Source organism: Hordeum vulgare, chromosome 1H (assembly GCF_904849725.1).
Source record: "Hordeum vulgare subsp. vulgare chromosome 1H, MorexV3_pseudomolecules_assembly, whole genome shotgun sequence".
Classification (NCBI taxonomy): domain Eukaryota; kingdom Viridiplantae; phylum Streptophyta; class Magnoliopsida; order Poales; family Poaceae; genus Hordeum; species Hordeum vulgare.
The window spans coordinates 267,525,572-267,813,929 of NC_058518.1; the positions used below are offsets into that span (position 1 = coordinate 267,525,572).

General features: G+C 45.5%; 2 protein-coding genes and 1 pseudogene across 3 annotated transcripts; 1 reads left to right on the top strand and 2 right to left on the bottom strand.

Moving 5' to 3' along the window:
* Nucleotides 1-32,786: 32,786 nt before the first annotated feature.
* Nucleotides 32,787-150,689, bottom strand: LOC123398461 (annotated as a pseudogene).
* Nucleotides 150,690-266,006: 115,317 nt separating this feature from the next.
* Nucleotides 266,007-268,482, top strand: LOC123430673 (cyanate hydratase). Its single transcript, XM_045114525.1, has 4 exons — nt 266,007-266,524; nt 266,823-266,894; nt 267,335-267,443; nt 268,167-268,482. Exons 1-4 carry the CDS (start codon nt 266,247-266,249, stop codon nt 268,209-268,211), a joined length of 504 nt encoding a protein of 167 aa, XP_044970460.1. The 5' UTR covers nt 266,007-266,246; the 3' UTR covers nt 268,212-268,482.
* A 3,733-nt stretch (nt 268,483-272,215) lies between these two features.
* LOC123430684 (DExH-box ATP-dependent RNA helicase DExH1) lies at nt 272,216-283,455 on the bottom strand. Of its 2 annotated transcripts, XM_045114535.1 has the most exons (16): nt 283,122-283,455; nt 282,422-282,567; nt 282,044-282,143; nt 281,761-281,964; nt 281,565-281,660; nt 279,128-279,403; nt 277,303-277,506; nt 277,073-277,225; nt 276,738-276,830; nt 275,621-275,835; nt 274,850-275,009; nt 274,488-274,761; nt 274,199-274,391; nt 273,491-273,677; nt 272,971-273,339; nt 272,216-272,521 (listed from the first exon to the last, which is right to left on the bottom strand). In XM_045114535.1, the coding sequence occupies exons 1-16, from the start codon at nt 283,416-283,418 to the stop codon at nt 272,390-272,392; spliced, it is 3,099 nt and encodes a 1,032-aa protein (XP_044970470.1). In that variant the 5' UTR covers nt 283,419-283,455; the 3' UTR covers nt 272,216-272,389. The 2 variants fall into 2 exon arrangements, with proteins under 2 accessions (XP_044970470.1, XP_044970478.1); XM_045114543.1 differs by lacking the exon at nt 283,122-283,455 and having other exon boundaries at nt 282,044-282,147; nt 282,422-282,558.
* Nucleotides 283,456-288,358: the final 4,903 nt, after the last annotated feature.

The following is a 288,358-nucleotide window of genomic DNA, read 5'->3' on the forward strand; positions in this document are numbered from 1 at the left end:
AAGGATGTTCTTGAAAAAAAATTGAGAGATTCTTCCCCAAGGGCTTTCCAGTTTCTAGGGTCACATCCTACAGTCAACATGTGCTCTGATACCATTTCTGTTATGACCCTACTCAAGACAAGTCAAGCCTCTGTGTTTCTGTGCCATCCCTGGATCAGTATGCTCGCTCACACAGTACATCAATGTATATATCAAAGTGCAATCACATGTAAATAGCGTAAAACTGATATATACCTTAAATATCTCAGCGGAAGCAGTCAAGGGAGTGGAGTCCCAATAAACACCAACGGCAAGTTGAGTGTAGACCGTAACCCTCAATCGTACTCTTACTCATCGAAGAAAAATATCTGCAACATAAGACGTTGCAGCCGTGTAGGTCAGCATATTGAATATGCCGGCAAGTCACATAAGAGAGGGGTAAAATGTCATCTATACTATATGCATATATGGCTGGTGGGGTTGTAAGTTTTAGCGTAAAGCAAATTTTTCTCCTACAACAAGAGAGGGCTAAAAGCAAAATGTTACTACATTGTTGGTTGTTAACGAGATGGTTCCGCCAACCAGTTCTCGTGCCCGAGTTGTCAATAATTAGCCTCATCAAATATATTTAATGGTGTTGAGAAATCCAGATAACTTCAGTTCCTTTGGCTCAAGTTGTCCATGACCATGGACACGGCTAATCGATTAGGTTTGAGTACTCTGCAGAGTTTTGCACACGTTCCTCACAAGATTTGATCGCCTCCGTGTATGTCCTCGCACTTCAGGGTGTTTGAAGACCGGATGATCAAAACATGGTCTTTCAATGGGTCCCTCTGAATCCCTGTTGGTGCCCATCCATTCCTACCGTTCTTCTACATCTGCTAGCACCGCCTGTCCAGAGTCACCGCGTTGTCCAACCAAGCCAGAGCCCATAATGACTTGTGGCTGTGCAGGTAAGCCTTGGGTCTTGAAAATATTCGTCCGTCTCTTTGAGCCTGGTGAAGCTTTCCGCCGGATGCCATGGCCTCTCCAGCATCCTGGGCATCCACTGGGTTTTCCAGGGAGCCGATCAATCGTCCTTCACCCAGTGTTGCATTGCGTCCGTGGTCTTGAAAATCTTGTCTTAACCGGTCTTGATTATTTAATCAACCTCGCATCACTCGTGTTATGCACTCAACCGAATTCCCGTCTACTCAAGCATAGAAATATGGACTTTGTCACCCCGGGGCCAAGTATCGGGGTTGTTGTGTGCCTACCACATGATACTACAATCTATACTAAAATTTCCAAGTACTTAAGCAGCATGCAATTGGGCATAGGATGGTAGAACTACGATGCATAAAAACATAGGTGATAGTATGATCAAAGTGACTTGCCTGTGATGTTGACGAAGAAGAATTTCTCGAGAAAATAACTTGATAGACTACTCGTCACTCTCCGATGAAATCTATATAGCAAACATAGCATTCACATAAGCACTCATACTAGCAATCATTCTAGCAAATCAAAACAAAAGAGAGAGAGCGAATAAAAATCCGAAAGAAACTTCAAATAAGACCAGGGAGTCTTCTACTACATCAACCACTAAATAGTTTTGTCTAACAGAAAATAATAACAAGGAACTAAGTTATAAGTTTAACTAAGATAAAATAAAGTATTTTTCACAAAACTTTTTGAAAGTATTCCTAAACGGGATTTGAAAGAGTGATGAAAACAATGGCACGTTACTACGGGACTAGAATTGATTTCATGAAAACAAATAAAAATAAAATAAAAACTTGTTGCAAAACTACTGTTAACTAACATAAACAAAACAATAATAATCTTTCTGAAATAATAAAGAAAATATTTTAAAACAAAAGTAGAAAATGAATTAGCCGAAATCCTAAAAGCGGTGAAACAGAAGTTGTTTCACATGAAATGATGAGTTCAAACACTCGAACAAAACTAAAACTTTTACCACTGATACATAAGATCACTAGTGATCAGTACCAAAAGGAATCAAATTAAAATCTATTTTTAAACTCCTGGAATAGGCAAAACAAGTTTTAAACTAAATCTGCTCTAACTTATATTTGAAAATTTCAAACATAGACATATTATATGTTTTTAAAAACTTCAGGAAATTTGTGAGCTACAGGAAAAAGAATCAATGTCATTGGACTTAGGGATAAAAAGTTGTGGCTAAAACAAAACAGAAAGTTTCTGTTTTTGCAAACAGGCAGAAAATTATAAAACTACTAGTACTAAAAAGAGGGGTACACGTGGCCTGATGCTATTGGCTGCGGAGGCTGTTTGATGCATGGCTTTGAGCAAACGGCCTAAGGCTAGCAAAAACTGCTGGCTAAATATAAGTGAACTAAAAAAACCACTGGTTTTCTCATATAGACCGAAGAGGTATATATGATCTAATCTAGGCCACTAGTTAAAGATCTAAGGGCTACCATGGATTAGAAGAATGAACAGAGAGGGAGAGGGAGAGTGTACCGTGACTGGGCAGTAGCTACTCCGGCGGGGGACGTGGCTGCCGGCGAGGGAGGAGCTCCGGGGCGGTGGGGATGTCGGGGAGGCGGCGGCGGGGTGCTTCTCCTCCGCGGGGTGGGGCTCGGGGGCGAAGAGGGGCTCGGGGGGGCGTTCCCAGGGCTGCCGAAGGGTGGCAGAAGCTTGCTCCGGCGGGCGGCAGTGGTGCGGCGGCTTCGGTTGGCGGCGGCGGGGAGGTAGGGTTGGGAACGGGGTCGGCTAGGGGTGGGGAGTATTTATAGGCTAGGAGGAGGGCGAGCTAAGGAAGGGAGAGGGAGAGAATCGGCAGGGAAATCACGAGTTCCCTGGTGCACCTCGGTTTCGGTTTGGAAAAGGAAGGAGGAAGGTGATGGCCGCTCGGGGGAGAGGCTCGGGCACTGGGGTCCACGGGCCAGTGAGAGGGGGAGGAGAAAGGCAGCGGCGGTGGCCGGTTTCAAAGGGATTCGATCCCAGGAATAGTGGATCTCGGCCCAGGGCCAACAGTGCGCCCGGCGGCGGCTTTTAAAAAAACAAAATCCTTCCTAATTTCTAACATTTTTCCAAAACAGAAAACAAAAGCTAATAAAGGGAAATAAATCAAAATATTTATATATGGTATTATATATCAAAAAAATCAGAAAAAGAATCTCTACCCGAATAACATTTTTTTAAAGCCAAAATAAAAACTTTAAAAAAATGTTTTTTTTCAGAAAATTCCCAATTTGCTTTATTTCTTTTTGCAAATATTTTTGCAAAAGAACTTTGGGTTTTCTTGGCTCCAACATTTCAAAAATTGCCCGCACTTTTGGAGTGTCATTTTCCTCCGCTCTCTCTCCTGCGTGCAAGAGGGTATTTTCTTCGGGCTTTTCTCGCGCGATGGAAATGCAAAACAAAAGACGAAAGAATTTCCCGGCATTTCTTGCACGAAGAAAACGAATGGAAATGCAAGGAAATTCAAATGCAAACACCTCCGTTCAAATTCTTTATAGTTGAAGAAGTCATGTCATCTTCTCTCGTTGCTTTTTAAAAAAATTGAATTTGAATTCACCGGAGAAGGGGAAAGTCATTTTATTCCCTCTCATTCAAAAGTTTCGAAAAGTTTCAAATTTCACACAAGTTTCAGTCACTCAGCAAACAAACAAACAATCAATCTAATAGTTATATTAACATTCCAAAATTTATAATTTTGGGATGTTACAGTATCCCATACACTTGGCTTCATATGAAATTCTCGAGCCACCGTTCAATGTATCGATCACTCTTCGGTCCAGATATTATCCTGCATGCTGGAGATCAAGTCCGCATTATTCATGGAAATTTGAAGGCTGCTCAGTCTCGTCAGAAGAGTCAGTATGACCGTCAACATCAAGATATGGTCTATCAACCTGGCGAAAAGGCTTATCTTCGTGTCACACCAATGAGAGGTGCACATCGTTTTGAGATCAACGGCAAGTTAGCTCCTCGCTATATTGGTCCTTTCACTATTCTCAAAAGGCGTGGAAGAGTGGCTTATCAATTGGAACTGTCGGCGAACCTTTCTCAGGTTCACGATGTCTTCCATGTTTGTCAGCTCCGCCGTTGCTTCAAGGATCATATTCGGGCAGTGGATCATGATATGCTTGAGCCGCAACAAGACCTCTCTTATAAAGAGCATCCGGTCCGCATTCTCGGTCAAGCTGAACGTCAGACTCGTCGCAAAGTCACCAAGTTCCTTAAAGTGCAGTGGTCAAATCACTCTGAAGATGAAACCACTTAGGAACACGAGGATCATATTCGTGATGAATACCCCGACCTCTTTCCTTCTACCTCTTAATTCTCGGGATGAGAATTCTTGTTAGTAGGGGACAGTTGTGACACCCCGGTAGTTAAGCTACAGTAACCGCACCCTAATGATGCTACGTCCTCATATTTAACTGAGCTAGATTGTCACTTAATAAAATCAAAGCCAAATTTCAAATTTAATATCAATTCAAATAAATTATTTCTTCGGAACATAGAAGAAAATTCTTGGTTTGGTTGTAAATATTCCATAGGTAATTATGTTAAGGAAAACAACATCACCTCAACTACCAAAATGCCCCTAGGAAATTTAACGTGGGACAACATCAAATAAATTGATCGTTTCAATTTCTAAAAATATCTAAACCTTGCAAAATACTTTGAATCTTTTTGTGGCACCCCAAAATATTGTGCTTGATTTACGTGCCAAGTTTCAGTTATAAAAAATCGTTTGCTACGTAAACTAAATGCAAAAGTGTGGTCCAAATTAATAACTAAAAAAAGGGAAACAACCCCCCTCTCCCTTGGGCCTCGGCCCAGCCTGGCCGGCCCACCTCGCCACCTAACCCCTAACCCTAATGCCTCTCCCGAGCGCACTCCACTTCCCACCCCACGCCGCCACCTCCTCCCAGTCACGAGGGTACCGCTGGTTCCCTCCCGTCACCCCACCCCCTCACGACAGAAGCGCTGCTCCCCTCGTTTATTTTCCTCCCATCGCCTCCCCCTCTCCAGATCCGCTCGCCCCCCACCTCCGGCGAGCCCCCTCCTCCACTCGCCGGCCGGATCCCCCTCCCCGCTCCACTCGCCGGCCGGAGCCCCCTCCCCGCTCCACCCGCCAGCGCCTCGTCCCGCCTCCCGTCCCGCTCGCCCCCGCCTCCTCCTCCCTGGTGCCAGTGCTCGCACCTCCCTTCAGATCCCGTCAGCCACCACCCCCGCATCTCCATCCCCGTCGGGCCTCCCCTCACCGGCCCCTTTGTGCCTCCCCTCGGCCGACCCTCCCGCACCCGGCGAGACCTTCCCCCCCACCAGCCCGAGCTCACCACACCGCCAGCCGAGCTCCCTGCCTCCCGCACCGGCGGCCCCTCACCCGGGCGCTGCACCTCCGGGCCGGATCCGCCCCCCCCCCACACCCGTCACCCCGACCGGCCCCATCGCCGCCGGACCGCTGCACCACGCCGGAACCGCCCCATCCCGGAGCTTCCTCGACACCGATGCCGATCTCCATCGAGCCTCCCCTGAGCCCGTTTTTGCACATCTACAAGGCTCGATGAGAATACCCCTCTCATCCTCTCTCCGTCCCGGTTCTGTTCTGGCGTCGTTGTGCTCCGGTAGGAGATGGTGAAGTTGCCTCCTCCCTCTCTCTGTTGAGAGAGATGTCTGTGTTGAGACAGAGAGGTTGAAGATGAGATGTGAGAAAAAGAAAAAATAGAATTATGTATTTGTGTATGTATGTATATATTAGATGTTGTATGTATTTTTGTATGTATTGCGTCTATATGCATGTATAAGCGAAACGAAAATACGTTATGTTAAATATGTGTGTGTAAATTGTATGTGGCCTATGTCACTTACCGGTGGGGCCAACCCACCCCGCTGTCTATGACACGGAGGCCCCAAACCCTCTTTTAAGAAAAATGAAAATTAAAATATGTTTTTATTAAATAAATAAATAGATATATTATTTAATTATTTAGTTAATTAATTAAATGGGTAATTATAATAATTAGAGTATGACACGTGGTTCCCCCATTAAATTAATATGATTAATTACTATTTAAAACTGGTGTCTATGACGCATGGGACCCACTGGTCAGTTGACCAGTCAACTGCTGATGTCAGCATGGCATCATGTTGATGTCCTAATTGCTTTTAATAAATTTAATTAAATCTGTTTTTAATTTCTAAATAACTAATAAAAATTTAGAAATTAATATAAAATAATCCGTAAGTCAGATCAAAATACTTTCAACATAAAAGTTGATTAGCAGAACGAGACGAACCCGGATACACGGTCCATTCGTTTGTCACGCGTCCCTAGCATAGCAAACGTGGAACTTCTCCACCGTTTTCCGTCCGACCGGTAGTAGCCCGAGACTTGCAAAATATCGTCAGGTATTCTTCCGACTCGTCTATGACGGATGTTGGTGCGTTAGCTCATGTCTAGCCTGCATCTTGCCATGTCATGCATTGTGTTGCACCGTTGCTATTATTTATTGTTTCTTCCCCCTCTTCTTACCGGTAGACCCCGAGACTGACGCTGTTGTCGGGTACATCTACGCCTATGCTGATCAGTCCTTTGTCATAGAGCAGCAAGGCAAGCAAACCCCCTTGATCATCCCTATATCGCCTATGTCTTTCTCCCTCATGCTTGCATTAGTATTTTGCTACTTTTGTAGTTAGCTCCTATATCTGATGCATAGCCTATTTTTGATGAACTGCTACTTTCAGTATTGTACCTTTAATCTGCTTAGTATAGGTGGAGCAGTCGTCCCTTCTGACCCCGTAGTCCAGTTGCCCCGCTTTGCTTTCAAATCTCGATCCCTGATCGACGAGCCAGACCCGACACAGCACATACACCCCCCTTTAGTTCTACGATGCTACAGAAATACTATCGGGTATCGAGGGTGACACCTCGCTAAGTACTCCTGATGATATCTCTGTAGTATAGCCAGTCGGTCGTGGTTATCGAGGGTTATTCCTCTTTCACCATTCCCGACGATGCTTCTGTCGTGCAACCCCTCAAGTATGGGACCCCCGAGGGTGATTCCTCTAAGCTCACCTTGACGGATACATCGTTCGGGATCCAACGAGGGTGATACCTCGGGTTCCCCCCGATGTTACAACCACACAGTTACTCGACCGTGTTACTGGGATCATTGAGATTGTGTCGATGGCCTAATTAAAATAATAATGGATTTGGGTATTTGATCTCGGTTGGTTGGAGACCTTTTTGTACTAACCGGCTACGCGAGAATTATGGGTACTCGGTGTCGCGGTATCAGCCGAAGCTTTTTAGATGTTAGCAATGTAGCGGCGCACGCCCGAGTGGTCCCGATATGCATCGCGCTTGTGATTAAGGGATGCTAGGACTGACGTCGTCCACCCATGCATCATGCAGGAGCGCGAAGGGGAACTGGGCCCACGAACCCTTTGTGCTTAGGAGTTAGACCGGCGGGCTGGCCTCTTTGTTGAGTCTTAGGTGGGGCTGCGACGTGTCGATATTCCGAGGCCGGGCATGAACCAGAAAAGTGTGTCCGGCCAGAGTGTTATCGAGCGTGATGGGAAATGTGGTGCACCCCTGCAGGGATGAAAATTAACTATTCGAATAGTCGTGTCCATAGTTACAAGACGACTTGGAGTTGTGCCCTGATCTTATACAACTACAATTGTTACTTAACTGGAATTAGTTGCCTCGGGATTGCTTCCTCGCAGGGAGTCGAGGGAGGATCTGTGGGCGTGACCTCACTTTAATATTGATGTAACAATATGACTATTAATTGTGCTACCTTGTTCTGCTCTCGTCTATTGCTGCAAGACCCTAAAGATGCTAGTCTTCGATAGGACTAGGCCTTCTCTCTATTTCTCGCTTTGCTACAGTTAGTCCACATATAACCACCCCGCTTCTTTGATACTGATGCATACTTAGAATAGTTCTGATGTAAGACTTGCGAGTACTTTGGATGAGTACTCACTGTTGCTTTGCTCCCCCTTTGTCCCCTTGATCCGTTGCTGCGACCCGATGATGGAGTCCAGGAGATGGAGTTTCCTGCCGACGTCTTCCCCCCGATGGTGTCTTCTTCATGGAGGCCCCTGAAGAATAGGAGTAGTTAGGAGGTTCCCAGGTAGGAGGCCTCGCCTCGTTCGATCGTGTTTTCTTTTGTGCTAGCCTTCTCTAAGGCAACCCATGTTTTATGTGTGTACTCAGACATTTTTGCTTCCGCTGACTCGTGTGTTATCGAGCTTCTGTATTCTAGCCCTCAAGGCCCCTGGCTTGTAATATGAAGCTTGTATTATTTTATTTGTGCCTAGAGTTGTGTTGTGATATCTTCCCGTGATTCCTTGGGTTTGATCGTACGCATTTGCGTGTATGATTAGCGTATGATTAAATCGAGGGCATCACAGATTGGAGAAGGACTCCTCCCTTCCCCAAGTCGGCCGACCCAAGGAGGCCTTCTTGGCCTGCGCCCTAAGTGCTTGCCCCACCCCTTGGCTCCTCCTATATATATTGGTGGTTTAGGGATTTTTGACACACAACTTTGCCACGTGCAACTCAAACCTACACCTCGTAGTTCTTCCTCTAGATTAGATTTCCGCGGAGCTCGGGCAGAGCCCTGCAGGAATAGATCATCACTAACACCGGCGCGCCGTCACGCTGCCTGAGAACTCATTTATTTCTCTATTTCTCTTGCTGGATCAAGAAGGCCAATATCGTTATCGAGCTGTATGTGTGCTGAACGCGGAGGTGTCGTCCGTTCGGTGCTAGATCGGAATGGATCATGGGACGATGGTGATTTGAATCACGAAGCTGTACCACTACATCAACCGCGTTTCTTAACGCTTCCCGCTTAGCGATCTACAATGGTATGTGGATCTGATCTCCTCTCATAGATGAACAGCACCATGATAGGTCTTCGTGTGTGTAGGAAAATTTTTGTTTCCCATGCAACGTTCCCCAACAAGGACATAATGGGAATTGCTGTTATATGTACTAACCTTTCTAATAAAAGTTCTGTCAAATTTTGTGTGAATGAAATGTTCAAAGATCGAGGAGGTGTCGATATGACAAGAATAAGGAGAGACGAGAGTTCAAGCTTGGGGATGACCAGGTCACCCCAAGTAAATATTAAAGGAGACTCAAGTGTCCAAACTTAGGGATTCCCCGGAAGGCATCCCACCTTTCTTCTTCAACAATTATCGGTATGTTGCGGTTTTTATTTTGTTCACATGATATGCATAAATTCTTGGAGCTTCGTGTTCCTTTTGTTTTTCTTTTAGCAATGCACCATGCTGATATGGGAAAGTCCATGGTTGTTTTATAGAATGCTCTTTGTGCTTCACTTATATCTTTTGAGTATGGCTTTATAGAATGCTTCATGTGCTTCACTTATATCATTTGAAGTTGGATGCATGTTTCTCTACATATAGAAAACCGTTATTTGAACAATGCTCTTTTGCTTCACTTATATTTATTAGAGTATGGTATTTTGTAGAAATAATAAAATCTCATGCTTCACTTATACCTATTTAGGGAGTCAACATGAGTTGGTCATTTACATGGTTAGTCATAAAATCCTACATAAAACTTGTAGATCACTGAATATGATATGTTTAATTCCCTGCAACAATTTTGCGATATGAAGATGGTATTTGTCGGGGTACTACTGAATGATTGTGGTCTAGTAACAATATTGATGTTAAGGTTTGTGAGTGATACGTCCATTTTGCATCATGATTTCTTATTAATATTTGTGGTATTCTTGTCCATTATTCCCTATTATCATACAATTCTTATGCTCTTTCTCTATTAATATCTAATGTACATCATAAAGAGGGAAATATGTGGAAACTAGAAATCTGGACCGGGAAGCCAAGAAAAAGGCAGAAAAATCACCAGACTCCAAATGACCTGAAACTAAACAAAGATTTTTTATGGAATATTTAAGAATTATTGGGCAAAAAAATATACCACGGCGGGGCCACCTGCTAGCCACAAGCCAACATGACGCGCCCACCCCCTAGGCGCGCCCTGATGGCTTGTGGGGCCCTTCAGGTATCACGACCCCTCTTCACCTATGTGGTGTGTTTTACCCTAGAAAAAGCATAAGCAACCTTTTGGGACAAAGTGTCGCTGTCTCGAGGCGAAAACTTGGGCACGGATCCTTTTGCAAGCAAATGAGGTGTTTAGATAATTGTAAATTGCAAAATAAAATAAAAGACAAATAAAGGCACCAAAGTAAAGATAAGTTTTGTAAATATATAAGTGAATAGACCCGGGGGGCACAGTGTTCCCTAAATGGCATCTCTCATGAAAGCAATATACGGTGGGTAAACAAATTATTGTTGGGCAATTGACAGAAAAGTCGATAGTTATGCCATTTTCACGGCAATGATCATGTGTATATAGGCACCACGTCCATAAGCAAACTGGTCGACTCCTGCCTGCACCAAATACTATCACTTCACTTCAAGAGTGTTCTATGCTTGCCTCTCTACGAATTAAGTTCATGAAAAACAGAGTAATGCTTGGATAATGATGACATGATGTAGACAAAGTAAACTCAACCAATATGAATAAACCCCATCACTTTATCCATAGTAGCAACAACACAAAGACATATCTTGTCCCCTTTTGTCACTCGGATATAGAAACTCGTCCGGTTGAACCCACTACAACGCACCTCGCTCACTGAAGAACTATCAATCTACTTGGCCAAAGGAATTCAATAGATCGGAGATATTTATGAAGCTATGATGATCATGCAAGTAAGAATCATAATATTCAGAGGTGACTCAAATACTTTTCATGAATAATCTGAACATAAACTCACAATTCATTGAATCCTAACAAATGCACCATACAAAAGTATTACATCGGTTGGATCAAAGCGAAGATGCGATGATCATTCTATTGAACATCAAAAGAGAGAGAGAGATAGCCATCAAGGTACTAACTATGGACCCGTAGGTTTGTGGTGAACTACTCACACATCATCATGACGGCAGCTAGGTTGATGATGACGCCCTCCATGCTTGATCACCCGGGAGGGTGCCGCAACAAAGCTCCAAATGTGATCGCCGCGAAATAGAGATTTCCAGCGGTGGGAAAAGTGTTTCGCGATGCCCTTAGGGTTTTTGGAATATATGTGAATTTATAGGCCGGAGAACAGAGGTAGGAGGGCCACCAGGGAGGGACAAGCCATCACGGCGCACCGACCCCCCCTGTCTGTGCCTTGTTGGCTTGTGCCTCCCTTGTGTGGCCTCTGATCTTATCCCAAGGCTTCCATGTTTTCTTTTGGTCCAGAAAAAATTTGGGGCAATTGGACTTCGTTTGGTACCGTAAACCTGAAAAGTAAAAAACACGCAAAAAATAGCAAATGGCACTAGGCACTGGGTCAATAGGTTAGTGCTCAAAAATAATATAAACTGGTAAATTATTACTCAAAAAGTATCCTAGAATGATAATATAATAGCATGGAACAATCAAAAATTATAGATACGTTGAAGATGTATCAAGCATCCCCAAGCTTAATTCCTGCTCGTCCTCGAGTAGGTAAATGATAAAAACAGAATTTTTGATGTGACGTGCTACCCAATATGTAATATTTTGCATGTATGCTCATTCAGAAATGATGAATTAACAAACATCAACATAGTAATATCTATAAGCACAAAAAAAATCATCAATCTTTCAAAGTATATGATCCTGAACGAATGTCTACCCCTATTCATCTTATCATATTAGCAAGGCATGGCTCCGTATTCACCACATTAATACAAATGTCAAGCACCACGGTGTTCAAGTCAAGCAATTGGATCGAACTTTCTCATTGTGCATCAACTTTTTATTCTTCACGCAATACATGAGCGTGAACCATGGACATAGCATAAAGGTGGAATAGAATATGGTGGTAGATATAAAAGGGGTAAAAAGTGGAGAAGATAGTCTCACATCAACTAGGCGTACCCACAGGCTATGGAGATGGCCATCGGTAGATGTCAATGCAAGGAGTAGGATCGCCATGCAAACGATGCACTAGAGCTATAAGTGTATGAAAGCTCAACTGAAGCTAAGTGGGGTGTGCATCCAACTTTCTTGCTCATGAAGACCTTAGGCATTTGAGGAAGCCCGTCATCAGAATATACAAGCCAAGTTTATAATAATGAAAAAGTGACTACCTCTAGCATATGAAAATGACATAACATGAGATTCTCTATATGAAGAAGAAGGTGCCACTTTGAGGCACGAGTGTGGTAAAGGATAGTAGCAAAGTCCCTTCTCTTTTTTCTCTCATTTTTTTATTATTATGGTGGCCTCATTTGGCCTCCCAGTTTTTATTTCCTCACTTGGACATTGCTATAAGAATGATGATCATCACACTTTTATTTATTTACAATTCAATGAAAACTCAATATGAAGAACTATGAAGTAATATGACTCAATATGAATGCCTCTAGCAGTCTACGAGGATGTGCAATGATCTAGCATAACATGTATCAGCAATATGATGAACGATGGCTTTGCCACAAATACTATGTCAGCTCTATGTGATCAGGCAAATCAATATGATGGTGAACGAAGTAGTCATAAGATGAAACGGTGGAATTTGCATGGAAATATATCTAGGAATGGCTATGGAAATACCATAATTGGTAGGTATGGTGTATTTTTGAGGAAGAAATAGGAAGGCTTATGAGCGAAAGAGTGTATCATGCCACGTGGTTTGGACGGATCGGCAAAGTTTGCACCGATCCTCGAGATGAGAATGGGCAATGCACGATATCAAAGAGGCTAGCAAAATATGAGGAGGTGACATTGCATATATCCACGGTTTCACATTAGTAATGAAGAAATCATATAACTATTACAAAGTTTTATTAGTTTTATCATAAATCAAAGCACTACTTGCATGCCCAGGGGAGGGGGTGGGAGGAGCTAACCATCGTGCGCCTCCAATCCGAAACAATACTAGAATTTTAACGAGGAATAGAAATGCTCACACATCCCCACCATGCCTTTTTTATATTTAGACAAACAAGAAATTAACACTTGTTAATATTGATACTTCTACAAATCAACAATGATGCACTCACACCTTTTTCATAATACCGCATCAATATAATTAACCCACAATTTCTCTTTGTGTGCTACATGATGGTTTTGATTATCACTCATTGAATACTTATTATTTTAGGACTAGCCTTATGACCCATGCAATTTACCATTAATATTCATTAACTCTCAAACAAATATAAGTGAAGAACAAGGGTGCAAATATTCCTATAAAATCTATACGCCATCGTGCTCAAAAAGATATAAGTGAAGTACTTGAGCAACTGCTAAGCTCAAAAGATATAAGTGAAACACATACAATTTTCTAGCAAATCATGATGGAAGTGTATCTATCTGAAATAGATATGTCCATAAAATGATGATTGTGGCAAACTAAAAATAAAAGCAAACGACGGTCCAAGCAAAACTCGAATCATGTGAAGAATAAAAATGTAGCTCTAAGTAACATACCGGTGGATTGAGACGAAAGAGAGGATGCCTTATGGGGAATCCCCAAGCTTAGATGCTTGAGTCATCCTAGAATGTTACCTTGGGGTACCTTGGGTATCTCCAAGCTTAGGTTGTTTCCGCTCCTTAATTCTTTGTCCATCGTGATAACACTCAAACTTGAAAACTTCAATCACACAAAACTCAACCAAACTTCGTGAGATCTGTTAGTATAAGCAACATATCAAATACTTTCGGTACTGATATAAATTGATTTGTATTTCATTATTACATAATAGGTACTGTATTCTAACTTCTCCATGGCTTATACCCCCCTAATACAACCAATATCATCATCAAAACAGCAAAAAAACAGAATATGTCTAAAAGAAAACAATTTATAATGATATGTAAAGAACCTATACTTCTGTAACTCCAAACATTATGAAATATTAGAAAGATCTGAGTAATTTGTACACCAATACTGTATAAAAAATTCATCTTAAAAAGACATTCGAGTAAAATCACAGAAATTCTAGACTCAACGTCAAGGTTTCTCTTTTTGCACACTATCAATTCTACTTATCATACAAGTCATCCAAAAGGCTTTACTTGGCACAAACACTAATTTAAACATAAAAACACAATCATTAAAGAGGCAATAATCAGGTTATCACACCAAAACAAAAGGTAAACAACAAAAATTTAAGATAACTACTAGGTTCCCTCCCCTCAAGCGCTATTGTTTTATGCCCTTAGCTAGGCATAATGCATATAACCAAGTGTTATCAAGATCCTCAATAACAATAGGAGACTTGAAAATAGGATCCTTTATCAAGTTTAAAAATTTTGGATGCACACTAATCATTTTGAGATATTCGTTCCATTTGGTAGGAGGGGTACTAATGCTCTTAAGAATATATATGAATTTGGGACCTTTACTTCGAGAGGTACTAGCATTAATTTTGGAGGGTGTGAAAGTGGAACCTACTTTATCAATGACTTCCTCCATTTTATCAATCATATTCATGCTTTGTTGTACCCTTTCATCAACAAGAGTATCCTTCTCCTTCAAAGTTTTCAAAGTCACTCCTACCCATGACCCAAATTGAGTGACATGATTATGAAACTTTTTATCTAACTCCTCAATTTGTTCATTAGTAGTAATTTTATTTTCAATCATCAAGCATACGCATGACACCTTCCAATGTTAAAATGGTTCCATTAACAATAGTGGGACCTGGTCCCACAATATTTTCAATAGCGTTATAGGTATCCAAAGTGTGACACATTAATAAATTATCATCGATGATGGTGTCAAGGACGAACATATACCAAGTTGTCACACCCGCATAGAAATTGCGAAGCAAGGTAGTAGTGGATTGCTTATGAGTTGATTTATTTTGAGCATTGCAAATCCTATACCAAGCATCTTCAATTTTTCTCTTCCCTTTGTTTAAAATTAAACACTTCATTCTCTAAAGTAAGCAAAATAGACGAGGAACTAGCCATAGTAACAAGCAAAGATAAATATTTTTGTATTTTTTATTTTTATGAAGCAAACAAAATATACCAGCAAATAAAAAGAAGAACAAGTGGATGATAATTTGTGTAAAGTTACTTGATAGTTGGTGATGACATTCCCCGGCAACGACGGCAAAAATCCTTCCTCAAACTTGTGATTTGTGTTGGGTTTTCCGTGAAGAGGAACGGGTAATTGCAGCACAATACGGGTAATTATTTCCCTTAGTTAAGAAACCAAGGTTTATTGAACCAATAGGAATATCAATCGTCAACCGTCTTCAGCGGTTGCACACAAAAGAGCAAACAACTTGCACCCAACGCAGGCAAGAGGGTTATCAATTCCCTTTATCTAGTTATTTGCAAGAAAATGAGGTGTGTAGATAATTGTAAATTGTAAAATAAAATAAAAAACAAATAAAGGCAGCAAGGTAAAGATAGGTTTTGTGAATATATAAGTGAATATACCCGGGGGCATAGTATTCCCTAATGGCATCTCTCATGAAATCAACATACGACGCGTAAACAAATTAGTGTTGGGCAATTGACAGAAAAGTGGATAGTTATGCAATTTTCACGGCAATGATCATGTTCATATATGCATCACGTCCATAAGCAAATAGGCCGACTCCTGGCTGCACCTACTACTATTATCCACTTCAAGGGCGCTTCTATGCTTGCCTATTTATGTATTAAGTTCATGAAAAACAGAGTAATACTTGGAAAAAGATTGCATGATGCAGACAAAGTAAACTCAACCAATATGAGTAAACCCATCATTTTATCTTTAGAAGAAACAAGACAAAGATGTATCTTGTCCCCTTCTATCACATGGATATAGAAACATGTCTGGTTGAACCCACTACAATGCACCCCTCTCATTGAAGAACCATCAATTTACGTTGCCAAAGCAATTCAATAGATCAGAGAGATTTACGAAGCTATGATGATCATGGAATTAAGAATCATAATAATCAGAGGTGACTCATATAGTTTTCATGAATAATCTAAACATAAACCCACAATTCATCGCATCCAACAAATTCACCATACAAAAGTATTACATCGGATGGATCAAAGCAAAGATGTGATGATCATTCTATTGAAGATCAAAATAGAGAGAGAGAGAGAGATAGCCATCTAGGTACTAACTACAAACCCGTAGGTCTGTGGTGAACTACTCACATATAATCATGAGGGCAACAAGATTGCTGAAGAGGCCCTTTGTGACAGGGTGCCCGAACGGAGCTCCACATGAGATCACCACGGAACAGAGACTTGCGGCGGCGGAAAAAGTGTTTCGTGATGCCCTTTAGGGTTTTTGGAATATATTTGAATTTATAGGCCATAGGAGGGACGTAGGAGGGCCACCAGGAAGGGTCAGGCATTCAGCGCGCGCCACCCCCCTCGCCGCACCCTTTTGGCTTGTGCCTCCCTCATGTGGCCTCTGGTCTTCTCGTGAGACTTCCAGATTATCTATTCTTCCATAAAACATCATAAAAAAGTTTTGGAGCAATTGGAGTTCGTTTCGTACTATAAACCTAAAAAGTAAAAAACACGCAAAAAAAGAAGAACTGGCACTAGGCACTGGGTCAATAGGTTAGTGCTCAAAAATAATATAAATTGGTAAATTATTACTAACAAAGTATCCTATAATGATAATATAATATCATGGAATAATTAAAAATTATAGATACGTTTGAGAAGTATCATGGCACAATGCATGCCCGACGCGATGATCATGTGTGTTATATCCTTCTAGCGCATCGAGGAAGATGGCTCGTGAGGTGGAGTTGGTTGGGTCGTTAGTGGCATCGAGGTAAGCTTTTGCCCTTTATTTTTTCTTTTTTGTTTTATAATTTCTATAGTTCTATTATGATTTAATTTTACTACGAAATATTTTTTATAAATTCTAAAGAAAAAGTGGCCTCTTAAATATATGAGAGCCACTCAAAGGTTTTCAGAATAATTGGAGTTCCAAACATATTTATAAAATTTAGTAACTCCACTTGAAATATTTTGGATTAATTCAAAAACCAAAATGAATGGGAAAAATGTGCATCACTTCTGGTTGATATTTTTAATATTTTCCAAAATCATGGACATTTCTGAAAGCAATTTTGGGTTCATTGAAAATATCTTTAAGTTGAACCTATTTGAATTATTTTTTTGGTGCTAGGGTTTGATCATCCCAATTTCAAGTTCATTTCAATTTAAACATGATGACATAAATTCCGATGCAACTATTTACGGTCAATTATTCTAGGGTTGTGAAACTCATTTATTTATAGTTCTTTATCGAGAGTTATACTTCAAACGTGCGATTGTCTTCGGATGCATGTTCTATTTCTCCTTCGGCAGTTTCCTTTCGTATTATGTCAGTTATTCCCAATGTTCAATTAATTGGATTAGTTGATCGACCATTAATCGGTAGATTGAATAGGAACCTGTCAACATATATCTATTTTTATGTATAATTCTATACTCTCATGCTCACAACTATGTAATATACCAAAACATGTTGTCGTACACATATAAAAAGCATGAGGAGGTAAAATTATTAATCCTAGCTATTAAGGAGTGGGATGGTGCTGGAAGGGGTTACAGTGCAAAAATTAGGGCTTTGTTTCCTCACCCATGGACTAGGAGGGATTAATCAACATGATAAGTGATTAATCGGTCTAACGGGCCAAGTAATTGGCCCCACAAGTTAACGTGACGAATATGTGCTATTCGATCTAGCCATGCTATGAGTAGCGATTAATTGGCTAGTTAACTCATTAATTTGGTATGAATTCTTGAACAATGGTTATTTTCGCTGCTCTGTCTCGGAGATTTGGAGTTTCCCAAAGAAAATTTAAATCCCTCATTCATCCCTCCTATGATAGACATACTTCGTTCCTACATGTCCGACCCATCGTTGTCCTCCTTTTCCTCCTTGAGGGTTAGTCCGTCTATGGCACAGAACGCCAGATTCTGCTCTAGGGCGAGGGCGCGCATGTTCCTCCATTGTCGCTTCCTTCCACTGCGGGCGCGGATGGCTTCCTCTTGTGCGGCAGCACAGCACCGCATCAACCACCGCCACCTACGTCATCAACAACAAGGCGGGCCTCGGCCATCCTTATCCTTTTCTTCGCACAACGAGCACACCGGTCCTGGTAGCACTCATACTTCCGGCATACCGGTGATGGGTAAAGGGAGATTGGAAGGCTCTCGGGAGGACCGCGATGACCAACTTCAGAGCATTCAAACGCCCAATGCATTGACACAATGGACTCGCGCTGGACAGATCCCTCATCGGTTAGGAGCAGCGTTCTCAAAAGCATGGAGTGCAACGCGGACGGCCATTGCCTCCTCTAACCCACACAAAACGACACCCCACTCGACGGATCCGTACTGGTTGGAGTCGGATCCGATGCCTGTCAGGCCGGAGAAGGCCGATGATCGTCGTACGGAGCTTGGGTGGTGCAATGAAAATGATGCTAGGGGAGTTGAGTGAAGTGGCTAGGTTTACTCTAGGAAGCGAATGAGGTCAAATATATGTGGGATTTGATGGGCCAGCATGGTCCGAGTTCGACGACCCGTCCGAGCCTCCCCTTTTCCGTCTCATATTTGATCTGGATATTATGGGTGTTGATTAATTCAGATGTTTGAGGTCAGTTTACCAAAAAAGGCTTTTGCCCCACTTTATAAATAAAGCAAACCGCCAGATCATAACATTCGACACAGGTTCAACACACACACACGCACACACATAAGTATCACAAGACACCACCAAAGGGTTCCGCTGAGGGCACAACTCAACAAGCCCTAAGAAACGCACATACCCACACCCAAAACCAACAGCGGGAGGATGAAAAGCCACATCGGGCTAATCTAGCTCTAGAGGAGGCAGCAGAAACGGGGGCGCCATGCAGAAAGCCATCATACGAAGGTTGGCGGTGATGTTGTTGATGTCGTCTCGATTGGAGGAGCGCTAAGCGGCCACCAGAGCTGCAGGAAACCACACATTTTAAAAACTGCATCAGTGGCACGTCGAAGGGACACACGCTGAATCACAAGCTTGTTGCGTACAGTCCAGAGAGTCCACATGAGCACCCCGATGGTCAGCCACCTATTGTGGCGGGCTGACGAGGGGACAAACTAAATCTCTGTGAACATGTCAGGGACATTGGTTTGACACTAGTGACCACCGACGGTGTCGCGAAAGAAACTTCAGAACAATTGAGAAGTGACGCAAGTGAAGAAGATGTGGTTGGAGTCCTCCAACAGTCGCACAGAGGGAAGATCCCATATCCAGGGCCATTGCGTTTGAGCACCCCCCAGAGGGTACCCAACCCGGGATCCATTGCCATGGGAAGATTCTAGTTTTTAGAGGTAACCTAATGCCCCACACATCAGTGATGGCCTCCGGGGCAGTCGATGGGGCGATGGCCCGGTACAAAGACCGAGCGCAGAAGTGGCCCGAGGGTTCCAGCCGCCACGACATATGGTCCATTGCGGTGTCGACGTCGGGCGACTGGAGGGCGATTCACTCCAACATCTCATCCCAGACAGCAACCTCAGGCGGACCAAAAGGGTGGCGGAAAGTGAGGCGCCCTAAATCCACAAGGGCGACCTTTTCCGAGGTCCTAGGCTCCACCGTGAGGGAGAATAATACCGGGAATCGGACGGCGAACGGCGATTCACCGGCCCAACGATCAAACTAAAATAGCGTAGCGGACTCGGATCAAATATAGATGGAAGAGCCAATGCGAAGGAGAGGGAGCAACTGGATGACCGATTGCGAGAACTGAGAGCCTCCGTAGCATTGGCAGAATGCAAGCGGCTCGCCCTGGAGGTACTTGTTCCTAATGATGTCCACCCACAGGCCACCATCACCATTGTCAATCCTCCACAGCCACTTAGTCAGCAAGACGATGTTCATGTGCTTCGACGACATGATCCCCAGATCCCTGATCACGGGACATGTTTGAAACATCCGTTTAGGTCGGTTTTTGTCGGTGCGCTAAAGAGTAGGCCTTTAGCGCCCATGACTTGTGCACGTACAGTAGTTGCCACGCCCGCGACACGTCCGGCCGGGGACAACGGGAGGCAAGGGAGAAGCTCTCAGAAGTCATTCAGACTGACACGAAGACGCCGCCCCCGGCAAGCCCATTTCTTGTGGGGGCAGGCCAGCGAAGACCCGACAAGGATCGGAGCAGGGGCTAGTAGAGCCCCCCCCCCCCCCGGCAAGATAACTACGCCCGACAAGGACACTTTCCGAAGTGCTACAGCAGTACCATGAAGGCACCAGAAGCCTCAAGCTAGAAGACCGAACGCATCGACCCCAGCAGGCCCCTTTGCTAGGGGAAGGCAGCAAAACCCCGGCAAGATCCTTGCCTGGAGAGCTGCCAACGCTCTAGTACACCTCACCCCCGGCGGGGCCCCGACGCTCCTTGTGCGAGCACAACAGCCAGCTGCCCCTAGCCACTTGATATGTGTCATTCCGATCGACGCATGTCGAGTGGAACCTGGAAGAACAGTGCTGACGGGACGCACCCTTGTCCCATCTATGAGACATCTGACGAAGCATTAAATGTGTGTGCTAAGACGCAAGAAGCACTGTAATGCACTATGCGACTTGTGGGTGCACTGTTCCACTGTGCACCCCATGAGAACCCTGTGTTGCCACTGTTGGAGACCCCTTTGACCTATAAAAGGAGGCCCTGGGCATGCATATGGGGAGGTTGGCCAATCAGAGAACACACGCTTAGCATCTCATCACCTTTACATCATAAACATGAAACAGGGGTAGGGTTTTACGCCTCCGAGCGGCCCGAACCTAGGTAAAATGATCGTACCCCGACCACTCGGTTTGCTCTCGGCGCATCCGCCTCCCCCGCCGAACCACAATGGATCCCTAGGTCCCATGCGCGCTCGTGTCCCACGACATCTCTGGCGCGCCAGGTAGGGGGGTGAATGTGCGCTGATCTGACCTAAGGATCGGGGCATCAGCTCTGTCATCACCACCATCACGGCAACCTCCGAAGGGAGAGCGGCTTGTGGTGGCTCATCGATTCGCGGCTGCGTCCGCGACCAACCGAGGTAGCAACCGCTCGGGCCAAGACTAGGGGAGCAGGGCCCCTAGGCCTCCACGCACTCCGGCAGATACACCTCCTCTAGACTGCAGCGTTGCTGTCGAGCGCACGCACCGGGGTCTCCAGTAAAACTCACGGCACCTTCTCCAGCAAGCGCACCCCTCCAGGGCGATGCGCTGTTGTCGAGGATGTGCCTCGGGGCTCCAGCAAGACCCCAGGCGCTCGTTCTGGCATGCTCGCCTCTTAGGAGCGTTGTACTGCTGTCGAAGGCACGGTGGGGAGCACCCCCGGCAAGACGTTACATCCTTGCCGGGGTCTGTCACTCCCAAGGAGGCCCGGCGCTGCCCTAACCACCTCTAGGTCGGCAACGTTCTTGCCGGTTGCCCATGAAGCTCAGGTGTCGGGGGCTCCCAGCAACCCTCCTTTGCGCAAGTCTTGCCAGCAGGGCTCCCAGCAACCCTCCTTGCCGGAGGGAGGATTGACCTCCGGGAGCTTCTCCACCGCCATGGATGCTTCCCGGACGTGTCGTGAGTAATCCTCCTTGGACCATGAGTCCATGACCAGTAGCTATGTGATGTCTTCTCTCCAATCTTGTGCTTCAATGGTTAGTCCTTGTGAGCTGCCCTACATGATCAAGGCATCTATGTAATTCTCTTGCTATTGCTATGCTCGGTTTGGTGGGATCTGATGGATTATGAGATTATGTTCAGATTGTTATGAGTTATATATTTGATTATCCTTTTATATTATGTTCCTTAGTGATTCATGCATGTTCTCCGTTGCTTTTTATTGTTGTGGCCAAGTAGTAGAACGTAACTCCAAGAGGGAGTGTTATGCATGATTGTGGGTTTGGGCCCCTCGATGTCTAGCTTGAGTGACAAAACATGAGACTATGGGATGTGCTTGCTGCCACTAGGGAGAAAACAACGGTGCTTGTGACCATGGTTGCAAGGATTGTTTACCTTATGCATAGTTCGTTAATGCAGTTCTCTGTTGCTTTGAGTTTACACTTTGGGTGGGGCTCGCAACTTAATGCCGGAGAGATGTTCTGGATAGATATCTCAAGGTGGATGATTAGTAAGTAGATGCTGATGAATAAACGGTCTACTTGTCTTGGTGTACTGCCCATTACTATTGAACCTCTAACTATCAAGTAGCATAATTAGCATTGCGGTGCGATCATAATTCTGTCAATTGCCCAACTGTGATTTCTTTACCCAAGCATAGTTGTTTATCATCTTTTGGGAGAGAGAAATCACTAGTGAACATCATGTGACTCCGGTCCATATCACCATCATTGTTTACACCTCCACCATTTACCGTTTTCGTTTACTTTTCCGTTGCAATCACTATTACCTTCCCGCTTGTGTTTTGATCATTTGCAAACTACAAGGCCGGAGAGATTGACAACCTCTCTGTACTCGTTGGGAGCAAAGTTATTTGTTCTGTGTGTAGGTCCATGTCTTCTGCTAGCGCCAGGGTGGAAGACACCTACTTGTTGAGCCTAGGAGTCCTCTTGGTTCGATAAACCTTACAGTCTCTGTGTAAGGGAAATTTGCTGCTCACTACATCTCCACCTTCCACTTGGTGTATCCAACGAGGGGCAAGAAGTATATATATCATCTCGTCATAAAGCGAATTTCGGGAGCCGTTGCCGGGGACTCCAGTCTTCAAGATAGGGGAGTTGCACACTATCTTTTACCTTTACTTTTTAGTCTTGTTAGTTTGCTTTTTAGTTTTTGCTTTAGAGTCTTATACCAAAAACCACAAAAAAATTAGTTACTTTGCTTTGTTTAGTCAGTATGCCTAAATCCTTTGCGTCTAGTGTTGCGCCCGAAGGAGAGATTCTCACCTTCAAACAAAGGGTTGGAGAAAATTTGAAAGATGCTTGGTATAGAAATAAAAATTCTCAAGATAGAGCCACCAAGAAGCAATCCACCACTATTTTGCTTAGAAATTTTTATGTTGGTATTACTTCTTGGCATAGGTTTGTTCTAGACACAGCAACAGGAGGGAATTTCTTCGAAGCCCCCGATGGGGAGGCTCTGAACGTTATGGACAATCTTGTCGGAATCCCACCTATTGTTGACATAAAGGATGATATCACTTTATCTCATGTTATGAGTAAACTTGAGAAAATAGAGATAGAGATGCCAAGCATGAGTAAGATTAATGAAGTAGATCGTAGGATTCAAGGGAACTTAAATAGACTTCATAGCTCCATAAACAAAATTATAAAATTAAGGAGACCCTTAAATCCCATGATGTGGATGCTTCTAGGATTGATATGATCGAGGATATTTTTGAAACTTTAGGAACTACTCTATCCTCCATCAAGACTGAAAAGGTAGAAACCCCCACAAGGAAGGGACCTAGGTTCGTTAACGTACTCAAGGTTCCTCTACCCAAAACAAGTATACCTATTGCTAAGGGTGTTGAAACTATGAAGACCTTGGAAGAGATACCTCTCTTAAGTCTTAAATAGAATTAGAAATGAAATTCAAATTGGTCTTACTACATTTGCTTTTGCTCCTAGAAGTGTTGCCACTAAGCCTCTCTTTGAGAGCCCTCTTAAGACTAGTTGTATTATTGAAAAGCTCTTTGCTGATCTTGATGATGGTTCAATTGATACAACTTGATCTTCTTGTATTGTGCCTAGCTCAAAGGCATAAAAGAAAGTGCTTGTTGGGAGGCAACCCAATTTGTGTTTACTTTCTGTTTTAGTGATCTTTATGTGTGTTACTACTGTAGAAACATCATTGTATCTTTACTTTAAGCTTTGTGCCAAGTTATAGCTTCTGATTGCAAGAAAGTTCAAAAGTTGTGACATGCTGTCGAGAAATAGATTCTCTCTGCTTGACGGAAAAATTTGCCAAAAATCACCAGATCATCTTTTTGATATGATTTCTTTGAAAGCATGTTCTATATAATTGTCTTTCTCGCATTTGTTCTAAGTTTTTTGATTTGAGTTTCAGAAGTGCCCCGAATAAATTATTTACTACATGTTGTTCTGTTTTTCACAGACTCTGCCATGTTTTGTGTTTCCATTGTTTTGCGAATTCTAAGCTTGCTTTTTATTTGCAAAAACCTTTTGGAAATCATGAGAAGCAGTAGCTTTTCATTAAAATCTTTATTTCCAGCACGTATTGAATTATTTTATTAAGGGAACTAACCACTCTAATCAGCTTATGATGAGTTTTGTATGAAGGGAGTTTTCAAGTATGCGATGGGAGAGATGATGAAAGAAGATACAGGACTGTCAAACGCTCAAGCTTGGGGATGCCCCCATGCATCCCAAGAAATATTCAAGGAGACTCAAACGTCTAAGCTTGGGGATGCCCCCGTGGATCACCTTCTCTATCAACAATCATGAGTTCGTCCATCTCCATGCTATATTTTTATCACTTCATATGATATGTGCTATGCTTGGAGAGTCTTGTTCTTTGCTTTTTAGTTTGTTTTAGTTTTGTTTGTTGTTCATAACAAGTCGGAACCTATCCTACCTTGTTTGGGAGAGATACACACTCCATTCCACTCTAGAACACAACATAGCTTTTCATGCTTATCTTTTGTGTGTGTTCTTCATATTTTCGTAGCTACTGTCATGCTTAGCTCTTAGTTTTCATGCTTATCTTTTTAAGAGCTATTATTTAGGTTGATTTTGGAACTCTTTTGAGTTATCATGCTTATCTTGTTTAGAGAGTTGACTTGTTGCACTGAGTTGTGTGTCTTGCATGAGTAAGTAATTGAGATTGCTATTTAAGTATAGTAGTAACTTGCAATAGTTTTGAGGTATTGATTTGAGTAATGTTTGGACTATTGTTGCCAAGAGCTTGAGCCTATTAGTGATAGGTATCGTATTTTGGGAAATCCGTGTGTTTTTCAAAAACTAAAAATTAGTTGAGAACTCTAGCTACTAAATTGATCGCTAATCTCTCGAGGGGTTGGAATATAGAGTACCCTCACATTACCCTGAGTTGAGGATACGCAAGGCTAACCAAACCCCCAAACATTCCTCCTCAGGGTACTTGTCTCTTTGTGAATTTCCTAACTAGATAGAGAGTTACCGATAATAAGTGTATGAGTTCTTCGAACTAATGTGAGTATTCGATTGTTCGCACTTCCACCATCCATATTTTGCTAGCCTCTTTGGTACCGTGCATTGCCCTTTCTCACATTGATAGTTGGTGCAAACTCCGCCGGTGCATCCAAACTCATGACTTGATATGCTCTATCATACATAAGCCTCATTATATTTTTTCTCAAAACAGCCACAATACCTACCTATTAAGGCATTTCCATAGCCTTTCCGAGATACATTGCCATGCAACATCCACCATCTCATGACTTGATTTTCATGTCATACATGTTTTTGCTTGATCGTAGAGTCGCATGTTAGTTGGGCCTTGCCCTCATTACTGCTACATGACGCGCTAGTATCATTGCATATCCTGCTACACTGGCAGACGCATACATTTTCATACATCATGATAGTTTTCACTTGTCTTTATGTTGAGTACTTCTTATAAAGTCTAATGATTTTTCTTTCTATTCATGTAAAACATAGAGTGTTGCCCTTAAGTGAGGAAAAGATCCCAAAGTGGACAAAAGAAAAGATCCCAAAGAGGACAAATGAGAGATAAAAAGAAAGAGACAAATAGGCCACAAAAAAATAAAAAAGAGAGAGAAAAATAAAAATAAAAAGAAATAGAAAGAGAGAAGGGGGCAACACTACTATTTCTTTTGAAAGATCCACACTCGTACTCCATTGCTATATTTGTACTACATAGAGATGATCATTCATGCATAACTATGTGGGGACCCTTACACTATAGAACTTGGTTTGCATATTCCAATGATGAGCCTCCTCAAATGAGCTCTAGGTCTTCATGAGAAAACAAGTTGGATGCACCCCCACTAGTTCCATTAGAGAGCTTACCTCAGCTCATATGTGCATCCGTTACATGGCAATCCCTACTCCTCATATCATATCTATCATTTGGCTTTCTCTCGCCTATGGTTATCCTCATTGATGTGAGACTTTCACACCTTTTTGTCTTCCTTCCCCATCATTATTCTATTTGCCATCCTAAGTGCAAACAAATCTTGCTTACGCTCATTTATTGCATGAGTGCTCAAAATCAAAAGGGAGATGATCATTTTGACTTGTGCCTCACAAGTGATCTCGGGATGAGTCAAAATAAGATTCTGAAGGATACTAAGTGTGAGGTTTAGTAGATTGAGTTCTCAATTAAAAAAATATTTTATATCTCAACCCATCTCCCACTTCTTGCATGGAAACACCATTTGGAGACAGTCGAGTCACGGACAGCGAGAGCTCTTGCACCTTTATGTTCTTACTTTGCTAAATTCAATACTAGATATAGACTCTTACTTGCTATTGTCTTGACTTGAGTTACATATCTCACTTGCTTTCTTTGAAGTTCTTATATGTGTGTTTGCATGTCACCACATAAATTATTGTGTTATCATTTATCTACTCGAGGACGAGGAGAAATTAAGCTTGGGGATGTTGATACGTCCCAAACGTATCTATAATTTTTGCTTGTTCCATGATCTTTTGGGTGACATTGTTATATGTTTTGCTACACTTTTATATCATTTTACACATTTTTGGACTAACCTACTAACTCAGTGCACCCAGTGCTAGTTTATGTTTGCTGATGTCTATTTCGCACGAGCTTTTACCCAATTTTCCAAAGCCCAAAAAATCCGGAAAAAATATATAAAAAATCAGCAAAACAGAAGCTTCCGGATCACCGAAGGAGGGCCAGAGGGGGCCAGGGGCCTCCCAGGCGGCCTGCTGGTGCGGTCAGGCCCTAGGCCGCGCCAGGAAGTCGCCTGGGTGAGTCCCATCTCCTCTGGTGCCCTCCTTTGGCCTATATTTAGAGTTCCTTGAGGAAACCCTCGCAGACTTTCTAGAATCGCGAATTTCTCCATCATTCCGCCGTCGCAGCGCTTCCGAGATCGGAAGCGTGAGGAGACCTCTTCCCGGCACCCTGCTAGAGGGAGGATTGACCTTCAGGAGTTTCTCCACCGCCATGGACGCTTCCCGGACGTGCCGTGAGTAGTCCTCATTCGACCATGAGTCCATGACCAGTAGCTATGTGATGTCTTCTCTCCAATCTTGTGCTTCAATGGTTAGTCCTTGTGAGCTGCCCTACATGATCAAGCCATCTATGTAATTCTATTGCTATTGCTATACTCGGTTTGTTGGGATACGATGGATTATGAGATTATGTTCAAATTGTTATGAGTTATATATTTGATTATCCTTTTATACTATGTTCCTTGGTTATTCATGCATGTTCTCCGTTGCTTTTTATTGCTTTGGCCAAGTAGTAGATCGTAACTCCAAGGGGGAGCGTTATGCATGATTGTGGGTTCGGGCCCCTCGATGTCTAGCTTGAGTGATAGAAACATGAGACTAGGGGATGTGCTCGTTGCCACCAGGGACAAAACAACGGTGCTTGTGACCATAGTTGCAAGGATCATTTACCTTACGCATAGTTTGTTAATGCAGTTGTCCGTTGCTTTGATTTTACACATTGGGTGGGGCTCGCAACTTAATACCGGAGAGATGTTCTAGATAGATATCTCAAGATGGATGATTAGTAAGTAGATGTTGATGAATAAATGGTCTACTTGTCTTGGCGTACTGCCCATTACTATTGAACCTCTAACTATCAAGTAGCATAATTAGCATTGCGGTGCGATCATAATTCTGTCAATTGCTCAAGTGTGATTTGTTTACCCAAGCATAGTTGTTTATCGTCTTTTGGGAGAGAGACATCACTAGTGAACATCATGTGACTCCGGTCCATATCACCATCATTGTTTACACCTCCACCATTTACCGCTTTCATTTACTTTTCCGTTGCAATCACTATTACCTCCCCGCTTGTGTTTTGATCCTTTGCAAACTACAAGGTGGGAGAGATTGATAACCTCTCTGTACTTGTTGGGAGCAAAGTTATTTGTTGTGTGTGCAGGTCCACGTCTTCTGCTAGCGCCAGGGTGGAAGACACCTACTTGTTGAGCCTAGGAGTCCTCTTGGTTCGATAAACCTTACAATCTCCGTGTAAGGGAAATTTACTGCTGACTACATCTCCACCTTCCACTTGGGGTATCCAACAAGGGCAGAGAAGTATATACATCATCTCATCATCATGAGCTGACCGCGATGGGGCGGTCGTCGATCAGTTAGATCTCGGGGCATCGTACTCCGACTTGATGCCCCGAGATCCAGACCCGTCGCCACCGCCGTCACCATCACTATCCTCCTCGTCACTGTCGCTCGAGGAGGAACATTCGGCACCGCTCGAACTCTCTTTGCAGCAGCCGAGACACACACCTGAGCGCCCATAAAACTTGACGGAGAGCATGTTGGCCTCCACCATTTTGAAGCGGAGGACATGCCCATCCTCGAGACCGTGGGCGCGGGCGAAGGCCTTCCAACCGCGCCCTAGGAGCATAGCGTGGTGCTTCGCGTACTCCACATCTGCCCGCATGGCGCCGTGGGAGCAACCATGCGCCCGCAGCCACAATACGGGAGGCTTGTCAACCTCCATTGCCCTGGCAAAGGGGCAAGGGAGGTGCAGGTGGCCTCGGGGAGGGTCGTGCAGCTCTACGACGAACTCCAATGATGTCCCCTCTGCATGGCCCCCTCCTGAAGAAGAAGTTGGCACCGGGGAATAAGGTGGGACAGCACCTCGTCTCCCCGTCCACGGCCTCCGCGACGACCGTGGCCCCTCGTCCCTCTTCTGTCGCGGGCGCTCGGGCCATCCCCCGCATGGGCAACTGAAGTGGTGGCATGATCCGAGCGAAACCCCCTGGCTGTTGAGGCAAAGAGCGGAGGCCGCCCTCTTCCTCTCGCCATTACCGAGGGCCAGCACTACAAAGACAAATATGAAGGATGTGTATAGGATGGAGATGTTCTTGGAGGAAGGATGAGCGTCACCTCCCGCAATCCCCCAGTTTTATAGGGAGGAATGCGGAGGCTGGCTCTCCCCCGCTTCCAAGAGCCACCGCCCACTTTCATCAATCCGCTCGCCAACGATCACGAGCGAACACACCGGCCGCCCCGCTTCTCCAATTTGGGGTGTGACGTTCGTCAAGACTTTAAGTCCCGGGTGCCACGTGCCAGGCCACAGCTATGCATGCAGCACGCGTGGCGGAAATGGCCAATCGTGGTAGCCCCCCCCCCCACGCGCGCGGGTTAGTCGGCCACCCCGCGCACAACTCCCACGTCGCGCATTCAAGGGCGCGCAACGGGAACTTGGCAGCCGAAGCAAAAGCCCAACAACGCCTCGAATCTCGGTCGAGCGTGCCCGTGCACCATTTGGGCCTAGCCCAACAACGCCTCCACACGTGTATGGCCTAGGCATAGGGGCTCATGTCGGTGCGCTAAAGAGTGGGCCTTTAGCGCCCATGACTTGTGCACGGACAGTAGTAGCCATGCCCGTGGTAGGTCTGACCGGGGACGACGGGAGGCAAGGGCGAAGCTCTCAGAAGTCATGCATACTTTCCGAAGTGCTACACCATTACCACAAAGACACCAGAAGCCTCAAGCCAGAAGATCGAAGGCAGCGACCCCGGCAGGCCCCTTTGCCGGGGGAAGGCAGCAAAACCCCGGCAAGGTCCTTGCCGGGAGAGCTGCCAATGCTTCAGTACACCTCACCCCCGGCAGGGCCCCGACGCGCCCTTGTGCCAGCGCAACATCCAGTTGCCCCTAGCCACTTGATACGTGTCGTTCCGATCAACGCGTGTCGAGCAGAACCTGGGAGAACAGTGCCGGCGGGACGCACCCTTGTCCATCTCTGAGACATCTGACGGAGCATTAAATGCGTCTGCTAAGACTCCAGAAGCACTGTAATGCACTATGTGACTTGTGGGTGCACACCGTGAGAACCCTGTGCTGTCATTGTTGGAGACCCCTTTGACCCATAAAAGGAGGCCATGTGCATGCATATGGAGAGGTTAGCCAGTCAGAGAAAAGACGTTCAGCAGCTCATCACCTTTACATCATAAACACGAAGTAGGAGTAGGGTTTTACACCTCCGAACGGCCCAAACCTGGGTAAAATGATCGTACCCCGACCTCTCGGTCTCCTCTTGGTCCCCCCCCCCAATAAGGCCTTGTTTGGTGTGTAGAGTTTGAGGAAGTTTGTAGGGGATTATCCCCGAGGGGATCAGAATCCTCGCGATTCCCCGCATGTCCATTTGATGGACAGGGTTTGTGGTGAGCAAACCCCTTCAATCCTCTCTAATCCCCCCGCGATTTCTTCCTACCCACGCGGCTCAGAAACCTTGTCTCATGGCTCAGGGATTTGACAATTGAGGGGATTTGAGAGGATTGGGTGGAAGGAAGGGATTCACCCAATCCTCTAAAAAAACACCCTCCACAATCCTCCCCAACCCCTTCCTGCCAAACAAGGCTTAAGGCCTTGTTCGGTTCCTCCAAAATTGAAGGGGTTTGGAGGGGATTGGGAGGGATTAAATCCCCTACAAGTCAAATTCCACCTCAACCCCCTCCAATCCTCTTCAATCCCCTCCTCGGTGGGATTAACCGAACAAGCCCTAAGGCCTTGTTTGGCAGGAAGGGGTTGGGGAGGATTGTGGAGGGGGGGTTCACAGGATTGGATGAATCCCTTCGTTCCACCCAATCCTCTCAAAGCCCCTCAATTGTCAAATCTCTGAGTCATGAGACAAGGTTTTTGAGCTGCGTGGGTAGGAAGAAATCGAGGAGGATTAGAGAGGATTGAAGGGGTTTTCTCAGCACAAACCCTGTCCACCAAATGGACATGCGAGGAATCGCGGGTTTTCTGATCCCCTCGGGGATAATCCCCTACAAACCTCCTCAAACCCTGCGCACCAAGGCCTCGCTTGGTTAAGGGGGATTGGGGAGGTTTTGGGAGGGAGGGGTTTTAGGGGATTGGGTGAATCCCTTCCTTCCACCCAATCCTCTTAAATCCTCTCAAATCCTCTCAAATCCTCTCACATACTTTCTATTTGATACACATGGATTCATACAAAAGGATTCATACACACGAGTATAGTATAATTAAAAATATAATTTTTACAACTTCAACTTCGTACACATGAGTATACTATTATTCGAAAGAAGATGCTACACGAATCACCATATAGAATTGGATTCCAAAACCAAGCGATTCACAAAACGTGAGAAATAGTGAACTAAAATATAAAGGCATGAACACAAAACCAGGTCCACAATAATAATAAGATAATATATCTGACCAAAATTCATCACGGGTATAATATAAATCTCCAAAACAACCGATATTGTCTGGCATATAACCACTAGGTTCACAATAATAATAAGATAATTTAAAAATAGAAGTAGTCTCCAAGCAAAAAGGAAATGTTTGGCATTTCACTAGTTTCACATTTCACTAGGGTGAGTTGGAGTTTCTGCGCGGTTTAAAGGGGAATCACCAAGCTCAGTCATCACCGAAAGTTATCTTCTTCCCTACCAAAGAAACAACAAACAAATGTCAAAACCCGACGCATCATTATAGAAGATACAAATGCGTACAAACTCATTGGACGGGCAATACCGAAGTAGTAGGATTGGCAATACCGAAGTAAAGAACAGGCTAAATGGATACATTCAAGATGTAATGCCGGTTCCCGTGGGTCTAGTTTTCTGTTGAGTGACTAGAAGCAGCAAGAAAAAGGTCCAATACAGACTATCTGACTGACTCAAGTCTCTGGCAAACTATAATCATATAACATTCTGCGCGAAGAGCCAAAGTGGTAGGAGTGTAGGACTAAATTCAAATCTATGTTATTCTTGTAGCTGTGAAATGCTAGAAGGAACTATTGTGGGACAAAAAACATAAGTAAATCAGACACTTGAATTTAAACCCCCAATTCAATAGCAACACACACAACCATGAGCAAACAATGAAAAACAAAAATCAACTATTGTGTACAGCGACGGAGTTATGTGTCAGAATTATCAATCCTGAACCTAAACACAGAGGAGGTAACAGCTTGTGTTTCTTTCTTACCGGGCTAACCTTTTATTTGCGATGGAATGCCTAGAAATGTATTTTGTTTAGGAAGGTTCACAGCCCCTGGTGCGATGCGAATCTCCTATTGCTAACCTGGCCTTCTTGCTGGATATGATCAGATACATCTCCTAGTGCTAACATGGCTTTCTTGCTAGATATGATCAGATACATCTGTTCTGATGGCCCTTATACGGTCTACCCTCTATGTTCTACAACTCTGTAAGGATCATTTCTAGCTCCATTTCGCCATGTCCAACTTAAAAGATCAAGGCGTAAATTGCAGCCCCTGAGCAAGTCCTTTGTAACGTGGCAAAGCTACCGATTGGAGAAACCCCCCTGCTCCAAATCCCGGCATCGCACCTGGACAAACCACCCAGAATCTAAAGTTCATCCGGTCAGGTAGGACGGGACATATACAAAGCTATCAAGCACAGCAGCAGCAGCAGCTATCGTGCACAACAGCAGCTATCAAGCACAGCAACAACTATCAAGCACAGCAGGAGCTACCAAATTCTACTCGTACCACCAAAGCAGCAGTGGAGTATTTTTTTCAGACACATAATCTGGCTAAGACTAGCAGACACATAATCCAGCCAACCAAGTAATTGAAAGTAAACACACAAGAGTATGAAGAACATAGAGAAATCTTACCTTAGACACCCCGAGGTAAGTCTGCCATTTCGCTCCGAAGGAACACGGCGGCGCTCACTTCATCTTCGGCGGTGGCATTGAGGAAAATCTCACGATTCTCAGCATTTTTGAACACCTTGTATGCAGCGGCCCTTTCTCCATGTGAGATGCTTTCCATCTTGTGCAGAACAGCAATGCACTTGGTGATGGTGAACTGTTGGGCATTTTTTGACTCTGCAAACAAAGCAGACTCCTCTGCTTGCTTCCGTTTGATCTCCACATAGTTTGCCATCACTTCCACCATGGGATCATCCCGCTTCTTCTTCTTGGGCTCCTTCACTAGCTTTTTATTGGAACCACCGGGAGAACCTGCTCGAGTAACATCACTTTGAGTACCATCTATTGGATCATCACTTTGAATAGCTCCACTTGGACCATCACTTTGAGCCGCATCTCTTGGATCATCATACATGAGTAAATCATCTTCGCACTGATTCAGATCAAAAGAGAACCCAGTCTCATCTCTTTCAACTTCAGGATCATCGTCAATCACTTGTGTAGCCTAAATTGATGTAAAATTGTAATTACCTTCTGCTATATGTCCTGCACAAGCACCCAAGTTCTCATTAAAGGTCACATAGCAATAGAAATTCTTTATAAAGGTAAGAAAAAGGTAGCAAATGAAAATCCATTAAACTCACCATCATAAAGATCACCTAGCTTGTCATACAAAGGAAATGGATTTGTTTGAAACTTGCTTATGTCTGGCTAGGACTGTATATAAGAGAAATTATTTATCAAACCTAGATCACTCGAAAACAAGAGGAAACAAGTTGCATTGTATATTATCAAACTTACAATAATCAAGTTCTGCCAAAGATGTGGGTCAGCCTCTATCATGTGTGTATGATAGTTCCAGCTAACACCACTTTGCCTTCGAGTATCCTTGATTAGCCTGTATTGACTCTTCAACTCTTTTAGTTTCTCTTGGATTTGTTGTTTTGCGAAATTTGTATGGGGATATCTCTCATGGAATATTTTTGTCATTATGTTCCAAGATTCAGCAGACCAACCATTTTGACCTCTATGATATGGATTATTGTGCTCATCAAGTAAATCTACCAGAGCCTTTTCAAGAGTCGGGTTCCACTGAGCTCTGGGCTTCTTAACTACACATAGCACAAATGTATAGAGTAAAATACTTGATCACACTCAACATGACAAGAGTTGCTATAATTCAACAAGCGGAGATGAAGCATTAAAATAACTTTTGGAGTAGTCTTTCTAATTTTGGGTGTCAACTTCTTCGCACCGTGTGAAGCCTTTTTTCCAGTAGCTTTCATAAGATTGTACTTTGGAGACCCCTTTGGATACATATCTGCATTCAACAAGGATTACATTGTTAGATGATGAAGATGACATAAGTTGATTAATGCATATGTATATATGATTAAAAAACACACCACAATGTTGGTTATTCAGGATGATATGTGTGCCACATTTGCATTGCAATTTCATCCCTCAAAGAGTTCCCTAAGCCATTGCTCCCATATTTATTCTCATCACCATTTGGGAGATCAACAAAATCATTTGGCGCTATGTTATTGGGCTGGTTGTCAAGCCAAGTCTCATCTCCATTATGCATCTTGATGATATTGTGAAGAACTGCAGCAGCAGCAGGAAGTTTCACTTGGTTCTCGATTGTATGTAGTGTGCCAACATGAAGAATTGGGAAGCGCCTTTTAAGAATTCCTAGGGACCTTTCCACATGGTTGCGTAGAATAGCATGCCGATGGTTGAACAATTCCATGTGGTTCTGTGGCCAAGCGTGTCCATGACCAAATTCCTTCAAATGATATCGGACACTCCGATAAGGTGCCAGAAATGACTGAGTGTTTGCATAACCCCCATCAACTAGATAAAACTTGCCTTCGGGTACTCTAAATCATGTCATCATCGCAGACTGAAGAACTCTCGCATCTGTTGCTGAACCCTCCCAGCCACATGATATGAAAGTGATTCGTAGATCGAAGTCGCATGCAATCATGATGTTATGATGAGGGTGCCCTTGTTATTCCGAAATGGAGCAGCAATCCCAGGTGTTGCAGTTATAGGTACATGTGAACCATCAATGGCTCCTAAACAGTTCTGAAAATAAAATGGATTGAAGGTCAACGAAGAACTTCAAGTTAGACAAGTCAAGAAATTGTGGAAGTGTTACTGATGGAAACCTGGAAATAGGGATAAAATCTTGGGCCCGTTGAGATTCTTGGATGTGGCTCATCAATGCTCGGAGGCTTAAAAAATCGACTAGCTAAGAGAGGAAGAATGTTGAAAAACTCGTTGATGTACTCATGGAATGTTCGACCACTATGTTGAAATTCTAACTGGAGATCTTCATAAGACGCGTTGTGGGACACCATGTACAAAAAAGGCCAACTTCTCCTCCACCTTAATTCTTGTATCCAATATCAACTTTTCTCTTCTAAGGTAAGATGTGAAAGCCTTAAAGATATGTGGCTCCATCCTATAAGCTACGAGACAGTTTTTCATATGCCCTGTAAGAATATCATGGACACGCTTCTTTCCAAATAGGATGGAGCTATGTCGTTTCTTTCTCTCGATTGATCCTCTTTTACGCATTCGATGCAATACGGGCCAAATGAAGGACATCGGGTCTTCATCATCCTCTCTTCTTCCCTTCCGAATTCGGTCGATGATTTCGGAATTCATCTCGACACTAAAACTAGAATCGGCAAGCAACAAGCAGGATAATAAATGACGTGTAAGATAACACATAATCACTCATATAAATATATGTAATGTAGAAATCTAGTTGGGTCTCTCATTTTACACAATTGAGTCGACAATAACTATTCAACATTTGAATAAGAATAAGCATGCAAGAAATAAGAATAAGCATGCAAGAAATAAGAAAATAAGCATGTAATAAGTCAACAATATATATAACTCTAAGTCTTCAACAATTCCTGAACTTATTACGTTGTGAGTGAGATTATCTCGGAATTCATCTCGACACTAAAATTAGAATAAGCATGCAAGCAAGTTTTTCATAGAGACATGATAGAAAATCATAACAGGCCAAGGAGTACCGAAGTTAGGCGTCACAACTGGATCCGAAGATGGAGGCAACTCATCCACCCCAACAAGAACCCGAGCGGCAAGCTGTCAAAATAAAAACAAGGTCAAGAGGAAACTTAGAACACTACATAGCCATGGATTAGTGAATCAAATAGCATTTTCACCAAGATAACCAAAGATCAAACTGCTGTGTGCACCTAATACATTTTCACCAAGATCACATACCCCAAAATATTGACCTTAATCCCAAACACATAAGAGCATTCTTTGTAAAGGTCAATCCCACCTTCCCACTGCATGTGCACTACTTGTCTAAAAAAACAGTGATATCTCAAAACAAAACCACTGCATCTCACTTAGATCATTATCTAAAAAAAGCAGTGATATCTTTCAGTGTTCAGCCCCATACAAATTATAACCAACTGCATTGGGCTGGAAGAATATGCCATCGGTAAACTGAAAACAAACATCGCCGGCAAAGTATCAAGGCAAAAAACACAGGGAATGCACTGCACGCAGGAAGCAAACTGAAAACAAACATCACAACCAGAAATTAGTACTCCGTACTACGTAACAACAACCAACGAGTTCAGCAAGCAAGACCAGGCGAGGCTCTCTTGTAGCTGTAAGTAGACCTTCTTGGCTTTCTTCAAGCTTCCAAACGGCAGGATTGAAAACTAGACCAGTAGAGCACCGACCTTTTTTCTCCAGCTGCCAAACCAGAGAGTCAACATCAGGGCTAAAATTAACACTATTGGCTACCTCTACCAGTTCATAGCACTTCTACATCATGGCTGGTGAGAAAGATCTCCTAAATGTGAGTTTAAGTTGAGATCCATCCCAGGCAGTCTGGACACTTGTGTTTTTCCATAATTCCATTGCAGAATGCAGATAAGATACAAATCCCAAATATTGTACTGCTAGGATGGATGAACCAAACCAAGTATCTTCCCAAAATCTCACTTTGGCCTCATCATCAATAACTCATTTATAAAAGACAGGCATGCACAGTAGAGCTAGTAAAGATATTTTGGCGAGTTAGTACTGTATTTGCTGTCAATGCTCGGTTCGATCCCGATGGTCATGGTCTTTTAGAACCGTCCGGCCTCCCGCGTGAACGAACGGGCTCGTTCACGGCCGGGGAGGGATGGATCCCTGGTATAACCCCGGCAAAAGTATCCCCAGTCGGCATGGATACCAGCCTGCGGCTCGCTCCTAGCTAGTTCCTCCTGCACATGCGCCGCCCCGCCGGCAATGAAAAAGCTAGACACTCAATCCGTGGTGGTGCAGATCGAACGCAGATCGGGACAGGAGGGGGAGGAGGGGGAGAAGGGGAGGGGCGACAATGACTTACGACTGGGGAAAATCCAGTTGGGGTCGCCGGAGGAGTTCGCCGGCGTCGAGGGGTTGGGCGGCGGGGTGTCGAGGGGTCGGGAGGCGGGGCCTCGAGAGGACGGCGGTGGCGGTGGCTGCGGGTGTTTCCTCGAGGTCGAGCGACAAATCCACGAGGCCCCCCTGGAGGGCTCTAAACCGCATGGAAAGGAGGCTGTAGGAGGGGGTCGGAGCGGATTGGGTCGTTGAAACCCCTTGTACCAAACGGGCCCTCCAGGTTTTGCGGGGTTCTTGGGCCACGCGAGGAAATCCCCTTCAATCCCCCCTCGAACCTCTCCTACCAAACGAGGCCTAAGGGATCCCTAGGTCCCATAGGTGGGCCACGACAGTTTTTCTGAGAGGTTATTCACGAGCCGACTGTCCAAGACATGCGAGGGGGTTTAGGCGAGTGGCCGTAGACGCTCTTCCTATCTTCCTTTGAAAGAAAAAATGAACAGCCAAAAATGGCCAAAATTAAGCGCTACTGTTAGCGCAGCTGAACCGTGGGTTAACAAAAGATTGCTGGTGCAGGGATAAACAGAGGCTGATGAATAAATCAGGACGAGCCGAGGTGACCTATTAGTTATTCAGTCGAGCTGGGGGACCTGCCCATCTGGTACCGTGACGTCGTAAGGGCATGTACAATGATGTCCAGTCATACATCTATAATGCAGTCCATGTAGGAAATTAGATGATGTGGTAAAGAAAGAGAAAAATAACGGCTTAGCCTGTCTGTAGAAATAAAGACGGTCTGGTAGCGTGAAAGTCGCTGCTTACCGACAACCTTTCTGCCATTGTACGGAGAACTGGTCAGATGGGATCCCATCTTTGACGAAAGTTACGTTTCAATTTCTCGTAAAATTTGGTTGTTAGTGACATGAAAATGGACTTACTATTGTATGAACCGTCGCTTAAGCTATCTATACGTGACGTGGAGAAGTTTTACAGACACCCAGCATCGGAACAATTGTACATGCCCTAATGGACGATCGAGCACCTGCTTGTCGCAGCCAGCTAGCTTGTTTCCGCAAACGCGTACGTACGATCGACCACACATGCATGCAGATGCAGTTGGCGAGCCCGATCGATGCAGCGACCACACCCACAGCCCACGGGTGCTGCGTGGCTTGCCTGGATCGAGATTCCTCTACAAGGACCGGCTGCTTTCCGATGACGGCACTGTAGATACACGAGGAGCCACCGGGCTAACGACGGGGACAACTAAATGCATACGTAGTCGTTGCCGATAATTGCAGGGCTACCTGTGCCGGTGCTGGGACTTAATTCCTCGGCGCGCGCATTGAGTAGCCGGCCGGCAGGCGAGGACGACGTACGTCTCATCGTCTCGCATCTCGAGCGGTACTGTTCCCGTCGATCGGGGCTTCGAATTCGATCGCCGGTCGTGATGCGGATCACTCATTCTTGTAGGACACAATGACACGTACTTTCTCCATAAATAAATATAGAAGTGTTTATATTGTTAAAGTACGGAGGGAGTACTAACTGATGCCTGATGGTCTTGAGTAGCTACTAGTTCTTTAGTGTGGCTGCAACAGTTTTTATCCCGCAGAAAAGAAGAAGAAAAGAACTTGTGTGAAGTTCTGCATTTTTATTTTTTGAATATTCTTTATTAAGAAAGGCTTTCACCCGTTTTATAGATAAAGCAATCAACATCGATCATCTTATATAGACTCACGTCAACATAACACACACACACCCAAGGCAGGATACATAGACGCTGAACGCAGCAACACTATCTCTAGTACTACAAAAGCAATCGGAGTTCTCAATCGTGAACACACCACCCCAAATAGATGAAGCCGCATATGACGAACCGTGTGCTCCAAAACAGTGCCTTCAGGAAGGTTACGACATCAGAATGTCGCCACCGCCCGGCCCGAGGATCAAAGATTCCCTGTAGCAACACGACGGGCTATGAAAGCCGCGACGATGCCTTCAAGAAGGGAACGCGCTACGCCGCCGCTGGTTCGTCTAAAGATGGATCAGGTTTTCACCCCGACCAACACTCACCACCACCGGACGCCACACCTCGGCTACCACGCCGCCCACACGGCCATGGCTACCGGGCAGCACCAAGCCACGGCTCTGCCCAAGAGCACCGCACTACCACCACCAGAGTCGCCGCCCCGACATCCAAGACCTTGCCACCACGTCCAACGCAACCTAACACATCCCCACCAAAGAGACGGGCAAAAAGGTCCCACCTTTCGCACCCCTGGGAGACCCCCAACGCTGAGACCCGATAGGCTGGTCACCGCTGGCCTCCATCGACCCATCCTGCAGCCCCGAGCACGAGACGAGGTCGGTCCTGCTGCACCGTGCACAAGATGAGGTCGGTCCTGCTGCACTGTGCGCCAGACGAGCTCGGTCCTGCTGCACGTGCGGGAGATGAGCTCGGCCCTGCTGCATGGGGTGCGAGACGAGCGATGAACCGTGGCTGGGAGAGGGCCAACTTTTTGGTGAAAGTAGCGCCCGGGCGTCGCGGAAATGGGACGAAGGTCAAAACGGTTAACACGCAGACGAGCCGATGCCAGAGAAGCCTGCTGCCGCCGCAGACAGATCCGTCGAACCACCGTGAAGCCTCCACGACACCGGGAGGGACCACGTAGGACCTCCTCGTGCCGCCGCTCACGATCGGAGCAACGACCATGCCCCGTTGTTGCCCTTCTTGCGTCACCCGACGAGCTCCAAGCGCCGGAGCCGCGGGGCACGCCCCACCTGTGTTAGGCGTCGCCGAACGACCCCAACGCTCGATCCAGCCTGATCCAGCAGAGGCCGGCTGTAACGACAAAGATGCGGTCCTTTCCGATCTGGGGGTCGAGGCCCCCGAATAGGAAAGAAGCGCATCTAAGCGTTTCGCAAGCAAGTAAACATAGCACAAAATAATAATTACAAGTAGACAATTTGGGATTCAACTGTCTTCTTATTAATAATACAGAGTACAACGCAGATACAAACAAGGTAGTTCCGGTACGGACTACAAAACAAGGAAAATGCTATGCTACCCGCTGCAGGCCCACGATCACGACCACGGCTCAGTCCTCTGGATAGTTCACGTAAAGGCGATCTGTCTCCTCATCGTACTGCCACGCCAGCTGGGTGCCGTCGGGATCATCTGCCTGTGGGGTACCTGTACCTGCTGGGAGTTTCGGAGGAATCCGTGAGCCACGGGGACTTAGCAATCTAAGACCTTGGTGCCAGAACTAGTCATGTCATTGGGTAAGGAAGGGGTGAAGTGTTTCAGGCTGCTGCATCCTAAGATAGAATAAGTGGCTAACTTACGCAAAAGAGGATGGAAGGTGGTCTACACTAACGGTCGGGATTACTTGATCAGAAAGTGATCATGAACACCTACCTACGGCATTTATAACCCCACCGTGTTCCCGATCGAAGAGAGATCTTCGAAGGGACAGTCACGGTTACGCACACAGTTGGCATCGTTTACTAGCTTATGTTTAAGTTCTCTAATACCGGATGTTAACAAAATATTCCAAGTTGCCACATAACCGCGGGCACGGCTTTCCGAAAGATTAAACCCTGCAGGGGTGCTCCAACTAGTCCATCACAAACGAACACAGGCCGCAAAGGCATCCTCTATCACGAATCTCGTGATCTCGTTGGATTCCTTAGAGGAAAACCTCAACTCTGGGTCAAACCAAAGCTTCACTGGGATTCCTATACGCAAGATATACCGCTAAGGTAAGACAAGGCTAGCAGGACCTCCCGACGTGTCGACGACCCCGATAAGAGCCGCGTATCTCAGTCTCAGGACACGCCGGATGGAACTAGCTACAGGGACCAAACCTCAAGTTTCCTTGTGGTGGCCCCGCAGGCAGACCAGTTTGGACCAACACTCATGAGGAGCACTGGCCCAGGTTGTTGATTAAGAAACCTCGGGGTAGCTACTCCCTATGCAGATTATTATTAAGTGATTAGCAATTAACACCAAAGTTGGGTCCTGCCGGACAAGCCTTAACACTACGCGATTTATCAAGGGGGTCCCCATAACAACCCCGAACGTGTTAGGAGCGATCATTATGGAATCAAACACCGGTAACCGGTAACTAAGGCGGCAATAACGGAACAAGACACCCGGCAAAAGGCTAGGCCTCCCGTCATTTACCAAGTATATAGGTACATTAATTAAATAATAGAATTCAATATAATGGTATCAATCTCATGTCCTCACATGAGTTCAAAACACCTGCAACTAACAATGCTAACATTAGTAGCTGAGCAAGCCTACCTAGCCATACAAGTTTGCTAGGAAAGAGTACGGTGTTTAGGCTCGTGTCATATGAAGAGGCAATATATTTTTAGTGGTAGGCAGCGAGCAATATGACATGGAATCAAAAACTAACATAACAAGTCTAGAGATGGAATCAAGGTCATATCATCTTGCCTGTGATATCCTCAGCTTGGAATGGTTCTGGATCGTTCTGCACGTACTCTCCTGACTCCACGTATTCGTTCTCCGCTCCCGGTGCTACCCAACATAATAATAACAGCCAATGAACAGCAGAACCACAAAATGCAACAATCACATGATGCATGAGATGAAAGTTGAGCATGCACCACTATTTCTATCACTAGCACAAGCAAAATGAACTACAACAAGTTTCTGGACAGAACTGTGCACTAAGCTATTTTGACAGGTATGAGAATGACATGAACAGATGCAGCTCGTAAAAATGGTGCAAAACCATATAAGGAACATTGCAAACGGAGCTACGGATCAACGGGAATCAACGAAACAAGATATGAAGCTCTACGTGAAAGATTCAACACCACATACACATTTGGCTGGTATTCCCAGGTAGCCAAGACATGTAATAACCCAACATGAATGAAATGGAGCAAGGTAGAACACCACAACATCAATTAATCTCAAACTTTGAACAAAATGGCAAAACTACATAATCTGCCAGTTTCTGCATCTTAGCTGTTTGGGAGCAACATGCAACATAGCTACAGGTCTTCAAACATGACAAATAATATGTGTGGCTGTTTCCAACCAAGAACACTACAAGCCCCAGCTAGAATCGCAGCAAAAGGAATTAAACTCTAGAAGGTACAAGGCCACAAACTTTCCCCAAACCATCAGATCTCAGGGACTTAATGAAAATTCCTGCACCTGAGTTTCTGTTTCTGTTCTGAAGCTTTTTTGACAGCAATCAAAACACAAGCTACTGGACTCCAAATGACTTGAAAATTGACAGGAAGCTTCACAAACATACCAGGTTCATAATACTAGCACTGAACTAAGGCCAGTTCTCAACAGAATGACCAGCACATCCTCATCTACAGGGGAAGAAAATGTTTCCAGCATCCCAGACTTTGTGAAATCTTTAGAGTTCAAAAATCTGGAATTATCCAGCCACATGCCCACTTTGTCTAGGCATAGTTTGCACACACACAACTCCAAGAGGTAGTTGACACCACAATGGTGTTGAGCACAAACCCCTACTATTAACACACAAAAATCCATGCCCTTGGGCTCCACCTATTCCATGGAATTAAAGACCAAACTTGCAACAAAACTGAATATGCAACTCCATAAAACACCCTACTAAGACAACTACTACCAAGGTAGAGTTCATGTGCACAATGACAAAGTGACATGGGGGTTTGAACCCCATGTTTGTGTCATGCCCATCAATAACCCCAATGCTTATCACAAACCAACCCCACACACACAACATGCTCTCTCTCATATTAAACATGAGGAGGTGCACCACTTGCAAAGGTGGGAAGGTCCACACACACACATTTCATCACACTACCCCCATACACACAACCTATTGCAGTCAACAATTACTAGAACCTACTACAAAGAAGAATCTACACATGCTATATCTACTCTATCTAATATGCTCCTAGGATCATCTACTAAGAGCATCACTATACCACACACTCACATGTTACCAACCCCATGAGAATACACATACACCACTCCAATGAACACACACATGCACATATACTACCTCGCAAATCTCTACACCTCTCATCTAGACACACATCCCCTTGCTACTTACACACACTCAACATAAGTGCTCCCTAAATACATGCATGCTTTCCTATACTAGTTAAAGCATTAAGGACAAGAACACTAATGCTAAGCCAAAACACCTACCTCACTTGCTATAGAGCAAGCCCACCTAAAACAGGAGATAAAATATGAGCAAACCAAAGGAATGTAATAAAAAAAATGGGGAAGGGGGGTTCGATCCCAGGACCCCCTGGATAAACGCCAAGGCCGAATCCACCCTGCTGCTTGCCAATCTTTAGACAGAACAGAGGGGATTGCCTGGTATGGCTGCTAACTGCAGTTACTGAGATGCGGTGCAAACAAAGGAAAAAATTTAGAAAAAAAGGGGGCTTGCGCCGCTGGGACTCGAACCCTGGATCTCAGGAGGACAAACCCACGTACTTGCCACTGTGCTAAGCTACGACGTCTGACAGAGGGGAGAAACTGGAACAGGTAAGCTACGCTCCCAACAGACTTGCCATGCGCTGTGCGAAAACTGCTGCTCGCCGGCGACAGAGAAGACGCCGGGGCTCTCTGCTGCGTCACTGAGGCAACCCGAACACCTGCTCTACGCCACTGCCTGCTGCTGCTCAGCGCTAGCTCTCTCTACCTAGCTACTTCGCGAGCACGACAAGGCACAGCACACGTCGAACTCCACTGCACTGCACGGGACAGGGACGCCTGACAACTCAGCTCGTCGGCCGGACCTGCACCTGCCGTGGTTGCACGCTGCTACTGGCCTACAGCTACGCGGGGAGGCAGCCATGCTACCTGCGACACTGAAATCACCACAACCCTACACGACCTGCTGCTGATCTACCGCTACGAACACCACCTGCACCTGCTGCCGGCTGCCTGCCAGAGAAGCACGGTGCACCACCACGGCGGCTCCAAGATGGAACCGAGGAGGAAGAAGGAAGGGGGGAAGGCACCTCACCTTGGGGAAGGAAGCAGGGAACCCCACGGCGACGAGACGACGGAGAGGGAGGAGTGAACTGCTGCTGCTACTGAAGAAGAGGAAGAAGAACCCCTGGACCAAGGCGATGACGAGGTCCTGGTCGTCGTTGAGGTCGCTCCTCGACCTCAGCGATGGCGGGAATGGAGCGCGGGGAACCATCCCGAGCCCCTGGACATGGCCACCGGTGCCGGAGACGATGGGAACGACGGGTTTGACGGTGGCGGCGCTGCACTCTCTCTCTCTCTGCTAACTTCTATAGAGGCTTACCAGGGGAAGAAAGAGAGAAGGGGGAAGGTGGCGGCGCTGGGGAGAAGGAGAGGGAACCCTAGGGCAGAGGAGGAGGACCCTTTTCCCACGGAGGCATGGTAAATCCTCAATACATGGCATGCACGCACAAAATGTTAAACGAAAAATGTAAACCTCCAAAAAAAAAGCTAATTACCCCTTCTTTCTTTTCTTGACTGTGTGTATCGACAAACTGAATAAATCATGTCATGTTGAACGATTATGATTCATCGTTTGCCCAGTGGGCGGCAAACAATATGAATCATATATTTTATCTTATTTTAGGGGAAATGTGAATTGCTACATTTGCTTTAAAGCAGCGTTTCAAAAATCTTACATTTGCACTACTCATAAAAAAATCGTTATGATAGATTTTAAACAATTTATTATGCGGTTGAACGGGTGGATGGCTAGTACTGATAAGTAAAAAATAGCATTGAAAGAATAGAAAGACATACTTTCTCTGTTCCTAAATATAAGTCTTTTTAATAGTTTTACTATAAACTACATAAAAAGCAAAATAAACAAATTCATAATCTAAAATATGTTTATATACATATGTATGCAGTTTGTAGTGGAATCTCTAAAAAAAACGTATATTTAGAAACGGAGGAAGTATTTTTTTAAAGAAGAAAAGCAAGAGTTAAAAAATGTATAAGTTAAAATGAACATTTCACACATAAACCTACAACTAGCCAAACTGAACTCAACGAGTCCGCCCAAGAGCTCGGTTCAGGATATTCAACACGCAAAGGCTATATCTCGCTTGTACGAGTGTTTCTTCTGTCTCGCCTGAAGTGTCTATAGTCCGGTCCGTCCCATTCGCACATACTTAAGTTGGAATGAACATTCACAACCACAAGGCCAACCTCTATGCAGACCAAACTCAGTTGGTTGGAGCACGTGAAATCGACCTGTTTGGTTCATACTCCCTCCGTCCTAAAAAATTTATCTTAGATTTGTCTAAATATAAATGTATCTAGTCATGTTTTAGTATTTAGGTACATTCATTTTTAGACAAACTTAAGACAATAATTTTAGGACGGAGGAAGTATTAAACAAGTAGGTCGTTACCTTGTTAAAGAAAAAGAACCAGTTTTTCATGGGGGTTTTCTTGCTTTTCAACGGTTTTTGATCTTTTCTTACACTTTTTATTTTTCTGTTTTCTTTGGTTTTCTTTGTTTCTTTTTTGTTTTTCACTATCTTTTCAATTTTACTTATTTGTTTTCTTCATTATTATTCCGGGATTTCTTTTTCTCTTTACATTGTGTTTTTTTTTGTTTTCTCTTGGATTTTCATTTTTTTTACACATTCTTTGGTACATATCTAATACATTTCCCCGATACACGTTCAATACTTTTCAAATAAAAGATAAAAATTTATTGAATACATTGTCAACATTCTTTCTATATACATTTAAAAAAATTCGGATGCTTGACAATTTTATCCAATATTTCTCTTAACCATTTTTAGTACATAGTCAACATATTTTCTACATGTATTTAAAACAATAAAATCAAATTCTTTACTAACAATTTTTAAATACACAGTCAACATTTTTCCATACACATTTAATATTATTTTTTCTGTACACAATTTAACATTTTTGAAATGATTGATTAACATTTTCTAATTACAAGTTTAGCATTTTTTTCTATGGACATTTAAAAAAATAAATGCTTCATTAACATATTTCATATACAATTTTAACATTTTTTAATAAATCGCCAACATCTTTTATACACATTTAACACTTCTAAAATGTCTGATTACATTTTTCAAATATATATGTTTAACAGATTTTCCATATGCTTAGATATTTTTTAAATATATGATCAAGTTTTATCATACACACACACACAAATATATATATATATATATATATATATATATATATATATATATATATATATATATATATATATTTATTCTTCACCTCCTTTATATTAAAATCAATGCATCGTAATTTTACGTCCGTAAATTTTGTCTTATTTTATACTGAAAAGAGACCGTAAAAATATAATTAAAAAAAATTTATGTCACGTAAAATTACGACCATAGAAAAATAGTGCAGAAAATATAATAAATTTATTTTTTTCTGGTCTTGTGACCTATATCTTTGTTTTTTTGTCAAAATTTACACAATGATTTAATATAACTGTAACTATTTGTATTTTAAATGTAATTTATTTATAAATTAATCGTATGATTATCTCAGGTAAAGAATAAACTATTCTGCAACCTGAGTGATGAATAGAGTTTTTATATATCACTATTTTGATCCCGGCTCTATAGGGGGCGATGGGATACTCCTCAACAATGCCAAACCGGTACGACGGACAAAAGGAAAAAAATCAGGGGCGCACTCACCCACTCCTTCCCTAACCTCCAAATTCCCTCCCATCCATCGCGCCGCCGGCCTTCCTCCCCGTTCTTCCACCGCGCCGCCGGCCCTCCTCCCCGTTCTTCCACCGTGCCGCCGGCCCTCCTCCCCGTTCTTCCACCCCGTCGCCGACCTCTCTCCACGTGCTTCCGCCACGGTGCCACCTCCCTCCCCATGCTTCCACCACCGCGCCGACCTCCCTTACCATGCTTCCACCCCGCGCCAGCCTCCCTCCCCTGCCTCCACCTCGATGAAAGCCTACCTCCGCTTGATTCCACCCCGGCGATGGCCTCCCTCCCGTGCTTCCGGCGAGCCGCCCCTCCTCTGTTCACCATCCTCCACCACCGTCGCTTCCCAATTAGCCAGATCTCGCCGCCACACAGCTCCCTACCGGTGAGTTGTGGATGAGGCTCCCGTGCCGCTACGTAGCTCCCTCCCGGTGAGTTGTGGATGAGGCTCCCGTGCCGCCACGCAGCTCCCTCCCAGTGGGGCTCCATCGCCGTGGCACTCGGGTCGTTCACCGCCTCAACCTCCGACCGTTCAACAACGAGACTCCAAGAAGTTCACCGCCTCCGTGCCGCCGCCAAGCTGTCTGAACCACGAAACCAATGCCCCCGACTGTGCTCAACAGATTACTTGGCAAAATTGACAAAAATGACCCCTGAGACGAAAGAACTCACGGATTGATCCCTCGGGGGAAATAATTCACCGGCCTGACCCTTTTGTGTGGCGCCCGACACCTAGGCGCCACACTGTACTGTGTGACGCCTAGAGGTTCGGCGCCACACCCCCGACCACGTGGCAGGGAGGGGCCCACCCCCAGGCAGTGTGACGCCTAAGCCTCAGGCGTCACACATTGTAATGTGTGGCGCCTAACGCTTATGCGCCACACATTGACTTATACAGCCACGAGCCAGCCCCCCTCCCCACCCCCTCCCTCATTCCCCTCCCCCAGCCCCTCTCCCAGCCACTGCCCCTCCCTCAAATCCTTCTCTACATCAGCACATCTGAAGGTTTGGACCGGGCATTTGTTGTCCAATCACTCCCCTAAGGTAATCCCCACCTCTCCCCTCATTCTCATCCAAAGGAAAATCTTTTGTGTTCTTTTTTTGCAAATTTGAGGAAACCCTAGTTTTTCCTGAAATGTGGGATGTATATGATATTGTTTTATTTGTTTGTATGTTAGGATAAGGGGTATGATGGGGTTAGGATTAGGGTTGTTTGGATGTGTGCATTATGGTTGTTTTAGGGTTAGGCTAGGGTTAGGCTATGGTTAGGCTAGGGTTAGGGATGTTTGGTTGTGTTAGGGTTATGATGGGGTTAGGGTTATTTGGAAGTTAGGCTAGGGTTATTGTAATTGTATGATTGCTTATAAAAAAGGTTCTATGTTTTGTTGTTTAGGTATGGGAAGAACATGTGTTTATGTTCATCACGTGGACAAGGATGCCTTTTTAAAAGGCAATATTGATCCGGACCCGGATGAGCTTGACATGGTGTTCGATTTGTGTCCTAGCTATGGTGAATTGTTGGAACAAGTCCGAAAGGATTTGAATTGGATGGACCCTAGTGATGTAGTTGAGTTTGATGGTAGGCATAATGTGGGATTCGGAATGCACATTCGTTGGAAGACCATGCGTGTCAACTCCGAGCAACGTTGGCTTGCATACAAGGATACGGTGGCCGAATCACTAGACAAGGCTCTAGAGTTATTTGCCATCAAAACAAATGTTCCTAACTTGTTGGATTTGAACCGGGTTGCCTCTTCGATTGTTGAAGCTATTCCTGCAACCATCAACGAAGAGGCCAACATTGAACCTCTTTCTTGTGTCTATGAGGCTAACGAAGAGGTCAACATTGAAAATGAACCATTGGTAGAGGCTAATTATGAGCACGATGATGATGGTAATGTTCTTCATGACAACAATCTTGGTGATTTGGACAAATATAATTTGCAAGAGACAATGGACCATTCCATTCCGTACTCATGTGGCTATGCCTCTGAGTCTGACGATGAGGGTCCCGATGAAGAAGTTGATGAAGAAGGGTTCACGGCAAAGGAGGCTGAAGCTTTCACGAATGTATTAAAGCGTGATCATCGGACACCATTGTTCGAGGATCTTAACCTTGCGGATGAAGCCGTGGTTGACGGAGGCGAAGGAGTATTGTTTGGAGTTAGGCCACCTTCTCATCGGGACACACATGGGAAGAATATTATTTTGCCGGGGTCAAAGTTCGAAACATTCAAACATGAAGCTGCGTTACACGGTTGCATGTGAGGATAGAGGTTGTCCTTGGATTGTCCGTGCAAGACCATGGAAAGGAGGGCCAGGATGGAACATTGTTAGTTGTATGCCTCACATGTGTCGAGGCAAGAGGGTTGATGGTGCCCTATCGTGGCAAAGCCATAGACAACTAACCTCCGAGTTCATCGCTTATAGGCTTTCCAACTCCATCTCCTCTCTTCCTACAATGAGCATAAAAAGCGTACAAGACCTTGTGAAAGCCCTCTTTCACAACGAGGTGAAATATGGTAAGGCATGGAAAGCAAAGCAAGCCGCATTGAAGAAGTTGTATGGTGATTGGGAGGAAGCATACAACCGCATACCTAGCTTGTTGGGAGCTATTGCCCACACTAACCCGAGCATGGTTCATGTGGTCGAGCCGTATGGGGAGAAAACAAGGATTAAGAATGGAAATAGGGTTCGCGTATTTGGCCGTGCATTTTGGGCATTTGAGCAATGTGTGAGGGCTTTCCAGCACTGTCGTCCTGTCATCTCCATCGATGGCACGTTTTTGACCGGACAATTCAAGGGCACTTTGTTGGTTGCAATAGCAAGTGATGCCAATAACCGGTTGATGCCTTTGGCTTTTGCTTTGGTTGAGGCAGAGAACAATGTTAAGTGGGAATGGTTCTTGCATATTTTGAGAACCAAAGTATTACCGTTTGAGAGGGAAATATGTGTCATATCGGATCGTCATCAAGGCATACTTAACGCGGTTGACATTGTCATTCCCGGCCATGCTCCTTTGCATCATCGATGGTGCATGAGGCATTTCTGTGCAAACTTCTACCGGGCATGTGGTAGCAAGGAGTTGGCGGATGATCTTCAAGATTGTTGTCAAGCATTTTCTGACAAACGATTTGCAAGATTGTACAATGCTTTGCTTGTAAACAAAAAACTTGATGCAGGTGGGCTTGAGTTTCTTAACAGGCACATTGAACTTCGGGCCAAGTGGGCACGAGCTTATGACGAAGATGGCCGAAGTTATGGTCAAATGACCAGTAACATGGCAGAATGCTTCAACCGGGTGTTGAAGGGTGTCCGTGCGTTGACGGTGACGGCAATAGTTCAATACACATTCGACAAGTTGAGAGCATACTTTCTAAAGTACTCGCAAGAAACAGATGATCAGATTGCGGGAGAGAACAAGAAAAGTATAAGTACCAGTTTCCACCAAAGGTTGACAAATGGATGGTATTTTAATCACGGAAGGCTGACTCCCAAACGGCTACCCAGTACAACAACGAGGATTGGACATACGAAGTGAATGAGCCCGGAGGAACGACAAACGATGGCCAGCAATACGGAAACAGGGCGTTCAAGGTTTCTTTATCCTTGTGTGATTGCTCTTGTGGGAGGCCAAGGTTGCTTCATCTCGCATGCTCGCATTTGTACACGGCAGCTCGCAGTAGGAATGTGGACGTCAACCATCCACTAACCGTGAGGGAGTCTGAGTTCTCGATCATGACCACGAAGCATACATGGGCTCCTAGATTTGAACCATACTTTGACCAATCACAATGGACAGAGTATCATGGAGTACAACTATGGCCCGACCCAGAGTGGAAGGTTGTGAAACTGGGAAGACAAAAGACAAAGCGTTTTAGAGGAGACATGGATGGATGGGGCCATGGTGGTGGCAGAGAAATGGGGAACAACCAATTCCAAGAGCCTACTGAGAGATCATAATGTGGAGATTGCGGTGTAACAGGGCACAACAGAAGAAGGTATACGACGCGAAAGAAGAAGTCCAAAAACAATGATTCCAGGTCAAGCCAACCAAGTCCTAGCCAACCAAGTCCTAGCCAACCAAGTTCAAGCCAACAAGGGACGGGTCAAGGAAGCACGAGCCAACAAGGGACGGGTCAAGGAAGCACGAGCCAACAAGGGACGGGTGAAGCAAGCACGACCCAACAAGTTCCTACTCAACATGTTCCTAGCCGACTTGGGCTTACTAGAGGACGTGGTGCTAGAGGAAGTGGTGGTGGTAGAGGCAGGGGTGCTGCTAGAGGCAGGGGTGGGATAGGTCGTGGTGCTGCTAGAGGCAGTGGTGGGATAGGTGGTGGACTTACTAGGATTGGTATGCGTGGATACCTACGAGGACCATTTCCGTATGTCACATATTTCACTTATCTTTATCATGTTGTTTTTGATGCTCCTTTGTGTGTTATTTTACTAATTATGAGCTTTGATGCCTGTTTTGTAGGTATGGCCGCTTCTCAACCGAACAAGGCAAAAGTGGAGTGGGGGGAGGAGAAGGATGCAGCCAGCAAGGAGCAGCTGTTGATGGAGAGGGCTGCAAAGAAGTTGAGAGAGGAGGATGCAGCGGAAGCGCGAAAGAAGAAGAATGAGGAGCATAAGACAAAGATGGATGAGGACTGCAAATGTTCCTTGAGCATAAGCGATATGAGGCTAGGATAAAGGAGAATGACAGGAAGACGCTAGAGAAACGTAAAAAAGAATATGAAGCTAACTTTAAGAAGATTTGGGCAGAGGCCGCAGCAAAGAGAGAGCGGTAGCATCAACGCTTCACGGAGAGGGTTAAGGAAGAGGCTTCAAAAATGCGCAAAAGGGAAGAGGAAGAGGAAGAAGAGAGGAAGAAAAAGAAGGGTAAGGGGCCTTGCTCGACCAAATAGAGCCGGGTGCTTCTATTCTATGTGTTGTAGAACCTTGTTTGGTTCCGCGCTTTATTACTATGAAACTCCACTATGTATGCACTTTTGGACGTATGTTACTTCAAGAACCGTATGTATGTTTGAACTCCACCACCACTACTATGCGCTTTGTGTTGTATGTATTTGAACTCCTCCACCACTACTATGTGTTGTATATTTGTGATGTATATTTGAACTCCTCCACCACTACTATGCAGTTTTCAGCATGACAGAATGTGTGGCGCCTAAGCCTTAGGCGCCACACATGTGAGGTGTGGCGCCTTAGGCTTAGGCGCCACACATGTGAAATAGAGTAACAGAAAGTGTGCATTTTCGATGCCAGTAGGTTTTCCATTGTGTGGCGCCTAAGCCTTAGGCGCCACACAATTGAAAACCTACTGGCATCGAAAATGCACACTATCTGTTACTCTATTTCCTCTGTTTCACATGTGTGGCGCCTAAGCCTAAGGCGCCACACCTCACATGTGTGGCGCCTAAGTCTTAGGCGCCACACATGTGAAATAGAGTAACCTGGCTAGTCTTAGTTTCACTTTGTTCTAATTTTTCTCTTAGTTTCACTATGTTGGTATTAGTTTCACTAAGTTGGTCTTAGTTTCACTATGTTGGTCTTAGTTTCACTTTGTTCTCATTTTTCTCTTAGTTTCACTTCGTTCTCTGTTTCATCAAGACTCTGTTTCATTATCCTTGCTGAAATTAAGATACAACTTGCTGAAATTAAGATACAACTTGCTCATACAACTTCGTGAAATCTACTGAGTCCAACGTGGATGTTTTCCTTTTCCATCACTGGCTTCTTCTGCTGCCTTGGCCGCACGAGCTCTTTCTCTCTTTCTCTCCCTCTCAGCTTCACGGGCTTGTTCCCACTGTGTGTAAACCTCCTCCAGCCGTAGTTTCTCTTCTTGGTTTTTCCTTATAATCTCATCAAGAAAAGCCCTCTGCTCCACACAGTACTCTTGCCACTCTTTCTTCTGCGCTGCTTTCTCCTCTGCTTCAGCCTTCTCCCGGCGCTCTTCCATGTCCCAGCTAGCCCATGCACCGTCTCCACCGTCTCCACCGTCCTTTGTCGTCCTGCGACAAGCATCGTCCAACTACAAGTAACAACAAACATGCATCAGTTTAGCAGAAAAAGATAACAGAGAGTACTTAATACTAACAATTTATTACCTGCCGATACAAGTAAGCCAGTGCGGCCGAGCCCCAGCTGAACTTGTTGTCGAAAACAGTCAACGCCTTCAGCCACATCCATGGAGCATTCTTGCCTGTGCCGTTAGCAAAGATAGTCCTAGAGATGACGTACCACATGTAGACGCGAGCATACCTCTGGATCACCTCGTCATCTGCGTCCTCAGGACAATGAGCAAAGTTGGCGGCAATCCAAGTGAAAGTGGCACCGGCAGGGACTCTATCTTTATTCCCTCCATCTTCTACCTCCGGCTCCTGCGGCGACATACCAATAAAAGCCTCCATTTGTTGCCGCCATCCCTCAGAATCAGTGCTCATACATAGTGGCTTCCCCTCGATCGGAAGAGCGGTGATCATGGAAACATCTTGAAGAGTAACCGTCATCTCTCCGGTCCGGAGGTGAAAACTATGTGTCTCCGGCCTCCAACGATCAATGAGTGTTGTGACTGCCGCAACGTTCAGATTGGGAGTTGACCGACTCACAAGCTGCACGAATGGAAGGAGTCCCGTCATCTCGATGTACGGGGTGTACCACTCATCGTAGTGCATTACAGAGGATGCCCCATGAGACCGGATCTTGAAGGGCGTAAGCTCCTGCAAACATATAGGAGAAGAAGATATCAAGTGCTTATTACATTTTCAAAAAATTACTCATCTACTAATCATTTTCTACTTACCATCTTCTTCTCCGACATGAAATAGGCCCGGTGTTCAACGTCATAAACATTATTCAGAAGCCACACCATCCTACAAATCACAAAAAATTACTCATATACTAACTAATATTCAAATAAGACTCATATTCAAAAAATTACACCATCCTACAATCCTAAGAACTACTACTAATACTAACTATACTCATATGAACTACTACTAATACTAACTACTATGAACTACTACTAATACTCATATTCAAATAAGACTCATATACTCATATGAACTACTACTAATACTAACTACTACTACTAACTACTACTACTACTAACTACTACTACTAACTACTAACTACTCATATACTCAACCAAATCCTAACTCATATCCTAACTAGTCAAATCCTAAGAACCTACTCAAATCAATCTACTAAAATCAATCTACTCAACCAAAACCTAATACAATTGGATAGAAGGATGGGAAAGGGAAGGGATGGGGGAGGACATTACCTTGGGGGATCAATCCAAGGAAGAAATCCCCATATCTGAAGATGGGGGAGGGGATTAGGGAGGGGATGAGAGCCAGCCGCCGCCGTAGTGGCAGTTTCTGTTTGAATGAGGGAGGGAGTGGGAAGGGGGTGGGGAGGGGGGCTGACCCGTGGCTGTATAAGTCAATGTGTGGCGCCTAAGCATTAGGCGCCACACATTACAATGTGTGACGCCTGAGGCTTAGGCGTCACACTGCCTGGGTGTGGGCCTCTCCCTGCCACGTGGTCGGGGGTGTGGCGCCGAACCTCTAGGCGTCACACAGTACAGTGTGGCGCCTAGGTGTCGGGCGCCACACAAAAGGGTCAGGCCGGTGAATTATTTCCCTCAAGGGGTCAATCCGTGAGTTCTTTCGCCCTAGGGGTCATTTTTGTCAATTTTGCCTCGGATTGCTATGTACTGCTACTGAAAGTCCCCTGCTACTTATCTTTTCCATCCTGTGATGCTTTTCACATTCAGTTGGACAGAAACAGCAGATTGTATATGGATGGGAATTGCGGTTGCTAGAAATTGTCAAATTGCACAATGTGTTCGACACCTGCTCGCCAGCGCTACTATGCACCTTTTGCTGGGCTCACTGTCTCCCTGTGCACCTATCAGCCCCAACCGCGTCGTCTTTGACCTCTCAACGCTGCCCTGGTTGCCCCACCAGCACTGGTAGCTCATGTACTAGCCATCCTCGAGCGGCTGCTTGAGCGGAAAAAGAAACCCAACAGTCACAAAGGAGATTCAGTTCACTGAGATGTTGCAAGACAATATGTGCAATTTTCAGTTCACGGGGTTTAGAGAAAAACAATTCTTGGTTTTTTGGTGTTGTGGAGAGTGGTTCTACCTACTGTCGTCTGATGCAAAGGAATGAGCTATAGTAACATGGCTCACCCATAGTGTTACTCTATATATGAATATTTACTACGTTCTCAGTCCCAAAATAACTGCCTCAAGCTTAGTACAATTTTATACTAGAGGTTGTACAAAGTTGAGACACTTATTTTAAAATGAAGGGAGTACAAACTAAGATATTTCGATGTTAAAGAAACAAACCAAGAACTCCAAATTACAAAAATAGACACGTTCGCTATTTATAAAAAACTTCAATTTTCCTTGTTACTAAAGAATAAAAATGAAGAAGTTCAAATTAAAATAAAACAGTAGATCGATGTATATGAAAACTTCAATTATTTCCGTTTATAGAAAAAATAAAACTAACAAGTTCAATTTTTTTTAAATGGTTGATGCTTATTTAAAAACGTATTTCCTTCCTAAGAATAAGACTAAAAAATGGTTGAAGCTCGAATTACATGAAAAAACTCAGATTTTTTGTCTTTACTAAATAATAAAATGAAGAAGTTTAAATTAAAAAGGCTTAGAAGTTTTGGTGTGTTCAAAAGACGCTCTTAACCCATCATGATTTTGTAAAATAAAATGCTTTCCAGTAGTTTTTTATGGGTATCATTTGTTGAAATTTGATGAGTTCTTCAAGAGTTAGGGGCAAAAAAATTATAGATCAGTTCAAATTAAAAACAACCAAGTCCAGGTACTACATGGTGTGTGTTTTCATATGAGAAAATAAAATAAAAGACAAAGTATAAAAAGTTTTTTGCTAGAAGGTCAAGTGCTATGCCTGAGAAAGTTAAAAAATTCGTGCGAGAGACACTACTGGAATCCAGTTCTTTGTCGTCAGCCAGTTCTTTGCCGTCTGCTGGCTGATGGCAAAGAACCTCTTTGCCATCAGTTGAAAGAAGGCAGACGGCAAAGGACTAACACATGGCAAAAATATTATTTGCCATGTGTCGGCCCTTTGCCGTCTGCCAGCGGACGGCAAAGAGACCCAGGGCAGACGAGAAAGAGGACGGGTGGGTCCCATGCCTGCCATGTCCGAAATCCGGGGTCCTTTGCCGTCCGCGGGACTTTGTCGTCTGTCGTGGGGCCCTTTGCCGTCGGGGGGTGGACGACAAAGGGGCCGCCCTATAACGGCCGTTAACCCCCTCGTCCTCACTGTCTCTCTCTCCCCCCGGCCACTCGCTCACTGTCTCTCTCCACGGCGACCCCCTCCCCGCGGCGAGCCCCACCCTGCGGCGAGCCCCCCCCCCCCCCCCGTGGAGACCCAACCCCGCGGAGACCCACCCCGCGGCGAGCCCCTCCCCACGGCGAGCCCCGTGTCGCGCGCCCCCTGCCCCCGTGCCGTCGTCCACCGCCGCCGCCGCCGCCGCCCCCTGCCGTCGTCCACCGCGTGAGTTGGGTTCTTCTTCTTTTTCTTTTTAAAAAAGTTAATTACTTTAGTTAGTTTATTAGGTTAGTTTTTTTATTATACATAGGGTAATTTAGTTAGTTTATTTGGTTAGATTATTAGGCTAATTAGGTTAGTTAGTTAGGTTAGAAGAAAAAGAGAGGAAAAGCAGAAGGAAAAAATGAAAAAGAAAAAAAGGAAAAGAAGAAAATAATTAGAAGAAGAACGAAAAGAAGAAGGAGAAGAAGAAGAGGAGGAGGAGGAGGAGGAGAAAGAAGAAGAAGAAGAAGAAGAAGAAGAGGAGGAGGAGGAGGAGGAGGAGGAGGAGGAGGAAGAGGAGGAGAAAGAAGAAGAAAAAGAAGAAAAAGAAAAAGAATAGGAGGAGAAAAAGAGGAGGGGGAGTAGGAGGAGAAAAAGAAGAAGAAGAAGAAGAAGAAGAAGAAGAAGAAGAAGAAGAAGAAGAAAAGAAGAAGAAGAAAAGGAGGAGAGAGGAGAAGAAGAAAGAAGAGGAAAAGGGAACCCCGACACCCCGAAACTGACCCTCGAGCCCCGACCCCTGACGCCCGACGCCACTGACCATCGACCCCCGACGCCACTGACCACCGACCCCCGATGCCACTGACCCCCGACGCCACTAACCCTCGACCCCCGACGCCACTGACCCCCAACCCAGACCCTCGGCCCACGACTCCCGACCCCCAACGCTCGATGCCACCAACCCCCGACCCCCGACGCCACTGACACCCGACGTCACTGACCGTGGACCCCCGACGCCACTGACCCCCCACAACCGACACCACTAACCCCCCGACCCCCGATGCCACCGACACCCGACACCACCGACCCTCGACGGCACTGACTGCCGACGCCACTAAGCCCCGACCCCCGACACCTCTTCTGCCTTCTTTTGAACGAGAAGGTGCTTTTCGGCCTTCCAGAGGCCCACAAGGTCATGGTTTTGTAAATTATGAGTTAGGTCACATATTTTCTGATTATGTTAATTATAAAAACATCGTATTTGTGTTGATCGTGTGAATTTCAATGTGCAGTTGTTCGACGACCTCCACGTGCGTTGGACGAGCTCCGCCCTTGCGTTTGTTGGTGAGCACAAATGACTTCTCCTCCTACCCCCTTAATTTGCTCTGTCCCGGTCTTCGTGCCGATGAAACTTGCTAGCTATAGGTTTCTTCAATCATGAGTATGCGTGACCAGTATGCGTCTCCCGTTCGAAAGGGCGACATCTATAAATATGCATTTCTTTGCATATTTATAACCGCCATCCTTTCGAATTGTCCAACATTATCCATGGACAGCCCGAGTTGTGTAGATTGGGTTTGTTTTCCCGTATGCTGTGCTCCGGATCCGATGCGGAATTTCGTCAGTGCCTCCCCTGTTGTTCTCCGGGTGCACATCCTCTCTGCTTATTGCCCAGACGTGTATCAGGAGAACAGCGGGGAGGTGCTGCCGAAATTCTGCGTCGCATCTGGAGCAGAGCATGGGAAAACGAACCCAGTCTACACATACTCGGGTGGGATTAGGACCTATCTTTACCTATTAGCGTGTGTGGGGACCCCGACTGGCAAGTCGAGTTCGCCGTGCCCAGTGACCCCAAGGATCAATGTTCACTGAACACAGATACTGAATAATAGAGTTTTACATCCAAGTACCGAATTATTACATCAAATGACCAGAAGGTCGGGTTCAAGAGCAAGGCCTAAAGCCAAATTAAACGGATACATCGAGTAGCGGAAACTCGTAAGGGCTAAGCGGGGCCCATGCCATCAAGCCTACACCGACAGGCATTCTAACTTGGAAGCGTCCTAGATCGCGGGTCCGTCTCCGACGGCGTACTCATCGCCAAACTCCGGTCCTTCCATGTCTGGTCAATAACATAACCAGTGGCAAGCCAATGAGTACTTTGAATGTACTCGCAAATAGCCCATGATATATATAAGGTAATGAATAACAGTAACAGTTATCTTGAGTGGAATGCGATGTGGTGGTATGATCAAGTATGTGCAACAAGTTAAAGAATTACTTTCGAAGAACAGGTTACAGATATTAACATATCTGTCAAGGGTTGAACACACCGGGTTCACCCTATATACCAAGTCATCGGACTTGTCGTAACCTCAAGATTTTAAGGAGGGCTAAACCATCCGGGTTTACCCTATATGTCAAGTCACCGAACTTGATCATATTATTGTGATTATCATAACAACACCTTTTTAACACCACGCACACACACTCTTGGTTTATGCGGAAACACTGGACGTAGTTTAAGCAGCACCACCCAACTGTCCTTGACCGTGGACACGGCTATTCGAATAGTTTACACTCTGCAGAGGTAGTACGCTGGACCCACGAGAAACGGAATACTTACGTGTCATCCACGACTTGCGGTATATCACATATACCCGAGGTAAGTACCCGATCATCATCTTTCCCCTAACGATACTAGACAAAGAGATCCACTCGATTGGTACCCAGCCCACATGTTGTACGTCTGACGAGCACCGACTCTGGACTGTATCAACCATGCAGGGACCAACGGTGTGCCTGGAACTCATAATAATGGCATAGTCGTCCTACCTGGCACGACCCCATCACGAGAGTGACACCGATCACTCCCGCCACTAGTAATGTGGCTCTTTGCTAGCACCGACCAGAGTAATCAACAAAGCCCCGTCCCATAAAGGAGTATTGTGGTCGTACTGGTAAGGTTGGGACGGTCGACACATCATAAATCTAATCCTTTTCCGAAACCATACCCACACCAAAATCACCGGTGCATCACTTCACCAAAAGTGATCACCAACTCATCATCACCCTCGGGCATTAGTGGCACCCTACGGGGTTTTCGTAAACTCGTTATTTAACTCATCATCATGCTCATGATAAAATGCGCTATTATCACTACTTGTCAACATGGTAATGTCATGACCCTCACGGGGTAGGGTCAAGCTCAATGGTAGGGTCATCTCATCATGTTTGTGCTCCGAGGAGCCATATGAATATTATTATCAACATGCAAGTGCTTCGAAGAAGCCTTCGGTACCATCACATCAATGATGAACCGGCACTGTGATCACATGCAATCAGAAAAATACTTGCTATACTAGCATGCATCATTTTATTTACTTAAGTCATGGCAAAAGTACATGCTTGCCTTGGTCAGCTAGGTATCCGGGGTCTTCGAGGTCTTCCGCTCCGGATCCTCCCTCACTCGGTAACTCTACCGTCGAGAATGGAATAAATAAATACTAGCTCTCACTAAAACAGATCACAATGTGCTTTTAAAAATGTTGCAAGGCTTGAATAAATTCAAGTTATTATTTTGAAAAATGTTTCCTATTGTTTTATTAGCTAAGCATATTTATTTAAAGGCAAACAGAAGCAAACAAATGCTTTTTAATATCATTTTATTATACCAAAATAGTTTCTGTTTTTGAAAAATGTCAACTATTACAGAATCAAATACTACTCATTTTTCGAAAATTACTAGTGGAAGAATTATATTTTTCTACTGGCTAAATCTTTTTATAAAAATCATTTAGTTTGCTGGATTAAAACAAAAGAAAAAGGCCAGGGAAACGGATCCAGCCGGCCCAGCTAGCAGGCCTGGCCTCCAGGCGCGCGCGGGCCAGGTTCAAACCTGACCTGTGGGCCCCTAGGGTCAGCGTCAGCGGCTGCGCGCGCTGGCTGCCCCAGGACACCGACAGGTGGGCTCCACCTGTCGGGTCCTTCTCCTACCTCCAGCTAGAGAGGTGGAGATGGACGCCGGCGAGGCTGCCGTTGTCCTCAGGCCTAGCTAGGAACGGGAACGGGTTCCTCGTGCCTCCGCCTACCTGCTCGTGGTCGGGACGTCACCGGAGGTGGTCTGGGTCGCCGGCGACGAGGTGCTCGTGGCGGAAGGGTTTCGGGTTCGTGTTGAGCTAGGGGCTAGGGGTATGTATTCGCTCGGGCGAGTTAGGGGAAACGTTCCTGGTGTCAAGGGGAGTGTAATGAGAGGTCGAGCAGCGCAGGAGCCGACGTGTAGCCGAAGATCGACCGGAGCTCCGAGGCGGAGGGGCCTCGGTCGATCTCGAGCACCGGGGCTCTGCGAGCTCGATCGGGCGACTAGGGAGTATCTACTGGTTGTGCTGAAGCTGCTTGGAGGGTGCTGGAGTGCCGGGGGGACCTATTTATAGGCCAACGACGGTGACCCGACTCGGGCACACCGGTGACTCACCGTGGCACGCGTGCAAGCACAGTGAGGTGCTGGCCGCGAAACCACGGGTTCGGGACGTGGTTTAGGGCCTCCTGGTGCAACGGCCGCAGAGGGAAAGCGAGTGGGGACGAGCTGCAACGTCTGTGCATGCTCGACCGCGTCGGGCGCGCACGGGCACGCGTCGCCTGAGCTCTTGCGCGAGGGGGAGAGGGTCCCTGGGGTAGCTTTGCACTGAATGGTTGTCGGGGGAGCGCTTGGACATAACTGGGGAGGCTGGGACCGGCCGGAGCGTCGGCCCCTTGCGGGTGGCTCTCTGCAGCGTGCCCAGAGCGCAGTTTTGGCATGCCACGGCATGCTGGCTCGCTCTGGGCACTTGGGACGTGTCCTCCATGTCCTGAGTGTTGTTGGGAGTGTGCCTAGCCGTTGTGGTTTAGGGGAGCTCGAGCTGGTCAAGGGAGCAAGGAACACTAGTGTTGCCAGTACTGCCCTGCAGCTCAAATTGGAGTTCTTGTCTCTTGTGCTTGGAGTTGGGGAGGGGCTGATTGACTGGGTGCTCAGGGTGTTCTGGTGCTCTAACCCACCAAGTTTGGGGCCTTGACATTGGGTAAAACAGTGGCTAGGAGGGTTTTTACCTTCCTGCCAGTAGGTGTTCGACAATGACTTGGGGTGCTTCCACTCCACCACTGTAAATGAAACTTAACAGGTTTGGTCATGGGGTAAAAACATGGGGTTCCACCAAATCTGAGCTCCATTGGACAAGCTTGGCTTTGCAAACTTGAAAATGTCTCAAAATGACCAGTACTGTCCTTTACAAAGGAAGTGTGGTCAAACAGAGTCTCACAAATCCCATTTTTGGTGTGGAGTCCTCATTTGGGGTGTTAAACACCTCTGCAAAGTTTCAGCTCTATTGGAGAAACTTTGCAATGTAGAGTTGTTCCAACTCTACTCTGGACAGAGAGGGTTTTGGGCTCTTTAAGTGCACTTCCCCACCTTGGATCAATGTGAGATTTTAGGTGAGCACTTAATATGGTTTGGGAGGGCTCCTGTAATTTTATGGGAATTTACTGATATAATTTCCTTTGGAAACATCTCAAAAAGCTAAAACACAAAGAAATGGTTTTTAGGGTTTTACTCAATTAATACTAATATAAAATAGGGTTGAAAGTCTTATGTATGGAAAATATATGTCCTTCTGAGCTTCCATGAATTTACTCAGAATTTTCTAAGGCAGGAAAGTAATTTTCCTTGTGGGAATATCATTACTGGCCTTAGAAATAGACATAGATATAAAATAGGAAAATAATATTTTAAAGCACCAATTTATGTTTTTAATGAATGAATATAATATTAGGATCAGATCACCAACTTTGGTTGGAAGTGCCACTTGGCTTCATGAGCTAGTAGTGCATCCCAACATGATGAAGGTGATCTTGATATAAAGGAAAAAGGGTTTTTGAAGAGAGCAAAATAATAAGTTTTTCATGGGTTTGAGTCATCAAACAAGCAAGCATACACTCAAACAAGGGCTGACATTGCACTCACAACATTATTTGAAAAAGTTTTAACAAGTTCTGATTTTTGCAACACAGAAAACTTGGGGTGAAAAACAGGGTGTGACAGCGTGTAGGTTGCATGGACGTAATAAAACTGACAAACTTGATTAGCATATGAATATAGATTATGAATTATATATTTATTTCTTGTGCCCCCATAGGTAGCTAGGAAACATGAGTGATCGTGCTTGCATGTACACTGGTCACCCTAGTCAGAAAGACATGACCCATGAATGGTTAACAAAAACCAGGGGGTTTGTGAGATCCGCATTTGCAAATGGCCAGCAAAAAACATGGTGCCCCTGTCCCAACTGCGACAACTGGAAAAAGCAGATAGAGTTTGAAATGGGTAAACACCTGCAGAAGTGGGGTTTTACGCCTAATTATACGGTGTGGACTTTTCATGGTGAGTCTGACCAACGTGCCAGAGCTGAGGTGATTCGTCGTCGCACCGACGAGCATGGTACCGGGATTGAAGACATGGTGCAAGACTTTGATGATGCTCGGGATTCGGACATGAGATGGAGGAATCTTTAAAGGCCTTCTATGAAATGTTGGAGTCTTCAAAACGTCCTCTCTATGAGCAGACTGAGCTTTGTCAGCTGGATGCCATCGCGCAAGTAATGGCTCTGAAGGCTCAATTCAACCTAGGCAGAGAATGCTACGATGCGATGATGACGATATTTGGACGCTTTCTACCCAAAGGCCATGTACTGCCTGCAAACCTGTACTAGTCAGAGAAAATCCTCCGTGTACTTAAGATGCCCTATGAGAAGATACATGCCTGTGAGAATGGATGTGCCTTATTTAGGCTTGAGTATGCGGCCTTGAACTATTGCCACATTTGCAATTCTTCCAGGTATATTGTGGTAGACAACGACATGGGTGAGAAGAATCAGACCAAAATCCCCATTAGTGTTCTTCGGTATCTGCCAATCGTACCAAGACTTCAACGTCTTTTCATGATCGAAGAGACGGCCACACAGATGACACGGCACAAATTGGGCAAAAGAACCGAACTAGATGCGGATGGGAACAAGATGCTGGTACACACTTCAGATGGTTTTGCGTGGAGGCACTTCGATGCATTACATAAGGATAAATCGGAAGATCCAAGGCAACCTAGAGTTGCCATCAGCACGGATGGGTTCAATGTGTATGGTATGACGGCAGCACAATATAGTTGTTGGCCTGTATTTGTCATTCCACTAAATTTGCCACCCGGAGAAATTACGAAAATAAAGAACATTTTCCTGACGTTGATAATTCCAGGGCCCAACTATCCGGGGAAGAATATGAATGTGTACATGCAGCTACTTAAGGATGAGTTGCAAGAATCCTGGGATAATGGGATCAAGACCTACGACGCGGCTACCAAAACAAATTTCAAAATGCATGTGTGGTACATGTACTCAACGCATGATTATCCGGCGTTTGCGTTATTCGCTGGCTGGTGTGTGCATGGAAGGTTCCCGTGCACCACATGCAAGGCAGTTGTTCAGTTCCGTTGGCTGCAGGCTGGTCGCAAGTATTCTTGCTTCGACATGCATAGACAATTCCTGGATCCTGACCATAAGTTCAGAAAATACAAGAAGAATTTCATCAAAGGTAGAGTTGTCAAAAACACTGCACCAGCTGCGTTGACAGGCCAACAGACCCTTGATCAGTTAAACGCTCTCGAGCCTGATCCTTTGCGTCTAGGATACTTCAAAGGGTATAATACGGAACACACCTGGACTCACAAGTCATGCTTATGGGATATGCCTTACTTCAAAGACCTCCTTTTCCCACACAACATTAACGTGATGCACACTGAAAAGAATATTGCGGAGGCCATGTTTCGTACATTGTTCGGCATAGAGGGGAAGTCAAAAGATAATCCTAAGGCTAGAATCAACCTGGAGGCTCTATGTGATAGACCGTTGCAAAACTTGCGACAACGGAAAGGAAAGCAAAGCATAGTGAAGCCAAAGGCATGGTTCAATCTTGAAAGGCCAGCTATGAGGGAAATGCTATTGTGGGTGAAAATGCGGTTGATGTTCCCCGATGGGTATGCGGCGAATCTAAAGAGGGGAGCGAGTCTTGAGAAATTGAAAATATTTGGGCTCAAGAGTCATGATTGGCACATATGGATTGAGCCGGTAATGCCGGTGATGTTGCGTGGCTTTATCCTTGAGGATGAATGGCTTGTACTGGCACAGCGGAGCTATTTCTTCCGGTCTCTTTGTGCGAAAGAACTATCGCCTGGCGTGCTAGATGAAATGGAAGAGTTGGCGCCGGAGTTGATCTGCAAATTAGAAAAGATCTTTCCATCGGGCTTCTTTAATCCAATGCAACATTTGATTTTGCATCTCCTGACCGAGGGAAGAATGGGGGGCCCGTTCAAAATCGATGGTGCTACTCAACTGAGAGGATGGAGAAGACGCTTCGAGCTAAGTGTAAAAATAAACGTAGAATTGAAGCATCGATGGCCAAGGCATTCATTACTGAGGAGGCGGCAAACTTCGTGACAACACACTACGAAGCCAAAAATCATCATTTGCATAACCCGAAGCCTCGGTACAATGATGGCGATCGAAAAAAAGTTCGATCGAACCTCAGCCTATTCAAAGGTAAGCTCGCACCATCCGGTTCTTCGAAAGGGAAATCGTTGGATGTCGAAGAATGGCGGACCATTTCATTGTATATCTTCACCAACCTAACAGAAATGCGACCGTACGTCGAGTAAGTTCTCGGTAATTTATTGTTTCGCAACTTCTAATTTCTTTGAACTACTCTTATTCTCGGATATTTGATATACTCGATACGTTGCCGAATTCTTGGATGGAGCGGTCATCGAAAAGGATTCCGTCGAAGAGTATGAGCTTCTCGCAAAGCATGGAGGCGACTCTCCCGGTTTCATCTCTTGGTTCAAACAAAGGGTAATTAACTACCATTAAGGGGCCATTTTATTTCTTGGTCTAATTACCATTAAGGGTTTCACCTAGATGACATAATTAGCTTAGTTAGCTCCAAAATGGTCTATTTAACAAAAAATGACCTATACTTAGCTAATTATCCTCGAAATGACACAATTAGCTCCAAAAAGGCATTCTTAGCCAATTTAGCCCGAAGAAGGGGACAAGAGGAGAAGAAAGAGGAAAAATGAAAGGAAGGAAGAAGAAGAAGAGGAGAAGAAGAAGAAGGATAAGGAGGAGGATAAGAAGAAGGAGAAGAAGGAGGAGAAGAAGGAGAAGGAGCTCCTCCTTCTCCTTCTTCTTCCTCCTTCTCCTTCTCCTTCTTCTCTTCTTCTTCTTCTCCTCTTCCTCCTCCTCCTCCTCCTTCTTTTACTTCTTTTTCTCTTTCTCTTCTTCTATGTAGCTTAGACTCATCCAAGAAAGGCTAAATTGGCTAATTATCCTACGAAATTACATAATTAGCTTAGTTAGCTCCAAAATGACCTATTTAATAAAAAATGACCTACAGTTAGCTAAGTTATCTCCTAAATGACATAATAAGGCTTACGTAGCTGCAAGATGACCTATTCCCCCTAACTTAGGTATTAAATGGCCTATAATTAGCCTAGCTAGATGCAAATGGCTTAATAAGCATAGTTTGCTCCGGAATGACCTATTTTACCCAAGTTAGCTCCGAAACGACCTATAGTTAGCTAGGTTTCCACCTAGATGACATAATTAGCTTAGTTAGCTCCTAAATGGCCTATTTAATAAAACATGACCTATAGTTAGCTAATTATCCTAGAAATGACATAATTAGCTCCAAAAAGGCATTCTTAGCCAATTTAGCCCGAAGAAGGGGACAAGAGGAGAAGAAAGAGGAAAATGAAAGGAAGGAAGAAGAATAAGAAGAGAAGAAGAAGGAGAAGGAGGAGGATAAGATGAAGGAGAAGAAGGAGAAGAAGAAGGAGAAGGAGCTCCTCCTTCTCCTTCTTCCTCCTTCTCCTTCTCCTTCTTCTTTTCTTCTTCTTCTCCTCTTCCTTCTCCTTCTCCCCCTCCTCCTCCTCCTCCTTCTTTTACTTCTTCTTCTCTTTCTCTTCTTCTACGTAGCTTAGACTCATCCAAGAAAGGCTAAATTGGATAATTATCCTACGAAATGGCATAATTAGCTTAGTTAGATCCAAAATGACCTATAGTTAGCTAAGTTCTCTCCTAAATGACATAATAAGGCTTACGTAGCTGCAAGATGACCTATTCCCCCTAACTTAGGTATTAAATGGCCTATAATTAGCCTAGCTAGATCCAAAATGGCTTAATAAGCATAGTTTGCTCGAGAATGACCTATTTTACCCAAGTTAGCTCCGAACGACGTATAGTTAGCTAGGGTTCCACCTAGATGACATAATTAGCTTAGTTAGCTCTTAAATGGTCTATTTAATAAAACACGACCTATACTTAGCTAATTATCCTCAAAATGATATAATTAGCTCCAAAAAGGCATTCTAAGCCAATTTAGCCCGAAGAAGGGGACAAGAGGAGAAGAAAGAGGAAAAATGAAAGGAAGGAAGAAGAAGAACAGGAGAAGAAGAAGGAGAGGGAGGAGGATAAGAAGGAGAAGAAGGGGGAGAAGAAGGAGAAGGAGCTCCTCGTTCTCGTTCTTCTTCCTCCTTCTCCTTCTCCTTATTCTTTTCTTCTTCTTCTCCTCTTCCTTCTCCTTCTCCTCCTCCTCCTCCTCCTCCTTCTTTTACTTCTTCTTCCCTTTCTCTTCTTCTACGTAGCTTAGACTCATCCAAGAAAGGCTAAATTGGCTAATTATCCTACGAAATGACATAATTAGCTTAGTTAGCTGCAAAATGACCTACAATTAGCTAAGTTCTGTCCTAAATGACATAATAAGGCTTACGTAGCTGCAAGATGACCTATTCCCCCTAACTTAGGTATTAAATGGCCTATAATTACCCTAGCTAGATCCAAATGGCTTAATAAGCATAGTTTGCTCCGGAATGACCTATTTGACCCAAGTTAGCTCCGAAACAACCTATAGTTAGCTAGGGTTCCACCTAGATGACATAATTAGCTTAGTTAGCTCCTAAATGGCCTATTTAATAAAACATGACCTATACTTAGCTAATTATCCTTGAAATGACATAATTAGCTCCAAAAAGGCATTCTTAGCCAATTTAGCCCGAAGAAGGGGACAAGAGGAGAAGAAAGAGGAAAAATGAAAGGAAGGAAGAAGAAGAAGAAGAGAAGAAGAAGAAGGAGAAGGAGGAGGATAAGATGAAGGAGAAGAAGGAGGAGAAGAAGGAGAAGGAGCTCCTCTTTCTCCTTCTTGTTCCTCCTTCTTCCTCCTTCTCCTTCTCCTTCTTCTTTTCTTCTTTTCTTCTTCTTCTCCTCTTCCTTCTCCTTTTCCTCCTCCTCCTCCTCCTCCTCCTCCTCCTCCTCCTCCTTCTTTTACTTCTTCTTCTCTTTCTCTTCTTCTACGTAGCTTAGACTCATCCAAGAAAGGCTAAATTGGATAATTATCCTACGAAATGGCATAATTAGCTTAGTTAGCTCCAAAATGACCTATAGTTAGCTAAGTTCTCTCCTAAATGACATAATAAGGCTTACGTAGCTGCAAGATGACCTATTCCCCCTAACTTAGGTATTAAATGGCATATAATTAGCCTAGCTAGATCCAAAATGGCTTAATAAGCATAGTTTGCTCCGGAATGACCTATTTTACCCAAGTTAACTCCGAACGACGTATAGTTAGCTAGGGTTCCACCTAGATGACATAATTAGCTTAGTTAGCTCTTAAATGGTCTATTTAATAAAACACGACCTATACTTAGCTAATTATCCTCAAAATGATATAATTAGCTCCAAAAAGGCATTCTAAGCCAATTAAGCCCGAAGAAGGGGACAAGAGGAGAAGAAAGAGGAAAAATGAAAGGAAGGAAGAAGAAGAACAGGAGAAGAAGAAGAAGGAGAGGGAGGAGGATAAGAAGGAGAAGAAGGAGGAGAAGAAGGAGAAGGAGCTCCTCGTTCTCGTTCTTCTTCCTCCTTCTCCTTCTCCTTCTTCTTTTCTTCTTCTTCTCCTCTTCCTTCTCCTTCTCCTCCTCCTCCTCCTCCTCCTTCTTTTACTTCTTCTTCTCTTTCTCTTCTTCTACGTAGCTTAGACTCATCCAAGAAAGGCTAAATTGGCTAATTATCGTACGAAATGACATAATTAGCTTAGTTAGCTCCAAAATGACCTATTTAATAAAAAATGACCTACAGTTAGCTAAGTTCTCTCCTAAATGACATAATAAGGCTTACATAGCTGCAAGATGACCTATTCCCCCTAACTTAGGTATTAAATGGCCTATAATTAGCCTAGCTAGATCCAAATGGCTTAATCAGCATAGTTTGCTCCGGAATGACCTATTTTACCCAAGTTAGCTCCGAAACGACCTATAGTTAGCTAGGGTTCCACCTAGATGACATAATTAGCTTCGTTGGCTCCTAAATGCCCTATTTAATAAAACATGACCTATACTTAGCTAATTATCCTTGAAATGACATAATTAGCTCCAAAAAGGCATTCTTAGCCAATTTAGCCCGAAGAAGGGGACAAGAGGAGAAGAAGGAGAAAAAAAGAAAGGAAGGAAGAAGAAGAAGAAGAGAAGAAGAAGAAGGAGAAGGAGGAGGATAAGATGAAGGAGAAGAAGGAGGAGAAGAAGGAGACGGAGCTCCTCCTTCTCCTTCTTCTTCCTCCTTCTTCCTCCTTCTCCTTCTCCTTCTTCTTTTCTTCTTTTCTTCTTCTTCTCCTCTTCCTTCTCCTTCTTCTCCTCCTCCTCCTCCTCCTCCTCCTCCTTCTTTTACTTCTTCTTCTCTTTCTCTTCTTATACGTAGCTTAGACTCATCCAAGAAAGGCTAAATTGGCTAATTATCCTATGAAATGACATAATTAGCTTAGTTAGCTCCAAAATCACCTATAGTTAGCTAAGTTATCTCCTAAATGACATAATAAGGCTTACGTTGCTACAACATGACCTATTCCCCCTAACTTAGGTATTAAATGGCTTATAATTAGCCTAGCTAGATCCAAAATGGCTTAATAAGCATAGTTTGCTCCGGAATGACCTATTTTACCCAAGTTAGCTCCGAACGACGTATAGTTAGCTAGGGTTCCACCTAGATGACATAATTAGCTTAGTTAGCTCCTAAATGGTCTATTTAATAAAACACGACCTATACTTAGCTAATTATCCTCAAAATGATATAATTAGCTCCAAAAAGGCATTCTAAGCCAATTTAGCCCGAAGAAGGGGACAAGAGGAGAAGAAAGAGGAAAAATGAAAGGAAGGAAGAAGAAGAAGAGGAGAAGAAGAAGAAGGAGAGGGAGGAGGATAAGAAGGAGAAGAAGGAGGAGAAGAAGGAGAAGGAGCTCCTCCTTCTCCTTCTTCTTCCTCCTTCTTCCTCCTTCTCCTTCTCCTTCTTCTTTTCTTCTTCTTCTCCTCTTCCTTCTCCTTCTCCTCCTCATCCTCCTTCTTTTACTTCTTCTTCTCTTTCTCTTCTTCTACGTAGCTTAGACTCATCCAAGAAAGGCTAAATTGGCGAATTATCCTACGAAATGACATATTTAGCTTAGTTAGCTGCAAAATGACCTATTTAATAAAAAATGACCTACAGTTAGCTAAGTTCTCTCCTAAATGACATAATAAGGCTTACGTAGCTGCAAGATGACCTATTCCCCCTAACTTAGGTATTAAATGGCCTATAATTAGCCTAGCTAGATCCAAAATGGCTTAATAAGCATAATTTGCTCCGGAATGACCTATTTTACCCAAGTTAGCTCCGAAACGACCTATAGTTAGCTAGGGTTCCACCTAAATGACATAATTAGCTTAGTTAGCTCCTAAATGGTCTATACTTAGCTAATTTCTCTCCGAAATAACCTATATATACACTTCTTCATCTAGTATTATTCTTCTAACTTTCTTCTTTGTCATATTGCAGATTACCTTCACTTCGCGGGAAGCTTGGATTATATTGATGGAATGCTTGAAGATGATTTCTTGTACCATGGCTTGTATTGAAACAATTGTAGTATATGGATATATATATGAAACTTTGTATGCATGTGGATGAAACTGGTGTAATATATGGTTTGGTACGGATGCAACTTGCATAATATGTATGCAGTAAGGATGAGAGTTATTTTAATATGGTTATGAGTACGGAAAGAAATTTATTTATGTCAAATATATATATATCCTGATTATTGTTAAAAATGCTGGATATAATAAAAAATAAATTAGAAAGGGGCTGGTTCCCCCTTTGCCGTCTGCCCCCACATGGCAAAGGGGGATGGCAGACGGCAAAGGGGGGAATCTGCCCCCCTCTCTCCCCTCTTTGTCGTGTGCTCCCACATGGCAAAGGGGTGTAGGCAGACGACAAAGGGGGGAATCTGCCCCCTCTCTCTCCCCTCTTTGCCGTGTGCCCCCACATGGAAAAGGGGGGTGGGCACACGGCAAAGGGGTGAATCAGCCCCCTTTCTCTCCCCTCTTTGCCGTCTACCCTCACATGGCAAAGGGGGGATGGCAGACGGCAAAGAGAGGAGGCCTGCCGTTAACACTTAACGGGGCCGTTGCAGTATATGTCGTCCGAGTTAATTTGCCGGTTGCCCCCTCATGGCAAAGATTTTTTGCCCTCCGCTTTACAAAAGCAGACGACAAAGAACCTCTTCACCGGATTTTTTTTACCGTCTAGTTTGCCGTCTGCTGACCGACGGCAAAGCCTTTGCCGTCCGTGGTTACCCCCTTTGCCGTCCGCCGTGGCAGATGGAAAATTTCTGAATTTCAATAGTGAGAGGTTCACCTTATATTTCCGTGTTTAGAAAGCACAAAAACATGTTGTTTTGTTGTTTTAAAATAATTATCTCAATCCACAAAGATGTTCAGTTATTATTTGGGAGCAATTCGATTTCAAAAAAGGAAAATTTAAAACTCAAATTATAACAATGGAGAAAGTTCATGTACTACATGATGTGTGTTTAATGTGAGAAAGATGAATAAAAAGGCAAGGTCCAAACTTTTTGTTGTTATAAGTTCAAGTCCTCGATCGGAGAAAGTTAAAAAAATCGTGAGAGAGGTTTGTACAAAAAGAATATCATTTGAGTCACATTGACGAATGGGTGGGAAGTTACAAACGAAAATATGCGACACAAATTCAACCTGAAACCAGAGAAAAGTTCAACTATGTCACACCCTGTTTTTACTACCACATTCTTTGTAATGCAAAAATCTGAGCTTGTTAAAACTTTTTCGATACTAATGATGTGAGTGCCATGATTTTCATTGTATGCTTGTGTGTGTGATCATGTGGTGATAAAACCCCATTTCACAATATTGAATTATTTTCAAAACCTTCTTCTTGTTTCTGATCAGGGTAAAACCCTACTTTGAGTTGCACAACTTGCCCTTGATGGCAAGATTGGTTTCTACCCAAAGTTGGTGATGTGATTTTAACTTATTTTAGTATTTCAAAACCACAAAATAATTATTTTTAAAACTGTTTTCCTAATTTAATTGCATGTCTATTTATGGGACCAAAAATAGTATTCCATCATGGAAAAATACTTTTGTGCCTTAGAAAAATCTGATTAAAATTGGTGATGATCAGAAGGACATATATTTTCCATACACAAGATTTTTAACCCTATTTTATATTATAAGTATTTGAATAAAACCGTGGAAACCATTTATGTCTGTTTTGACCTTTTGAAATATTTCCAAATGAAATATTCTCAATAAAATCCTAGAAAATTCCAGTGGTATCCCTAAGCCATATTTGGTGTCCACATAAAGTTTCACCTTGATCCAAGGTGATTAAGGATACCAAATAACCCTAAAGCCCCTTCTGTACACATTGAAGTTAGAGCAACTCTACATACCAAAGTTTGTCCAATGATGCTGAAACTTTGCACGAGTGCCTAATACCTCAACTGAGGGTTCCACAACAAAAATGGGATTTGTGGGACTTAGTTTGCCCACACTCTCTGTGGAAGGGATATATGTGGTCATATAGAGGTGTTTTCAAGTTTACAAAGCTAAACTTGTCCAATGGAGCTCAAACTTGGTGAAACCCCATGTTTTAGCACCAAAACCAAACCTGTTAAGTTGCAGCACGAGTGGTGGGGTGCAACCCCCTCAAGCCACTGTCGAGCACCTTCTGACGGATGGGAAAAAGCCCTCTTAGCCACAGCTAAACTCAACCCCTTTGCTCCAAACTCATAGATTAGGTGGACAGTATCAATACCCAACCCCAGTCAACTGGCCCCTCACTCGTTCAAAGTGGAAAGGCCAAAAACCCCAATTTAAGCTTCAGCTCAAAGCTGACAGCACCAGTATTTCTTGTCTCCCTTGACCAGCCAAAGCTCCCACGAGACCCAAACGGCTACCCACACTCCCAGCCAGTACCAGGACATGCTAGACATGTCCAAAGTGCCTCAGAGCGCACCAGCATGCCGCGGAATGCCAAAACTGTGCTCTGGGCGCGCTACAGGATGCCACCGAGGTGGGGGCGACGCTCTCGTCCAGTTCCAGCCTCCCCCGAGGTGTCCAACCTCTTTCCCGACAACCCCTCTGCATCGAGCAACCATCAGGGCCCCTCCTCTCCCGCGCTAGAGCTCGTGAGATGCTTGCCCGCGTGCACCAGAACCGGCCAAGGTTGAGCGGCCACGGATGCTCGACTCCTCCCTCTCTCCCTCTGTAGCAGATGGTTTTCGTAGTCCAAAAACATGTCCTCAGGCCGGGGTTTCGATCCCAGCCCCTATATGCACCCCCATGCGCGCCACGGTGCGTCACCAGCCCACCCGAATCGGCTCACCGTCGCGGGCCTATTTATAGCCCTCCCCCTCGCTCTGGCACCCCTCAGACAGCTTCACCACGACCACTAGCACCTCCCTAGCCACCCCAGCAAGCTAGCAGAGCCCCGTTGCTCGAGATCGACCGAGGCCCCTCCGCCTCGGAGCTCTGGTCGATCTTCGGCTACACGTCGGCTCATGCGTTCCCCGACCCACCAAACTGATCCCCTCGACCTCAGGAAGCTTTCCCCCAACTTTCCCGAGCATTTCCGTGCCCCTAGCTACCTCCTCAACCACCTCCCGAAACTCCTCTGTCGCGGCCTTCTCGTCGCCGGCGAACCCCATGCCTCTCCATCGCTATTCCGACCACCAATAGGTAGGCGGCGTCATGCCGAACCCATTCCTATCCTTGTTGGGGCTTGAGAACGTCGGCAGCCTCGCCGGCGTGATCCTCCTCCTCTCTGGCCAGAGGTAGGAGACGACCCCGACACGTGTGCCCCACCTGTCGGTGGCCCAGCCTCCTCCCCGCGCTGCCCGCATCCCTGACGGCGCGCGCGCCTGGGCAGGCTGTCGGCTGGCCATGGGCCAACCCAGTTCCAGGCTGAGCCAGGCCAGGGACTTGGCTCATTTTTCTTTATTTAAAAAAAATCTGATTTCTAAGATCTTTATAAAAACAATTAACCAGTGTAAAAATATCATTTTTCCACTGTTATTCTTCTAAAAATATGTAGTATTTAATAAGACCTTGAGATGAATTTTTCAAACAACTATTCTGTTATGCGATAATAAAAAGGACTAAATTGGAATAGTTTTGCTTTTGTTTGGTTAATGTCGTGGGTATAAGTCTGACAGTAGAAGTGTAGGGTACGAAAGGATGGGCAGAGCCTTAGCTACGACGAGGATGTATGAGTTCAGGCCCCTCTACGGTGGAGATAAAAGCCCTACGTCTCAGTGCTCTTGGGAGCTTAGTGTCGAGTGGATTATAGGATTACAGCAAGTGCCAACCCTTGCACCAGTGGAGAAGGGCCGCTTATATGGAGTGCGCTACCCTTCATAATGGCCCGATGGACAAGGGTGGAATAGTGGCGAATAAATGCCTACGTTACAGGTAACGTAAGCCTTAAATGCTAATAATGGTGTATGAAAACGTATCACCGTTGCCCTCCTGGAAGGTTACGATGTACAGAGTGGATTCCAGCCGGTACGTTAAATATGCTCCGAGTGCTCGTCACCGACTGGATGATGGGGGCGTCCTTAGTTTAGTCGGAACTGTCTAAGGGCCTTGCCCTCTATGAAGGGTAGTCCTTGGGTAGGACCTATAGGGCAGGCCTATGACCCTACCCTGGGACTATAACCCCATCATTAGTCCCCGAATGGATCGGGGTTGGAACGATGAAGTGATGTCTGGAGTATGGAACCGACTGGTATGGAGGTGACTTTAGCGTTGTTTGACTCGATCCATTTTATCCTCTCACCCAGTGATCCGAGTGAATATACCAGTGAAACGAACTGTCAGGGACCGAGTGCTTCCGTGGAATCTTTCGACGTGACTGGTCAACTGACAGCGTCGGATTTTCCGGGATCCTCAAATTTCGGTTGTCGCGCGCTCAGCGGGGATGACGACATCGCCATCGAGTAGGTTTTGCCTCTTCGATTACCGCGCCTTTATCTTCTCCACTAATCTCGGAGCGGCCGGTTGGGGGATAAGATCTTGGGTCCACCTGTTAGTGACCCAGTCGGAAGCCTATTTAAGCCTCCCCGGTGGGATTTCCTGTTGCGCTGCTCATCCTCCTCTCATTAATCTCGCTCCTCCCGCAGCTCTCTGCACACCTCGAGCCTCCTCCTCCTCCCCCTCCTCTGCGGATCCGTCGCCTTCGCCATGACGAAGGGGCAGACCAGCAAGCTCGAGTCGCGAAAGAAGAAGAAGAAGGGTGCGGCCCCTACTCAGCGGCGGCAGAGGGCGCTGCCGACGGGTTGGATCCAGGGGGATTTCCTCCCCTCCTCGGTGACGGAGAACGACGTGCTGGAGCTGGTGGAGCATGGCATGATCGTCAACAAGTCCTGGAGGCTGCTAGAAGGCGAGACGAAGCCGGCGCCGAAGGAGGGGGTGCACGTTCTGCTGCTCAGCCATGTGTTCAGAGGCTTCTCCTTGCCTCCCCATCCTTTTTTCCGAGGTATCATGACTTACTTCGGGGCGGATCTCCATCATTTTGCTCCGAACGCAATAGCCCACCTTGCTGCATCGTCACCCTCTGCGAGTGCTTCATTAGATGTCCCCCTCACTAGGGGCTCTTTAAGTATGTCTTCTCCCCTAGATCCCAAACCGTCAAAAAGCTTAGCCAGTCGGATGATAAGACCCATATCCTCCACCTCTGCGGGGGTTTAGGCTTCGAGAAGAAAACAAAGACTAGCTATCCCTCCCTCTAGCTGTCCGAGTCAGTTAGGAACTGGCAATCGTCCTGGTTCTATTGCCAGGACATTGCTTGTCCGAATGCTTTGAGTGGGTTGCCGCCTTTTAGTTTAGACCGTCTGGGCCCTCCCAGGAAGCTTGCGCTCTCTAAGGGGGAAAGGATCCAGATCCAACCTTTGGTCGACGCGCTAATAGACGTCGTCGGTAAGGGAGCCACCGGCACGGACCTGCTGGAGACTTTTCTGGGTCGGCGCATCCAGCCGCTGCAGGCCCGACACCACGCCATGTGGCACTATGCGGGGCCTTCGGATTTCACTCGGTCTCATCCAGAGGATGTGAGCGGGGAGACTGTGAGTGCGTGGGTCCGTGGCATCACAGGCGTGTGTGATAACCCCGTGGGAGCCCGGCGGGTGAAGCCTTTCCGCGCCGAAAATCCTCCTCCGAATGAGGTGAGTTCATCTTCTCAAGTGCTTTTAATCTTCTTAGCTTTATTGCTTTTCTTGTCTCGCTGACTGACGTTGCCGACTGTGTTTTGTGCAGGAGTGGACTAACTGGCATTCTGCAGTCTCGAACGGGAATACACCCAAGGAAGAGGAGGGCAGCCAGGAGGGCAGCGCGGACAGCGCCTAGTATGTCTCCGACAGTGGGGAGACGGAGGAGGAGACGGAAGAGGAGGAGGAGGAGGATGGGGAGCAGAGTTCGCCACCCTCACCACGAGAGCACCGAACCAAGCGCTGTCATGAACCTGATGCTCCGCCGGCTCCTCCAGCGGCCCCAAGTGCTCCGCCAGCTCCTCCCGTGGCTCCGAGTGCTCGGAGTGTGAAGAGGACCAGGGACGCTGCTGCCGAGCCCGTGAACCAGTCGTCCAAGGTGGCCAAACCTAGTGGGCCTAAGCCTGAGAAAGCTTTGCCTCGGATGAGGATCGCTGTTTCGGTCGCCTCAGCGTAAGTGTCTTGTTCTTCCATCTTCCTTCAGTATCCGATTGAACTCCTATTTTTGGGAACTCATGCCTATCCATCGAGTGGATTTCACTCAACAGAGCTGCTACCTCCGCCACCTCTCTGCCGCGCCAGGACGATGATCCCATGGACACGGATAATGCCGCCACGTCCCAGCAAGGTATGTTGTCACGACTCCGAGAGCTGTATTATTGTTTCGCGAGTGCTGCCTTTGATCTTGACCTTTTTCTGTAATTCCATTTTGTTCAGTCGAGCTTCCTTCGGAGGTGATCCATCTGGAGGACGACGACCAAAGGGGGTCGGAGCCGGCTTTGGCGCCTGTCCGTGGGGTTATCCCATCTGCTGCCAATCCCACCATGAACGAGCCGCCTACTGAGACGGTGCCGCCGACTGAGACGGTGGCCCTCACGGCGGAACCGACTGGAGCGGAGCTCGGGATTCTCAGGGAGTCTTCTGCTGCGTTGGGTCCGTCGGCCGTTCAGTATGATGCCCGGCGCCTCCCGGAAGATCAGGTAGGAGCCGCCAAGGACGCCATGATGCAGGTGGAGCTGATGGTGGGTGACGCCAAGGGAGCGTATGACTCCATCGCGTCCCTGTACAAGAAGAGCTTGGAGCTTCGGGACGATATCCGAGTAAGTGCGCTAGTAAGTGTTTACTTTCCTCTTGTTACCCACTGGGGGTTTCAGCGATATACTCGGATACAGTAGGATGATTTTGCAGTGGGTTCACTTCGAGTGAACCCATTGGGTGTAGTCCCCGAGACTTCTGCCGAGTGCTTGCACCCGTAGTTGTCTTTATATGTATTTTCCGTAATCTGAACAGATCAGAGCTGATCTGCCCGAATGGTACCAGTGGGGGCACTCCGAGTGCACCCACTGGGTGTAGTCCCCGAGAGTAGTGTTACTCGGGTCGAGTAACAGTAATCTCATAGTGTTGTTTGTTTGCTATGGAGCTCGATAGGGCCGACCTGTTCGAGCTTCATACCAGTGGGGTCACTCTCAGTGAACCCACTGGGTGTAGTCCCCGAGACCGTTGTCGAATGCTTGCATCGGCAGGGGTCTGAAGAATTTTGATCTTTGATTGTTTTGTCGTATCTGTCGAGACTTTTTCCTTGTTGAATGTGGTTGATCCTCCCTTTGTGTCTCTTTGGCAGAAGACTTGCGAAATGGGATCTGCGTACAATTCTCTGAAGGCTGAGAAGACTCAACTTGCTGCGGACTTGGAGGTGGCTGTGAATGACCTGGCTCGCGTGAAGGAGGCTCTTGCTGACTGGGAGAAATCTTTGGAGGAGTCTTGGGAGACCAACAAGGCATTGCTAGCCGAAGTAGAAAAAATGAAGAGGGAGAGATCCGAATGGATGGGCCAGCTGAAGGTGATGAACACTCGGTGCATGGCGCAGGAGAACTACGTCAGTGACTGGGCGAGGAAGATGGTCGCACTGCTTGGTGGTAAGTTGTTGCCGAGTGCTTGTTGACTTTGGAGTTCACTCCGCGCTTACTTTATGTTTGTCTTTTCTTTGCAGACTTCTGTCGGGACTTTGAGGCTGAAGTAGACGAAATTGAGCGCTCGCTTGTTCCGAATGTTCCACTCGGCGATGAAGCTAACCGGGACATGCTCTGAGCGCATTCTCGCCTTAACAGGGTGGGCCCTTTCATTGGCCGCTTAAGAAAAGTTGTCGGCCGGATCGACAAGGAGTTGTGGCCTGAAGACGACTCCCGGAACGAAATAGATGGGTTGATGACACGGCTGGAGGACGTTCCAAGCAGAGTGCAGGCATGGAAGAAGTCTGCCGCTCGTTGTGATGCGGACGTGGCGCTATCTCTGGTCCGAGTGCACTGCAAGGAAGCCCGCGAAGAAAAGCTAAGACGTTGCAGGTCGCCAACACCAAGAAGCTTCGATTCGAAGATTTCATGGAGACCTTCCTCGACACAGCCACTCACATTGCAGACGGAATCGACCTCGACACCTCTGTGGAGCCTGCCAGTCACGGCAACGCTTGAAAAACTTTATGGTGAACGCACATTTACCTCGGTATGCCGAGTGGTATCTGTATTAAACTTTGGCCACTGCTGTTGGCCGTCAATTCCTGGTTCGGTGTGGATAAACTTGATTCACACCGAGCCGACTGATCGTAGGTCCAACTTTGAATTCGAATCGGATCTTTTGCTCTTCTTTCGCTGAGTTTTTTTTGACATGATTTTGGCTCGTGGTTTTTGTTTGGCGTCTCTTGGTGAAGCCAATGGCAAACATGCGGAGCATGTAGTTGTCAATTGTCTTCACATCGACCTGAGCCTCAATGAGGGTCTGCTAAGCCTCCGAGTGCGCACCTGGAGCGAGCTTTTACTTAGGCGACTCTGGGTCGCGGCTAAGTCTCCGAGTGTGATTGTTAGTTCGCACTCGGAGCGAGTTGTTACTCATGTAGTTGTCAGTTCTCTTCACATCCACATGGGCCTCAATGAGGGTCTGCTAAGCCTCCGAGTGTATCTCGAGTATATACTCGGAGGAAGCTTTTTACTTAGGCGACTCTGAGTCGCAGCTAAGTCCCCGAGTGTGACTTTTCGTGCACAATCGGAGTGAATAGTTACTCATGTAGTTGTCAGTTGTCTTCACATCCACATGAGTCTCAATGAGGGTCCACTAAGCCTCCGAGTGTATCTCGAGTATACACTCGGAGGAAGCTTTTTTACTTAGGCGACTCTGGGTCGTAGCTAAGTCTCCAAGTGTGACTTTTCATGCATACTCGGAGTGAGTTGTTACTCATGTAGTTGTCAGTTGTTTTCACATCCACATGAGTCTCAATGAGGGTCTGCTAAGCCTCCGAGTGTATCTCGAGTATACGCTCGGAGGAAGCTTTTTACTTAGGCGACTCTGGGTCGTAGCTAAGTCTCCGAGTGTGACTTTTAGTGCGCACTCGGAGCAGGTTTTTACTTAGGCGACTCTGGGTCGCAGCTAAGTCTCCGAGTGTGACTTTTAGTGCACACTCGGAGCGAGTTTGTACTTAGGTGACTCTGGGTCGCAGCTAAGTCTCCGAGTGTGACTTTTAGTGCACACTCGGAGCGAGTTTGTACTTAGGCGACTCTGGGTCGCAGCTAAGTCTCCGAGTGTGACTTTTAGTGCACACTCGGAGCGAGTTTGTACTTAGGCGACTCTGGGTCGCAACTAAGTCTCCGAGTGTGACTTTTAGTGCACACTCGGAGCGAGTTTGTACTTAGGCGACTCTGGGTCGCAGCTAAGTCTCCGAGTGTGACTTTTAGTGCACACTCGGAGCGAGTTTGTACTTAGGCGACTCTGGGTCGCACCTAAGTCTCCGAGTGTGACTTTTAGTGCACACTCGGAGCGAGTTTGTACTTAGGCGACTCTGGGTCGCAGCTAAGTCTCCGAGTGTGACTTTGAGTGCACACTCAGAGCGAGTTTGTACTTAGGTGACTCTGGGTCGCAGCGAAGTCTCCGAGTGTGAATTTTAGTGCACATTCGGAGTGAGTTTGTACTTAGGCGACTCTGGGTCGCAGCTAAGTCCCCGAGTGCGACGTTTAGTGCACACTCGGAGTTAGTTTTTTAGACCGGAGTCTGCAAACGCGGATGAATTTTGAATCGGCAAGAAATCAATCTGCTTTGTATTACTTCAATGATACTTGTTATTTACATTGTCTCCGTCGGTGGTCATGTGTAGAAGCGCTTCAGGAGATCTCCATTCCATGCTCGCGGCTCGTCCATTTCCCTGTCGAGGTTGTAGAGTCGATATGCTCCGGTGTTCAGCACCTTAGAGATGATGTAGGGTCCTGCCCAGGCGGGAGCCAACTTGTGTGGTCTCTGCTGATCCACTCGGAGCACCTGGTCGCCTGCTTGGAATGTGCGGCTCCTGACGTGCCGCGCGTGAAATCGCCGCAGATCTTGTTGATAAATTGTTGAACGAGTCAGTGCCATCTCGCTCTCTTCTTCTAGAAGATCCTCTCCGTCTTGCCTGGCTTGCTCTGCTTCGGCTTCGGAGAAGAGTTCCACTCGTGGAGAGTTGTGAAGCAAGTCACTCAGAAGGACTGCCTCTGCTCCATAAACGAGGAAGAACGGAGATCGCCCTGTAGATCTATTCGGAGTTGTGCGGAGGCCCCACAACACCGAAGGCAGCTCGGTGACCCATGCGCCGGCGGCATGTCCAACTTCTCGCAGGAGTCGAGGCTTCAACCCTTGAAGAATAAGTCCATTCGCCCGCTCTGCTTGCCCGTTTGTTTGGGGGTGCGCCACGAATGCAAAATCCACTCGGATACCTTGGCCTGTGCAAAAACCTTTGAACCTGTCCAAGTCAAAGTTTGTGTCATTGTCGGTGATTATGCTGTGCGGAACCCCGTATCTGGCCATGATGTGTGTGATAAATTTGATGGTCGTAAGGGCATCAAGCTTCTTGATGGGCTTGGCTTCAATCCACTTGGTAAACTTGTCGACTGCTACCAGCAGATGAGTGAATCCTCCTTGGCCTATTCTAAATGGTCCGACTGTATCTAATCCCCACACGGCGAATGGCCAAACAAGAGGAATTGTCTTCAGTGCAGACGTTGGCTTGTGGGACTTGTTTGAATAGAACTGACAGCCTTCGCAATGGTCGACCATATCTTTTGCCATTTCATTCGCGTGCAACCAGAAGAAATCAGCTCTGAATGCTTTGGCGACGATTTCCCTTGAGGAGGCATGATGACCACAGGTTCCCGAGTGAATTTCTTCCAAGATTAACTGTCCCTCCTCAGGGGAGATACACCGCTGAAGGACGCGTGAAACACTTTCCCTGTACAACTGGCCATCAATGACGGTGAAGGACTTCGACCTGCGGACGATCTGCCTAGCTTGGACTTCGTCTTCTGGTAACTCTTGCCTCATGATGTATGCAATGAACGACACAGTCCATTCGGGAATGACAGCTAGAATCTCCATGATCAAATCAACCACAGCGCGGACCTCGACTTCAGTCGGATCTGTTGAGCTCTTCAGTTGTACTGGGTCCTCTGTAAAAGGATCTTCTTTCACCGAGGGGAGGTGTAGGTGCTCGAGGCAGACATCACTCGGGACCGGTCTCCGAGTGGATCCAAGTTTTGCCAATTCATCTGCTGCTTGGTTTTTCAGTCGGGGAACATGGTGAAGTTCCAGACCTTCAAACTTCTTCTCGAGCTTCCTTACTGCGTTGCAGTATGCAGTCATGGTGGGGTTCCTTAAATCCCATTCCTTCATTACTTGATTAACCACCAGATCTGAGTCGCCATAGACCATCAGGCGACGGACGCCGAGTGTGATGGCCATGCGCAATCCGTAAAGGAGAGCTTCGTACTCTGCTTCGTTGTTGGAAGAATCAAAATGTATCTGCAACACATACTTGAGTTTATCACCTTTTGGGGATATGATCACTACGCTGGCGCCGGAGCCATTCAACATCTTGGACCCATTGAAGAACATGGTCCAATGAGCCAAGTAGATGTGAGTCGGTTGCTGTTGTTCTACCCATTCTGCTATGAAGTCAGCCAGAGCTTGAGACTTTATAGCTTTCTTGGCTTCGAACTTGATGTCGCAGTATAGCATCTCCATTGCCCACTTTGCCACTCGGTCTGATGCGTCCCGATTGTGGAGAATTTCCGACAACGGAGCATCAGATATGACAGACACCGAGTGGTCTTGGAAATAATGAGCCACCTTCTTTGCAGTCATGTAGATCCCATAAATAAGCTTTTGATAATGGGGATACCTCTGATGGAAGGAGTCAGGACGTCGGAGACATAATATACTGGCCGCTGAACCTTGTACGCTTTGCCTTCTTTTTCGCGTTCGACTGTCAGAACGGTGCTGACGACTTGATTTGTAGCCGCGATGTACAGAAGAAGGGGTTCTTTACTGAGCGGGGCAGTAAGAACCGGCTGGGTGGAAAGCAGGGCTTTGAGGTCGTCGCGAATCCAATTTGGGCTTCGTCTGTCCACTTGAAGGTATCTGATTTCTTCATGAGTCGGTACAGAGATAACGCCTTCTCGCCGAGTCGAGTGATAAACCTGCTCAAAGCTGCTAGGCAACCTGTGAGCCTTTGAACATCATGTATTCTTACAGGCCGCTCGATTCGGACAATGGTCCCGATCTTTTCGGGGTTGACATCGATCCCTCGTTCGGAAACAAAGAAACCGAGTAACTTTCCGCTGGGAACGCCGAATGAACACTTGGCTCGGTTGAGCTTGATATCGTACCTACGTAGGTTGGCAAATGTTTCTGCCAAGTCAGTCAGTAGGTCGGTACCTTTGCGTGACTTGACTACGATATCGTCCATATATGCCTCCACATTTCGACCGATCTGGTCAAGGAGGCATTTTTGGATCATGCGCATAAAAGTTGCTCCTGCATTCTTCAAACCGAATGGCATAGTGATGTAATAGAAACACCCGAATGGGGTGATGAAGGTTGTTTTTAATTCATCCGGACCATACAGACGGATCAGCTGATTGCCCGAATAGGCATCAAGGAAGGATAAATGCTCGCAACCTGTAGTCGAATCAACAATTTGATCAGCGGGGAGCGGGAAGTGATCTTTCGGACAGACCTTATTGAGATGCTTGAAATCGATGCACATACGGAGAGACTTGTCCTTCTTGGGTACCATGACAACATTAGCGAGCCACTCGGAGTGGTGCACCTCGCGAATGAAGTTGGCTACCAAAAGTTTAGCCACCTCCTCTCTGATTGCCTTCCTCTTGTGCGCGGCGGACCGACGCTGGCGTTTTCGGACGGGCCGAGCAGCAGGATCCACATGCAGTCAGTGCTCAGCCAACTCCCTGGGTACACCTGGCATGTCAGCGGGCTTCCATGCAAAAATGTCCCAGTTCTCACGGAGAAATTGGATGAGATCGGCTTCCTATTTTGGATCAAGGGTGGTGGAGATGTTTGTCGGGGCAGCGGCGTCGTCCGTCGGGTGGATGCTGACTTTCTTCGTGTCTCCCGCCGACTGGAATGCGAACTCGGAAGCTGGCTTCTTTGAACGCATCAGGTCAGCGAGGTCGGCGGTCTTCTTGTACTCATCCAGCTCGAGAATAGCCATCTGCTGATCGGCAATCCTCGACCCCTGCTGCAGACACTCCTCGGCCCGCTGCCGATTGCCTGTGATTGTAATCACACCTTTGGGGCCTGGCATCTTGAGCTTCAAATAGACGTAACATGGACGGGCCATGAAACGCGCATATGCCGGGCGGCCCAAAATCGCATGGTATGCACTCTGGAAGTCCACCACCTCGAATGTCAGCTTCTCCTTGCGGAAGTTCTTGTCAGAGCCAAAGACGACATCCAACGCGATCTGGCCGAGTGATTTGGCCTTTCTTCCTGGGACGACTCCGTGGAACTGCATACTACTCTCGCTAAGTTTGGACATCGGAATGCCCATTCCCTTGAGAGTGTCGGCGTACATGATGTTCAAGCCGCTGCCGCCGTCCATGAGGACTTTGCGCAGCCTGACTCCTTCCACCACTGGGTCGACGACTAGAGCTTGCCTCCCTAGGGTGGGTACGTGTGCTGGGTGGTCTGACTGATCAAAGGTGATCGCAGTCTGTGACCACCTGAGGAACGTGGGAGTGGATGGGGTTGCCAAGTTCACCTCCCTGTTGACCAGCTTCAGTCGACTTTTGCTTTCCACATCAGCAAAAATCATCAACGTTGCATGGACTTGGGGGAACGGATCCTCCTCTTCGCCATCCTGCTCGGTGTCCTTCTCACTCGGATATCCGTCGCCGAATCCTTGGATCAAGAGGCGACACTGCCGAGTGGTATGCTTCGGCAATATGACATTGCCTTCTTCATCCGTCTTCGTGTGGATTGGACAGTGTTGATCTAGGAAGAAGTTTCATGACTGCCTCTTCTTGGGGGTGTACTGAGCTTTCCCCTTGCCTTTGAACTTGGCATTTGTAACGGCTGCTGCTTCTGCCTGCGGAGTGGATTGAGCTTTCTGCTTCTGCTTCCGATTGTTGTTCCCATCTCCATCGGCAATGGACTTATGCTTGCCGCTGCGTATGCGGTCCTCCTCTTCGCCATTTGCATAGCATGCGGCTATCTCCATCATCTTGCTCATGGAGATGTCGCCTGTTCGACCGAACTTCAGGTATAGATCTCTGTACCGCACACCTGCCTTGAAGGCGCAGACTGCTTGATGCTGTGTGACGTTCTCCACCGTGTGGTAGAGGGTCGTCCAGCGCTGGATGAAATCGCGCAAGGGCTCGTTCTGCTTCCGGACACAGTGTTGGAGCTCTACGAGACCAGCAGGGCATTTGCACGTACCCTCGAAGGTCCTGATGAAGACTCGGGACAGATCTGCCCAGATGTAGATGCTTGACGGAGCTAACTGGTTTAGCCAAGCTCGCGCCGAGCCGTCGAGCATCAGGGGGAGATGTTTCATGGCGACATGGTCATCTCCGCCACCGATCTGGACCGCCACTCTGTAGTCGTCCAACCAAGTTTCTGGCTTGGACTCTCCTGTGAACTTGCTGATTCCCGTCGCCAATCGGAAATTGCAAGGGATGTCAGCTGAACGGATGGCCCGACTGAAGCACTCGGGGCCAGAGACAACATTCCTGCTTCCACTCGGACGGTTTCTATCGTGACCATCACAGTGGGCTCGACTTCTGTCGACCTTCTTCTGGGCGATGTAACCTCTTGCGTCAGGCCTTGGGTCATGCGCGTCACCGACTGAGCGACGATCATCATGATGCCAGGGCCCGTAAGGCCCACCCCGCGGAGGGGTGCACGAACGGCGACGATCTTCTGGATGAGACCGAATGGGAAGCGGATTCTGACTCGGGTCCCTGGAACGGCTGCCTCCTCTGCGTCGCTGATGAGAGTCGGGACTGAAAACCGACCAATGCGTGTTCACGTGAACAGAACTGTTGTGGAACCTGTTGTGCGACTGGGAGACCGCCGAATTTTGCTGTTGCGCCGTATGCAACAAGGCACGGATTTGCTCGATCCCTCTACCAGCCTCTGAATCAGTTGGCTGGAGAGAATCGGCTATCCTGGCGGCCGCAGCCAAGTTGAGAATGGTTGTGCCGAACACCTCGGCGTTGCTCTGGCGAGTGCGTCGACTGGAAGAACGTCGGTGTTGACGACAAGCGTTGGATGATTCTCCGACCTCATGCTCGTTCCGACCAGTCCGGAGGGGACTTTCATGGGAATCAGCCATGAGAACTTCGGCCGCAGGCCCGCGACCCGGGTACTCGGAAGGTAACCTAGTCGGAACTGAGTCCAAGCACTGGGATGGCGGCGGGACCACAACCGTTTCGAGCACCGCCACTTGAGAGGATGCGCTCTGTCGTGCATGGGCGTGTCGCACCCAACGCTGGAGCCACGGACGACGGGGTCGCTTGTTGCGGCACGCGACGGGGGCGAAGATCGACACCGGGGCCGATGGCTGGAGAAGAAGAACACCGCAACAACTCGCACGGAAGTGCTTCGCCCCGCGACTAGGAAGCGCCTCGACGTCGAGGGGCGCGTCCCGAAGCCATGCCAAATCGTCGGCGATGAAGGCGAGGGCACCAAAGAGGATATGATGACCCATGCACAGATCTCCACCGGACGACATGACAAAGGTATGAAATCGCAAACTCGCCGGAAGTCGCTTAGACGCCTGCCCCACGGTGGGCGCCAACTGTCGTGGGTATAAGTCTGACAGTAGAAGTGTAGGGTATGAAAGGATGGGCAGAGCCTTAACTACGGCGGGGATGTATGAGTTCAGGCCCCTCTACGGTGGAGGTAAAATACCTACGTCTCAGTGCTCTTGGGAGCTTAGTGTCGAGTGGATTATAGGATTACAGCAAGTGCCAACCCTTGCACCAGTGGAGAAGGGCGGCTTATATGGAGTGTGCTGCCCTTCATAATGGCCCGGTGGACAAGGGTGGAATAGTGGCGAATAAATGCCTACGTTACAGGTAACGTAAGCCTTAAATGCTAATAATAGTGTATGAAAACGTATCACCGTTGCCCTCCTGGGAGGTTACGATGTACAGAGTGGATTCCAGTCGGTACGTTAAATATGCTCCGAGTGCTCGTCACCGACTGGATGATGGGGGCGTCCTTAGTTCAATTGGAACTGTCTAAGGGCCTTGCCCTCTATGAAGGGTAGTCCTTGGGTAGGACCTATAGGGAAGGCCTATGACCCTACCCTGGGACTATAACCCCACCAGTTAATTTTAAAAATGTTCCTTCATGAGAATTTGAGGCAAATAATTTTCAAAATGACAACTTAGATTTATCAGTAATAAAGAACATTTTTAAAATAACTTTGTGGTCTGTTTTTTAGTGAGCTATTTCTTATTTATTCTTTTATCGACGATAGAAAATCCGTGTGACGAGGAAATCAGAGCGGAAGACGTTGAAGACCCCGGATACCTAGCTGACCAAGGCAAGCAACCCTTTGACCATGACTGAGCATATGTTATATTGTAAGTTAAGATAGTAAATATTTCCGCTGCATATGATCATAAGTGCCGGTAAATCATTTGATGTGATGTTACCGATGGCTCCTCCGAAGCACATGCATTGAGCTTGTTCCTACCCCTTTAAGGATCACGCTATTATCATATTGTCAAGTAATACTAGAATAATAGCATGAGCATGTTGTTGGTATAATTCAAGAGTTTATGAAAACCCCGTCGGGTGCCACTAATGCCCGAGGGTGATGATGAGTTAGGTGGCCACTTTTGGTGAAGTGGTGCACCAATTATTTGTGTGAGCATGGTTTCGGAAATGGGAATAGATTTATCATGTGTCAACCGCCCCAACCTTACCAGTACGACCATGTTACCCCTTATGGGACGCGGCTATGTTGATTACTCTGGTCTGTGCTAGCAAAGAGCCACATTACTAGTGGTGGGAGTGATGTGTGGTCACTCTCATGATGGGGTCGTGCCAGGTAGGACGACTATGCCATTTTTATGAGTTCCAGGCACACCGTTGGTCTCCGCATGGTTGTTCCTGTCCAGAGTCGATGCTCGTAAGACGTACAACATGTGGGCTGGGTACCAATCGAGTGGACCTCTTTGTGTATTATCGTCAGGGGAAAGACATTGATCGGGTACTTACCTCGGGTATGTTACATACCGCGAGTCGTGGATGACACGGAACTTTCCTGGATCTCGTGGGTCCAGCGTACTACCTTTGCAGAGTGTAAAACTATTCGAATAGCTATGTCCACGGTCAAGGACAGTTGGGTAATCCTCCTTAAACTACGTCCAGTTGTTTCTGCATAAACCAAGTGTGTGTGAGTTGATAAAAGGTGTTGTTATGGAAGTAATGATCTGACCAAGTTTGGTGACTTGGCATATAGATTGAGCCCGGATGGTTCAGCCCTCGACAGATATATTGATATTTGTAACCTATTCTTCAAAAGTAATTCTTTAACTTGATGCATATTCATGATCATTCCACCCACATGAACTCCACCAAAGATGCATGATATTGATATCCTTCACTTTCTTTGTTCATGTCATGGTTGTTTGCGAGTACATTCAAAGTACTCATTGGCTTGCCACTGGTTATGTTATTGACCAAACATGGAAGGACCAGAGTTTGGAGATGAGTACATCTTCGGAGATGGCCTTGCGGACTAGGACGCTTCCGAGTCAGAATGCATGTCGGTGTAGGCTTGATGGCATGGGCACCCGCTTAGCCCCTATGATTTCCGCTATTAGATGTATCAGTATGATTTGGCCTTAGGCCCTATTTGTGAACTTGAACATTCGGTCATGTGTTGTAATAATCGGTACTTAGATGTAAGACTCTTTTATTTAGTATCTTTGTTCGGTGAGCATTGATCTCTGGGATCACTTAGCACGGTGATCTCGACTCGTATGTCGGGGTCCCCATAGAGCTGGTATCAGAGCCATCCTGACTATAGGAAGCCTTAGGTAGCATGGACGATAGCCGAGACGATTAGTGCACATAGACCTTAACCTAAGATTCTGCACCCACTAAAAACTTTCTAACCCTCTCCTCTACATCTTGTAGATGGCCGCCTTACCTGAGATGCTTCTGGAGACGGGCTTCCTCTACTTTTGAGTGATAGCCTCGAGAAGTGTCAAGTACGCCGCACGCCCATCTTCCTCTACCACGAGCACTGGGTCAACGCCGACACCAAGGAATATCACGTGGACGTGATAGTGAAGTCTTACGACTCCCCGACTAGCTGGTTCTTTGAAGGACCACAGATGGAGGATCTGATGTTGGCAGTGGAGACCGCAGCACGAGAGGCGCTCGTGCGACTCTGCGACATCCTTCCTGAGATGGCTGACGAGCCAGCTACTCGTCACCTACCCTTTGTTAAGGATGGGGTAGACGGGAGTTGGACACTCAACCCATCTTCCGAGGACGGGACGCCACTGAGGTTTCAGACCTACTTCAGTCTCTCCTCCGACACTTTGACGCACCTTTTGATCAAAGAGTCAACAAGGATTCGCCAAGAGCTCCACCAAGTCAAGGATCTGCTTCGCACGGAGAAGATGAAGAACCGCAAGGTGAAGAAGGAAGGAGCACCCGTAGGACCACCTGGCTTTGCTTTCCGAGAAGGAATACCACCGCTTCAGGCTAGTCCTCTTCAGAGTCGTCGCCTGACCGTGGAAGAGTACACTGAACGTTTCGTTACCTCGCCAACCAAGAGATGCCGTGATGGTCTGCTTCCTTCCCCTACTCCTTCAAAGAAGGGAAGCACTGATGAAGATGAAGACGAACATCCCGCAGAACCCGCTTATGAGACCGCGCAGTCTGTCGCTTAGCATTAGTGGCGTAGGCAATTAGGAGTTAATCCCCGAGCGTAAGAGTTCAGGTATCGGTTCAGTGAACCACGAGTGTTGTATAAGCATGTTGGATGCAAGTCGCATTCTTCCTTAGGCAGCTTGTGAGTGACTACATCGCATGTTTTAATCTAATGCATTAGCTCTTTCAAAAACCATTGGCTTCAAAAATTTCACACTAGCACAACACCAGACCCCCTCTTTACTAGAGCATCATCCCTCATGATTTCGGCTTGTTCGGCAAATTTACCTATCTACTCCCCTGACAGGATGATGAATGCTACTCGCAACAGCTCCTTCGGCAACCCCGACTCTGCCTCTTCAGGTCAGCAGCAGGGAACCGGAGGGGCAACTCAAGCTGGAGAACACCACGAGGAGCCAGACGATGTTCCACCGCCACCGCCTCCTCCCGAAAGCTTGACTATAGCTCAGTTCCTTCAAGATCTCTGAGAGGAACGTCAAGCCAACAATGCCGCTATTCAGTAGCTGGCTCAAACCTTGGTGAACAACCCGCCGCAGAACGGGAATGGCAATGGTCGCTCTACTCTCTCTGAGTTCATGCGAACTACGCCACCCATATTCACGGAGACGACTGAACCATTGGATGACGATGACTGGATCCGTACTATCGAAGACCTCCTCGCGCTGGTCAAATGCACTGATTATCATGAGAAGGTCCTCTATGCTTCTCACTGTCTCGGTGGCACAACCAGAGCTTGGTGGGATGGATTTCAGATCATGCGAGCAGGGCAAGTCATCACTTGGGCTATGTTCAAAGATGGATTTCACGCTACTCACATTCATCCAGGAATGATGACCATTAAAAAGCGGGAATTTCGAGCCTTAAGGCAAGGCAGTGGATCCGTAAGGAGTATTTGCAGAAGTTCAACCTCCTGTCAAGATACGCACCTGAGGACGTCAACACTGAGGCCACCAAAGTGGAACACTTCATGGAAGTACTGCAGCAGTCACTCCAGTATCAGCTGGTTGTTTGTGAATGTTGGACCTTCAGCGATCTGGTTAATAAGGCCCTTATGTTGGAAGACAAGCGTCGTGCTATGGACGACACCCGTAAGCGCAAGCTAATGGGTAGTGGAGGACAAAGTAACCGGAAGCCACGCCCATGGCAGTCAGCTCTAGCAAGACCCAACTATCAGCAGCAGCAGTACAAGTATCCAACATTTCGCCAGAATTACCAGCCTCAACAGCAAGTCAACACCAAGCCAGCAATCAATCCGTCGAACAACAGTGGAGTCAAGACCAACCTTCCAGCGCAAGTTACCTGTTTTGGATGTGGACAAACATGGCACTATTCCAGACAGTGCCCCAATAAGAAGCCCGACGCATCGTGCCCCAATGCGCCAAATCAAGGCCAAGGAGCACCAAGCAGGAATCAAGCTCCCCGCAATCAGCAGTATCACAGCAGGGGGCGGATTAATCATATCTCCACGGAAGAGGCACAGGAAGACCCGGACTGCATTTTGGGTGCGTTCCTCGTCAACTCCACCCCAGCAACAATATTGTTTGATTGTGGTGCTTCACATTCTTTTGTTACACAAAGGTTTGCGAAAAAATGTGGTTTAAAACCTACCCTGCTTCACGGGGAAATGGCAATTCAAACCTCGGGAGCAGTATTGAGGACCAACCTAGGATGTAGGAAGGTTGCATTAGTTATCAATGGGACGAGCTTCTCAGCGGATCTCATTGTGCTTAAGTCGCAAGGCCTAGAAATAATTCTCGGCATGGATTGGTTGGCCAGGCATCAAAGCATCTTGTACTGTGCCAACAGGGCCATTACCATGATAAGCGACCAAGGGGTCAAAGTCAAGTATGTCTCTGAGCTAGTACCTGCTTGAGTACCACGGGTTAACAACCTGTCAGAGGTAGAACTCGAACGAGTGCCAATAGTCTATGAGTACCCGGACGTCTTTCCTGATGAGCTACCAGGAATGCCACCTGACCAAGACATCGAGTTCATCATTGAGGTCATGCCCGGATCAAGGCCTATCTATAAGAAGCCTTACAGGATGGGATCCGAAGAGCTGGCAGAATTGAAGAAGCAGCTGGATGAGTGATACGTCCATTTTGCTTGATACTTTCATGTTGATATTTATCGCTTTTTGGGTTGTTATTACACTTCACGGTACAATACTTATGCCTTTTCTCTCTTATTTTGCAAGGTTTACATGAAGAGGGAGAATGCCGGTAGTTGGAATTCTGGCCTGAAAAAGGAGCAAGTTTGAGATACCTATTCTGTGCAACTCCAAAAGCCGTGAAAATCAACGAGGATTTATTTTGGAATTTATAAAAGATACTAGGTCAAAGAAGTACCACAGGGGAGCCAACAGGAGGCCACAAGCCTGCTAGGCGCGACCTACCCCCCTGGCCGCGCCTAGGGGGCTTGTGGGCTCCTTGCTGGCCCTCTGGCCCTCCTCTTTTGCTATAAGGAGGGTTTCGTTCCAGAAAAAATCAGGAGGAGGCTCTCGGGAGGAATCGCTGCCGCCACGAGGTGGAACTTGAGCAGAACCAATCTAGAGCTCCGGCAGGGTCGTTCTGCCGGGGAAACTTCCCTCCCGGAGGGGGAAATCGTCGCCATCGTCATCACCAACACTCCTCTCATCGGAGGGGACTCATCACCATCAACATCTTCATCAGCACCATCTCATCTCCAAACCCTAGTTCATCACTTGTAATCAATCTTCGTCTCGCGACTCCGATTGGTACTTGTAAGGTTGCTAGTAATGTTAATTACTCTTTGTAGTTGATGCTACTTGGATTACTCGGTGGAAGATTATATGTTCAGATCCTTGATGTTATTCATTACCTCTCTGGTCATGAATATTATTATGCTTTGTGAGTAGTTCCTGAGGACATGGGATAAGTCTTGCTATAAGTAGTCATGTGAATTTGGTATTCGTTCGATATTTTGATGTGATGTATCTTGTTTTTCCTCTAGTGGTGTTATGTGAACGTCTACTACATAACACTTCACCATTATTTGGACCTAGAGGAAGGCATTGGGAAGTAGTAAGTAGAAGCTTAAACCCTAGTTTATGCGTTGCTCCGTAAGGGGCTGATTTGGATCCACTAGTTTAATGCTATGGTTAGACTTTGTCTTAATTCTTCTTTCGTAGTTGCGGATGCTTCCGAGAGGGGTTAATCATAAGTGGGAGGTTTGTCCAAGTAAGGGCAGCACCCAAGCACCGGTCCACCCACATATCAAACTATCAAAGTAGCGAATGTGAATCATATGAACATGATGAAAACTAGCTTGACAGAAATTCCCATGTGTCCTCGGGAGCGCTTTACCTCCTATAAGAGTTTGTCCAAGCTTGTCCCTTGCTACAAAAGGGATTGGAACACTTTGCTGCACCTTTGTTACTATTGTTACTTGGTACTTGCTACGAATCATCTGACCACACAACTTTCTGTTGCCGATAATTTCAATGCTTGCAGAGATTACCTTGGTGAAAACCACTTGTCAGATCCTTCTGCTCCTCGTTGGGTTCAACATTCTTACTTATCGACAGGACTATGATAGATCCCCTATACTTGTGGGTCATCAAGACTCTTTTCTGGCGCCGTTGCTGGGGAGTGAAGCGCCTTTGGTAAGTGGAATTTGGTAAGGAAACATTTATATAGTGTGCTGAAATTTATTGTCACTGGTTACTATGGAAACTAATCCTTTGAGGAGCTTATTTGGGGTATCTTCACCTCGAATGGAAGCACAAGTAGTAGCTCCTCTACTTGCTGCACCTACTGAAAATATTTGCTATGAATTTCCTTCGGGTATGCTTGAGAAACTGCTGGCTAATCCTTTTACAGGAGATGGAACATCACATCCCGACTTGCATCTAATCTATGTAGATGAAGTTTGTGGTTTATTGAAGCTTGCAGGTTTGCCCGAGGATGAGGTGAAGAAGAAGGTCTTTCCCTTATCTTTGAGGGATAAAGCATGGACATGGTATAGGCTATGTGATGATACTGGATCATGGAACTACAACCGGTTGAAATTGGAATTTCATCAAAAGTTTTATCCTATGCATCTAGTACACCGTGATCAGAATTATATTTATAATTTTTAGCCTCGTGATAGAGAAAGCATCGCTCAAGCTTGGGGAGTCTTAAATCAATGTTATATGCATGCCCCAATCATAAGCTCTCGACCGAAATTATCATTCAGAACTTCTATGCTCGGCTTTCTCATGATGATCGCACCATGCTTGATACTTTTTGTACCGGTTCTTTTATGAAGAGAGATATTGACTTCAAATGTAATTTACTGGAAAGAATTAAACGCAACTATGAAGATTGGGAGTTTTATGAAGGTAAGGAGTGAGGTATGAATTTCAAGTTTGATTGCGTTAAATCCTTTGTCGAAACAAATACTTTTTGTGATTTTAGCGCTAAGTATGGACTTGACTCTCAGATACTAGCTTCATTGTGTGAATCATTTGTTGCTCATATTGATCTCCCCAAAGAGAAGTGGTTTAAATATCATCCTCCCTTAGAAGTCAATGTAGTTAAACCCAACCCAGCTGAAGAGAAAGTCATTGCCTATAATGATCCTATTGTTCCTAGTGCTTACATTGAGAAACCACCTTTCCCTGTTAGGATAAAGGATCATTCTAAAGCTTCAACTGTGATACGTAGGGGCTACATTAGAACACCTACACCCCCTGAGCAAATTAGAGTTGAACCTAGAATTGCTATTATCAAAGACCTCCTGTCCGACAATGTTGATGGCCATTGTATTCACTTCTGTGAAGATGCTGCTAGAATTGCTAAACCTCATGCCTGTTGTTGGCACGCCTGTTGTTTCTGTTAAGATAGGAGATCATTGTTATCATGATTTATGTGATGTGGGTGCTAGTGTTAATGCAATACCTCGCTCCTTATACGATGAAATCAAACACGAGATTGCACCTGTCAAGATAGAACCCATTGATGTCACTATTCAGCTTGCCAATAGAGATACTATCTGCCCTTTGGGAATTGTTAGAGATGTTGAAGTCTTGTGTGGTAAAACGAAGTATCATGCTGATTTCCTTGTTCTTGCTACCACACAAGATAGCTTTTGTCCCATCATATTTGTCAGACCTTTTCTCAATACTGTCAATGCTCATATTGACTGTGAGAAGCAAACTGTCACTGTTGGCTTTGAAGGTGTGTCACGTGAGTTCAGTTTCTCCAAGTTTGGTAGACAACCTCATGAAAAAGAGTTGCCTAGTAAGGATGAAATTATTGCCCTAGCTTCTATTGCCGTGCCTCCTACTGATCCTTTAGAGCAATACTTGCTTGAGCATGAAAATGATATGCATATGGATGAAAGGGATGAGATAAATAGAGTTATCTTTGAACAATATCCTATCCTTAAGAATAATTTGCATGTTGAACTGCTTGGAGATCCACCCCCACCAAAGGGTGATCATGTGTTCGATCTCAAACAGTTGCCTGATACTCTTAAGTATGCTTATCTCGATGAAAAAGAGATATATCCTGTTATTATTAGTGCTAGCCTCTCAGAACATGAAGAAAAGAAGTTACTAAAAACTCTAAGGAATCACCGTGCTGCTATTGTATATACTCTTGATGATCTTAAGGGCATTAGTCCCACTCTATGCCGGCACAAGATTAACACCGATCCTGATTACAAACCAGTTGCTGATCATCAATGGGGATTAAATCCAAAGATGAAAGAGGTAGTAGGAAAAAGAAATACTAAAGCTCCTGGAAGCAGGTATTATCTATCATGTTGCTCATAGTGATTGGGTAAGTCCTGTGCATTGCGCCCCTAAGAAAGGAGGTATTACCGTTGTCCCTAATGATAAGGATGAATTGATCCCACAGAGGATTATTACTGGCTATAGGATGGTGATCGATTTTACGAAATTGAATAAAGCCACTAGGAAAGATCATTACCCTTTGCCTTTTATCGACCAAATGCTAGAAAGACTGTCTAAACACACACACTTCTGCTTTCTAGATGGTTATTCTGATTTCTCCCAAATACCTGTTGCACAATCTGATCAGGAGAAAACCAATTTCACCTGCCCTTTCGGTACCTTTTCTTACAGACGTATGCCTTTTGGCTTATGTAATGCACCTGCCACCTTTCAAAGATGTATGATGGCTATATTCTCTGACTTTTGTGAAAAGATTGTTGAGGTTTTCATGGACGACTTCTCCGTTTACGGGTCTTCTTTTGATGATTGCCTCGGGAACCTTGATCGAGTTTTGCAGAGATGTAAAGATACCAACCTTGTCTTGAATTGGGAGAAGTGCCACTTTATGGTTAATGAAGGCATCGTCTTAGGACATAAAATTTCTGAAAGAGGTATTGAAGTCGATAAGGCTAAGGTTGATGCGATCGAGAAAATGCCATGCCCCACAGATATCAAAGGTATAAGAAGTTTCCTTGGTCATGCTGGTTTCTATAGAAGATTCATTAAAAACTTCTCTAAGATTTCTACGCCTCTTACCAATCTCTTGCAAACGGATATTCCTTTTGTTTTTGACGCTGATTGTGAGGAAGCCTTCGAAATACTTAAGAAGGCCTTGATAACTGCACCTATTGTTCAACCACCTGATTGGAACTTACCTTTTGAAATCATGTGTGATGCTAGTGATTATGTTGTTGGTGCTATCCTAGGACAAAGAGTTGATAAGAAGTTGAGTGTTATTCATTATGCTAGTAAAACTCTAGACAGTGCCCAAAGAAACTATGCTACCACTGAAAAGGAATTTTTATCAGACGTGTTTGCATGCGAAAAGTTCAGATCTTACATAGTTGATTCCAAAGTCACTATTCACACTGATCACGCTGCTATTAAGTACCTCATGGAAAAGAAAGACGCTAAACCTAGACTTATCAGATGGCTACAAGAATTTGATCTGCAAGTTGTTGATTGGAAGGGTGCTGAGAACCTAGTAGGAGATAACTTGTCTAGGTTGGAGAATGTTCTTGATGACCCACAACCTATTGATGATAGCTTTCCTGATGAGAAATTGAATGTCATGAATACTTCACGTAGTACACCGTGGTATGCTGATTATGCAAATTATATCGTGGCCATATATATACCACCCAGTTTCACATACCAACAAAAGAAGAAATTCTTCTTTGATTTGAGACATTACTTTTGGGATGATCCTCACCTTTATAAGGAAGGAGTAGATGGTGTTATTAGACGTTGTGTACCTGAACATGAACAGGGACAGATCCTACAGAAGTGTCACTCCGAGGCTTACGGAGGACACCATGCGGGAGATAGAACTGCACACAAGGTATTGCAATCAGGTTTCTATTGGCCCATTCTCTTCAAGGATGCCCGTAAGTTTGTCTTGTCTTGTGATGAATGTCAAAGAATAGGTAATATCAGTAAACGTGAGGAAATGCCTATGAATTATTCACTTGTCATTGAACCATTTGATGTTTGGGGCTTTGATTATATGGGACCTTTTCCAAAATCCAACGGGTTTACTCATATCCTAGTTTTTGTTGATTACGTTACTAAGTGGGTAGAAGCTATCCCAACTAGTAGTGCTAATCACAACACCTCTATCAGGATGCTTAAAGAAGTTATTTTCCCTAGATTTGGAGTCCCTAGATATCTAATGACTGATGATGGTTCACATTTCATTCATGGTGCTTTCCGTAAAACGCTTGCTAAGTATGATGTCAACCATAGAGTTGCATCTCCCTACCATCCTCAGTCCAGTGGTCAAGTAGAGCTAAGCAATAGAGAGATTAAACTAATTCTGCAAAAGACTGTCAATAGGTCTAGAAAAAATTGGTCTAAGAAGCTTGACGATGCACTGTGGGCTTATAGAACTACCTATAAGAATCCCATGGGCATGTCTCCGTACAAAATGGTTTACGGTAAAGCATGTCATTTACCTCTTGAGCTAGAGCATAAGGCTTATTGGGAAATCAAAGAACTCAACTTTGATTTCAAACTTGCCAGTGAGAAGAGGTTATTTGATATTAGCTCACTTGATGAATGGAGAGCTCAGGCATATGAAAATGCCAAGTTGTTCAAAGAAAAGGTTAAGAGGTGGCATGATAAAAGGATACAAAAACGTGAGTACAATGTAGGTGATTATGTCTTGCTATATAATTCTCGTTTAAGATTTTTTATAGGCAAGCTTCTCTCTAAATGGGAAGGTCCCTACATTGTTGAGGAAGTATGTCATTCCGGTGCCATCAAGATCAACAACACGGAAGGTAATTTTTCGAGAGTGGTAAATGGGCAAAGAATCAAGCATGATATCTCACGTACTCCCATAAATGTTGAAAGCAATATTATCAATACCATAACTCTGAGGAGTACATAAGGGATATTTATCAGCCTGTTACAGACTCTGAAAACGAAGAGGTATGTGATTTGGTAGGTAAACATACTCCAAAACTTCTCCAGTAAGAATTTTTCTTCGTTTTGGAATTTTAGAAAAATAGAAAAATTTAAAGCAGCCCGGAAAGCGTAAGAGGAGGCGACAAGCTTGCCAGGCGCGGGCTGATAACCCACAAGTGTAGGGGATCGCAACAGTTTTCGAGGGTAGAGTATTCAACCCAAATTTATTGGTTCGACTCAGGGGAAGCGAAAGAATATTCTCAAGTATTAGCAGCTGAGTTGTCAATTCAACCACACCTGAAAGATTAGTTTCTGCAAGCAAAGTATCAGTAGCAAAGTAGTATGATAGCAACGGTGCCAGAAACAGGTGTGTTGACGGCAAACTATTCCTAACTTGTTGTATCAATGGCGCCAGTAAAGTGTTGCAGCAAGGAACAGCAAAGTAGCAAGTAACAACAGTAGTGACAGCAGTAGCAAGTAGCAGCAGTAACAATAGTAGCAAGTAAAAACAGTAGCAACAGAGTAACAACAGTACCAACAAAGTAACAGCAGTAGCAGTAACAGTAGTAGCAGCAAAGTAACGTAGCAAGGACCAGTAGTAAAAGACTCGTAGGCAGTGGATCGGTGATGGATGAGTATACCGGATGTGATTCATCATGTAACAGCTATAACACGGAGAGATATGTAACTAGCTCCCGTTCGTCGATCTAATGTAGGCATGTATTCCGTATGTAGTCACACGTGCTTAGGGAAAAGAACTTGCATGACATCTATTGTCCATCCCTCCCGTGGCAGCGGGGTCCTAATGGAAACTACGGGATATTAAGGTTCTCCTTTTAATAAAAACCGGACCAACGCATTAACACGTGGTCAATACATGAACTCCTCATACTATGGTCATCTCCGGGAGTGGTTCCGGCTATTGTCACTCCGGGGTTGCCGGGTCATAACACATAGTAGGTGACTACAACTTGCAAGATAGGATCTAAAACACACATATATTGGCGACAACATAATAGGTTCAGATCTGAAATCATGGCACTCGGGCCCTAGTGACAAGCATTAAGCATGGCAAAGTAGTAGCAACATCAATCTCACAACATAGTGGATACTAGGGATCAATCCCCGTCAAAAGTAACTTGATTACATGATAGATCTCATCCAACTCATCACCGTCCAGCAAGCCTACGATGAGATTACTCAGGAACGATGAAGAGCATCATGGAATTGTCGATGGAGGAAGGTTGATGATGACGATGGCGATGATTTCCCCTGTTCGGAGCCTAGAACGGACTCCAGATCTGCCCTCCAAATGAAGAACACGAGGTGGCGGCGCCTCCGTATCGTAAAACGCGATGAATCCTTCTCTCTGTTTTTTCCGGGTGAAACAGAATATATAGAGCTGAGTTTGGAGGCGGTGGAGCCTCGTGGGCCCCACAATCCCTCACGGCGCGGCCTGGGGGGTGGCCGCGGCCCATGGGCTTGTGGCCCACTGGCTCACTGATGTCTACTACGCAACCTTCTCCTTGTAGACGTTGTTGTGCCTCCAAGTGCAGAGGGTTGTAGGACAGTAGCAATTTTCCCTCAAGTGGGTGACCTAAGGTTTATCAATCAGCGGGAGGCGTAGGATGAAGATGGTCTCTCTCAAGCAACCCTGCAACCAAATAACAAAGAGTCTCTTGTGTCCCCAACACACCCAATACAATGGTAAATTGTATAGGTGCACTAGTTCGGCGAAGAGATGGTGATACAAGTGCAATATGGATGGTAGATATAGGTTTTTGTAATCTGAAATTACAAAAACAGCAAGGTAACAAATGGTAAAAGTGAGCACGAACAGTATTGCAATGCGTGGAAATAAGGCCTAGGGTTCATACTTTCACTAGCGAAGTTCTCTCAACAATGATAACATAATTGGATCATATAACTAGCCCTCAACATGCAACAAAGAGTCACTCCAAAGTCACGAATAGCGGAGAACAAACGAAGAGATTATTGTCGGGTACGAAACCACCACAAAGTTATTCTTTCTGATCGATCTATTCAAGAGTTCGTACTAGAATAACACCTTAAGATACATATCAACCAAGACCCTAATGTCACCTAGATACTCCATTGTCACCTCAAGTATCCGTGGGCATGATTATACGATATGCATCACACAATCTCAGAATCATCTATTCAACCAACACATAGAACTTCAAAGAGTGCCCCAAAGTTTCTACCAGAGAGTCAAAACGTGTGCCAACCCCTGTGCATAGGTTCCCAATGTCACGAACCCGCAAGTTGATCACTAAAACATCCATCAAGTACTCACATGAATCCATGTGTGCCAACCCATATGCGTAGGTTCCCAATTGTCACAAACCCGCAAGTTGATCACAACAGATAGACACGTGCAAGACATACATCAAGTGTTCTCAAAGACTCAATCCGATAAGATAACTCCAAAGGGGAAACTCAATTAATTACAAGAGGGAGAGGGGGAAGAACATCATAAGATCCAACTATAGTATGAAAGCCCATAGTACATCGAGATCAAGACATCTCAAGAACACGAGAGAGAGAGAGAGATCAAACACATAGCTACTGGTACATACCCTCAGCCCCGAGGGAGAACTACTCCCTCCTCGTCATGGAGATCGCCGGGATGATGAAGATGGCCACCAGAGATGGATTCCCCCTCCGGCAGGGTGCCAGAACGGGCTCCGGATTGGTTTTTGGTGGCTACAGAGGCTTGCGACGGCGGAACTCGCGATCTAGGTTTCTTTCTGGGGGTTTCTGAATTTATAGGAATTTATGGCGGTGGAATTGCGTCAGTTGGGCCCACGAGGAGGTCACAAGCCTGTGCGCCACCACCAGGGGGGTGGCGGGGTGAGGGCTTGTGACTCCCTCGTGGCCCATCTCGCCTTCTCCCAAAGCTTCGGGGGTCTCTTTTGGTCCAAAAAATCATTGTAAAGTTTCATTCCATTTGGACTCCGTCTGAAAATGGGCCAAAAACACGGAAAAAACAGAAACAGGCACTTGGCACTGAGTTAATAGTTAGTCCCAAAAAAGATATAAAATAGCATAATAATGCATGTAAAACATCCAAAGTTGACAAGATAATAGCATGGAACCATCAAAACTTATAGATACGTTGGAGACGTATCAAGCATCCCCAAGCTTAACTCCTGCTCGTCCTCGAGTAGGGAAGTGATAAAGAATGAATTTTTGATGTTGCATGCTACCTAGCATAGTTGTCCTTTGTAACTTCTGTCACGTGACATGAATGTTCAGATCCGTTAGATTCAAAACAATAGTTTTCTATTGACGTGGAGATAATAATAATTCAAGCAAACTAGCAAGGTAATCATGAACTTTCAAAATAATAATCTGGCTATGCTCTATCATCATTGCACAAAAAATTTAAATCATGCACAACCCCGGTATTTGGCAAGTAATTGTTTCACACCTTCACTTTCTCAAACCTTTTCAACTCTCACGCAATACATGAGCATGAGCCATGGTTTGAGCATGATAGATGGTGTGGAGTGTGGTGGAGGTTGCAAGACAAAAAGGAGAAGATAGTCACATTAACTAGGCATATCAATGAGCTGTGGAGATGCTCATCAATAGATATCAATGTGAATGAGTAGGGATTGCCATATAAATGATGCACTAGAGCTATGAGTATGTGAAAGCTCTTAAAGAAAACTAGTGGGTGTGCATCTAACTTGCTTGCTCATGAAGACCTAAGGCAATTTTGAGGAAGCCAATCATTGGAATATACAAGCCAAGTTATATAATGAAAATTTCCCACTAGCTATATGGTGGTGACAAAACGAGAGACTCTCAATCATGAAGATCATGGTGCTTAATATGCACAAGTGTGGAAAAGTGGTAGCATTGTCCCTTCTCTCTTTTTCTCTCATTTTTTTATATTTTTTTGGTGGGCTTTTGGCCTCTCTTTTTTTGTGGGCATCTTTGGCCTCTTTTATTTCCTCACATGGGACAATGCTCCATCAATGATGATCATCACACTTTCAACTCAAAACTTAGAGCAACTATGACTCTATATGGAATGCCTTCGGTAGTGTACCGTGACAATGATCTAGCATGGCATAGACATTAATGGAAACATCATGCTAGCTATCTTGCGATCATCCAATGGCAATGTAGACGTGGTGGCACATGTCATGGTGGTAGTTGCATGGCAATATATCTCGGAATGACTTTGAAAAAGCCATAGTAGGTAGGTATGGTGGCTGTTTTGAGGGGGGCTAATGGTGGGTTTTGTGCACCGGCGAAAGTTGCACGGCACTAAGAAGATAGTGATGGTGGAAGGTGAAAGTGCATCTAAACCATGGACTCAACATTAGTCATGAAGAACTCATATACTTGTTGCAAAAGTTTTATTAGTAATCGAAACAAAGCATTCAACGCATACTCCTAGGGGAAGGGTTGGTAGGTATAAACCATCGCGCGATCCCGACCGCCACACAAAGGATGACAATCAAAAGACTAATCATGCTCAGACTTCATCACATCGCGGTTCACCATACGTGCATGCTATGGGAATCACTAACTTCAACACAAGTATCTCTAGATTCACAACACCATACTAATATAACTTCAATATTACCACAACCACAACTCAAAACTAATTGAGATGAATCAAACTTCTCTAACTATTCAATGCACATGAAGGTGGAAGTTTTCGTATCCCTTTGGATAACTACCCATTTTGAGACTACTTTCAAAGCATAGATCAACTACCAAGCCACGCACCGCTGCACTCTAAAATATATAAGTGAAGCACATAGAGCAAAATTATCTAGCTCAAAAGATATAAGTGAAGCACATGTGAGCTGAATTGTCTACCAAAGGATATAAGTGAAGCTCGACAAAATCACGGTGAGTGCATGTATCTCTCTCTAGGTTTGCAGTAAGGAAGATTGTGACACAATAAAAATAAAAGACTCCTACGATACAAGACGCTCCAAGCAAAACACATAACATGTGGTGAATAAAAATATAGCCCCAAGTAACGTTACTGATGGATTGAAGACGAAAGAGGGGATGCCTTCCCGGGGCATCCCCAAGCTTAGGCTTGTACGACATCCTTGAATCTCTTGGGGTGCCTTGGGCATCCCCAAGCTTGAGCTCTTGCCACTTTTTATCTCTTTGTCCATAAGAACTTCACCCAAGACTTGAAAACTTCACAACACGAAACTTAAACAGAAACTCGTGATAACATTAGTATGAGAAAGCAAACCACCACTTCCTTAGGTACTGTAGCAAACTTAAATTCTAATTATGCTGATGTTGGTTTACTATATTTTCAATCTTCCATGGCTAATACCCTCCGATACTATCCATAGTTTCATCAAAATAAGCAACAAACTCAACAAAAACAGAATCTGTTAACAGCAGACCAGTCTGTAGCAATCTGTATATTTCGTATACCTCTGGTACTTCAAAAATTCTGAACAATTACGAAAGTCTGAAGAATTGGCTTAGAAATCAGCAGCAAAAAGAATCAACTCAAAATCTCTTACAGAAAAAATGAAAATTCATTTCGTGAGCAGAAAGTTTCTGTCTTTTCGAGCATGACCAAACGATCATCCCCAAGACTAATCATAACGGTTTTGATTGGCACAAACGTAAAAAGAAACACAAAAGACACAATCATAACAGAATTATGATGGTGTGGAGAAAACAAAATAGGAAGCAAAAAGCAAACAAATATTTATTCATTGGGTTGCCTCCCAACAAGCGCTATCATTTAACGCCCTTAGCTAGGCATTGATTTCAATGATGCTCACATAAAAGGTAAGGATTGAAACACAACGAGAGCATCATGGAGCAAATGGCTAGCACATTTAAGTCTAACCCACTTCATATGCATAGGGATTTTGTGATCAAACAATTTATTGGAGCAAGAATCAACTCGCATAGGAAGGCAAAACAAGCATAGCTTCAAAAAATTCAACATATGGAGAGGAAGCTTGAAACTATTGCAATAAGTAGAAGCATATGATCCTCTCTCATAGTAATTTTCAGTAGCATCATGAATGAATTCAAAAATATAACCAGCACCTAAAGCATTCTTTTCATGATCTACAAGCATAGACATTTTACTACCCTCCACATAAGGAAATATATTCTCAAGAATAGTAGTGGGAGTATCGTAAAAGACTTGAGCACTACAAATTGTGTCCACAATGAAAAAGCAAGGTTTAGCAAAGGGGTTCTCGAGAGTATGACAAGTTCTATCATCCCTCTTCTTCAAAGCAAAAAGTATCCTCACAATAATCATCATAGATAGGGGGCATGCTTTCATCAAAATGATTTTGATCATTCAAAGTGGAAGAACTAAAAGATCATCTTCATCAAATATAGCATCCCCAAGCTTGTGGCTTTGCATATCATTAGCATCATGGGTATTCAAAGAATTCATGCTAAGAACATTGCAATCATGCTCATCATTCACATATCCTATGCCAAGCATTCTATGTAATTCTTCTTTCAGCACTTGAGCACAATTTTCCTTTCCGTCATGCTCACGAAAGACATTGAAAAGATGGATCATATGAGGCATCCTCAATTCCATTTTTTTAGTTTTCTAGCGAAAGAACAAGAAACAAAAAGATTCGATTGCAATATCTAAAGATATACCTTCAAGCGCTAACCTCCCTGGCAACGGCACCAGAAAAGAGCTTCGTTGACGGGAGGTGAGTGTCGCTTACCTAGCCTCCCCGGCAACGGCGCCAGAAAAGAGCTTGATGTCTACTACGCAACCTTCTCCTTGTAGACGTTGTTGGGCCTCCAAGTGCAGAGGGTTGTAGGACAGTAGCAATTTTCCCTCAAGTGGGTGACCTAAGGTTTATCAATCCGCGGGAGGCGTAGGATGAAGATGGTCTCTCTCAAGCAACCCTGCAACCAAATAACAAAGAGTCTCTTGTGTCCCCAACACAACCAATACAATGGTAAATTGTATAGGTGCACTAGTTCGGCGAAGAGATGGTGATACAAGTGCAATATGGATGGTAGATATAGGTTTTTGTAATCTGAAATTACAAAAACAGCAAGGTAACAAATAGTAAAAGTGAGGACGAACGGTATTGCAATGCGTGGAAACAAGGCCTAGGGTTCATACTTTCACTAGCGAAGTTCTCTCAACAATGATAACATAATTGGATCATATAACTAGCCCTCAACATGCAACAAAGAGTCACTCCAAAGTCACTAATAGTGGAGAACAAACGAAGAGATTATTGTCGGGTACGAAACCACCACAAAGTTATTCTTTCTGATCGATCTATTCAAGAGTTCGTACTAGAATAACACGTTAAGATACATATCAACCAAGACCCTAATGTCACCTAGATACTCCATTGTCACCTCAAGTATCCGTGGGCATGATTATACGATATGCATCACATAATCTCAGAATCATCTATTCAACCAACACATAGAACTTCAAAGAGTGCCCCAAAGTTTCTACCAGAGAGTCAAAACGTGTGCCAACCCCTGTGCATAGCTTCCCAATGTCACGAACCCGCAAGTTGATCACCAAAACATACATAAAGTACTCACATGAATCCACGTGTGCCAACCCATATGCATAGGTTCCCAATTGTCACAAAACCCGCAAGTTGATCACAACAGATAGACATGTGCAAGACATACATCAAGTGTTATCAAAGACTCAATCCGATAAGATAACTCCAAAGGGGAAACTCAATTCATTACAAGAGGGAGAGGGGGAAGAACATCATAATATCCAACTATAGTAGCAAAGCCCATGGTACATCGAGATCAAGACATCTCAAGAACACGAGAGAGAGAGATCAAACACATAGCTACTAGTACATACCCTCAGCCCGAGGGAGAACTACCACTACTGAAATTCATAAATTTTCCGTTCGCTAAAGCGGACGACAAAGGGTGCAACCACGGACGGCAAAGGCTTTGCCGTCGGTCAGCAGACGGCAAAGTAGATGGTAAAAAAAATCCGGTGAAGAGGTTCTTTGCCGCCTGCTTTCCCAAAGCGGACGGCAAAGAAACTTTGCCATGAGGGGGCAGACGGCAAATTAAGTGGGACGGCATATATTGCAACGTCCCCGTTAAGTGTTAATGGCAGGCCTCCTCCCTTTGCCGTCTGCCTCCCCCCTATGCCATGTGGGGGCAGACGGCAAAGAGGGGAGAAAGAGGGGGCAGATTCCCCCCTTTGCTGTCTGCCTCCCCCCTTTGCCATGTGGGGGCAGACGACAAAGAGGGGAGAGAGAGGGGGCAGATTCCCCCCTTTGCCGTCTGCCTCCCCCCCTTTGCCATGTGGGGGCAGACGGCAAAGAGGGGAGAGAGAGGGGGCAGATCCCCCCTTTGCCGTCTGCCTCCACCCCTTTGCCATGTGGGGGCAGACGACAAAGAGGGGAACCAGCCCCTTTTTTATTTATTTTTTGTTATATCCAGGATTTTTAACAATAATCAGGATATATATATATATTTGACATAAATAAGTTTATTTTCGTACTCATAACCATATTAAAATAACCTCTTATATCCAGCTTTCAAGTTGCATCCACGTGCATACAAAGTTTCATATATTACACCAGTTTCATCCACGTGCATACAAAGTTTCATATATTCATATACTACAATAGTTTCAATACAACCCATGGTACAAGAAATCATCTTCAAGCATTCCATCAATATTTTCCAAGCTTCCCGTGAAGTGAAGGTAATCTGCAAAATGACAAATAAGAAAGTTAGAAGAATAATACTAGATGAAGTAGTGTATATATAGGTTATTTCGGAGAGAAATTAGCTAAGTATAGACCATTTAGGAGCTAACTAAGCTAATTATGTCATTTAGGTGGAACCCTAGCTAACTATAGGTCGTCTGGAAGCTAACTTGGGTAAAATAGGTCATTCCGGAGCAAACTATGCTTATTAAGCCATTTTTATTCTAGCTAGGCTAATTATAGGCCATTTAATAACTAAGTTAGGGGGAATAGGTCATGTTGCAGCTACGTAAGCCTTATTATGTCATTTAGGAGAGAACTTAGCTAACTATAGGTCATGTTTTATTAAATAGACCATTTAGGAGCTAACTAAGCTAATTATGTCATTTAGATGGATAATTAGCCAATTTAGGCTTTGTTGGATGAGTCTAAGCTACGTAGAAGAAGAGAAAGAGAAGAAGAAGAGAAAGAGAAGAAGAAGTAAAAGAAGGAGGAGGAGGAGGAGGAGGAGGAGGAGAAGGAGAAGGAGAAGGAAGAGGAGAAGAAGAAGAAAAGAAGAAGGAGAAGGAGAAGGAGGAAGAAGGAGGAAGAAGAACGAGAAGGAGGAGCTCCTTCTCCTTCTCCTCCTCCTTCTTCTCCTTCTTCTTATCCTCCTCCCTCTCCTTCTTCTTCTTCTCCTCTTCTTCTTCTTCCTTCCTTTCATTTTTCCTCTTTCTTCTCCTCTCGTCCCCTTCTTCGGGCTAAATTGGCTAAGAATGCCTTTTTGGAGCTAATTATGTCATTTCGAGGATAATTAGCTAAGTATAGGTCATGTTTTTATTAAATAGACCATTTAGGAGCTAACTAAGCTAATTATGTCAATTTAGATGGATAATTAGCCAATTTAGGCTTTCTTGGATGAGTCTAAGCTCCGTAGAAGAAGAGAAAGAGAAGAAGAAGTAAAAGAAGGAGGAGGAGGAGGAGGAGAAGGAGAAGGAAGAGGAGAAGAAGAAGAAAAGAAGAAGCAGAAGGAGAAGGAGGAAGAGGGAGAAGGAGGAGCTCCTTGTCCTTCTTCTCCTCCTTTTTCTCCTTCTTCTTATCATCCTCCCTCTCCTTCTTCTTCTTCTCCTCTTCTTCTTCTTCCTTCCTTTCATTTTTCCTCTTTCTTCTCCTCTCGTCCCCTTCTTCGGGCTAAATTGGCTAAGAATGCATTTTTGGAGCTAATTATGTCATTTCAAGGATAATTAGCTAAGTATAGGTCATCTTTTATTAAATAGGTCATTTAGGAGCTAACTAAGCTAATTATGTCATTTAGATGGATAATTAGCCAATTTAGGCTTTGTTGGATGAGTCTAAGCTACGTAGAAGAAGAGAAAGAGAAGAAGAAGTAAAAGAAGGAGGAGGAGGAGGAGGAGGAGAAGGAGAAGGAAGAGGAGAATAAGAAGAAAAGTAGGAGAAGGAGAAGGAGGAAGAAGGAGGAAGAAGAAGGAGAAGGAGGAGCTCCTTATCCTTCTTCTCCTCCTTCTTCTCCTTCTTCTTATCCTCCTCCCCCTCCTTCTTCTTCTCCTCTTCTTCTTCTTCCTTCCTTTCATTTTTCCTCTTTCTTCTCCTCTCGTCCCCTTCTTCGGGCTAAATTGGCTGAGAATGCCTTTTTGGAGCTAATTATGTCATTTCGAGGATAATTAGCTAAGTATAGGTCATGTTTTATTAAATAGACCATTTAGGAGCTAAGTAAGCTAATTATGTCATTTAGATGGATAATTAGCCAATTTAGGCTTTGTTGGATGAGTCTAAGCTACGTAGAAGAAGAGAAAGAGAAGAATAAGTAAAATAAGGAGGAGGAGGAGAAGGAGAAGGAAGAGGAGAAGAAGAAGAAAAGAAGAAGGAGAAGGGGAAGGAGGAAGAAGGAGGAAGAAGGAGGAGCTCCTTCTCCTTCTTCTCCTTCTTCTTATCCTCCTCCCTCTCCTTCTTCTTCTTCTCCTCTTCTTCTTCTTCCTTCCTTTCATTTTTCCTCTTTCTTCTCCTCTCGTCCCCTTCTTCAGGCTAAATTGGCTAAGAATGCCTTTTTGGAGCTAATTATGTCATTTCGAGGATATTTAGCTAAGTATAGGTCATTTTTTATTAAATAGTTCATTTTGGAGCTAACTAAGCTAATTATGTCATTTATATGGATAATTAGCCAATTTAGGCTTTGTTGGATGAGTCTAAGCTACGTAGAAGAAGAGAAAGAGAAGAAGAAGTAAAAGAATGAGGAGGAGGAGGAGGAGGAGGAGAAGGAGAAGGAAGAGGAGAAGAAGAAGAAAAGAAGAAGGAGAAGGAGAAGGAGGAAGAAGAAGGAAGAAGAAGGAGACGGAGGAGCTCCTTCTCCTTCTTCTCCTCCTTCTCCTTCTTCTTATCCTCCTCCCTCTCCTTCTTCTTCTTCTCCTCTTCTTCTTCTTCCTTCCTTTCATTTTTCCTCTTTCTTCTCCTCTCGTCCCCTTCTTTGGGCTAAATTGGCTAAGAATGCATTTTTGGAGCTAATTATGTCATTTCGAGGATAATTAGCTAAGTATATGTCATTTTTTATTAAATAGGTCATTTTGGAGCTAACTAAGCTAATTATGTCATTTAGATGGATAATTAGCCAATTTAGGCTTTGTTGGATGAGTCTAAGCTACGTAGAAGAAGAGAAAGAGAAGAAGAAGTAAAAGAAGGAGGAGGAGGAGGAGAAGGAGAAGGAAGAGGAGAAGAAGAAGAAAAGAAGAAGGAGAAGGAGAAGGCGGAAGAAGGAGGAAGAAGAAGGAGAAGGAGGAGCTCCTTCTCCTTCTTCTCCTCCTTCTTCTCCTTCTTCGTATCCTCCTCCCTCTCCTTATTCTTCTTCTCCTCTTCTTCTTCTTCCTTCCTTCCATTTTTCCTATTTCTTCTCCTCTCGTCCCCTTCTTCGGGCTAAATTGGCTAAGAATGAATTTTTGGAGCTAATTATGTCATTTCTAGGATAATTAGCTAAGTATAGGTCATTTTTTATTAAATATGTCATTTTGGAGCTAACTAAGCTAATTATGTCAGCTAGCTATCTTTTATTAAAACACTAGAAATAACATACCTAAGTTAGGGTCAAGCATGGTGGCTCTGGCTTGTTTCACCTGGAGAAGGGTGCCATGGAGAAGGCTCGACTATAGAAGGGTCGTGCGATGCGTTTCGAGACATATTCTGCACCAAACATCGTTTGCAATGTGTAGTTAGCATGAGGACACTCTTAAGATCACTCCACTGAAATGAAACTCACCGTCCCCGCCACGTTAATGACTCGCATCGGCGGAGGGACTTGGTCGTTCTTCTCGCACATAGACTGTACATTTGGTTTCCACAAGTCAAACTTTTTATTTATTAATGAAACGGACATTCAAATGCAAGATTTGAAATAACATGAAGAAGAAACTTACCACAAAGAGCTCGTATATGGCCCTGGTAGATGCATCATTCCGTGCCCTCTCCGCCTCCACCAATGCAGTCGTCCTCTCCTCCAGCTCCCTAATTTCCTTATCCTTCTCCGCCATAGCCGCCTGCATTGCCTCTCTCTCTTTCTGAATAGCAGCCTACAACACAACTCATTGTTAGCAATGTAATCATATTGATTCCAACGCACAACATAATGCGGAAAGATAGTTGAGTCCATTAAACTAACCTCGATGGCGAGCTCGACTGGCCGTGGACGACGTGTTATCTCCGGACAAGAGCTTGTTTGGCGTGCCTTTATCTGCCGGAGAGAGCTAGGACAACGTATAAGGCTGTCTCCAATGGCGATCGAGCCATGGGGCCTCCCATTGCCAGCTATCATCACCAGCTCTGGATCAATAGGCCCCTCGCTCGGGTTAAAGTCCTCCCCTTTCCTCGCCTTCCCGTGATCTCTGTACTTCACGAGCTTGTCGTGGGAGGAGATGTTGGTGAAGTTTTCTGGATGCTCGAGGTCAGACTGAGAGAATGCCTTGACATTCTTGTACGAGGCAGTATGGGCCATCGCACACAGGTCGTACATCTGTGGAGCCTCCGTCTTATTGTGACGCGCCTAAAAGAGAGAGAGAGGAAAATTGTATTGGTAAAGTGCTCAAAATAGCATTAAGAATGAATTGCATGAGGCATGAAGCAAACCACATACCCAGTTCTCGCCAAATTGGATTAAGTTGACGCTCCCTTGATGCTGTGGCACGCCAACCATTTTGCCACGCCTCTCCTTGGCGTTGTTGTGGCTGGCCTCCCATGTTTCGGAGCACCACTGATCCACTAAGGCCTCCCAACAATCCATCTGGTCCACACACCATCTCGGGGGCACCTAAGTTAATAAAGAGAAACTTGAGCGCGTAAGAACCAAATCAAGGAAACTAACTACAAAGCCTTAATAATATGTAATTACCTTCATGTAATGCTCCTTCTCCATCTTAGCATCACGGCACTTCGCCTTGTCAAGCCTAATACGCCGCGTGGCATAGTAGTCTCGAACAGCCTGCACCCGAGCCTCAAGCCGAAAGTTTTGAAGTAGGCGGCGACATTCGGTTTCGATAACCTTTGCCGCGTCCTCCTCGTATCCCTCCTCACACCTGTAGTAGGTCTGCAAACGAGACAACACCGATTAGTACAATAAATAGCTATGGTTGATTTATAATTGTGTGAAAGAGAAATTACCCAGAACTTTCGGATCACCATGTCCGCCCTCGTGTCACACAAAGCACCATCGATCTCCACCTCCGGCGGGGCCGGGGCACCCAAGTAGTGCTCCCAGGTCATTCCTACCTCTCGCTCCCGACCGGGCAACGTAACAAACCCTGGGAAGTTTTGACGGCAAAGAACACCAAGGACGTTGTTGGGATTGCGGACACCCTTGGCAACAATCCAACCCCTACAGTATGACAAATTAAAGCCAAAACATTAGATATTTGAGAAAACGCCAAGGCAAAAGGTTAAATAAGAGTAAATTAACTTACTTGTCCCCATTTGGCCTAATCGACCACCTTTGCTCGGGGGTCGCTGGCACGAGCGGGAGCCCCGAACTACCACGCTGGTAGACGGTAGCCCCCTCACCCATCTCCTCGTCGCTACTAGCATGGCCACTTGCCTCAGGCCAGGTATCCCACTGGGTCTCTTGGGACGTACCCTCATCCCTGCTTTGCTCCGGAGCCGCCTGGAAGGAAGCTTCTGGGACACGAGTCTTGTGGGTCGAAGGCTTGTCGACCTGAGGCTCGTCGACCCGAGGCTCGTGAACCGGAGACCGTGTAGCCTCCACCTCAGACGAATCCACCCTAGAAGTCCTGTGCTCAGGTGAATCAGCTTGGGGTGGTGGCGGAGACCATGTAGCCCTACCTCTCCCGCAGCCACGTGTACCTTTAGTACAACATAAATACCAACATGAGTAATAAAATGTATATAAATACCAATATGCATACAACATGAGTACAACACAAATACCAACATGAATACAACGTGTACCTTTAGTGCCTCTCGGCTTTGCGGGGGGTCGACCTCCTCTCACGGGGGGTGCTCCTTGCAAAGTAGAGAGCAACACTCTCCGAAGAGGTGAGGCAGGAATGGAAGTACCCATCCCATCACCTGCCGACGAAGAAGCAGCCGCGGAGTGCTTTCGACCCTTTCCCACCATCTTTCAACATCTGTCATGACAAAGAGTAAATGAAATTAGTACAACATAAATACCAACAGGAGTAATAAAATGTATATAATTTAAGTGTATCATCGTCATAAATACCAACATGACTAATAAAAATTGAATACCTAACATGAACTCAAAATTTATATATAGTATAATAGTTGAATACCTGACATGAACTAATAACAATCGTCCTCGTCTATATATGCTTCGGGGTCAATAAATGCATCATCATCATCACTATCACGAAGAACATGTGGAAGGCCACCATTATGTAATCGGTCAAGAATTGACAGGTCATCCGCAGCAGTAACCTCTTCTTCTTCAAGCTCTTCCTGTTCGGGCTCAGGGGTTAAGACGGATTCACTGTCGCTGTCTACTTCAATGTTCTGGGGTGAAGTAGAGCGGTTCTTGAAACGTTTCTTGGACATACGTGTTTCTTGGAAGAATTCTCCATCATATGTGTCTGGGTTAATGTGAGGTTCGTAATCCTCTTCATTGAGGGTAGGTGGTCTAAAATGTGGTGGCACTTCATAAACGACATCCCAACCTTTTAGATTTGGATCAGTTTGGCAGGCCCACGGTAGATAGAAAACTTGTGTCGCCTGTTGAGCCGTAATATAGACATCGGGAACATATAAGTGTGTGTTTTGGTTGATTTCGACTAGTCCTATATGTTCATGAGTCCTTCTAGTCTCCCTCGGATCAAACCAATAACATTTGAAGACTACGACGGTCGGTGGGTTTTCACCATAGAATAGAAGTTCATAAATTGCTTCAACTCTTTCATAATACTCGGTGTCTCCTTCGCCGATAGCAGAGACAGAACAATTTGTAGTCTTTAGGTCGGGCATAGATAGCTCTTTGCCAAAGGTACGAAAGTGATACCCGTTGATGTTGTATTTGTCAAATGAACGGACCTTATAGTCAAAACCATTAGCGACTTGTCTCAACTCGGCGTCCATAGACTCTGCATCAGCCTACAAGTTTAATACGAAAGAATCGATGCATTAGCCGCAAATTAGACAAAGAAATCAAATGGGCCCTTAATGGTAATTAATTACCCTTTGTTTGAACCAAGAGATGAAACCGGGATAGTCGCCTCCATGCTTTGCGAGAAGCTCATACTCTTCGACGGAATCCTTTTCGATGACCGCTCCATCCGAGAATTCGGCGACGTATCGACTATATCAAATATCCGGGAATAAGAGTAGTTCAAAGCAATTAGAAGTTGCGGAATAATAAATTACCGAGAACTTACTCGATGTACGGCCGCACTTCTGTTAGGTTGGTGAAGATATACAATGAAATGGTCCGCCATTCTTCGACATCCAACGATTTCCCTTTCGAAGCACCGGATGGTGCGAGCTTACCTTTGCATAGGCTGAGGTTGGATCGAACTTTTTTTCGATCGCCATCATTGTACCGAGGCTTCGGGTTATGCAAATGATGATTTTTGGCTTCGTAGTGTGCTGTCACGAAGTTTGCCGCCTCCTCAGTAATGAATGCCTCGGCCATCGATGCTTCAATTCTACGTTTATTTTTACACTTAGCTCGAAGCGTCTTCTGCATCCTCTCAGTTGAGTAGCACCATCGATTTTGAACGGGCCCCCCATTCTTGCCTCGGTTGGGAGATGCAAAATCAAATGTTGCATTGGATTAAAGAAGCCCGGTGGAAAGATCTTTTCGAATTTGCAGATCAACTCCGGCGCCAACTCTTCCATTTCATCTAGCACGCCAGGCGATAGTTCTTTCGCACAAAGAGAACGGAAGAAATAGCTCAGCTCTGCCACTACTAGCCATTCATCCTCAGCGATAAATCCACGCAACATCACCGGCACTACCCGCTCAATCCATATGTGCCAATCATGACTCTTGAGCCCAAATATTTTCAATTTCTCAAGACTCGCTCCCCTCTTTAGATTCGCAGCATACCCATCAGGGAACATCAACCACATTTTCACCCACAATAGTATTTCCCTCATAGCTGGCCTTTCAAGATTGAACCATGCCTTTGGCTTCGCTATGCTTTGCTTTCCTTTCCGTTGTCGCAAGTTTTGCAACGGTCTATCACATAGAGCCTCCAGGTCAATTCTAGCCTTAGGATTATCTTTTGGCTTCCCCTCTATGCCGAACAATGTACCAAAAATGGCCTCCGCAATATTCTTTTCAGTGTGCATCACGTCAATGTTGTGTGGGCAAAGGAGGTCTTTGAAGTAAAGGAGATCCCATAAGCATGACTTGTGAGTCCAGGCGTGTTCCGTATTATACCCTTTGAAGTATCCTGGACGCAAAGGATCAGGCTCGAGAGCATTTAATTGATCAAGGGTCTGTTGGCCTGTCAACGCAGTTGGTGCAGTGTTTTTGACAACTCTACCTTTGATGAAATTCTTCTTGTCTTTTCTGAACTTATGGTCAGGATCCAGGAATTGTCTATGCATGTCGAAGCCAGAATACTTGCGACCAGCCTGCAGCCAACGGAACTGAAGAGCTGCCTTGCATGTGGTCCACGGGAACCTTCCATGCACACACCAGCCAGCGAATAGCGCAAACGCCGGATAATCATGCGTCGAGTACATGTACCACACATGCATTTTGAAATTTGTTTTGGTAGCCGCATCGTAGGTCTTGATCCCATTATCCCAGGCTTCTTGCAACTCATCCTTAAGCGGCTGCATCTACACATTCATATTCTTCCCCGGATAGTTGGGCCCTGGAATTATCAACGTCAGGAAAATGTTCTTTCTTTTCATAATCTCTCCGGGTGGCAAATTTAGTGGAATGACAAATACAGGCCAACAACTTTATTGTGCTGCCGTCATACCATACACATTGAACCCATCCGTGTTGATGGCAACTCTAGGTTGCCTTGGATCTTCCGATTTATCCTTATGTAATGCATCGAAGTGCCTCCACGCAAAACCATCTGAAGTGTGTACCAGCATCTTGTTCCCATCCGCGTCTAGTTCGTTTCTTTTGCCCAATTTGTGCCATGTCATCTGTCTGGCCGTCTCTTCAACCATGAAAAGATGTTGAAGTCTTGGTAGGATTGGCAGATATCGAAGAACACTAATGGGGATTTTGGTCTGATTCTTCTCACCCATGCCGTTGTCTACTACAATATACCTGGAAGAATTGCAAATGGGGCAATAGTTCAAGGCCGCATACTCAAGCCTAAATAAGGCACATCCATTCTCACAATCATGTACCTTCTCATAGGGCATCTTAAGTACATGGAGGATTTTCTCTGACTGGTACAGGTTTGCATGCAGTACATGGCCTTTCGGTAGAAAGCGTCCAAATATCGTCATCATCGCGTCGTAGCATTCTCTGCCTAGGTTGAATTGAGCCTTCAGAGCCATTACTTGCGCGATGGCATCCAGCTGACAAAGCTCAGTCTGCTCGTGGAGAGGACGTTTTGAAGACTCCAACATTTCATAGAAGGCCTTTGCAGATTCCTCCATCTCATCGTCTGAATCACGAGCATCATCAAAGTCTTGCACCATGTCTTCAATCCCGGTACCATGCTCGTCGGTGCGACGACGAATCATCTCAGCTCTGGCACGTTTGTCAGACTCACCATGAAAAGTCTACACCGTATAATTAGGCGTAAAACCCCACTTCTGCAGGTGTTTACCCATTTCAATCTCTGTCTGCTTTTTCCAGTTCTCGCAGTTGGGACAGGGGTACCATGTTTTATTCTGGCCATTTGCAAATGCGGCTCTCACAAACCCCCTGGTTTTTGTGAACCATTCATGGGTCATGTCTTTCTGACTAGGGTGACCAGTGTACATCCAAGAATGATCACTCATGTTGCCTAGCTACCTATGGGGGCACAAGAAATAAATATATAATTCATCATCTATATTCATACGCTAATCAAGTTTGTCAGTTTTATTACGTCCATGCAACCTACACGCCAATAGGTAAAGATAGGTCCTAATCCCACCCGAGTATGTGTAGACTGGGTTCGTTTTCCCATGCTCTGCTCCAGATGCGACGCAGAATTTCGGTAGCACCTCCCCGTTGTTCTCCTGATACACGTCTCGGCAATAAGCAGAGAGGATGTGTACCCGGAGAACAACAGGGGAGGCACTGACGAAATTCCGCATCGGATCCGGAGCACAGCATACGGGAAAACGAACCCAATCTACACATACTCGGGCTGACCATGGATAATGTTGGACAATTCGAAAGGATGGCGGTTATAAATATGCAAAGAAATGCATATTTATAGATGTCGCCCTTTCGAACGGGAGACGCATACTGGTCACGCATACTCGTGATTGAAGAAACCTATAGCTAGCAAGTTTCATCGGCACGAAGACCGGGACAGAGCAAATTAAGGGGGTAGGAGGAGAAGTCATTTGTGCTCACCAACAAACGCAAGGGCGGAGCTCGTCCAACGCATGTGGAGGTCATCGAACAACTGCACATTGAAATTCACACGATCGACACAAATACGATGTTTTTATAATTACCATAATCGGAAAAAACGTGACCTAACTCATAATTTACAAAATTATGACCCCGTGGGCCTCTGGAAGGCCGAAAAGCACCTTCTCGTTCAACAGAAGGCAGAAGAGGTGTCGGGGGTCGGGGCTTAGTGGCGTCGGGAGTCAGTGCCGTCGAGGGTCGGTGATGTCGGGTGTCGGTGGTCGGGAGTCGGGTTAAATGCGTCGATGGTCGGGGGTCAGTGTCATCGGGGGTCGAGGGTCACTAGCATCGGGGGTTGGGGTCTTTTCGATCAACAAGAGTCCAAAGAGGTGTCGAGGGCCCAGGGTTGGGGGTTAGTGGCGTCGGGGGTCGGGGGTAGGGGGTCAGGGGTCGAGGGTCAGTGGCGTCGGGGTCGGGGGTCGGGAGTCGGGGGTTGGAGGTCGGGGGTCGGGGGTCAGTGGTGTCGGGCCTCGGTCGTTGAGGGTCGGGGTCAGTGGTGTCGGGCGTCGGGGGTCGGGGGTCGGGGGTCGGGAGTCGGGTGTCAGTGGCATCGGGGGTCGAGGGTCGAGGGTCGGGGGTTGGTGGCGTCGGGCGTCAAGGGTTGGTGGCGTCGGGCGTCGGGGGTCGAGAGTCGGGTGTCGGGGGTCAGTGGTGTCGGGTGTCGAGGGTCGGGAGTCGGGTGTCAGTGGCGTCGGAGGTACAGGGTCGAGGGTCGGGGGTTGGTGGCGTCGGGCGCCGGTGGTCGGGGGCTGCGGGTCGGGGGTCAGGGTCCTCTTCTTTCTTCTTCTCCTCTCTCCTCTTTTTCTTATTCTTCTTGATCATCTTATTATTATTATTATTCGTCTTTTTTCTCCTCCTCCTCCTCCTTCTCTTCTTCTTCTTCTTCTTCTTCTTCTTCTTCTTCTTCTTTCTTTCTTTCTTTTATCTTTCTCCTCCTCTCCTCTTTCTTCTTCTTCTTCTTCTTCTTCTTCTTCTTCTTCTTTTTTCTTCTAGTTTATTATTCTCTTATTTTCTTCTAAGTTTTTTTTCTATCTATTTTTTTCTTTTCTATCTACTTTTTCTACCTAATAAACTAACTATCTAATTTAACATAAAAAAACAGAAGAAAAAAAACTAAACCTAGCACTAAACTACATATTCTTCTTCTACTTTTTCTACCTTTTCTACTTAGCACTAAACCTAGCACTAAACCTAGCACCTAGCACTAAACCTAGCACCTAGCACTAAACTTAGCACCTAGCACTAAAACTAAACCTAGCACTAAACCTAGCACCTAGCACTAAAACTAAACCTAGCACCTAGCACTAAAAACAGAAAAAATATTATAGAAAACTTAACTAACCGGAGGGGAGGGCATCGGGGTCGCCGGCACAGGGGAGGTGAGGCTGGGGCGGCGACCGGGAGGGAGGTGGGAGGGGGGCGGCGGCCGGGAGGTAGGTGGGAGGGGGCGGCGGCGACCGGGAGGGAGGTGGGAGGGGGTCGGGAGGGAGGTGGGAGGGGGCGGCGGCGGCTGGGAGGGAGGTGGGAGGGGGGCGGCGGCCAGGAGGGAGGTGGGAGGGGGCAGCGGTCGGGAGGAAGGTGGGAGGGGGCGGCGGCCGGGAGGGCGGCGGCGTGGGGTGGCTGGGGAGGGGAGCTACGGCGGCGGCGGGGTGGGCAGACGACGGCGTGCGAGAGAGAGAGAGGGGGGTAGGCGGGCAGGGATTGGGTGCGGGGTGGGAGCCATTAGAGGTGTTGGAGCCGTTAGGGCCATGCCCCCTTTGCCGTCTGCAAAGGGAGGGTGGTGGACGGCAAAGGGGCGGGTTGGGTGGGGGTGTGGGTTCGGCCGTTGGGGGGGCTTTGCCGTCTGCCCAACCTTTGCCGTCTGCATAGGGCTCCTTTGCCGTCCGCCAGCAAACGACAAAGAGGTGGCCGATGACAAATAAAACCTTTGCCATCAGCCACCTCTTTGCCGTCAGCACTGTGCCAACTGACGGCAAAGAGTGCCTTTTGCCATGCGTCAGCAGACGGCAAAGGCAAGGCAGAAGGCAAAATTCTCAATTCCAGTAGTGTACTCCCTCCTCGTCATGGAGATCGCCAGGATGATGAAGATGGCCACCGGAGATGGATTCCACCTCCGGCAGGGTGCCAGAACGGGCTCTAGATTGGTTTTTGGTGGCTACAGAGGCTTGCGGCGGCGGAACTCCCGATCTAGGTTTCTTTCTCGGGGTTTCTGAATTTATAGGAATTTATGGCGGTGGAATCGCGTCAGTTGAGCCCACGAGGAGGTCACAAGCCTATACGCCACCATCGGGTGGTGGTGGCGGTGTGAGGGCTTGTGACTCCCTCGTGGCCCATCTGGCCTTCTCCCAAAGCTTCGGGGGTCTCTTTTGGTCCAAAAAAAATCATCGTAAAGTTTCATTCCATTTGGACTCCGTCTGAAAATGGGCCAAAAACACGGAAAAAACAGAAACTGGTACTTGGCACTGAGTTAATAGGTTAGTCCCAAAAAAGATATAAAATAACATAATCATGCATATAAAACATCCAAAGTTGACAAGATAATAGCATGGAACCATCAAAAATTATAGATACGTTGGAGACGTATCACTCACCTCCTCCGGTGGATCTTTGCGCAGGTATTTTTCATTAATTCCAGAAAAATTCTTCGTAAATTCTCAGGTCATTCCGAGAACTTTTATTTCTGCACAAAAACAACACCATGGCAATTCTGTTGAAAACAGCGTTAGTCCGGGTTAGCTCCATTCAAATCATGCAAATTAGAGTCCAAAACAAGGGCAAAAGAGTTCGGAAAAGTAGATACGACGGAGACGTATCAACTCCCCCAAGCTTAAAGCCTTGCTTGTCCTCAAGAAATTCAGTTGACAAACTAAAAGAAACAAAAGAAAAACTTTGGCGAACTCTATTTGATCTTGTTGTTGCAACTATGTCTAACTCATAACTAGAATTTCAGCAAGATCACAAGCAAACCACGAAAGCAAATGACATCTAGGTCTCACCGTAAACTCACATCAATGGCATAATCAGCTAGTGAGCAAATAATAATAAGCCTCAAATTTCAACACTTCAATCAAAACAACATGAAGCGGTACGAACAGGTGGTATCTCGCTAGATCGTTCTGAGACCGCAAAACATAAATGCAGAGCACCTTCAAAGACCAAGTGCTGACTAAACATTGTAACTCATGGCAATGAAGATCCAGCCACAGTCATACTCAACATAGTTAAAAGCAAAGCATAAAAATGAGAGAGGTGCTCTCTAATTGGTGCTTTTATAAGAGGAGGATGACTCAACAGGAACATAAATAGACAGGCCCTTCGCAGAGGGAAGCATTGATTTGCAGACGTGCCAGAGCTCAAGCTTTGAAAAGAGAGATAATAATTTTGGGTGGCATGCTTTCATTGTCAACGCAATGACTAAGAGTTCTCAACATCTTCCACGCTACACATTCTATAGGCGGTTCCCAAACAGAAAAGTAAAGTTTTGACTCCCCCACCACCAATCAATCACACTCCACGGCTAGCCGAATCCTCGGGTACCGTCCATACCAACATCAATCCTGGGGGAGTTTTGTTTGCAATTATCTTTTCGATTTGAGCATGGAACTGAGAATTCCAATTACCGACCCCTTTCTCGTGAATGATAGTGAATAAACACATATTGAGGATAACACGCCTAGCATGGAAGATACTGATAGCCCCCTGTCACCACATGACCGGTTCGGGCATGCAAAACAGATTATTTCTTGAAGATTTAGAGAGTGGCACATGCAAATTTACTTGGAACGGCAGGTAGATACCGCATATAGGTAGGTATGGTGGACTCACATGGAACAACTTTGGGTTTATGTAAGTGGATGCACAAGCAGTATTCCCGCTTAGTACAAGTGAAGGCTAGCAAAAGACTAGGAAGCGACCAACTAGAGAGCGACAACGGTCATCGAAATGCATTAAGATTAACTAACATTGAGTGCAAGCATGAGTAGGACATAAATCGCCATGAACATGAATATCATAGAGGTTATGTTGATTTTGTTTCAACTACATGCATGAACACGCACCAAGTCAAGCCACTTGAATCATTCAAAGGAGGATACCATCCTATCATACTAGAACATAGTCATCTCAAAATTCATGTGGGCATCCAAGACAAACCATTATAAGCTCCTAGCTAAGTAAGCATGGCATAAGAAACTATGATCTCTAAGTTGTCATTGCAAACATGTTTCTCTCACAACAAAGCTAAATCAGGCATGATGAGCTCGTCATAATTACAAAAACAAAATAGATTGAGTTCATACCAGCTTTTCCAGGCTCAGTCACTTCATCATATATCATCATTATTGCCTTTCACTTGCACGATCGAACGATGTGAACAATAATAAGAGTGCTCGGGCATGGGACTATGCTGGAATCTGCAGGCAAACACAAAGGAGAAGACAAAGTAATATGGCTCTTTGAAAGCTTAACAGGTATGCATGCAAGAGCCACTAAGCATTGTAACCAATATCTTCTACCTTGACCCAAATAAAAAGAAAACTATTTACACGGGAAAGCTCCCAACAAGCAAAAGAAGAACATAAAATCTTTTTGGGTTTTTCTCCAACTAGACAGACACAAGAAAAGAAAACGAGAAAAAGAAAATAAACAAGCATGGATGATAGAGTGGCAAAGTGTGAACACCGACGAACAAAGTGAAAGCATAAGCAAGAATGTAAAGTCGGTGAGAACACGTACTCCCCCAAGCTTAGGCTTTTGGCCTAAGTTGGTCTACTCCCATGGAGGGAAATAACCAGCTTCGGGGTACTCCGGAGTGGACTGAGGATGCCACTGCTGTGTGAGCTCCTCCGGCTCCCACTGATAAACTGGCGTCTGGTACTCGACTGGTGGCTCGGGCATGGGCACCTATAATTGGGCTAGGCCCCAATATGCGTAGATGTCCGAGGGCATAATAATGTACCTGCCTGCATGAAGATTGAACAAATAAGGAGCAGGCAAAGTAATAGTCTCACGAGTACCCTGACTAAATACCAGGTTATAAATCATCCTTCTACTTATATCTCTATCAAGAAAGTCATGGTGAACCATGCTATCGTAATCTAGATATCTCTCGGGAAGAAGAACCTCTTCTTCCTCCTCCAGTCTAATGGGTATCTCAAAGTGTCTGGCAAGACGACTAGCATAGATACCTCCATAGACAACACCTTTAGAACGGTTCATGTTCAACCGTTGAGCTACTATAGCGCCCAAGCTATAAGGTTTATCATTATAAAGGGCTTCGAGCAAGACCGTGAGATCTGGGGAACTAAGTGACCCAGCTTTCCCACGGCCAATAAAATATTTTCCCACAAATAATGAGAAGTACCTAAGCACGGGAAAATGTATGCTAGCAGCTCTAGCGCAAGACACTCCTCTCTCCTCTCCTACAGCAATTGTACCGATGAAAGCTTCCAAGTCCCGTGGGCGAGGTTCATGAATATCCCCAACGTAAGGTAATTTGCAGACATTGCAAAAAATCCTGGAGTGACATGCGCTGGGGGATATCATAAAGTTTGAACTCAACCATAGGAGGATTCTTCCTTGGATAGAAGTTAAAGCTTTGTACGAAGATATTAGTGAGGAGGAGGTATTGCGGACACTTATCTTCAACGAAGGCGGTAAGGCCTACGTTTTCCACCAAGTGATAAAAGTCCTCATAAATTCCAGCAGCGCGTAAGAACACATGGCTTGGCCAGTCGCACGCTTGAACTTCTATGACTCGAGGGACCTGATACTTGGGCTTCTTCTCACTCCCATCATCCTTGGGGTCACATCTTGATGAGCCTCTTAAGAACCTCCTCATCTTTTCCCTTTTCTATCTCTGAAAATTTCTGAAATTTTAGTGACTCTAAGGAAAGGTGAACAAGGCTCAACAAAACTCGTAGCAACTACTCCCACAAGTGCCTAGAGCCATATTACGCATCAAAACTACTTGGGACCAGCTAAAATCAGCATGCAAATCTCAAGAACATGGTCACCAATGCAGCAAAAATACGCGGAGTATAAGGCACTAGAGCAAAAAACTAATTGGACCAATGGAGGAGTCACTTACCAAGGAGTAATTTCCCCAAAACAGTTCGGAGAACGGTGATTTGAGCAAAGAGATCGAAAATCCGAGCAACAGGAGCAAGAACACGGGTTTGACCTGCGAAACGATTTTTTCTGGAGGTAGGAGAACCAGATGAGAGCAAGAATGATGGGAGGGGGTGCCTGTGGGCCCCACAAGCCTGGGTGGCGCGACCAGGTGGCTGCCCGTGCCCCAAGGGCTTGTGACCCACTGGTGCAGCCCCCAGACAAGCTCTTTGTCTCAGAATTTTTCAAAAATTCCAGAAAAAGTCATACTTGATTTTCAAGACGTTCGGAGAACTTTTATTTTCGGGGTACTTTTCCACCGGACGTTAAAATAGAAAAAGGGGGGAAACTAAACTAAATCTATCATTTTTCTTCTAAGCAACCGAAGGTGAAAGCTTGGAACATAGGTTGGTGACTCCTCGATTCATCCCTCTTATGGTTATCGAAAGAAATCCGTTAGTGAGGTTGATCAAGCCTCTTTGACAAACCTTTTCGAATCGCAAAAGAGAACGGAGAATTTTCGAATAGTCACTATGTCACCTCAATGGGGATATGTATCTCCCCCAACAAGCAAATCATACTTCATCTTAACACGAGGAATAGGGCATCCAAAGATCCCAATAAGTATCGATGAAGTTTTTTCGATAGCATTGATGCAATGTACTCGATATTGTTTCTTCGGAAAGTGCACCGTATGCTCATTACCGTTGACATGGAAAGTGACATTGCCTTTGTTGCAATCTATAACAGCCCCTGCAGTGTTTAAAAAGGGTCTTTCGAGGATGACCGCCATGGCATCGTCCTCAGGAATATCCAAGATAACAAAGTCTGTTAAGATTGTGACGTTAGCAACCACAACAGGCACATCCTCGCAAATGCCGATAGGGAAAGCATTTGATTTGTCGGCCATTTGCAGAGAGATTTCAGTGGGTATCTACTTATCCTGCTCAATTCTACGATAAAGAGAGAGAGGCATAACACTAACACCGGCTCCAAGGTCGCATAAAGCAGTTCTAACATAGTTACCTTCAATGGAGCAAGGTATAGTGGGCACACTGGGATCACCTAGTTTCTTAGGAGTTCCACCCTTGAAGGTATAATTAGCAAGCATGGTGGAAATCTCAACCTCAGGTATCCTCCTCTTATTAGTCGCAATATCCTTCATGTACTTAGCATACGGAGACATTTTGAGCATATCTGTCAAACGCATTTGCAGAAAGACATGTCTGATCATTTCAACGAATCGTTCAAAATACTCATCATCTTTTTTCTTGGATGGTTTGGGAGGAAAGGGCCTGGGTTTCTGAACCCATGGTTCCCTTTCTTTACCATGCTTCCTAGCAGCGAAGTCGTTCTTATCATATCTCTTATTCTTAGGCTGTGGGTTATCAAGATCGACAGGTTCAATCTCCACATCCTTTTCATTGCTAGGTTGAGCATCAACATGAACATCACTATTGATATTATCATTAGGCTCATGTTCATCACCAGATTGTGTTTCAGCATCAGAGACAGAGGCATCGTTTGGACTCTCAGGTGTAGCAGCAGCAGGGTTGCTAGCGTGCAAGTTCCTATCATCATTCTTCTTCTTTCTAGGATGACTAGGTGTGATGCGTCTCCAACTTATCTATAATTTCTGATGGTTTCATGCTTTTATCTTGTCAAACTTTGGATGTTTTGCATGCCTTTTATATATTTTTTGGGACTAACTTATTAACTCAGTGCCACGTGCCAGTTCCTGTTTTTCCATGTTTTTTGACCCCTTTCAGAGGAGATTTTGAAACGGAGTCCAAACGGAATAAAATCCCCGAAAAGAATTTTTCCGTAACGGAAGAAGATCATGATACTTGAGAACCAAGGCAGGGGAGCCCCAGGGGCACCAGAAGCCCTCACCCCGTGACCAGGGGGGAGGCCGCGGCCCACACGCTTGTGGGCCCCCTGGATGCCCTTTGCCCTAGGTTTTGCGCCTATATATCCCCAAGAATCCAACAAAAAATTAGGAGATCATCGAAAGTACTTTTCCGCCACCGCAAGCTTCTTCATCAACAGTATGACCTCTCCGATGATGCGTGAGTAGTTCACCATAGACCTACGGGTCCATAGCTAATAACTAGATGGCTTCTTCTCTCTCTTGGATCTTCAATACAAAGTTCTCCATGATCTTCATGGAGATCTATCCGATGTAATCTTCTTTTGCGGTGTGTTTGTCGAGATCCGATGAATTGTGGATTTATGATCAGATTATTTATTAATCTTATTTGAGTTTCTTCTGATCTCTCTTATGCATGATTTCATATCCTTGTAATTCTCTTCGAGTTTGGGTTTTGTTTGGCCAACTAGATCTATGATTCTTGCAATGGTAGAAGTGCTTGGTTTTGGCTTCATACCGTGCGGTGACCTCACCCAGTGACAGAAGGGGTAGCAAGGCACGCATCGTGTTGTTGCCATCAAGGGTAAAAAGATGGGGTTTTCATCATTGGTTTGAGATTGTCTCTCTACATCATGTCATCTTGCTTAAGGCGTTACTCTGTTCGTCATGAACTCAATACACTAGATGCATGCTGGATAGCAGTCGACGTGTGGAGTAATAGTAGTAGATGCAGAAAGTATCGGTCTACTTGTCTCGGACGTGATGCCTATATGTATGATCATTGCCTTAGATATCGTCATGACTTTGCGCGGTTCTATCAATTGCTCGACAGTAATTTGTTCACCCACCGTGATATTTGCTATTTTGAGAGAAGCCTCTAGTGAACACTATGGCCCCCGGGTCTACTCCACACCATATTTTCAGCCTTACTCTTTTACTTCGTTGCACTTTCCGCCTTCAGATCTCACTTTGCAAACAATCTTGGAGGGATTGACAACCCCTTTGAAGCGTTGGGTGCAAGCTCGTTTGTGTTTGCGCAGGTACTCTGGACTTGACGAGACCCTCCTTCTGGATCGATACCTTGGTTCTCAAACTGAGGGAAATACTTACTGCTCCTATGCTGCATCACCCTTTCCTCTTCAAGGGAAAAACCGACACAAACAAGAGAAGTAGCAAGAAGAATTCCTGGCGTTGCTTGGGAAGGACTTTTGTTGCCGTAGCAGAAGAATTTCTGGCACCGTTGCCGGGGAGGAAGATCAAGTCAAGAACTCATCCAAGTAGATGTCGCAAACTCTTCTCTTGCATTTACTTTGTTTGCCAGTTGCCTCTCGTTTTCCTCTCCCTCACTTCACCAATTTGCCTTTTTTGTTTGCCTTTTTCCGTTTGCCTTTTCGTTCGCCTTTTTCTCGCTTGCTCTTTGTTCGCTTGTGAGCTTGCTTGCTTGCCGAAGTCACAATGGATGAAAACACCAAACTTTGTGACTTCTCGAATACTAATAATAATGATTTTATTAGTACTCCGATTGCTCCCGCCACTAGTGCGGAGTCATACGAAATCAATGCCGCTTTGCTGAATCTTGTTATGAAAGAGCAATTCTCCGGCCTTCCTTGTGAAGATGTCGCATCCCATCTCAATACCTTCATTGAACTTTGTGACATGCAAAAGAATAAACATGTGGATAATGACGTGATTAAATTAAAGTTTTTTCCTTCCTCGTTGCGAGATCGCACAAAAACTTGGTTTTCTTCTTTGCCCAAAAATAATATCGATTCTTGGGATAAGTGCAAAGATGCTTATATATCCAAGTATTTTCCGTCGGCTAAGATTATCTCTCTCCGTAATGATATCATGAATTTCAAGCAACTTGATCATGAACATGTTGCACAATCTTGGGAGAGAGTGAAATTAATGATTAGAAATTGTCCCGCTCATGGCTTGAGTCTTTGGATGATTATTCAAATCTTTTACGCTGGCTTGAATTTCACTTCTAGAAATATCTTGGACTCTGCCTCAGGTGGAACGTACATGGAAATCACGTTAGGAGAACCCACAAAGCCATTAGACAACATCATGACGAACTACTCTCAGTGGCATATTGAACGGTCAGCTACTAGTAAGAAGGTACACACTATAGAAAAAATTAACTCGTTGAGTGCTAAGATGGACGAGTTAATGAATTTGGTTTCTAGTAGAAGTGCTTCTTTGGATCCTAATGATATGCCCTTGTCTTCTTTGCTTAACAGTAGAAACACTAGCTTGGACATTAATTTTGTTCGTAGGAATAATTTTGGCAACAACAATGCTTTTAGAGGAAACTATGTTCCTAGGCCTTTTCCTAATAACTCCTCTAATAATTTTGGCACCTCCTACAACAATACTCATGGAAATTATAATAGATTACCCTCTGATCTAGAGAGTAATATCAAAGAGTTCATCAACTCTCAAAAGATTTTCAATCCGTCCATAGAGGAAAAGCTACTCAAAATTGACGATTTGGCTAAGAGCGTTGATAGAATGTCTAGTGATGTTGATGCTTTGAAAGTTAGATGTGCTCCTCCCAAAATCAACATGGATGAAACTTTGAAAGCTATGCATGTTTCCATGATTGAGAGCCAAGAAAGAACCGCCCAAATTCATGCTAGACATGAATGTCTTAAAAAGGCGTGTTCTCGTGATGAGAATCATGAAGATCTTAAAGTGCTTGGTGTGACTCCCATTGAATCTTTGTTTTCTTGTGTCAAACCTAATGATTATGGGGCTGGATATGAATCCACTTCGGCTGAAAAGTGCCCCAATGATTCAGAGTCCATCTATCTTGATGCTAAAAGCATTGAAAGTGGAGTGGAAGATGTTAAAACTTTGAGTAGTAATGAAATTACTACCGTGGATTTCAAGGAATTCAATTATGATAGTTTCTCCTTGATTGAATGCATTTCTTTCATGCAATCCATGTTAAACTCCACACGCTTATAGCCAAAACAAGGCCTTTACCGATCATATCATCGAAGCTATGATGAATCTCTTGAAGAGAAACTTGAATTGGAAGTCTCTATCCCTAGAAAGCTTCATGATGAGTGCGAACCTACCATCAAAATCAAAATCAAAAACTATGAATGCAATGCTTTGTGTGATATGGGTGCTAGTGTTTCTGCGATTCCAAAGTCTTTATGTGATGTTCTGGGTTTTAATGAGATTGAAGAGTGTTCTCTTAATTTGCATCTTGCGGATTCTACGGTCAAGAAACCCATGGGAAGGATCAATGATGTTCTTATTATTGCAAATAGGAACTATGTACCCGTGGATTTCATTGTGCTTGACATATACTGCAATCCTGCATGCCCTATTATTCTTGGTATACCTTTCCTAAGGACTATCGGTGCTATCATCGATATGAAGGAAGGGAATATTAGATTTCAATTTCCTTTAAGGAATGGCATGGAACACTTTCCTAGAAAGAAAATAATATTGCCTTATGAAGCCATGATGAGGGCCACTTATTGTTTGAGCACCAAAGACGACGATGCGTGATTCTATCGCTTTTATGCCTAGCTAAGGGCGTTAAACAATAGCGCTGGTTGGAAGGCAACCCAATGAATTTATCTTTTTATTTCTGTTTTTTTGCGTCCACACCATCATAATTCTGTTGTGATTGTGTTTTTTGTGTTTCTTTTTGTGTTTGAGCCAAGCAAAACCTTTATGACTAGTCTTGGTAATGGTTGTTTGATCCTGCTGGAAAAAGACAGAAACTTTTCGCTCACGAGATGATTTTTCATTTTTATTCAGAAAGAGCTTTTGAGTTGATTCTTTTTTGCTGCTGGTTGATATGCCTTTTTCCCAGGCAGTCGTAATTTTTCAGATTTTTTGAGGTACCATAAGTATACGAAGTATACAGATTGCTACAGACTGATCTGTTTTTGACAGATTCTGTTTTTGTTGAGTTGGTTGCTTGTTTTGATGAAACTATGGTTAGAACCGGGGGATACTAGCCATGGAAATGTGAGAATACAGTAGCCCAACACCAATATAGATGGAATTCAAGTTTGCTTCACTACCAAAAGAAGTGGTAGTTTGTTTTCTTGTGCTAATGTTATCACGAGTTTCTGTTTAAGTTTTGTGTTGTGAAGTTTTCAAGTTTTGGGTGATGTTCTCATGGACAAAGAGATAAGAAGTGGAAAGATCTCAAGCTTGGGGATTACCAACGCACCCCAAGCCATATTCAAGGACACCAAAAAGCCTAAGCTTGGGGATGCCCCGGGAAGGCATCCCCTCTTTCGTCTTCAATCCATCGGTAACACTACTTGGAGCTATATTTTTATTCACCACATGATATGTGTTTTGCTTGGAGCGTCTTGTATCGTAGGAGTCTTTTCTTTTTGTTGTGTCACAATCAACCTTGCTGCACACCTTTTTGAGAGAGAGAGACATGCACTCATCATGATTTTGCTAGAATGCTCATAGTGCTTCACTTATATCTTTTGAGCTAGATACTTTTGCGCTATGTGCTTCACTTATAGCTTTTAGAGCACAGCGGCGCGTGACTTGGTAGTTGGCTTATGCTACGAAAGTAGTCCCAAAGGTGATAGGTACCCAAAGAGGATGCAAAAACTTCCATCTTCATGTGCATTGACTAGAAAGATAAGTCTTGATTCCTCTCAATTACTTTCGAGACGTGGATTCGTTAATATTAAGAGCTATGTTAGTAGGGTGTTGTGATTCTAGAAATACTTGTGTTGAAGTTAGTGATTCCTGTAGCATGCACGTATGGTTAACCGCTATGTTAGGAAGTCGGAGCATAATTGATCTATTGATTGTCATCCTTTGTGTTGAGGTCGGGATCGCATGATGGTTAACACCTACCAACCCTTCCCCTAGGAGTATGCGTTTAGCACTTTGTTTCGATTACTAATAAAAACTTTCGCAACAAGTATGTGAGTTCTTCATGACTAATGTGAGTCCATGGTATAGATGCACTTTCACCTTCCAACATTGCTAGCCTCTTTAGTGCCACGCTATTCTCACCGGTGCACAAACCCACCATATGCCATCCTCAAAACAGCCACCATACCTACCTACTATGGCATTTTCATAGCCATTCCGAGATATATTGCCATGCAACTCCCACCGTTCCGTCTCATGACTTGTGCCGTCACTCTCATATTGCCATTGCATGATCATAAGATAGCTAGCGAGATGTTTTCAACATCATACGCCATGCTAGATCGTTGCACATCCCGGTACACTGCCGGAGGCATTTCCTATAGAGTCATTATCATTTTGAGTTGTGAGCTGTGAGTAAATAAAAGTGTGATGATCATCATTATTAGAGCATTGTCCCATGTGAGGAAATCAAGAAAAAAAAGAGGCCAAAGAGCCCAAAATAAAAAATAAAAAATAGAAAAAAAAGAGGCCTAAGAGCCCAAATGAAAAAAGAAAAGAGAGAAAAAGAGAGAAGGGACAATGCTACTATCTTTTTCCACACTTGTGCTTCATAATAGCACCATGTTCTTCATGATTGAGAGCTTCTTGCTTTGTCACCACCATATGCTAGTGGGAACCTTCATTATAAAACTTGGCTTGTATATTCCAATGATGGGCTTCCTCAAATTGCCCTAGGTCTTCGTGAGCATGCAAGTTGGATGCACACCCACTAGTTCTCCTTTTGAGCTTTCACATACTTATAGCTCTAGTGCATCCCTTGTATGGCAATCCCTACTCATTCACATTGATACTATAAATGGGCATCTCCATAGCCCTTTGATACGCCGAGTCTATGTGAACATCTCCTCCTTTTTGTCTCACAACCACCACCACACTCTATTCCACCTATAGTGTTATATCCATGGCTCACGCTCATGTATTGTGTGATAGTTATAAAAAGTATGAGAAAGTAAGAGTATGAAAACAATTACTTGGCCAATACCGGGGTTGTGCATGATTTACATTAGTTGTGTGAGGATGATGGAGCATAGCCAGACTATATGATTTTGTAGGGATACTTTCCTTGGCCTTGTTATTTTGAAAGTTCATGATTACCTTGCTAGTTTGCTTGAAGTATTATTGTTTTCATGTCAATAGCAAACTATTGTTTTTAATCTTACGGATCTGAACATTCATGTCACGTGAAAGAAGTTGCAAAGGACAACTATGCTAGGTAGCATTCCACATCAAAAATTCATTCTTTATCACTTCCCTACTCGAGGACGAGCAGGAGTTAAGCTTGGGGATGCTTGATACGTCTCCAACGTATCTATAATTTTTTATGGTTTCATGCTTTTATGTTGTCAAACTTTGGATGTTTTGCATGCCTTTTATATATTTTTTGGGACTAACTTATTAACTCAGTGCCAAGTGCCAGTTCCTGTTTTTTCCATGCTTTTGACCCCTTTCAGAGGAAATTTTGAAACGGAGTCGAAATGGAATAAAATCCCCGAAAAGAATTTTTCCGTAACGGAAGAAGATCAGGAGACTTGAGAGCCAAGGCAGGGGAGACCCAGGGGCCCCACAAGCCCTCACCCCGCGGCCAGGGGGAGGCCGCGGCCCACAGGCTTGTGGCCCCCCTGGACGCCCTTTTCCCTAAGTTTTGCTCCTATATATCCCCAAAAATCCCACAAAAAATTAGGAGATCATCGAAAGTACTTTTCCGCCGCTGCAAGCTTCTGTCTCCGCAAGATCCCATCTGGGGCACGTTCTGGTGCCTTGCCGGAGGGGGATTCGGATACGGAGTGCTTTTTCATCAACACCATGACCTCTCCGATGATGTGTGAGTAGTTCACCATAGACCTACGGGTCCATAGCTAGTAACTAGATGGCTTCTTCTCTCTCTTGGATCTTCAATACAAAGTTCTCCATGATCTTCATGGAGATCTATCTGATGTAATCTTCTTTTGCGGCGTGTTTGTCGAGATCCGATGAATTGTGGATTTATGATTAGATTATCTATGAATCTTATTTGAGTTTCTTCTGATCTCTCTTATGCATGATTTCATATCCTTGTAATTCTCTTCGAGTTGTGGGTTTTGTTTGGCCAACTAGATCTATGATTCTTGCAATGGGAGAAGTGCTTGGTTTTGGGTTCATACCGTGCGGTAACCTCACCCAGTGATAGAAGGGGTAGCGAGGCACGCATCATGTTGTTGCCATCAAGGGTAAAAAGATGGGGTTTTCATCATTGGTTTGAGATTATCTCTCTACATCATGTCATCTTGCTTAAGGCGTTACTCTGTTCGTCATGAACTCAATACACTAGATGCATGCTGGATAGCGGTCCATGTGTGGAGTAATAGTAGTAGATGCAGCAAATATCGGTCTACTTGTCTCGGACGTGATGCCTATATGTATGATCATTACCTTAGATATCGTCATGACTTTGCGCGGTTCTATCAATTGCTCGACAGTAATTTGTTCACCCACCGTGATATGTGCTATTTTGAGAGAAGCCTCTAGTGAACACTATGGCCCCCGGGTCTACTCCACACCATAGTTTCAACCTTACTCTTTTACTTCGTTGCACTTTCCGCTTCAGATCTCACTTTGCAAACAATCTTGGAGGGATTGACAACCCCTTTGAAGCGTTGGGTGCAAGCTCGTTTGTGTTTGCGCAGGTACTTTGGACTTGATGAGACCCTCCTTCTGGATCGATACCTTGGTTCTCAAATTGAGGGAAATGCTTACTGCTCCTGTGCTGCATCACCCTTTCCTCTTCAAGGGAAAAACTGACGCAAACAAGAGAAGTAGCAAGAAGAATTCCTGGCGTTGCTTGGGAAGGACTTTTGTTGCCGTAGCAAGGTGCATCAGTGCTAACTCCTTGAGAATCTTGTTCAATTCTCTTCGGATGACCCTCAGGATACAAAGGTTCCTGGGTCATTCTACCGCCTCTAGTAACGACTCTAACATAATTGTCATTCAACTCGTTGAGCAAGTCATTCTGAGCTTTAAGTACTTGTTCTACTTGAGTAGTAACCATATAGGCATGTTTACTCAGAAGCTTAAGATCATTGACATTTCTGTCCACACAAGCACTTAAATGACTAAGCATACGAGCATTCTGTTCCAATTGTCTGCTAACATAATTATTGAAACTCTGTTGTTTCGTAACAAAGTTATCAAATTCATCCAGGCATAAGCTAGCAGGTTTATCAAAAGGAATATCACTCTCATCAAACCTACGCAGAGAATTTATTTCTACTACCTCTATCGGGTTATCGAGACCATGGATCTCTTCGATAGGTGGTAGATTTTTGACATCTTCAGATTTAGTGCCTTTCTCTCGCATAGATTTCTTGGCTTCTTTCATATCTGCAGGACTGAGGAATAGAATACCTCTTTTCTTTGGAGTTGGCTTAGGAAGTGGTTCGGGAATAGTCGAAGCATTCTCATTGCACAAGATGTTATTCAGTAGAATCTCAGCTTGTTCTACAGTTTGTTCCCTAAAAACACAACCGACACAACTATCTAGGTGGTCTTTGGAAGCATCGGCAAGTCCATTATAGAAGATATCAAGTATTTCATTCTTCTCAAGAGGGTGATCAGGCAAAGCATTCAGTAGTTGGATGAGCCTCCCCCAAGCTTGTGGGAGACTCTCTTCTTCAGCTTGAGCAAAGTTGTATATTTCCTGTAAGGCAGCTTGCTTATTATGGGCAGGGAAATATTTTTCAGAGAAGTAGTAGACCATATCCTGGGGGCTACGCACACATCCAGGAGCAAGAGAAGTGAACCAGGTCTTAGCATCATCCTTTAGCAAGAAAGGAAACAGCTTGAGGATATAGTAGTGGCGGATACAGTTTGGTAAGATGGGCTACAACCGTTTCAGACTCATAACCATGAAAAGGATCAGATTCGACCAGAGTGATTAACTCAGGGTCGATAGAGAATTCATAATCCTTATCGGTCACAAAGATAGGCGAAGTACCAAACTTTGGGTCGTATTTCATCCTAGCGTTCAGAGATTTTTCTTTCCACTTGCGTGGTAATTTCTCAACATCATAGCTATCCTTACACGCAAGAAAGTCCTCAACTATCTCTCCTTCCATAACATAGCGCTCAGGCATAATAGGCAATTCAGGCATAGTAGCAGGTTCTACTTCAATAGCATCATCAGTTTCAGAAGTATCATCACATCTAGCAGCAACTCTAGCAATTTGTGCATCAAGGAATGCACCTAGTGGCAAAGCAGTATCAAGCATAGCATCATCAGGCATAGTATCAAGCATAGCATCATCAGGCATAGTATCAAGCATAGCATCAAGGGCAGCAGAAGTAGCATCATCAAGCACAGTAGTATCAAGCACAGGCGACATATCAAGATTTCTAGCAGGAGGCGATGTTGCAAACTTACTCTTAACTGAAGGTGAATCAAGTGCAGAGCTAGATGGCATTTCCTTACCTGTCCTCGTAGTGGAAGGAAAGATTTCAGTTCTTGGATCTTTCGGATTCCTCATAGTGACCAGCAGACGTCAATCCCAAGTGACTCAGAGAATATAGATGTGCTTCCCCGGCAACGGCGCCAGAAAAATGTCTTGATAACCCACAAGTGTAGGGGATCACAACAATTTTCGAGGGTAGAGTATTCAACCCAAATTTATTGGTTCGACTTAGGGGGAGCGAAAGAATATTCTCAAGTATTAGCAGCTGAGTTGTCAATTCAACCACACCTGAAAGATTAGTGTCTGCAAGCAAAGTATCTGTAGCAAAGTAGTATGATAGCAACGGTGCCAGAAACAGGTCTGTTGACGGCACACTATTCCTAACTTGGTGTATCAATGGCGCCAGTAAAGTGTTGCAGCAAGGAACAACAAAGTAGCAAGTAACAGCACTAGTGACAATAGTAGCAAGTAGCAGCAGTAGAAAGTAACAGCAGTAGCAACAGAGTAACAACAGTAGCAACAGAGTAACAACAGTAGCAACAGAGTAACAGCAGCAACAGTAACATCAGTAGCAGCAAAGTAACGTAGCAATGACTAGTAGTAAAAGACTCCTAGGCAGTGGATCGGTGATGGATGAGTATGCCGGATGTGATTCATCATGTAACAGCTATAACACGGAGAGATATGTAACTAGCTCCCGTTCGTCGATCTAATGTAGGCATGTATTCCGTATGTAGTCATACGTGCTTAGGGAAAAGAACTTGCATGACATCTATTGTCCATCCATCCCGTGGCAGCGGGGTCCTAATGGAAACTACGGGATATTAAGGTCCTCCTTTTAATAAAGAACCGGACCAACGCATTAACACGTGGTGAATACATGAACTCCTCGTACTATGGTCATCTCCGGGAGTGGTTCCGGCTATTATCACTCCGGGGTTGCTGGGTCATAACACATAGTAGGTGACTACAACTTGCAAGATAGGATCTAAAACACACATATATTGGCGACAACATAATAGGTTCAGATCTGAAATCATGGCACTCGGGCCCTAGTGACAAGCATTAAGCATGGCAAAGTAGTAGCAACATCAATCTCAGAACATAGTGGATACTAGGGATCAATCCCCGTCAAAACTAACTCGATTACATGATAGATCTCATCCAACTCATCACCGTCCATCAAGCCTACGATGAGATTACTCAGGAACGGTGAAGAGCATCATGGAATTATTGATGGAGGAAGCTTGACGATGACGATGGCGATGATTTCCCCTCTCCGGAGCCCAGAACGGACTCCAAATCTGCCCTCCAGATGAAGCACACGAGGTGGCGGCGCCTCCGTATCATAAAACGCGATGAATACTTCTCTTTGATTTTTTTTCCGGGTGAAACGGAATATGTAGAGCTGAGTTTGGAGGCGGCGGAGCCTCGTGGGCCCCACAAGCCCTCACGGCGTGGCCTGGGGGGTGGTCACGGCCTATGGGCTTGTGGCCCACTGGCTCACCTCCTGCGGTGGATCTTTGTGCAGGTATTTTTCATTAATTCCAGAAAAACTCTCCGTAAATTTTCAGGTCATTCCAAGAACTTTTATTTCTGCATAAAAACAACACCATGGCAATTCTGCTGAAAACATCGTTAGTTCGGGTTAGTTCCATTCAAATCATGCAAATTAGAGTCCAAAACAAGGGCAAAAGAGTTTGGAAAAGTAGATACGACGGAGACGTATCACGGGCCACCCCCCTGGCCGCACCCTGGGGGCTTGTGACCACCTCGTGTGCCTCGCGGACTCTGTTTTCTTGCGGAGTAGTCCTTCTGGTCTGGAAAAAATCATAATATATTCTCCCGAAAGGTCTGACCCTCGTATCACGCAACTTTCCTCTGTTTTCGTTTCGAGCCTGTTTCTGCTGCAGATCTAGATCGCTATGGCATCCCCAAAAGCTCTGAAGGACAAGATCTTCGAGAAGGTCATCAATCCCTACCTCGCGGGAGTGCTGCAACACCCTCAATCTATCGAGATGCGTGAGGGGGTGATGTACATCCATGATGTTGAGGGGCCCAAGAAGACCGGAAGTGTGGAGGCAAGGCTCGAAGCAATGGAGCAGCAAGTCTTCAAGTGCCAAGGGATGGTGGAGCATGGACTCAACGCCAACCACATGATGATCACAGAGTTCACCAACAAGCACAAGATCAATGCCAATGACATCGGGAAGCACCTCCCCAGGCTCTATGACAGAATTGATCACCTCCAAGCCCAGATCTATGACCTGCAGAACCAAAATTGTGAGTATGAGTATAGATTTAACTCAATACGGTTGGCTGCAGATTTGAGGATTCCAGAGACTCGGCATCTTTCCATGATGGAGCACCTATGCCTTGGAAGACGAAGGATCAAACCCAGGTTGCAACAACTTCACCACCATCACCTCCAAAGGAAGACAACTAAGCACGGGTATGGGCAATCCCCTTGGCTTGTGCCAAGCTTGGGGGAGTTGCCCCGGTATCGTATCACCATCACATCTTTTGCCTTTACCTTTTCTTAGTTCGATCCTTTTTGGTTTTATATTTCTCTAGTAGAATAAGTTCTTAGTGTTTTAGGCTTGAGTTTTGCTTTGTGTCACCCCCGATGTATTCGATCTCGTGAGTCATATAATAAAGAGTGTTTTAGTTAAGGGCCTTGCTTCATGCCATGATCAAGAGAATGATAAAAGAACAAAATCATGAAAGATCATGTAATGATCTTATGGGAAGTGATGGCTTCACATATAAAAAGAATGTTGATTGAAACTTGTTGAGGGTGGACAAACGTAGACCTTGGTCATTGTTGTAATTAATAGGAAGTAATAAAGAAGGATAGGTTCACATATAAATATATCATCTTGGGCACCATCTATGATTGTGAACAGTCACTAAACTATTGCATGCTTAGAAGTAGATGTTGGACAAGGAAGACAACATAATGAATTATGTTTGCTTGGTTCTGAATAATGATTATATGACTAGAGATCCTTAGCATGTGACGCTTGCTTCCAACTCATATCAGCCAAAACGTCCGCACTAAGTAGAGATACTACTTGTGCATCCATAAACCTTCAACCCAGTTTTGCCATGAGAGTCCACCATACCTACCTATGGATTGAATAAGATCCCTCAAGTAAGTTGTCATCGGTGCAAGCAATAAAATTTGCTCCCTAAATATGTATGATCTAATAATGTGTTGAAAATAAGCTTTCTATGAACCTGTGATGAGGAAGACATAAAAGCGACAGACTGCATAATAAAGTTCTTTATCAGAGGAGGCAATCTAAAGTGACGTTCCTTCGCACTAAGAGGTCACACATCCAAACCTCAAATGCGCATGACAACCTCTGCTTCCCTCTGCGAAGGGCCTATCTTGGACCTTTACTTTTTTCCCTTGAAAGAGTCATGGTGATCTACACCAATTCCTTATTTCGCCTTTATCATGGCTAACGTCATATGCTAGGGAAAGATCTATATTCATCTATAAACTTGGAATTAAGTATTCATGAATTATTATTGTTGACATTACCCTTGAGGTAAATAGTTGGGAGGCGAAACTATAAGCCCCTATCTTTCTCTCTGTCCGACTGAAACTTTGATCTCATGAGTACCACGTGAGTTGTAGCAATTGTAGAAGACGAAATGATGATTGAGTATGTGGATTTGCTTTACAAGCTCTTATTTGACTCTTTCCGATGTTGTGATAAATTGCAATTGCTTCAATGGCTATAGGCTATTGGTTGTTAATTCTCAGTAAGGTTCTTGACCCATACTTTACATTGTGAAGGAATTATCACTTTAGCATACGAGATTATATGATGATATTGTTGTTCTAACTATGATCATGATGCATGCATGTTCGTATCTTGTTTTGTCGACACCTCTCTCTCTAAACATGTGGGCATATTTATTGATCTCGGCTTTTGCTTGAGGACAAGCGAGTTCTAAGCTTGGGGGAGTTGATACGTCCATTTTGCATCATCCTTTCATGTTCATATTTATCGCTTTTTGAGCTGTTATTACACTTCACGGTACAATACGTATGCCTTTTCTCTCTTATTTTGCAAGGTTTATGTGACATCCTCAGCTTTTGCTACAGTAATGCATGAAATTAAGCAACAGTGGTCCCGCGCTAGTGATGCCACGTCACCGTTTATTTTATCAATGATCTCGAGTTAGTTGAAACCGAATCAAAATTCGAAACTTAAAATTAAAGTCGAACGAGAAAGGTTTTATGTTGTTGAAATAAAAATGTCGGGGAGTTATAAAAATCCTCCAACGAACTATAAATGTGAATCGGGCGCTTTTGAAATTATTAGGTAATCCCTATATATTCAAAACAGAAGCTTTGAATAAAATAAATAAAAAAAATATAGTAAATAAAAAAAATTAAAAAAAAGGAAATTAAAAAAAAAAACCTGGCCCAACCAGGCCACCCCATTCGGCCCACCCCCTAGGGTATAAAGCCCCCTAGGGGGCTAACCCTAATGCTCCTGCTCCCACTCCCGTGGCCGCCGCCACCCATCCACCCGAGACCCCCCCCCCCCCCCCCGCGAGACCCCTCCCTCCCCACGACAGCCACTCCTCACGAGGCCCCCTGCCTCTCGAGCCCTCACCAACCCCACCAACTTCCCAACCCTCGAGAGCCCCACCTACCATTCTCTCTCGGGCCAACCCCCAACCACCCCACCTACAGAGCCCCTCGTCCCCACCTCGCCCTCGTCTCCCTTCCCTCGCGAGGAACCTCCCCCCCTCGCTAACACCTACGCCCCCTGGCTCCCTCCCTCATAACCCCACGAGCGCCAGAACCCCTCCCGCTCGATCCCCCTGGGATCCCGTCGGATCCGAGCGCCCCACGTCCCGCTCGTCAGCACCTCCCCTGGAAACCGCCCCAGCCCGGCGACCTCCCGATCCCCACCGCGCCTCTCCTCTCATGTCGCCACCTACCCCACGCCGTCAGCCCTCCCCATCGATCCCCCCATCCCTCCGCTCCACCTGCGCTGCCTCGCCGCGCCCGAACCAGTCCCGCGTCGGCCCCACGCCGGCCGGCCGCCTCCCTCAGCCCCTCTCCGGTCGATCCCCGCCACCCGTGTCTCGGCCTAGCCCCATCCCCGCCGACGGCCTTCGCTCCGATCAACTCCAACCCTCGCCGAAGCCGAGATCCGGGCCCTCCTCGCCGGATTTCGCCTCCCCCTTCACCGTGCGTCTTCACCTCGCCGGCGCTTCCCTCGTCGACCATCACCGCCGGCTTCCCCGTCCTCCTCCTCAACGACCGACCCCGAGCCTCGCCGCCCCGATCCCCGGCAACGCCGGTGAGGCACCACGGCTCCGTCCACCCTCTTCTCCTTCCCCTTGTTTCGTTTTCGTTCCGGCAAACGCTGCCTCGATCCGGCATTGTTGTGCCCCTATGTGAGGTGGTGGAGTTTGCCTCTCTCTCTCTCTCTTTGTGTTGAGAGAGAGGAGCTGAGAGATAGCAGAGAGAGTTTGTGAGAGATGTTAGAGAAAATAAAAGAAAAAGAAAAGGATGTTGTTTTTGTGTGTGTATGTATGTATGTGCGCATAGTGTGATGAATGTATTTATGTATAAATGCATATGTATGTATTTTGTGTATATGTGGATGTATGTACGTAGGTCTATATGTGTGTGAAGCGAATATTTGTGCGTTTAGTGATTGGGTGCTCGCTGTCTCCATGACATGCGGGGCCTCGCCCCTAAAATAGGAAATTAAGATAAGTAAAGTATATATATATATATATGTTTTTATTTAATAAAATAAATGAATAATTAGTTATATTAATTAATTAGTTAATTACTTAAATAGATATATAAGTTAATCTGTTAATTAGGATAAATAATTAACCTAAGGTATGACACGTGGGTCCCCCACTAAATTAATTTGATTAATTACTATGTAATCTTAATTAAAAACTTGTGTCTATGACGCATAGGACCCACTAGTCAGTTGACCAGTCAACTGCTGATGTCAGCGTGACATCATGCTGATTTTATAATTGCATTTAATCAATTTAATTAAATCTATTTTTAATTCCTAAATAGTTAATAAAACTTTAAAAATTAATATAAAATAATCCGTAAGTCGGATCAAAATATTTTCAACATGAAAGTTGATCAGCAGAACGAGACGAACCCGAATACACGGTCCATTCGTCTATCACGCGTCCCTAGCATAGCAAACGTGGAACTTTTCCATCGTTTTTCATCTGGCTGGTAGTAGCCCGAGACCCGGAAAATATTGTGAGATATTCTTCCGACCCGTCTATGACGGATGTTGCTGCATCAGCTCATGTCTAGCATGCATCTTGCCATGCATGTATTGTGTTGCACCGTTGCTATTATTTATTGTTTCTTCCCCCTCTTCTTACCGGTAGACCTTGAGGCTGACGCTGCTGCCGGGTACATCTATGACCCTGCCGATCAGTCCTTTGTCGCAGAGTAGCAAGGCAAGCAAACCCCCCTTGATCATTCTTATATCGCCTATGTCTTTCTTCCTACTGCTTGCATTAGTGTTTTGCTACTGTTGTAGTTAGCTCCTATATCTGATGCATAGCCTATCTTTTATGAACTGCTACTTTCAGCACTATACTTTTAACGTGCTTAGTATAGGTGGAGCAGTCATCCCTTCTGACCCCGTAGTCCAGTTGCTCCGCTTTGCTTTCAAATCTCGATCCCTGATCGACGATCCAGACCCGACACAACACATACACCCCCCTTAGTTGTACGACGCTACAGAGATACTATTGGTTACCGAGGGTGACACCTTGCTAAGTACTCCTGATGACATCTCTGTAGTATAGCTAGTCGGCCGTGGTTATCGAGGGTGATTCCTCTTTCACCATTCCCGACGATACCCCTGTCGTGCAACCCCTCAAGTGTGGGACCTCCGAGGGTGATTCCTCTAAGCCCCACCTTGACGGATACATCGTTCGGATACCAACGAGGGTGATACCTCGGATTCCCCCCAATGTTACAACCACACAGTTAGTCGACCATGTTACTGGGATCATTGGTGATGAGATGTTAGTCGGGTGGATTCCCGCGAGATTGTGTTGATGGCCTAATTAAAATTATAATGGATTTGGGTATTTGACCTCGGTTGGTTGGAGACCTTTTCGCACTAACCGGCTACGCGGGAAGAATTATGCGTACTCGGCGTCGCGGTATCAGCCGAAGCTTTTCAGATGTCAGCAACGTAGCGGCGCACGCCCAAGTGGTCCCGAGATGCATCGTGCTTGTGATTAAGGGGTGCTAGGACTGACGTCGGCCGCCGTCGCATCGTGCAGGAGTGCGGAGGGGAACTGGGCCCACAAACCCTTTGCGCTTAGGATTTAGACCGGCGGGCTGGCCTCTCTGTTGAGTCTTAGGTGGGGCTGCGACGTGTCGATATTCCGAGGCTGAGCAGGACCCAGAAAAGTGTGTCCGGCCAGAGTGTTATCGAGCGCGTCGGGACATGTGGTGCACCCCTGCAGGGATAAAAATTAACTATTCGGATAGCCGTGTCCACGATTACAGGACGACTTGGAGTTGTGCCCTGATCTTATACAACTATAATTGTTACTTAACTGGAATTAGTTGCCTCGGGATTGCTTCCCTGCAGGGAGTCAAGGGACGATCTCTGGGCGTGGCCTCACTTTAATAATGCTGCAACAATATGACTATTAATTGTGTTACCTTGCTCTTTTCTCGTCTATTGCTGCAAGACCCTAAAGATGCTAGTCTTTTATAGGACTAGGCCTTCTCTCTCTATTCTCGCATTGCTGCAGTCAGTCCACATATAACCACCCCCCTTCTTTGATACTGATGCATTCTTAGAATAGTTCTGATGTAAGTCTTGCGAGTACTTTGGATGAGTACTCACCGTTTCTTTGCTCCCCCCTTTTCCCCCTTGATCAGTGTTGCGACCAGATGATGGAGCCTAGGAGATGGTGGTCCCCGCCGACTACGGCTGCTACCCTGACGGTGCCTACTACTACGTGGAGGCCGCTGAAGACCAGGAGTAGTTTGATCGTTGTATCTTTTGTGCTAGCCTTCTCTAAGGCACCCCATGTTTTATGTCTGTACTCAGATATTGTTGCTTCCGCTGACTTGTGTGTTTATCGAGCTTCTTTATTCTAGCCCTCGAGGCCCCTGGCTTGTAATATGAAGCTGATTTTTTTGTGTCTAGAGTTGTGATGTGATATCTTCCCGTGAGTCCTTGAGTTTGATCGTATGCATTTGCGTGTATGATTAGCGTACGATTAAACCGAGAGCATCACAAGTTGGTATCAGAGCCGACTGCCTGGTAGCCCCCTTTCCAATTCCTTGGCTGAAGTTCAGTCTAGTGTTTGAAAAACCTTACTAACACTGATGTTGTGGCTTGCGGGCCCACATCTCAATTGGGTGGTATTAGTATCATTTACTCCTTTTCTATGCTCTGGGCTCTACTCTCTCTTCTCTTTCGGGATAAAGTTTTTGCTAACTCTAACATTAGGTTCTCGTAAATACTTCCTCCCGGAGAGCCCCGTATTTCAGACGATGGCTTTATCCATCAGAAGACTCCGATGATACTCTCCGATCTTTCTATGGAGAACTTGTTCCCATCGCTCTTGCTACTTCCTTTCCTCCGTCTACCACTATGGATGACTACATACAAATGTCGTTCATACTTTATTTTCCAATTGCTCTTGTTTTACGAGATGCAACGAATTATCTTATCGGGGATCCGTCCGTCATCAGTTGTCATGGGTTTCCAAAATTCTTCGAACTACTATTCGATCTTTCGGAATCCCCAGTAGCCTATTGCTTTTAACTTTTCTCACGTGCTTGTGTTATGGTTAAATCCATATGTCTAGCAGCATTCATTAAAATCCTTTGGGATTTTCCTACGATCTTATTGATTCTACCTTGGTGTGGATGCACACAATCATCTGTTGATACTCATAAAGTATCTTTCCAGCACAAGCGTCCTTCCAGGCAGAGCTAGTTCTCGACGCATCAACTTTGGTTGGTTGATCGGCTAAGTCCATTCAGCTTACCTGTAATTGATCGGAGCGTCTGATTATGATACACCAACCTGGAAATCCTATTTCCTTTGGTAATTAAGTATCGATATTTTTCAAATGTTCTATAACCCGATGCATTGCATTCTACCTCCCTCTGTTTGAGTACCGATACTCACATCAGGTCCTTTGTGGATTGGCAGACCCATTGCTGGGTTATTATCCGACGACATTGATACGTCCATTTTGCATCATGTTTTCATGTTGATATTTATCGCTTCTTGGGCTGTTATTTCACTTCACGGTACAATTCTTATGCCTTTTCTCTCTTATTTTGCAAGGTTTACATGAAGAGGGAGAATGCCGACAGCTGGAATTCTGGCCTGAAAGTGGAGCAAAGTTGAGATGCCTATTCTGCGCAACTCCAAACGCCATAAAAATTAACGAGGATTTTTTTCCTGATTTATAAAAAATAATGGGCCAAAGAAGCGCCACAGGGGTGCCAGCAGGTGCCCACAAGCCTGCACGGCGCGACCACCCCCCCAGGTTCGTGGCAAGGGGGCTTGTGGGCAGCCAGCTGGCCCACTGGCCCCCCTCTTCAGCTATATGAAGGGTTTCGTCTGGAAAAAAAATCAAGGAGGAGTTTTTTCGTGGATTCGCCGCCGCCATGAGGCGGAACTTGAGCAGAACCAATCTAGAGCTCCGGCAGGACGATCCTGCCGGGGAAACTTCCCTCCCGGAGGGGGAAATCATCACCATCGTCATCGTCATCACCAACACTCCTCTCATCAAAGGGGACTCGTCACCATCAACATTTTCATCAGCACCATCTCATCTCCAAACCCTAGTTCATCACTTGTAACCAATCTCCGTCTCACGACTCTGATTGGTACTTGTAAGGTTGCTAGTAGTGTTGATTACTCTTTGTGGTTGATGCTAGTTGGATTACTTGGTGGAAGAGTTTATGTTCAGATCCTTGATGCTATTCATTACCTCTCTGGTTATGAATATGATTATTCTTTGTGAGTAGTTACTTTGGTTCCTGAGGACAGAGGATAAGTCATGCTAATAATAGTCATGTGAATTTGGTATTCGTTCGGTATTTTGATATGTTGTATGTTGTTTTTCCTCTAGTGGTGTTCTGTGAACGTTGACTACATAACAATTCACCATTATTTGGGCCTAGAGGAAGGCATTGGGAAGTAGTAAGTAAATGATGGGTTGCTAGAGTGACAGAAGCTTAAACCCTAGTTTATGCGTTGCTTCGTAAGGGGCTGATTTGGATCCACTAGTTTAATGCCATGGTTAGACTTTGTCTTAATTCTTCTTTCGTAGTTGCGGATGCTTGCGAGAGGGGTTAATCCTAAGTGGGATGCTTGTCCAAGTAAGGGCAGTACCCAAGCGCCGGTCCACCCACATATCAAACTATCAAAGTAACGAACGCGAATCATATGAACATGATGAAAACTAGCATGACAGAAATTCCCGTGTGTCCTCGGGAGCGTTTTTCCTCCTATAAGACTTTGTCCAGGCTTGTCCCTTGCTACAAAAGGGATTGGGTCACTTTTCTGCACCATTGCTATTTTTCTTACTTGTTGCTTGCTACGAATCATCTCACCACACAATCACTTGTTACCGACAATTTCAGTTCCTGCAGATTTTACCTTGCTGAAAACCACTTGTCAGATCCTTCTACTCCTCGTTGGGTTCAACACTCTTACTTATCGAAAGGACTACAATTGATCCCCTATACTTGTGGGTCATCAAGACTCTTTTCTGGCGCCATTGCCGAGGAGTGAAGCGCCTTTGGTAAGTGGAACTTGGTAAGGAAACATTCATATAGTGTGCTGAAATTTATTGTCACTCGTCACTATGGATACTAATCCTTTAAGGGGCTTGTTTGGGGTATCTTCACCTCGAACAGAAGCACAAAGAGTTGCTCCTCAACCTGCTGCACCTACTGAAAATATTTGCTTTGAGTTTCCTACGGGTATGCTTGAGAAACTGCTGGCTAATCCTTTTATAGGAGATGGAACATCACATCCGGACTTGCATCTAATCTATGTAGATGAAGTTTGTGGTTTATTTAAGCTTGCAGGTTTCCCCGAGGATGAGGTCAAGAAGAAAGTCTTTCCTTTATCTTTGAAGGATAAGGCGTTGACATGGTATAGGCTATGTGATGATACTGGATCATGGGACTACAATCAGTTGAAATTGGAATTTCATCAAAAGTTTTATCCTATGCATTTAGTACATTGTGATCGGAATTATATTTATTATTTTTGGCCTCGTGACAGAGAAATCATCGCTCAAGCTTGGGGGAGGCTTAAATCAATGTTAAATTCATGCCCCAATCATGAGCTCTCGAGAGAAATTATCATTCATAACTTCTATGCTCGGCTTTCCCATGATGATCGCACCATGCTTGACACTTCTTGGACCGGTCTTTTATGAAGAGAGATATTGACTTCAAATGGAATTTATTGGAGAGAATTTAACGCAACTCTGAAGATTGGGAGCTTGAAGAAGGTAAGGAGTCAGGTATGAATTTCACTTTTGATTGAGTTAAGTCCTTTGTTGAGACAAATACTTTTTGCGACTTTAGCGCTAAGTATGGACTTGACTTTGAGACAGTAGCTTCATTGTGTGAATCCTTTGCTGCTCATATTGATCTCCCCAAAGAGAAGTGGTTTAAATATCATCCTTCTTTACAAGTCAATGTAGTTAAACCCACTCCAGTTGAAGAGAGAGTCATCGCCTATAATGATCATGTGGTTCCCAGTGCTTACATTGAGAAACCACCTTTCCCTGTTAGGATAAAGGATCATTCTAAAGCTTCAACTGTGATACGTAGAGGCTATATTAGAACACCTACACCCCCTGAGCAAATTAGAGTTGAACCTAGCATTGTTATTATCAAAGATCTTCTGTCCGACGATGTTGAGGGACATAATATTCACTTCTGTGAAGATGCTGCTAGAATTGCTAAACCTCACGTTAGAGACAAACATAGGCCTATTGTGGGCATGCCTGCGGTTTCTGTTAAGATAGGAGATCATTGTTATGATGGTTTATGTGACGTGGGTTCTAGTGTTAGTGCAATACCTCAATCCTTATATGATGAAATCAAAGATGAGATTGCACCTGTTGAGATAGAACCTATTGATGTCACTATTCAGCTTGCCAATAGAAATACTATCTGCCCTGTGGGAATTGTTAGGGATGTTGAAGTCTTGTGTGGTAAAACGAATATCCTGCTGATTTCCTCGTTCTTGCTACCGCTCAAGATAGCTTTTGTCCCATTATATTTGGCAGACCTTTTCTCAATACTGGCAACGCTCATATTAACTTTGAGAAGCAAACTGTCACTGTTGGCTTTGAAGGTGTGTCACACGAGTTCAATTTCTCCAAGTTTCGTAGACAACCTCATGAAAACGAGTTGCCTAGTAGGGATGAAACTATTGCCTTAGCTTCTATTACCGTGCCTCCTACTGATCCCTTAGAGCAATACTTGCTTGAGCATGAAAATGATATGCATATGGATGCAAGGGATGAGATAGATAGAGTTGTCTTAGAACAATATCCTATCCTTAAGAATAACTTGCCTGTTGAACTGCTTGGGGATCCACCTCCACCAAAGGGTGATCCTGTGTTCGTGTTGAAACAGTTGCCTCATACTCTTAAGTATGCCTATCTTGATGAAAAAGAGATATATCCTGTTATTATTAGTGCTAGCCTCTCGGAGCATGAAGAAAAGAAGTTACTAAAAACTCTGAGGAAGCACCGTGCTGCTATCGGGTATACTCTTGATGATCTTAAGGGCATTAGTCCCACTCTATGCCAGCACAAGATTAAAACCAATCCTGATTTAAAACCAGTTGCTGATCATCAAAGGAGATTGAATCCTAAGATGAAAGAAGTAGTAAGAAAAGAAATACTAAAGCTCTTGGAAGCGGGTATTATCTATCCTGTTCTCATAGCGATTGGGTGAGTCCGGTGCATTGCATTCCTAAGAAGGGAGGCATTACCGTTGTCCCTAATGATAAGGATGAATTGATCCCACAGAGGATTATTACTGGCTATAGGATGGTGATCGATTTTAGGAAATTGAATAAGGCCACTAGGAAAGATCATTACCCTCTGCCTTTTATCGACTAAATGCTAGAAAGGTTGTCTAAACACACACAATTTTGCCTTCTAGACGGTTATTATGGTTTCTCCCAAAAACCAGTTGCACAATCTGATCAGGAGAAAACCGGTGGTAGTTATCATCACTTGCGTTTTGTATGTTGTATGCAGTATCAATCAAATCGGAGAGCATGTACGCGTAGTATGTACTCTCTCCGTTTCTAAATATAAGTATTTTTAGAGGTTTCATTAAAAGACTACATACAGATGTATATAGATATATACTTTAGAGTATAGATTCATTCATTTTACATCGTATGTAGTCTTCTAATGAAGTATCTAAAAAGACATATATTTAGAAGCGGAGGGAGTAGTATATAATAACAATTAAGTATTATATATACTATTTTTTTGTAGTATGTAACATATTTTGTGTATGTTCTTTTTACGTACAAATATATACATATTTCACAAATATAATAAAAACTATGAGTTTACTTGTAATTTTTTCATGTAACTCACTTTGAAAAATCTTCTATATAGTATATGAACATAATTAAAATAATAAATTAGTATATATACTAACGCATGATATTGTATGGAACATGTGGGGTAACTACCCCTGGATCGTAAGATATATATATATATATATATATATATATATATATATATATATATATATATATGGAAAATATGCTATCATGCGGTAGTATATATATATATATATATGAAAAATATGCTATCACCCAGGGGTAGTTACCCCACATGTTCCATATGCTATCATGCGGTAGTATATATATTAATTTATCATTTTTATTATGTTAATATATTATATATAAGATTTTTCAAAGTGAGTTACATAAAAAAATTTACAAGTTAGCCCATAGTTTTTATTATATTTGTGAAATACATATATTTTTGTATGTAAAAAACATACACAAAAATATGATACATATTATCAAAAAATAGTATATATACTATCTAAACATTATTATATACTACATAGTATGCGTATATACTCTCTGATTTGATAGATAGTACATACAACATACAAAACGCAAGTGATGGTAACTACCATCGGTGGTATATATAGAGAGAGAGAGAGAGAAAAAAAAGGGATTGAAGGTTTTGTCCGTCTGTGATTAGATTGCCCCTAGAGTTGTCAATAATTATCCATGTGCTATCGGTAAATGAGAAAAACTCTTTGTTCTTTCATAAAATTTATGTCCACTCTTGCTTTAGGGCTAAACTAGATTTGGGCATGGACACCCCGCCCTGGACGGTCCGACCTGACGTGGGTCAAAAATCCCGAGCCAGCCTGGCCTCATCATGGCATCAGACCGGGCTCGGGCCTGGAAAGTGATCCTAACGATCGGATCGGGCCAGGCTCGTCTTGTGAAAAGTAAATTTTTATTTGTAGTGAGGCCAGGTAGGGCTTTTTCGGCCTCAAGCCGGGTTCAGGCCCGATTTATCAGGCCCGGCGGTCGGGCCAGGTCAGGCTCGAGCCTCGGTTTTCAGCACTAGCTTTTCTTGGTCCGATCCGAAGCCTGGTCCGACCCGACATATGTCGAGGTCTAGTGAAGACGTAGTGATCCCGACATAGGCCAAGGCAACATTGTAAGCGCAATGGCTAGAGTCGTAAGCTTGGAGCCAAGGCAACATAGAATATAGATGTCTCGCCCGAGCATCGCTTATGTGATGGGGTGTACAATGTTAGACGTTTGGCCCAGTTGCTTTCGATTTGGCGTCTTTTGTTTTTGTTTGAGTATTAAAATATTCGTATATTCAAACCCAAATTTTAAATCTAACATATTATATATGAAAATCACGCAAAAATGTGTAGGTTTAAAATACGTTATTATATTACATGTTAATCAGTTTTAAAATCACATTTAGGGTGTAATCATGATTAATAATTTCTTTATATGAGATATTTTTGGAATGCCTATTATATACGTCTCCTATCCCATTTAAATTGAGTAATATGATAGTTTGTTTTTATGTTTATGCGAACATCACATATTATGTTGATTCTTGCATGGCATCATGAAAAAATTCAAGAAATTTATTCATGTCGTCCAGTGTGTGTTTGTGTGAATGCTGAATTTTTAGTGAGCGTAGAATATAGATGGCTCCCCAAGCGTCGCTTATCTGATGGGCTGTACACTCTTATAAGTTTGGCCCAGTTACTTTTGATTTGACGTTTCTGGTTTTTTGCTTCGAGTAATAAAATATTCATATATTTCAAACCCAAACTTTAAATCCAACATATTATATATGAAATCCCTCAAAAAATGTTTAGATTATATATATGTTATTATCTTACATGTTAATCATTTTCAAATCACATTTAGGGTGTAATCATAATTAATACTTACTTTACAAAGGATATTTTTGAAATGCCAATTATATACGTCTCCTATCTCTTTAAATTGAGCAATATGATAGTTTATTTTTATGATTTTGCGCAACATCACTCATTATGTTGCTTCTTGCGTGATATCATGAAAGATTTCAAGAAATTTATTTATGTCGTCGAGGCGTGTTTGTGTGTATGAAAAGATAACTTTTTCTCTCGCATGTTTGCTAGTTACTATGTAAGAGCAACTCTAGCAGACCCCGCATAATGCCGGCCCGTAAAACGCGTTGGCAGTTCGCGCAAAACCCCTTTTGCGGGCCGGCGCGGCCTGACATGGATGCAAACCCCCCAAACGGACCCATATAAAAGTATATTCGCCGAATATGCTTTTATATGGATCGGCTTTTGCAGGGTATGTTCGGACACGGCCACGTCGCCTCGAAAACAGAAAACGCTCAACTCTCGCATTTGACATAAGTTCTCACAAATAAGTTTAAATTCAAACAAACATAACACAGTTTTACGCGGAAATAAAAGCCAACTTCAGTACGACAAACGCAAAACAGGGTCTTGCATCATCTTGGTCGATATTCACTCCTTGCCATATCATGCGATGTTCAAGTTCTATCTCCTTGCCATATCATGCCACCATATGGAGCAGAGTCTTCCATTCTCCTCTTCAAGATCTCTCTCCTTGCCATATCATGCCATGTTTTGGTGAGGTCGTCCATGTCATCGCGGTTCATTGACATGATCTTGTTCTCTCCGATGAGCAAGAAAGATTCTTTGTTGATCAACTTCCACTTCTCGCACGTTTGGAGCAACTCCAAACAATGCTCTAGTTTGAAGAATTTGCCTTCCGAAGCTTCCATGTCTTTGTATCTATGTTGGACAATATTGTCCTACACAATGTGAACAAAGTGATGTAATCAATTCTCATGATGCAAATATGATTACACACAACTTGAACAAAGGCAAAACAAACTCACTTGAAAGTGCATTGCGTACTTGCTCCAAGCAAGCTGCCCAACGGCTGCACACAGGCTTGATATTCTCCCAACGCCCTTCAAGCGACCGAAATGTGCGTGGAGTTGTATTGGGATATTTTGCCATAATGCGGAAGTATTGATTTTCGATCACTTGCCAATATCTCTTGGCGGTTTGAAATGTACTCGTGCATACATCAAGAGACACCACACTCCATGCTTGGATCAAAGCTTGATCTTCCAAGACCGTGTAGTTCTTCGATCTTTGGGAAGCCTGAATCCTCTTCCTCTTTGACGCCCGCGGCCTTGGTGACCTTCTCCTCCGTCGGCCTAGATCGCACAACAGCCTTAGCACCCGGAGTGCGAGCTTTCGCGGCTGGGGCTGTCGGATTTCTGCCCGGCACGACCACGTTGCCCTGTCGCTTGCGGGCAGGCGCGACGCTAGCTTGAGCGACAGTGGGGCTAACATGGCCGGTGACGGCGGGGCCAACATGGTCGGCGACGAGATCCGGGGAAGGAGCGTGCGCGACCTCGACGGTGACGGGGGGTAGCAAGGAGGCGTCCATGGAGGCGAGGGACGGCCGCGGAGGATGCACCGGAGCGTGCGGTGGCGAGGCAATGGTGGCGGCGGGTGGGGGAGCGGGAAAGGGCGCATGGAAATGTCCCTCCCGCCAAATCTTGTTGTGGATACAGGCTGAGCTCGGGTCGGCCTCCTGATGACCCACAAGTATAGGGGATCAATCTAGTCCTTTCGATAAGTAAGAGTGTCGAACCCAACGAGGAGAAGAAGGATCTGACAAGTGGTTTTCAGAAATGTAAATTCTGCAAGCACTGAAATTGTCGGTAACAAATGATTGTGTGGTGAGATGATTTGTAGCAAGCAACAAGTAACAAAAGTAGCAATGGTGAAGCAAAGTGGCCCAATCCCTTTTGTAGCAAGGGACAAGCCTGGAAAAAGTCTTATAGGAGGAAAAACGCTCCCGAGGACACACGGGAATTTCTGTCATGCTAGTTTTCATCATGTTCATATGATTTGCGTTCGTTACTTTGATAGTTTGATTTGTCGGTGGACCGGCGCTTGGGTACTGCCCTTACTTGGACAAGCATCCCACTTAAGGGATTGGGTACTGCCCTTACTTGGACAAGCATCCCACTTACTGCGAGAGGTGTTAATCATAAGTGGGATGCTTGTCCAAGTAAGGGCAGTACCCAAGCGCCGGTCCACCCACATATCAAACTATCAAAGTAACGAACGCGAACCATGTGAACATGATGACAATTAGCTTGACAGATTTCCCATGTGTCCTCGGGAGCGCTTTACTTCCTATAAGACTTTGTTCAGGCTTGTCCCTTGCTACAAAAGGGATTGGGCCACTTTGCTGCACCGTTGCTATTACTTGTTACTTGTTACTTTTCACCTGCTACGTTTCACCTCACTACACCATCACTTGTTACCACTACTTTCAGTGAGTGCAGATATTACCTTGGTGAAAACCATTTATGAGAGCCTTCTGCTCCTCGTTGGGTTCGACACTCTTACTTATTGAAAGGACTACGATTGATCCCTATACTTGTGGGTCATCAAGACTCTTTTCTGGCGCCGTTTCCGGGGAGTGAAGCGCCTTTGTTAAGTGGAATTTGGTAAGGAAACATTTATATACTGTGCTGAAATTTATTGTCACTTGTCAATATGGAAACTGTTCCTTTGAGGAATTTGTTCGGGGTATCTTCACCACGAACGGAAGCGCGAGGAGTTGGTCCTCAACCTAAGGTACCTACTGAAAATATCTTTTATGAAATTCCTTCAGGTATGCTTGAGAAACTGCTGGCTAATCCTTTTACAGGAGATGGATCATCACATCCAAACTTGCATCTAATCTATGTAGATGAAGTTTGTGGTTCATTTAAGCTTGCAGGTTTGCCCGAGGATGAGGTAAAGAAGAAAGTCTTTCCTTTATCTTTGAAGGATAAGGCGTTGACATGGTATAGGATATGTGATGATACTGGATCATGGGACTACAATCGGTTGAAATTGGAATTTCATCAAAAGTTTTATCCTATGCATTTAGTACATCGTGATCGGAATTATATTTATAACTTTTGGCCTCGTGACAGGGAAAGCATAGCTCAAGCTTGGGGGAGGCTTAAATCAATGCTATATGCATGCCCCAATCATGAGCTCTCGAGAGAAATTATCACTCAGAACTTTTATGCTCGGCTTTCTCATGAAGATCGTACCATGCTTGACACTTCTTGTACCGGTTCTTTTATGAAGAAGGGTATTGACCACAAGTGGAATTTATTAGAAAGAATCAAACGTAACTCTGAAGATTGGGAGCTTGAAGAAGGTAAGGAGTCAGCTATGAATTTCCAGATTTTAGCGCTAAGTATGGACTTGACTCTGAGATAGTAGCTTCTCTATGTGAATCTTTTGCTGCTCATATTGATCTTCCCAAAGAGAAGTGGTTTAAGTATCATCCTCCCGTAGAAGTCAACATAGTTAAACCTAATCTAGTTGAAGAAAAAGTCATTGCCTATAATGATCCTATTGTTCCTTGTGCTTACACTGAGAAACCACCTTACCCTGCTAGGAAAAAGGATTATTCTAAAGCTCCAACAGTGATACGTAGTGCTTACATTAGACCACTTTCACCCCCTGAGGAAATTAGAGTTGAACCTAGTGTTTCTATTATCAAAGATCTCTTAGCCGAAGACATAGACGGGCATGTTATCAAATTCTGTGAGGACTCCGCTAGAATCGCTAAACCTCACGCGGAAGACAAATACGGACCTGTAGTTGGCCTGCCTGTTGTTTCTGTCAAGATAGGAGATCATTGTTATCATGGTTTATGTGATATTGGTGCTAGTGTTAGTGCAATACCCCGGTCCCTATATGATGAAATCAAAGATGAGATTGCACCTGCTGAGTTAGAACCCATTGATGTCACTATTACGCTAGCTAATAGAGACACTATCTGCCCTGTGGGAATTGTGAGAGACGTAGAAGTCGTGTGTGGTAAGACGAAGTATCCTACTGATTTCCTCGTCCTTGCTACTACACAAGATAGCTTTTGTCCCATCATATTTGGTAGACCCTTTCTCAACACTGTCAATGCTCATATTGATTGCATTAAACAGATTGTCACTGTTAGTTTCTAGGGTGTGTCTCATGAATTTAACTTCTCCAAGTTTGGAAGACAAGCCCATGAAAAAGAGTCGTATGGTAGGGATGAAATCATTGCTCTTGCCTCTATTGCCGTGCCTCCTATGGATCCTTTAGAGCAATATCTGCTTGAGCATGAATATGATATGCATATGGATGAAAGAGATGAGATAGATAAAATAGTTTTAGAACAATATCCTATTCTTAAGAATAATCTGCTTGTTGAACTGCTTGGGGATCCTCCCCCACCAAAGGGTGATCCTGTGTTCGAGCTAAAACAGTTACCAGATACACTTAAGTATACCTATCTTGATGAGAAGGAGATATATCCTGTTATTATTAGTGCTCACCTCTCGAATCACGAAGAGAAGAAGTTATTAAAAACTTTGAGGAACCACCGTGCTTCTATTGGATATACTCTTGATGATCTTAAGGGTATTAGTCCCACTCTATGTCAGCACAAGATTAAAACCGATCCTGATTCTAAGCCAGTCGCTAATCATCAACGAAGGTTAAATCCTAGGATGAAAGAGGTCGTGAGAAAAGAAATATTAAAGCTTCTGGAAGCAGGAATCATTTATCATATTGCTCATAGTGATTGGGTAAGTCCAGTACATTGCGTACCTAAGAAGGGAGGTATCACCGTCGTTCCTAATGATAAGAATGAACTAATTCCACATAGGATTATTACTGGCTATAGGATGGTGATAGACTTCCGGAAACTGAACAAGGCAACCAGGAAAGACCATTATCCTTTGTCGTTTATCGACCAAATGCTAGAAAGGCTATCTAAACACACAAACTTCTGCTTTCTAGACGGTTATTCAGGTTTCTCGCAGATACCTGTTGCACAATCTGATCAGGAGAAAACAACTTTCACTTGCCCCTTCGGTACCTTTGCTTATAGACGTATGCCTTTTGGCTTATGCAATGCACCTGCCACCTTTCAAAGATGTATGATGGCAATATTCTCTGACTTTTGTGAAAAGATTGTTGAGGTTTTCATTGATGATTTCTCCGTTTATGGTTCTTCCTTTGACGATTGCCTCAACAACCTTGATCGAGTCTTACAGAGATGCAAAGATACCAACCTCGTCTTGAATTGGGAGAAGTGCCACTTCATGGTTAATGAAGGCATCGTCTTAGGACACAAAATTTCTGAGAAAGGCCTTGAAGTTGATAAGGCTAAGGTTGGTGCAATTGAGAAAATGCCTTGCCCCACATATATCAGAGGTATACCAAGTTTCCTAGGTCATGCTGGTTTCTATAGAAGGTTCATTAAAGACTTCTCTAATATTTCTAGGCCTCTTACCAACCTCTTGCAGAAGGATGTTCCTTTTGTTTTTGATGAGGATTGTGAGGAAGCTTTCGAAATACTTAAGAAGGCCTTGATAACCGCACCTATTGTTCAACCACCTGATTGGAACATGCCCTTTGAAATCATGTGCGATGCTAGTGATTATGCTGTTGGTGCTGTTCTAGGACAAAGAGTTGACAAGAAGTTGAATGTCATTCACTACGCTAGTAAAACTCTAGACATTGCCCAAAGAAACTATGCCACTACGGAGAAGGAATTTTTAGCAGTCGTGTTTACATGTGAAAAGTTCAGATCTTATATAGTTGACTCCAAAGTCATTATTCACTCTGATCATGCTGCTATTAAGTACCTTATGGAGAAGTAGGACGCTAAGCCTAGGCTAATCAGATGGGTTCTCCTGCTACAGGAATTTGATTTGCATGTTGTTGACCGAAAGGGTGCTGATAACCCTGTAGCAGATAACTTGTCGAGGCTAGAGAATGTCCTTGATGACCCACGACCTATTGATGACAGCTTTCCCGATGAGCAACTGAGTGTCATACGCACTTCACATAGTGCACCGTGGTATGCTGATTACGCAAACTATATCGTAGCCAAATACATACCACCCAGTTGCACCTACCAGCAAAAGAAGAAATTCTTCTTTTATTTGAGACACTACTTTTGGGATGATCCTCACCTTTATAAGGAAGGAGTAGATGGTGTTATTAGACGTTGTGTGCCTGAACATGAACAGGGACAAATCCTGCAGAAGTGTCTTTCCGAAGCCTACGGAGGACACCATGCTGGAGATAGAACTGCTCATAAGGTATTGCAATCAGGTTTCTATTGGCCCACTCTCTTCAAGGATGCCCGTAAGTTTGTCTTGTCTTGTGATGAATGCCAAAGAATAGAGAACATCAGTAAACGTCAGGAAATGCCTATGAACTATTCACTTGTCATTGAACCATTTGATGTCTGGGGCTTTGATTATATGGGACCCTTCTCGAGTTCCAATGGGTATACTCACATCTTAGTTGTTGTTGATTACGTCACTAAGTGGGTAGAAGCTATCCCCACTAGAAATGTTGATCACCACACCTCTATTAATATGCTTAAAGAAGTCATTTTCCCAAGATTTGGAGTCCCTAGATATCTCATGACTGATGGCGGTTCACACTTCATTCATGGTGTTTTCCGCAAGATGCACGCTAACTATGATGTCAACCATAGAGTTGCATCTCCTTATCATCCTCAATCTAGTGGTCAAGTGGAGTTGAGTAATAGGGAGATAAAATTGATCTTACAAAAGACTATCAATAGATCTCGAAAGAATTGGTCTAGCAAACTTGACGATGCACTATGGGCTTATAGGAGTGCTTATAAGAATCCCATGGGCATGTCGCCGTATAAAATGGTTTACGGTAAGGCCTGTCATTTACCTCTTGAGCTAGAACACAAAGCTTATTGGGCAATCAAAGAGCTCAACTTCGATTTCAAACTTGCCGATGAGAAGCGGTTGTTTGATATCACCTCATTAGATGAATGGAGGGCCCATGCATATGAGAATGCCCAGTTGTTCAAGGAAAAGGTTAAGAGATGGCACGATAAAAGAATACAAAAACGTGAGTTCAATGTAGGTGATTATGTCCTGCTATACAATTCTCGCTTAAGATTCTTCGCATGCAAGCTTCTCTCTAAATGGGAAGGTCCCTACATTGTCGAGGAAGTATATCGTTCCGGTGCCATCAAAATCAATAACACGGAAGGTAATTTTCCTAGAGTGGTAAATGGGCAAAGAATCAAGCATTATATCTCTGGTACTCCCATAAATGTTGAGAGCAATATCATCAATATCATAACTCCAGAGGAGTATATAAGGGATGTTTATCAGCCTGTTTCAGACTCTGAAACATAGAGGTATGTGTTTTGGTAAGTAATTGGATTCCAAAACTTTTCCAGTAGGAAATTTTCTCCTTTTTGGAATTTATGGAAAAATAGAAAAATAAAAAGCAGTCCGGAGAGCGCACGAGGCGGCCACAAGCTTGGTAGCCGCAGCCCCCCTGGCCGCGGCTACACGGCTTGTGGGCACCTCGTGTGCCTCCCGGACTCCGTTTTCTTGCGGAGCACTCCTTCTGGTCCAGAAAAAATCATTATATATACACCGAGGGTTTTGATCTCCGTATCGTGCAGTTTTCCTCTGTTTTTGTTTAGAGCCTGTTGTCTGCCGTAGATTTAGAGCAAAGATGTCTCAGGAATCTATTGGGGAGAATAATCTCCCTCAAGTTCATGAAGAAGTAGATGCTGATCTGAAAAGAGTAGAAGTCACGGAAGCCAGGGACAAAGCTAAGGAGAAAACCCAAGCTAGGGAGGAAGTTCAACCTATGTTCAACATTAAAGACGTTGAAGGAGTGGATTTTCTCCAACCCTTCCTCCACATGCTGTCTCCATCCTTGATTGAACTCTTGAGGTTTTGTGAAACAACTCGTGCTCGCAATATTTCCCTTTCTCGTGAAGTTGTTTTGCTGGAGAATCATGTCGCAGATCTCCAAGGTATAAATCAAAGATTGATAGCTCTCGTGGAATCAAAGGCAAAGACTCCACCACCATCACCACCAAAGGAAGACAACTAAGCATTGGTATGGGCAACTCCCTTGGCTTGTGTCAAGCTTGGGGGAGTTGCCCTGGTATCGTATCACCTTTATATCTTTTGCTTTTACCTTTGTTTTAGTTCTTTCTTTTTCAGTTTTTACTTTCATCTCTTAGTGGGATAAGTCTTTAGTGTTTAGTTTGAGTCTTTTGCCTTGTGTCTCCCCTGATGTATTCGAGCTTGCGAGCTATATAACAAAGAGTATCTTAGTCAAGGGCTTTGTGTTAGAGCATATATCTCCATATGTGGTTTTGGTAATTGATGACAATTCCTATGGACTAATGGTTGCCTTAAGTTACATTTATAGGATTTGTCCATAGGCACTTCTTGAAGTCCATCTGTTGGGTTCAAGGAGTTTATATGATGACCAAGATGGTATTCAAGTTATTATCCAAATAATGGTCATAGAGACACATGGTTGATCAAGATCTCAGACAAAGAGCAAATCAAGATGATCAACACACAAAGCGTACAATATGTATCGAGAGGGATCAAGTGATCCCATGGTATGGTAAGCATTGTCCATTACGTATTTGTGTACTAACCCATGGTCTTCGTGAGAGTTCTATGTGGGGGTTAGGTGTGTTTCCATGGGCTTGCGTCAAAGGGAAGATCTCATACAACCCATGAAGTATGACGTCAAGTTGTGATAGTCATCAAGATTGCGATGTGCAAGTGCAAGTGGATCAGCACGAAGATATCATGCTTGAAGCTTGTCGTCCATTGTGGTGGCAATGGACTTGTGAAGATATGCTGAAGAGTGGCTCACCCATAGTGAGTATGGGGGAGCAATCAACTAGTCTTCATCAAGCCAACACAATCAAGAAAGGTGGTCCATCTTGAGGAAGCCAAGATCATCATCATCTAGCTCAAGAGGACGAGGTGCAAGGTATAGGTTTGCCCTTGATAGGTTTTCTGTTTAGGATAGATTGATGTACTATCAAGGGGGCTCTCAAGTGAGTAGCTTGATCGTATCGTTCGTTGAGAGCTCAAACCATTTGCATCCTTGCATCATACTTCTTGGTTCTTATTTGGTGTTTCTCTGTGTGAGTTTTAGAGCTTATGGTCATCTTCATGACAAGCTCGAGTTCATCAAAAACGGAGTCCATATGCATCTTCTATGATGTTTTAGATGTTGGAGTTTTTGCCGGTTCTTCATTCATAGAGGTCTCACATCGCTGTTTGGATAGCCCTTGTCGTCCAGAATCCAACAAGCTTGGGTTTGCTCGATTCGGAGCTCGTATGCGAATGTTATGGCTGTTTCAGTGGCAAGCGGTAGCGGTAGTACCGCTCGACCTAGCGGTAGTACCGCTGGAGTTGGCGGTAGTACCGCTGGCCCTAGCGGTAGTACCGCTGACTGGCGGTAGTACCGCCCCTGGTCAGCGGTAGTACCGCTCCAGGAGCTTAGTACCGCCTGCCTAGCGGTTGTTCGTGGACGGACCTTTTTGTGAAGACTTTCTTGGTGGTGGTAGTGCCGTTGCACTACCTGGGGCCAGCGGTAGTACCGCTGGAGTGCCAGCGGTAGTACCGCTGGAGTGCCAGCGGTGGTACCGCTGCAGCTAGCGGTAGTACCGCTAGCTGGCGGTAGTACCGCTGGAGTGCGAGCGGTAGTACCGCTGCAGCCAGCGGTAGTATCACTGGAGCTCGGGCAGAAAGTGGGGGTAACGGTCTGATTCCTTCCCCCACTATATAAAGGGGGTCTTCTCCCCCCTTGGTCTTATCCATCCGTTGAGCTCTTGTTCTACCTCCATTGTTGACATTCTTAGAGCTTGATTACTCTCTATCCCTCCAATGATTCTTGCTTCTTCTTAAGGGCATAGAGAGAGGAGATCTAGATCCACATCTCCACCAATCACTTTCTCCTCTATGTGAGGGGAACCCCTTGGATCTTGATCTTGGAGTTCTTTGTGAGCTCCTTGTTCTTCCTCTCATATTTCTCCATAGCTTTTGTTGTTGTGGAGGGATTTGAGTGTGAGGGACTTGACCACTTTGTGTGTTCTTGCCATTGCATTAGTTGCATCGGTTTGAGTTCTCCACGGTGATACGTGGAAGTGAGAAGTTGAGAAGCTTACTACCTTTGGTACTTAGTACCCTTGATATTGTTCTTCGTGGATGCTTTGGCGTCCTAGAAGCTTGGCGGTGTCTCGAAGCTCAATCATTGTGGTGTGAAGCTCCGGGAAGCGTCGGGGTCTCCAATTAGGTTGTGGAGATTGCCCCGAGCAATTTGTACGGGTACCGGTAACCGCCCCCAAGGGTTGCCACGTGTACGGGTTCGGTGACCGCCCCCAAGGGTTGCCATTTGTACGGGTTCGGTGACCGCCCTCAAGGTTCCCTTAGTGGAATCACGACATCTTGCATTGTGCGAGGGCGTGTGGAGATTGCGGTGGCCTTAGTGGCATCTTGGGGAGCATTGTGCATCCACACCGCTCTAACGGAGATTAGCATCCGCAAGGGTGTGAACTTCGGGATACATCATCGTCTCCCCGTGCCTCGGTTATCTCTTACCCGAACCCTTTACTTATGCACTTTACTTTGTGATAGACATATTGTTTACTGTAATATATCTTGCTATCACTTAGTTGTTTATCTTTCTTAGCATAAGTTGTTGGTGCACATAGGTGAGCCTAGTTGTTTGTAGGTTTTGTGCTTGACATATTAAACGTTAGTTTTATTCCGCATTTGTTCAAGCCTAAACCTTAATTATTTTAAAGCGCCTATTCACCCCCCCTCTAGGCGACATCCACGTCCTTTTCACTTTGTTTTTTGCCGTGATCAAAAGTATGAAAAGAATGATAGCATGAAAGATCATGAGATGATCTTATGGAAAGTGATAGCTTCACATATAACAAGTATGATGATTGAAACTTGTTGAGAATAGACCAACATAGACCCGAGTAATTGTTGCAATTAATAAGAAGTAATAAGGAAAGAGAGGTTCACATATAAATATATAATCTTAGACACTTTCTATAATTGTGAGCACTCACCAAACTATTACATGCTTAGAAGTAGATGTTGGACAAGGAAGACAACATAATGAATTGTGTTTGCTTGGCTCCAAACAATGTTATATGTCTAGAGATCCCTTGGCATGTGACGATTGCTTCCACCTCATATTAGCCAAAACTTTCGTACTAAGTAGAAATACTACTTGTGCATCCATAAACCATCAACCCAGTTTTGCCATGAGAGTCCACCATACCTACCTATGGATTGCGTAAGATCCTTCAAGTAAGTTGTCCTCGGTGCAAGCAATAAAAAGTTGCTATCTAAAGTATGTATGATTTATTAGTGTGTGGAAAATAAGCTTTGTACGAACCTGTGATGAGGAAGACATAAAAGCGACAGACTGCATAATAAAGTTCTTTATCACAGGGGGCAATATAAAGTGACGTTCCTTTACACTAAGAGGTTGTATATCTAAACCTTAAAAGCGCATGACAGCCTCTGCTTCCCTCTGCGAAGGGCCTATCTCGTACCTTTACTTTTGTCCTTGTGAAAGTCATGGTGATCAACACCAATTCTCTATTCGGTCTTCATCTTGGTGAACGTCATATGCTAGGGAAAGATCTATATTCATATATCAACTTGGAGATGAGTACTTATGCTTTATTATTATTGACTTTACCCTTGAGGTAAATGGTTGGGAGGCAAAATTGTAAGCCCTATCTTTCTCTGTGTCCAACTGAAACTTTGATACCATGAGTACCACGTGAGTTGTAACAATTGTGGAAAACAAAAGAGATGAATGAGTATGTGGATTTGCTTTACAAGCTCTTATTTGACTCTTTCTGATGTTATGATAAATTGCAATTGCTTCAATGACTATGGACTGTCGTTGGCTACTTCTCGGTAAGGTTTTTGATTCATACTTTGCTTTGTGAAGGAATTGTTACTTTCCCATAAGAATCTTTATGATGTATTGTTGTTCTATGTGTGATCATGATGCCCTCATGTCCGTATTATGTTTTATCGACAACTTCATCCCTAAACATGTGGACATGTTTATGGATCTTGGTTTTTGCTTGAGGACAAGCGAGATTTAAGCTTGGGGGAGTTGATACGTCCATTTTGCATCATGCTTTCATGTTGATATTTATCGCTTTATGGACTGTTATTATACTTTGTGGTACCATACTTATGCCTTTTCTCTCTTATTTTGCAAGGTTTATTTGAAGAGGGAGAGTACCGGTAGCTGGAATTCTGGACTGGAAAAGGAGCAAGTCCGAGTCCTCTATTCTGCGCAACTCCAAATGCCCTGAAAATCAACGTGAATTTTTTTGGGATTATATAAAAAATACTGGGCGAAAGAAGTGCGAGAGGGGAGCTGCCAGGGGCCCACAAGCCTGGTAGCCGCGGCCTGCCCCCCTGGTCGCGGCTACAGGGCTTGTGGGCACCCTGGTGGCCCACTGGGCCCCCTCTTCTGCTATATGAAGGGTTTCGTCCGGAAAAAAATCAGGGCGGAGCTTTTTCAAGGAGGCGCCGCCGCCACGAGGCGGAACTTGAGAAAAACTAATCTAGAGCTCCGGCACGACGATCCTACTGGGGAAACTTCCCTCCCGGAGGGGGAAATCGTCGCCATCGTCATCACTAACACTCCTCTCGTCGGAGGGGAGTCATCTCCATCAACATCTTCATCAACACCATCTCCTATCCAAACCCTAGTCTATCTCTTGTAACCAATCGCCGTCTCGCGACGCCTATTGGTACCCGTAAGGTTGCTAGTAGTGTTGATTACTCTTTGTAGTTGATGCTAGTTGGTTTACTTGGTGGAAGATTATATGTTCAGATCCATTATGATATTCATTACTTCTCTGGTCATGAATATATCCATGCTTTGTGAGTAGTTACTTTTGTTCCTGAGGACATGGGATAAGTCTTGCTATTAATAGTCATGTGAATTTGGTATTCGTTCGGTATTTTGATATGATGTATGTTGTCTTTTCCTCTAGTGGTGTTATGTGAACATCGACTACATAACACTTCACCATATTTGGGCCTAGAGGAAGGCATTGGGGAGTAGTAAGTAGATGATGGGTTGCTAGAGTGACAGAAGCTTAAACCCGAGTCTATGCGTTGCTTCGTAAGGGGCTGATTTGGATCCACTAGTTTAATGCTATGGTTAGACGTTGTCTTAATTCTTCTTTTGTAGTTGCGGATGCTTGCGAGAGGGATTAATCATAAGTGGGATGCTTGTCCAAGTAAGGGTAGTACCCAAGCGCCGGTCCACCCACATATCAAACTATCAAAGTAACGAACGCGAACCATGTGAACATGATGACAATTAGCTTGACAGATTTCCCATGTGTCCTCGGGAGCGCTTTACTACCTATAAGACTTTGTTCAGGCTTGTCCCTTGCTACAAAAGGGATTGTGCCACTTTGTTGCACCGTTTCTATTACTTGCCACTTGTTACTTTTCACCTGCTACATTTCACCTCACTACACCATCACTTGTTACCGCTACTTTCAGTGCTTGCAGTTATTACCTTGCTGAAAACCGTTTATCAGAGCCTTCTGCTCCTCGTTGGGTTCGACACTCTTACTTATCGAAAGGACTACGATTGATCCCCTATACTTGTGGGTCATCACACCACTAGAGGAAAAACAACATACAACATATCAAATTACCAAATTCACATGACTACTATTAGCATGACTTATCCCATGTCCTCAGGAACAAAAGTAACTACTCACAAAGCATAACCGTATTCATGACCAGAGAGGTAATGAGTAGCATCAAGGATCTGAACATAAACTCTTCAACCAAGTAATCCAACTAGCATCAACTACAAAGAGTAACCAACACTACTAGCAACCTTACAAGTACCAATCGGAGTCGCGAGATGGAGATTGGTTACAAGTGATGAACTAGGGTTTGGAGATGAGATGGTGCTGATGAAGATGTTGATGGTGACAAGTCCCCTCCGATGAGAGGAGTGTTGGTGATGACGATGGCGATGATTTCCCCCTCCGGGAGGGAAGTTTCCCCGGCAGGATCGTCCTGCCGGAGCTCTAGATTGGTTCTGCTCAAGTTCCGCCTCGTGGCGGCGGCGAATCCACGAAAAAGCTCCTCCTTGATTTTTTTCTGGACGAAACCCTTCATATAGAAAAAGAGGGGGGCCAGTGGGCGAGCAGGCTGCCCACAAGCCCCCTAGGCGCGGCCAGGGGGGTGGCCGCGCCTAGCAGGCTTGTGGCCACCTGCTGGCGCCCCTCTGGCGCTTCTTCGGCCCAGTATTTTTTATAAATCCGGAAAAAAATCCTCGTTGATTTTTACGGCGTTTGGAGTTGCGCAGAATAGGTATCTCAAACTTGCTCCAGTTTCAGGCTAGAATTCCAGCTGCTGGCATTCTCCCTCTTCATGTAAACCTTGCAAAATAAGAGAGAAAAGGCATAAGAGTTGTACCGTGAAGTGAAATAACAGCCCAAGAAGCGATAAATATCAACATGAAAACATGGTGCAAAATGGACGTATCACCTCCCGACCCGTGAAACTAGAGGTTGGGGGAATATTGCCGCGCCACGCAAAAATATTTGTGGGCCGGGGCGGGATGCGGGGTCTGATCGGGCAGGTTTGTCCGCCACGACCCACACTTTGGCGGTTATTTTGCGGGTCTGGGCGGGATGCGGGTTTGCTAGAATTGCTCCAAGGGCATCTCCAAGGCGGAACCTTAAACTTTCCGCAAGCGTCTGAACTTTATTGTCCGAACTCAATTTGTCATTTAGTGATGTTCTGTATCGATCTGTCGAGTGGACCGGACCATGTTATTTTGATAAACTAAAACCTAATGTGAACGGTTTTATGGAAATCCAGACATCCGTTTGGCCAATCAAAACGCACCGCATACCATCTTCAAAAGGCACAGTGTCTACTCTGCGTCTCCTCAGAACGGTTAGCATTTGGCGGAATACTTTGTGCTAATTCGGTTAGATTTGATGGAAGGTGGTGTGAAAGACGTTCGTGCATTTGGCGAAAGATGTTAATCATTGTTCAATAGACGATCATTGTTAGATTAGGCGGAGCTAGCTTTTCGCCAAATGCTTATGAATAGCATTTGGAGAGAGCTAGCTTTTGCTTATGAGTAGCATTTGACAGCAATTAGCAGCTTAGCTATGAAACAAAGTACAAATCGTAGTTATTATTCTTGCGGGACAAATAACTACGGTATATTGTTGGATGGATAGCTCGTGTATATATATGTGGACATCAGTCTCTCGGATATTGTCGGATAACTATAATGTCCTTTTGCGGGACGGCCTTGATGATTCCTTAAGGACGCGTTTAGTTCATCGTGTTAGGTGGGGTTAGGCTCGCGCGGAAAGAATATGGTCCGTTTGGTTGCGTAGGTTACATCCAATTCATGGCCTGCACAAACCTCAAAGGAAGTTTGGGTTTGGCTTGGGAGGAATAGTCGAATATCTCGTTTTTCGCGAGCCACGAGTGGCGAGCGCTTGCATGCCTTGGGACGCGTGAGAGACGAGGCGTCTGCTCATAACTCCCAACACCCTCTCCCGTCACCTTCCTCGCCAGTTCACACCCACTCCCTCTCTCTCACCTCATCGACCGTTCAGTTTCTCTGATGGCCACGCTACCGTCTCGCCACGCCCCACCCACTCCGGTCATCGCCGACAACAATCCCATCCAAGAGAGGCAGGTTGCGGGCCTCTCTGCGGTTGTAGTACGTCTGGTGCCGGCACTGTGAACTCCCTCCCCTTTCTGCACAATGCCACCGCCCTCGGCCAATGCAGTGCCGACGCTAGTCGCTCCGGCTCCGCCACCGGAGCCGGTGGTCCTCTGTAGGATCGAAAGTATGTCTAGAGGGGGGGGGCGATTAGCCTACTTGACAAGATATTTTTTTTGCATTTTACTAATTTTACTTGAGAGGCAACTACGACAGTTATGGCAAGTCAAATACACACTACACATGCAGTTTTAATAGTATAGCAGCGGAAAGTAAACATGCAAGTGTAAATAGAGGAGTAAGGAAGGGAGATCAAACGCATAAGGTTGATACGGCGATTTTTGGCATGGTTTCGATAGGTGGCGCTATCGTACGTTCATGTTAGTGGAGACTTCAATCCACAAAGGGTAATGACTGCGAGAGTCCACGGAAGGCTCCATCGATGGAGGGTCCACAAATAAGCGGCCTTGTCTATCGCACCACGGCTTCCGTCCACGGAGGACTAGCCTTACTGATGGTAGATCTTCACGAAGTAGGCGATCTTCTTGCCCTTACAAACATCTTGGTTCAACTCCACAACACGAAGTAGGAGGCTCCCAAGCGACACCTAACCAATCTAGGAGGCACCACCCTCCAAAAGGTAATAGATGTGGTAGATCAATGAACTCCTTGCTCTTATGCTTCTAAAGATAGTCTCCTCAACACAAATCTCTGTCACACAGAATATGCATGGGTAGGAGAGGTTGATTTGGTGGAAAGCAGTTTGGGGAGGCTAGAGATCGAGATTCAAATGATTGGATTGGAATATCTTGGTCTCAACACATGAGTAGGTGGTTCTCTCTCAGAAAATGGATCTGGAAATCAAGTGTGTGTTATGAGTGCTTCTCCCATGAATGAGAGGTGGGTGAAGGGGTATATATATGCAGCAGCTAAAATCAAAACGTTACACACAAAAGAGCAAACTCGGTGACACCGAAGTGGACAACTCGGTGGTACCGATTGGCACTAAAGTGGTGAACTTTTGAATCTCGGTGAGACCGATATATAGAACTCGGTGGCACCGAAAAGGTGACTAACGGTCAGATGGCCAAACTAGGTAGCACCGATACTCAAACTCGGAAATTCCGATTTTGTGTATCTTGGCAACAGAATGTTGGTCACACTGAACTCGGTATCGCTGATGCAGTTTCTGTTGCACCGATTTGGTGGGAATGGCTAGGGTTCTGTCTGAGGTTCAAACTCAGTGCGTCTGATGTGGCAATGTTGGTGATACCGAATTTGTGAATGTGTAACTTGACAGAGTGGATATGTGGGGAAAAATGACTGGGTGTTTTGGTGGCTAACTTTGAGCATTTGAGCAATCAGTTCATTTTACTACCTCGCCCCCTTTTAATAGTATTGGCTTTCCTATGGTCTCAAAAGTGATTTCTCACAAATATAAAATGAAGAGTCTTCTAGATTGAAGCTCGAGCCAATATTATTACTTTCTTGCATCCAGGGGCATCTCCGCATAAACCTTAAGCCATAGCATCTTTTGAACTTTTCTGAAATATACTTGGAAAACACATTAGTCCAATGATGCATATGTTGTGATCAATTATCAAAACCACCATAGGGAGAAATTGTGCTTTCAATCTCCCCCTTTTTGGTAATTGATGACAACATATAGATTAAAGCTTCGACAAAAGATATAATCAATGATTAGCATCTACGCTTTGAGAAGTATGTGAAAAGCAAGAACTCCCCCTAAATTTGTGCATTATTTAAAATTTGCATTTGAATGCAAATGCACAATCAATTAGGATCATGTGTTACTCTTCCATGTCACATACATCTTGGTGGTGCGTAAATAGAATAGCAATGCACACGACACCAACAAGATAAGTGAATGATCATCATATGGATTGCTAAAAGATAATATCGTAGCATCACACAGGATAAAGCGTATGATCACACATAGATAGGATAAAGTCATCCAACAAACAAAGTTTTTTTAAACCAAACGAGAGCAAATAAAATCAAAAGCTCTCTCTCACACGAAGTCTATGATCTATACATTTCTCCCATTTGGCAACAAGTTACCAAAAAGTTCGAAAGTATAGAACTAGTCGTCTCTGTGGGCAGCTGATGGTGGAGTCGATAGAATGGTGTCTGCAAAGACGTCTGTTGAAGTCCTTGGAGCCGTAGGAGTTGATACTGGAGGTGCTTGAGCTGGAGCTGGTGTTGAAGCTTGTGCTGAAGATGTTTGTCTTGTCTCCGGAGCAGGAACATCATTTGACCGAGGCTGGGTGCTGAACCTTGTGGTAGTGGGAGGAGGAGACTCATCCTTGTCATCATCATCTTCATCTTCATCTTCATCCTATGATCATGGAATCTCCATAGAGTCAACTTCATGTTGAAGCTGTCTGACAATGGTGGTCAACTCAGCTACCTTCATATCCATGTTGTGGAATTTAGTCTCCACAACTCTCTCAAGGCTCTTCTGATTTTGCACAATCTCCTGAATGTTCTTCTCCATGCCTTGGACAGTGCTCACTAGAAATGCCATTTGCTCAGCTTGAGTTCTGAGTTGTGGAACTGGAGGTGGCCTATTTCTAGCAGCTCCAGCCTCTGCTGCCATTCTTGCTGCATCTGAGTTGGGATCATTGTCATCCATCACAACCTCATTATCTTCAAACTCAGGCTGAAGAGGTAGATGGGGACGATCAAGTAGATATGCATGCTTGCCTAGCTTGGCATTGATAAGCATCTGAATGTAGGGAGGATATCCACACAATCTCTTTTGATCCACAACAGATCTCCAGATAGTGTCAGCTATCAAATCCATCACTCTAAACATGGTATGGGATTCAGGTAGGTGCAGCAAGTTGATTGAGTATCCTCTGATCATCTTCTCATCTCCTGACTTAGGCATGAGAGTGTATCACAGTATAGTGTTTGTTGTGGGAATGCCATCTTGCAGAAAGTACAAAGAACCCATCTTGAATAGTCTTGTACGTATTACTCATTGAGTTGTGACTCTGCTTGGCATCTGCATACACATCTACATATGCTTCTTCCTGCTTGGGTGCACCAATGATAGCAGCCCATTCAGCAATTGTAGCGTCGTGCCTATGACCATCAGTCATCCAGACTAGAGAGTCTTCATAGAAATGTAGTGTTGCATAGAATTGCATGATCATATCGTCATTCCACGGGGTCATATTCTTCCTAACAAACTTTGCAATGTCCACTGCCTTGAAATTCTCTTTGACATGGGGAAGGAAATTCTCATTTGCTTTGATGTATGCCCAGTCGACATACCTCATATCACTGACAGCAGGACTCTTGTCATACAAGACAGTCTCATAAAAATCTTGTTGTTCCTTGGTGTGAAACCTTGGATCAATAGCAGTTCTTCTTCTGACAACATATGGATCATTTGCTCTCCACTTCCTTAGTGTGGCAGCCTTCCTCTTCTTTATGTGTTCTGCTACAGGATGAGCAACATTGTGGAGTGGAATGAACGGTTTGAGCTTCCTGAGAACAAGATAATTCTCATCAGCTTCTTCCTCTGCAGAAGGGGCACTAGATGCAGGGCTTTTTGCTTTGGCAGCTGCAGGTATGTCTTTGGTGGTCTTCCTGGAAGCTGGAGCCTTCTTTGCTTTAGCGGCAGGCTTAGGAGAAGACTTCATTGCATCTCCCATCAACTTCTTCTTCTTGGGAGGAACTAGGATTTCTCAGGAGCTTCTTCTCCAGCTTCTTCTGGGTCTTCAAACATAGAAATCTTTGTGCCAATAAGACGGATAGTTCTCTTCCTGGGCCTCTTCACACCAGCCTTCTTTGCAGGTGCTTCCTTGGCAATAGCTTTGCCCTTCTTGGCATAATCAGGTGCTCTTTGTTTAGCATCACTCGGATACATCTTCCTGACAACTTTCCTTGGAGTAATCTTAGGAGGGGCAGAAGTTTCTTCTGGCAAAAAGTCTGAGTCTTCCTCATCAGAATTTAGCTTCTTTCTCTGCCTGGTGGCTGCCTTAGGCAAGCCATGGGAGCTGTAGGATCCAGGGTCAGAAGCAGATTTATCTACACTAGTGCCAGCTTCCAAGTAAACACTGTGCTCTTTGCAGTCATTCTGACTGCCATCTGAACCTGACATACTAACACACAAGCACAACGGAAAACAGCAGAACCTGTGAACTGGATGTAGGAAAGACACACTGGATGAGCATCACAAAATTCAGATATTTTTTAAAATTTGAAGTCTGAAACTCAGGGTATGACCTTTTGCAGGATGTAAATCGGTGGCATCGAGTTGGCATTTTTGGAGTCACCGAGAAAACAGACTCGCTTAACAGAAACTTGGCAGTCATTTTTGGTGGTACCAAAAATAGTTGCTCGGTCTCACCGAGTTGCTTCTGAGGAACCCTAAAACAGGAATTGGTGGAACCGATTTTACAAACTCGGTCTCACCGAGTTGCATTCTGCGGCAGATCAGATCCAAATTTCCTACTTCTCCTAATCTACTGATTTTATCCGGTGGACAAGAGATTTGCACAAAGTGGAAAGAAGAATTAAAAGATCCAATGCGTTAGAAACAAACGGGGAACGCAAACGGGATCGAACCGTACCCTAGCTCGGTGGCAGTTTGGCTACGACGATGACGAAGGAGCATATTTCGTCGACGACGACGAGTCCTAGCGGCGGTGGCGCTCGGGAAGTCAAGGCGATGACCTAGGGTCTCGGGGGGGGGGGGGCAGCAAGGGTTTGGCGAATGAACCGTTTTGACGAAGTGAAATCAAAAGGTCCGTTCCGTAGGTATATGTACTCGTGCGCTGTCGGTGTCACCGATATGGCAAAATCGGGGTCACCGAGTTCCTGAGCTGTCAATAGACAGGGAAACTCGGTGTAACCGAGTTGGCGATTCCGGTGGTACTGAGATGAGAAAACCTGATCAACTTTGGAAAATTTGTGGCTCCGAGTTTGTGGAGTTGGTCACACCGAGTTTTTCAAAAAGGTTTTGGAAGGCAGCCTTTGACGATACTGAACTCCGAGTGCACCTTCACACAGAGGGATCGACAAGTGCTTGTTCAAGTTTTGTGATGAAGGATGAATAGAACTTGAGACGAGATAGCATAGATAGCTAGAGAAGATAAAACAAAATCCATATAACAACAATTGGATGTCCTCGAATGATTAAATCATGCAGACCAACATGCTCACACAATAAGAATGATGATACAAACATGGTGAACATGCACAAACATCCTAGCAGCTATCAAGCACTTGGGCAATGACAAGGTCATCTATATATGAGTATATTGACATAGGAGCCAAGCAAGAATACTTGATCATAGGTCATACTCATCGTTAAGCATAAGTGGGGTTACCACTTTTACATAAGCACTAATGTGTTCATATACTTAGGAGATGCTTATACTCAAGTATTAAAGTAAAGCTCCCCCTTGATATGATATCCCCACAAAGAGGGGTCAATTAACCTTGGGTTTTGTCGTGGAAGACTTCAAGTAGGTGAAGTAGTGGTGGATGCTCAAAGTTGATGAAGATCATCTTGAGTTGGGAGCAACCCTTGTTGTTTTCATACTCTTCTCACCTACATGGGTTAGTTCCAAAGCAAAAAAGGAACATATGCAAGTATATCTATGGACATGGAGTGAAGCACAAATGGGATGATGTCCAAAGATGCATTGATTACCTAGTTCCTTGCATACCTTTGAGGGAACATGTGATTCCTTGAACTAATGCATAAGGTTGAGGTTGATTGCATATAGTTCGTGCCAAAATGAATAAGAGTGAATTTCATTGGCAGAGTCACCCCTCAAGAACTTCTAGTTCTTCCTCTTGGGAATCGACATCAAATTGATGGGAATCCTTGGAGATGTTGTAGCACTTGTTGAGGTATAGCTAGTAGTATCCTTGGGAACCCACTCGACCTTGGCTTGGGGTTCTTCTTCAAATAGATAAATGTCATCTTGAATCTTTCCCTTGCCTTTGTGGTCTTGTGGTGGAAGGTCATCTTGTGAGCTTGTTTCTTCGGAAGGAGTGGACTTCTCCTCTTGGGGAACAAACTTCGGAGTGGGATATGGACCTTCTTCCCAAACATCTCGGTTGACGTTGAAATAGCCAACACCTTGTTTCTTCCGATGTCCTCCTTGCTTGAACACAATTTCCTCGAATTGCTTACTTCCGGCAAGACTCTTGAAGACAACTCTCTCTATAATCCCTTTCAATAAATCATTTTCTTGCTCAAGTGTAACTTGGCTAAGAGAATCGTTAGTGGAATCAATAGAGTTACTGGCAACACCATTATTGGATTTAGCTTTAGCATTGTTGTTACTAGATGAAGAAACCTTCTTGACTTTGTTATTAGTGTTCTTAGGCTTAACTTGTGGAGCAAAATTAGACAAGAGTAATCATTTGGCTAGATAAGAATAACTATTCATTCGAAGGTCATCATTGATTGCTTTTAAGAACTCATGCTCTTGCTCCAAGTTGAGCTTCTTGAAGCGTAGCTTCTCATGGGTTCTTGCTAGCTCTCTATGATCCTATAGAGTAGTCTGATGAGCTAATTTAAGACTTTTTTAATTCTTGAGTTAGTCGTTCAATCTCTTTCTTATCGTCATCATTCGATTTCTCTTGACTAGCATGATAATTAGCAAGTTCATTTTCAATGCAATCACTAGTTTTATATAGAAGCAAGTCATCTTCTCCTAACAAGTCATCCTCATCACTATTGAAATCAATATAATCGGGGTCTGATACCTTGGGGCCTTTAGCCATGAAACAGTTTCCTACTCCCTCATTTGGTGAATCAAATAAGTCGTAGGAGTTGGAGGAAACAAGTGCAATGTCAGCAACACCTTCATCTTGACTATAGTTGGAGTGGGAGTGATAGCTTCTCTCGGAGTGGTGATCCGATTCGGAGCCATGAACCCATTCACCAACATGAGCTTGATGTCTTATTCTTGAACTGCTCTTGGTGTATTTTTCCTTCTTCTTCGATTCCTTGCCTCTTGATGTCTACTATGCAACCTTCTCCTTGTAGACGTTGTTGTGCCTTCAAGTGCAGAGGTTTGTAGGACAGTAGCAATTTTCCCTCAAGTGGATGACCTAAGGTTTATCAATCCGCGGGAGGCGTAGGATGAAGATGGTCTCTCTCAAGCAACCCTGCAAACCAAATAACAAAGAGTCTCTTGTGTCCCCAACACACCCAATACAATGGTAAGTTGTATAGGTGCACTAATTTGGCGAAGAGATGGTGATACAAGTGCAATATGGATAGTGGATATAGGTTTTTGTAATCTGAAAATATAAAAACAGCAAGGTAATTAATAATAAAAGCGAGCACGAACGGTATTGCAATGCGTGGAAACAAGGCCTAGGGTTCATACTTTCACTAGTGAAGTTCTCTCACAATGATAACATAATTGGATCATATAACTAGCCCTCAACATGCAACAAATCGTCACTCCAAAGTCACTAATAGCGGAGAAGAAACAAAGAGATTATTTTCAGGTACGAAACCACCACAAAGTTATTCTTTCTGGTCGATCTATTCAAGAGTCCGTAGTAAAATAACACGAAGCTATTCTTTCCATTCAATCTATCCTAGAGTTCGTACTAGAATAACACCTTAAGACACACATCAACCAAGACCCTAATGTCACCTGGATACTCCATTGTCACCTCAAGTATCCGTGGGCATGATTATACGATATGCATCACACAATCTCAGAATCATCTATTCAACCAACACATAGAACTTCAAAGAGTGCCCCAAAGTTTCTACCGGAGAGTCAAAACGTGCGCCAACCCATATGCATAGGTTCCCGAGGTCACGAAACCCGCAAGTTCATCACCAAAACATACATCAAGTACTCACATGAATATCCCATTGTCACCATAGATAGACAGGTGCAAGACATACATCAAGTGTTCTTAAAGACTCAATCTGATAAGATAACTTCAAAGGGAAAACTCAATTCATTACAAGAAGGGATAGGGGGTATAACATCATAGGATCCAACTATAGTAGCAAAGCCCACGGTACATCGATATCATGACATCTCAAGAACACAAGAGAGAGAGATCAAACACATAGCTACTGGTAGAACCCTCAGCCCCGAGGGAGAACTACTCCCTCCTCGTCATGGAGATCGTCGGGATGATGAAGAAGGCCACCGGAGATGGATTCCCCCTTCGGCAGGGTGCCGGAACGGGCTCCCGATTGGTTTTTGGTGTCTACAGAGGCTTGCGGCGGCGAAACTCCCGATCTAGGTTTATTTCTGGAGGTTTCTGTATTTATAAGACTAGATGGCATCGAGAACAAGTTAGGGGGACCCACGAGGGAGTCACGAGCCCCCCAGGCACGCCCAGGGGGTGGGCGCGCCTCCTTGGCTCATGTCTTCCTTGGGACTCCTCTCCGGTATCTTTTTCTTCTGGTATTTTTGATATTTTCCATAAAAAATCACGGTGAAAGTTTTATTCCGTTTGGACTCCGTTTGACATTCCTATCTGAAAAAGGTCAAAAACAAGGAAAAAACAGGAACTGGCACTAGGCTCTAGGTCAATAGGTTAGTCCCAAAGATAATATAAAATAACATATTCATGCATATAAAACATCCAAAGTTTATAATACAATAGCATGGAACGATAAAAAATTATAGATATGTTGGAGACGTATCACCTCTCCATGAGTGTCTTCGTTCATAGTGATCTTCTCTACTCCTTCTCTCTGTGCGAGGTGACTCATCTCTTGAGCTTCGTCTTTGAGGTGACTCTTTTCTTCTTTTGTAGGGAGCCGATCACTCATTTGAGTAGTGTCCGGGTTTCCCAAAATTGTAGCAGTTTCAGTCATGACTGGACGAACGCTTCTCATCATGTCTTGAACTTGAGCTTCTATCTTTGCCTCTACTCTTGTAGAACTTGTTGATTTTTCTGACCATGAGGCTTATCTCTTCATCAGTGACAAGATTGTCTTTTGGAGTAGCGAGAGCATCGCATGAAGCTTTATAAGCACCGCTTGACTTGTTGTGCAGCTCATCTTTGTCTTTGAGTGACATCTCATGAGCAACAATCCTACCAATGACTTCAGTTGGCTTGAGATCTTTGTAATTTGGCATCATTTGGATCAATGTGCACACTGTGTCATACTTGCCATCGAGAGATCTAAGTATCTTCTTGATGATGAATTTTTCAGTCATCTCTTTGCTTCCTGAGTCGGCAATATCATTGGTGATGAGAGCTAGCCTAGAGTACATTTCAGCGACTCCTTCACCATCCTTCATCTTGAACTTGTCAAGTTGACTTTGAAGCACATCCAACTTAGATTCTCTTACAGAATCAGTACCTTCATGCATATCAACCAAAGTATTCCAAACTTCTTTTGCATTCTCAAGACGACTCATTTTGTTGAATTCTTCGGGGCAAAGGCAGTTGAAGATGATATCGCAGGCTTGAGCATTATGTTGCAACATCTTTAGTTCATCAGCTATCGCATCACGATCTGGTCCATGCCCTTCTCCAAAGAAGTCACCTTGCACACCAACACGAATAACTACCCAAACATGAGGATTAAAGCCAAGAATGTGCATCTTCATTTTATGCTTCCAACTAGCAAAATTAGTGCCACCGAAGTAAGGACCTCTACTAGATGCCTCCATTTTATGCTTCCAACTAGCAAAATTTCGCTCCCTAGATGCCATACTCTCCAAGGTTGCTAAACCAATGAAATGGAGACCAAAGCTTTGATACCACTTGTAGGATCGAAAATATGTCTAGAGGGGGGGATTAGGCTACTTAACAAGATAAAAAAATTGCCTTTTCCCAATTTTACTTGAGAGGCAACTACGACAGTTATAACAAGTCAAATACACCCTACACATGCAGTTCTAATAGTATAGCAGCGGAAACTAAACAGCAAGTGTAAATAGAGGAGTAAGGAAGGGAGATCAAATGCATAAGGTTGACACGATGATTTTTGGCATGGTTCCGATAGGTGGCGCTATCGTACGTCAATGTTAGTGGAGACTTCAACCCACGGAGGGTAACGGCTGCGATAGTCCACGGATGGCTCCAACCATGGAGGGTCCACAAAGAAGTGGCCTTGTATATCCCACCATGGCTTCCATCCACAGAGGACTAGCCTTACTCACGGTAGATCTTCACGAAGTAGGCAATCTCCTTGCCCTTACAAACATCTTGGTTCAACTCCACAACACGAAGTAGGAGGCTCCCAAGCGACACCTAACCAATCTAGGAGGCACCACCCTCCAAAAGGTAATAGATGGGGTAGATCAATGAACTCCTTGCTCTTGTGCTTCTAAAGATAGCCTCCTCAACACAAATCTCTCTCTCACAAAATATGCATGGGTAGGAGAGGTTGATTTGGTGGAAAGCAGTTTGGGGAGGCTAGAGATCAAGATTCAAATGATTGGATTGGAATATCTTTGTCTCAACACATGAGTAGGTGGTTCTCTCTCAGAAAATGGATCTGGAAATGAAGTGTGAGTTCTGAGTGCTTCTCCCATGAATGAGAGGTGGGTGAAGGGATATATATAGGCAGCAGCCAAAATCCAACCGTTACAAACAAAAGAGCAAACTCGGTGACACCAAAGTGGACAACTCGATGGTACGGATTAGCACTAAAGTGGTGAACTTTTGAATCTCGGTGAGACCGATATATAGAACTCGGTGGCACCAAGAAGGTGATGAACGGTCAGATGGACAAACTCGGTAGTACCGATACTCAAACTGGAAAATTCTGATTTTGTGTATCTTGGCAACATGATGTTGGTCACATTGAACTCGGTAGCACCGATGGAGTTTCAGGTGCACTGACTTGGTGGGAATAGCTAGGGTTTTGTCTTAGGTTCCAACTCGGTGGGTCCGATGTGGAAATGTTGGTGACACCAAATTTGTGAATGTGTAACTTGACAAAGTGGATATGTGGGGGAAAACGACTGAGTGTTTTGGTGGCTAACTTTGAGCATTTGAGCAATCAGTTTATTTTACTACCTCACCCCCTTTTAATAGTTTTGGCTTTCCTATGGACTCAAAAGTAATTTCTCACAAATATAAAATGAAGAGTCTTCTAGCTTGAAGCTTGAGCCAATATTATTCCTTTCTTGCATCCAGGGGCATCTCGACATAAACCTTAAGCCACAACATATGTTGTGATCAATTATCAAAACCACCCTAGGGAGCAATTGTGCTTTCATCATCTCCATCGGCTCAAACATCGCGGGGATCCAATACCCTTCGGCGTCGTCCTTTGCACGCCCCTCTTATGATGGTATTTTTACCCCCATACGGGGTTTTCTCTTTTGCGTACGGTGCAAGGGGAGGGAAGATCCAGGACGTCAGCGTCATTTTCGAGCCGACGCACGATGAGGTCCACGACCGCGACCCTCGGAATGGCCAGTTCTTCTTCATCGGCGGCGCCAGCACCTCTCTTCCCACCGGGGTTGTCACCATGGCCGGCGTACGCTACACCAGCAACCCCCACTGTAAGCTCTCAAATCGTCCTCTGCTTCTTAGTTAGGGTTCTTAAGGTAGTTCATGGTGTGTTAGATTAGATTGTGGCCCATACATTTGACCCGATTCGATCCGATTTGATTGGATTCTACTAGATTCGACCGGATTAGATGAGAATCCACTGCTTTTGAGATAAATAAGAGTGCATGCTTACTTTGTTCATCCCACATGCCTAGATTGTTCATAATGTAGTGGTTGTTTGCATATGTTCTTACTTCCAAATTCTCAGTTTGTAGTGCCACATTGTTTGTTCTTGGTGCTATTACTAGTGTATATGCTATTGTTCTTAGTCCTTACTGTTGTTTGTTCATGCTACTCTTCTTGCTGCTGCTACTGATGCTACCCTTCTTGCTGTTGTTGTTATGTTGCTCTTGTTGCTAGGGTACATGAGTGCATGTGGCATGCAAGTAGTGCATGTATGAATGCTAAAAATAGTAGGTGGAAGTAGGACATGAAAGCGGTGGCTTCATCTGATAAGTGTTAGCACTGATCATGTGACCACTGATACCTATATCCACTAATCGGAGTAACACTGATCATGTGTTAGTACTTACTTCCTCTGTAAACTAATATCAGAGCGTTTAGATAACTACTTTAGTGATCTAAACGCGCTTATATTAGTTTACGGAGGGAGTACTTAGTAGTGATCATTGTAAGCTGCGTTCAATGAGGATACACCATGTCCTACTTGTTAGCTTTGATCATGTGTCATATGTGTTGCTAACTGAGTTAATCTGGCTGACAAGATAATGAAGACACAGTGGGATACAACCGACGGTGGTGCACAGGTCGTCGCGGGCGAAGAGGGGGCGGAGGACTTCATCCCCACCAACCGGTGGCTGCATAGGGTGGTGCTCCCTCGCAGGGTGAAATTCATGAGGATGTCGTTGGGCGCTGGCAGGAGGCCCAGGACCGGGTATCGGGGGGATGACCCCGGGTAGGCTAAAGAAGACGATACAACATTTCGAAAAACTTCGGGGGAGTTATCCCTGATAAGTCATACCCCGCGAATCAACAAAGACAATCAAAGAAGTAAAGACAGAAGACCATCCGACTGGAACCCAGGTCGGCTGGAACCCAGGTCGGCTGGACATTGTCCGACTAGAACCTTGCCGGCTCGACATTGTCCGGCTGGAACCTGACCGGCTGGAACCCCGGCCGGCTGGAACCAGGACGGCTTGAGCCCGGCCGGCTGGAACCCTGGCCCGCTGGAACACTAGCCGACTGGAACCCATCCGGTTGGAGACTGGCCGGCTGGAACGCTGGCCGGCTAGAACCCCATCCAGCTGGAGACTGTCCGGCTGGAACCCCATCCAGCTGGAGACTGTCCGGCTGGAACCCCAGCCTGCTCGAGCCCAGCAAGGACAACTGCAACGTCCCATCAAACAAGACGGGAGGATGCTGCAGCCTGCATCACTGCGTCCTGGCAGCCCAACCCGCATCACTCCACACCGGTCACCTCCAACAGTAAAGTTAGGCCAGGCGGGTCCCTCATCAGTCACTTCCAACAGTAAAGTTAGGTCAGGCGGCCCTCTCACCCGTCACCTCCAACAGTAGAAGTTAGGCCACGTGGGTCACCCCTCTATCCCCTGGGCACCCCTTTATAAGGTGACCCAGGGAACCAACCCACGGGCACGCGAGGCCAGCACGAAGGCTGGCCAGACACACACACGCACGGGAGAGGAGGAGAGCTCCGAGCCTCCTTCTTCCTCCTCCACACAGCTCAAGGACCCCATGTATAACTATATACTCTCCATATACATACACATGCAGGAGTAGGGGTGTTACCTACATGCGAGGGCCCCGAACCTGGGTAAACCACCGCGTGCTCTTGTCCAACCCGCTACGGATCTCCACAGCGGTCTTGCTCTCACTTCTTTAAGCCACTCCATGACATTTGTCCCGAAATACCACGACAGTTGGCGCCCACCATGGAACATGCTGCTGCTGGAACTGCGGTCCGGAAGGGACCTTTCTCGTCGTCATCACCGTGGCGTCGTCGTCGTCTCTCCAGTAGCGCTCGGGGCCCCGACATCGACACGCCCCCGAAGCGACCGCGCGGAGCTGCGCGTCCTCGTCGCCGGCCTCGCCCTCTTCATCACCACCACCGCGACGTCGTCGTCGCCTCTCCCGCATTGCTTGGGGGCTCGCCACCAGCGCGCCCCTGGAGCACCCGTGCGGGGCGGCACGACCTCGTCGCCTGCCTTCGCTCCGCTCCCGCCTGCCGCGTCCGCCCTCCTCCGTCGCCGCGTCCGCGCACACCCTATTTTGGCCGTTGCGTCGTCCTGGTCCGCTTACTCGTGCGTGCGTGGCTTCGGTTCTTGGCATGCTCCGTCCGCTCCATGCGCTCAGGCACCTGCGCATCTGCGCACTCGCTTCCGTGTCGTAGCATCTGCGTGCTCCTGAGCACCAGCCGCTCCTCCGCTTGATTTCCTCGCCGGCGTTCCGGCATTCCGGCGTGTGGCCATGCCTGGCTCCCCTCCGCGCCTTCGTTCCCCCGTGCTGCTCCGCCGTGCCGCATGCCTCCGCGTGCACCTCGGCCCGACCGCCTGTCTCACTTTACTTCCATGTGAGGCATGCGTCCAACTCCAGCCGAAGCCGTCGCTGCTGTAGCTACATCGCGCCACGCTTCACCCGCCTCGCCACCTGCATAGCCACTCGGTCGTGTTCTCACACAGTCTCTGCTGCGCGCCAGCTCCGTCCCGCGCCACCGCGGCTGCTCCGCCCATGGCCGGTTGCTGGCTTTGCCACGCCTCAACGCCCCATCTGTAGCGCCGCGACCGTGGCCAACCTCTCGCGTCCCTTCTCCTCCGGCCAACCGCGCAAACCCCGCCGGCAGCTGGTCTAGGTTATCACTCTCGCTCCGCTCTGGAGCTGGTCCTCCTGCTGCGTCTCTGGGAGCCACGCCTCCCCGACGAGCTCCTCCTTCGAGTCCGGGCTCCCAGGCTGGCTGTTCCCCTTGTGCCGGCCCAAGCCGGCTCCAGCACCCCGCCGACCTGCGCCTACCCGAGCGCCCGTGCCCACGCTGACTCCGCCGCCACCTCTGCACGCGTCGGCTGCTCGCGGCCCTCCGCTCACCATGCTCCACCTGCCGCACCAACGGTCCCGGCCGTCTCGGCGCGGGCACCGTGCCCCTGCGCAAGCTCACTCCCCCCCCCCCCCCCCCCCCCCCCCCCCCCCGCACGCACGCGTCTTCAACGGCACCCGTGCCGGCTCTGCCTTCGCGGCGGGCCGACCCCGCGCGCCCCTCAGCTCCGCGCCCTCGTCTGTGCCGCGTGTCCACCCAGCGCCTCCCGCACCACTCTGCCTCCGCGACGGCTTCGCCTCGCCGCCTGTACAGCGCGGTCGGCTCCCTCCTACGAGCTTGCCGCCCGCCACCTCCCTGTTTCACCCGTTACCTCCGTGCGCTTCACCAAGCCCCGCGCCACTCCGACCGATCTTGTGCACACTCTGCGCTTGCACCGGCTGCTCAGCCTCAGCCCCGAGCTCCGGCGCTGCCTCGTCCGCCTCAGCCTCAGCCACTGGCGCCGCCCCGGTCGCCTGCTGGCTCCGGCCTCATCCCCGAGTATCGGCTCCACCCCGGCCTCCTGCTCGCTCGCGCCCTCACCAGCTCGTCTCCCCCAGCCGGCGCCGACTGCGCCCGGCGCGCCGCCAGCGTGCTGTGACAAGTAGAATAGAAAAAGAGGCTGACTGCCCAAAATAGAAACAATGAGGTACGGTGCCGGCTAAAAAAAACTCCGGTCGAGAGAAGACCAGAAAATGCAGTTGGCAAGAAAATAAGAAGGCCAATGGCGCCTGCCCGTTAGCGTCGTCGCTCGGACGGACTGGCCCGCCCGCGTCGCGGCCTGGCCAGTCCAGCCGCCTACTTCAACACTAGGCCGACCCGATCGCCCATCCGCTCTGACGTTCGGCCGTCGGACACGACCGGCTGTCACAACCATCGACTGCGAAGGCCCGGCGGTCACACCCAGTGGACGGGCCGGTGCGCTCCGCTTGTAGAAAGCCGCGCCGGTTGTAATCAACAACAACAACCTCGTCTACACGAAAAGCAGTGTGAGCTTCCGTCTGTGTATCCTCGCATCGTACGCAAAAGAAAATACCCCGAGCGACACTCGAGGGCCATCACCGCATTCATTCGAGCTACTCTGTAGCTCACCCCGGCACCGAGCTAGTCTCGGCCCAGGCGCCGGCCGTTTGGCCCAATTCGTTCCTCCCCGCACACGGAGCTAGTAGCGTCTACGGTACCAAAGGCCCACTCTTCGACTAAGCTAAACACCGTATCGCCGTTGTCTGGCTAGCAAGAGCAAAAGCTGGAAGTCACCTCGCGAACAACGTCCGGGGAGAAAACGGTTTGGGCGAACCAGCCGATCCCTTTATGAAATATTATTCCCGGTCAAGCCTGCTCCCGGAGTCAGAGTACTGTGTGCTCCCCTCTGCGGCCCACACTTCGTCTCAGCTACAAACCGTATCGCGGTTGTCCGACTAGCAAGAGCAAAAGCCAAAGAGCCGAGGGGACACAAAATGACCCAAAGGGCTCAGACGACACCGAGTCGACATTCCACCCGCATAAAACTTGCGCAGCCAAAGTTAAATATTTGATAAAACTGCACTAACTAACTTTGTCTATTGCACGATCATCTTCGCGGCGAAGCACCATTGCATGCCGACTGCCGGCTGGATTCTGTCCGGCTGCCGGTTGTTGGCCGCAAAACTTCCGTTTGTCCGGCTAGAAACCAGGCCGGTTGGAGCATGGCCGGCTGGAACCCTGGCCCGCTGGAACCTGTCCGGCTGGAACCTGTCCGGCTACCGACCGCCACCTGGAAACCTGTCCGGCTGTAGGCTGCCGGCTGCCGGCTGGAAACCTGTCGAGCTAAAGTCTATCCGGCTGGAGCATGCCCGCTGAAAGACAGCTACGCCGGCTGCAGCCCACAGCCGACCGCCATCGGCGACACCTGCGCTACATCAACAGCAAGAAACCTCTGCACGACTCTTCGAGTCACCCGGAGGATCGAAGGCTACACCGAGTGGGTGCGCTAGCGCGCCCCCACTGGAAGACAGCTATGCCGAGTGCAGCCCGCAGACGGCCTCCATCGACAACACCTTTGCCACATCAACAGCAAGAAACCTCTGCACGACTCTTCGAGTCGCTCGGAGGCTCAGAGGCTACACCCAGTGGGTACGCTAGCGCGCCCCCACTGGAAGATAGCTATGCCGGCTGCAGCCCGCAGACGGCCGTGATCGACAACACCTTCGCCACATCAACAACAAGAAACCTCCGCACGACTCTTCGAGTCTCCCGGAGGCTCGAAGGCTACACCCAGTGGGTGCGCTGGTGCGCTCCCACTGGAAGAAAGCCATGTCAGCCCGAGAAGATGACACAAGGAATAAAAATCAGAAGATAAAGATTTGGCTCGGCTGCCACGTAGCCGTGCAGCCGGCCCGAATCTCGGAGGCTACACCCAGTGGGTGCGCTGGCACGCCCCTACTAGAAGAAAGCCGCTGCAAACTGCAGCTTGCAGCCGGCCGCCATCGGTGACCTCGGCCATGATAACGGCAGCGTTTCGCGCGTCAAAGCCATGGGACTCCACCTCCGTCCATGGCGGCGCCCCGCGCACAAGAGCCGGTGGACTCCGCGTCCACACAATGGTAGTGCTTCGCGCGCAAGAGCCACCGGACTCCGCGTCCATGCATGACGGTGCCCCGGGCACAAGAGTCGGTGGACTCCGCGTCCACACAACGGCAGCGCTTCGCGCGTAAGAGCCACTAGACACCGCATCCGTGCATGGTGGTGCCCCGCGCACAAGAGCCGGTGGACTCCGCGTCCACATACGGCAGCGCTTCGCGCGCAAGAGCCACCGGACTCCGCGTCCGTGCATGGCGGTGCCCCGTGCACAAGGAATCACCGGACTCCTCATCCGTGCCTCGCCATGCTTCGACACGACCATTTTCTACAACAACTACCAAAAGCCTCCGCCCGACTCTTCGAGTCCCGCGGGGGCTCGCAGGCTAACTCCAGGGGGATGACCCCGGGTAGGCTAAAGAAGACGAGACAACATTTGGAAAAACATCGGGGGAGTTATCCCCGATACGTCATACCCCGCGAATCAACAAAGATAATCAAAGAAGTAAAGACAGAAGAACATTCGTGTGGAACCTCGCCGGCTGGACATTGTCCGTCTGGAACATGGTCGCTTGACATTGTCCGGCTGAAACCTGGCCGGCTCAAGACTTTCTGGCTGGAGATTGTCCGGCTGGAACCCAGGCCGGCTGGAAACCTAGCCGGCTAGAACCCTGGCCGGCTGGAACACTGGCAAGGCTGCAACCCATCCGGCTGGAACGCTAGCCGACTAGAACCCCATCCGGGTGGAGACTGTCCGGCTGGAACCCCGGCCGGCTGGAGCCCAGCGAGGACAGCTGCAATGTCCCGTCAGACGAGACGGGAGGACGTTGCAGCCCGCATCACTACGCCCCAGTAGCCCAGCCTGCATCACTGCGCACCGGTCACCTCCAAGAGTAAAGTTAGGCCAGGTGGGCCCCTCACAAGGGTTTTTTCCTGTCTTGACTTGACCACGATGTCTACGATGTAGGCCTCTCGGTTCCTCCCGAGCTGCGGTCCCATAGCGATATGCATCAACCGCTGGAAGGTTGCCCTCGCATTCCGCAACCCGAAGGGCATGCACTCGTAGCAGTATACCCCACGCGGAGAGGAAGGCTGTCTTCTCGACGTCCTCCACCGCATCTTGATCTGGTGGTACCTCGAGAATGCATCCAGGAAGCACATGAGATCGCACTCTGCGGTGGAATCCACGATCTGGTCGATGCATGGTAGCGGGAACGGGTCCTGAGGGCAATCATTGTTGAGGCTCATGAAGTCGACGCACATGCGCTCCTTCCCGCACTTCTTCGGGACGACCACCAGGTTGGCCACCCATTCCGGGTAGCGCACCTCTCGAATGACCCCTGCCTCCTTTAGTTTGTGCACCTCTTGAGCGATGAACGCCTGCTTCTCTCGGGCTTGCCTCCTTGCCTTCTGTTTCACCGGGCGCGCGTTCGGGCACACCATGAGGTGGTGCTCAATGATGTCCCTCGGGACCCCCGCTAGGTCGGAGGCGCTCCAGGCGAATGCGTCCTTGTTTGCCGTGAGGAAACCCACCAATGCCTTCTCTTGGTCTTGGTGGATGATGGGGTTATAGTCCTAGGGTAGGGTCATAGACCTGTCCTGTAGGTCCTACCCAAGGACTACCCCTCATAAGGGACAAGGCGCTTAGTCAGTTTCGACTGAACTAAGGACTTCCCATCATCCAGTCGGTTACGGATCCTCCACCATCCAGTCGGAGGTGAGCATTCGGAGTATATCAAACTAACCGACTGGATTCCAGTCTGTGCATCGTAACCCCCCAGGAGGGAAATGGTCGTACGTTTCCATGTGCCTTTATTAGCATTTAAGACATACGTTACCTGTAACGTAGGCATTTATTCGCCACTACTCCACCCCTGTGCACGGAACCGTTGTGGAGGGCAGCGCACTCTATATAAGCCGCCCTCCCCCACTGGTACAGGGGTTAGCAATTCACTGTATTCCATATTCCACTCGACAACAAGCTCCCAGAGCAGTGAGAGGTAGGGCTATTACCTCCACCGTAGAGGGGCCTGAACTCATACAACCTCGCCGTAGCTAAGGCTCTGCCCATCCTTTCGTACCCTACACATCTACTGTCAGACTTATACCCACGACAGTTGGCGCCCACCGTGGGGCAGGCGTCTAAGCGACTTCCGGCGAGTTTGCTACTACATCTTTTCGTCATGTCGTCCGGCGGAGATTCGAGCATGGGTCACGAGATCCTCTTCGACGCTCTCTCCTTCATCGTCGACGATTCGGCATGGCTTCGGGACGCACCTCTCGACGTCGAGGCGCTTCCCGGTCGCGGAGCTACGCACTTCCGTGCCGGCGCCCACGGCATTCTTCTTCTCCAGCAGTCGGCTTTGGTGTCGGCCTACACCGCCGTCCCACGCCGCAACAAGCGGTCCCGCCGTCCGCGGCTCCAGCGTTGGGTGCAACACGCCCAGGCGCGCCAGAACGCGTCTTCGCAAGTGGCGGTCCTAGAGTCGGTTGTGGTTGCCCCGCCGTCCCAGCACTCGGACTCAGTTCCGACTGAGTTCCCTTCCGAGTACTTGGGTCGCGGGCCTGCAACAGAAGTACACATGGCCAACTCCCATGAAAGTCCCCGCCAAGCTGGCCGGAACGAGCATGAGATCAACGAAACATCCGGCGCTCGTCGTCCACCTCGTCGTTCTGCCAGTCGGCACACTCGGCGGAGCAACGTGGAGTTGTTCCGCACGCCCATCCTCAACTTGGCTGCCGCTGCCAAGATAGCCGATTCCCTTCAGCCGAGTGATTCAGAGGCTGGCAGGGGGATCGAGCAAATCCGCGCCCTGCTGCACACAGCGCAGCAGCAAAACTCGGCGGTCTCCCAGTCGCACAACATGATCCACAATAGTTATGTTCATGCGAACACGCATCAGTCAGTTCACAGCCCTGGTTCTCATCAGCGACACAGGGGAGGCAACCGTTCCATAAATCCCGAAGATCGGCGCCGTTCACGCACCCCTCCGCGGGTGGGCCCTACGGGCCCCGACATCATGATGATCGGCGTTTAGTCGGTGACACTTACGACCCAAGGCCCGACGGGAGAGGGCATATCTCCCAGCGGAGGGTCGACAGGGGCCGAGCCCACCGTGATGGTCACGATATTGACCGTCCGAGTGGAAGCAGGACCATCGTTTCTGGTCCCGAGTGTTTCAGTCGAGCCATCCGTTCGGCTGACATCCCTCCCAACTTCCGATTGGCGACGGGGATCAACAAGTTTACAGGAGAGTCCAAGCCAGAAACGTGGCTGGATGATTACCGAGTGGCGGCCCAGATCGGAGGAGGGGACGACCACGTCGCCATGAAGTACCTCCCTCTGATGCTCGACGGCTTGGTGCGAGCGTGGCTGAACCAGTTGGCCCCCTCAAGCATCTACAGCTAGGCAGATCTGGCCCGAGTGTTCATCGGGACCTTCGAAGGGACGTGCAAGCGCCTTGCTGGCCTCGTGGAGCTCCAGCACTGTGTCCAGAAGAAGAATAAGTCCGTGCGCGATTTCATTCAGCGTTGGACGACCCTCTACCACACGGTGGAGAACGTCACAGAGCATCAAGCAGTTTGCTCCTTCAAGGCAGGCGTGCGGTACAGAGATCTGTACGTGAAGTTCGGCCGAACAGGCGACATCTCCATGAGCAAGATGATGGAGATAGCGGCACGCTATGCAAATGGCGAAGAAGAGGACCGCATCCGAAGCGGCAAGCACAAAACAGTCACCGATGGAGATGGGAGTAACACTCGGAAGCAGAAGCACAAAGCTCCGTCCACTCCGCAGGCAGAAGCTGCAGCTGTTACCAACGCCAAGTTCAAGGGCAAGGGGAAGGCTCAGTTCATCCCCAAGAAGAAGCAGTTCAATAATCCCATCCTGGACCAGCCATGTCCGATTCATACGAAGATGGATGAAGAGGGCAACGCCATATATCCGAAGCATACCACTCGGCAATGTCGCCTCCTGATCCAGGGGTTCGTCGAAGGGCAACCGAGTGAAAAGGACAATGAACAGGATGAGGAGGATAAGGAGGATCCGTTCCCCCAAGTCCATGCAACACTGATGATTTTTGCTAACGTTGAAAGCAAGAGTCGACTGAAGCTGGTGAACAGGGAGGTGAACATGGCCACCCCTACCAACCCCAAGTTCCTCAAATGGTCTCAGACTGCGATCACCTTTGACCAGTCGGATCATCCAGCACATGTACCCACCCCAGGGAGGCAGGCTCTGGTCGTCGACCCGGTGGTGGAAGGAGTCCGACTGCGCAAAGTCCTCATGGACGGCGGCAGTGGCTTGAACATCATGTACGCCGACACTCTCAAGGGGATGGGCATTCCGATGTCCAAACTCAGCGAGAGCAGCATGCAGTTCCATGGAGTCGTCCCTGGACGAAAGGCCAAGTCGCTCGGTCAGATTGCGTTGGACGTCGTTTTCGGCTCCGACAAGAACTTCCGCAAGGAAAAGCTGACGTTCGAGGTGGTGGACTTCCAGAGCGCGTACCACGCAATTCTAGGCCGCCCGGCGTATGCACGTTTCATGGCCCGTCCATGTTACGTGTACCTGAAGCTAAAGATGCCAGGCCCGAAAGGTGTGATCACTATCACAGGCAATCGACAGCGGGCCGAAGAGTGTCTGCAGCAGGGGTCAAGGATCGCCGATCAACAGATGGCTGTCCTCGAGCTTGATGAGTACAAGAAAACAGTCGACCCCGCTGACTTGATGTGTGCGAAGAAGCCAGCTTCAGAGTCTGCATTCGAGTCGGCAGGAGAGACGAAGAAGGTCAGCATCCACCCGACGGACGACACAGCTGCCCTGACGAACATCTCCACCACCCTCGATCCTAAATAGGAAGCCGAGCTCACCCAATTCCTCCGTGGGAACTGGGACATCTTCGCATGGAAGCCCTCTGACATGCCAGGTGTACCCAGGGAGTTGGCTGAGCACCGACTGCATGTGGATCCCACCGCTCGGCCTGTCTGAGAACGCCTGCGTCGGTCCGCCGCGCACAAGAGGAAGGCAATCGGAGAAGAAGTGGCCAAGCTTTTGGCAACCAACTTCATTCGCGAGGTACACCACTCCGAGTGGCTCGCCAATGTTGTCATGGTGCCCAAGAAGGACAACTCGCTCCGAATGTGCATCGACTTCAAGCATCTCAATAAGGTCTTCCCGAAAGACCATTTTCTGCTCCCCCGCATCGATCAAATTGTCGATTCAACTGCGGATTGCGAGCGTTTGTCATTTCTTGATGCCTATTCGGGCTATCATCAGATCCGTCTGTATGGCCCCGATGAATTAAAAACAGGCTTCATCACCCCATTCGGGTGCTTCTGCTACATCACTATGCCATTCGGTTTGAAGAATGCGGGATCTACCTTTATGCGCATGATCCAAAAATGCCTCCTCCACCAGATCGGTCGAAATGTGGAAGCGTATATGGATGATATCGTAGTCAAGTCACGCAAAGGTTCTGACCTGCTGACTGACTTGGCAGAAACATTCGCCAACCTTCGTAGGTACGATATCGAGCTCAACCCCGCCAAGTGTTCATTCGGCGTTCCCAGCGGAAAGTTACTCGGTTTCTTCGTTTCCGAACGAGGGATCGATGTCAACCCCGAAAAGATCGGGACCATCGTCCGAATGGAGCGGCCGGTTAGAATACACGATGTTCAATGGCTCACAGGTTGCCTAGCGGCTTTGAGCAGGTTTATCAGTCGACTCGGCGAGAAAGCACTTCCTCTGTACCGACTCATGAAGAAATCAGATACTTTCGAGTGGACAGATGAAGCCCAAGTTGCATTTGACGACCTCAAAGTCCTACTTTCCACCCAGCCGGTTCTTACTGCTCCGCTCAGTAAAGAGCCCCTTCTTCTGTATATCGCGGCTACAAATCAAGTCGTCAGCACTGTTCTTACAGTCGAACGAGAAGAAGAAGGCAAAGCATACAAAGTTCAGCGGCTAGTGTATTACGTCTCCGAAGTCCTGACTCCTTCCAAGCAGAGGTATCCCCACTATCAAAAACTTACCTACGGGATTTACATGACTGCGAAGAAAGTGGCTCATTATTTCCAAGACCACTCGGTGTCTGTCGTTTGTGATGCTCCCTTGTCGGAAATCCTCCACAATCGAGACGCATCGGGCCGAGTGGCGAAGTGGGCAATGGAGATGTTGTACTGCGATATCAAGTTCGAGGCCAAGAAAGCTATAAAGTCTTAAGCTCTGGCTGACTTCATAGCAGAATGGGTAGAACAACAGCAACCGACCCACATCTACTCGGCTCATTGGACAATGTTCTTTGATGGGTCCAAGATGTTGAATGGCTCCGACGCTGGTGTCGTGATCGTATCGCCAAAGGGCGACAAACTCAAGTATGTGCTGCAGATACACTTTGATTCCTCCAACAATGAGGCAGGGTATGAAGCTCTCCTTTATGGACTGCGCATGGCCATCGCACTCGGCGTCCGTCGCCTGATGGTCTATGGCGATTTGGATTTGGTGGTTAATCAAGTGATGAAAGAGTGGGACGTCAGGAACCCCACCATGACCACATACTGCAATGAGTGAGGAAGCTCGAGAAGAAGTTTGAAGGTCTAGAACTCCACCATGTTCCGCGACTGAAAAACCAAGCAGCTGATGAGTTGGCAAAACTCGGATCCTCTCGGAGACCAGTCCCGAGTGACGTCTGCCTCGAGCACCTCCACCTCCCCTCAGTTATAGAAGATCCTTTCACAGAGGAACCAACACAACCAAAGAGCTCGACAGATCCGACTGAAGTCGACGTACCTGCTGTGGTTGATCTGATCATGGAGATTCTTGTTGTCATCCCCGATTGGACTGTGCCGATCATTGCATATATCCTGAGGCAGGAATTACCAGAAGACGAAGTCCAAGCCAGGCAGATAGTCCGCAGGTCAAAGTCGTTCACTATCATTGATGGCCAGTTGTACAAGGAAAGCATTTCAGGCGTTCTTCAACGATGCATCTCCCCAGAGGAGGGACAGTTAATCCTGGAAGAAATTCACTCGGGAACCTGCGGTCATCACGCCTCTTCAAGAGCAATCGTCGCCAAATCATTCAGAGCTGGCTTCTTCTGGCTGCAGGCGAACAAAATGGCTAAAGATATGGTCGACCGATGTGAAGGCTGTCAGTTCTACTCCAACAAGTCCCACAAGCCAACATCTGCGTTGAAGACAATCCCTCTTGTTTGGCCGTTTGCAGTATGGGGATTAGATACAGTCGGTCCATTCAGGACAGGCCAAGGAGGATACACACATCTGTTGGCGGCAGTCGACAAGTTCACAAAATGGATTGAAGCCAAGCCCATCACGAAGCTCGACGCCCTAACAGCCATCAAGTTTGTCAGGGACATCATCTCCAGATTCAGGGTACCTCACAGCATAATCACGGACAACGGGACAAACTTTGACTCGGACAGATTCAAAGGTTTCTGTGCAAGCCAAGGTATCCGAGTGGATTTTGCATCTGTGGCGCATCCTCAAACAAACGGACAAGCAGAGCGGGCGAATGGACTTATTCTGCAAGGTTTGAAGCCCCGACTCCTGCGAGAGGTGGGACATGCGCTGGCGCATGGGTCACCGAGCTACCTTCAGTGCTTTGGGGTCTCCACACAACCCCGAATAGATCTACAGGGCGATCACCGTTCTTCCTCGTTTACGGGGCAGAAGCGGTCCTTCCGAGTGACTTGCTCCACAATGCTCCACGAGTCAAACTCCTCTCCGAAGCTGAAGCAGAACAAGCAAGGCAAGATAGAGTGGACCTTCTAGAGGAGGAGCGCGAGATGGCACTGACTCGCTCAACCGTTTATCAGCAAGATCTGCGGCGTTTTCACGCGCGACACGTCAGGAGTCGTACATTCCAAGCAGGCGACCTGGTGCTCTGAGTGGATCAGCAAAAACCTCACAAGTTGGCTCCCGCCTAGGAAGGACCCTTCATCATATCCAAGGTGCTGAACAACGGAGCGTACAGACTCTACAACATCCACAGGGAAACAGACGAGCCGCGAGCATGGAACGGAGATCTCCTGAAGCGCTTCTACACGTGAACGTCGACTGAAGCTATGTAAAGAACAAGTATTGGTGAAATAATACAGAGCAGATTGAGTTTTTGCAGATTCAAAATTCTTCCGCGGTCGCAGACTCCGGTCTAAAAAAAACTTAGCTGCGATCAAGAATCACCTAAGTACTGACTTTCTCCGAGTGTGCACTAAACGTCGCACTCGGGGACTTAGCTGCGATCAAGAATCGCCTAAGTTCTAACATTCTCCGAGTGTGCACTAGACGTCGCACTCGGGGACTTAGCTGCGATTCAAGAATCGCCTAAGTTCTAACTTTCTCCGAGTGTGCACTAAACGTCGCACTCGAGGACTTAGCTGCGATCAAGAATCGCCTAAGTACTAACTTTCTTCGAGTGTGCACTAAACGTCGCACTCGGGGACTTAGCTGCGATCAAGAATCGCCTAAGTACTAACTTTCTCCGAGTGTGCACTAAACGTCGCACTCGGGGACTTAGCTGCGATCAAGAATCGCCTAAGTACTAACTTTCTCCGAGTGTGCACTAAACGTCGCACTCGGGGACTTAGCTGCGATCAAGAATTGCCTAAGTACTAACTTTCTCCGAGTGTGCACTAAACGTCGCACTCGGGGACTTAGCTGCGATCAAGAATCGCCTAAGTACTAACTTTCTCCGAGTGTGCACTAAAACGTCACACTCGGGGACTTAGCTGCGATCAAGAATCGCCTAAGTACAAATTTTCTCCGAGCGTGCACTAACCGTCGCACTCGAGGACTTAGCTGCGATCACGAATCGCCTAAGTATTAAAATGCCTTCGACTGTATCCTACAGATACACTCGGGGACTCAACAGGCCCTCAGTGAGACTCATGTCGATGTCAGGATCACTGACAATTACATGAGTAGCAGAACCTCATTGAGGCTCATGTAGATGTCAAGACCACTGACAATTACATGAGTAACAACCCGCTCCGAGTATGACCTGACAGTCGCACTCGAAGACTTAGCCGCGATCATGAATCACCTAAGTACTCTATTGCCTTCGATTGTATCCTACTGATTCACTCGGGGACTCAGCAGACCCTCAGTGAGGCTCATGCAGATGTCAAGACAACTGACAATTACATGCTCCGCATGTTTGCCATTGGCTTCACCAAGAAACGCCAAACAAAAACACGAGCCAAAATCGTATCAGCAACTTTTTGGCAAAAGAAGAGCAAAAGGTTCGATTCAAATTCAAATTTCACCTAAGGATAGTTGGTTCGGTGTAGATCAAGCTTATCCACACCGAACCAAGAGTGTGACGGCCAACAGCAGTGGCCAAAGTTTATTACAATCAACACTCGGCATACCGAGGTAAAAGTTTTCTCAAGCGTCGTCAGGACTGGTGCTGGGACTGGCAGGCTCTACGAATGTGTCGAGGTCGATCCCGTCGGCGATGCGGGTGGCGCTCTCAAGGAAGGTCTCCATGAAGTCCTCGAATCGAAGCTTTTTCGTGTTCGCGACCTGCAACGCCTTCAGCTTCTCTTCGCGCACCTCCTTGCAATGCACTCGGACCAGAGACAGAGCGACGTCCGCACCACAGCGAGCCGCAGACTTCTTCCATGGCTGCACTCGGTTCGGGACCTCCTCCAGCCGAGTCATCAAGCCTTCCATCTCGTGCCGAGACTCGTCTTCAGGCCAAAGCTCCTTGTCGATTCGGTCGACGACTTCTCTCAGTCGACCGATGAAAGGTCCAACTTTGCCCAGCCGAGTGTGCGCTCGGAGCAGATCTCGATTGGCGTCCTCGTCGAGTGGAATGTTCTCAAGCATCGACCGCTCAACGTCAGCTGCTTCAACCTCAGCGTCCATGCAAAAATCTATAAAGACAAGACGACCAAACAGTCAGCGCAGAATGAAATGCACGGTCCACAAGCACTCGGAAAAACAAGACTTACCACCCAGAAGCGCTATCATCTTCCGGGCCCAATCACTGACGTAACTTTCCTGTGCTATGCACCGCCTGTTCAGCACTTTCATCTGCCCCATCAGCTCCGTCCTTTGTTTTCCCATTTTCTCCACCTCAGCAGCCAAAGCCTTGTTCGCCTCACGGGCCTGCTCCAAGGACTTTTCTCGTTCCGCCAGAACATCCTTCATACCAGCCATTGCAACCATTGATGCATCCAGCTCACCAGCAAACTGAACCTTTTCAGCCCTAAGAGTCTCGTACACTGTCCCCATCTCGCAAGTTTTCTGCCAGTCAGCGCCAAGAGACGGTCAGACAAATTCAACAATAAAAAATCTGAGTTCTTCAGACCCCTGCCGACGCAAGCAGTCGACAGCGGTCTCGGGGACTACACCCAGTGGGTTCACTAAGAGTGACCCCACTGGCATGAAACTCAAACAGGTCCGCCCTATTGAGCTACATGACAACACCTAAGCCTATGAGGCTACTACTACCTGACCTGAGTAAAATTACTCTCCGGGACTCATCCAGTAGGTGCACTCCGAGTGCCCCAACTGTTACCATTCGAACAGATTAATTTTTGATCTGCTCAAGTAAAAAAAAACAATGTATATAAAGACAACTGCCTATGCAAGCACTCGACAGAAGTCTCGGGGACTACACCCACTGGGTTCACTAGAGTGAACCCATTGCAAAAATCATACGATATCCGAGCACACCCAGTGGGTTACAAGAGAAAAGTAAATACTTACTAGCCCACTTACTCGGATATCGTCCCGCAGTTCCAAGCTTCGCTGGTACAGGGACGCGATGGAGTCGTACGCCTTCTTGGCCTCTCCCGCCATCAGCTCCGCCTGCACCATGGCCCCCTTGGCAGCTCCCACCCGATCTTCTGGGAGGCGCTGGACGTTGTACTCAACAGTTGACGGGCCTGGCATCGTAGGAGGCTCCTTGGGCATCCCAAGGCCCGCTCCAGTCGGACCAGCAGCGATCAGCGCCGTTTCAGTCGACGGCATCACCTTAGTCGGCGGCGCGTCCATGGCGAGAGTAGTAACCGGCGGAACAGCCTCAAGGACAGGCACCGCAACTTGCTCAGACCTCCCCTGGTCGTCATCCTCCACAAAAATCACCCCTGAGAGAAACCCGACCGAACGGCGTGAGACCACAGGAAAAAGGCAAGACCAAAGACAGAATTGGTGACGCAATAACGTAGGCTCTCGGAGTCACTACGACGCACCTGGCTGGGATGTGGCGACGTTGTCCATGTCCATGGGATCATCCCCCTGGCGTGTCGGAGAGGTGGCAGAGGTGGCAACTCTGCCGAGTAAAATACATTCGACCAATAAGCAGGAGTTCAATCAAGTACTGAAGGAAGATAGAAGGACAATGCACTTACGTTGAGGTGACGGGAACCGTGACCCTCATCCGCGGCAAGGCCTTCCGAGGCTTAGATCCACTCGGTTTGGCTGCTTTGGAGGGTTGGCCCGCGGGCTCAATAGCAGAATCCCTGGTCCTCTTTGCGCTCTGAACGCTCGGAGCCACGGGAAAGGCTGGCGAGGCACTCGGTGCCACATGAGCAGCTGGAGGAGCTGGCGGCGCACTCGAGGACGCTGGAGGAGCTGAAGGAGCCACTGGTTCATGACGACGCTTAGTCCGGGGCTCTGGCTACGGAGGCGGCGAGTTCTGCTCCTCATCTGCCTCTTCTTCTTCAGTGGACTCCTCTTCCGTCTCCCCGCTGTCAGAGACGTACTCGCCGCTTTCCACGCTGCCCTCCTGGCTGCCTTCTTCCTCCTCGGCTGGATTCCCATTCCAGACGGGAGAAAACCAGTTTGTCCACTCCTGCACAAGATACAGTCGACGACATCAGACGTCAGACAGTGATTCAAGAAAGCAATAAATCTAAGACAGTTGTGTGCACTCAACAAGTTGTACTCACTGCGTTTGGAGGAGGGTTGTCCGCCCGGAAGGCCTTCACTCGCCGATCTCCTCTAGGGTTTTCGCAGGCGCTGGTGATGTTGAGGACCCACGACGCCACCATCTCCCCGGTCACGCACTCGACGTTGGTCCGAGTGGAGTCCTCAGGCCCTGTGTAATGCCACATGGCGTGGTGTCGAGCTTGTAGAGGCTGGATACGCCGACCCAGGAAAACCTCCAGCAAATATATGCGAGTGACTCCCTTTCGGACGACCTCTACAAGCGTGTCGACCAGAGGCTGGATCTCGATTTTCTCCGCCTTCGTGAGCGCGAGCTGCCTAGGAGGAGCTGGCCGGTCTAAGCTAAAAGGAGGGAGTCCAGTGGTAGCATTCGGACAAGCGACGTCCTGGCAGTAGAACCATGTCGACTACCAGTTCCTAACAGATTCACTCAACTGCAGATCAGGATAGCTACTTTTACTCTTCTTTTGGAAGCCTAAGCCTCCGCAGAGCTGGAGAAGGTGGGTTTTGTCATCCGACTGGCTAAGCCGTTTGATGGTCTCGGATCTAGCAGAGAAGATATGTTTGAAAAGGCCCCAATGGGGGGGGGACAGCCAATGAAACACTCGCACAATACGACGAAGGCAGAGAGATGAGCTATGGCATTGGGAGGAAAATGGTGGAGCTGCGCCCCGAAGTGGTTCATGATACCTTTGAAGAAAGGGTGTGGAGGCAGAGAAAAACCTCGGTACACGTGGCTAAGGAGCAAGACGCGCTCCCCCTCCCGGGGCGCCGACTCGATCTCGCCTTCCGCCGGCAACCTCCACGATTTGTGCGTGATCATCACGTGCTCCACCAACTCCAGCAGGTTCTCCTCCGTCACCGTGGAGGGGAGGAAATCCCCCTGGATCCACCCCGCCGGGAGCGTTCGCTGCCGCCGCTGAGCAGGAGCCGCCGCCTTCCCCTTCTTCTTCTTTGCCTCTAGCTTGCTAGTCTGCCCCTTGGTCATGGCGGAGGGTGCGGATTCGCGGGGGAGAAGAAGAAGGAAGGAGCTTGAGATGCGCAGGAGGTGGCGAGAGGAGCGGAGCAGGCAAGTGCAAGATATCCGACGAGTGTAACGAAAAAACCCTCGCCGCTGAGTTTTAAGTAAGGTTCCGACTGGGTCACTGGCAAGTGGCCCCAAAATCTTATCCCCCGACCGGTTGCAGCGATATCAGTGGAGAATATGAAGGCGCGGGAATCGAGGCGTCAGGTACTACTCGAGCGCGATGTCGTCACCCCCACTGAGCGCGCGGTAACTGAAATTTGAGGATCCCGGAAAATCCGCCGCTGTCAGTTGACTGGTCACGTTAGAAGATACCACGGAAGCACTCGGTTTCCGACAGTTTGTTTTACAAATACTTCCACTCGGATCGTTGGTCAGAGAAGATAAAATGGATCGAGGCAAGCAACGCCAAAGTCGCATCCGTACCAGTCAGATCCATACTTCAAGCATCGCTCGTCGTTCCAACCCCAATCCATTGGGGGACTAATGATGGGGTTATAGTCCTAGGGTAGGGTCATAGACCTGTCCTGTAGGTCCTACCCAAGGACTACCCCTCATAAGGGACAAGGCCCTTAGTTAGTTCCGCCTGAACTAAGGACTTCCCATCATCCAGTCGGTTACGGATCCTCCACCATCCAGTCGGAGGTGAGCATTCGGAGTATATCAAACTAACCGACTGGATTCCAGTCTGTGCATCATAACCCCCCAGGAGGGAAACAGTCGTACGTTTCGATGTGCCTTTATTAGCATTTAAGACATACGTTACCTGTAACGTAGGCATTTATTCGCCACTACTCCACCCCTGTGCACGGAAACGTTGTGGAGGGCAGCGCACTCTATATAAGGCGCCCTCCCCCACTGGTGCAGGGGTTAGCAATTCACTGTATTCCATATTCCACTCGACAACAAGCTCCTAGAGCACTGAGACGTAGGACTATTACCTCCACCGTAGAGGGGCCTAAACTCATACAACCTCGCCGTAGCTAAGGCTCTGTCCATCCTTTCGTACCCTACACATCTACTGTCAGACTTATACCCACGACAGTAGAGGTTTGCACTAATGGTGAAGGTGGGAGCCGAGCTTCCTTCATCCACTGGTACTTGCTTTGTTTCCGCCCGGTCCTAGGAGAACAACTGCTTCTTCTTCACGGGCGTGACATTGGGGACGTCCCCAGGGTCCTCAGCGGCATGCGCCGCGCCACTAAGGTTGGCATGTGCCATGGTCGCAGCCTTGTGGGAGAGCTTGAGTACTCGAGATGTGTCCTTGACGTCCCCCACGACGGTGAGCACGCCGCCGCTCCCGGGCATCTTGACGACGTTGTAGCCTGGGTGCGTTGCCGCCATGAACTATGCGAGGGCGGGGTAGCCGAGTATTGCGTTGTATGAAAGGTGGATGCGGGCGACGTCGAAGTCGATCTGCTTGCTACGGAAGTTGGAGCGGATGCCGAAACTGACGGGGAGACGAATCTGTCCCATAGGGGTGACAGATCCTGCCACCACCCTGGAGAAGGGCTTTGAAGGTGCAAGCTGCTCTCGGGTCAACTACAGTGCATCAAAGGCCTCTATTGTGATGATGTTGAGGCCCGCACTGCCATCGATGAGGGTCTTGGACACGGCAACGCCGCATATGGTCGTCGTGCACAACATAGGAAGTGTCCTGGTGGCCGTCGTGGCCTTGGGGTGATCGTCGGGGCCGAAGGTGAAGTTGACCTCCGGCCTTACGCGGTGTTCCGCGGGCTCGGGCCTTGGGTGAGCCTCCCCCTCGCGCTGTAGGAAACACTTGACGTGACAGCCAGAGGGTGGCGCCTGCGATCTGCCGAGAATGTAGGCGACTGCAGAGGCGGCCCAGCTCGCCCGGACGCCATCCACTGCCGGGGACCGGCGGCTGTCGGTGGTCACGCTTGCCATGGAGTCGCCGAGTCGAGGCCTCGCTCTTGCTGTTGGCGTGGAGGCTCCGATACGCGCCACCTACCACGCGCGCCAAATGTCGGACTTCGGGCTCCGCAAAACCCTAAAGATACAAACTGGGGGGCGTGTGCGGAGGCCACTTGGCAGCTTTGGTTCGCTTGACTCGCTACTCACTGGGGATGACAAAGAACTCACTCGATGGTGAGGAAGACACAGAACACGACAGTTTACCCAGGTTCGGGCCGCTGAGAAGCGTAATACCCTACTCCTACTTTGGTGGATTGCCTCTCGTGGAGGTTGGTGGATAAACTAGTACAGTGTTCAAGGGCCTCCGGGGGCTGGGTGACCTTTGTGTGGTGCCAGTGGGCGAATGAATGAATCTCCCCCCTATGGGGTAACCTACTCTACATATATATAGTGGCGGCCCCGGTCCTCTTCCCTATCGCTTTGGCGGGAAGGGATCCCACAACGGCCAATTTTCAAAGGGGGACAGGGGAAGTTCCCCTGTCCAAAAGTAGTCTTCGCCTTCAAAGTGGCTGTCAACGCAGTAGGGACGGGTCTAGGGATGACGTCCGTCCAGCTGGCAGGGCGGTGGTGGCCTTGTTGCACCAGAATGGAAACTTTTGGGAGGTGCCTTGGGGACCTGTGTGCGTACTCGCCCCCTTTGCACTAAAGGGGGAACTGCACCGTGCTGCTGTGTGCTGCTCGCCTGTCCTTCCCCCGCGTCATCCTTGATTCCTGAGGCTGGGTTTCGCCTCGGAATATTCGCCGCTCTGGAGGGGTCCTAACGAGGCCCCTGTGGGTCTTGACGTTCTTCCTCCTCGCGAGGCTTGGCCCCTCGCGAGGGCCTTGCCTTGAGTGGTGCCGGGCCTGTTGGTTTTTGGTCGATGAAGTGGGCCAAGCCTGGGTTGCACGCAGGCAAGTCTGGGTACCCCCATTCCCAGAACACCGCCAATCTCCAAGACAGGATTACCGTACCACTCTGTAGTAGTACGCGTCCTTGTCGACCTATGAGGTTTGGCAGTGACTTGATCCGAAGCTTCATGATCACTGTCATAAGCTTCCACTTCAATTGGTGTAGGGGCCACATGAACAACTTCCTGCGCCCTGCTACACACTGGTTGAAGTGATGGTTCAATAATGTCATCAAGTCTCCACCATACTCCCACTCAACTCTTTCGAGAGAAACTTTTCCTCGAGAAAGAACCCATTTCTAGAAACAAGCACTTTTGCTTTTGGATCTGAGATAGGAGGTATACCCAGCTGTTTTGGGTGTCCTATGAGAACGCATTTATCCACTTTGGGTTCGAACTTATCAGGTTGAAACTCTTTCACATAAGCATCGCAACCCCAAACTTTTAAGAAACAACAGCTTAGGTTTCTCTAAACCATAGTTAATACGGTGTCATCTAAAACAGAATTATGTGGTGCCCTATTTAAAGTGAATGCGGTCGTCTCTAATGCCTAACCCATAAACTATAGTGGTAATTTTGTTAATTGAACTCATAGTATGCACCATATCTAATAGGGCACGACTATGACATATGGACACAACATGAGACTATGGTGTTCCAGATGGCATGAGTTGTGAAACAATTTTTTCGTGAAACAATTTTCACATTGTCTTAAATGTTTACCAAACTTGCAACTCAGATATATATGTTTACCTCCACAATGACATCGTAGACATAGTATCCTCTTGTCACGATGATCCTCAACTTCACTCTGAAATTACTTGAACCTTTCAATAATCCAAACTTGTGTTTCATCAAGTAAATATACTAGTATCTACTCAAATCATCTGTGAAGTAAGAACATAATGATATCCACTACGTGCCTCAGCACTCATTGGACTGCATACATCAAAATGTATTACTTCCAACAAGTTACTTTCTTGTTCTATCTCACTGGAAAATGAGGTCTTCAGTCATCTTGCCCATGTGGAATGATTTGCATGTCTCAAGAGATTCGAAATCAAGTGAGTCCAAACGATCCATCTGCATGGGGTTTCTTCATGAGTTTATACCAATAGACATGGTTCGCACAAATTTTTCACAAATGAGTGAGTCCAAATATCCATCAGCATGGAGCTTCTTCATGCGTCTTATACCAATATGACTCAAGTGCACTACCACGAGTAAGTGGTACTATCATTACTACTTTATATATTTTTGGCATCAATCTATACCTACTAATAAAGGAAATAGGTATTCTTAGTCCGTCATGCTATTTTGTAGAAAACCCCCTCATGTTGTTGACATTAAACCCGCAATACATATCAAATATTTTTTTAAATACTCATATCTTCTAATCCGTAACTCCAAATTTAACATTTTATATAAGGAATTTAATTAGAAAACTATGTAGAATATGAATATGATGTTATTTTACCTGTTAACCATTAAAAAAGTACTATCTTGGGTGCAATCCTAATCAATAATGCATTATCTCTCTTTCTTTCATACCGGTATTGATCCGGATGGTGGATGAACATCTCAGCAAAATTAGGATTGGAGATAAAATTGAGGATCACTTACCCGTTTCTTTGTACGTATTAAATCAACATGCAATCCAAGTTTTAAACACCCGTGGAATCTTGAACTGCATTTTTATTGTATAAGATGATCTTTGTTGGAGCCGTAGCTACAAATAGTCAGATTATAAACCTTTTTTTTGAAAAATTAAGAATGTGTATTATTCCTTTCTCCCGTTGCAACGCACGGGCCCTTTTGCTAGTATTATCAACATGTGTATCACTACGATCGAGATTCAGTAAACCATTCATTTTAGGTGCAAGACCATTGAAGGTATTATTCAAGTAAACAGAATAACCATTATTCTCTTTGAATGAATAACCGTATTGCAATAAACATAATCCAATCAAGTTCATGCTCAACACAAACACCAAATAATAATTATTTAGGTTTGACACTAATCCCGATGGTAGAGAGAGCGTGCGATGTTTGATCACATCAACCTTGGAAACACTTCCAACACCCATCATCACCTTGCTTTTAACTAGTCTTCGTTTGTTCCATAGCTTTTATTTTGAGTTACTAACACTTAGCAACTGAACCGATATCTAATACCTTGGTGTTACTAGGAGTACTAGTAAACTACACATCAATATCATGTATATCTAATATACTTTTGTTGACTTTGCCAGCCTCCTCATCTACCAAGTATCTAGGGCAGTTCCTCTTCAGCGACTGTTTCCCTCATTACATAAGCACTTAGTCTCGGGTTTGGGTTCAACTTTGGGTCTCTTCACTGAAGCAGCAACTGGTTTGCCGTTTCATGAAGTATCCCTTCTTGCCCTTGCCCTTCTTGAAACTAGTGGTTTTACTAACCATCAACAATTGATGCTCCTTTTTGATTTCCACTTTCACGGTGTCAAACATCATGAATAGCTCAAGGATCATCATATCTATCCCTGATATGTTATAGTTCATCACGAAGCTCTACTAGCTTGGTGGCAGTGACTTTGGAGAACTATCACTATCTCATCTGGAAGGTCAACTCCCACTTGATTCAAGTGATTGTAGCACTCAAGCAATCTGAGCACATGCTCAACGATTGAGCTTTTCTCACTTACTTTATAGACAAAGAATCTTGTCGGAGCTCACATACCTCTCAACAAGGGCACGAGCAAGAAATCGCATTTTCATCTTTTGGAACATCTCATATGTTCTGTGACATTCAACACATCTTCGATGCCTCAATTCTAAGCTATTAAGTATTATGCACTAAACTATCATGTAGTTATCAAAAACGTGTATGTCAGATGTTCACAACATCCACAGAGGACGCTTGGGGTTCAGCACACCGAGCGGTGCATTAAGGATGTAAGCCTTCTGCGCAACAGTGAGGACAACCCTCAGTTAACGGACCCAATCCGCATAATTGCTACTATCATCTTTCAACTAATTTTTCTCTAGGAACATATAAAAAAACCCGCAAAGCTATAACGCAAGTTATAACATAATTTGTAAAGACCTTTTGACTATGTTCATGATAATTAAATTCATCTAATCAAATTATTCAGTGAACTCCCACTTAGATTGACATCCCTCTAGTCATCCAAGTGAAACATGATGCACGTCGACTAGCTCGTGTCCGATCATCACGTGAGACGGACTAGTCATCGATGGTGAGCATCTCCATGCTGATCATATCATCCATACGACTCATGTTCGACCTTTTGGTCTCCTGTATTCCAAGGCCATGTCTGTACATGCTAGGCTCGTCGAGTCAAGCTAAGTGTTTTGCGTGTATAAATTTGGCTTACACCCGTTGTATGTGAACGTCAGAAGCTATCACACCCGATCATCACGTGGTGCTTAGAGACAACGATCCTTCGCAACGGTGCACACTTAGGGGAATACATATCTCAAAATTTTAATGAGGGAGCAACTTATCTTTGCTAATGTCGTTCTAAGTAATAAGATGAAAAACATGATAAACATCACATGCAATCACATAGTGACATGATATGGCCATTATCATCTTGCTCCTTTGATCTCCATCTTCGGGGCATGATCATCATTGTCACCGGCATGACACCATGATATCCATCATCATGATCTCCATCATTGTGTCTCCATGAAGTCGTCTCACCAACTATTACTTCTTTTACTACAGCTAACCGTTAGCAATAAAGTAAAGTAACCACATGGCGTTGCATCTCATACAATAAATTAAGACAACTTCTATGGCTCCTGCCGGTTTTCATACTCATCGACATGCAAGTCATGAATCCAATTACATGAACATGATCAATCTCATACATCACATATGTAACATCACATCCTCTTGGCCATATCACATCACATAGCATACCCTGCAAAAACAAGTTAGACGTCCTCTAATTGTTGTTGCAAGTTTTACGTGGCTGATTTGGGTTTCTAGCAAGAACGCTTCTTACCTACGTGACAGCCACAATGTTGATATGCCAATGCTATTTACCCTTCATAAGGACCCTCTTCATCGAATCCGATCCGACTAAAGTGGCAGAGGCAGACACCCGCTAGCCACCTTATGCAACAAGTGCATGTCGGGCGGTGGAACCAGCCTCACGTAAGAGTACGTGTAAAGTCGGTCCGAGCCGCTTCATCCCACAATGCCACCGAATCAAGAAAAGACTATTAACGGCAAGCAATTGACAAGATCACCGCCCACAACTTTTGTGTTCTACTCGTGGATAGAATCTACGCATAGAACCTGGCTCAGATGGCACTATTGGTGAACATAGTAATTTCAAAAAAAATCCTATGCCACACAAGGATCTATCTAGGAGAAACCAGCAATGACCAAAGGAGTAGAGCATCTTGATACCTTTGAAGATCGCTGAGCGGAAGCGTTACTAGAACGCGGTTGATGGAGTCGTACTCGTAGCGATTCAGATCGCGGTTGATGGAGTCATACTCGTAGCGATTCAGATCGCGATGGATTCCGATCTAAGCGCCGAACATCGGCGCCTCCGTGTTCAACACACGTGTAGCCCGGTAATGTCTCCAATGCCTTGATCCAGCAAGGAGGGAGGAGAGGTTGAGGGAGAGCTCCAACAGCACGACGGCGTGGTGACGGTGGAGCTGCGTGGTACTCCGACAGGGCTTTGCCAAGCACTACGGAGGATGAGGAGGAGGAGAAGTAGGGCTACGCTGAGAGAGAGAGAGAGAGAGAAATTGTTTTTGTAGAAGACCCAAAACCCTCTCTATATATAGGACGGAGGGAGGAGGGTGCGCCACCCCTAGGGTTTCCACCGTAGGTGGGGCGGCAACCCTAGATGGGGAGAGGGGCGGCGCCCTAGGGTGGGCTTGGAGCCCAGGGCTGCCCCTCCACGCCTAGGGTTTGGCCCCCGCCACCCTTTGTGCGCCTTGGGCCTTAGGTGGGAGGTGCACCAGCCCACCGAGGAGCTGGTTCCCATCCATCTTTAGCCCATGTAGCACTTTGGGGATGGCGGCCCTTCCCGGTGGACCCCTGAAACCCTTTCGGCAATCCCGGTACATTATCGATGAATCCCGAAACACTTCCGGGGATCAAAACTCCACTTCCTATATATGAATATTTACCACCGGACCATTCCAAAGCTCCTCGTGATGTCCGGGATCTCATCCAGGACTCCGAACAACCTTTGGTAACCACTTACACTATTCCCATAACAACCCTAGAGTCATCGAACCTTAAGTGTGTAGACCCTACGGGTTCGGGAAACATGCAGACATGACCGAGACACCTCTCCGGACAATAACCAACAGTGGGGTCTGGATATCCATGTTGGCTCCCACATGTTCCATGATGATCTCACCGGATGAACCACGATGTCAAAGATTCACTTAATCCCGTATACAATTCCCTTTGTCTACCGGTCTGACACTTGCCCGAGATTTGATCATCGGTATCCCTATACCTTGTTCAATCTCATTACCGACAAGTCTCTTTACTCGTTCCATAGCACATCATACCGTGGCTAACTCCTTAGTCACATTGAGCTCATTGTGATGATGCATTACCGAGTGGGCCCAGAGATACCCCTCCGTCACACGGAGTGACAAATCCTAGTCTCGATTCGTACAACCCAACAGACACTTTCAGAGATACTTGTAGTGCACCTTTATAATCACCCAGTTATGTTGTGACGTTTGGTACACCCAAAGCACTCCTACGATATCCGGGAGTTGCACAATCTCATGGTCTAAGGAAATGATTCTTGACATTAGAGAAGCTTTAGCAGATGAACTACATGATCTTGTGCTATGCTTAGGATTGGGTCTTGTCCATCACATCATTCTCTTAATGATGTGATCCCGTTATCAATGACATCCATTGTCCATGATCAAGTAACCATGACCTTCTATTCATCAACGAGCTAGCCAACTAGAGGCTCACTAGGGACATATTGTGGTCTATGTATTCACACATGTATCACGGTTTCCCATTAATACAATTATAGTAAGAATTAATAGACAATTATCATTAACAAGGAAATATAATAACCAATTTATTATTGCCTCTAGGGCATATTTCCTACAAGGAGCGGTACTACCTCTTATCATCGGTAGTACCGCCCGGGACGGTGATGACCCACAAGTGTAGGGGATCTATCGTAGCCTTTTTGATAAGTAAGAGTGTCGAACCCAACGAGGAGTAGAAGGTACTGACAAGCGATCTTGAGCAAGGAATAATTGCAAGCACTGAAAGGTAACTTTTTATGGGTTTTCTAGTATAAGCAACAAGGAAATAAATCCAGGGAAAGTAAATGGTGCTGAGGTGCAGCAAGTGGCCCAATCCTTTTGAACACAAAGGATAAGTCGGGGGACTAAAAAGGTGAAGTGTTATGTAGTCTACGTTCACATAACACCACTAGAATAATAACACCACAACTTAGATATCAATCACCACATATTACTTAAACATCATATGACTACTAGCAACTAGACTTCTCCCATGTCCTCAAGAACTAAAGGAACTACTCAAAAGACATAAAAGAGATCATGATCAGAGGGGATGAAAATATGATGAACAATCTGGTCATAACAATAATTCTCCAACAAAACTCAATAGCATTCACCACAAAAGAGTAATCAACACCGGTAGAGTAAAGGGATGAATAGTGCAAGGTACAACTCCGATTGCAATGGTAAAGTGAGATGGGTGAAGATGGAGATGGTGCTGGTGATGAAGATGATGGTGATGATGATCTCGATTATTCCCGTGACGATGGTGATGACGATGAGGACGATCTCCCCCCGTGGGAGGAGTTTTCCCCGGCGGAATCTGCCCGCCGGAAAGGTCTTTTCTTCTCTGTAGGTTTCCGCCGCGGAGCGGCGGCTAAACTGTGGAAACTCTTCTCTCCCGGGGAGTTTTAGGTCACAAGGGTTATATAGGCCAAAGAGGGGCACCGAAGGTGGAACCCACTGCCCAGGAGGCCTCCCTGCGCGGCCAGGAGGCAGGCCGTGCCACCAGGGGGCCTGGGTGCCTGGTGGCCCCCTCTGGCCCTTCTTCAACCTGTCTTCGTGATTTGTTCGGAAACTTCTTCCCCGTGAATTTCAGATTAGTTGGAGATGTTCTGATATGGCAACTCTTCATGCTCTTTTCTTCGCTGAATCATGTGTCTGCTGTTTCGGAACCGGAAAGTTGTAAACTGTGTAAAATAAGCCAAAACACTATAAGAACAACATCATATTGTAAAATATATCAATGAATAGAGACAAATTATGATACAAAATAGTGATGCATTTTGGACGTATCAACTCCCCCAAGCTTAGACCTCGCTTGTTCCCAAGCGAATACTGAGCTCGGTAAACCTGTCCACAAGTTTAGAGAGTGAATTGTCAATACATAAGAATACGGACAAGAAGCATCATAATTTCTCTAATAAATTAACCATCCTCAACAGCAATCTCAACTCATAAGGTTCATATGAAAGAGTAATATCAATGATAATCAAAAGTAGGGCTAAGGAAACTCATCAAACCGTGGAAAACATATCCTTGGTCAAAGAACAACTAATAACTTTTAACTTTTGCTCTTCCTCTTATATTTTGATGAGATCAATTGAAGCTTTTTGAAAGAACATGTTATTTGTCAAGAAGTGAAAATGCTAACACAAAGGAAGATGTTTGCTTTAGCTAGGCCTAACAAACAACTTACTTAACTTAATGATAATGTCAACAAAGTTGTGATATGGCAATTCTCAATGAAATGATATAAATGCATGCATCTTTGTCAACATAAGGTGCCTGCTCTTTTATAGGATAGAAAGAAGTAGGTTTAGTGACTCAACATAAAAGTAAAGGATTAGCCCTTCGCAGAGGGAAGTAGGGCAAACTCATGTGCTAGAGCTTTTAGAGATTTTGAAATCAATAACATTGTAAAACAAGCTTTTGAGAGGTGCATAATCTGTCAACGAATGCTAGCAGATAGCCCAATATTTCTCATGCTGGACAAGTTTTGAGGAACGGATCCCAAAGTGGGGACGATCACATCCCCTTAGTCTCCTTTGTTTATCACTACCAAAGTTTTCTTATTTCTCATAAACAAAGCATGAAGGAGGTTTTGTTTGTTGCTATTATCTTTTACGAGTTGGGCGCACTCATGCCAGTCTCTCCTTGTATTAGGGGTTCACAGATTAGACATGCAAACCCAGGATAAAGCTTGTCCAATATGAGAAGATCATGAATTATCCACTACTTCCTCATGAGCAAAAACAGAGGCACAAAACAGGGAATAATATTTTGAAGGTTTAAAGATAGTACATGAGTAATATACTTTAGGAGTGGCGGTGAAATACCACATATAGGGAAGGTATGGTGGACTCTTGGGAAGGTTGAGGTTTCAAGGTATGGGTGCACAAGCAGTATTCCTGCTTAGTACAAGGGTTGGCTAGCAAAGGCTTTTGAAAGCAGACAAATGATGTTGACTTGGATGCAAAACAATATAAAGTTTAACATAAAGAATTGGCATGAAATATCAAGTTGTCTTTCTTGTCAGCATAACACTTCAAGGATAAGAACATAAAGGTTTTGGCTATGTCACTACTAGAAAAACTCATGCTTGTTGTTATGACCAATGCTATGTTTGCCAAGATTAAATAAAGTTTTCAAAGCTATACCTGATATATAAGATCAATACTCCCATAAGAATCAGCATATAAGGTCAATTGCATGAAGAGAATACCAGGTGCAGTGAAGAAACCAATAAACTTCTCATTAATATTCCATCATAGACAAGTGTACACTCACGGATACAAGACTCTCCACAAAGGAGTGATAGACCTCAATGCAAACACCTATTTCATAAGATAACTTCCCTAGACATGATACGACACTAGACTTGACCATAAAAGATAAAGGATAAAGATAAAGATAACGGGCACTCCCCCAAGCTTAGAACAAGCTAATGGGATGCCATTACCCATGAAGATTTCACTCTTCATCCTACTTGTTGTTCTTCAAGTCCGCTATTATGCGTCGAAGGGTTTGGTTTTCATCTTCCAATATGGCCACCTGTACTTTAAGCACATGGAAGTCTTCACACAATTGGTTAGTGATTATGTAAGCTTCGGATATAGTAGATGACCCATGTGGAGCTTCGAGTGGAGGGACAATTCCTGAAAGGTTTAGAGAAAGATCATGTTGAGGGTTAATAAACCCCACGAGGATGGGGTTGTTGGAGCTGGATCCCCGTGATGAAGGATCTCCTTCTTGCTGGATGGTGACCATCTTGACTTCCTCTCTCACAGAGCGCTCCATCTTTGCTTGTCTTGCAACAATTTCTTCGTCAGTAGCCCATCCGGTGACCTTCCCTTGGTCGATATCTTGTTGGACACGGTGGAGACGATGACCGTGTAGTCTTCCCTGCTTGAGTCGCAAGAAGACATCTCGAACAATAGGTTCTTAGCCTGGCAGAAAAAGATCAAAAGAGAAAACGCATGGAATCGCAAGATACAAAACCGGGACGATCCGGGAAAATATATAGCAAAAATTTCTGCACCAAAAGGAAGGTAACAAGCCAAAGTGGGGTCGGAGACGGACTCCTTGTGGTCCAGGCGGCCTCCTGGCGTGACCAGGAGGTAGCCCGCGCCACCAGGGTGCCTGGAGCCCCTGGAGCTCCTCTCTGGCTCCACTATGGCTCGGAATTTTCCTAATTTTGCAAAAACACATAATACAAAACTTTTATCGATGTTCGCGAAGTTTCCTTACTATATTACATACCTATTCTTCTTCTGCTTCTGATGGTGTCTGACACAGTATTGCAATATGTTCTTTGTGAGTATCTACCTATATCACATCCACCTCTACATTGATGGGGTCTCCAGCCATGTAATGCTTGAGTCTTTACCCATTCACAACATGTGGTTTGGTGCCTTCAAAATTGTTAATCTTGATTGCACCGGAGCGGTAGACTTCTTCGATATGGTACGGTCCTTCCCACTTGGAAAGTAATTTACTTGGAGAAAACCTGAAACGAGATCTATACAACAAAACTTTATCACTGATATTAAATTCACGTTTCAAAATTCTCTTGTCATGCCACTTATTTACCTTTCTTTGAACATTTTTGCACTCTCGTAAGCTTCACTTCTCCACTCATCTAGAGAAGTCAAGTTCATGAGACGCTTTTCACCAGCAAGCTTTGTGTCAGCATTAAGCTCTCTATCAACCCAGAAAGCTCTGTGCTCTAATTCTAAAGGTAGATGGCATGCCTTGTCACAGAGCATCTTATACGGAGATAGTGCCATGGGATTTTTGTAAGCAGTTCTATATGCCCACAAGGCATCTCCTAACTTTTTGGACCAGTCCTTTCTGGAACTGTTCACTGTCTTTTGCAAGATCAACTTGATCTCTCTATTTGTGAGCTCAACTTGCCCACTTGTTTGAGGGTGGTAAGGTGAAGCAATTCTATGATAAACATCATATTTGGCTAGAGCTTTTCTAAAATCACCATGTGTAAAATGTGATCCTCCGTCGGTCATGAGGTACCTAGGTACACCAAACCTAGGGAAGATTACATCATTGAGCATTTTCAAAGATTTCTTGTGATCAACACTTTCAGTGGGGATTGCTTCAACCCACTTGGTCACATAATCAACAACCACTAAGATGTGAGTGTACTTGTGTGAAGGAGATAAAGGACCCATAAAATCAAAACCCCAGCAATCAAAAGGCTCAATGAGTAGAGAATAATTCATAAGCATCTCATTTCTCCTACTAATATTACCAACTCTCTGACACTTATCACAAGATAAAACATAATTTCTAGCGTCTTTCAAGAGAGTAGGACAATAAAAACCTGACTGGAGAACCTTGTGTGTCGTCCTCTCACCGGCATGATGTCCTCCATAAGGACTGTTATGACATTGTCTCAAGATATCCTTCTGATCATGCTCCGGTATGCATCTCCTCACGATCCCATCCACACCTTCTCTAAAAAGATGTGGGTCATCCCAAAAGTAATACCTCAAGTCGTGGAAGAATTTCTTCCTTTGCTCGAATGTTAAACCTGGAGGCAAAAACTTTGCAAGAATAAAGTTAGCATAATCCGCAAACCATGGATCGGAATTAGATTGTACCCTCACAACAACTAACTGTTCATCAGGAAAACTATCGTTGACCAGAATAGGATCATGTGGTATGTCCTCCATCCTTGAAAGGTTGTCTGCTCCCCTCCTATCAACAATCTTCAAATCAAATTCTTGAAGAAGAAGGACCCATCTGATAAGACTTGGTTTGGCATCCTTCTTTTCCATAAGATACTTAATAGCAGCATGATCAGTATGAATGATGACTTTGGAGTCAACAGTGTAAGGCCTAAACTTATCACAAGAAAACACTACCGCTAAAAACTCTTTCTCAGTAGTAGCGTAATTCTTTTGAGAACTATCAAGGGTTTTGCTAGCATAATGTATAACATTCAATTTCTTATCAACCCTTTGTCCTAATACAACTCCAAAAGCAAAATCACTAGCATCACACATGATTTCAAAAGGCAAATTCCAATCAAGTGATTGGACTGGGCGGTTATGAAAGCTTTCTTAAGAACTTCGAAGGCTTCCCTACAAACTTCATCAAACACTAAAGGAATATCCTTCTGGAGAAGATTAGTGAGGGGTTTCAAAGTCTTAGAAAATTCTTTAATAAATCTTCTATAGAAACTAGCATGACCGAGGAAACTACGAATACCTCTCATGTCTTTTGGATAAGGCATCCTCTCGATTGCTTCGACTTTTGCTCTGTCCACCTCGATTCCCTTTTCAGAAATCTTGTGGCCAAGAACAATTCCCTCATTGACCATGAAGTGGCACTTCTCCCAGTTGCGTACCAAGTTCGTCTCCTCACATCTCTGCAAATTTTATTAAGGTTGTGGAGACAATGGTCAAAAGAGGTTCCATAGACGGAGAAATCGTCCATGAAAACCTCCACAATTTCCGCACAAAAACCATGAAAGATAGTAGACATACACCTTTGAAAAGTAGCAGGAGCATTGCATAAACCAAAAGGCATACGTCTATAAGCATAAGTACCAAAGGGACAAGTAAAAGTGGTCTTCTCTTGATCGGAAGTGTTAACATGAATTTAAGAGAAGCCAGAATACCCATCAAGATAGCAAAAGTGAGTGTTTTTGTATAACCTTTCAAGCATTTGGTCGATGAACGATGGCGGGTAGTGGTCCTTCCTGGTTGCTTTGTTCAGCTTCCTGTAAACAATACACATTCTATATCCAATAATAATTCTTTGAAGTATTAGGCCATTCTTATCATTAGGAACCACAGTCGTACCTCCTTTCTTGGGAACACAATGTACCGGACTTACCCACTTACTATCAGCTATAGGGTAGATAATACCTGCGGCTAGAAGCTTGAGGATTTCGGTCCTCACAACATCCTTCATCTTCGAGTTCAACCGTCGTTGATGATCAACAACCGGTTTAGCATCAGGCTCAAGATTGATAGTATGCTGACAAATAGATGGACTAATCCCCTTAAGATCATCAAGGGTATAGCCAATAGCGCCTCGGTGTTTACGAAGGACTTCCAAAAAACCGCTCTTCTTCATATCCTGAAAGGTTAGCATTAATAATAACATGACATACCTTCTTTTCATCTAAATAAGCATACTTGAGCGTATCGGGAAGAGGTTTAGGATCAAACATCGGGTCCTCTTTTGGTTTAGATAGAATTCCCAAAGGCTCAACCGGAAGGTTGTGCTTTGGGATAGCAGGTTGTCTCAACAATATGTTGTCTAGCTCATTCCTTTCCTGCATATACATATCATTCTCGTGGTCCTCCATAAAGTGTTGCAAAGGATCGTTAGGAGGAATAGAAATAGAAGCAATCTCTTCAATAATTTTATCATTACTAGGCAAATCAGTACCACGAGTTTGCTTCGAGAATTTAGGAAAGTTAAATTCATATGGCTCACCATTAAATTCAACAGATACTTTCCCTTTCGTGCAATATATAATAGCTCCACAAGTTTTGAGAAAAGGCCTACCAAAGATAATAGGGGAAAAACTATCTTGCACTAAACTGAGTACTAGAAAGTCGGTAGCATATTTTACCTTTCCACATAGGACTTCAACATCTTGCACAATTCCAATAGGAGAGATAGTTTCTTTGTTCGCAAGATGAATACTAACATCAACATCTTCAATTTCACATGGTAGAATCTCATTCATGATCTCTTGATAAAGTCAAAAAGCAATAGCACTAGCACTGGATCCCAAATCACATAGCCCGTAATAATTATGATTTCCTATTTTAACAGATACAACTGGAGTACCTGAAATTGGGCCTTTATTCTTGGTTGTAACAAGGTTAGTAGAAATAACACAAAACTTTATATTGGAATCCTCAGTATTACTAGTAACAAGATCCTTGACTAATGCAACTTGAGGATTCACCTTAATCAGGCCCTCATGCTCATCAGTCGTTCTTTCACTTTTATTCAGTATGCGTGTGACAAAAGAATGCTCCCTCATCCTTGTGGGAAAAGGGGGCTTTTCATATAAAACTGCAGGCAATATAGGGTCAGGAATATTGATATCAACAGGTAATTCCTTAAAAGGTTTATGGTGTTGATCCTCCTTCTTCTTAGAGGAATCAATATGAGAGGCAAAGTCTTTGCAAAAATCAATTAGAAGCCGGGAATCAAGACCAATCTTAGCACAAAAGGTATTGAAGTAATCAGTTTTCACATAGCTCTCAATGTAATCATGATCATAATTTATAATGGGTTCAATACCTTTATCATCCCAATCTTCAGTGTTCTTCTGGATCCTTTCAAGAAGATCACACCTAGCTTCAGTGCTTTTGTTGGAAAATGCCCCACTAGAGGAGGCATCAAACATCTCTTTACCTTGACGAGAAAGCCTTGCATAAAAAATGTAAGAATAATTTCCTTGGGGAGCTCATGATTGTGACATTTGAGCATTAGGGACTTCTATCTCCCCCAAGCTTGAGCGATGCTTTCTCTGTCACGAGACCAAAAGTTATAAATATAGTTCCTGTCTCGATGTATTTCATGAAGAGGATAAAACTTTGCATAAAAGAGAGGCATAAGATCTTGCCAATTTAGCAAATGAGAGTTATCAAGAAGCCCATACCACTCAAAAGCCTTATCTTTTAATGATAGAGAGAATAGCTTTCTCATAAAAAAATCCATCGATATACCTACAAGCTTAAATAAGGAGCATAGTTGTGAAAGATATAGCAAGTGTTCGCCTGGATGTCTATCTCCTGCATATCGATTAGCCAAGACACAATCAATAATACCAGTTGGTATTTTAAAAGGCACAATTTCTGTAGGTGGGGGAGGCTTCTCTACCACAATAGTGGTGGGGCGGTTCCCCACAAGCAACAAACCAAGATAAGAGTTGTCCATAGGGACAAAAAGCAGAAACAACAAAATAAAAACAACACGTATAGCGTAAGGTTTCCTTACCAATAGCGCTACACTCCCCGGCAACGGCGCCAGAAAATGGTCTTGATGACCAACAAGTGTAGGGGATCTATCGTAGCCTTTTCGATAAGTAAGAGTGTTGAACCCAACGAGGAGCAGAAGGTACTGACAAGCGATCTTGAGGAAGGAATAACTGCAAGCACTGAAAGGTAACTTTTTATGGGTTTTCTCGTATAAGCAACAAGGAAATAAATGCAGGGAAAGTAAATGATGCTGAGGTGCAGCAAGTGGACCAATCCTTTTTAACACAAAGGATAAGCTAGGGGACTAAACTTATAAAGACTAAGGCGTTCGCGAGGACACAGGGGACAGATAGTCAAGTGCTTTCACCATATTCCATCTAGTACTATGTCTTGTGTTGATAAGTGTTATGTGGGTGGATCTTTACTAGTGCACAGTCTAGGCTAAGACAAGTACACTCTTATGGTTAAACCCCTTTCAAGCATCCTCAAATACAAGAGAGAAATTAAGGCAAAGCCTAACCATAGCAATAAACTTTAGGATCCAATACTCCCTCGTGCAAAAGCATGCGAACTGGGGTTCAGGTTTTTGTCACTCCGACAACCCACCATAAGCATTCTTTATACATGATGCATCCCCATAGGTACTTAAAAATGCGAAGTGTTATGTAGTCGACGTTCACATAGCACCACTAGAATAATAACACCACAACTTAAATATCAATCAACACATATTACTTCAACATCATATGACTACTAGCAACTAGACTTCTCCCATGTCCTCAAGAACTAAAGGAACTACTCACAAGACATAAAAGAGATCATGATCAGAGGGGATGAAAATATGATGAACAATATGGTCATAACAATAATTCTCCAACAAAACTCAATAACATTCACCACAAAAGAGTAATCAACACCGATAGAGTAAAGGGGATGAATAGTGCAAGGTACAACTCCGATTGCAATGGTAAAGTGAGATGGGGTGAAGATGGAGATGGTGTTGGTGATGAAGATGATGGTGATGATGATCTCGATGATGCCCGAGACGATGGTGATGACGTTGAGGAAGATATTTCCCCGACGGAATCTGCCCGCCGGAAAGGCCTTTTCTTCTTTGTAGGTTTCCGCCGCGGAGCGGCGGCGGAAATGTGGAAACTCTTCTCTCCCCGAAATTTTTAGGCCACGAGGGTCATATAGGCCAAAGAGGGGCACCGGAGGTGGGACCCACCGCCAAGGCGGCCTCCCTGCACGGCCAGGAGGCAGGCCACGCCACTGGGGCGCCTGGGTGCCTGGTGACCCCCTCCGGCCCTTCTTCGGCCTGTCTTCGTGATTTGTTCGGAAACTTCTTCCCATGAATTTCAGCTCAGTTGGAGATGTTCTGATATGGCAACTCTTCATGCTCTTTTCTCCGTTGAATCTTGCGTCTGCTGCTTCGGCACCAGAAAGTTGTAAACTATGTAAAATAAGCCAAACACTATAAAACAACATCATATTGTGAAATATATCGATGAATAGAGACAAATTATGTTACAAAATAGTGATGCATTTTGGATGTATCAGCTCGCGGTATTGGTCCAGCTTGTACCGCTAGCCAGTACTATTGTCCTTAAGTTTCAACACTTTTTGGTGTCGGACTTTGCGGTAGTACTGGGCGGTACTACCGCCCAATGGGCAGAAGTACCTCGTGTTACTACCACGCCGGGAGTCCTTAGTTTTCTCAGCTAGGTCCGCTGGTAATCCCCGAGCGATGGTAGGAGGCGGTACTTCCTCTTATTAGTTGTAGTACCACACCTCGCAGTGATACTACCACTCCGGCGGTACTACCTGTCCTTACCCCCACTCGATTTGGCTACCATCCGCCTGAGCGGTAGTATCGCTCACTCTGAAGTGGTACTACCTCTTATCATCGGTAGTACCGCTCCGAGGAGCGGTAGTACTGCTCCGAGGAGTGGTAGTACCTCTCTGATACGAGCATAAGTGGTGGGTAGGAGGCATAATCTTTCCCCCACTATATAAAGGGTTTCGTCTTCCTTGATAACCTCACATTTTCCATCCCTAAGCTCCATTGTTTCTTCAAGCTCCATTTTCGCCCGATCTCTCTCCCTAGCCAACAAAACTTGTTGATACTCTAGGGTTTGGTTGAGAGAGCCTTGATCTACACTTCCACCAAGAGAAATTTGATTCCCCCCACTAATCCCTTGCAGATCTTGTTACCCTTGGGTGTTTGAGCACCCTAGATGGTTGAGGTAACCACAACGTGATATTCCATTTTGGTGAAGCTTTCTAGTCTCGTTGTGAGCCTCCAATTGAGTTGTGGAGATTTCCCCAACCTTATTTGTAGAGGTTTGGTCGCCTCCTTCAAGGGCACCACTTAGTGGAATCACAGCACCTCGCATCTTGTGAGGGTGTGAGGAGAATAGGGTGGCCTTAGTGGCATCTTGGGGAGTATTGTGCCTCCACACTGCTCCAACGGAGACGTACTTCCCCTCAAAGGGAAGGAACTTTGGGAACACATCCTCGTCTTTACCGGTTCCACTTGTGGTTATTTCTTACCTTTACTTGTATTTACTTCTTGCTTAGTATTTTTATTGTTAGAATCATAGAGGTTTCTCTCTTAGTTGCATATCTAGGCAACATGTTTGATGCTAAACTTAATTTGTTAAAATAATAGATTAAAATTTGTTAGTTGCCTATTAACCCCCCCCCCCCTCTAGTCAATCATATCAATCCTTTTAATTGGCATGAGAGCCAGGTTTCTTTATTAAGGGTTTCACCACCCAAAGAGTATGGTTGACAACGAGGTTAGACCGGTGGAATTTCCCGAGGCATTTGTTGAAAACTTGGTCTCGTGGGAGGACCTATATGAGGCCAAGTCCACATTTAGATCGTCAGTGGCTATCGAGGCCAACACCATGCTTAAAGATTTCCTTGATAATTTCAAATTGTCTACCGACCAGTTGCATGTAGTTAATACCACAACTTCGGATACGGGAAACAATTCCAAAAAGGACAATGCAAGTAGTGATAGAGATAAATTGCCTCAAGGAACAAGTGGGGCAAATACCTTTGCCTCAGTTCCCCCTCCCATGGTCTATGGAGGACTGGTTCACCCACCACATATTATTTAACCTCGCCCTCCACCTAAACTTGTTAAGAATGATTTTGCTAACTGAGTTTTCGTATAAAGGCTCATTATAATAATATCTAAACACAACTTTGGAGAATCATTGAGCAAGGCTATTATCCACATGATCTAAGAAACCTCACTCCAAGAGAAGAGGTTGACAATCAACTCAATTACTCTGCCTTGTTCATCCTTCAAGCAGATGTTCCTATTGAAGATCTTGCTTGTTTGCGTCCCTTCGCTCATGCCAAAGAGTGTTGGGAGCACATCATTTCCATGTACAAGGGAAGTTCTAGTATTCAACGATCGAACTATGAAGTGATACTTGATGAGGCCGATGAATTTGTTATGATTGAGGATGAGGATCCTCGTGAACTCTATCGAAGGGTGACAATTCTTGCGGTTGCTCCTCAAGATCATGGAAGCAAAGATGTGGATGACAATTGGATCAAGCGTAAGTTTCTCCAGGCCATTATGCCTTTCAACAAATCCATGTCCTCCATCATCTGTCAGAGACCAGACTTTCACTCCTTGTCCTGAAGTGATGTGTTGGATGAGTCGATTGCCATGAACATACTGAACAAGACCGCGGATAATGCTCTAGCTCATGTTCAATGGTCAATAAAAGACTCTCCAAACCTTTCTTTGAAGGCCAAGGCTGCTTTCGAGGAAGATGATGAAGAAGAAGAGGATTTGTGCCCCGAAGACACTAAGTATGCTTATCACGAGTATATGGATCTTGCGTCAAGACAGTTTTGGGGGAACAAGAGAAACTCAAAGACGAACTTCTCCAAGAATAACTCAAATGGGCCCAAAGGCAAGCAACATGTGAGGACTTGCTACAACTTTGGTAATGTGAGTCATTTTGTGGCTGATTGTCCTTATGAGAGCAGGGAAGACAATGGTGGCAAGCTTATTTGCAAAGACAGGGCCAGGCCCTTCCCCAATAAGAACAACTTCTTAAAGAACAAGCCCCAAAAGGTGTTGGTGGATAAAGAAGAATACCTCACAGATATGGATGGGGACGATGATGCAAGTGGTGAAGTGATGGGAATGGCCACCGTGGCCATTGCATCGTCTTCTCCAAGAAAAGTGTCCCTCTTCAATGCCCCCAACGAGAACCGCATTGCCAAGTGCCTTATGGCCAAGGCATCCAAAAAGGTAACCTCCAACATCAAAACTATCATTTCCAATACTCCCGCTCCTACGGTTAGTGGAGAAGAACAAGAGGAGGTTAATGGTGAAGGAAACTCCTTTAATAGCTTCACGAGAAAAATAAAGGGTACAACCAAGAAACACTTTGTTGCTCTCTTGGAACAACTCGGAGAGGCTAATGACCTCATTGAAACTCATGAAGAAACTATCTCTACTTTGCAAGGACATAGTCATGACTATGTTGATGAGATAGCTAATCTCTCCATTCCTCTTGAGGAAGAGCAAGGGGTTCGTTTGACTCTTGAGGAGTCACACGACGATGACCTTGCTAAACTACAAAAAGATCAAGACCAAGCAGTCTCCCTTGCTTAAAGAATCCTTTGTCAAGGCTAGGGAGGATACTCACGAAAAGGAGAAGGGCAAAGATAAGGGTGGCAATGCCAAGAAGATCAAAGTCCTCCCTTCTAACAAAACCAGCGACTTTAAGCAATCTTATGTTTTGTGTCGTGCTAGTGATGGAAAAGTCTTTGCTAAATTTGTCGGTTCCCCTTATGAGGTTCCCCTTATGAGTACATCGAATTGTCTATCTGGGTTCCTAAGACCCTTGTTCTAACCTGAAATGACCCATTGAAGAATGGGTACCTAAATCCAAGCAATGACCTTATGCATGAGTTTGCTTCTGGTGGGGTGTCATGGTTGCTTGATAGTGGAGCAAAAAATCATATGTGTGGAAGCAAGGACTTGGTGGTGGACGTTCATCCCGACACATCCGTTGCCACCCAAGTCTCCTTTGGTGATGATGCGATTTCAAAGGTATTGGGTCTCGGCAAGGTGGTAATTTCTCTAGATCTTACCATTGAAAAGGTCATGCTTGTTGAGACCCTCACATACAATCTACTTTTCGTTCATCAACATGCACTTATGGGTTTTGGTAATTTCTTTGGCATTGACTCTATGGCCCTTTTGTGGAGCAAGACTCTTAAAGTAGCTTTTGTTGTGCATGTCGAGAATGGTATCTATGTGGTTAAATTTTCTGAGCGACCCACTAAGACCGCGACTTGCGTGATGGCTAATGTTGATGTGGGGTGGCTTTGCCATCGACGACTAGCCCATGTCAATATGAGATCTTTGCAAAGTCTCCTCAAAGGGGATCACGTTCTTGGACTAACAAACGTGAGTTTCGCCAGAGATCGTGCTTGCAATGCCTACATTGAAGGAAAGATACATGAGACAGCTCACCGCCCCACAACTACCATCTACTCAAAGAGGACCTTGGAGCTCCTCGACATGGATCTCTTTGGTCCTCCATATTACGATAGCCTTGGGGGAAGAAAGTATTGCTTGGTGATAGTGGATGATTACTTAATATATACTTGGGTATACTTCTTCAAGAGAAAGAGTGAGACTCAACAAACCGTCATCGACTTTGCCAATGAAGTTCAACATCAACATGATGCAAAGATATTGATGATTAGAAGTGATAATGGCAATGAATTCAATAATTACACCTGAATGAGTTTCTGAGTGATGAGGGTATCAAGCACCAATACTCCGCACCATATACCCCTCAACAAAATGGTGTTGCATAAAGGAAGAACCAGACGTTGATGGACGCGACAAGAACCATGATGGCAGAGTTTAAATCTTTGTAGAACTTTTGGGCCAAAGCCATCAACACCGCATGTCATGCATCCAATCAGCTCTACCTCCGCAAAGGCTTGAACAAGAACCTGTATGAACTTCTTGCTGGTAACAAGCCCAACCTCAAGTACTTCTGTGTGTTCGGTTGTAAGTGTTTCATTCTTAAGAAAGGTGCTCGTTTGTCTAAATTCGAAACTATAGCTCAAGAGGGCATATTTTTTGGTTATACTATAAACTCTCGTGCTTACCATGTTCTCAACAAGTCCTCTAGACTCATTGAGGAGACGTGTAACGTGGAGTTTCATGAGAAAATGGCTCCCAAGTGGAGCAAAGTGGTTTTTGTGATGTAGGTGATGAAATTCCTCCTCAAGCGATAAGAAGAATGGGTGTGGGACACTTCCTGTTCGTTGAGGAAGCCCTTGTGGTAGAAGGAGAAGGACAATGTTCCACTCAAGTGGAACCATCACCAACACAAGACCCACACATTTCCATAGAACAATATGAAGACCCTCATCCCTCTGATCAAGATCAAGGAGAAGTTCAAACTCAGGATGGTGCTCCACCAAGTGATGTCCTCGATCAAGCTCACCCCTCCAATAATGCTCAAGATCAAGAGCAAGCTCAAGATCAAGACCAAGTGCATTATCAAGATCAAGGGCAAGCTCGCAAAGGCGGTAAAGGTCACAAAAAGGTTCCTCCTTAGCTTACCCCTAAGGATATTCGAGAAAGACGTGCCACTAAGGATGCTGCCAAGCTCATAAACAATTCTCATGTGTTAGAGAATGTCTACGACAGCTTAAACAAAGGGGTACCACTCATCGTCAATTAACAAACGTTAGTGCCCATCATGCATTTGTTTCTTGCATTGAACTCCTAAAGGTACAAGAGACTCTCGAAGACATGGATTGGGTGGAAGCCATGCATGAAGAACTCAACAACTTCGAGCACAACAAAGTGTGGCAATCGCCCCAAGACCGAAGGAGAACCACAATGCCATTGGAACAAAGTGGATCTTTAAGAACAAGCAAGATGCAAACGGTGTCGTCACTTGTAACAAGGCAAGATTGGTAGCACAAGGCTACTCCCAAGTGGAGGGTATCGACTATGGTGAAACCTTTGCTCATGTTGCTCCCCTTCAATCTATTCGCATGTTGCTTGCATTTGCTTCACATCACGACTTCAAATTATATCAAATGGATGTGAAGAGAGCATTTCTTAATGGTCCCCTTAAGGAGTTGGTATATGTCAAGCAACCCCCAGGGTTCGAGGATCCCAAGTTCCCCAATCATGTTTATGTTCTCGATAAGGCACTCTATGGCCTTAAACAAGCCACACGTGCATGGTATGAGCACCTTACCGAGATGTTACATGATCATGCATTTGAAGTTGGGACAATTGACCTCACTCTTTTTACTAAGAAGGTCAAGGAGAGTTTGTTCATATGCCAACTATATGTTAATGATATTTTCTTTAGTTCTCCTAACAAAGCTTGTAATGAAGAATTTGCTGCACTAATGACTAAAGAGTTTGAGATGTCTATGATGGGAGAGTTGAAGTTTTCCCTCGGATTCAAAGTCAAACAATGAAGTCAAGGAACCTTCATCAATCAAGCCAAATATACTCAAGACATGTTCAAGAGGTTCAAGATGAATGATCTCAAACCAACCAAGGCAAACACTCCCATGCCTCTCAACTGCCATCTTGATCTCGATCCCAATGGTAAAGCAGTGGATCAAAAGGTATATCTCTCTATAATTGGCTCCTTGCTTTACCTTTGTGCATCTAGACCAGATATTATGTTGAGTGTGGGAATTTGTACATGCTTTCAATCCTCACCTAAGGAAAGTCACTATGTGGCTGTCAAGCGAATCTTCCGACATTTGCCTTATGGTATTCCAAGGGTGCGTCATTTTATCTTATAGGCTACTCGGATTCGGATAGGGCGAGGGACCGTGTGGAAAGGAAGTCAACCTCGAGAGGTTGCCAATTTGTTGGTCGCTCTGTGGTAAGTTGGTCTTCCAAGAAACAAAATTGTGTTTCTCTCTCGTCCACCGAGGCCAAGTACGTCGCTACTGCAAGTTATTGTGCTCAGTTCCTTTGGATGAGGCAAATTTTAAAGGATTGCGGTGTCACATGTGGCAAAGTGCCTCTTTATTATGAGAATATAAGTGTTATACCAATCTCCAACAACCCAGTTCAACACTGCAAGACGAAGCACATTTGTATTCGTCACCACTTCATCCGGGATCATATCAAGCGTGGGGAGATTGATCTCATTTACCTCAACAGTGATGGCCAGCTTGCAGGTATTTTCATGAAACCATTGAATGAAGCAAGATTGCATGAGTTAAGGCACGAGCTAAATATTATTGATTTGAGCAATGTGAATTGAAACTAGGCACACCCACCACTCTCATCATATTACCATGTTTAGGTGTAGGCATGAATTTAGGGGGTGTATAGTTCTCTCAATGAACTCTCCCTCCCCTATTATTCATAAAACGATCATGTCGTTCACATTAGTCATCATGGATGACACTTGTGCTTCAACGACGAGTTATGGTCCTCGGCCCAAGGTTAAAATCTTCGCGGTGCCATACCTACTAACTCCAACATAGGTGGCTTTGGCCACCACCCTTCTACTTATGGCACTTGTCTCACGAGAACACCCTATTTCTTGTTTGTGTCACTCCAAGTTGATCTCTCTCTACTTATGGTTTTTCCACAACTTGGATTGTTCTCATCTCCATGACATGTCTTTATGCCTTTTGCCTCTTGGTGATTCAAAGTTTTCCTCTTTTCGTGCATTTTTGGGTCATCTCGGTCGGTACTACCGATGATAAGAGGTAGTACCACTCGTCGCAACGGTACTACCACTCGGGAGCGGTACTACCGCTAAGACTACTTCGTGAGGGGGTTATGGGGTCAGGCAGGGGCAGTTTCCTCTCCCCATACCAATTCATCCCCACTCCTCCTCGTGGGTGTCTCTCTCCAAGCGACCCCAAGGCTCTGATGGCCGTCGCCGATCTCCGTTTTTGGCCACTCGTTCGCGATTTCAACCGGTGGAATCATTCTTTACCCCCTCCTCTTGCCATGGACACTGGTATTGTCCCCGTTCTTCTCCTCATTTGGTATCTTTTTCAGATCTAGGTCTTGAACAATGAGATGTATCTCTCTCTTTTGAGTTCCGATTTGCGGCATGTGAAGGGTGTGGGTGATGGCTAGAGTTTAACATTATGTTTTTTAGGAATTGTGTGTTCACGGCATCCACGGTAGTACCAGATCTGGCCGGTGGTGGTTTTCACCCCACGGTCCCTGCCCTGAGCGGTACTACCAGTCGTTCGGGCGGTACTACTGCTCATAACAGGTAGTACCGCTCCTAGGAGCGGTACTACCGCTGTGGGCTGGCCTTTGCATGATGTTCCTACTTTTTCATCATCTCTGTTAGAGCATATTTCTCCGTATATGGTTTTCATAATTGATGACAATCCGTATGGACTAATGGTTGCATTGAGTTATATTTGAAGGATTTGTCCATAGGCATTTCTTGAAGTCCATCTGTTGGTTTCAAGGAGTTTATATGATGACCAAGGTGGAGTTCAAGGTATTATCCAAAGATTGGTCATAAAGACACAAGGTTGGTCAAGACTAAGCAAAGGGTAAATCAAGATGATCAACACACAAAGTGTACAAGATGTACCGAGAAGGATCAAGTGATCCCATGGTATGGTAAGCATTGTCCATAACGCTTTTGTGTACTAACCCATGGTCTTCGTGAGAGTTCTATGTTGGGTTAGGTGTGTTTCCATGGGTTTGCGTCAATAGGAAGATCTCGTTCAACGTATGAACGATGACATCAAGTGGTGATCGTCATCAAGATTGTAGTGTGCAAGTTCAAGTGGAGCATCACAAAGATATCATGCTTGAAGCTTGTCATCCATTGTGGTGGCACTGGACTTGTGAAGATGTGTTGAAGAGTGGCTCACCCATAGTGTGTATGAGGGAGCAATCAACTAGTCTTCATGAAACCAACACAATCAAGGCAGGTGGTCCATCTTGAGGAAGCCAAGATCATTTTCATCTAGCTCAAGAGCACTAGGTGCAAGGTATATGTTTGCCCTAGATAGGTTTTCTATTTTAGGATAGATTGTCATACTGTCAAGGGGGGGTCTCAAGTGAGTAGCTTGATTATATCGTTCGTTTAGAGCTCAAACCATTTTCATCCTTACATCATATTTCTTGGTTCTTGTTTGGTGTTTCTCTTTGTGAGTTTTAGAGCTTATGGTCATCTTCATGACAAGCTCGAGTTCATAGAAAACGGAGTCCGTATGCATCTTCTATGATATTTTGGATGTTGGAACTTTTGCTGGTTCTTCATTCATAGATGTATCACATCTCTATATTGCTGTTTGGATAGCTATTGTCGTTCCGAATACAACAAGCTTGAGTTTGCTCGATTCGGAGCTCGTATGCGAAAGTTATGGCAGTTTCAGTACCAGAGTTGTTTTTCTCTAAACAAGCGTTAGTACCGCTCGATACCACGGTAGTACCGCTTACGCGATACTTCTGCTGTGTAAGGAGCGGACATAATTTTTTACTACCGCCCTCAGGTGGTAGTACCGCAACCATGCCCGATACTACCGTGTTGGATTTTTGCACAAGCATTGCCTCAGCGGAGGTAGACACATAAGTAATTTTTTACTTCCGTGTACCTCCTATGGCTGTTGGATACTACCCTGCGGTAGTGCCGTTAGGGCGTGCGGTAGTACCTCTCCGGCGGTTCTACCGCTCGTTGCCCCATGCAGTAGTTCCTCCCTCTGCCACTATCGTGCGTGCGGTAGTACTGCACCTGACAGTGGTAGTACCGCACCTCGCAGTGGTAGTACCGCTCTGCTTGGGCTGTAAGTGGGGTTAATGGTTGGATTCTTTCCCCCACTATATAAAGGGGGTCTTCTTCCCCAATGGTTTTGTTCCGTTGAGCTCATGTTCTTCCCCCATTGTTGACATTTTTCGAGCTTGCTAGCTCTCAATCCCTCCAATGATTCTTGCTCCTTTTTGAGGGAAAAGAGAGAGGAGATCTAGATCCACATTTCCACCAATCACTTTCTCCTCTAAGTGAGGGGAACCCTTTGGATCTAGTTCTTGGAGCTCTTGGTTTTCTTCTTTGTTCTTCCTTTCATTTTCCTCCATAGCATTAGTTGTTGTGGTGGGATTTGGGAGTGAAGGACTTGGGCACTCCGTCTGGCCTTGCCATTGCATTTAGTGCATAGGCTTGAGTTCTCCACGGCGATACGTGGAAGTGAAGTTTGAGAAGTTTATTACCCTTTGGTACTTGGTACCCTAGAGATTATTCTTCATGGATGCTTTGGCATCCTAGAAGCTTGGTGGTGCCTCGTAGCTCAACCATTGTGGTGTAAAGCTCTGGGAAAGTGTCGGGGTCTCCAATGAAGTTGTGGAGATTGCCCTGAGCATTTCTAGTCACCTTGAAGCCATATGCCTTTGTGGTGAAGCTTCAAAGTGTTGTTGGGAGCCTCCAATTAAGTTGTGGAGATTGCCCCAACCTTGTTTGTACGGGTTCGGTGACCGCCATCAAGGGTCCCTTAGTGGAATCATGACATCTTGCATTGTGCGAGGGCGTGAGGAGATTACGGTGGCCTTAGTGGCATCTTGGAGAGCATTGTGCCTCCACACCGCACCAATCAGAGATTAGCATCCGCAAGGGTGTGAACTTCGGTATACATCATCGTCTCTGCGTGCCTTGGTTATCTCTCACCCGAGCTCTTTACTTATGCACTTTACTTTGTGATAGCCATATTGTTTCTTATTGTATATCTTGCTATCACTTAGTTGTTTATCTTGCTTAGCATAAGTTGTTGGTGCACATAGGTGAGCCCAATTGTTTTAGGTTTTGTGCTTGACAAATTAAATGTTAGTTCTATTCCGCATTTGTTCAAGCCTAAACTATAATTATTTTAAAGCACCTATTCACCCCCATCTACGCGACATCCACGTCCTTTCAATCGCTTTCTCCCATCTCTTGGTTTCTTGCTTTCTTGTGATCATCGTTTACTCTCGTGCTTTCCTATGGTTATGTTTTGGATCTCAGGAGGTGGCAGCTCTCCTCATCCGGAGCGAAGGATGAACCCCAGTCGAGGCAGCACAAAGTGGTACCATTCATATCAGGCTGATAGATAAAGTCAACCAAGTCAACCACGAGAGCCTATTCCCGTAGAGAAGGCCAGTTAGTCTGCTTCCAAAACTAAGGGGAAGCCCCTATTGTCACGGCCTCGAAGTCCCAATCCAAGTCCACTCTGAAGGCTAAGGACTTTTGGATGTCCCGCAAGATCGATCCCTATGTGGATCCCCAGGAGCCATCAATGCGCAATCGTCCCTTCTAGAACTGGAAATAACTATCCATCTATAATGACATTTTGAAGCTAAGGGAGAACCTGTTTGTTCCTCATGTCAAATCTATTGATGTTGAATACCTGCAGTTCAATGAAAAGTACTTTGGGAGTGCTCTCTCCCTCTGTGAGAAACTGGGCATTCTCCACATTATCCAGTTCAACAAAGACTTCAATGTCGAGATTATTATTGTCTTGTTTGCCACGGTACACCTGGGAACTGATCAGGACGACACTTTATCATGGATGACCAATGGCAGGTTACTTTCTGCTCCCTAGAAGTGCTTTATGCAGCTGCTTAATACTGAGGATTAGGGACTCGAGAACCCTCTGGGTTTCTGTCCCCACCATGAGATTTCTACTACCCACAAGCAAGCCATGTACAAGTAGGGCACTGAGAAGATCTCCTCTACTACAGGCAAGTCCACTTGGGTGCTGGAACCATTCTTAGATATCATGCACCGCATCTTCTGCCACACCTTGTTCCCCCGTGTTGGCAATCTCGATCACGTCCACTCTTACCTGGTAGACATGCTTCTTTACTGTGAGTTTTGTAAATTCAAGTTTAATGTGAAGCCACTGGATGTTTCTCATGTCATGTGGTCTGAGCTCTGTTCTGTGGTGCCTGAGCATAAGTGCCCCATCTATGGCCCCCTTTTTGATGCATCTGATTGAGAAGACTTGTGCACACACCTTTCCTGGCGAGTTGTTTGAAGCCGGGGAATTGGTATCCCACAAGGTTGTGTAGGTTCGGCACAAGGACAAGTGGGCTACTCACACTAGCCGTGAACAAGATGTGCCAGAAGACATGGATGAGGATTCTGCTGATGAAGAGGCTGATGAGGATTTTGTGGCTGACGATGACACTGCTTCCCGTGTTGTGCCGCCCACCGGAGAACCTTCTTGGCCTAAGAATCTCAAGGAGAATATGAAGAAGCTATTTTTTCTGCAGACCAAGGGTCGGTACCGGGCTCACGCGGCTGAGAAGGCGGCTATCAGTCATCACAAGGCTCTTGGAAGGCACGTTGGGTTAACGATTGAGAGCGGTTCTCACGACAGACTCACTGATGAGGACACATGGATTGCTCGCCACTGCCCATGGGATTCAGATGTTGAGTTGCCTGCCTCTCCTTCTCCTCCCGGTACCATTCGGCATAGCTTTGAGTCTGGCTAATATTGATGTGTCAGCACTACCACCCTTCTTGTATCCTCATTATTTTCTCATTCCTTTTTGGCGTCTTGCTGTCAAAGGGGGAGAGTATTTGGATTTGCGAGAGTCATGAGTGTTCTTTAGTGGCCCATCTTTTCACTCATGAACTCTTTTATCATTTCCTTTGCTTAAAGACTATGTCATGTGTTGTGGAACTTGTTGCTTTGCGTTAAGTATGTGAGACTATGTCATATGGTGTGAGACATATGCTACCATAGTATTATCACATGTCTTAAATTTTGTGAGATGCTTATATTGTGCCCAAATGTTAATGCTCACATAACTTCTTGCAGTTATATTACTTCTAGATGTTCCCTATGTGCAAATAGTGTATGTCTATAAAATATAGGGGAGTGTTGATCCTAGTGTGTGCACTTTTCATTCCAAAAGCATACTTAAATAATGCACACACCTATGGGAGCCTGTCTATATTTTGTGGAGAGTGGGGTTGCATTCTATCTCGTTTTCATCCTCTATGCAAATCCCATGCTGTCATAAAAAAATGTGTGCACTAAGCCTTTCACGTACTTCCTCTTTTTGCACAAAGATGATTCACGCCCCTCGTTGTATTTATATGAAGATGACTTTCTATCTTATGTTTTGTTGTCGGTGGACTTGAGTCATAGGAAAAGCCGTACTATTAAGTCAGGGTGGAATCATCACTTACACTTTCCCTCACACCCTCATTTCCGCCTCAATGGAGCCTTTGTCTTTGCCCTTCTCTGGCCAGAAGGACTCAAGCAGTAGTACCGCTCCTAGGAGCGATACTACCTCTTATCATCGGTAGTACCGCCCAGGCCGACGGTAGTACCACTCCATCGTGGTAGTGGTCCAGCTTGTACCGCCGGCCAGTACCGTTGTCCATAAGTTTCAACACTTTTTGGTGTCGCACTTTGCGGTAGTACTCGGCGTTAGTACCATGCAATGGGCGGTAGTACCGCCTGTTACTACCACACTGGGAATCCTTAGTTTCCTGGGCTGGGTTCGCTGTTGATCCCCGAGCGGTGGTAGGAGGCGGTACTACCTCTTATTAGCGGTAGTACCGCTCCTAGCAGTGGTAGTACTGCTCCAACGGTACTATCGGTCTGTGCCCCCCACTCGGTTCGGCTACCATCCGCCTGAGCGGTAGTACCACTCAATATGGAGTGGTACTACCTCTTATCATCGGTACTATGGCTCCCAGGAGCGATAGTAGCGCTCTGGTACGGGCATAAGTGGTGGGTAACGGGCAAAATCTTCCCCCCACTATATAAAGGGGTTCCTCTTCCCTGAGAACCTCACCTTTTCCATCCCTAAGCTCCATTGTTGCTCCAAGCTCCATTTTCGCGTGATCTCTCTCCCTAACCAACAAAACTTGTTGATACTTTAGGGTTTGGTTGAGAGGGCCTTGATCTATACTTCCACCAAGAGATATTTGATCCCCCCACTAATTCCTCGTGGATCTTATTACTCCTGGGTATTTGAGCACCCTAGACGGTTGAGGTCACCACAAAGCTATATTACATTGTGGTGAAGCTTCATGGTCTCGTTGGAAGCCTCCAATTAAGTTGTGGAGATTTTCCCAACCTTGTTTGTAAAGGTTCGGTCGCCGCCTTCAACGGCACCACTTAGTGGAATCACGTCACCTCGCATCGTGTGAGGGCGTGAGGAGAATACGGTAGCCTTAGTGGAATCTTGGGGAGCATTGTGCCTCCACACTGCTCCACGGAGACGTACTTCCCCTCAAAGGGAAGGAACTTCGGGAACACATCCTCGTCTTCATCGTTTCCACTTGTGGTTATTTCTTACCTTTACTTGTATTTACTCCTTGCTTACTATTGTTATCATTAGCATCATAGAGGTTGCTCTCTTAGTTGCATAGCTGGACAACCTATTTGATGCTAAACTTAATTGGTTAAAAGAATAGATTAAGATTTGTTAGTTGCCTATTCACCCCCCTCTAGTCAACCATATAGATCCTTTCACCTTGCAACGCAATGGAAGATGCATCATGCCTCTTCTCGGCCTTCGAGCTTGTCTTGCCCCTCGGCCTCTTGAGCAAGTCTCCCTCATCAAGAAGGGCCTTCTTTCCTCCTTTCTACTTGCGAGCAGCATATTGGTCTTTGAACTTGGCACAATCTTTTATGAGCACCCAATAATGCATGAGGGTGAATGGCTTGTTCTTGTGTCGGGCCTTGAAGGCTTCCAAAGATTGAAATGACTACACAACATGAGTGGACACAAAATGTCTACACGATAAAAAGCATGCCAACATGAGTGGACATAAAATGAAAATGTGAGAGGTTCATATCAAGTCACCAACGCCTAGGCCACTCACGAGACGGGATTGGACGCTCTCAAGCGTGGCACAATACTTGTTGCACCCTTGTTGAATGAACCCCCATCTCTTTTGGATTGAGTTGATGTTGCGAGTGTCGGGCCCGTGGAACTGGGGGTATCACAACCCGTCTACCTGTAGGACCAGGCGCGGCACATGCCTAGTGGTCGAGCGTAACCCTTTTCGGGCCCCGCAATCAAAGTCCCCAAGAGGGCATGTGCCTTGCGAGGAGGATGTCGGCCGACGTTGCGAGGACCCTCGCAAGGGCATCTCTCAGGGCTACTCACTAGGCCCTCACAAGGAGGGCTGACTAGGGGCAGCTTGGTGGGGTCAAGCGGCCTCATGTCGTCACATCGGCACCACGCATTGTGCCGTGCGGCGCGAGGGGTGCATGAGTAGGCTTTCCTCTTTCGTGATAAGGTGGTTGGGACACCACCAACTCCTAAAGTGACCCCACAAGTTTTCCCCTTCGGTGTAAGAAGACCGGGGTGAATGGGTCACCAGGGCGGAGGTCATCCCAAAGCCCACCAGCATGTCGCAGCGTGAAGCTTCTAAAGGAGAGGACCACTTTAGTCAGGATAGGCTCTAGTCCTGTCCCCCTTAAACTGGACGTTGGGGCAACCCTTCCCACCAATTGTGTTTTTGGGGGAAGAGGATCGGGGCCAGTATAAGAGACGGGTAGGAGAGAACTAGTGGGGAGGGACCCTTAAGTGATACAAACAAGCAGGAGTAGGGTCTTAAACCGCGAGGTGGCCCGAACCTCGGTAAATTGTCGTGACCACTATTCTTCTTCCTTAACCTCGAACACGTTGGGGTGTTGCCGGCAGGTTGCGTCGTATAGTAGGGCAGGAGAGCATGTGCACCCCAGAGTTTGAACCTCTTGGGTCCTCGGAGCCCCAAATCCAACATTTGGCATGCCAAGCAGGGGTGTGCCATCACTCTCCAGCTCCGGCTCGACTTGAGCTTCACCGGCCCCATGACAGATGCTCGTCGAGTGCATGCCACGTGTTGGGCGGTTCGCTCCCCGTGGGCCATGCCCGGGGGCCACAACAGCCGCCTCCACCCGTCCGATGCCAAGCTGGAGGCCGCCGGAGACCCCATTGTCCACGGGAAGCCGGACTCTTCCTCGCGCTCCTGTGCGCAGCAAGGCGGCTGTACCGCCCCGGTGTTCGCCGCCCGGAAGACTCGCACCACGACACTCGTCGCCGCCGCCGGGGTACCCTCGGGGCCACATCTGGTGGCGTGCACCCCCAGCAGGGCCCAGGCCTCCGCCTATGGCCGTCGCTCCAAGCCATCCCTCCGCAAAGAGGGTGCCGCCCTTGCAAAACCAGAGGTCGTGCGGTCCCTCCAAATATCACGATGGGCCATTGCCTTCGACCCCGAGGACGGCCTCAAGTCTGCCTATGCCGCGGGCGCACTCCCCATGGTGTGCATGCCCATCATTAGCAATTTTACATTCACCAAGTCCCTCATCGACGAGGATGTCGGCTTCAATGTGCTCTCTGTCAAGGACTTTGAGGCACTCCAGGTGTCTTATAACCAGCTGACGCGTGTCAGGCCGTCTTCAGGGGAGATCAACGGTTCTACTATTCTCCTGGGGCAGACCCATCTTCCCGTGACCCTCGACGCGTGTTGCAACTACCGCACCGAGCTCATCAACTTTGACGTTGCACACATCGGCTTGCCTTGCAACACAATCTTGGGTTACTCGACGATGGCTAAATTCATGGCGGTAGCCCACCATGCTTGCAACGTCCTCAAGGTGCCTAGCCACATCGACATCATCACCGCCGCCTGCGATGAGGGAGGTGCAACACGTTCCCTCGAGCTCGCCTTCCAGGCTGCCGTGGCCGGGCACTCAGATGGCGAGGGAAGTGTTAGACCTTGCATGGCTGCGCCCCCAAGAGAGAGGAAGTCGCTCCTAGCCTTCAGCTCCAGAGAGACGAGGAGCACACCGACCGGCACTGCCACCGCCGGTGATTTTCTCACCCTGGCATAGGAAGGTGCGCCCGGTGCCTCCCTTAAGCCAGACTCGGGGGGCTTCCATCAGTAAAGCATCTGACCTGGCCAACACGGTGAGGGAGGGGCTCGGGCGCCACACAAAGGCATGTGTCGACGCGTGCCTCCACAAGCAAGAAGCTCACGTGTGCCCTTCGGAGTGGAAAACACCGGCACTGCATTTTAGAGGTTGGCCCAGCTCCTAGTGGGGCTAGCGATGGTGCCTCACGAGCCATCAGGCCCTCGTGGGCCCTGAATACCTCAGGGGAGTGCCAGTCCCTGAGCTGTGAGCCGTCGTGATATGCTTCACCAATCAATTAGACGCTTCTACGGTGGCGTAATTACCAGGTGATTTTCTGCTTGTTCGGATTGGGGACGCCCGCCGGATGGTGTTACCTTTGACTTGGCAAGGCCTCACATCTGTAGCACCCCCGGCTTTTGAGTAGCGGACCGGAATATCTTTTCATTGAGTTTATGGTTGGTGTCCTAACCTTGTGTTCGATGCTTTGATACCGTTTGAAATTGTCGCGCCCTCGACTAGACCAGTTTCTTCTCTCGGTCATCTCATGAGTAGGGGCTAGGCAAGGCATGTGCATTTGGGTCCGTCTCTGTGGCACCGGTAAACCCAAGCATCAAGCTCTGACCCGCGGTCCGGCTCCTGCGTGCGTCACCCTGCAAGGGTCCTTGATGTCTTGCCCCCTCATGCGATCGTTGCGGGCAGGTGGGCAAGGGCGCAACCCAATTTGCATAATTGCTCGTTTGGTGTTCCACTGCCCCCACATACCGCACGCTCAACAAATTATTCCTTGGGTGCTTCACGAGGAGATTTGTCACCGCGCTCGTGTTGAAGCCCCCCCCCCCCTCACAGCATCGCTGGGCCACAGCATCCAAGATGTGCCACACGGGCCAGATCCGCACGCCCCTGGGCTCGACGCCCTCGCGCAGTGGCCACAGAGCGAACGCCTAGCGCGCGTCGCCCTCTGAGTGTGGGGCCACGAGAGCCCGCAACAGCTCCAAGGGCTGGCTATAAGTCACATGAGGGCCGCACAAGCAGCTCTTGAGCCTTGCATGTGAAAACCTCAAAGTCTCTGCTCGTGACCCTCTCACGTGAGAATGAGGTGGGGTTGTACATGCCTGAGAGCTTCCCGAAGCGCCACTCCTTGGACTCGGGAGGACTCCTGCCCAAGCCTAAGTGGAAGCCCCATGGTCCGTGCTAGCGGAAAACGGTCAGACTGTGACTATCGCCACGCCCAAGTGGAAGCCCCATACTCCATGCTGGCGGAAAACGGTCGAACCGCGACTATGCCCACACCCAAGTGGAAGCCCCGCGCTCCGCGCTGGTGAGAAATGGTTGAACTACGACTATGCCCACGCCCAAGGGGAAGCCCCATGCTCCATGCTGGTTGATAAAGGGACTAAGGGCATGTTGAGAGATCGATAGAAGAGGTGTCTAGAGGGTGGTGAATAGACTACTTGCATAAATTCAAATCCTAGCCTTTTCCCAATTTAATGGTTGGTAGATTTTAGCGATTCTAACAAGTCTAGTGCACCCTACACATGCTAGTCAACAAATATGGCAACGGAAAATAAAGACTTTGCACATGTAGTAAGGAGTAGAGTTTAGGAAGATCTAACGAGAAGAAGTTGACACAACAATTTTTGGCATGGTTTTGATAGGTGGCGCTATCGCACGCCCATGTTAGTGGAGACTTCAACCCACGGAGGGTAAAAACTCCAAAGAGTCCATGGAGGGCTCCACCCACAAGGGGTTGATGACCCACAAGTGTAGGGGATCTATCGTAGTCCTTTCGATAAGTAGGAGTATCGAAACCAACAACGAGCATAAGGAAATGACAAGCGGTTTTCAGTAAGGTATTCTCTGCAAGCACTGAAATTATCGATAACAGATAGTTTTGTGATAAGGTAAATTGTCATGGGCAGCAAGTAAAAATGTAACAATGGTGCAACAAAGTGGCCCAATCCTTTTTGTAGCAAAGGACAAGCCTGGACAAACTCTTATATAAAGAAAAGTGCTCCCGAGGACACATGGAAATTTATGTCATGCTAGTTTTCATCATGCTCATATGATTCGCGTCCGTTACTTCGATAATTTGATATGTGGGTGGACCGGTGCTTGGGTGCTGACCTTACTTGGACAAACATCCAACTTATGATTAACCTCTCTCGTAAGCATCGTAACTACGAAAGAAGAATTAAGATAAATATAACCATAGCATTAAACATATGGATCCAAATCAGCCCCTTACGAAGCAACGCATAAACTAGGATTTAAGCTTCTGTCACTCTAACAACCCATCATCTACTTATTACTTCCCAATGCCTTACTCTAGGCCCCAATAATGGTGAAGTATCATGTAGTCGACATTCACATGACACCACTAGAGGGGATACAACATACATCTTATCAAAATATCGAACGAATACCAAATTCGCATGATTACTTATAACAATACTTATCCCATGTCTTCAGGAACAAACGTAACTACTTGATACGTCTCCATCGTATCTACTTTTCCAAACTCTTTTACCCTTGTTTTGGACTCTAATTTGCATGATTCGAATGGAACTAACCCGGACTAATGTTGTTTTCTGCAGAATTGCCATGGTGTTGTTTTTGCGCAAAAATAAAAGTTCTCGGAATGACCTGGAAATTTACGAGGATTTTTTGTGGAATATATAAAAAATACTGGCGCAAGAATCAACCGAAGAAGTGGAGCGTGGAGCCCACAAGCCCACCAGGCGCGGGGCCCCCTGGTCGCGCCTTGCAGGCTTGTGGGGTCCGCGTTGCTCCACCGCCTCCAATTCCAGCTCTATTTAGTCCCTTTCGTCCGGAAAAAAATGAGAGAGAAGAGTTCATCACGTTTTACGATATGGAGGCATCGCCACCTCGTGTTCTTCCTATGGAGGGCAGATTTGGAGTCTGTTCTGGGCTCCGGAGAGGGGAGATCGTCGCCATCGTCATCACCAACCTTCCTTCATCGCCAATTCCATGATGCTCTTCACCGTTCGTGAGTAATCTCATCGTAGGCTTGCTGGACGGTGATGGGTTGGATGAGATCTATCATGTAATAGAATTAGTTTTGACGGGGATTGATCCCTAGTATCCACTATGTTCTGTGATTGATGTTGCTACTACTTTGCCATGCTTAATGCTTGTCACTAGGGCCTGAGTGCCATGATTTCAGATCTGAACCTATTATGTTGTCGCCAATATATGTGTGTTCTTGATCCTATCTTGCAAGTTGTAGTCACCTACTATGTGTTATGACCCGACAACCCCGGAGTGACAATAGCCGGAACCACTCCCGGAGATGACCATAGTATGAGGAGTTCATGTATTCACTAAGTGCTAATGCGTTGTTCCGGTTCTCTATTAAAAGGAGAACCTTAATATCCCATAGTTTCCATTAGGACACTGCTGCCACGGGAAGGATGGACAATAGATGTCATGCAAGTTCTTTTCCCTAAGCACGTATGACTACATACGGAATACATGCCTACATTACATTGACGAACATGAGCTAGTTACAAATCTCTCCGTGTTATAATTGTTGCATGATGAATAACATCCGGCATAATCATCCATGACCGATCCAATGCCTACGAGTTTTTCCTACTGGTCCTTGCTACGTTACTTTGTCGCTACTGATGTCACTGCTGCTACTGTTACTCTGTCGTTAGTGTTGTCACTGCTGCTATTGTTACTCTGCCGCTACTGCTATCACTATTAATACTGTTACCGTTGCTATTGTTTCTATCACACTACTCTGCTACTGATACTTTTCTACAGATACTAAGTCTTTCAGGTGTGGTTGAATTGACAACTCAAATGCTTATACTTGAGAATATTATTTGGCTTCCCCTTGTGTCGAATCAACAAATTTGGGTTGAATACTCTACCCTCGAAAACTGTTGCGATCCCCTATACTTGTGGGTTATCAAGACCTTTTTCTGGTGCCGTTGCCGGGGAAGCATAGCTCTATTCTCTGAGTCACTTGGGATTTACGTCTGCTGATCACTATGAGGAATCCGAAAGACCCAAGAACTAAAGTCTTGCCCTCAACTACGAGGACAGGTAAGGAACTCCCATCTAGCTCTGCACTTGATTCACCTTCAGTTATGAGTAGGTTTGCGACACCACCTCCTGCTAGAAATTTTGATGTGTCACCTATGCTTGATTATGTTACTTCTGCTATTCATGATGCTTGTGATGATGCTATGTTTCATACTGCTTTGCCACTAGATGCATTCCTTGATGCACAAATTGCTAGAGTTGCTGCTAGATGTGATGATACTTCTGAAACTGCTGAGATTATTGAGGTAGAACCTGCTATTTTGCCTGTTAGAACTAGCTCTCCTAGATATGAATTTCCTAATATGCCTGAGGGTTATGTTATGGAGGGAGAGATAGCTGAGGACTTTCCTGCTTGTAAGGATAGCTATGTTGTTGAGAAATTACTGCGCAAGTGAAAAGAAAAATCTTTGAAAGCTAGGATGAAATACGACCCAAAGTTTGCTACTTCGCCTATCTTTGTGACCGATAAGGATTATGAATTCTCTGTCGACCCTGAGTTAATCACTTTGGTCGAATCTGATCCTTTTCACGGTTATGAGCCTGAAACGGTTGTAGCCCATCTTACCAAACTGCATGATATAGCCACCCTATTCACGAGTGAGGAAAAGATCCGCCACTACTATATCCTTAAGTTGTTTACTTTCTCGCTAAAGGATGATGCTAAGACTTGGTTCACTTCTCTTGCTCCTGGTTGTGTGCATAGTCCCCAGGATATGATCTACTATTTCTCTGAAAAATATTTCCCTGCCCATAAGAAGCAAGCTGCCTTGCAGGAAATATACAACTTTGCGCAAGTTGAAGAAGAGAGTCTCCCACAAGCTTGGGGAGGCTTGTCCAGGTGCTGAATGCTTTGCCTGATCACCCTCTTGAGAAGAATGAAATACTTGATATCTTCTATAATGGACTAATCGATGTGTCCGTTGTGTTTTTAGGGAACGAACCGTAGAACAAGCTGAGATCCTATTGAATAATATCTTGTGCAATGAGAATGCTTGGACTATTCCCGAACCACCTCCTAAGCCAACTCCTAAGAAAAGAGGTATCCTATTCCCCAGTCCTGAAGATATGCAAGAAGCTAAGAAATCTATGAAAGAGAAAGGAATTAAATCTTAAGATGTCAAAAATCTACCACCTATCGAAGAGATCCATGGTCTTGATAACCCGGTACAGGTAGTAGAAGTAAATTCTCTTCGTAGATTCAATGAGAGTGATATTCCTTTTCATAAACCTGCTAGCTTATGCCTGGATGAATTTGATAACTTTGTTGCCAAACAACAGAGTTTCAATGATTATGTTAGCATACAATTGGAACATAATGCTCGTATGCTTAGTCATTTAAGTGCTTGTGTGGACAGAAACATCAACGATCTTAAGCTCTTGAGTAAACATGCCTCTATGGTTACTACTCAAGTAGAACAAATACTTAAGGATCAAAATGACTTGCTCAATGAGTTGAATGAAAATTCTATCAGAGTCGTCACTAGAGGAGGTAGAATGACCCAGGAACCTTTGTATCCTGAAGGTCATCCTAAGAGAATTGAACAAGATTCTCAAGGAGTTAGCACTGATGCACCTAGTCATGCTAGGAAGAAGAAGAAAGATGATAGGAACTTGTCCGCTAGCAACCATGTTGCTGTTACACCCGAGAGTCCAAACGATGTCTCTGTTTCTGGTGCCGAAACACAATCTGGTGATGAACATGAGCCTAATGATAGGGGTGTTCATGATGATGCTCAACCTAGCAATGATAAGGATGTGGAGATTGAACCTGTTGATCATGATAACCCACCGCCTAAGAATAGGAGATACGATAAGAACGACTTCATTGCTAGGAAGCATGGTAAAGAAAGGGAACCATGGGTTCAGAAACCCATGCCCTTTCCTCCCAAACGACGAACTGTAGCAATGGTGCACAGTCGGGGAGAACACAATTTCGTCTTGAAATTTTAGTGAGAGATCACCTCATAATGCTACCGTCGTTCTAAGAAAAATAAGGTGCATAAAAGGATTAACATCACATGCAATTCATAAGTGACAAGATATGGCCATCATCTTGTGCTTCTTGATCTCCATCACCAAAGCATCGGCGCGATCTTCTTGTCACCGGTGCCACACCATGATATCCATCAACATGTCGCCATCGGGGTTGTCGTGCTACTTATGCTATTACTACTAAAGCTACGTCCTAGCAATATAGTAAACGCATCTGCAAACACAAACGTTAGTTTAAAGACAACCCTATTGCTCCTGCCGGTTGCCGTACCATCGACGTGCAAGTTGATATTAACTACTACAACATGATCATCTCATACATCCAATATATCACATCACGTCATTGGCCATATCATATCACAAGCATACCCTTCAAAAACAAGTTAGACATCCTCTAATTGTTGTTGCATGTTTTACGTGGCTGCTATGGGTATCTAGTAGATCGCATCTTACTTACGCAAAAACCACAACGGAGATGTGCAAATTGCTATTTAACCTCTCCAAGGACCGCCTCGGTCAAAACCAATTCAACTAAAGTTGAAGAAACCGACACCCGCCAGTCATCTTTATGCAACGAGGTTGCATGTCAAGCGATGAAACCAGTCTTTCGTAAGCGTACGAATAATGTTGGTCTGGGCCGCTTCAATCCAACAATACCGTCGAATCGAGAAAATACTAAGGAGGGCAGCAAATCAAACATAATCATCCACAAAACCCTTTGTGTTCTACTTGAGATTACATCTATGCATGAACCTAGCTCATGATGCCACTGTTGGGGAACGTCGCATGGGAAACAAAAAAATTCCTACGCGCACGAAGACCTATCATGGTGATGTACATCTACGAGAGGAGATTTGGATCTATGTACCCTTGTAGATCGCACGGCAGGAAGCGTTAAGAAACGCGATTGATGTAGTGGAATGTCCTCACGTCCCTCGATCCGCCCCGCGAACCGTCCCATGAACCGTCCCGCGATCCGTCCCACGATCCGTTCCGATCTAGTGCCGAACGGACGGCACCTCCGTGTTCAGCACACGTACAGCTCGACGATGATCTCGGCCTTCTTGATCCAGCAAGCAAGATGGAGAAGTAAATGAGTTCTCCGGCAGTGTGACGACGCTCCGGTGGTGGTGAAGGATCTACTCCTGCAAGGTTCCGCCCGAGCTCCGCAGAAATACGATCTAGAGGAAAAACTATGGTGTCTAGATCTGAGTTGCACGTGGCAAAAGTTGTCTCAAATCAGCCCTAAATCACCACTATATATAGGAGGGAGGGGGAGGACGCTTGCCTTGAGGGCCAAGCCCTCAAGGGTGCGCCGACTAGGGAGGAGGAGGAGTCCTACTCCAATCCTACCCACCTTTCCTTTTTTTTCCTTTTCTTTGGTTTTTCTTTCTCTGGCGCATAGGCCCTCTTGGGCTGTCCCACCAGCACATTAAGGACTGGTGCGCCACCCATAGGTCCTTTGGGATTACCCCGGGAGGGTTGCCCCCCTCCCGGTGAACTTCCGGAACCCATTTGTCACTCCCGGTACATTCCCGGTAATGCGCGAAAACTTTCCGGTAACGAAATGAAGTCATCCTATATATCAGTCTTCATCTCCGGACCATTCCGAAAACCCTCGTCACATCCATGATCTCATCCGGGACTCCGAACAACATTCGGTAACCACACATATAACTCAACTATACTAAAACATCGCTGAACCTTAAGTGTGCAGACCCTGCGGGTTCGAGAACTATGTAGACATGCCCCGAGGTACTCCTCAGTCAATATTCAATAGAGGGACCTGGATGCCCATATTGGATCCTACATATTCTCCGAAGATCTTATCGGTTGAACCTCGGTGTCAAGGATTCATGTAATCCCGCATGTCATTCCCTTTGTCCTTCGATATGTTACTTGCCCGAGATTCGATCGTCGGTATCCGCATACCTATTTCAATCTCGTTACCGGCAAGTCTCTTTACTCGTTCCGTAATACAAGATCCCGCTACTTACACTTAGTCACATTGCTTGCAAGGCTTGTGTGTGATGTTGTATTACCGAGTGGGCCCCGAGATACCTCTCCATCACACGGAGTGAAAAATCCCAGTCTTGATCCATACTAACTCAGCGGACACCTTCGGAGATACCTGTAGAACACCTTTATAGTCACCAAGTTACGTTGTGACGTTTGATGCACACAAGGTATTCCTCCGGTGCCAGTGATTTATATGATCTCATGGTAACAGGAACAAATACTTGACACGCAGAAAACTATAGCAATAAAACGACACGATCAATATGCTACGTTCATAGTTTGGGTCTAGTCCATCACATGATTCTCCTAATGATGTGACCCAGTTATCAAGCAACAACACTTTGCACATAGTCAGAAAACCTTGACTATCCTTGATCAACTGGCTAGCCGACTAGAGGCTTGCTAGGGACATTGTTGTGTCCATGTATCCACACATGTATCTATGTTTTCATTCAATACAATTATAGCATGGATAATAAACGATTATCTTTAAACAGGAAATATAATAATAACTACTTATCATTGCCTCTAGGGCATATTTTGAACATCCTTTGAGGTTAGTAAAAAGGACCTTATGAACCCAAATATACCATTCAATGTACTCATACGGAGAAACAACAAATTTAGCAAAGACATTTCCATCACTAGCATGGCATAAAACATAAGAGGGGTTAAACTCGTCGGCGTTGTTGGGAGGAAGGGTTTTGCCCTTCTTGGCATTACCACCCTTAGCTTTGTCCTTCTTCTTATCATGAGTACCATCCCCAACTTTAACAAAGGTTTCCTTAAGCAGGGGAGGTTGCTTGGTCTTGATATTCTTGTTCTTCTTGGACTTGGGTGTAAACCAACTCCTTCCTTTGCAACCACTTCCTTTTGATTGCTCAAAAGTTCATTAAGATTCTTTTTGCCTTGGATGCATGTCACAAGGCATTTCTCAAGTTGCTCTTTTAATTTGGCGTTATCCTCCACAAGATTCACATGCTCACAACATGGGTTAGTAGCATGGGCATTATCAATCAATACAAAAGGAGAACATGTGGCTATTTCCTTAGTGAGTTTTACTTGGAGTTGAACATGAGACTCTTTTAAAGAAGCATGAACACTCTTAAAAGCCTTGTGATCCTCGTCAAGTGTGGAAAACTCTTCCTTGATTCTATCAATAAATACCAAGTGCAATCTTTTACGATTGGAGCACATGAGTAAGAACAAGAGCATGATCGTGATCTTTTTGTAATTTAGCAAGGTCACCGTTGAGTGAATCCTCAAGAGCCAAATGAAGACCTTGCTCTTCCTCAAGAGCAATGGTAAGATCTGCTATCTCATCAACATAGTCATCACTATGCCCCTGTGATGTACAGATAGTTTCTTCATGAGTTTCAATTAAATCACTAGCCTCTCCTAGTTGTTCGAAGAGGGCAACAAAATACTTCTTGGTTTTACCCTTGACCTTTCTCATGAATCTCCTCGACATTTACCTCCTCTTTTTCATCTCCACTATCCATAGGAGAAGGGGTAGTGGAAATGGTAGTTTTGATGTTTGAGGTTACCTTGTTGGTTGCCTTGGCCATAAGGCACTTGGCAATGCGGTTCTCGTTGGGGCATCGAAGAGGGACACCTTGCTTGGAGAAGAGGATGCAATGGCCACCGTGGCCATTCCAATTACTTCACCACTTTCATTATCATTATCATCCTCATCAGAGAGGTACTCTTCTTGATCCACCAACACCTTTTGGGGCATATTCTTGGATAAGTTGTTCTTGTTGGGGAAGGAACTGGCCTTGTCTTTGCGAATAAGCTTGCCACCATTGTATTCCCTCTTCTCATGAGGACACTGTGCCACAAAGTGACTCACATTGACATAATTGTAGCAAGTCCTCACGCGTTGCTTGCCCTTGGACCCACTTGAGTTGTTCTTGGAGAAGTTGGGCCTTGAGTTTCTCTTGTTGCCCCAAAATTGCCTTGATGCAAGAGCCATGTGCTCGTGGTAATCATATTTGGTGTCCTCGGGACAACTTTCCTCCTCTTATTCTTCATCTTCCTCCAGAACATCCTTGGCCTTCAACGCAAGGTTGGAGGAGTCTTTTCTTGACCATCGAACATGATCAAGAGTGTTGTCGGTGGTCTTGTTCAATATGTTCATTGCTATGAACTCATCCAATACATCACTTGAGGACAACGAGTGACAGTCTGGCCTTTGTCAGATGACGGAGGACATGGCCTTGTTGAGAGGCATGAGAGCCTTGAGAAACTTCCTCTTGATCCAATTGTCATCCACATTGTTGCTTCCATGATCTTGAAGATCAACGGCAAGGGTTGTCACTCTCCGGTAGAGCTCACGAGGGTCTTCATCATCAAGCATCACAAATTTATCGGTCGCATCAAGAATCACTTCATAGTTGGACCATTGAAAACTTGAGTTTCCCTTGTACATGGAAATAATGTGCACCCAACAGTCTTTCACACGAGTGAAGGGACGCAAGTGAGCAAAATCTTCAATGGGAACAGCTGCTTGAAAGATGAACAAGGCGGAGTGATTGAGATGATTGTCGACCTCTTCTCTTGGAGTGAGGTTGCTTGGATCATGTGGGTAGTACCCTTGCTCAATGATTCTCCAAAGTTGTGTTGATCAGTGTTTCAAATGAGCCTTGATATGAAAAACCCAATTAGTAAAGGTGAATAGCATGTGGTGGGTGAACCGGTCCTCCATACACTACTGGAATCCAGTTCTTTGTCGTCTGCTAGCTGATGGCAAAGAACCTCTTTGTCGTTAGTTGACACAAGGCAAACGGAAAAGGGCTGACTGATGGCAAACATACTATTTCCCATGTGTCGGCCCTTTGTCGTCTGCCAGCGGACGACAAAGAGACCCAGGGCAGACGGCAAACAGGACGGGTGGGTCCCATGCCTGCCGTGTCCGACGGAAGGCTAAGTTTGCCATCACGGGGCCTTTGTCGTCCGCCATGGGACCCTTTGCCGTTGGGGGCGGACGGGAAAGGGGTCGAATCTGTAATGGCCGTCTACTCCCCCCGTGCTCATTGTCTCTCCCCCCCCCCACACTGTCTCTCCCCCTCACCTCACTCGCCCCCGCCGCCGCCCCGCCTCGCTCCAGCACCATCGGCGACCCCCTCCCCGCAGCGACCCCCTCCCCGCGGCCACCCACTCCCCGCGGCCACCCCTTCCCGCGGCCACCCCCTCCCCACGGCGACCCTCTCCCCTCGGCCCTCCTCCCCCACCACCACACCTCCTCCCTCTATCAGGTGAGTTCATTTTTTGTTGAGTTCATTTTCTTTCATTTTTTTTCTTTTTTTTCATTTCATTGCATCTATTAGTTTAGGTTAGTGTCAGTGTTAATTAGGTTAATGTTAGTTTAGGTTAATTAGGTTACTATTAGTTTAGTGTTAATTAGGTTATTGTTAGTTTAGGTTAATTAGGTTACTATTAGTTTAGTGTTAATTAGGTTGTTGTTAGAAGAGGAGGAAGAGGAGGAGGAGGAGAAGAAGAAAAAGAGGAGAGAGGAGAAGAAGAAAGAAGAGGACCCCGACCCCCCGCCCACGACCCCCGACGCCCGACGCCACCAACCCCCGACGCCAGACGCCACCAACCCCTGACCCTCGACCCCCGACCCCCGACGCCACTGACACTCGACTCCTGACCCCCGACGTTCGACACCACTGACCCCCGACACCCGACTCCCGACCCCCGACGCCCGACACCACTGACCCCCAACACCCGACTCCCGACCCCCGACGCCCGACGCCACCAACCCCCGACGCCACTGACACCCGACTCCCGACCCCCGACACCTGACACCACTGACCCCCGACCCCGACTCCCGACGCTCAACACCACTGACCCCCGACCCCCGACTCCCGACCCCCGACGCCCGACACCACTGACCCCGACCCCCGACACCCCGACGCCACTAACCCTCAACCCCCGACCCCCTACCCCCGACCCCCGACTCCACTAACCCCCAACCCCGGGCCCCCGACACCTCTTTGCCCTCTTGTTGATCGAAAAGACCCCAACCTCCGACGCTAGAGACCCTCGATCCCCGACGACACTGACCCCCGACCATCGACGCATTTAACCCGAGTCACGACCACCGACACCCGACATCACCGACCCTCAACACCACTAAGCCCCGACCCCCGACACCTCTTCTACTTACTATTGAACGAGAAGGTGCTTTTCGGCCATCTAGAGGCCCACGGGGTCATAGTTTTGTAAATTATGAGTTAGGTCACATATTCTCCGATTATGTTAATTATAAAAACATCATATTTGTGTCGTGTGAATTTAAATGTGCAGTTGTTCGACCACCTCCACGTGCGTTGGACGAGCCCCGCCCCTGCGTTTGTTGGTGAGCACAAATGACTTCTCCTCCTACCCCCTTAATTTGCTCTGTCCCGGTCTTCGTGCCGATGAAACTTGCTAGCTATAGGTTTCTTCAATCATGAGTATGTGTGACCAGTATGCGTCTCCTGTTCGAAAGGGCGACATCTATAAATATGCATTTCTTTGCATATTTATAACCGCCATCCTTTCGAATTGTCCATCATTATCCATGGACACCCCGAGTATGTGTAGATTGGGTTCGTTTTCCCGTATGTTGTGCTCTGGATTCGATGCAGAATTTTGTCAGTGCCTCCCTGTTGTTCTCCGGGTACACATCCTCTCTGCTTATTGCCGAGACGTGTATCAGGAGAACAGCGGGGACGTGCTGCCGAAATTATGTGTCGCATCTGGAGCAGAGCATGGGAAAACGAACCCAATCTACACATACTCGGGTGGGATTAGGACATATCTTTACCTATTAGCGTGTAGGTTGCATGGACGTAATAAAACTGACAAACTTGATTAGCGTATGAATATAGATGATGAATTATATATTTATTTCTTGTGCGCCCATAGGTAGCTAGGCAACATGAGTGATCGTCCTTGGATGTACACTGGTCACCCTAGTCAGAAAGACATGACCCATGAATGGTTAACAAAAACCAGGGGGTTTGTGAGAGCCGCATTTTCAAATGGCCAGCAAAAAACATGGTGCCCCTCTCCCAACTGCGACAACTGGAAAAAGTAGACACAGTTTGAAATGGGTAAACACCTCCAGAAGTGGGGTTTTACGTCTAATTATACAGTGTGGACTTTTCATGGTGAGTCTGACCAACGTGCCAGAGCTGAGGTGATTCGTCGTCGCACCGACGAGCATGGTACCGGGATTGAATACATGGTGCAAGACTTTGATGATGATCGGGATTAGACGATGAGATGGAGCAATCTGCAAAGGCCTTCTATGAAATGTTGGAGCCTTCAAAACGTCCTCTCCACGAGCAGACTGAGCTTTGTCAGTTGGATGCCATCGCGCAAGTAATGGCTCTGAAGGCTCAATTCAACCTAGGCAGAGAATGCTACGACGCGATGATGACGATATTTGGACGCTTTCTACCCAAAGGCCATGTACTGCCTGCAAACCTGTACCAGTCAGAGAAAATCCTCCGTGTACTTAAGATGCCCTATGAAAAGATACATGCATGTGAGAATGGATGTGCCTTATTTAGGCTTGAGTATGCGGCCTTGAACTATTGCCCCATTTGCAATTCTTCCAGGTATATGTGGTAGACAACGGTATGGGTGAGAAGAATCAGACCAAAATCCCCATTAGTGTTCTTTGGTATCTGCCAATCGTACCAAGACTTCAACGTCTTTTCATGGTCGAAGAGACGGCCAGACAAATGACATGGCACAAATTGGGCAAAAGAACCGAACTAGATGCGGATGGGAACAAGATGCTGGTACACACTTCAGATGGTTTTGCGTGGAGGCACTTTGATGCATTACATAAGGATAAATCGGAAGATCCAAGGCAACCTAGAGTTGCCATCAGCATGGATGGGTTCAATGTGTATGGTATGACGGCAGCACAATATAGTTGTTGGCCTGTATTTGTCATTCCACTCAATTTGCCACCCGGAGAGATTATGAAAAGAAAGAACATTTTCCTAACGTTGATAATCCCAGGGCCCAACTATCCGGGGAAGAATATGAATGTGTACATGCAGCCGCTTAAGGATGAGTTGCAAGAAGCCTGGGATAATGGGATCAAGACCTACGACGCGTCTACCAAAACAAATTTCAAAATGCATGTGTGGTACATGTACTCAACGCATGATTATCCGGCGTTTTCGCTATTCGCTGGCTGGTGTGTGCATGGAAGGTTCCCGTCCACCACATGCAAGGCAGTTCTTCAGTTCCGTTGGCTGCAGGCTGGTCGCAAGTTTTCTTGCTTCGACATGCATAGAAAATTCCTGGATCCTGACCATAAGTTCAGAAAAGACAAGAAGAATTTCATCAAAGGTAGAGTTGTCAAAAACACTGCACCAGCTGCGTTGACAGGCCAACAGACCCTTGATCAGTTAAACGCTCTCGAGCCTGATCCTTTACATCCAGGATACTTCAAAGGGTATAATACGGAACACGCCTGGACTCACAAGTCATGCTTATGGGATATGCCTTACTTCAAAGACCTCCTTTGCCCACACAACATCGACGTGATGCACACTGAAAAGAATATTGCGGAGGCCATTTTTGGTACATTGTTCGGCATAGAGGGGAAGTCAAAAGATAATCCTAAGGCTAGAATCGACTTGGAGGCTCTATGTGATAGACCGTTGCAAAACTTGCGACAACAGAAAGGAAAGCAAAGCATAGCGAAGCCAAAGGCATGGTTCAATCTTGAAAGGCCGGCTATGAGGGAAATGCTATTGTGGGTGAAAATGCGGTTGATGTTCCCCGATGGGTATGCTGCGAATCTAAAGAGGGGAGCGAGTCTTAAGAAATTGAAAATATTTGGTCTCAAGAGTCATGATTGGCACATATGGATTGAGCGGGTAATGCCGGTGATGTTGCGTGGCTTTATCCCTGAGGATGAATGGCTAGTACTGGCAGAGCTGAGCTATTTCTTCCATTCTCTTTGTGCGAAAGAACTATCGCCTAGCGTGCTAGATGAAATGGAAGAGTTGGCGGCGGAGTTGATCTGCAAATTAGAAAAGATCTTTCCACCGGGCTTCTTTAATCCAATGCAACATTTGATTTTGCATCTCCCGACCGAGGCAAGAATGGGGGGCCCGTTCAAAATCGATGGAGCTACTCAACTGAGAGGATGCAGAAGACGCTTCGAGCTAAGTGTAAAAATGAACGTAGAATTGAAGCATCGATGGCCGAGGCATTCATTACTGAGGAGGCGGCAAACTTCGTGACCGCACACTACGAAGCCAAAAATCATCATTTGCATAACCCGAAGCCTCGGTACAATGATGGCGATCCAAAAGAAGTTCGATCCAACCTCAGCCTATTCAAAGTTAAGCTCGCACTATCTGGTGCTTCGAAAGGGAAATCGTTGGATGTCGAAGAATGGCGGACCATTTCATTGTATATCTTCACCAACCTAACATAAGTGCGGCCGAACATCGAGTAAGTTCTTGGTAAATTATTGTTCCGCAACTTCTAATTGCTTTGAACTACTCTTATTCCCGGATATTTGATATAGTCGATACGTCGCCGAATTCTCGGATGGAGCGGTCATTGAAAAGGATTCTGTCTAAGAGTATGAGCTTCTCGCAAAGCATGGAGGTGACTATCCCGGTTTCATCTCTTGGTTCAAACAAAGGGTAATTAATTACCATTAAGGGCCCATTTGATTTCTTGGTCTAATTTGCGGCTAATGCATCCATTCTTTCGTATTAAACTTGTAGGCTGATGCAGAGTCTATGGACGCCGAGTTGAGACAAGTCGCTAATGGTTTTGACTATAAGGTTTGTTCATTTGACAAATACAACATCAACGGGTATCACTTTCGTACCTTTGGCAAAGAGTTATCTATGCCTGACCTAAAGACTACAAATTGTTCTGTCTCTGCTATCGCCAAAGGAGGCACCGAGTATTATGGAAGAGTTGAAGCAATTTATGAACTTCTATTCTATGGTGAAAACCCACCGACCGTCGTAGTCTTAAAATGTTATTGGTTTGAGCCGAGGGAGACTAGAAGGACTCATGAACATATAGAACTAGTCGAAATCAACCAAAACACCCACTTAGATGTTCCCGATGTCTATATTACGGCTCAACAGGCGACACAAGTTTTCTATCTACCGTGGGTCTGCCAAACTGATCCAAATCTCAAAGGTTGGGATGTCGTTTATGAAGTGCCACCACATTTTAGACCACCTACCCTCAATGAAGAGGATTACGAACCTCAGATTAACCCAGACACATATGAAGGAGAATTCTTCCAAGAAACACGTATGTCCAAGAAATGTTTCAAGAACTGCTCTACTTCACCCCAGAACATTGAAGTAGACAGCGACAGTGAATCCGTCTTAACCCCTAAGCCCGAACAGGAAGAGATGGAAGAAGAAGAGGTTACTGCTGTGGATGACCTGTCACTTCTTGACCAATTACATAATGGTGGCCTTCCACATGTTCTTCCTGATAGTGATGATGATGATGCATTTATTGATGATAGTGATGATCATGATGCATTTCTTGACCCCGAAGCATATATAGACGAGCACGATTGTTATTAGTTCATGTCAGGTATTCAACTATTATACTATATATAAATTTTGAGTTCATGTTAGGTATTCAATTTTTATTAGTCATGTTGGTATTTATGACGATGATACACTTAAATTATATACATTTTATTACTCATGTTGATATTTATGTTGTATTAATTTCATTTACTCTTTGTCATGACAGGTGTTGAAAGATGGTGGGAAAGGGTCGAAAGGACTCTGCGGCTCCTTCTTCGTCGGCGGGTGGTGGGATGGGTACTTCCATTCCTGCCTCGCCTCTTCGGAGAGTGTTGCTCTCTACTTTGCAAGGAGCTCCCCCCGTAAGAGGAGATCGACCCCCCGCGAAGCCGAGAGGTACTAAAGGTACACGTTGTATTCATGTTGGTATTTATGTTCTACTCATGTTGTATGCATATTGGTATTTATATACATTTTATTACTCATGTTGGTATTTATGTTGTACTAAAGGTACACGTGGCCGCGGGAGAGGTAGGGCAGTGGCTGCCACGCCTTCTGAGGTGGAGGCTACACTATCTCCGCCACCACCCCAAGCTGATTCACCTGAGCACGGGACTTCTAGGGTGGATTCGTCTGAGGTGGAGGCTACACGTTCTCCGGTTCACGAGCCTCGGGTCGACAAGCCTCAGGTCGACGAGCCTTCGACCCACGAGACTCGTGTCCGAGAGGCTTCGTTCCAGGAGACTCCGGAGCAAAGCAAGGATGAGGGTACGTCCCCAGAGGCCTAGTGGGATACCTGGGCTGAGCCAAGTGGCCATGCTAGTAGCGACGAGGAGCTGGGTGAGGGGGCTACCGTCTACTAGCGTGGTAGTTCGGGGCTCCCGCTCGTGTCGGCGACCCCGAGCAGAGGTGGTCGATTAGGCCAAATGGGGACAAGTAAGTTAATTTACTCTTATTTAACCTTTTGCCTTCATGTTTTCTCAAATATCTAATGTTTTGGCTTTAATTTTTCATACTGTAGGGGTTGGATTGTTGCCAAGGGTGTCCGCAAGCCCAACAGCGTCCTTCGTGTGCTTTGCCGTAAAAACTTCCCAAGGTTTGTTACGTTGCCCGGTCGGGAGCGAGAGGTAGGAATGACCTAAGAGCACTACTTGGGTGCCCCGGCCCCGCCGGAGGTGGAGATCGACGGTGTTTTGTGCCACACGAGGGCCGACATGGTGATCTGATAGCTCTGGGTAATTTCTCCTTCACACAATTATAAATCAACCATAGCTAGTTATTGTACTAATTGGTGTTGCCTCGTTTGCAGACCTACTACAGGTGTGAGGATGGATACGAGGAGGACGCGGCAAAGGTTATCGAAACCGAATGTCGCCGCCTACTTCAAAACTTTCGGCACGAGGCTCGGGTGCACGCTGTTCGAGACTACTATGCCATGTGGCGTATTAGGAAGGACAAGGCGAAGTGTCGTGATTCTAAGATGGAGAAGGAGCATTACATGAAGGTAATTACATATTATTAAGGCTTTGTAGTTAGTTTCCTTGATTTGGTTCTTACGCGCTCAAATTTCTCTTTATCAACTTAGGTGCCCCCGAGATCGTGTGTGGATAAGATGGATTGTTGGGAGGCCTTGGTGGATCAGTGGTGCTCCAAAACATGGGAGGCCAGCCACAACAACGCCAAGGAGAGGCGTGGCAAAATGGTTGGTGTGCCACACCATCAAGGGAGCGTCAACTTAATCCAATTTGGCGAGAACTGGGTATGTGATTTGCTTCATGCCTCATGCAATTCATTCTTAATGCTATCTTGAGCCCTTTACTAATACAATTTTCCTCTCTCTCTCTCTTTTAGGCGCGTCACAATAAGACGGAGGTGCCACAGATGTACGACCTGTATGCGATGGCCCATACTGCCTCGTACAAGAAGGTTAAGGCATTCTCTGAGTCTGACCTCGAGCATCCAGAAAACTTCACCAACATCTCCTCCCACCACAAGCTCGTGAAGTACAAAGATCACGGGAAGGCGAGGAAAGGGGAGGACTTTAACCCGAGCGAGGGGCCTATTGATCCAGAGCTGGTGATGATAGCTGGCAACGGGAGGCCCCATGGCTCGATCGCCATTGGAGACGGCCTTATACGTTGTCCTAGCACTCTCCGGCAGATAAAGGCACGCCAAATGAGCTCCTGTCTGGAGATAACACCTCGTCCATGGCCAGTCGAGCTCGCCATCGAGGTTAGTTTAATGGACTCAACTATCTTTCCGCATTATGTTGTGCGTTGGAACCAATATGATTACAGTGCTAACAATGAGTTGTGTTGCAGGCTGCTATTCTGAAAGAGAGAGAGGCAATGCACGCGGTTATGGCGGAGAAGGATAAGGAGATGAGGGAGTTGGAGGAGAGGACGGCTGCATTGGTGGAGGCGAAGAGGGCACAGAATGATGCGTCTAACAGGGCCATATACGAGCTCTTCGTGGTAAGTTTCTTCTTCATGTTATTTCAAATCTTGCATTTTAATGTCCGTTTCATTAATAACTAAAAAGTTTGACTTGTCGAAACCAAATGTACAGTCTATGTGCGAGAAGACCGGCCAAGTCCCTCCGGCGATGCCAATCATTAACATGGCGGGGACGGTGAGTTTCATTTCAGTGCAGTGATCTTAAGAGTGCCCTCATGCTAACGACACATTGCAAAAGATGTTTGATGCAGAATATCTCCCGAAACGCATCACACGACCCTTCTAAAGTGGAACCTTCTCCACGGCAGCCTTCTCCAGGTGAAACAAGCCAGAGCCACCGTGCTTCACCACCGTGATGATGATAATCGTATGTTATTTCTAGTGTTTTAATATAATTACATATACTTAGCTAAATTCTCTCCTAAATGACATAATAAGGCTAACTTAGCTGCAAGATGACCTATTCCCCCTAACTTAGGTATTAAATGGCCTATAATTAACTCAGCTAGATCCAAAATGGCTTAATAAGAATAGTTTGCTCTGGAATGACACATTTTACCCAAGTTAGCTCCGAAATGACCTATAGTTAGCTAGGCTTCCACCTAAATGACATAATTAGCTTAGTTAGCTCCAAAATGGTCTATTTAATAAAACATGACCTATACTTAGCTAATTATCCTCGAAATGACATAATTAGCTCCAAAAAGGCATTCTTAGCTAATTATCCTCCAAAATGACATATTTAACCCAAGTTAGCTCCGAAACGACATATCGTTAGCTAGGCTTCCACCTAAATAACATAATTAGCTTAGTTAACTCCAAAATGACCTATTTAATAAAAAATGACCTATAGTTAGCTAAGTTCTCTCCTAAATGACATAATAAGACTAACTTAGCTCCAAGATGACATATTCCCCCTAACGTAGGTATTAAATGGCCTATAATTAGCTTAGCTAGATCCAAAATGGCTTAATAAGTATAGTTTGCTCCGGAATGACACATTTTACCCAAGTTAGCTCCGAAATGACCTATAGTCAGCTAGGCTTCCACCTAAATGACATAATTAGCTTAGTTAGCTCCAAAATGGTCTATTTAATAAACATGACCTATACTTAGCTAATTATCCTCGAAATGACATAATTAGCTCCAAAAAGGCATTCTTAGCTAATTATCCTCCAAAATGACATATTTAACCCAAGTTAGCTCCGAAACGACCTATAGTTAGCTAGGGTTCCACTTAAATGACATAATTAGCTTAGTTAGCTCCAAAATGACCTATTTAATAAAAAATGACCTATAGTTGGCTAAGTTCTCTCCTAAATGACATAATAAGGCTAACTTAGCTCCAAGATGACCTATTCCCCCTAACGTAGGTATTAAATGGCCTATAATTAGCTTAGCTAGATCCAAAATGGCTTAATAAGCATAGTTTGCTCCGGAATGACACACTTTACCCAAGTTAGCTCCGAAATGACCTATAGTTAGCTAGGCTTCCACCTAAATGACATAATTAGCTTAGTTAGCTCCAAAATGGTCTATTTAATAAACATGACCTATACTTAGCTAATTATCCTCGAAATGACATAATTAGCTCTAAAAAGGCATTCTTAGCTAATTATCCTCCAAAATGACATATTTAACCCAAGTTAGCTCCGAAATGACATATAGTTAGCTAGGCTTTCACCTAAATGACATAATTAGCTTAGTTAGCTCCAAAATGACCTATTTAATAATAAAAATGACCAATAGTTAGCTAAGTTCTCTCCTAAATGACATAATAAGGCTAACTTAGCTCCAAGATGACCTATTCCCCCTAATGTAGGTATTAAATGGCCTATAATTAGCTTAGCTAGATCCAAAATGACTTAATAAGCATAGTTTGCTCCGGAATGACACATTTTACCCAAGTTAGCTCCGAAATGACCTATAGTTAGCTAGGCTTTCACCTAAATGACATAATTAGCTTAGTTAGCTCCAAAATGATCTATTTAACAAAACATGACCTATACTTAGCTAATTATCCTCGAAATGACATAATTAGCTCCAAAAAAGCATTCTTAGCTAATTATCCTCCAAAATGGCATATTTAACCCAAGTTAGCTCCGAAACGACATATAGTTAGCTAGGCTTCCACCTAAATGACATAATTAGCTTAGTTAGCTCCAAAATGACCTATTTAATAAAAAATGACCTATAGTTAGCTAAGTTCTCTCCTAAATGACATAATAATGCTAACTTAGCTCCAAGATGACCTATTCCCCCCTAACGTAGGTATTAAATGGCCTATAGTTAGCTTAGCTAGATCCAAAATGGCTTAATAAGCATAGTTTGCTCCGGAATGACACATTTTACCCAAGTTAGCTCCGAAATGACCTATAGTTAGCTAGGCTTCCACCTAAATGATATAATTAGCCAGTTTAGCTCCAATATGGCTTAATAAGCATAGTTGGCTCCTAAATGACATATTTAACCCAAGTGAGCTCCGAAATGACCTATAGTTAGCTAGGCTTCCACGTAAATGACATAATTAGCTTAGTTAGCTCCAAAATGACCTATTTAATAAAAAATGACCTATAGTTAGCTAAGTTCTCTCCTAAATGACATAATAAGGCTTATGTAGCTCCAAGATGACCTATTCCCCCTAACTTAGGTATTAAATGGCCTATAATTAGCTTAGCTAGATCCAAAATGGCTTAATAAGCATAGTTTGCTCCGGAATGACATATTTTACCCAAGTAGCTCCGAAATGACCTATAGTTAGCTAGGCTTCCACCTAAATGACATAATTAGCTTACTTAGATCCAAAATTGTCTATTTAATAAAACATGACCTATACTTACCTAATTATCCTCAAAATCACATATTAGCTCCAAAAAGGCATAATTAGCTAATTTAGCCCGAAGAAGGGGACAAGAGGATAAGAAAGAGGAAAATGAAAGGAAGGAAGAAGAAGAAGAAGAAGAAGAAGAAGAAGAAGAGAAGAAGAAGAGAAGAAGAAGGACAAGAAGAAGGAGAAGAAGGAGGAGAAGAAGGAAAAGGAGCTCCTCCTTCTCCTTCTTCTCCTTCTTCTTCCTCCTTCTCCTTCTCCTTCTTATTTTCTTCTTCTTCTCCTCTTCCTTCTCCTTATCCTCCTCATCCTCCTCCTCCTTCTTATTCTTTTACTTCTTCTTCTCTTCTTGCTTCTTCTCTTTCTGTTCTTCTACGTAGCTTAGACTCATCCAACAAAGACTAAATTGGCTAATTATCCTACAAAATGACATAATTATCTTAGTTAGGTGAAAACATCATAAGAACCTTGGTTAGCTCATTAAAATGACCAATTTAGCTAAAAAATGAAATAATAAGCTCAAAATGGCATAAGAATCTTGGTTAGCTCATGAATATTATATACTTAGCTTGGCTTCCACCTAAATGATATAATTAGCCAATTTAGCTCCAATATGGCTTAATAAGCATAGTTAGCTCCTAAATGACATATTTTACCCAAGTGAGCTCCGAAACAACCTATAGTTAGCGAGGCTTCCACCTAAATGACATAATTAGCTTAGTTAGCTCCAAAATGACCTATTTAATAAAAATGACCTATAGTTAGCTAAGTTCTCTCCTAAATGACATAATAAGGCTTACGTAGCTTCAAGATGACCTATTCCCCCTAAGTTAGGTATTAAATGGCCTATAATTAGCTTAGCTAGATCCAAAATGGCTCAATAGGCATAGTTTGCTCCGGAATGACATATTTTACCCAAGTAGCTCCGAAATGACCTATAGTTAGCTAGGCTTCCACCTAAATGACATAATTAGCTTACTTAGCTCCAAAATGGTCTATTTAATAAAACATGACCTATACTTACGTAATTATCCTCAAAATGACATAATTAGCTCCAAAAAGGCATAATTAGCTAATTTAGCCCAAAGAAGGGGACAAGAGGAGAAGAAAGAGGAAAAATGAAAAGAAGGAAGAAGAAGAAGAAGAAGAAGAAGAGAAGAAGAAGGAGAAGGAGGAAGAAGAAGGAGAAGGAGAAGGAGGAGAGAAGCTCCTTCTCCTTCTTCTCCTCCTCCTTCTCCTTCTTCTTGTCCTTCTTTTCTTCTTCTTCTCCTCTTCCTTCTCCTTCTCCTCCTCCTTCTCCTCCTCCTTCTTCTTCTTCTTATTCTTTTTCTTCTCCTTCTTCTTCTCTTCTTGATTCTTCTCTTCTTGCTTCTTCTCTTTCTTATTCTACGTAGGTTATTTTCCCCAACAAAGACATACTTAGCTAATTTCCTCCAAAATGACATAATTAGCATAGTTAGGTAAAAACTGTTGGGGAACGTCGCATGGGAAACAAAAAAATTCCTACGCGCACGAAGACCTATCATGGTGATCTCCATCTACGAGAGGAGATTTGGATCTACGTACCCTTGTAGATCGCATAGCAGGAAGCGTTAAGAAACGCGGTTGATGTAGTGGAACGTCCTCACGTCCCTCTATCTGCCCCGCGAACCGTCCCACGAACCGTCCCACAATCCGTCCCGCGATCCGCTCCGATCTAGTGCCGAACGGACGACACCTCCGCATTCAGCACACGTACAGCTCGATGACGATCTCCACCTTCTTGATCCAGCAAGAAGGGGCGGAGAGGTAGAATAGTTCTCCGGCAGCATGACGGTGTGCCGGTGGTGGTGATGATCTACTCCGGCAGGGCTTCGCCTAAGCTCCACAGAAATACAATCTAGAGGAAAAACTGCATGGTATAGGGTCGAGCAGCACGTGGCAAAGTTGTGTCACAAAAACCCTCAATACCTCTAGTATATATAGGAGGGAGGGAGGGGAGGAGGAAGCCTCAAACCCTCAAGGTTTGGCCGAAATTGGAGGTGGAGGAGTCCTATTCCAATCCTACTTGGAGTAGGATTCCACCTTCCCACTTGGAAACTCTTTCCACCTTGTGTTTTTTTCTCAAACCTTATGGGCCTTAGTGGGAACTTATTCCAGCCCACTAGGGGCTGGTTTATCTCTTCCCATAGCCCATGAGACCCCTTGGGGCGTGACACCCCTCCCGATGGTCCCCGGCACCCCTCCCGGCACTCCCGGTACACTACCGATGAACCCGAAACTTTTCCTGTGACCAGAACAGGACTTCCTATATATCAATCTTTACCTCTGGACCATTCCGGAGCTCCTCGTGACATCCTGGATCTCATATGGGACTCCGAACAACTTTCGGTTACCAACACCTATAACTCAACTATATTGAAACGTCACCGAACCTTAAGTGTGCAGACCCTGCGGGTTCGAGAACTTTGTAGACATGACCCGAGACACTCCTCGGTCAATATCTAATAGCGGGACCTGGATGCCCATATTGGATCCTACATATTCTCCGAAGATCTTATCGGTTGAACCTTAGTGTCAAGGATTCATATAATCTCGTATGTCATTCCCTTTGTCCTTCGGTATGTTACTTGCCCGAGATTTGATCGTCGATATCCGCATATCTATTTCAATCTTGTTACCGGCAAGTCTCTTTACTCGTTCCGTAATACAAGATCCCATTACTTACACTTAGTCACATTGCTTGCAAGGCTCGTGTGTGATGTTGTATTACCGAGTGGGCCCCGAGAGACCTCTCCGTCACACGGAGTGACAAATCCCAGTCTTGATCCATACTAACTCAACGGCACCTTCGGAGATACCTATAGAGCATCTTTATAGTCACCCAGTTATGTTGTGACGTTTGATACACACAAGGAATTCCTCCGGTGCCAGTGAGTTATATGATCTCATGGTCATAGGAATAAATACTTGACACGTAGAAAAACAGTAGCAACAAAATGACACGATCAACATGCTACGTTCATTAGTTTGGGTCTAGTCCATCACATGATTCTCCTAATGATGTGATCCCGTTATCAAGTGACAACACTTGCCTATGGTCAGGAAACCTTGACCATCTTTGATCAACGAGCTAGTCAACTAGAGGCTTACTAGGGACAGTGTTTTTTCTATGTATCCACACAAGTATTCTGTTTCCAATTAATACAATTATAGCATGGATAATAAACGATTATCATGAACAAAGAAATAATAATAACTAATTTATTATTGCCTCTAGGGCATATTTCCAACAAAAACATCATAAGAACCTTGGTTAGCTCATTAAAATGACTAATTTAGCTCCAAAATGACATAATAAGGTCAAAATGGATTAATAACCATAGTTGGCTACAAAATGACATAGTTTATCCAAGTTAGCTCTAGAATGACCTATACTTAGCTAAATTCTCTCCTAAATGACATAATAAGGCTATGTAGCTTCAAGATGACCTATTCCACCTAACTTAGCTATTAAATGGCCTATACTTAGCTAAGTTCTCTCCGAAATAACCTATATATACTTCTTTATCTAGTATTATTCTTCTACCTTTCTTATTTGTCATTTTGCAGATTACATTCACTTCACGGGAAGCTTGGATTATATTAGTGGAATGCTTGAAGATGATTTCTTGTACCATGGCTTCACGGAAGCTTGTATTGAAACTATTGTAGTATATGGATATATATGAAACTTTGTATGCATGTGGATGAAACTGGTGTAATATATGGTTTGGTACGGATGCAACTTGCATAATATGTATGTACTATGGATGAAAGTTATTTTAATATGCTTATGAGTACGGAAACAAAATTATTTTTTTCATATATATATATATCCTGATTATTGTGAAAATTGTTGGACATAATAAGAAGTAAAATAAAAAGGGGTTGGTTCCCCCCTTTGTCGTCTGCCCCCACATGGCAAAGGGGGAGGGCAGACGGCAAAGGGGGAGAGAGAGGGGCTGGTTCCCCCCTTTGTCGTCTGCCCCCACATGGCAAAGGGGGGTAGGGCAGACGACAAAGAGGGAGATAGAGGGGCTTAGTTCCCCCCTTTGCCGTCAGCCCCTCATGGCAAAGGGGAGAGGGCAGACGGCAAAGAGGGGAGAGAAAGGGGCCGGTTCCCCCCTTTGCCGTCCGCCCCCTCATGGCAAAGGGGGGTAGGGCAGACGACAAAGAGAGGAGGCCTGCCGTTAACACTTAACGGGACTATTGATGTATCTGTCGTCCCATTTAATTTGCCGTCTGCCCCCTCATGGCAAATATTCTTTGTCGTCCGCTTTACAAAAGCACACGGCAAAGAACCTCTTCACCGGATTTTTTTGCCGTCTGCTGACCGACGGCAAAGCCTTTGCCGTCCGTGGTTCCCCCCTTTTCCGTCAGCCATGGCGGACGGCAAAATTATAAATTCCAGTAGTGATAGACCGTGGGAGGAGGAACCAAAGCATAGGTATTCCCCCAGCTCGTTCCTTAAGACAACTTATTCTTATCACTACTAGCATTCTCCTTCTCGGAGTTGCCCTCCGACTCCGAAGCTGTGGGATTAACCACACGCAATGGATTGGTAGGAAGTCTAAGGCCTTCAAGGAAATGTTTAATCATGGATTTAACCTCGATAGCCACTGAGGGTCAAAGAGAGGAAATGGCCTCATTTAGATCCTCTTGGGTGACCAAGTTCACAACCCCGGCCTCGGGCAACTCCACAACCCGATCCCCGTTGTCAGCACACTCTTTGGGTGGTCACCCTTAACAAGCAGAAATGTCTCTGATACCAATTGAAAGGATCAATATGCTTGACTAGAGGGGGGTGAATAGGCAACTACCAATTTTAAGCTTTTCTTTTAACAAATTAAGTTTAGCAGCAAATAAGTTGTCTAGGTATGCAACTAGGTGAGCAACCTATATGATGCTAACAAAAACAATAACAAACAAGTAACAAGTTCCCTATGTTGTCCTAATTTTTCAGAATTTTTGGAGTTACATAAGTATGAGTAAATTTTGAGTCTTTACAAACTATTCTGTTTTTGACACATTCTGTTTTCTTTGCGTTATGTGCTTGTTTTGATTATTCTATGGTTTGGATAGGGGGTATAAGCCATGGTAAAGTTAGGATACATTAGGTATAATGCAAAAACAAAATTGGAATAGGTTTTCAATAGTACCTAAAGTAAAGTTTGGTTTTCTTATACTAACGGATCTCACGAAAAGTTTTCTTGAGTTTTTGTGTGATTGAAGTTTTCAAGTTTTGAGTGAGGTCACGATGGATGAAGGAATAAGGAGTGATAAAAGCCTAAGATTGGGTATGCCCCATGGCACCCCAAGGTAATATCCAAGGAGTACCAAGCAACTAAGCTTGGGGATGCCCCGGAAGGCATCCCCTCTTTCTTCTAAGAACCATCGGTTATTTTACTTGGAGCTATATTTTTATTCATCGCATATCATGAGTTTTTCTTGGAGCATCTTGTACCATTTGTGTATTTTCTTTATTTACTTGTTAGTTTGTCATAATAAACCTTGCTGGACACACCCGTTTGAGAGAGCCAAATTATGCTATGATTTGTTAGAATCGCTCTTTATGCTTCACTTAAATTTTTTGAGCCTTGGAATTGCTCAAGTTCTTCACTTACATATTTTCGAGCACAGTCGTGCTGTTATTTTGAAGAAATTGGCTCTCATGCTTCACTTAGATTATTTTCAGAGTAGTAGAAAATTTTGAAGAAATCCTCTGTTGCTTCACTTATATTACTTTGAGAGTTGAGAATTTTAAAGAAACATGTGCTCTCATTCTTCACTTGTATTTGTTTGAGAGCTTTTTATTTGCAATGGCAATTTTATTTAAATGAAAATTAGTCCCAAAGTGATGAATGTCCAGGAAAGATATAATAAAAACTTTCATGAAGATCATTGGATATTCAACTTGATTCTTTGCAATAGTTTTGCGATATGAAGATAGTGATACATGAGTTATGTTGATGAGTAATTGTGCTTTAGTAAGAATATTGGTGTTAAGGTTTGTGATTCCCTATGCATGCACATGAAGTCAATAATTATGCTATCAAATTACACCCTACTTGTGTTGCATTATTCGGTGTTAGTTATGTTTAATGTTCACTTATGATGATTTTCGTTCCTTGGTTGGACGCTTCTCAATCTACTTGCTAGCCTTCACTTGCACTAGGCGGGAATACTGCTTGTGCATCCAAATCGTAAACCCAAAGTTGTGCCAAATGAGTCCACCATATCTACCTATATGCGGTATTTCAACGTCTTTCCAAGTAAATTTGCAAGTGCCAACTCTAATGTTCAAAATAAATTATTGTTTTGTGTGCCCATACAGCTTATGAAGCGGTGAGGGGTGGCCGGTATATTCCATGTTAAATAGGTTATTATCAAGATGGGTGTTTATTCACTTGTCATTGCACGAGAGTATGGCGGTAATAGGGATGTCCAGTCCCAAAATGAGAAGAAAATTTATCTTATGTTGTCAAATAATAAATTCCTTGGAAAGTGTTGGTATGGACGGTACCCGTGGATACGGCTAGCCGTGAAATGTGAAAGAATGGTGGAAAAAGGAATACAATTTATTGTCAGTTTGGGAAGCGCCTATAATTTATTTTGCAAGGAGGATATTGGCAACTCATAGTCGTTTTCATTGACAGGAAAAGCATACCACCCAAACAAAATATCTCTAAGTTTTTCACTTTGAGCTCTCGCATCTCTACAAATCCCTGCTTCCCTGTGTGAAAGGCCTATCTATTTACTTTATGCAATTTTTATTTTTTATTTACTTTATCGAAAGGTTTTAGGCTTAGTAGAACTAAAACTGAATACATGAGGTGCGGTTTTAGTGCTACTAGGCACGAGGATGGGGAGGTTAGCCTTGGTGGGCAGATCGTACCGGAGAGAGACACGTTTCGATATTTAGGGTCCATGTTGCAGGAGGATGGCGATATCGATGAAGACGTGGGCCACCGAATCAAGGCTGGGTGGATGAAGTGGCGCCAAGCTTCTGGCGTACTCTGTGACAAGAGAGTGCCACAAAAGCTAAAAGGCGGGTTTTATAGGACAGCTATCCGACCTGCGATGTTGTATGGCGCGGAGTGTTGGCCAACCAAGAGACGACATATCCAACAGTTAGGTGTAGAAGAGATGTGCATGTTAAGATGGATATGTGGCCACACAAGGAAGGATCGGGTACGGAATGACGATATACGAGAGAGACTTGGGGTAGCACCGATTGAAGAGAAGCTGGTCCAGCATCGTCTCAGATGGTTTGGACATATTCAACGGAGGCCATCGGAAGCGCCGGTGCATAGCGGACGGATAAAGCGTGCTGAGAATGTTAAGAGGGGTCGTGGTAGACCAAACTTGACATGGGAGGAGTCCGTTAAGAGAGACCTGAAGGTTTGGAATATCGACAAAGACTTAGCCATGGACAGGGGTGCGTGGAAGTTAGCTATCCACGTTCCAGAGCCATGACTTGGTTTCGAGATCTTATGGGTTTCAACTCTAGCCTACCCCAACTTTTTTGGGACTGAAAGGCTTGGTTGTTGTTGTTGTTGTAATTTGAGTCTCCATCTTCTCTTATAAAGCACCAACTAAGGAACACTATTATCATGCTTGAACATTGGATGTAGCTAATATTTGAGTGTGTTGCATGAATGGATCATTGGTAGAGCATGTAAGCTCTATAAATACCCCGATATTCACAAAACCCTAGAGGAGTCGATGAAAAATCATTTCAGCTGCCACAAGTTCCAAATGCCACGAAATCCAATCTAGAGCCTGTTTCGGAGAGGAACACAATCACGGAGGGGTTCACCATCCTCATTGGTGCTCCTATGATAATGCGTGGGTAGTTCATATCAGACCTACGGGTCTGCAGGCAGTAGCTGGATGTCATTCTCTCTTGTTTTGTTTCTCAATACAATGGTCTCTTGGAGATCCATATGATGTAACTCATTCTTTTGCGGTGTGTTTGTTGGGATCCGATGAATTGTGAGTTTATGATCCGATCTATGAAATCATATTCATGGTTGATTATTATAGCCTCGTATTTCTTCTCCGATATTTGGTTTTTGTCTGGGCAACTCTATCTTTTATCTTGCAATGGGAAGAGGTGATTTTTGATGGGTTCGATGTTGCGGTGCTCAATCTCAGTGGGAGAAAGAGACATGACACGCATGTATCGTTGCTATCAAGGATAAAATGATGGGGTCTATTCCTACATGAATAGATCTTGTCTACATCATGTCATTGTTCTTAAGGCACTACTTTGTTTCTCCATGAACTCAATACACTAGATGCATGATGGATAGCGGTTGATGTGTGGAGTAATAGAAGTAGATGCAGGCAGAAGTCGGTCTACTTGTCTTGGACATGATGCCTATATACATGATCATTGTCTTGAATATCGTCGTAATTATTTGCTCTTCTATCAGTTGCCCAACAGTAGTTTGTCTACCCACCGTTTGCTATTTTCTAGAGAGAAGCCACTAGTGAAACCTACGGCCCCCGGGTCTACTTCACATCATCTATTTTCAATCTCTACTTTGCTATTCGCGTTCCTATTTTATTTGTTCCTTTATTTTGAGATCTATGTTATCAAAAAAACTTACCTTGTTGTGTTTTATTTGCTATCACTCCTATTTGCATCTATCAATCTATGCTTACTTTACCCACAAGGGATTGACAACCCCTCCATGTGTTGGGTTGCGAGGATTTGCTATTTGTGTGCAGGTGCTGCTTACATAGTCTTGTGGATCTTCCTAGTGGAGATATACCCTGGTTTCATAACTGAGGGAAATACTTGTCGTCACTGTGCTACATCACCCTTTAAGCTTGGAGGGAAACCAATGCAATTAGCGGGGAGTCACTAACGAGCGCCATCATCGCAAGATGGTCTCGGATGGGTGAGGAGAGTTGCCCCGCTCAAGATTGGATCGGTATGAGCCAGGCACGGAGAAAGGGGGTGCAACAGGATGAATGCGAGACAAGGAAGAGCAATGATGGCAATGCGCCACACACAGGCTTTATGTCGGCCTGGGTGGTTGCCGAGGCATCAAGGGAAGTGGGGGCGCCCTATGCCCCATCCTGTGCCATGTGATGCATCCGACCCGCACGCGGTTAGGGCCCATGCCGCTTCGTCCTCCAGCTGGCGAAACCACGCGCGCCATGGGCCTGGGGGCTACTGTCGGGCCCGTGAAACTAGGGGTATCACAACACGTGTGCCTGCAGGACCTGGCGTGGCGCATGCCTAGGGGTCAAGCATAACCCTTTTCGGGCCCCACGATCAAAGCCCTCGAGAGGGCCTCCGCCTCGCGAGGAGGATACCGGTCAGTGTTGCCAGGATCCTTGCCAAGCCCCCTCGCGAGGGCATCTTTCGGGGCTACTCACTAGGCCCTCGCGAGGTGGGCTGACCAGGGGAAGCTTGGTGGGGTCGAGCGGCCTCCCGCTGTCACATGGGCAGCGCGCGTTGTGTCGGGCAGCACCAGGGACGCTCTGGTAGGCTTTCCTCTTTCGTGCTAAGGGGGCTTGGCCACTAGCAACTCCTAAAGCGATCCGAGAAGTTTCCCCTTCGGTGTAAGAAGATCGGAGCGAAATGGTCGCCAGGGCGGATGTCATCCCTGAGCCCACCACCACGTCGCAGCAGGAAGCTTTTGCTGGAGAGGACCACTTTAGTCAGGATAGGCTACATACCTATCCCCCTTCAAACTGGTCGTTGTGTCAACCCTTCCTGCCTTGTGTTTTCGGGGGAAGAGGATCGGGGCTAGTATAAGAGATGGGGAGGGGAGAACTAGCGAGGAGGGACCATTGTATTCCCCTTCACCCTCAAGTGATACAAACAAGCAGGAGTAGGGTCTTACACCACGAGGTGGCCCAAACCTGGGTAAACTACCGTGTCCATTGTTCTTCTTCCTTAACCTCAAATACGTCGGGGTGTTGCCAGGAGGTTACGTCGTAGAGTAGGGCAGGAGAGCCTGCACACCCCAGAGTTCGAACCCCTTGGGTCCCTCGAGCCCTGAATCAGACAGTGAGTACTCGCAAAATGGTATGGGGCAAACTTCCTTTGCTCATGGAAGGTTTTGTGAACCCTTATCCAAAAGATAGATCCCTTTTGCTCGACACCTTTTATCGGATCTTCCGCTATCTCAATCCAACTCTCGCAAATCAATTTAGCCTCATTTTGGGTGTATGATCCCATGCAAATGTTTTGCATCTTTTGTGCCTCGGACCTTTGGATGAGCTCGTCGATAAACACCAATGGCTCATGTGAAATGTTGACCTCGTCATCCTCATCTTCACAATACAAGTCATCATCAATATGCCATGAGTTTCCATGATCGTCGTCCTCTTCATCATGGCTGACGTATTCAGTGTCCTCAAAGTGGCCGCGACCGTTGTGACTCTCGGTCTCGTTGGGATCGACAGCCTAGCCTTGGTCGTCATATTGGAAGGCATTGCCACGGCCCTCGAAGATAGTGCTCTCCATGAACGCCGAGCAATCAGGGTCTTCGGCTGTGGGCGTCGGTTCTGGTATTGCGTCGAACAACTTGCGTGCTTGGGCCATGGTTGCCGTCGAAAACGCCCGGGGCTGCTTCCTTTGCGCCCCATTGGTCGTGTGGCCAGCGCCACTATACCCGACATCACGCAGAGGTTGATGACACCCGCGGGCGTGGCCGGAGCGACCATGATGTACTTTGTCCATGTGGAGAACCATGTCTACCCATGGTCGTGCGGCGGAGGATGACACCCCAACGTCTCAGGTGTGGAGGACCTGTACTAAGGAGGACGAGTGATCGACGATATCGTGCTCGCCGCGGCCATGGCAGCGACCGAGAGGATGGACGGTTGTGGTCCTCCCAACCCTAGCATGAGGAGGGTGTGCGCCTTGGAGACGATGGATTCCTTGTCGTCGATGTCAGCAAGATGCTGCGCTTGACGCCTCGCGGTGGCTTAGACGTCGTATGATGCAACCTCCTTCATCTTCGCCACCCTTAAACGTCGGTCCCTCCTCTTCGCCGAGTCGGCATCGAGTTTGGCGATCTTCTCCGAAGTGCACGGACCGAGGCTTCCTGGAACCCTTGGGACCCTTCTTCTTCGTCGTGGGGGGGCGCGACCACGGCCACATCGCCAAGGCTCAATGGATTGTCGTCCATGAAGGAGGGAGGGGCCAGTTGGGGAATTTGAGCGAAATGGAGAGAAAATGAAAGGGGTGTGTCTGTGACGGGCAGGCCGGGGGGACAAGGGTGCGCGTCCCATCCGTCCACACACTTTTCGTTCGACCGTACACGCGGTTCAAACTTAAGCGAAAAACAAATCTAAAATGGACATTCAGAGCAACTGCAATGGGGCGACCCATTTCGTCCGCCGCCGTCTGCGCGGACACAAAAGTCGGCCCAACGCGCCGACGCAAACAAACGCGCGTCCGCTTGGCGTACGCCTGGCGACCCATTCCTGGCCCAATTTTGAGCCGGATTTGCGTCGGCGCGTACACGAGACGGACGCGCACGCGCGCCTACTCCTCTCCCCGGGCCCGCCGGTCGGTGGCATCCACCCCCATTTCCCCCAAAAACCCTCTCACCCCACGCCTGCCATGGACGACGACCTCGACCTCTACGCCGCTGTCGGCCTCGCCTCTCTCGCCTCGTCCGTCAAAGGCAAACCTCGCGCCCCCAGGAAGGCCGCCGCGCCGAAGCCAAAGAAGGTGCTGATGCCCGAACAATGGGCAAAGGAGTCGGCCAAGAGGAAGGACCGGAGGCACGCGGCCGACACGAGGGATGAAGCCATCGCGGCGGCCGCCGCGCAGCAGCAGGCCACCAACGACCGCGTCGCGGCAGCAGCGAGGGAGGCACTCTGCATGCTGGGGTGAAACCCTAGCCAGCACTACCTCGTCAACGCCGCCGTGGCCGCCGCGGTCAGCGCCGGCTCATCTGCCTTCCCTCGGACGGTGCTGCCCGACTCGCCCGGCGCGTCGGCTTGCAACCCTGTGCCCGGCTTCCACGTCTACCCGCAGGCCTCCCGCCTCTCGGGGAGTGCTCGCCCGAGGTGAGCGTGGTCGCGCCTTCCACGCCCGCGCCTATCGACCTCAACGCCACACCGGTGGCCACTGGCTTGTCAGCCGGAGGTACGAGGAAACGCGCGCGGCAGACGCCAGCCGACCAGCTGTCGGGCGCGCACAACCTGTTCGACGGAATGCCGGCCGCCGGCGATGACAACTACATGCAGAACATGATCTTCGAGGGTGGTGCGCAGGCCGCTGTCTTCGATCCCGACGAGACACAAAGTCAGGATGGCCGAGGGCCGTTCACGCCGCCCGCTGGCTACAATGAAGATCAGGCCGCCTTCATGTGTGATCAGGTTGGCCTGGACCTGGACAGCTTCCCTCTCGACCATGAGTTCCCGGAGGACTATGGGCTAGAAGAAAAGGACGAATGCGACATCGAAGCGGAACCTTTGTTTGACGACGTGCTCGCCAACCAAGCCGACGGGACGAAGCCGAAGCGCAAGAGCAAGCGGACCAAGGCATACACGGCGGCCGATGACAAGAGTGTTGGAGAGACATTGGGCAAGACCCCAAGACGAGCGTCGAACAAAAGCATTCAACCTTTTGGATTCGTGTTCACCGTGAGTTCCATGAGCGCAAGAAGTTTCCGCCGTACCAAATAGTAAGCGCGCACGGGTGGGTGTCCATTTCAAAGCGTTGGAGGGTGATCCAACAAGAGTGCAACAAGTTTTGTGCCACTCTTGAGAGCGTCAAGGCCCGCCCCATGAGCAGCATCGGCGTGCAAGACATGGTATGCTAGCAAGCCGCCCTCTTTTTGTGTTATCAAGTATATGCTTTGGGTATTTGTTTGCATATCATTTTGCCAATGTGCTTGCATGAAATGCAGTTGTAGGCATTTCAAGCTTTGGAGGCATTCAAGGTCCAACACAATGGTAAGTGTTTCAATCTCTCCCATTGCTTTAGGGTGATCAAAGACGAGGAGAAGTTCAAGACGCAATATGCCGCCCTCAAGTCGCGTGGTGGAAAGCAAGTCATGGAGGAGGTTGGGGACGCCGAGAAGGCTCGATCGCGGGGGATGACCAACTCCAAGAAGGAGGACAAGCGGGATGCGGCATCGGTCGCCTTGATCGCAACCGTGGAGAGCATGATCACCAAGAAGGACTCAAGGAAGGAGAAGCGTCGGCAAGAAAGAGAAGAGCAAATGAACGCCTTCTTGGAGATCCAAAGGAGGAGGCTTGACATGGAGGCGGAGAAGCAAGCACGGATGCTTGGGATGAAGGCGGAGAAGCAAGCCAAGATGCTAGAGATCGAGGCCGCCAACGCCAAGACCAAGGCTAAAGAAGTGGCTCTCACGAGCATGATGACCGGGGTGGAGATCATGAAGGTGGATCTCAACATCGTGTCGCCAAGGAAGAGGCCGTGGTTCGAGAAGATGCAGGCCGACATGCTCAAGTTCGACGAGGAGTGATCTATGATGGCGAGCGCCATCTTTTTTGGATGCCGGCAGGTGTGCTCGCATGACCACGGGGGCCGCGATGGCGTGATCGAACTCAAGTTCCACCCTTTTTGTGTACTGACATGTGTGTCGGCCGGCTGACGAGCGCCATCTTTTGACATGATGCCGACATGAGACATGACCGCTGGTACAATCGGATGCGGGCCTTTTTTTCTAAATGTTGATTGCGGACATGAAATGAGTCGACGTGTTGAACGCACTACCGATTCAAATCTAAAATAGAACGGACGCCGGACAACCGACCAACCCAAACAGATAAAAAACGGATAAATTCATCGTTCATTTTGGATCGGTCCTTTGAAGTTGCTCTCATCCGTTTGCTCGAGCGTGTTGAATTGTGGTTTGTGTTCGTTTATCGGCGCGGGCGGACGGACATGCCCAAGGACATCTTATTCCACGAGCTCCGTGCAAAAACTTTCCTCGTCAAATAAATTAGGAAAAAGAAAAGTTTCCCCGTCGTTTCGCCGCCAATTACAGCCACACTCACCCACCACGAGTGTCAGAGATCCACTGCCGTGCCTCACCATCCCACCCCCACGATTTCGTCGAGCACCTCGCGGGCAGAACAGGCAACCGGCAACCGGACAAATCATGGAGGAGAGCGGCGCGAGCGCGGCGGCCGTAGTTCCTCGGCTGTTGGCGGCGAAGGCGGAATCCGGGAAAAGCTTCTCAGACATCGCGGCCGAGACGGGGCTTACCAACGTCTACGTTGCGCAGCTGTTGCGCCGCCAGGCGCAGCTTAAGCCCGACATGGCGCCCAAGCTCCGGGCGGCCGTCCCGGCGCTCACCGACGAGCTCCTGGAGCTCATGATGCGGCCGCCTTTCCGGTCCTACCACCCGGACATCGTGCACGAGCCCGCCATATACAGGTGCCTACCTCGTGCCGACCGCCCAGTCTTGTCCCAACTCCTGATTCCTGAACTCCCAAAGCCCTTGTAGTTATCTCCTCCGATTTCCAACTCGAACTAGGTGTAGTAGCTTCTTTTGTTCCAATTTATCCGGATGCCACATTATTGCCGGGTTGCACATGTTTCATTAATGCTTTCCCTTCGCACAAATGTTTCATTTAACTATTGGAGTGATGTACATTTTTTTCCACTGAAATTAATGCTACAATATGGTAGAATTGTGTTGTTACTAACTTTATTTATATTATAATGTACACAGATTGAATGAAGCTGTTATGCATTTTGGAGAGAGCATCAAGGAAATCATCAATGAGGATTTTGGCGACGGAATGTAAGAGACCGGCCTATACTTAGTTGCATTACTTCCTGATTGCTGCACATGAGAAAAGTTTATTGATAAATCATAAACTTATAATTCTGTTTTGTTGAATTTGTGCTGTGCTTATTGGACCCGTGCGCACGTCTGTTGCACTTCTTGATTTTATTTTGTGTCTATGAATAATGGTGTTCTCCTGTAACTTAGAACTTCTGTTAGAACTTCAGATGATTTAGATTCTGTCATTTGTGTGTGGAAAAAACAGTTGTATTCCAAGCCTGTCTCAAATGTGTGAATCTCTCAATTCAAAGGATGCTGTTTTTCACTGGATCTTTGTTCAGTAATCTATAATACTCCAAATAGTATTATGGAGATTGCAAAATTGATCTGCCTGCCTTATTACTTTCAATGAACGTGCCATATCTTATTGCCTTTTTTAATGCTTTAAATTGCAGCATGTCGGCTATAGACTTCTACTGTTCGGTTGACAAGATTCAAGGGGCTGATGGAAAAGAACGTGTGGTGGTCACATTTGATGGGAAGTATCTGCCTTACACCGAGCAGGTTTGTTAATTTTTTGGAGGTTTCATTTTTTTCCTGATAAGCCAATGACGCTGGTTTGCGTTCATGGGTATATTGAAGCAACTGCCTTCTGTACGGCAATTTTTTATACAAGTGACCCATTAGTAAATATGACTACCAATCATTTTTACCTGCTTGCAGTGATGCTTGTTCCTGCCAAAAGTGACCCATTAGAGCATCTCCAGCAGCCGCACAAAAATTTCGCGCCCAATAAAAATTATAGCGTGCCACTGTAGCACTTTTAATGCGCCGGGACCAACATTGCTTTAGCAGATGCCCAAAAACGCGTGCCCAAAAGAACACGCAGTGTAAATTATGAAGCGTGCGATCCGGCGCCCCAAATTTACTGCATGCGATAGCGCTTTTTAGTGCATGCCCAAAAAAATTTAGCACGTGCAGTATTTTGCACCCTCTGTTGGAGCTGTCTGGCGCCCAAAAAAAGGGATTTTTAGCGCGCGAAACTCTTTTTGGGCGCCTGTTGGAGATGCTCTTAGTAAATATGACTACCAGTGGATATTAGTAGCTAGTTAAAAACTAATTCCTCCGTCCCACAATATAAGTTTCTTTTTCAAGCTATATATTGTGGGACGGAGGGAGTAATTATGATAGTCGTTCTAGGTTTTAAATCATGGTTTATCGCAGTACTGGCTCATTTGAATTTGGCAAACAGTTCTAAGCATACAATTTTGTTTTTAACATATGCAGAGATCTGAACATATGATGTCAAGATTGACCCGCAATGCATCTTGAGATGGCTGGTGCTGCGAAGAGGATGTATGTTCATGTGGTAACATATTGTTGTATTGCCTGACTCTACTTTGGACTTGAAAAAAAAATGAATAATGGCTTTTCTGGCATGAATGACCGACAGATAAACAAAACACCTACATGTATGCAGAATAAATTTGTTAAAGATACGGTTTGTATCATCATTCTTCGTTCTGCTGGGTGAATTGTATTTTTCATGAATTGTTTAGCCTGCGGTTTGATGTGCTGAAATAAAAATGTTTTCTCTGTGAAATGTAATTTGGTGGAATATTCATCGTGTTCCCTTTGACCCCCTCCTGCAACTGAATCACAAGTAAGGTACATGAAAATATTAGCTGTGCTTGGACCATGTGCCATTGAGATGAAGAGTGTTAAGTCGTGGCTTTCGGGGTTGGTTTGGGGAGGTACAAGATGATATTTGATTGTTGAGAAGAAAATCTCGGAATTGGCTGTTGTTAGAAACTGTCTTACCGAGGCTTTTTTTTTCTTCAAAGAAGGATTGGAATGTACCTAGGGGTTTGGCTCTTTATACTACTAGTTAACAATAAAATAACAAGGCTGCACTTGAGTACCAACGCTGTCGACAGGTAAGAAAAAGCGAGGCCACTAATATTACATGAAGACGAGTAACTTCTCCCTAGTATTTTCATAAAGAAGACCTGATTGTATTTTCTTTTAGAAAGACATAAACTTTGTTCATAGAATAATGGTTACATTGTTTACAAGGACGGGTATAGTTTTATTCAGGGCTACTCAAACCAAAGTTCATGAGCAACCTTATTAACAAAGTTCAAAACCAAAGGTAGGAAAATCCCAAGCAATACGATAACAATCGTGAAAATTGTTGCCGCCGCATCCGCAAAATGTCCTCCATTCTTCATGGTGTTAATAACCCCCCAAATAACGAGTTGGTTGCATCTCACCCTTTGCGTAAGGAAAAGGCAGTAAGGAAAAGGCAGAAACTGAGTGTTGAATTTCCAACTATCCACACACCATTCAATTTTTTTTTCCTCGTAGTAATAAAATTTTCTTTATCATCCCTCAAGACCTCCCCGGACATACCCTAAGCAAGTCTAGATGGCGGTTTTGGATGTCCGGGCCTAGATCTGGATCGGGCGGATGCTCGGGCAGGATGTCCCGGCCTAGATCTGGATCGGGCGGATGCTCGGGCAGCAGGCGGTGCGGGCTGAGGCGGCATAGGCCGGCCGCCGCTGATGGTTGTGGCCGCTGGAGGTGACCGGCATGGCGGCGTGCTCCTTGCTGGGGTGGTCCGGCGGTTCTAGGGCTGTGGTGACCGCGTCTGGGAGCGGATGGCCGGCCTCTGCGGCGGGGAGGTGAGGTGCTCGGTGGCTCTCCGGTGCCGCTGGCGCGGTGGCTTGGTGGGAGGAGTGTGTGCTAGCGGGGGTACCGTGCGTGAGATTGTGGTGTTGAGAGGTGCTTCGGACGAAAGCTTGTCGGCCGACGGTGTCAGCGTCTGTGTACGTCGTCTCACCTCCTTGGAGGCACCGTTGAGGAGTTCTCTCCCTACACACCCTCGGATCCAGTTCTTTGGGTGAAAACCTTAGGCCCGATTGGGTCGGACGACGACGTCGGCATCGTCGCTTCCTCCTTGGGGGCGTCGTCTTGAAGAGCTTTGGATCTCGTTTGCATTCTCCAAGGGCTGGATGCTCGCGACATTGCGGTCGGCTGGGGCTCGTCCGGCAATGTGGATGATCTGCGCGGCTTCTTGGGTGGCAACGATGGCCCCTTCAAGCGGAGCAGGATTTGTTGTTGGGTTCTGGTAGTAGGTCTCGTCCGGCGTGTTCGAGGGGTCGTCGTGCCTCTCTTGTCTTCTGAAGTTGGAGCTGTTTGAGGGGGATCCTTGCGACGACGATGGCGTGAAGACGGGTGGTCGGTTCTAGCGCTCGCTCAGCGCAGGTCCAGTGCTTTTCTTCCTTCAATGCTCGTCGGCTGAGTCGAAGCTGCCTGGTCGCCGGCGCGTGTGGTGGACTGTTTGGCGTTGTCCGACGCAGGCCTCTACGCTTGTCTGTGGTGGAGGCTACATCGGTGGTCGTCGATGGTGAAGTCAGAGTCACCCTCGCGGAGGCGTGATGACGATGACGCCGGATTTCAACCTCGACGAAGCTCTTCCCCTAGGCGGCGTGTGTACGTTCTTGTGTCGGTTGCCAGGTAGCCCTGTGTGCCCTGTTGTGGCGGGCGCATTGTGACCGTTTTAGCCCGGTTTTTCGATTATTAACCGGGCAACTCTTTTCGACATTTTTTAATAAAATCGGTATCTAAGGGACCGCGTTTAAAAAAAATAAGCACTAACATTAAGCTTAACAAAACCACATGGGATAGACGCCGCCTTGTTCTTGAACACACGTGCATTTCGTTCCTTCCAAACCTCCCGGCCTACAAGATGAAGCAAGGAGGCCAAGGCTTTCCTCTACTGCGCATTGTTGGTGAGGACCCCATCCCACCTTTTCATGGTAGCATTTGGAGAGGAAACAGTAACATAGTTTCTAGTTAGAACACGAATCCACATAGTAATATGGTAAGCATCTTGAACTATTTCTTCATGAACCAATCTACGTCTTGCTCATAATAAAAATCAGGCGGTAATGGCAATCATCTCATGATCATTTTGAAGACCCATAATAGACAAATCCTGATCTGGCAAAAGAAGAACTCCAACACCGCATCACCAACGTGATCAAACTTCACAGGCCCTTTTCTTAATAATTTCATTCATCCTCAATTTTTTTAAACCTCATTTGCTTTATTGAACAGGAACAACAAGTGCTTTGTATCTTTTGGACCAACAGAACAAGGACACCGGGCAAGATTTTCAAATGCCTATTGACAAGTGTAACATGGCACGGGAGGGCGCCATGCAACATGCGCCAAATAAAAAATAACATATATGCAGAATCACTATATAGAAGAACTAGAGTAATTTTACTTGGAAAACAGCCATTCAAGGTGTAGACACATTTCATAATAAACTTGACCCAATTCTTCCAGAAACCAAGTTTCAACATAATCTCCTTCAAGAAAGGTCACTCAACCCAAACATAAGTTCATGCATATCAAGTTTGATAGCACACATACCTTCTCTGTCTTCTCTTTTATTATTTATTTCATCCTAGCACACATACCTTCTCTGTCTTCTCTTTTATTATTTATTTCATCCAAGCACACATATGCCACTAAAACATTGTTCGCAATCATTGTTTCAGGCACGAATGCATTCTGATTTGAGCTGATAATCTTTGGCAGAAAAACAAGTTGCCATCATCTTTGCAATAATTTTATACACCGCATTACACAGACTAGTCGGACTAAATTGGGTTACCTTCTCAGGAGAATTAACCTTTGGGGTCATGACAGTTGCACTACCATTCCAACAGACGGAATGGTGCAAGTATTTACATTCCAAATTACAAACTGCACAATCAAGTCTTTCCCTAATATTTACCTCTTCTCCAAGAGTATCACCAAGGAAACCCAAATCTTCTAAACCACAAGACAATCACGAAAATAGATTATGGACAGGGACAATTCTGTACAAACGGCCCATTCTTTGTAATCTTTCACAAAAAAAACTTTTATTTGCCAATTCCACATTACAATCTGCCCTAGTCTGTCCTCTCCTATTTTTTTCCTCCCAGTTATGGACAAGGGCAATTCTATCCAACTATAAAAGACGGACATGTCTAATTGCACATTTTAACTTTAGAGGGTGACGAGCTCACAGTTGGTGTTAGATGAGGAAGACAAAGTTTTTCAGTGTCAAAATTTAAAACAGTGTTGGATAAGGATTTATTTTTTTCAAAAATAAATGGTTTTGAGAGTTTGAGATTGTGTCTTAACCAGTTTTGGAGTTCGGGGTTGTAGACTAAATTAGAGTAGAAGTTCGGGATGAAACATGCACTTCTCTCAAAAAATATTGCAGACTAACAATAGAATGTAAACAAAAATTATGTAGATTATCAACCGTTTAGTAAAGGCAAAAAACAAAATTTCTTTATGAGATCACTCGTGTCACACATATTAGAATGTGTCAAGAGTGTCAAATAGGCTAGGCAGAAGGTACTAAAGAATACAAATATTACAAAGTCTTGGGACGGGTTTAATTTAGTTGGGGAATTGTCTTCTGCAACATGTATATGTAGCATCTAGTGGTATATGTTTTGACTGTGCAACAGTTCTACGGCCGCAGCCACAACCCCTTTCCCTTCGGAAAAGATGTCAAGGGCAGGTTCCTCAATCTTTCTCTGAAGGAGTTTGTCCAATTCACCTCTTAATCTCTGTCAAGTAAAAAAAAACATCTCTCGTTACAGGAAAAAATGGATCTAATGCAACGATATTATTTACATAAATATCCGGTGTTTGTCATTGATAGCCAAAGCAAACCAGAGCATTAGGGTAAACTGAAAATTTTAGCTGAAAAATAAGCTACTCTATGCACTGAAATGAACTTGATTGCAATATAGCAGTAAAACCAGATACCAGTCATTCCAACTACTATGATAACCACAGCCAAGCTTACTTACTGTTATACGAACTCAACTCGTATAACAAGGAATCCAGATCAAGCAGCAAGTACAGACACCAAATTACCATTAAACGGAGCACCGACACCTAAAGTTTCATGTCACCTCTTTGTTGCTGAACGAACACTCGAATTTATTTAACACTATATTTATAAAAGAGAAAAGGTTCAAGAAGCAAGCTATTGTTGAGAAGTTGGTCATACCTGAATCAACTCTATGATACGCTTTGGTGCAGAGAAATGAAGATACCCCCCAAGCATCTCGATGCCTTCTCCGGTGTTACTTGGACTTAAGGAACCACCAAAAAGTAGAAGAGCATAATCTGATATGTTTGTGGAGTCCCTCACATAAATGCTAGCAGTTTTCACCTTCTCGCTGTAAACCAGATAAGGCAATGGGAATTGCTGCACTCCTGCATTGACTGATGATGGGTGAATGTCCACCTTCCCAACATCTTTGGTGTAGAATGCTGTCCTCTTGCCCCGTCTTTTGCACTGTATGACACTTGGATAAAGCCCAGCACATAAAACAGCAGAAACCATCTCCAGATCCTTGCCATAATGGTTATATGCCTGAAATTTTAGCACAGAAGTAATCGTAATGGAAACTGAAGCTCTTCAGTTGAAAAGTAGAAAAAATGGTGCACTGGAATGAACAAACATAGATAACTACACAGGTTGCAGAATTACTTATGGAATGCAAGAGAGATCTAGGGTTGCAAACCTTCACTCCTCTTGTCTTGCTAACAAACCCAATATCGGAAAGTAGATCAAAAAATTGATTTCGCATGTCATCCATCATCTTCAGGGTCATAGGAGATAGAAAATTTTCCCAACAGAAAGAACGCTCCCTTCCACTGCATTTTGCTTCCTTCCATGCTTCAAATGCCTTAAGAAGGGCAATGTGGTCACTGGCAAAAGAGGTCATAGGAACTATCAGTGTGCCTTAAACAACTTCAGAGTAAAACTTTTTGCAGGCGATGCTATCATTGGCAAGTGATATTATGCACTCCCTATCCTGGTACTATCATTCCATATCCTGTGGATCCTCTTGGGTCAAACTTTCTAGCATGTAGCGATCAGTAACTAATACTCACCCCGTTTCACTATATGTCCTGGACTAGGTCACTTTTCAACATACATGTGCTTTGCAAACTGCTTATTTAAGGTTATCATCTATCAAAATCTCCTTAGATTTAGTGATTCCTTGGTTTGTGTGGATGGTAGGCTGGGGACAGATATAGTGAAACAGAGGGAATGCTACATAGGCATCATAAATGAAGCAGCACTTGATGGTACTGAAGATATCTTTTCTTTTAACAGGCAAAACAACATCAAACTAAACCATAATTTCTGTAACTTCGGTTGTCAAGAAACACTTCTACATGCTTCCTCACGAAATATCAATATGATATAAGCTTATAACAATTACCTGCAGGAGTCGCCAGCAAATGATCTTTTGACAGCATCTGCTTCTTCCTTTCTATCTATTGGGAGCACAAATGGATTACGATAAGCGAGAGCAGCAGCAATTGTTAACGCAGGATCCAGGCACTGGAAAACGGATCCAATGAGCAGCATCTTTCCAATGTTTGGATCCAGTGGAAGTGTACATAGATGCCGTCCTGCATAAATCAAAGTTGGGCAAAAGTAAATAAAAATACTTACAATAAAATTTAAAAAGTGGTAGTAAATTGAAGGGTGGCAGTAAAACTTTGTACCTAAATAAGTGAGCTCCTCCAAATCATCCAGCGCTCCAATGGTTTTCAGAAGCTCAATTGCATTCTTAACAGAAAGCGGATCTGGGGGTTGCAGTGACTTGGCTAAGAAAGAAGCAACTGCTCCAAGCTGTAAGCTTTTGATAGTAAGGCACAGTTCTTGCAGAGGAGTCCTAAGAATTTCAGGCAGCTGGAACTGAGGCATGGCATTATGAATGACTTTGGGGTACAACCTATAGCAAACCCCTGGCTGAACACGGCCTGCACGGCCTCGCCTCTGTAAATTAGGAAAGTCATCAACGCCAACTGTTATTGGATATTCAATTTTGCCAGAAAAGTGGGTAACATGGTCCATGGTAACGTACTTGATGAGCAGAGGCTTTTGATATCCACGATGGTAGAAGGCACGCTAGCTTATTCAAGGCATCATAACTTGTCTCCTTTGCCTTACCACAATCAATTACATACACAACATCATCTATTGTAATACTGCTTTCTGCAATATTTGTCGCCAGAACAATTTTTCTGCAAATTACATATGTAGTAGATATAAACAGTTAAAGTAGTTCAGATTGTTCAAATAAAATGCCGTTAACCATTAGGATTTAGGACACGTATGCTCAAATGAACTGAGAACTTGTTGCATGAGTACATAACAAAGAACAAATTGCACTAATTAATAAATAAGATAAAATAGTAATTTAACAGCACACAATAATAATAATAAAACCTACATCACACGTGAGGGTAAGAGAGAAAATAGCGTAAGTGGCACCAGATAGTTTAAAAGGAAACTGAGAGGGAAAATGTGGAAGTTGCTATGGCATATCTAAAATCATCACCAAAATTTGTACTTTCAGTAGTTCCTTCCCGGACATAATTTTTACCTACTTGCTTGCTAACACATACTTTTACCATTAAATACACTGCCACCGATAAGGAGAAGGGCAAGAAACCGAGCATGTTTCCGTAACTTATAATAGTGGAGGTGTGACACTGAGAAAGTGAGAAGGTATGCAAGTAGGAAGACAGAAGTATGTCTGTAACACATTATCCATGTGTAAAAGCAAAATCATATCCATAGCAGAAAATCCAGATCAAATGTTTCTATATAATACACCAAGGTAAATAATTACCTCATATTAGCTGGTGCTCTGTCAAAAATCTCACACTGATTAACAGTTGGCATAGAGCCATGCAGTGGGAGAACTAGGAATTTATTGGAATTGCCAAGCAGATTATTCCCTTTAATCTTGTCCAAAAGTTTTGAAATTTCGTCCCAACCAGTAAGGAATACAAGGATTGCACCTTCTCCTTCATGACGACAGATATACTCAATCGTACCCTCCACCTAAAAAAGTCAACATAAAGTAGTAAGTATTAGCCGAGATAGGTTACTACATGGTATTACGATATCATAACATGCAGGTTATTTTTCAGAGAGATATCAAGTGCATCATATATCACTTTTGGTTTGTGGTACCAAATTCACAAGAAAAAAATCTGGGAGAAAATTGTTTAGATGCATTTCTCGATTTATTATAAGTCCATAACTATGTACTCCCTCCGTCCTGAAATAAGTGACTCAACTTTGCACCAACTTTGTACTGAAGTTAGTACAAAGTTGAGTCACTTATTTCGGGATGGAGGGAGTATATAATGTTAAGTTCCCATTCAATCTATGTTGATAGTCACGAAAGGAACGAGTAAATGTTACAATGCACAACAAGCTTCTTGTTTTGGTCTCTTCTAATTTATTTTGAGTGAAGTTAAAGTTACAAAGGGTGAACAAAATTCTTAGAGCACTTCTCACTAGTTTCCACCATGTTTGCGGACAGAAGTTCCAATATTTGCATCATACATATCAGCACATAACTACACGTATTTGCGTCTAACAGTAGATATTATATTATTCCATGTGTTTCCTTATGCCCTTTCCCTTCTTGATCAATTTCGGAAGTTGATCCAATACATCTGCTAATACAAGAATAGGCCCTTCCGATTCCTATACCAAAGAAGTTGATCCACCATTAGATCTGCTAATACCTAATGGAATAATTAACAACGGGCTAGCTGGTCATTTTTAGCAACATCCCTGATATATCTCCACTTAATTGCAATCACTCGTACATATATGGAACTGGATCTCCTCCACTAACTATCCCAATATCTAAGGACTTCCAGGTTCCATCTACTAGTGCAATCAAATAAATGCACATGAAAAATAACCAGTTCAGATCTCAGAATACATACAAGGCTCAAATCCAGTTCAGTGACAGACCAAGCTTCAAGGGACTGCCTTGTTGTAATGCTGTAGTTTCCGTATTCCTTATTAATGTCGACATCCTGGAAGAAAAAAAAAGTGAGCAAGCAAAACTATTGACCCTCCTAGTTTAAAAGGATAGGGAATCAAGCATGTCTGACTTTTTGCAATATGTTTTCCACACTTCAGTTTAGTGTTAACAAATTATTTAACTGCATTAGCAAATCATCTAAATATTGGCCATCTCAGAACTTTTGATCCCCTGACATCAACACTGAATTACGAAACTACAATGGGCAAGATTAGAAAAGTAAAGCAAGTTTACCTCGAAAACATCAGCCAATGGATCATTCTTAACTGAAGCAAGTCTCTTTTTTCTTGAATTTCCTTGAAAATTATCACGTTCAGACTTGATTTTGTATTGGGTCTTTTCCAAAATATCTTCCAGAAATAACTCGGCAACAGGAAAAGTGAAACCCTGCTCAAAACACCTCAATTTAAGTATAATGCACAAAAATCACTTCAACGGGTACTGTTTACGAAAGGTTACAGTACCGGAATATGCATAATTGGGGCATCTCCAAAGTATTTGGAAAATAGTTCAGCATTTATTGTTGCACTCATCAATACAAGGCGAAGGTCAGGACGCCTTGGCAGAAGGTCGCGTAAAATGATGATGAGAAAATCTTCATTCATGCCACGTTCATGAATTTCGTCAACTAGTAAATAACTTACACCAACTAAGTCTGGTTCCTGAACCTGCGACATATAGTGTTTGCATTGAATGTAAGTGCAACAACAGCAAAATGACTGAAAATTTGGAAATTAGAGAGCAATTCAATTTGATTTGCCAAATCTCAAGATGCACTATAGCAAATGAAGAGCCCTACAGTAAATATCTTTGCATAATTAAGATCAAACATGTACATGTTAACTGTAGCTGCAGTTGTGATATGATTGGATCATTGGAGTGCTAGAATCACACAATATTTGAATAATTTTGGATGCATCTTCTGTAAAGGAACCATGACCATTTGCATGGGTGATGAAATAATATGCACAACAAAACCTCAATTCTTTCACATCTCAAAAAAAAAAAATTGTGTTCTGCTTGTGTAAAAATCGAGAAGTGCCCATTGCCAGTGTAATCTACTTTAATCAAGAAGTATTCAATTTCCAATACTCAGTTTCACAATATCTTTCATCACACCACCACCCACCGTGCAGCCAGATCAAGGAAGAACTAAATCCAAGATAAAGTTAATACAAAAATGGCATACACTAGAATCAGAATGTCGTGCTACAACCGCTAAACATCTTTCAAAGCATTAAAGTAAGGATAGATAGTAGAGACCATGAATTACACTTTTGGTTTCCCCAATGGACAGATATTTTGAAACAGAGACTCGCCAGCATAGTTTAAAAAATCAGACCGCTGAAGCTACTGGTTCGCAGGTCTAACCGCCAGCACAGACAGTTTGATAAAGGCAAAAGGAAATATTATAGCTCATTGATTTTCAAGTTTATAGAAAATTTGACTCCATGAGCTACTCTGTTCTTGGCCTCGGGGAAGTCTCCGTTTCTATTGAGGGGATCAATAGCGTGGTTCTTGGAATATTTGCACTTTTGCCCCTGTTTAATTGCTTCCGGAATTGCTGATTGGTTGTAGTGTGTTACTTAAATGTTGTATTAAGTTCTTTCAGATTTAGAGCATCCTTGGGATGTGCACATGGTGGGCTGAGGACAGATTAGCGAAACAGAGGGAGTGGGTAATAGAAGTTATACTGGCTAGCTTAGTCAAAGCAATGCAGCCAAGTTGGTGGTGGACCTCCAAAGTCCAAACACGCGTGGGAAGGTGGGGCAAGGGTCTTGCATTTGTTTCCTGCTTGTGACAACTCGTTAACCAGCAGTTGTATTACTGTTTTTATGGGTAAAATGGTCTTTTAAGCAGACTGAACCAGTCAAGGCGCCACTCGTTTTTTTCTGGTCAGATCGCTGGTCGGGTACAGTTTTTAAAACTAGGCTGCCAAGGCCAGTGACAGTTATAGCGAAACAGAGGGAGTGCTGAACATACAATTGCACAACAAATTCAGATCATACTAGTCATAGGCTTTGTAATGTTGCATATATAATGAAGCTTAATTTCCTTGGAGTATCTGAATAAACCTGGAGAAAGATTATACAGCTACAACCAAATGCATAAATCAAGCTACGATCAAACCAAAAGTTCTAAGATATGCAGAAAGCAATAATGGGCAACAAACAAAGAACAAGGCGATATATACAATTCACAGTAAGAAAATCGACAAAACAAACAATGGAAAAATGACATGCTGCGGTAAGTCACTCATGCATATGCAAATCTATCTGTCAGTCATACCAGTTTTCTAAGCAAAACTCCTGTCGTGCAGAAGAGCAGTCGTGTTTGTGTGGAACGTTTTGATTCAAGGCGAATCTGGTATCCAACAGTCTCACCAAGCTCTTCACCTCTCTCAGATCCTACACGTGCTGCAACCGATATGGCAGATATACGGCGGGGTTGAGTACATATTATGCTGCAATCAGCACCACGAAGGTTATCTATCTCCTCTTCTAGTATGAACTGCGGAAGCTGTGTTGTTTTACCACAACCTGTCTCACCAGATATGACCAAAACCTGAAACAGTATATTAAGTAAGAAAATAAATTAAATGGCCGTACTAATAAGATCAACTATAAAGCCCGACTTTATAGGCAGTATTAAGAATATAGTAATGAATATCACCAGATAGCAAAGATGAATAAAAAAATGACAGTGCAACCTTAACTCTGCCAGCATCAAGTCCAAAATATCTAAACCTGTGACACTGACTTGACCACGAGATTCAAGTTAATTTAACTGCGCCAAATCATTCAAAAAACTAGCAACAAATTTTACTGGCTACTAAGGATATAAAGCAGAGTATCAGGAAAACACAATTTCAGTATATGGATGTCACGTGCTACAATTGGTACCATCCCTAAAGACTGATTAAGTGACAAGGTTCAAGGTATAGCTCCGAGGAAAGTGGCTCATTGGCCAAGGTGATGGGGATGAGAGGGAGAGTAGGTTCGGGAGAAGATAAGATCTTTGCTGCTTTACTCACGTTCACTGGATAAACCATATGGTGTACCTTCTATAGAGAAGACTGGACTTGATGCCTAGGAACAGAATCCTGATTATCCTAACAAATCATAGCTTTATCTAACTAAATGGATCTCTTTCCAAGCTGAATCCTTACTAACTGCATAACTAATGGGCTAAGGGCTGAATGCCTCTGACATTACAGCAGCCCTTTTGAACAGCTCATCCTCGAGCAGTGGTTGCCACGGCTTGGAGGCTTGGATCCCAAGGGAGACCCCCAAGTTGTTGATAGATCCCACCTTCGTCTAGTGGGACTAAAGCAAAACAACCAAGCTGCATACATGCATTTATGTGGCCCAGTTTGGAGGCCTGCTTGCTGCTGTTCGTTGTGTTGACCTGCATAGGAGTTGTGTGGTCTGCCCCTTTGGTCGAAGTAGAAGCTCAAGCTCAACGAGGAATTCCCATGAGCCATAGGGTTTGGATGAAGGGACGCAAGGAATGATTCATCACTTAATGCCAGCATAAAGATCTGTGACACTGCTGCTACCCTATGGAGGAGTGTCGCTGGAAACAGATGCATCGTCACTGGCTTGGGCAGAGCAGCCGTTGCTTTGAGGAGAAACATCTCGCTCTCATGGCTGCATGACAGCTGTTGCTGCTAGGAAGGGTACCACTACCACTGCTGGTTATGTGGCCACCGCGAGAGAACTCTGCCACCACAGCCGTTGTGTGCATCACTGCCATCGAGATTGATTGCATGGCTGCCTCTGGAAGGCACTCCATCACTGCTGCTGGGGTTTGCCCCGCCGCTGCTGCAGGTTGCACTACAGCTGCTTATTTTAGGTACAGGCTTTGCTGCTGCCCATAGACGCGGAAGTGGACTATGGTGTCCTCCAGATGGCCAGAAATTTCAGCGATACATCTGTCTGGAGTGGCTTGTGGAGGCCAACCACGAGCAGATCCACCTGGTGCCACTCAAAGTGCCCTCAGCACCTGCATATGGAAGTGAGAAATTGCTCATTGTACTCATCCACCGCACAGGTCTGCTGCATAATCTTGATGGTGCCAAGCAATTGGGACAGCGCATTTGCTTCCCCATGTGCTCCTCACGCATTCGCCTTGCCTGCCCTTCCTTGAGGTCGAAACAGCTTTGCCCAACGTATTTGTCAGCTTGGATTGGTTTTCACCTCAAGTGTTGGTGGATAGGGTCATGGGAGGTCGGAAAGCTTGCTGTTGACAATGCCCTCCAGGACTCCACATCGTCCTGGGACAGACGATCCCAATGCCTTGCACGTGATGCTAGAATTGGTACCCTTGCTAAGACTAGTCAATGTGAAACGGGTGAGGGTAAAGCTCTGAGAAGCGAGGGTTGGTCGGTCATGGTGTCGAGGAGGAGAGGGGGAGAAGGTTGACGGTGGGAATCTTTGCTGGTTTATCCTAATTTATTGGATGATCCATATGAGGTATACAGTATCACTTTTATAAGGAAAACTCAACTTGATGTGAAATCCTCCTAGCAAACCATATATTTACCTTCCTAACTAAATCGATCTCTTCTAGTCTTCCCTAACAAAATGGATATCCTTACAAACTACGTAGCCAATTATATTTATATCACTAGTGGGCTAAGGGCTGAGAATCTTTGATAATGTATGTCAATATATTCATCTATATAGATCAAACTTGGAAACATCTTATAGTTCTTACTTCGTACCTGATTGGCTGCTACTGCTTTCAAAAACTCCTCTCTCGCTTTGAATGCTGGTAATTTTTCCCTGAAAGACTGCATTGATCTAGCACTTGGCATCATCTGAAACAAAATGTAGATGATGCGACTTCAGGATTTAGGGTTGCTCTATGTCCGATATTTATGGGGTTTGAGTCAGTCACTAGAAAATCACTGGTGATACCTTTTTTGATCTCTGCATATCCCTAAGCTGAAAACTTAGCTTCTGTTTATCAACATATGTTGTTGATTCAGCTACTGACGTGGATGTGCTGGGCAAAGATTGCCTCATTGAGACAGTGGATGTGCTAGCAGAAGCATTGTTATTTGACTGTGCCCTGGACAGAAGGTTTTCCACTCGTCTCTCTGTCTCATTGGACATCTTAATCTGTCCATGGTTCAAACACAACTGTCAGTAAAAAAAAACGTATGTTGATGTCCACTATCACAAAGACACTGCATAACACCTCGTTTTGTGATGATCCATGCCTCTCGTCAAGATCTGCTCGGTAATCAGGCAGTGGCACTTTGCTGAAAACAAGTGTCTTCCCTTTGTTGTATGCATTGCTATCTTCCCCAGGTTAAAACACAAAATAGAGAAATTATAGTTCATCAGATTTCAAGTGTGATCTAAAGGTATGGCACAAAAGGCATAAAATGATCAAAGTGAGAAAGTCAGACAGTCCTTCGTGTACAGGAGACATAACAATTAGAGTTAGTTGTAAATTACTTAATTTTGGTACCATTGATGAACTGATGACAGGAAGAATGCTGCATCTATCAATGGAAGTTAAGCATGATGGCGATGAGAGAAATAAGGCGCAGAATAGGTGTGCCGTCCTTACAAGTAAAGGCCGTGTCTCTGAGCAATATCTGCAAGTGTATTCTGTCCATCACGTCCGAAATTCTTCTTGACTACTAACTCCTGCTGAGATCCTTCTCTTAATTGCCCAATTGTATTCCACCACTCATGCTCATCGACCTTTTCCACCTGAACATTAGACATTCACAAGAGTGCAGATCTTAGGAAATCAACTTAGACAAGTGCGGAAATTCTGTATGTAGTATATAACTTCAAGAAATTCGAACATCCATTTTGGCTCCGGAGCTAAGAAATTGGGCAATTCAGTAAGTCTCATGGGCCTAGACCTTGTGTGACCATACCATTGGGATGGAAATTAGCATGGTTGAAACAGTTACTAACAACACATTTGTACAGAACAAACATTAGAGGAGATGTGATGTATGTAGTCTAACTCGTGATTGTTCAAACTTCCTGAGAAGTAACACAAAGGACAGCTAACTCCATGTGGTACCATTGCAGTATGTAGACTTTCACTCCATGGTCATGGCAGAAAATTAGCGATGACCTTGTGGACCAGTCTACGGGCCTAGGTGGACGTTAGCTACATGATTCCAAGCTTTCGTCCAAAAGAAGAACACACTTCGAATCATAAGATACGCAGGCCAGCATCGAGCCACCACACGAAATATAAACAGAAGATCATCCAGCCACGACAATACGCACGGGAGTAGAGCCCTCACCTCTCCGGCCATCTGCCGTAGCCGCTCGGCGCGCCACTGCGGATCCCACCATCTCTGCTCACCACGGCCCCCGCCGCCGCCGCCACGGCCTCCTCTGCCTCCGCCGCCACGCCCGCGCCCGCGCCCGCGACCACGCTGGGAGTTGGTGCCGCCGCCGCCGCGCCCGCCGCGATACATGTCGGGAGTAGCTGCTACGGATGTGAGCGCGCTTAGGTTTCTGCGGGTGGTAGTGGCCGGGAAGGGGAAACCGCTGCGGAACAGAAGACTGCCGCGGCAACCGGAAGAGTGGAGGAACATCTCTGGGCCGGGGAGTGGGCATGCGGGCCGCTCAGTTTCGGCCGTGCACCGGCGCCTTCGCCTAATCCTATTTGGGGGAGCCTTAAGCGCTCGGAGAACCAGCGTCTACAGGCCCTGCAAAATGGACCGGTCCAGTTTCACGGCTGATTTTTCTATAAAAAAACTAAAAAATCAACAAAACAAAAACTGAACACAAAAAATTCATAAAAGCGAAAATGGTTCATAAATTTTGAAATGAAACTTCATGAACTTGAAAAAATTAACTGAGATCTAAAAAAAAGTTCACAAATTTAAAAAAGTTCATAGATTTTGAAAATTAGTTCATGAATTTTAAAAATGTTTTAAAAAAAGTTCGTTGAACTGGAAAAAAAAATCACAAACCTTAAAAAAGAAACAACACAAAGACTCAACTTGTCTCCTTCTGTTACTAGGATACAGAAACTCATCAAGTTGAACCTACTACAACGCACCTCTCACCTCTCTCACTGAAGAAATATCAATATAGTTGGCCAAACAATTTCAATAGATCAGGAAGAACTACGAAGCTGTCATAATCATGCACATAAGAATCATATTATATAGCAGAGGAGACTCAAATATTTATCATGAATAATCTGAACATAAACCCACAATTCGTCGGATCAGAACAAACGCACCGCATAAAAGAGTTACTTCATATGGATCAAAGCGAAGATGCGATGATCATTGTATTGAAGATCAAAGAGAATGAGAGAGGTTGACATCTAGGTACTGGCTATAGACCCGTAGGACTGTGGTGAACTACTCACACATCATCATGAGGGCAACAAGGTTGATGAAGAATCCCTCCGTGATCAATCCCCCCTCCGACACAGTGCTGGAACGGGGCGCTAGATGACCTCCCGTCAGAACAGAGACTTGCGACGGCGTGAAAAGTGTTTCGGAACCTCCCTCGATGTTTTTAGGGTAGATGGGAATTTATAGGCCAGAGAACAGAGTCAAGAGAGCCACGAGGGGGCACAAGCCATCAGGGCACGCCCGTTGGCTTATGGGGCCCTCGTGCACCCTCCTGCCTCCTTTCGATGCTCCACGGTCTTGCTTTGGTCCAAGAAAATCACAAAAAATTTCAGGTCAATTGGACTTCGTTTGGTACTGAAAACCTAAAAAGTGAAAAAATACGCAGAAAACAACAAATAGAAAATTATAGGTTAGTGCTAAAAAATAGTATAAATTAGTATACAAGTACATAAAAAGTGTTCTAAAATGATAACATAATAGCATGGAAAAATAAAAGATTATAGATACGTTGGAGACGTATCAAGCATTCCTAGGCTTATTTCCTGCTCGTCCTCGAGTAGGTAAATGCTAAAACAGAATTTTTGATGTGACATGTTATCCATGATGTAATCTTACGCATGTATGCTCATTGAGAAACGATGAGTTAACAAATATTAAGACAACAATATTTATAAGTATAAGCATCAAAACAATTATTTTTTCAAAGTGTACTATCCTCAAAGATTGTTTCACCCCCTATCCATCTTTATTATATTAGCAAGGCATGGCTTCATCTTCACCACATAACTACAAATGTCAAGCACCATGGTGCCCAAGTCAGACAATTGGACTGTATCTTTTCAATATGCATCAACTTCTTATTCTTCACGCAATACATGAGCGTGAACCACTAAACATAGCATATAGGTGGAATAGAATAAGGTGGTAGGTTTTAAAGGTGTTGAAAAGTGGAGAAGATAGTCTCGTATCAACTAGGCGTACCAACGGGCTATGCAGATACCCATCGATAGATATTGACACAAGGAGTAGGGATTGTCATGCAAATGATGCACTAGATCTATAAGTGTATGTGTATGAAAGCTCCACCCAAGCTAGGTGGGGTGTGCATCCAACTTGCTTTCTCATGAAGGCCTCGGGCATTTGAGGAAGCCCATCATCGGAATATATAATCCAAGTTTATAATTTTTTATTCCCACTAGCATATGAATAATATGACATGAGACTCTCTATATGATGAACATGGTGCCACTTTGAGGCACAAGTGTGGTAAAGGATAATAGCAAAGTCCCTTCTCTCTTTTTCTCTCATTCATTTTATAGCTCCTAGGCTCATTTGGCTTTCCCCATCTTTTTTCCTCACTGGAACAATGCTCTAGTAATGATGATCATCACACTTTTATTTACTTACAACTCATGGATAACTCGATATGATGAGCTATAAAGCAACATGACTCAAATATGAATGCGTCTGGCAGTGTACCATGATGTGCAATGATCTAGCGTGACATGTATTTAGCATATGATAATTGGCGGTTTTTTCCACAAATGCTATTATGAACGGTGGCTTTGCCACAAATACTATGTCAACTCTATATGATCATGCAAAGCAATATGATGATGAATGAACTAGTCATGTGAAGTGACGATGGAATTTGCATGGCATCTTGATGACCCACAAGTATAGGGGATCAATCGTAGTCCTTTCAATAAGTAAGAGTGTCGAACCCAACGAGGAGCAGAAGGATCTGACAAGTGGTTTTCAGCAAGGTAAAATCTGCAGGCACTGAAATTGTCGGTAACAAGTGATTGTGTGGTGAGATGATTCGTAGCAAGCAACAAGTAACAAAAGTAGCAACGGTGCAGCAAAGTGGCCCAATCCCTTTTGTAGAAAGGGACAAGCCTGGACAAAGTCTTATAGGAGGAAAAACGCTCCCGAGGACACACGGGAATTTCTGTCATGCTAGTTTTCATCATGTTCATATGATTCGTGTTCGTTACTTTGATAGTTTGATATGTGGGTGGACCGGCGCTTGGGTACTGTCCTTACTTGGACAAGCATCCCACTTATGATTAACCCCTCTCGCAAGCATCCGCAACTATGAAAGAAGAATTAAGACAAAGTCTAACCATATCATTAAACTAGTGGATCCAAATCAGCCCCTTACGAAGTAACGCATAAACTAGGGTTTAAGCTTCTGTCACTCTAGCAACCCATCATCTACTTACTACTTCCCAATGCCTTCCTCTATGCCCAAATAATGGTGAAGTGTTATGTAGTCGACGTTCACATAACACCACTAGAGGAAAAACAACATGCAACACATCAAAATACCGAACGAATACCAAATTCAGATGACTACTATTAGCATGACTTATCCCATGTCCTCAGGAACAAAAGTAACTACTCACAAAGCATAATCATATTCATGACCAAATAGGTAATGAGTAGCATCAAGGATCTGAACATAAACTCTTCCACCAAATAATCCAAGTAGCATCAACTACAAAGTGTAATCAACACTACTAGCAACCTTACAAGTACCAATCGGAGTCGCGAGACGGAGATTGGTTACAAGAGATGAACTAGGGTTTGGAGATGAGATGGTGTTGATGAAGATGATGATGGTGGTGAGTCCCCTCCGATGAGAGGAGTGTTGGTGATGACAATGGCGACGATTTTCCCTTCCGAGAGGGAAGTTTCCCCAGTAGGATATTCCTGCCGGAGCTCTAGATTGGTTCTGCTCAAGTTCCGCCTCGTGGCGGCGGAGAAACCACGAAAAAGCTCCTCCTTGATTTTTTCCTGGACGAAACCCTTCATATAGTAGAAGAGGGGGCAAGTGGGCCAGCAGGGTGCCCACAAGCCCTCATGGCGCGACCTGGGGGGGTGGCCGCGTCGTGCAGGCTTGTGGCCATCCCCTGGCACCCCTCTGGCGCTTCTTCGGCCCAGTATTTTTTATAAATCCGGAAAAAAATCCTCGTTGATTTTTACGGTGTTTGGAGTTGCGTAGAATAGGTATCTCAAACTTGCTCCACTTTCAGGCCAGAATTCCAGCTGCCGGCATTCTCCCTCTTCATGTAAACCTTGCAAAATAAGAGAGAAAAGGCATAAGAATTGTACCGTGAAGTGAAATAATAGCCCAAGAAGCGATAAATATCAACATGAAAACATGATGCAAAATGGACGTATCAACTCCCTCAAGCTTAGTCCTCGCTTGTCCTCGAGCGAAAGCCTAGATCAATAAATATGTCCACATGTTTAGGGAGAGAGGTGTCGACAAAACAAGATACGAGCATGCATGCATCATGATCATGATCAGAACAGCAATACCAACATATAATCTCTCATGCTAAAGTGATAATTCCTTCACAAAGTAAAGCATGGATCAAGAACCTTACCGAGAAGTAACAACCGATAGCCTTTAGTCATGGAAGCAATTGCAATTTATCACAACATCAGAAAGAGTCAAATAAGAGCTTGTAAAGCAAATCCACATACTCAATCATTCTTTCGTTCTCTACAATTGCTACAACTCACGTGGTACTCATGAGATCAAAGTTTCAGCTGGACACAGAGAAAGATAGGGGCTTATAGTTTTGCCTCCCAACTGCTTACCTCAAGGGTAAAGTCAACAATAATAATTCATGAATACTTATCTCCAAGTTGACATATGAATATAGATCTTTCCCAATCATATGACGTTAGCCAAGATAAAGGCGGAATAAGGGATTGGTGAAGATCACCATGACTCTTTCAAGGGCAAAAAGTAAAGGTACAAGATAGGCCCTTCGCAGAGGGAAGCAGAGGTTGTCATGCGCTTTTGAGGTTTGGATGCGTGTCCTCTTAGTGCGGAGGAACGTCACTTTATATTGCCTCCTGTGATAAAGAACTTTATTATGTAGTCCATCGCTTTTATGTCTTCCTCATCACAGGTTCGTACAAAGCTTATTTTCCACACACTAATAGATCATACATATTAGAGAGCAATTTTTATTGCTTGCACCGATGACAACTTACTTGAGGGATCTTATTCAATCCATAGGTAGGTATGGTGGACTCTCATGGCAATTCAAGGTCTACGTTTGCCTACCCTCAACAAGTTTCAATCCTCATTCTTTTTATATGTGAAGCCATCACTTCCCATAAGATCATTACATGATCTTTCA

Excerpts from the sequence above, each read along its gene's own strand:
- LOC123430673 (XM_045114525.1), top strand. The coding sequence starts at position 266,247 with ATGGAGGAGAGCGGCGCGAGCGCGGCGGCCGTAGTTCCTCGGCTGTTG. Across the intron at positions 266,525-266,822 it reads CACGAGCCCGCCATATACAG|ATTGAATGAAGCTGTTATGC; the intron begins GTGCCTACCTCG and ends TAATGTACACAG. Across the intron at positions 267,444-268,166 it reads ATCTGCCTTACACCGAGCAG|AGATCTGAACATATGATGTC; the intron begins GTTTGTTAATTT and ends TAACATATGCAG.
- LOC123430684 (XM_045114535.1), bottom strand. The coding sequence starts at position 283,418 with ATGTTCCTCCACTCTTCCGGTTGCCGCGGCAGTCTTCTGTTCCGCAGC. Across the intron at positions 275,010-275,620 it reads AGAGCACCAGCTAATATGAG|AAAAATTGTTCTGGCGACAA; the intron begins GTAATTATTTAC and ends TGTAATTTGCAG. Across the intron at positions 274,392-274,487 it reads GGAGGAGCTCACTTATTTAG|GACGGCATCTATGTACACTT; the intron begins GTACAAAGTTTT and ends TGATTTATGCAG.